General features: G+C 38.3%; 1 protein-coding gene and 1 pseudogene across 6 annotated transcripts; one reads left to right on the top strand and one right to left on the bottom strand.

The window, feature by feature from the left end:
• Positions 1-44,874: 44,874 nt before the first annotated feature.
• LOC118577749 (suppression of tumorigenicity 18 protein) lies at positions 44,875-202,626 on the top strand. 6 transcript variants are annotated; one of them, XM_036178387.1, is made up of 23 exons: positions 90,701-90,746; positions 94,587-94,688; positions 98,741-98,783; positions 116,517-116,571; positions 119,021-119,051; positions 141,213-141,403; positions 148,417-149,202; positions 153,185-153,319; positions 154,535-154,625; positions 155,850-155,954; positions 161,140-161,333; positions 163,375-163,586; positions 171,432-171,677; positions 176,800-176,915; positions 181,810-181,872; positions 182,686-182,754; positions 184,677-184,739; positions 184,847-184,927; positions 187,092-187,313; positions 190,424-190,512; positions 197,414-197,517; positions 199,664-199,807; positions 202,244-202,626. In XM_036178387.1, exons 4-23 carry the CDS (start codon positions 116,517-116,519, stop codon positions 202,382-202,384), a joined length of 3,138 nt encoding a protein of 1,045 aa, XP_036034280.1. In that variant the 5' UTR covers positions 90,701-90,746; positions 94,587-94,688; positions 98,741-98,783; the 3' UTR covers positions 202,385-202,626. The 6 variants fall into 6 exon arrangements, with proteins under 6 accessions (XP_036034284.1, XP_036034285.1, XP_036034282.1 ...); XM_036178388.1 differs by having other exon boundaries at positions 94,587-94,708; XM_036178391.1 differs by lacking the exons at positions 90,701-90,746; positions 94,587-94,688 and adding an exon at positions 44,875-44,933.
• LOC118577351 lies at positions 129,979-132,905 on the bottom strand (annotated as a pseudogene).
• Positions 202,627-264,403: the final 61,777 nt, after the last annotated feature.

The raw sequence follows: 264,403 nt of genomic DNA, 5'->3' as shown, positions 1-264,403 counted from the left end.
TTGATGACAATCCCCCATACATGACCATCTCCATGCTTATAGGAATTAACAAAGTATCCACCTGAGAAGATTGCCAAGTGGGTTTAAGTGCTTTTGAAGCAAGCCTAAGGACTTGATCCCCAACCACCTAACACCCATGCATCTGTAACTCCAGTGCTGGTAAGTAGAGACAGCTGGATCCTTGGGTCTTGATTGCCAGTCAATATTGCTGAAATGGCCAGCTCTACATTTAGTGAGAGTCCCTGTCTCAAAATAGAAGGTAGAGAGACAATTGAGGAAGACATCCTAAAGTCAACCTCTATCCTAAACACATATCCACATGGGTGAGTACACACATCTCCTTCAATAGTTATAGATTAAAATGTCCATTTTCATGCAACTTTTATGCAAGTCTGAAATCATTTCAACTGACAATCCCATCAACATAATAAAGAAATGTATCTAAAAATAACAGAGAAATTGAAGTGATGGCTCAGTGGGTAAAAGTATTTTGGCATAAATCTGAGAACCTGAGTTTGGATCCTCAGAACCCATGTCTTTTTCTTTTCTTTTTTTTTTTCCTCTCTATAGCAACTGGTGTACAGTACTTTTCTATTACTTGGTGAAATAATATAAAACCAATCCTTGGTCATCTATGTATCATGGTGAATATGAGAATATTTGAAAAATGCAATTTAATTCTTGGCTATGATGTGATCAGATTACAAAGTCGCCCTGAGTCTACACATGCATCAATATAGACAGGATATGTGTTATTATATGTATGTAATCCAAGCACTATTGTAAAGGGGAAAAGGAGAATCCCCAGAAACTTGAAGACCAGTCAACCTGGTCTATGAGGTGTAACATTAAGAAGCCCTGCCTCAAACAAAATAGAAATTGAAGACTGATACCTGAGACTGTTTCCTGACCTCCACATACACTCCAACCTGTGTAACATGCACTCTGCAATGCTTCAAATTAGATCAGAAAAGTAACTGATGTAATTTTCATTTCATCTATCTTATTTAGAGTGACTATAACTGTGACAAAACACTATGAGCAAAAGCAACTTAGGGAGGAAAAGGTCTATGTTGCTTACTGTTTCATATCACAGTTCATCTTCACAGGCAGTCAGTGCAGGAACTCCAATAGAGCAAGAACCTGGAGGTAAGAGCTGATGCAGAAGGTATAGAGGAGTGCTGCTTATTTGCTTGCTCTTCATGCTCACTCAGCCTGCTTTCTGATAGCACTCAGGACCACTAGCCCAGGGGTGGCACCACCTATAATTGACTGGGCCCTCCCTCATGAATCACTGATTAAGAAAATGCCCCATAGACTTGCCTGCAGTCCACTCTTATGGAGACATTTTCTCAATTGAGGTTAGGTCTTCTTAGACAACTAGCTCAGTAGTTCTCAACCCCTTTGATTTTGAATGACCCTTTCATAGGGGCCACTTAAGACAACCAGAAAACACAGATGTTTATATTATAATTCACAACAAGAGCAAAATTACAGTTTTGTGAAGTAACAATGAAAATAACTTTATGCCTAGGGGAATGAATGATCTTGTACATAGTGAAACTGCATTTATTTTCATGTATTGTTTGGTTATTTTCAGTACCTACATTTTTACTTATCTTCCATGTCCTCAATACTCCAGAAGTCAGGGTATCTTTACTTGGATACTTTCCTTAACTCCCTTCATTTCTAATGACTAGTGCTGAGATTAAAGGAAGGGAAGAAAGAGAAGAGGGGAAGGCAGGAAATAAGAATGTAAAGGAGATGGTTAGAGAAATAATTTATTACATTAGGAACCCAAAGATTTTATAAAAAAAAAAATGAGTGCTGAATTTTATCAAATATATGTTTCAGATACTGAGATTTCAGTCTGCCTTTACCACTAATTTAGTAACACAAACAGATATTAACACATGTATTAGTATAAAATCATTAGAAAAGGTAGTGTTGTGTAAATCATACCATTCTTACTTACATGGATAAATAGAATTTGATAATTTTTAGGAATTAGTGTTCATCTTATCTTTTTCATAATTTAGTATCAGGGCTATACTAATTTTGCAAAATAAATGAAAAAGATGTCTTTTCTAATTTATGCCTAAAAGAATTAAATGGAGTGGAAATTATTTTATGTGAGCATGTCTGCTAATGCAAGCATCAGCTCACATGGTCATTCTGATAGGAAGGAGGCCTATTTCCATGGCAACTTTAAACACTGCTTCCATTGTCGGTAGTCTGTTCATTCTACCTCTTTCCAGGAGAGGTTTAGTGAATTTTCCTAGAAAATCACCTGTCAATGATATTTCCAAATTTACTTTCAAAGAGAGTGATGATATTGAAGATCTCTTGTATTAATGATTATAATCCCCCTTAAAAGTATACATGAAGTGAATCTACTTTCCTTCCTCCTTGTCTCTTTGGTATTCCTCCTAGCAATTGCCACAGAGGTCTGTTTATTCCAGGAGTTTGCATGGTTTCTGTGAAGGTCCAGGGATTGATATATGGGTGTTGTGGATCATATGATTTCTATCAGAACTGTTGAGTCTGCTTTGCAGCATGGGAGCTGTCAGGCTTGGGCAAAAATGAGCAATTGTGGTTCTGGTAGAGCCTTAGTGCAAACAGTGACATTTCCATTTTATATATTTTGCATGTGCCATGAAGTATTATCTTATCTTTTCACTCTACTGTTTCAAACTATAAATGAATAAATAAAAATAACTTGAGTGTTAATCTAAAAATGGGTAAAAAACAAAACCAACAAAGAAAACACAGGATTTGGCCTGATGCTCCTACTCTATGCCACAAATATGGAGGAAAAAGCCAAACAAAGAGAACAAACTTAGCTTTATCACATTTGTACTGAGCTTTATGATCTCTAAAGTGTATGTTTTAAAACTTTAGTCATCCCTTTACCTACTTTTATTAATATTGGTGTTTTTCTGCTTCTTGAACTTAGTGTTTGGTTTCTCTGCTGCTATTTTTAATGTATACTTAATATACACCTGTCTGTACAGTAAGAAAACAAGCAGTCATGACCTCATTATGGGATTTAAGAAATAGACTACAAACAGAAAGAAAGGCTTCTCATGCATCAGCAAGTTAGGCAGAATAATTTACTCTATCAGTGGAAACTATGACAAACCAGAAAAACCAGACTGCTTTAAAAGGTACTGGAGAACTAGGTAAACAGAAGGGATCAACAGAAGGATGAAAACCTTTTAGAAATCAAGGACTCAAAGGATTCATCAAGATGTCAGAGTGCTCATGTCTGAATGAGGCAGCTGCATCACCTTCCTCCCAGCTCTGGTTTGCCTCTAAGGTTGAGGTCATCACAGAGGTAAAGCAGAAAGATTGAAAGTATCAGAGGTAGTGGACCTCTGCAGTAAAACAGTATTTGTTGGACATGACAGCATCATTGGAAACATGAACGCACAGCATTTGTGATTGCACAAGATCAAGCCAGCCTTTTAGATGGGGAAGGGGATGACAAAGTCCCGCCAGTACATAGCTGAGGAGCTATTGGCAATTGTTAGCTGCTGACAGAGAGAGGGAGAGACAGAGAGATACAGAGAGACAGAGAGACAGAGAGAGGGGGAGAGAGAGAGACTTCTCTTTAGGGATGCCCTCCCTGAACGGCTACCCATACTCAAGTATGTAGCCCTACACATACTGGCAGTAGTAAGTGGATTCAGCAGGTTTTTTGTTTTTGTTGCTTTTAAAGTGCAGAACATATTAAATTGGAAGGGGAAAGTAGTGGTAAGGATACCAGAAGAATTAGAGAGGACTGAAAGGGGAATGCATTTGATCAAAATTCTTTACATGCATATATGACATTATCAAACAATTAAATGTAGTTCTGAAACAAGTAAAAGTTTCAAAGCAGGTTTTGCTCTGTGAGGACTACATGACAACCCCTATGGTCCATTACTGTTGTTTTGATGTTTAAAGTGTCCCGGGGTGGAATGAGACAATGGAAGGTTTTTGAACAGAGGTTGGGCACCAGAGACTGATTCCACAGTTGAACAAAGTTAAAACAATTGAACTCGAAGAGGACTCTGTGTGGGAAAACAAACTTTTGTGAGTTCATATAACCAAGAATCACATTTCACATTTGTAATCTGAGTTCATAAGCTGTGCGGTTGAAAGATTGAAATTGAAAATTATAGTCGTTCAAAGTTGATAATAAGCAGGGCAGTGGTGGTGCACACCTATAATCCCAGCACTACAGAGGCAGAGCCAGGTGGATCTCTGTGACTTCGAGGCCAGCCTGGTCTACAGAGCAAGATCCAGGACAGGCACCAAAACTACACAGAGAAATCCTGTCTCAAAACAATCAATCAATCAATCAATCAAACAAACAAACAAAAAGTTGATAATAGTTTCAGGTGATTGGCAAAAAAGCAAATAAACACACCCACTTCCTCCAGCAATACTAGTTCAAGAAGGCCTGAAAAAATGTTGACAGCAACATTCGAGTTCATATTTTAAAGTCTTCAGAAGTTATGAGAAAAAATGCATGAGAAGCTTATGTAGATAGGCATTTATATATGGATAGACAGACATAGATACAGAGACTAGCAGCTTAGAAGGAGAAGTGTGCTGTGTGAAAATGAAGCGATATTCTAATACAGTGACTGAGGCTTATAGAATTGTTGAAAGATACTTAGGTTAAAATCCAAGAACCCAGTGATTCCAAAGACAAATAAAATGAAGAAATCTGTACAAAGTGCAATTAATTCTGACATCTGAAAATAATGTCCCATAAGAAAATAGGTATGAATTGTGGTAACAACTGAATTTCTCTCAACAACAATGGAAAACAGGAGGAGGAAAATAATACCCTTAATATTCTGAGACAAAAAAAAAATTAAAAAAAAGAAAAAAAACCCCAGCAGAATAGACTGTAAAGAGCCAGAGAGAATAAGACATTATTGATTATTTCAGATAGACACAGCATGTCTAATGGAAAATGAGGTGCAAAAAACAGATAAACACAGATAATAGTGAGAATGCAGACACACTGCCATGAAGCCCAGCCTCCTCATACTGGGATTTCAGATATATATCTCCATGCCTAACCACAATTACTGTTTATAATTTTTTATGCTGATTTTTTTTCTTTGCCTAGAACCTAGACACTTTTTTTCTAGTTAAATTTGTATTGCTAAAGTTAAGTTTTACTTTGATTATGTGCATGTGACTTTTCTTGTCATTGTGACTTAAGTAACTTAGCCTGGAGGAGTTTATTTAGGCTCAGGAAGGTATGGCAGCAGGGATAACTGCTGGTGGCAGAATGGTGAGGCTGCTTGCTCATATCATGGTAGATCAAGAAGCAGAATATGGAGAATGCTGACTCTCAGGTGGCTTACTACTTTTTCACCTTTTATTCAGCACAACTCTGTCAGCATTTGTTGTTGTTTGTTTTCTCAATGATGGACATTCTTACTGGAGTCAGATGGAACCTCCATGTAGTTTTCATTCATATTTCTCTGAGAGCTATGTAATTCATATTCAGTTCAGTTCAGTAGCCCATGCATTGAGTTTCCTCTTGTTCAGCTGTTTTATTTATTTGTACATTTTATATATTAACCCTCTATCAGATATCTCACTAGAACAGAATTTTCTCCCATTATATAAGTTTTGTGTCCACTTGAATAACTGCTTCCTTTGCTGTACAGAAGATTTGTAACTTTAGGATATCTATCTCACTTGTCAGTTGTGGGCTTTATTTCCCCAGTGACTAGGGTCCTATTCCAAAAGCCTGTGCTTGTATATGAAAGTGTTTTCCATATAAAGTTGATTTTTGTGCAGGGTGAGAACTAAGGATATTTTTTCTTTTGGTTTTTTGAGACAGGGTTTCTCTGTGTAATTAATAGCACTTTGTACAAATTTCTTCATTTTATTTGATGTATAGTTTTGGCATCTTTGTCAAAATTCGGGTGACTGAAGATGTGTTGATTTGTATCTGTATCTCCTGTGGATCAATGCATCTGTATTTGTGCCAGTGACATGCTGTGTTTTCTTTAATAAAATGCTCTGTATTATTTTTTCATTTATGATTGTTTCTGCTGAATTCATCTGTATTCTCAAATTAATTTTAATATTGTTTGTTCTATCTTTATGAAGAATGACATTGGGATTTGATAAGGATCATATTCAATCTGTAGAAGGATTTTGGTAAGATAGCCATTTTCATGATATTGGGTCTTCCAATTCAGGAGCATTGGGATATCTTTTTGTCTAGTGTATTCATTTTTTCTTTAGTGTTTTAAAATTTTCACTTATTGAAAATAGATTTTTAAATACTAAATTCTGATTATGGTTTCCCCTCCCCATACTCCTGCCAGTTCCTCCCATCTCCCCTCCCATCCTGTTCCATGCCCTTTCTATATCTCATTAGATTCAAACAGGAATTTAAGAAATAATAATAAAATAAAATAAATAAATAAACAAACCAAGACATGACATAATAACCAAACAAGAAAAAAGAGCCAAAGAAAAATCGTAAGAAATTCAAAAAGACACAGACACATACACATTTACACACACAGCACCCCTACAAAAGTCCAAGCAGGCTATATTATATACACAAAGGAACTGTAAGGCTAAAAAGAAAGCCCTGACTTAACATTATGAGATTAATTTTCTCCAAAATGATATTGCTTTGTGTTGGTTATCTACTGCTGGGCATGGGGCCTACCCTTAAGAATGGTTTGTTTTCCCAGGAAGACTCCCTTGGAGCAAACTAATTTTTCATTTGCAAATGGATTTAAATTGGAGATAGCTTCTGGTTTAGGAATGGAGGATATAGACCTATTTCTCCTTTCAGCTCTAGAACACCATCTGGTGTAGATTCATTTGGGCCCTGTACATGATGTCATAGTTTGTATGACTTCATATGTGTGCCAGCCCTGTTGTGTCTAGAAGGCCTTGATTCCTTTGTGTTCTTCATCCCCTCTGACTTTTATGTGCTTTCTGCCTCCTCTTCTAAAGAGTTCTCTCAGCCATGAGGGGAGAGATTTGATGGAGTCTTACAGTGTAGGGCTGAGTGTTTCAAAGACTCTCACTCTCTGCATATTGTCTGGCTATGTGTCTCTGTATTTGTTCCCATCTGTTGCAGAAGAAAACTTCTCTGATGTTGTCTGAACAAGGCTCTGATGTATGAATTTAGAAGAATTTTGCTAGGAGTTATTTTATTACTATATTCCTTTAGCACAGTGGTTTTCACTCTTTCTCATGCTGTGACCCTTTAACACAGTTGCTCATGTTGTGGTGACCCCAAACCATAAAATTATATCATTACTATTTTATTACTGTAATTTTCTACTGTTATGAATCATAATATAAATATTTGATATGCAACCACAAAGGGGTCATGACCCACAGGTTAGCATAGCAGTAGTATTTGGTTTTTCCTCTAGGGTCCATGGCATATCCAGTCTATGGTTCAGTGTTAGGTATGTGTTCTGTCTTATGGAGTGGTTCTTAACTCAAATCAGATATTGATTTGTTACTCCCTCAAATTTTGTGCGACTATTGCATTGGCATATATTGCAGGCAGGTCACTCTTGTAGATCAAACAGTTTGTAGACAAGTTAGTGTTTACCTTTCTCCTTTGGTAGCATGCAGAGTACCTTCCAATACCATGAATACTAGTTCATAGTAGTGAAGGCTCTATCTAGCATCAGCTTTACTTCATCATGTTTAGTGACTTATACAGGTATCTCCAGAAATAGGGTTTTTCCTTCACTTTGTAGAGGACTACCACGAGCCTCAGCAATAGCTTTGTTATTTGGGGTTTCGGTCAACAACTAGACTAGATGTACCCTTTCCTGATACTGGACTTCATTTGGTGACACAAGATGTCCAAGTCAGGTTTATTATTTGGTTTGGCAATTTCATTTAGAACATCTTCATATATGTATATATTTTAGGAAACTTCTACTGTATTAAGCTTCCATACAACCTAAAATAGCCCTTGTTTTAGGATTCCCTCCCATATTCTCTCTTTTGTGCTCTGTTCCCTCTCCTTACCTTTTTGATCTTCCCATTTAAATCCCTCTACCTCATCCATTCATAACTATCTATCCTATTTCCTCTTCCTGTGGAGATTCATCCCTTCCCCCTAGTCCCTTCTCTGAATCTAATCTCTGAGGTTCTTGAGATGGTAACTTGGTTATTATTGACTTAACAACTAATAGCCATATATAAGTGGATATATAGCATGTTTGTCTTTCTGGGTCTGGGTTACCTCACTAAGGATGATACTTTCTAGTTCAATAAATTTACCTGAGAATTTCATAATCTCATTTTTAATGGCTGAGTAATATTCCATTATGTAAATGTACCACATTTTCTTTATATGTTTATCTTTTGATGGACATCTAAATTGTTTACAATTTCTGGCTATTATGAATAGAAGAACAATAAACATGGTTGAGCAAGTGTCACTGTGGTAGGATGAAGAGTCCTTTGGGCATATGCCTAAGAGTGATACAGCAAGGTCTTGAGGTAGATTGATTCCCATCTTCCCATGGAACTGCCACACTGATTTCCATAGTGTCTATACAAGTTTCCACTTCCACCAGCAATGGCAAGTGTTCTCCTTACTCCATATCCTCATCATTATGAGCTGTTGTTATTGATTGTGTTATTGTGTGTTGTTATTGATTGTGACCATTTTGATCTTGACCATCTTGGCCATGGTATAAGATGAAATCTCAAACTAGTTTTGATATTTGTTTCCCTGAAGGCTAGGGATACTGAATATTTCTTTGTTTCTCAGCCATTTGAGTTTGCTTTTTAAGAATTCTCTTTTTAAATCTGTACTCCATTTTTAATTGGGTTATTTGCTTTCTTGATACCTATTTTTTTTAGTTATTTATGTTCCTTAGATATTAGCCCTCTATCAGATGTGTATATGGTAAAAATCTTTTCCATTCTGTAGTCTGCAACTTATTTGGCATTGTCCTTTGCTATGCATAAGCTTTTCAGTTTCATGAGGTCCCATTTATTGTTGATCTTAGTGCCTGTGCTAATGATGTCCTATTTAGCAAGTATTTTTCTGTGCCAATGAGTTCAAGGCTACTCCCTACTTCCCATTTATTAATTGTTGTTCTTAGATCCTCTGTTTCATTTGTTGGCTTCTGTTACACTCTCTGATTCTTAATGTTGGCTGTGTGTTGCCTAATAGGAAATGCTTCTAAGATCCTGCTAGCTTTGGCCTCTGGGGGTTCAAATAAGAATGTGGTTTTTTTGGTAGTTGGAGCTGACCCTTAGAGGTGGAGATGGGCTAAAAAGATTGAGGAGTTGAGAGGGACCATGGAGGAAAGCAGGACACTCCACCAGGATCTGTTTAGTCTCCAGGGAATGGGTCCAGAGAGGGAGTAGAGATCACAGTCAGAAGTCTGCTACAGAACTCAGAATGAGACTGGGGGATTGGATTTGGCGATGAGGAGGCAGAATGAAGATCTGAAGCTCACCTGCCTGCTTCCCTAGCTTATCTACTGCCAGAGCTGGTAAGGCTAATAGGTTCCTCAGGAATACCTGGGGCACTTGGGCCCTGAGACAAAGGGATGGAGTGGTGACAAAGGTTGTGGTGGAAGATCTGCATGACCCTTTGGATATGGGGGCAGAGAAGGAAGGGGATGCTGCAGCAGCTGTTCTGCTACAGATCTAGGGTGAGATTAGAGGACTGGATTTGATGGAGAGAAGGGAAAGCAAAGGTCTGAAGTTCACTTCCCTAGTCCTCTGGCCAGTATGACTGGGGAGTTCCTGTGGAAGTTGGAAACTGAGATAAAGGGCTGGTGTGGTGCAGGTGGCTGGAGGAGAAGAGCTACCTATTTTCAAGTTTTCCTTGTAGGAGTCTTTTAGTTCCTTAGTTAGGCATTTTTTTCCAGGATGATATTTTTGAGGCAACTGGAATTACAGTTTTTCCCATGATTTCTTCCTCAGCACATTTGTCATTGGTACACAGGGAGGCTATTGGATTTTCCTGTTGTATCTTAATTCTGTATCCTGCTTCTTTGCTGAAAGTGTTCAGTGTTTCTTGTGTAAAGAATCATATCACCTATAAGTAGACACTTTGGTTTCCTTCCTATTTGTATCTCTTTTATTTGCTACACTTATCTTATTGTTATGACTAAGATTTCTAGCATTAAACTGAATAAGGGTAAGAAAGTGGATCCCATTGTCTTCTTGATTTTACTAGAAGTACTTTTTGATATTTTTCCAATTTAGTAAAATCAACATGGTAGCCAATGCTACAAGTTTGTCATATATTTAGTATGCTGACATTTTTCCTTCTATTCCTATTTCTTCCAGGCTTTTATCATTAAGAAATGCTAAATTTTATTAAAGCCTTTTATGTAGCCATTAAAACAATCACGTGATTTCTGTTCACTGAGATGATACTTACATTTATCAATTTATGAAGTTGAAACATCCCTACATCTCTGGAGTAAAACAAACCTGGTCATGATGAATGATATTTTTATTTGTTCTTAAATTCCTTTTGCAAATATTTTGTTGAGAAATTTTACACCTGTGTTTATCAGAGTGACTGGGTGGATAGTTTTCTGTGTGTCTATCTTTTAATCTGATTTTTAAAATCCATCAATGTGATACCAGCTTCATATAAAAGAATTTGTTAATATTCCTTCATTTTCTATTTTATGGGGTAGTTTGAGAAAGCATTGCTATTAATTTGTTTCTAGAAATCTGGTAGAATTCAGCAGTTAATCTGTCTTGACTGGACTCTTATTACAATTCAGAGAAAATTTCATTGTTGTTTTGATTTATTTACGTGGAGGTATCTGAAAGAAGTGGGGGGTATGATTAAACATATTACATGATAACCTCTATAAATATTTAAAATAGATTTTCCAATTTAGTGGAATACAAGTTCAGAAAGTTTTAAAAGGCTAAGATCAGCACTTAGGAGGTAGAGGCAGGAGAATCTCTGTGGTCTATGTACTGAGTTTAAGGCCATCAAGACCTACAAATTGAGATCCTGTCTCAAAAATTGTTTTTGAAGTATTTCCTTCAGGCTGGTGAGAGGGTTCAGTGGGTAAAGGTGCTTGCCCATGAGCTTCATTAACTTCGTGACATGAGTTTGATTTCCAGGAACAAGTTGGAAAAAATGACTTCTACAAGTTGTCATCTGACTTCTGTGTGCCATTGTGATACACGAACACCTTCTCTTACTCACACACACACACACACACACACACACACTTATAGACAAATAAAATAAATGTTTAAAAAAATGTTCTAATAGTTGAATTTCATTGGTATTTGCCATGATGTTTTTCCCATTTTGTGAGAATTTTTAAAAACTTTCTTTTTATTATTTGTTATTATTTTTGTGCATGAATACAGTTCATTTTGATTATACCAATCCCCATTCCACCATTCTAGTTCCTTCTGGACATTTCCTATCACATCTTCCTCCTGAACTAATAATGTCTTTTTAAAAAAACCAACTAAGTTTATCTATTGCTTCCTACATGTTCATGGATACAGACTCATCCAGCAGAGCATGAGTAAACTACTATGGGCCACACCCCTGAAGAAAAATGACTTTCCCTTCTCTGGTGGCTATCAATTTCCAGTATTTCCTCAGATAGAGGTGATGGCTTTTGTTTCCATCCCCCATTTACCTGGGAGATTGACTGGCTTGATCTTGTAGATAAGCATAAATGTTATGAATGAAATGACCCTGTCATGTCTAAAAGACAAGGATTTGCAGCAGTTTTTCCCAGCTTCTGTCTCATGGCTGTAGTGACATGAAGATGAGGCTGCTAACTTACATGTCAGTGAATCAGGAAGCAGAGTAAGGAGAGCTGCAGGCAGCCAGCAGTTTTCCTTTTCTCATTTAATTCACTTGGAATGATTGGTAGTAATCCTCTATGGCAATACCCTCACAGAAACAGCCAGATGTATGTCTCTAGGTGATTCAAGTTCTAGTCAAGTTGACAATGAATACTAACCCTCACAGTCTAGACTTCATTGTCCTATACTTACTATTAGATAGTAATATTGAGGATCGAGTAAGATGGCTTAGTAGGTAAAGGCTCAGCCTGACAACCTGAGTTTGATTCTTAGACCCATATAGTGAAAGGAAGGAACCTACACTGACCTCTATGCATATGACTAACACATGTCTGCACATATGTACCTGCAATACATAAACACACATTTTGAAAAGAAATGAACATTTCAATTCACATTTCAAAACTGTAAATAAATGGAGAAAATCCACACCTTCTTGCATTTAGTTGCACTACTTGATTTAACTCTTGCAAATGTCTAGTGAAGTAATACTGTTGGATACATCCTGACTTAGATATGAAGAAAGCTTGCTAACAAGTTTTTCCAGAATTTTGTCTATACAGACACAGGAGTAGGAGAACTGGGATCCAAGCCTAAGACATTGTCTCCATACCTTGAACCTGCTCTCTGATCTCCACATATTACAAACCCCATCACAAATGTGCACGACTGACAATTGTAGAGTCAAGGGGATATTTTAATACACACAATTGCTTTTGCTTTGGTTTTTGAGACAAGGTCTCACTTTATAGCTTTGGCTGGGCTTGGCTTTACTATGCTAACCAGCTTGGCCTTGAATTTACAACAGAGATTGACCTGGCTCTGTTTTCAGAATGCTGGGATTAAAGGTGGGTTCAGTCATGCTCTACTGTATACAAAGTTTTAGTGAAATGTGTTATATATCCAGGATATCATATCTGTCACTCCAGACTCTCTGGTTCATGTATTATAAATAATATCATTATTAACTACTAGTAAAACCCAAATAATTCATATTAAAGAACATCTCTATTAGTCCTCTAACATTTCTTCAATTAATTGCTACTTTGCATTTCTTTAAATTTTGATGATTCCCTATTGATTTGTTCTTGCCAGTACTAATTCATTCTAACATTCTCCCTGTTTTATTTAATATTCATTTGTACACTTGACTTAAATCCCGTGCTGGATTTCAGACCCTTTCAAGATACTAGATATTCATCTCAATCTCATGCACTCTGAATTTACAGTTTACAGTGAATAATTATCTGATTTAATTATTTTTCCATTGCTTTATATTTATTGAACTCAACTCATCTAGTGTATGTTATCACAGTGTCTTCTATGTGCCAGACTTTATTCAAAACATTTAAGAATATAGTAAAGCAAGAATTTTTATTTACTTATTCTGCAGGTGGAGAAGCTATGTCATGAAGGGAAACACCACCAAGTCAGCATTTGCGTCTGAGCTAGCTAGCATGTTCTGGACTCCTTGTAATATGTTCCTCTGCTAGTTAGAGGATGAGGCACTGGGAGGTGTATATTTTTGAAGTTGTGGGAGAAGAATAACACTCCACTAGGTTTTAAAGGACTGGTAAAACATAAGAAAGCACAAAAGGACCTACTCTATAATATGGGGAAGGCAGAAACACATACTTTATGCAAGTCAACTGAATAACAGTGGAAGAGATGTGCTGAGAAATGCAGTTTTTGAAGAAATATACGATGCCAGTATGCCATTATTTTAAAACAACTTTGATTCCTGATCATTTATTGAACCTAATTTTAGAATTCTGCTTCCTCTAGCATTGTGTTATCCCAATCTCCCTCTCTCCCACTACAGCCAAACTGTTAAAACAAAGCTAAAGCCAAGAAGCAGAAGAATTTGTCTTGGAAGTTTGGTTTGCATTTCTCAGGTAGACATGGTGGTAAGTGGGAAACTTACACTCCATATTTTTCTAGCATAGCATCATCACAGATAATGTGCTGCCACCACTTACCAGTGTGCAGCTGCTCTCCTGTTCTGTGTGTCCTAAGCTCCTCAAACTCTGCCGAAGTCATATGGGAGGCAGAATGTACTGAGAGGCAGGCTGCCTTCACAGGAACAGGGAGCCAGACTGTGCCTCAGTTGAAGGGGCAGGCATCCTGTATGGTCCACGTCTGGCTTAGACAAACTGTTTTCTATGAGAAATGTTAGTACTCTGGAACTCATGTCCCTTAATTCAAATATAGGGGGTCCTGTTTTATTTGAACCCCCCAATTGTATCCTATATCTCCTTTGCTTTTCAGTGTTTGACCTTTCTATAGAGGAACCGTAGTTATTCCAGTTTTAAAGGGAAAAGTTAGAGATATGTCAGAGAGAGGGAAAATGAAATTTTGCATCAGGTGAAATTTCTACACAGATATTTCAGAAGGATTCATAATTCTGTGGCTGTATACAAATGATCCATTTTGTTAATCAGAATTTTGAGGGTCATTAAAATTTTCTTCTTCTCTGTGGAGTAGTTTATTACTTAGAGAGAAGGGGGATGCCAGTTTAAAACCAAGCAAGGGAAGAAAGCTGACAAAAACATAAATTAGAGGAAGGACTTAATTTAAAAAGTGTCAAAAAGGATAGATAGTCTTAGTTCAATAATAAAGCCCAGTTCAAGAGCCTTCTATCTTTAAATAAAGCATTCACGCACTCTATTACCTATATACAACCAATCTTTGATTTCCAATCTAAGTCTATTTTTGCTTCTTGTCATTAGCATACAAATGTGAAAAATGGGGGGAAAGTGTTACATGCGTGACGATTAGGACATGTCTTTGCTTTAATGTCAATGGTCTGTCAGGCTGTAGGTGAGGAAATGAATTGCTGCTTTGAAGACTTCTTTGTGGTAAATTTTTTCTGAAAAAGACTCCTATCCATCTCCTTTTATTTTCATCTTAAGTTCATCATGCAAACTTCAAGTATATGAGCATATATTTGTTTTAAATGAAATAAAACACAATAGCACATAGCACCTGGATAATGTGCATAAACAGTACAGTAGTTTGTATTCCTTTCCAGTAATACCATCCTTTCTCTCAGCCAGGGCTACTAAATGTGAGGTTCTGTGCAGTCCAGAATAACAGGCTCCAAATAAGAGACAGAGAAATATATTGAGGCACATCTAGTGTTAGTGCCTGACTGCATGCACAAGAAAACCTGAGGTTAAATAATTCTACTTGGAGTAAGCCTGTTGAAAAGTACCACCTGCCCTACATCCTGTATGAAATCAGTACCTTATTTTCTTTTGTATAGAAAGAGTGTAAATTCTCTGATGATATTGTTAGGAAGGTATTTATGCCAGTATCTGTTGAACAGCCCTGCTTCATTTTAGTCTTCTCCAGGGTCTTCTTTGAAGGCTCAGTACTCTGCCTTGCATCCTCAGGCCTGAGCTATGTGAAGACTGCAAGTTCATGGAGGCTTTGTCCCATGTGAAAGGCCTTTAGAAATAGAGGGAAGATCACAACATCTGTGGCTGCTGACGGATGGCTCCATTTACATCAAAGGCAGTTATTATGCATGAAAACCACTCAAGCGTCATTTGTTTCAGGGAGTTTAACCAGTCAACTTTTCAGTTCCTTTCTGGTTCAGGGTGAGAAGCAAATGAAGGATTTCAGGTTGCTTTCACTTTAGGCCAGTGATCTTCCCAACTTAATTATAGTAAATTTGTTTAAAGAATGTCCCATTTACAAACTATACCAAAATGTCCTTTCCTTGTGTTTCCGAGAGGCCACAGAGAAGGCTGGAGCTCAGAATGCATTGTATGTGAACCCAACTCAGCAAATAACCTGTACCAAAACCCATGAGGCAATAGAACTTGTAAGCTAGTGAACATAAGCAGTGAAGAGGTGGACATAATGTGAAGATGCACACTGAAGCCAAGGTGCTTGAAATGCCACATGAGGTTCAAATGCACCAGAGTCTGGAGCCAAAGGAAATAGTCCTTTTCCACTTAGAAATAGGTTTCAGATTTTATCCTAGCACAAGAAATGACTGATGTCATCTTGGAGTACCTGCCAGTGCTTGCTAGCTTTTGTGCGATGCATTATAGTTTAACAATGCTATACTATTTGTAAATAATATACTATTTAATCCATAGAATAACCATGGGAGGAAAACATTATCCTACTTATCAGTGAGGAAACCAAATTTTCACCAAAATCAATTAAATTTCCTAGAAAAATAATCCAAGAAAATACAACAAAAAGGGGGAAACAGGACTTATTTTGCACATGAAGTCTACAAGGGTCGTATTCTGGGTGAAGAAAGGGGTAGGCAAAGTGATGAGTGTTGTTATGCTGGATGCTGACTTGTGGACATAAGCTGGGCAAGGACACTCACTTCTTTTATAATTGAGGTGGGAACAGAAGAAAGCCATTTCACTTGAAGCAGCATGATAAGGACATCCTAATGCTAAGCATGGTTTTCTAAGTCACCCATCACAATGCCATATGCTGTGTGTTTGCCATATCAATATGGCTTCTTCCCTTCCCTTCCTGTGGTAGTCTGAAGGAGAATGACCCCCATAGGCTCATATATTTGAATGTTTGATTCCTAGTTGGTAAACTGTTTAAAAAAGGTTAGGAAGTGTGGTCTTGTTGAAGGAGGTGTGTTACTTGGGATGGGCTTGGAGGTTTCAAAAGCCCATGCCAGGCCCAGCCTCTCTCTGCCTTCTGACTGCAAATCAGTATGTAAGATCTCAGCTACAATTCCAGTGCCATACCTACCTGCCTGCTGCCATGCTCCCACAACATGATGATCCACAAAAGTAACCCTAGTGAAGTTATAAGCAACCTCCCCCCCCAATTAAATGCTTTCTTTTAAAGTTTCCTTGACCATGGTGTCTCTTCACAGCTACAGAACTATAGCTAAGATATTTCCCTTTACGTCTGTCATTGGGCCAGTTCTGGTCCATCCATGAAATTGGGGCTCCTGTACAACCCAGTAACCTTATCCACTCGGCAATTCCTTAATGCCTCTTAAAAAGTCCTGAAATAAAGAAATAAAACACTTCACAATGTTGTATAATGAGGCTTCTGCTTCTAAACACATTAGGGGAATCTGTTTAGATGTTTCAGCCTCTGTACACGTAGAATTTAAGTACTGAAGAAAAACACATAATTGCTACATTCTATTAAATTCCAATATTCTACAGTAAGGGTTGAAACTGTCAAAGGACAATATTTAATTTGATGAGTTCTATGTGTCTATTTGTTCATAGAAAAGAAACCAGAATAACTTCATTATACACAGATCTCATATCTGAGACTTTAATCCTTTATTTGAAAGGAGGAGATAGAATTGATTGACAGCCTAATTTCTAAACATTAATGTTTTGGTATTACAAAACCAAGGCTTTGTGTTTGTTTGTTTGTAGAATGCCTAATTGTAGATGAGTTCCATCATTTAAAAACACTCAGTTGTAAATCTGAATAATAATAAAAAAACCAATTAAACTCAATAGACACATGTTGGAGTTAAATGTCTTCTTTATATTCCCAGGGATCACTGAAGGGATTGCTGAGCCAAGACTTTTCCCTATAGAATGGAGCAGTACATTAGTAGCTTATTCACTTTATGTTAATAATTTTCTATAGCCAAAGGGTGTGAAGATTTTGTTTGATAGGCAAACACCTTAAGTTGTTTATGGTAGTGAGTACTTATACTTAAATGAAATAGTGTTTTCCAGTGCCACCAGATATTCTAGCAGATATTTGACACATACAAAATATATTTAATTAAACATTTCCAATGATAAACACACATGGCTACAATATGACCAGTTCTGTTTGTCTTAGCCCTGTCATATGATGAAGCACCATCTGACATCCAACCATCAGCACCTCTTACATCTTTGAAGTTCTAGTGTAGGTAAAGTGGCATTGTTAAAGCAAATAAATAAATAGTTCTTGAGCACTGTGCAGAAATAAAAGTTTTGTTTTGTTCCAGAGGCAATGCTTGGAGTACCAAATAGTATCACCAGGCTTACTTCTAGGTTCCACAGTTAAGGTTTTTTTCCAATAAAGAGTTAATAACATTTTTCAAAATTTTTATTATTTTTTATGTATGTTTTTATCCTTTGAATGAATACTTTAGAAAAATGGAAAACACACATCTTACAGACAGGACAGGTAGGCTGAAGGTTTTATGGCTGGGTTGGGGTCCTAGTCCCTGTGCTTGGAGCCTTACTTGGTTATAAGAGATAGCCAGTTCAGGTTCTGTATCCTTCATTATTCACACACAGTATTCACTAGGGTTACTTTTGTGGGTTCCAGGGAGTTTCCACTGCACTAGCTTTCCCCAAACACTTCCAGTCATCTCTCTAAGTGATCTTTCAATCCACATCTCCCCGCCCCCCACATTATCCCTCCTGTTCTCATCTATACCCACTCCCAGTCCACCCACAAAACCCTCTATTTCTCCTTCCCATGGAGATCAATGTGTCCTCCCTTGAGCTCAACTTATTTCTTAGCTTCTATGGTTCTATGGGTCTGTAGATTATAGCATGGTTATCCTTTAACGAAGAGCTATTGTCCACTTATAAGTGAGTACATACCATGTTTTTCGTTTTGGGTCTGAGTTGCTTTAGTCAGGATGGATTTTTTTTTTCTAATTCTATCCATTTACCTGCAAATTTCATTGTGCCACTTTTTTTTTTTTTTTTTTTTTTAGACAGGGTTTCTCTGTGCAGCTTTGCACCTTTCCTGGAACTCGCTTTGGAGACCAGATTGGCCTCGAACTCACAAAGATCTGCCTGCCTCTGCCTCCTGAGTGCTGGGATTAAAGGCATGTGCCAACACCCGGGGATTGTGCCACCTTTTTAACAGCTGAGTAATATTCCATTCTGTAAATTATCATATTTTTATTAATCCATTCTTCAACTAAGGGGTATCCAGATTGTTTCCAGCTTCTGGCTATTATAAATAAAGCTGCTATAAACATAGTTGAGCAAGTGTCCTTGTGGGAAGATGGAGCATCCTTTGGGTATATGCTCAGGAATGGTATATCTAGGTATTGAGGCAGATTAATTCCCAATTTTTTGAGAAACCACCATATTGATTCCAATATTAGCTGCACAAGTTTGCTTCCCACCAGCATTGGATGAATGTTCATTCCCTCTTGGTCCACATCTTCACCACTGTGAGCTGTCAATGTTTTTGATTTTAGCCATTCTGAAAGGTGTAAGATAGAATCTCAAAGCAGTTTTGATTTGCATTTCCATGCTGACTAAAGATATTGAACATTTCTCTAAGTGTTTCTTGGCTATTTGAGATTTCATTGTTGAGAATTCTCTACTTAGATCTGTACCCCATTTTAAAAATTGAATTGTTTCTTTTGTTGATGTATAGTTTCTTGAGTTCTTTTTATATTTTGGATATTACCCCTCTGGTAGATGTGGGGTTGGTGAAAATGTTTTCCCATTCTGTAGGCTGTCCTTTCATTGTATTGATGGTGTCCTTTGACTTATGGTAGCTTCTCTGTTTCATGAGGTCCCATTTATTGAAGGTTACTCTTAGTGCCTGTGCTATTACTATTCTGTTCAGGAAGCTGTCTCCCATGCCAATGTTTTCAAGGCTATTCCCTATTTTCTTTTCTATTAGGTTCTGTGTTTCTGGTTTTATGTTGCTGTCTTTGATCCACTTGGACTTGATTTTTGTGCAGGGTGATAAATATGGATCTATTTGTAGATGTTATGAACAAAATGAACCTCACAGATATTTACAGAATATTTCATCCAAACACAAAAGAATACACCTTCTTCTAAGTACCTCACAGAACATTCTCCAAAATTGACCACATACTCAGTCACAAAGCAGTCTCAACAGATGTAAGAAAATTGAAATAAACCCCTGAATCCTATCAGACCACCACAGATTAAAGCTGGATTTTAACAACAGAAACAACAGAAAGTCTGCAAACTCATGGAAACTTAATGACTCTCTACTGAACGACTATTGGGTCAAGGCAGAAATAAAGAAAGATATTAATTTCCTGGAATTCAATGAAAATGAATGCACAACATATCAAAACTTATGGGACACAATGAATGCAATGCTAAGAGTTCATAGAACTAAGTGCCTACTTAAAGAAATTTGAGAAATCTCATACTAACAACTTAGCTCTAGAACAAAAAGAAACAAACTCATCCAAGAAGAGTAGACAGAAGGAAATAGTCAAATTGAAGGCTGAAATCAATAAAATAGAAGCAAAGAGAACAATAGAATCAGTGAAACTAAGAGTTGGTTCTTTGAGAAAGTCTACAAGGTAGGCAAACCCTAATCTATACTAATTAAAAGACAGAGTTAGAATATCCAAATTAACAAAACAGAAACAAAAAAGAGGGGGGAATATAACAACAGACACTGGAGGAAATTCAAAGAATCATTATCATACTTTAAAAACCTATACTCTACAAAACTGAAAATCTAAAAGAAATGGATAATTTTCACAACAGATACCACTAAGCAAAATTAAATCAAGGTCAGATAAACAATTTAAATGGACTTCTAAGCCTTAAGGAAATAGAAGCAGTCATTAAAAGTCTCCCAATCTTATATTTTTGGTTGTGAACCTATCCTTTAACAGCTGAGTCATCTCTCCGGACCTTAGGAAAGACACAGGGATTGCCCAATGACAGAGAAATGGATGAGAGCTACATGAACAACCTGGACAACAGTGGGAATAATGAAGGGCAAGGTTCGAAGGAAAGAAAACTTAGGGGAGCAGGAGATCCCAGCTGGATCAAGAACAGAAAGGGAGAACAAGGAATAACAGACCATGATAAATGATGACCACATGAGAACAGGAATAGGCAGAGTTCTAGAGAGGTCCCCAGGTGGAGTTCCAGGAGTCCAATTGTCCAGAAAGAGGAGGGACTGTAAGAGTGTGAATTGTTGAGACCAAGCTTGGAAGAGCACAGGGACAAATAGCTAAATGAATGGAAGCACATGAATAATGAGCCAGGGGCTGTGAAGCCCCCAGCTAGAGCAGGCCCTCTGGATAAGTGAGACAATTGTGAATAGCTTGAACTGTTTGGGAGGCACCCAGGCAGTGGGACCTGGACCTGTCCTTAGTGCATGAGCTGGCTGTTTGGAACCTTGGGCTTATGCAGGGACACTTTGCTCATCCTGGAAGGAGGGGACTGGAGCTGCCTGTACTGAATCCACCAGGTTTAAATGAATCCCCAGGGGAGTCATGGCCCTGAAGATGGGAATGGAGGGGAGGGGCTGGGGGGAAGATGAGGGTGGAGGTGGGAGGGGGAGGACAGGGGAACCCATAGCTGATGTGTAAACACAAATATAATAAATAAAAAAAGGAAAAAATAAATATAATAGACCTTACAAAAACAACAACAACAAAAGTCTCCTAATCAAAAAAAGCTCAGGACCAGATGATTTTAGTACAGAATTCTACCAGACTTTCTATGAAGAACCAATGCCAATACTCCTCAAATTATTCCCCCCCCCAAAAAAAAATAGAACAGAAGGAGCAATTCCCAATTTGTTTTATGAGGTCACAGTCACCCTGATACCCAAACCACACAGAGATGCAACAGAGAAAGAGAATTATAGACCAATCTCCCTCATCAACATAGATTCAAAACTATTCAATAAAACATGCACAAGCCAAATTCAAGAACATCATCCATCATGATCAAGTAGGCTTCCTTCCAGAGATGCAGGAAAATGCACATACAAAATTCAGTCAATGTAATTTACCATAAACAAACTGAAAGAAAGAAAAACACATTTTCATCTCATTAGCTGCTGAAAAAGCCTTTGACAAAATCCAACATCTCTTAATAATAAAAGTTTTGGAGAGATTAGGGATAAAAGGGACATACATAAACACAATAAAGGCTATTTACAGCAAGCCAATAGCCAACATCAAATTAAATGGAGAGAAACTTAAAGCAATTCCACTAAAATCAGAACCAAGACAAGGCTGTCCACTCTCTCTATACATAGTCACTATAGTACTTGATGTAGCTAGAGCAATAAGACAACTAAAGGAGATCAAGGGGATACAAATTAGAAAGGAAATAGTCAAGGTATCTTTATTTGCAGATGGTATGATAGTATACATAAGCAAGCCCAAAAATTCTACCAGATAACTCCAACAGCTAATAAACACTTTCAGTGAAGTGACTGGATAAAAGATTAACTGAAAAAAAAATTTATAGTCCTTCTATATTCAAATGAAAAATAGGCTGAGAAAGAATTCAGGGAAACAACATCTTTCACAATATTCACAAATAATATAAAATATCTTGGGGTAACTCTAAAACCTTATATGACAAAAACTTCACGTCTTTGAAGAAATTGAAGATAACAGAAGATGGAAAGATCTCTCATGCTCATGGATCAGTAAGGCGAACATAGTAAAAATGACCATCATGCCAAAAGCAATCTACAGATTCAATGCAGTCTTTATCAAAACTCCAACACAGTTCTTTACAGACCTTGAGAGGACAAATGTTCAAGTTTATATGGAAAACCCAAAAACCTAGGATAGCTAAAAAAACAAAACAAAACAAAACAAAACAAAAACCCCAAAAACAACCTTTCAGAAACATTACCATCCCTGATTTTAAGCTGTACTGCAGAGCTACAGTAATAAAAACTTCATGGTATTGGCATAAAAATAGAAAGGGTGATCAATGGAATTGAATCAACAATTGAGGCATAAATCAAATCCACACACCTATGCAAAACTGATATTTGATAAAAAAAAAAAAAAGCCAGAAATACACAATGGAAAAAAGACAGCATCTTTAACAAATGATGCTATTTTAACTGGATATTAGCATGTAATCTTAAAAATCTTCAGAAAAGATTTATAGCTTAGCAAAAGTTTTAGAAACTCAAACCAAAACCAAAAGAGGATGAGATGAGTAACAGTAGTCCCTATTAAGAACAGTCTGTCTCTTTGTTTTATTCTATCCTTTCTCTGTCATATACTCAGGTGAATTGCCTGACATGGGACAGAAGTTTTGAAGGAAACCTTTAAAAAAGCATGCTTGGGTCTAGAGGAGGAGAATCCATACCAGAGATCCAGAACCAGCCTTTTTATTGAAGTGGAACAGCATAAAACAACAAATTAATGCTATTCATACCTGAGAGATACCAAAAAGACACATGAATCCCAGTAAAACTGAATCCAGTAAGCTGAGAGCAAAGATGGCTTAGAGAAAGGAAATTTCTGAGCCCTGGATATTGACAAAGGATGCTGCAGGAGGGAGCAAAGAGCTGTATCAGCTAGTGTGGTGTTTGTGGTAGGTGTGTGCACACTACAGCTGGCCTAGTCTTTTGCTTTCTCCCTCTCCTGCTAGATCTGGCTTCTATGTCCCACTTGGCAATAAATTATAGATCCATTAATAGTAACTTCAGTGTGGAGTGAGTCCAGACAAAAACAAATAGGACTTCAAGCAGAGAAAGAGGAAGCTTGAACATAGGGAATAGGTTATCTTGTTCCATTTCTCTGATCACTCCCAGTATTTGTAAAGATCCTGAATAATATTGGGCTCTAGAGTGCTGTTAGGTGACCATTTTCATTGATTATCTAAGAGTTATTGAGACCAGATTTTACAACAAAAGTGAATAAATTTAGGGCCCTTCAGATTAAGTGCCAGGTAAAGAGGATAAAGGTTTTCTAAAAGGCATCCCAAAGGGGAGTTAGAGGGTATGGAAGACACTGTTCCCATGGATGAGAGAGGGATTGGGGAGGAAAAATGTCACTGCAGCCTATAGTAGAGGGCATCCTCAGGACTGAGGGAGGACCAAAGGAAGACACAAGTTGTTCAGTGCATGTTACTACACTCAGTGGTGGGGAGGTGAAGAGGGAGGGGCTTAGCCTGGCTAAGCCTGAGGAGAAACTGGTACTAGGTCTTTCATGGAGGCCAGAAGGCAAGGATGAAAACAAAGCTCTAAGAGGGTCTGATCCACTGGAAAGGGTTGGTTGGAAACAGGGTCACAATAAAGAAAGAAAGAAAAAAAAAGAAAAGAAAGAAAGAAAGGAATGAATGAATGAATGAATGAATGAATGAATAAATAAATGAATGAATAAATAAATGAGGGCCTAGAGGAGCTATAGGAACATGGGCAATTCTGAAGAGAAGATGAGAAAAGAGGGCAGGAAGGGGCACAGTAGCCTGGTTAGGCCTAAAGAAACTGAGGGATTGAAGCACTAAGGCTGTGGGAACAGTGTCAGGCACAGAGGGCCAGCCATCATCTTAAACACTATGGCTGGGGGTGTACCTCTACCTCCAGGAGTACCAGAGGGGTGCTAAACACTCAACAGTAACCTTTCAGATTCAGGGAAACATTTATCTTGACCAAAGGGGAAGCTTACCTAATTACCACTGTTGGACAGGGTGCTGAGCTGGGAGGTGAGTCTGTTACAGGTAGATTGGAGATGATAGATAGAGTCCAAGTACTACTCAGACCCAAGGAGGGAAGCACAGGCAGCAGGAGAGCCTATATGAATCTTGGCACCAATGTAAGTATTCCAGGTCTGAGGGGGAGATATGCTGGCAAACAAGAAATACCACAAAGTTACACCGTGCAACAAACCGTACACAAAAGATTCATTGGGAAAGACACAAAAGGGAGGCTGCCTCTCCATGAGAGAAAAGCCACAGAGAACTGAACACGAGGCAAGGTTTATTATATAGGATTTCTTGTGGGGCAGAGATTTCCAGGGTATCCTGGGTTTGGTAGGGTTTTATGGCCTGATCTTGGGGAAAGCTTGGGGATTTGTGGGATTTTGTGGCCTGATATTGGTCTTTCTTTTTTCTCTTTGGGGTGGATTATGGTGATATTTTATTTGTACTGAAATGTGATTTTATTTATGTGTTAATAAATATAGTTGCCTGGGGGTCAGAGCTAATAGCAAGCCATAGCAGAAGCTGGGCAGTGGTGGTGGTACATGCCTTTAATCCAGATCACATGATAAGCAGATCTCTGTGTGTTCAAGGATATAGGCAGCATGGAGACACATGCCTTTAATCTCAATACCAACCTTAGAAGACCTGGATTTCTGTATAGACAAGCGGTGACGAGGTCATGTGGTTGTGTTTACAACCAATGAGAAGGTAGAACAGAAAGTCAATAAAAAGACAGATACACAGGAAGTAGCTCTCTTTCTGAGGGGAAGGACAACAGTGGCAGCGAAGGGTAAAGAAAGGTTTTTTAGTTATCAGCTCTTAACTACTGCTCTGACCTCTTGGGCTTTTAATTCTACATTTAGCTCTGTGTTTCTTATTTAATAAGACTGTTCATCTACATTTGGTGCCCAATATGGCAAGAATTCATTAAAACCCACTCGGTTAGGCTTGGCAGCTTGGTGGCCTGCAGACTCCCTGGCTACCCAGCCCGGGTCAGCTTGGTCTAGGCCCCAGGCCCGACCGGCCATAGCTAAAGCTGTTACCCGAAGCTGGTGCTATGAAGAATTCAGGCCTGCTAGAGCTACTAGTCAGCTGCACTCAACTGCAACTGCAGATAGAGCTGCTTTTAGCCAAAACGCCAACACACTTGGTCAGAGCTTAAGGAAGAGAGAGCCCAGGCTTGACTCATCTCAAGCGGGAACACATGGCTGGATTTAAGCTTTTAGCTAGAGCTTGTGGCCACATGCTTTCTCTCTCTCTCTCTCTCTCTCTCTCTCTGGATTCACACCTTGGATGCTAGGTAGCTGTTTTGAAATTCCCTTGGATTAAAACAGAAAATTTTTTTTGCATTAAAAAAATGGGTTTTATATGTACATTGGAACAAAATTGGTCTTTGTTTGATAAAATTTTAAACAGTCTGAAAATGGAACTATATGAGAAGATTAATGTTGATGGGATTATGCACATTATTACTTTCCTTATCCTTATTTTACTATTTAAAAAGATAGTCAATTTAAGTGCCAGGATAAAAGCTTTAGAAAAACCTGTTAAAATGAATCATAGAGAAATTCAGATTCAGACAGAAGAAATTAACAATGAAGTTGTTTCAGGATTGTATTATAAGGTTACAGAAAGAAAGCCTGTTTTCACACAGTCGCCCTTAATTTATCCAGTAACAGTACAGAAGCTACCTGGTCAAGTGAATGCACAAAATATTTGGACTCCAGTTTAAATGTTAGATTTAAGAAGGTTTAAGGAGGCAATAGTATCTTATGGCATGCATTCCATATATGTAAAACTCCTGGTCAACTTATAATAAGATTATACCACAAGACTGATGAGAGCAGTACATGCTGTTCTAGAACCCAGGGCATAGCTGCAGTGGCAAATGTGGTTCAAAGAGGAAGCTAAAAACATAGAAAAACAATAAAGGGCTAAAGGTATATAGATCTTCCAGGATCAGCTTGTTGGAGAAGACCAATATGCTGCACTACAAACACAATGTTTATATGATATCCAAACCCTAATTCTATGTCCAATGGCAGCCTTGAATGCATGGGACAGAGTTGAGGAACCAGGAAAGAAAACTGAGTCATTTACAAAGGTTATACAGTGCCCAAAAGAATCTTTCACAGATTTCTTACAAAGACTGACTTTAGCAGTAAAGAGAATGTTCCCAAATTCAGAAGCTAGTCAAATAATAATCAAGTCTTTGTCTTTTGAGAACACAAATGCAGCATGTAAGAGAATTATCAGGCCATTAAAGGCAAGATCTGCACCCTTGGAAGATTGGATTAGAGACACATTTAATGTTGAGTCAAATGGCAATGATGATATATGGATGGGAGAAGCAATTTCAAGAGGTTTGAGGAATGTCAGATGTTTTGGATGTGGAAAGCAAGGACATTTGAAAAGGGATTGTAAACAGGGCATTCCTAGAAACAATGTTTCTTTGAGGAACAATGGCAACAGAATGCCCCTTCCTTCTGGAGTATACAGAAGGTGTGATAAGGGAAAACACTGAACCAATGAATGTAGATCAACAAGGAACAGGAAAGGTAATATTTTGCCTTGGTTGGGAAACTCCCAGAGGGGCCTCAGGCAAGCCCACACAGCAAATCCAGTTCAGACCTTTCTTGCAGTCATAGAGGAAACACCTACTCAGAGCAATTAAATAACCAAGTCCCTGTTGGAATAAACCAGGCTACTCGGTATGATGAAACAGAGAGAAGAGAAAATTCAGGAGAAAACATAAAGAAAATTTTTTGCAAACTTCTATAAATGAACAAAGACCAAAATTAACAACAACAACAAAAAATAAATTGTGTTTTATTGTCTGGTCTGGTAGACATAGGTGCTGATGTGACCATAATTGCAACAGAATTTTGGCATCCAACTTGGCCTCTTCAGGAGGTAAACATTCAACTGTTAGGAATTGGAACATTATCTCAAGTGAAACAGAGTGCAAGATGGCTCGCATGTATAGGTCCAGATGGACAGAGAGGAAAATTTAAACCCTACATGGCTAACATAGCTGTGAACCTGTGTGGTAGAGACCTGTTGCAACAATGGAATACTCAGATTAACATCCCTCCAATCTCAGAAACAAATCATATACTAGAGCCTGTTTCTGAGAGAAATATTAGAAGATATTATTCTAATAAGTGGTCACCAGCCATCTGTATTATACAAGAAGAGGGCACAACAACTGATGATCTTCCAAAGACACCAACAGCTCTTATCTTTAAAATGGTTAGCAGACAAGCCTGTATGGGTTAATCAATGGCCTTTAACAACAGAGAAACTCCAGGCTTTAGAAGAGCTGGTAGAAGAACAGTTAAATGCTCAGCATATTGAAAAATCTACCAGCCCTTGGAATTCTCCTGAATTTGTTATTAAAAAGAAATCTGGTAAATGGAGAATGGTAACAGACCTTAGAGCAATTAACAAAGTAATTCAGCCAATGGGCTCTCTCCAGTCCAGAATTCCTTTGCCTACTTTGTTACCAAAATGATAGCCTCTTTAAAAGACTGTTTCTATTCAATAACCTTACAAGAAAAAGACAGAGAACAATTTGCCTTCACAATGCATACTTATAATAATTCTTAACCAATTAAGAGATTTCAATGGAGGGTCCTCCCACAGGGAATGTTAAATAGCCCAATCCTGTGCCAATATTTTGTGCAACAGCCATTGGATGTGATACATAAAAATTTCCTAAATCTATAATTTATCATTCATTATATGGATGATATTTTACTAGCTGACTCAAATGCAGATACTTTAGAAAGAATGTTTAGAAAGAAGTAAAGAAAATTTTGCCTTGCTGGGGATTACATATTGCTCCTTTCAGGATACAAAGAGGAGATCCTATTAATTATTTAGATTATAAAATAGAGCTATAAAAAAATAGATTCCAAAAAGTGCAAATTAGGAGAGATCTACTACAGACTCTTAATGATTTTCAAAGATTATTTGGAGATATTTCTCATCTACAAAATATTGTTGGGGTAAAAAATGATGAACTCGATAATTTGTTCAAAATCTTAGAAGGTGTCAAGGACTTACATAGTCCAAGAGTATTATCACCTGAAGCTGAGAAAGAATTGACATTGGTAGAAAAGAAAGTACATGAAGGACACATAGATAATATCGATCCAAAGCTGGATTGCACTTTGGTTATTTTACCCTCTAGGCATTCTCATACAAGAATATTAATGCAAAGGGAAGATATATTGTATTGGATATTTTTAACAAATAAACCAAATAAAAAATTAAAAATTTATGTGAAAAAAATTTCTGACTTGATTTGGTAAGGAAAATTGAGACTTCATCAACTAGCAGGAATAGACCCAGCAGAAATTTTCATACCTTTAACTAAGGAGGACATTGAAAAATTATGGACAGAAAGTGAACCTTGGCAAAGAGCTTGTAGTAGTTTTTTGGGGGAGAAATTAACAGCAAATATCCCAAAGCAATAGATTCAATCTTATAAAGAGAGTTGATTGGAATTGGCCTCAAATTGTACGGAGAAAAAACTCATATCTGGAGTTCATATATTTTATATGGATGTAAACAAACAAGGAAAGGCAGGTTACAAATCAGAGAATTTTAGTAAAGTGGTTCAAAGTCCTTATAATTCAGTTCAAAAAATCAGAATTGTATGCTATTCTGTTGGTATTAATGGATTTTTCTGAACCTCTCAAAATAGTTACTGAATCTCAGTATGCTGAAAGAGTGGTATTACATATTGAGACTGCAGAATTTATCCCTGATGCTTCAGAATTAACTTCACTATTTATTCAGTTACAAGATACAATCAGAAAAAGGAGTCCTCCTTTATATATAACTCACATCTGATCCCATACTGGTCTGCCAGTCCCATTAGCACAAGGTAATAATGAGATTGATAAATTATTGATAGGAAATGTGCTGGAGGCCTCAGAATTTCATAAAAAAAAATCAACAGTAAAAGTTTAAAAAAGGATTTTTCCATTACCTGGCATCAAGTCAAGGAAATAGTAATGAAATGTCCTACTTGTTCCTTTTACAATCAGACTATCACCAGTGTAGGATGTAACCCAAAGGGTACTCAGAGAAATGAAATCTAGCTAATGGTTGTGTTTCACTTTGCAGAATTTGGAAAATTGAAATATCTACACCATACCATTGATACTTATTCAGGATATCAATGGGCAACTGCTTTGAGTTCTGAAAAAGCTGATTCTGTAATCACTCATTTGTTAGAAATTATGCCCAACGTGGGTATTCCTGCACAAGTTAAAACTGAGAATGCTCCAGCATATTTCTCTGTTAAAATGAAACAATTTTTTACTTATTACATTATAAAGCATATTACAGGAATAACACGTAATCCTACAGGCCAATCAGTTATAGAAAGATCAAACTGAACTCTAAAAGATATGCTAAATAAACAGAAAGGAGTAACAAGAAAAAAAACAGAAATAGACTGCATAATGCTCTATTAACTTTGAATTTTCTCAATGCTAATGAGAAAGGAACAACAGTTGCAGAGATACATTAGATAATAGAAAAAAAAAACTACAGAATTAAATCAGCCTATATACTTTAAGGATGTGCTGACCTCAGAATGGAAACCAGGGTATCTGTTACATTGGGGACAAGGTTTTGCTTTTGTTCGTACAGGAGAAGATAAGCTATGGATACCATCAAAATTGATAAAGGTTCGATTTGAACAAGAGAGACCTCTTAATTAGAGGAGGTGATAGTTAATCAACCAGCATGGCCATCCAATTTAAACTAAATTATACCATTAACACATGCCTTTTCATTTAATCAGACAATAACTTGCCAAAAGGGAACCTCACCAAAATTAGGCTTGGGGAAAGGTTTTGTTTTTGTCTTTTAGGAGAATGAAGGCTAAGGAATCTGAAGAATGTTGGACAGATGAGACAACTGAAGAAAAAGGACAAATCATCTGTCCCAGGAAAAAGAGTAAAATGGCCTATTGGTATATCATCTATAAAATTTCATAAGTCTTCCTAAATGTTTGTTTATGCTCTTCTCTAAAGAAATTTAACATGATTGGTCTTCTTGTAGCCCCAGTTCAATTAAAATTTAAAGCTGACTTTGCAGTTGGAGAATGGCTTTCTCCTTCTTTAAATCAAGCATGTTGTTAAAAGGAAAATGCAAACTCTCTGTATCATGCCAGAAGAAAGAGCTATCTTCTGATACACATCAGGAGAAATACCAAATTAATTAAGGGACTATTCTATTCTATTACTAATCTCAATTCTTTGATTTTATTCTGATTCTTTAAACTTTTTTTTAAAGTATGAATTTTATATCAAAATTTACAAGATACACACATACACACACACACACACACACACATTTTAAACTTTGTTAAGATAATAATGGTCATATAGAATACTAACTAATTCTTAAAAAAAAGGCTTCAATTGGCTGCCTATACATGTTTTTGTATTGGGGTTCGAGTCTCTTATCAGTTTTCTGCAGGAAATCATGGACATCAACTGAAGTCTCCAGGAAAAAGATGGTGTCCCACAACAACAACAATTCCACACATGAACAACAATAATATAACTAAGCTGACAAACCTCATCTACAGATCAACAAACTGCTCAGGACTACAAACTGCTCAGAGCAATTTTGAGATAGCTAGATGAAATGATCCAGTTTCAAAGACCACTTGAATAAGGACTTGAGATAAACCCTCAATTTTGGCATTATGCACAGACTGGATAATGAAGGATATAGTTACCTTTCCTAGAATTTGCCAATTAACCCAAAATGTTTCTTTTCAGAATAAAGATACCTTTGCCCATACCCAGCAGGAACCAATTTTAAGAGTACAACACCCACATTTCCAAAGAGTTAGTGTGGGTCAGGTGGTTTTTTGGTCTTTTAATGGGTTTTGGGTCTGGGATAATTTTCATTGTTTAGGAAGGTTGGTTACATGTTGTTGTTAATGGTTAGGAAAAGGGATAGGAAAAGGAGATTAGATTTAAGTTCTTGTTTAAAAAAGAGAGAAAAAGACAATTACTAGTTTGAATACTTTACATTGGATTGGATTTTTTATATTGTATACAAATTATATATATTGATATTGATATTGATATTATTAGAAAATGCCATACATATATTTCTAATCTTATTCTAGAAACTGTACTTATACCATTCATTTAACAATGTAAAGCAATTTTCTGATCCTTGAATGTTATTATTACCAACTATTAGGATAAAAAGAAATGAAAGTTAGTAGTTAGACATTACAATAGAACTTGTAGTCATATTAGGTATGTTTTCAAGATTGAGCAGATATATTTTAGATAGACAGTTCATCTTCAAACCCTTCAGAATTCTACAGGATATGGCATTTAAAATGTTTTAATAACTTAGAAAATTTTTCTTTTTTGTTATGCCTATGAGACATGTTGGCTCCTGGCAGTACCAATCTACTTCAGAGAAAATATGAGCATTGAAGATACTTCATATCAAGTTAACTGCCATTGTGGCAAAAGTTAGTCACTGGACAATAAAATATCCTCGAATCGACTGCTGACAAACAGGACAAAATGGACAGACAGGACATGAAACAAAGGACTACTGATTCTTGCCAAAACAAGTGTGGTTGTGGCTTTAACAAAAGGCATCTTTTGAGGCCAGGACAATATGACACCATCCCTTAAGTGCAATCCAGAAAAGGTACAGTGCCTTTTTCTTTGAAGGCAGTTAAACAGGCAGTAGACCGATGGCTTCTGATATACAGTGGAACAACAGCTGAAACAGTCACTCTTGAAAGAGTAACTAAGCTGACAGAGTCTAGCCTCTCAATGGTAGACTGGCATTTAATAGAGGGATGTTCAGAAGAATGGGAAGCCACACACACACAGCAAGGAGGAATGGACAGCTGAATTAAAAAAGTATCAACAATTTCCAGAATTTAAAATCCTGAATCATGACATGACACTAGTGGAATTCAGGTGTTTTTGGTACATGGACTGCTCTCACCAAATGTGAGGTCAAGCTGTTGACCTTGTGTACATTCTAGTTTACAAATGAGTCTGTCAGATACACTAAGCCTATAGACTGAAGATAATGCTCCAATATTGCGGAGAAACCTTGGGTGACTGTCCAGGCAGCTGGCTGTTTCTGTCAACTCACATTTTTTTGGAAGTTGCTTGTGTGCACTTCCTGTTTTTATTTTTATTAGGTAATATTATTTCCTTCTTGTGTCTCTGAGGGAATTGAAGATTAGTTAGTTATAGTTGAAGATTAGATAGTTGTAGTTATAGTTTTGTTAGTATTATAAATCAGGAGAGAAAGTGAATCAGGTACATTTTGGACTTTCCAAAATAGGATAGATAATGGAATTATTTTCTCTGAATTTGTCAAATGCAAATGGATTAGACATTGTTTAGGTATTTATTGCTTGTATATATGGTATATAGTTATTGTACTTTTGTATATAGTTTTTCTTATATTAGTTACATATTTTTTTACTTTTTATTAAAATAGAAAAGGGGAAATATGGTGATATTTTATTTGTACTGAAATGTGATTTTATTTGTATGTTAATAAATAAAGTTTCCTGGGGGTCAGAACTAGTAGCAAGCCATAGCAGAAGCTGGGCAGTGGTGGTGGTACACACTTTTAATCCAGATCTCATGACAGGCAGATCTCTGTGTGTTCAAGGATACAGCCAGCATGGAGACACACATCTTTAGTCCTAATACCTACCATAGAAGACCTGGAGGTCTATATATAGGTCATTTGGTTGGGTTTACAATCAATGAGAAGGTAGAACAGAAAATCAATAAAAAGACAGATACACAGGAAGTTATTGGTGAAGTTATTAAGTACACTCCATGCACTTAAAAGGCCACTCCATAGAAAACTAAAGGCTATGGATTTGCTCCAGATTAAGATAAATCAGGTTTGACCAGCCAAGACCTCCTGAATGGTCTCCAATGACACCATGGCCCAGATGATCTAACATCCAAAACAGTTTCAAGGCAACTGGCTCAGATGATACACCCTCATGGACGGCTCCATAGTCCTAAAGTTTTCTTTGTGTCCCCATAAGATACAGCGCCCGTTCCAGCAGGAATTAGTAAGAGAAACTACACCCAAATTCCCAAATGTATCAAGCTGGTTTTGGAGATGCAATTGGCTCCAAATCCAGGCATATTGTAAAAAAAAAAAAAAAAAAAGGTTAAGAGGTTTTTGTGTGCCAAATCAGAAGAGCCCTCTGGTGTGGGACAGAGAAAACCCAATGTTTTTTTTATTTAAAATAGGTTGATTATAAATGCAATCTATTTCTAAAGAAGAAAAGGGGATATGATATAGATATGATAGGATAAATGGGTAAATTGCTGAACCTACTTATAAAGAGCAACAACTTGTTTGAAATGTTTTACATTGGTATAGATTTTAGTTTATTGATACAAACTTAAAGTTAATTTTGTTATACTGTGTGTATATTTCTACTCTTGTTTAAGGTATTATGTTTGTACAGCTCATTTAAAATTGTAATGGATAATTAAAAATAGATTAATAATTAGTCATCTATGATAATCATACTTGCAGACATGTTAGTTAAGTCTTCTAGGTATACATAAATATATTTCAGATAGATAGGTAATCTTCAAATACTTCAAAGACCTACAGAATATGGTATTTAAAATGTTTTAAAAATTTAGACTTTCTGGACAGTGAGACATGTCTGCTCCTGGCAGCACTGATTTACTTCAGAGAGGATGATGGACATTGAAGACACTCCATTATGGAGTTTATCTTCTTCTTGACAAACATAGCCATTTGTGCAAGAAACTCTTCTTGCCTGGACTGCTTGATTGACTGGACATGCAGGACCCATAGAAAGGTAACCACTGAGCTTTTCTTGGTGAAATGGTCCTTCAGGTTCTTGCTTCACATAGGAAACTGCCAGACATTCTACAGGACACTGAGAGAAGTGACTGAGAGACTCTAGCCCTGTGGACTGAAGACAGATGCCCCAACTTTACAAAGAAACATTAGGTGACTGTCCAGGCTACCAGCTGTCTCTGTCTACCCTGCAAAACTCCTGAAAATTGCTTGCATCCTTCTCCCATTTCTCAGTTAATAGTATATCTTTCTTTAACATAGTTGAAGCTAGATAGTTATAATTTTCTTTAGTTATGATAAAAGATAAGTTAGATATGAAACCTTAGACTCACAAATATAAGATAGATAGGATATCTCCTTCAATTTTTCCAAATAGACTAGTTATTATAAATAGACTAGATATTATAGCTGTAATTCTTGCTTGATAATTGTTTTGTTATCTGCAATTTTACTATGTGAAAGTTAAAACCTTCCTTTATGAAAAAAAGAAAAGGGGAAGTGCTGTGGGATGTTCTGTATGTTAAATGTGTTGCTCTGTCTGATTGGTTAGTAAATAAAACACTGACTGGCCAGTACCCAGGCAGGAAGTATAGGTGGGACAAGGAGAGAGGAGAATTCAGGGAAGTGGAAGGCAGAGAGACCTGCCAGCCACCACCATGACAAGTGAGATGTAAGGTACCAGTAAGCCATGAGCCACATGGCAACTTATAGATGAATAGAAATGGGTTAATTTAAGATAGAAGAAGTAGATAACAAGAAGCCTGCCATGGTCATACAGTTTATAAGTAATATAAGCATCTGAGTGATTATTTTATATGTGGGTTGTGGGACCACGGGGGTTTGGCAGGAGATGGAGAGAAAAACTCAAGCTACATGAAGTAGCTCTCTTTCTGAGGGAAAGGACAACAGTGGCAGCGAAGGGTAAGAAAGGTTTTTTTAGTATCAGCTCTTAACTACTGCTCTGACCTCTTGGGATTTTAACTCTGCATTTGGCTCTGTGTTTCTTATTTAATAAGACTGTTCATCTACAGTGAATCTTTGCTGCCTGGGTCTTGAGGGGCTGGAAACAGTTGTTAAGATCATTAGAATAGTTGGGAGGGGGGTTAGAAGCCTGAAGGGTCTTATAGTTTTATCAAGCCTAGATTAATAGTTTATCAGAACTCTATTGGTTAATATGTTGAAACTCTGAACTTTAAGTCATATACCTTAAATCTTAGACCCTCACAATTTACATAAACTTTCAACCCTTCTTTTTCATCCAGTCATTTACCATGAGACATAGGTGGATGATTACTAAGACTGGTCACCGGAAAGCAAGTTCTTTTAAATAAAGGAACAGTAAAAGTAAATTTTTAGTTAGTAATAGCAGCATGATGTTTGAGTTTGTTTTGTTCCAGTGGAACCTGTTTTGTGAGTTTATTGTGGAGAAGTCCTACAAAAGACCACTATCCACCTATGCAATCAGCAAGAGCATTTATTATCTCAAAAGTAAAGGTACCAGAATGCTGGGGCCACCCATCTAACACAAAGGCAAAATGGCAACCCTGAGAGAAGTTCACAGGCCCTTTTAAGCACAGCTAAGGGGAGTTTCAGGGACAGTTAGGTAATCTCAGACATGATTGGCTTACAAGTGTGGCAATCATATTAGTATGTGCTAATTGGCTGGTACTGGTTATGGTTACAGTTTTTCCATTTGGGGGCATGCCTGGACAAGTTCTAGGCTCTGTGCTTATTTGGTTATCACCTTGAGCTACTGTGGCTTGGGGGTGGGGCATTAAAAATTGATTGTTCTTTGTTTCAAGAAGTAGAAACTGAGGCCTAATTCTTAACTGAGTTATTTGGAGCCTGTAATGATATTTGCCTGGCCTTCTCACTTATCTTTTTCAGTGTGAAACCCCTCAACAAGGTAAACCCCTCTGTGAGTCCACCTTTCTCAGCAAGAGACCTAGCAGCTCCAGAAAAACAAAGCCTGGTTTGACATATTGAATCAATGGGCCTTGACTTTTTATCTCACCCCTTGAAATCAAGTTTAATCCAGGTCAAGCTCATTTTGGAATGTTTGGACAGCCCTTTGGAGTGTGGGGTATAGATCTAATTCTAAATGGTCTTATTAAATAAGAAACACAGAGCCAAATGCAGAGTTAAAAGCCCAAGAGGTATTCAATTGTCTCACTTATCCAGAGGGCCTGATCTAGCTGGGGGCTCCACAGCCGTTGGTTCATAATTCATGTGCTTTTTGATTGGCTATTTGTCCCTGTGCTTTTTGCAATCTTGGATTCAACAATTCACTCTCTTGCAGCCCCTCCTCTTTCTCAACAGTTGGACACCTGGAGCTCCACCTGGGGCCTGGCTGAGGATCTCTGCATCCACTTCCATCAGTTATTGATCTGTTTGGGAGGCACCCAGGCTGTGGAACCAGGACCTGTCCTTTATGCATGAGCTGGCTGTTTGGAACCTTGGGCTTACACAGGGACACATGCTCAGCCTGGAAGGAGGGGACAGGACCTGCCTGTACTGAATCCACCAGGTTTAAATGAATCCCCAGTGGTGTCTTGGTCCTGGAGGACATGGGAATGGCTGGGGGTAAGGTGGGGGTGAGGGCGGGAGTGGGGGAGGACAGGGGGACCCATGGCGGATTATAAAATTAAAACACATAATAATAATTTTAAAAAAGATTTTTAAAAAGCCCAAGAGGTCAGAGCACTAGCAAATAGCCTTTAGCTTACCAGCCACTTCCCCTGAGAAAAGAGAGAACTACTTCTTGTGTGTCTATATTTTTATTGCCTTTCTGTTCTGCCTTCTCATTGGCTGTAAACCCAATCACATGACTTCCTCATCACTGCCTGTCTATCCAGATCTCCAGGTCTATATGGTTGGTACTGAGATTAAAGGCATGTATCTCCATGCTGGCTGTGTCCTTGAACACACAGACTCTGCCCACCATATGATCAGATTAAGGGTGTGTGCTACCACTACCAGACTTCTGCTAAATGGCTAGCTATTAGCTCTGACCCCTAGGCAACTTTATTAACATACAAATAAAATTACATTTCAGCACAAATAAAATATCATCATAGTGGGGAACTGGAATTTCCTTTGGATCTAACAGTCTCCTTCATCCCTAACCTTTCTATTGAAATTTTTTTTCATGAATTGATTTTTGGATTTAGTTAAAGGCCCTCTATCAATTGTGATAATCATGTGATTTATGTCCTTGAGTTTATATATATATATATATATGCCATTTATTGCTTTGTGTGGTTAAACCATCCTTGCATCACTGAACCAAAAGAAACTCAATCATAATGAATGGGTTTTTTTTAATGTGTTCTTGAATTTGCTTTGCAAGTATTTTATTGAGAACTTTTAAATCTATGGTCATAGTGGAAACTTGTATATAGTTTTCTTTCATAGCTGAAACTTTATCTGGTTTTGGTGCCAGTATGATGCTGGTTTTGTTGAAAGAGGTTGGAAGTATTCTTTCTTTTCTGTTTTACAGAGTAATTTGAGAAACATTTGTTTAGTTTCTCCTTTAAACAACTGGTAGAATCCTGAGGTGAACCCATCTGACCATGGGACTTTTTTAATTGGAGTGTTTCAAATACTGCTTTAATCTCACAACTTATTTTAGCTCTGTTTAAAATTTTTATCTCATTTGGTTTAATTAAGGTATGGCATATGCATCTAGGAATTCATCGATTTATTTCAAGTACTCTAATTTGGTAGAATACACATTTCTAAGGTATGACCTATGATTTTCTGAGTTTAATTGTTACCTGTTGTAATGTTTCCTTTCATCTCCAATCTTGCTAATTTTGGTTTGCCTTCCATTTCTTTCAGTTAATTTGTAAATTTTGTTTACCTCAATAATTGTTTACCACTGCTATAACCTTGAGAAATGGTTGGGAGTCTTGTAGGTTTCAGTTATTGGCCTTGTGAGCTGTTTACTTCCTGAATTTCATGATACTTCTCTTCCCTTCAAGAGAGAATGTTTCAGTAAGCAGGAAATTACTAACAATAATATGATCATCCTGGTTTTATTTTATTTTATTTGGTTTTAGCATGCTACTTAGTTATTAAATTATTTCCATAGTGAATCAGCACCACTTACAGAGACATGTTCTTTTTTTTAGTTTTTTTCTTTTTATTATGTTTTTATTATATAAAGAAATTTTAAAATTTTAATATATTTTGATCATATTCTTCCCTTTCCCAAGTTCTTCCAAGTCCTCTACCCCTCCCAATCCACCCAAATTTGAATTCTTTCTCAGAAAAACAATACAGAACGCCCCCATGCAAGTAAACAAAATAAAACACTCAACATGAAAAAAACAAAACAAGATTCCATACTGACTTTTCCAGTGGCTTCGGTACCTTGCATCCCCACAGTGTATAGGGTTCTTTTGCCAAATGCTTACTAACATTTGCTGTCATTGATTGTCATCACTGCCATTCTGACTGGAGTGAGGGAGAATCACAAAGCCATGTTTGGTTTGCCTTTTCCTGATGGCTAAGGATGTTAAAAACTCAGTCAAATAGTTATTGGCTCATTGCATTTTTTCCTTTCTATTCATTGGCACATTTATTAATTGGGTGATTTGGTGGGAGTTCTTCATGGTATTTTTTTAATTTTTTATTTCTTATTGTTATTTTTAATAGAGTCTATATGTAAATATTAATCTCCCATTTGATACATATTTGGAAAAATTTAGAATAAACTAAGGATGCTTCTTTAGTTTGGTGATTATTTTCTTTGCTGTTTGTGCCAAAACTTGTCATTTCATGCCATCAAATTATTCAGTTTTGTAATTAGTTCCTGAGTCACTGAAGGCCTTTTCAAAAAGGCCTTGGCTATCTCTAGATCCTTAAAATTTAAAAAAAAAAAAGATTTGTTTAATTTTTTGCATGTAATTGTTTCACCTGCATGTACATATGCATAACACAGGAGTGCCAGGTGCCCACAGAGATCAGAAGAAGGTATGGAACCACCTGGAATGGAGTTTCAAATGGTTATAAGACACCTTGCAGGAGTGAATAACTGAACCCAGGTCCCCTGTAAGAACATCAAGTGATCTTAAACACCAAGAAAACTCTCTAGCACAGTATCTTGAAGTATTTTTTTTTTCTAGTAATTTCAGATGCCAGTCTTACTTTATGGCTTTTTTTAAAAATCACTTTGAATAGGTTTCTGTGGAAAGTAAGGGATATGTATCTTGTATTCTTTTATTTGTGGATATTCAGTTTTCCCAGGATCATTTGGTGAAGGGACTCCCTGCTCCTGGACCATGTGCATATTTAACAACTTTATCAAGTAATAGATGTGCTGGTTTATTTCTATGTACTCTATTCGATCCCACTGGCCCATGTCTAACTTAGTGTAGACATGGCTGGTTTTGTCATTGTGCTGTGGTGGTTTGAATGAGACATCCGTCACTAGTCTTGGCCATTTGAATACTTGGTTCACAGTTGATGGCTTTTCAGCAGGATCAGGAGGTGTGGCTTTTCTGGAGGAACTATGTCATTGTGGGTGGGCTTTAAGATTTCAATAGACTCACATCCTGTTTTGAGTTAGTTCTCCCTGTCTCCTGGCTGCAATTGGAAAAGTGAGCCCTTGGCGCTTCCTGCCACCATTCCTTTACCCTCCCATCATGAGTTTTAATGTTCTGGAACTAGAAACTCAATTGTTTCCTTTTATGAGTTGCTGTAGTCATAGTGTTTTAGCAGCAGGAAAGTAGCTAAGGCATGTGACTCTGTAGCATATATAACCTGAGGTCATGTCTTGTGATCCCAGCACTATACTTTCTGCTTAGGTTTCCTTTGATGATTGGGTTCTTTGTGATTTCATATGAACCTCAGTGATATATTTGTATATCTGTGGAGAATATTGGAATTTTGATTGGGATTTAATTGAATCTGTAGATCACTTTTGTGAATAGAGCTGTTTTTTTTTAAATATAAATTCAGCAAATCTGTGAATATCTAGGTCTTCCATCTTTTATTGTTCTTTTTAGTACTTAAGTGTTCTGAAGTTTTACTTCAGAGGCCATTTACATCCTTGCTTATGTTTTTCCTGAGTGTTTTATTTGTTTGTTTGTTTTGTTGTGTGCTTTTTAACAGAGTCTCAAAACAAACAAACAAAAAATTTAGGACAGATGACTTATTGACAAACTTTACCAAATCTAAAAAGAGAAAAAAAAAAAAAAAAAACATAAAACACAAAGAGAGCTGTCAACTCCTTCTATCCAGTCAGTATTATCTAGATACCAAACTCACTCTATCCAGCCAGCGTTTTTCTGATACTGAAAAGGGAGGAAACCCCCAACTCCATTTTCCCTAATGAACATAATTGTACAAATAAAATACTTTCAAGCTAAATTCAAGGACATGTTAAAAAGATCACATACTATGGCCTGATGTTTTCATCACAGAGTTTCAAGGATAGTTAATATAGATAAATCCATAAATGTGTTACTACATGCAAATAGACTTAAGAATAGATGTCTCATGATAATCTTAAATAAGGCCAAAAAGTCCTTTGACAAAGTTCAGCATTACTTCATGATAAAAGTCCCAAAAAAACTAGGTATAAAAGGAGACAACCTTTTATATTTATATTAATTATAATAAAGGCTACATGAGAAAAACTTACAGACATCAGACTGAATGTGGAAAAATAGAAGTTTCCTTCTCTCAAATCAGCTTATCTCAGTAGTTGGACAACATGGGACTCCCTCTCTCCAGAAGAACTTCGTGCCTTTACGTGCTCCTATCTGGAGAACGTCCCTGGGCCTGGAAGACTGACATTATCTGAAGGCTGTCTCTAAACCAGATGCCAGACTCTAAACCAGATGCCTGACTTATCTTTAGCTTGAACCCTGAAATAGATCCCTGCTGGAATGTTCCCTTGCTGTACATACTAAGAGCCTTACGATAGCACTGTGTCTCTTATTGCAAATTAGGATTTGTCCCCAGGCTCTCCAATCCTATTTATTCCTTATACTCTAGAATAAAATTGAGCTGACTCACCAAAGTCTGTCATTCAGACAGCTGTCTGTTTGTACCCACAGAGGTCTTGAACCCTGTTCCCTGCTTCTGTTCCCTTCACCTGTCACCCTCCACCCTCATGGACCAATGCAGCCAACAATCCTGGGGAAGAAGCAAAACCTCTGTTATTGGTTTCTAACCCAATTAACTTTAGCTATGATATTACATGACATTTGATTTCGTTGAATATATTTTCATTCTCATAGCATTCCATATGTTTAAAATAATACTGGCTTCTGCACAGGTGCAACTTGTGTGTTGTTCATATGAGCTACAGCTCACTGTCTTTCTAGAGTTACTGAAAAAAATTAGTTTAAATTTCATTATAGTAAATTTGTTTATTTTATTATAATTCTCTTTATTTTTTTTACATTGTTTGAGACTGCACTGTTAGATTCTTTTAGGTCTGAAATCATTATGTATTCCTTTATAAATGAAGAACTGTATGAGATAATAATAATTTAATAATTACGTGGTTAAGATGGATTTTTTTGCCTTCTACTTTCTATTCTTTAGTTCTACTTGTATATCATATGCATATGTAAGCATATGACTGCATATAGAATATATATAATATTAACATATGTGTCTGATAACATAGAAGGATGATAGGCAGATTAATGAAAAGACAATAAAGATTTTTGACTAGGAAGAATTAGGATAAGGGGTGAATATGACCAAAATGCATTCTATGAAATTCTCAATGAATTAAAAATATTTTTTAAAGTTATATAGTTAATGTTTCAAATATTCAAACTGAAAAATATTTGCTTTATAACTATAGAGATAAATCACTCAATATATATATTGGGTTTTATTATGTTTACATATGTATTTTGCCATCTAATGTTGTAATTTCTCTTTGCTTTTTGTTTTTTCATCTTTTTTCTTAACTCATTTTGAATTTATAATTGTGTGTGTGTGTGTGTGTGTGTGTGTGTGTGTGTGTGTGTGTGTGTATTGTATATGTACCTGTCCACATATGGATGCTTGGACCTGCGCACACACACAGGAGCCTGAGGAAGACATCTAGGTGTCATGCTCCATCACTCACTACCTTATTTGTCTGAGACAGGATATCTCTGAATGTTAAGCTAGGCCAGCAGCCAGTGAGCCCCAGTCCTAGTAAGACCTCCTATCTCTGCCCCACAATACTGGAGTCACAGGCATGCCTGCCTTTTCCTGGCTTTCCATGTGACTCCTGGGGGTTCATACTCAGGTCCTCCTGCTTGGGCAGCAAGAGCTCTTACTCCCTGAACCATATCCCATCCCCATGAACTGAAGTGAACTGAAGAACTCTTCTTTGGTCAGTACTTTTTCTTTATTTTCATTTTCATGGATACCCTAGAAATTTTCATTTGTATTCTGTTTATAAAATCAATCAGTATCTCGACTATTATTTCAAATAATACAGTGTTGGGCTGCTTTACACCATGATGACCTATTCCAATGCCCAGACTATTCTTTTTTTTTTATAAACAGCGAAGTTTCAAGACCAAGCTTCTAGAGACCTTGTGTCTGGTGAAGTTTTGCTCTTTGTTTCATAGATGGTGACCTCTTTTGTTGTTGTTGTCCTAGTATAAATACCTTTATGTGAAATGAAGTTATCAGTAGATTGATAGCTAAGTTGCATTAATGTTTTCCTTTAGAAAATTAAAGCATAATTACATCATTTATTCCTTCCTCCTTTCAACCCTTTCCATGTAGTGCTCATTGCCCTCTCTATACATTCCTAACCATATAAATATAACCTGCTCAGTCTCTATAAAGTTACTTGTATGTATATGGTATGTATATGATTTCAGGGCTGACCATATGGTGTTAGATAACCCAATTTGGACGGCTCTTCCCTTAGGAAGACTATTTCTCCCACTCTCTGCATTCCTTAGTTGCCTCTGAGGGGTTCAAGGTAAGTCTCTATTGCTGAAGACACCATGTACTTCGGACATAGGACCCAGAAGATCTAACTAAATTAAATCTGACCTGGAAACCTCCTAAGAACAGCTCTCATGGTACCAGAAAGTTCCATGGAAGCTTCCAAGTGGAAAAATCAACCAGTATCCCTATCCAGCTATAATACCTATGAACTACATCAATGACCAGCATGGCAAGAAAATCAACCTTAAGGGTGTAGTAGTGGTACATATACCTTGGCAATGCTAACAGCTTTCAAATTGGACTTAAGGTCTGCTTAACAAGAGGGAAACTATTCTGGTACCAGAAACCTAGTATACCCAGGGCTAGACAGGTCATGATCTTGGAGGGGAACCTACCCCTGCCATTTCACTAAGCCAGCACAATCCCTAATTGCATTCTAAATATTTATTCTGACCTCAACACGTAAGTGTAGTCTCATTACATGTTAAAGAAACATCTCCTTGTAACAGATGGAGACCACTACAGAAAGCCACTACTTATCAACATGCAGAGAACAAGTGACCATGTGGTATTCAGTAACAGCTAATACATCTACAACACCTAGGGCTCAGGGATCAGCCAACACGGGGCAAGGGGCATGTAAAGTTTGTAAGAGTCAGATAAACAGGAAGTTTACTGTGACATTGTGGCTCCTAGAAATTTCAGAGAAGCTACAACCATGCAGTCTCCTCAACATGGCTGTCTAAACATGACCTGAATAAGGATGACACCAATAAACACATTAACATGGACAGGGGACATCTCATGGGGCCTCAACAGCAGACAAAGAGCTGCAGGCAACAAGACTGTTTTAAAATGTTAGTAATTCTTCTCATTAGAAGCTTTTCTTGATTTTGTTGATCAGTATCTGTTTGGCTTGGGTTATCCTCTCTATTTGTTGTAGGTTTCGATGTCAGTCTTTCATTTTCAAAGATTGCTTTCTTTCTGAAGTATGTTCTTAATGGATGTTGTATTAGAGGACACATTTATATAAAGTCTTTCATTTTGTATTTGCTTCTTAATGGCTACTGTGCTGCTTAGTTTTTGTCAACTTGACAGAAACCTAGATATACCTGGGAGGAGGAAATCTCAATTGAAAAATTGCCTCTATCAGATTGGCCTGAAAGCATGTCTATGGGATGTTATCTTCATTGCTGATTGATGGTGGTACCACAGGGTAGCCCAGTGTGGACAGTTGCAACACTGTGCAGGTAGTACTGGACAGTAGAAAGATTGTAGCTGAACAAGCCACAGGGAAGCAAGCCAGCCAGTAGTGTTCTTCCATGGTTTCTGCCTCAAGGCTTGTGCTTGAATTCCTTAATTTCACTTAATAATGGACTTGTGACCCAAATAAGCCTTCTCCTCCAGTAGCATTTAATCACAGTGTTTATCATGGAATAGGAAAGCAACCAGGACATGTACCTTTTCTGCTATTGTTTAGATTAGAATTGTTCACTTTAGCTCTCTAAGTTTGTGGTTATTTTCTCTAGTTTATCTTCACTTTGGTGAACACTAATCACCAACTTTAGGTATACTACCTTTCCTTTCAAATAGTTGATGTTTTTCAAATATTTCTGTTTATTTGGTGTTATGCAAGTTCTCTATCATCCATGCAGGGGTAAATTTTACTTAACATATTCTGACAAGATTTTATTTTGATTCAGAAATATGAAAGGCTTTCCTTTTCAGCTCTTGAGCATTGCAAGTTATGAGTCACCTAACTTCTCCTTCCTTGTATATTTAATTCCCTGTCCTCCATCATATCTTTTTTTTTCTACAGCTTTCGCAATTTCTTCACAACTGTCCTCTGATTTTTGAGATGTACCTGATCTGTTGCTCAGTGCATGGAATGAGGTATTAATTTCATTTATTATATTTCTAATCCAAGATTTTATGCTTAATTCTTTCCCTGCTCTACTCTGATACTGCTTATTTCTTAGCCGTAAATTAGAAATGCACATTTTGCCTTAATTTTGCTAAGTATTCTATAGTCTACAACCATTATTTCTATGGCTAGCAATATTTTGGGAGCAGATAATATTTCTTCTTTTTATGGTTTCTCACCCACTTTAGAAATGTGTTTCCAGGGCTGGAGACATGGCTCAGAGGTTAAGAGCACTGGCTGCTCTACAAGAGGTCCTGAATTCAATTCCCAGCAACCACATGGTGGCTCACAACCATCTACAATAAGCTCTGGTGCCCTCTTCTGGCCTGCAGGCATACATGCAGACAGAACACTGAATAATAAACAAACAAACAAACAAACAAATAAATCTTTAAAACAAAGAAAAGCCGGATGGTGGTGGCACATGCCTTTAATCCCTGCACTTGGGAGGCAGAGCCAGGCATATCTCTGTGAGTTCAAGGCCAGCCTGGGTTACCAGGTGAGCTCTAGGAAAGGTGCAAAGCTACACAGAGAAACCCTGTCTCCAAAAACCAAAACCAAAACCAAAAAAACAAAAAAAAACAAAAACAAAAACAAAAAAAAAACCCAACAACAACAAAAAACAAAGAAAGAAAAAAAAAAAGGAACGTGTTTCCTCTCTTGCTTAATTATTGTCCTGTAAAGGATGCTGCATTCATATACATTGGAGTTTTACCCATGGCACTTTTAACTAAGCTTTTAACCATGTTTTAAGTATATATGTAGTATGGTGTGTGTGTGTGTGTGTGTGTGTGTGTGTGTGTGTGTGTGTGTGTGTGATGTTAATTCTAGTACCAAGCTCAGATGAATTCCTATTTCCTATGACATGTTGCTATCATTTGAAAATGGCCTTTTTACTTATGTAGCTAGGTCGATGCTTTTCCACATCTTCCCAAAGCCAGGTCCACAACATTCAGATTTCTTTTAGTTATTTTGGCTGCATTTGTTTTCTAGTTCTCTTTTTGTGGTGAACTTTCTGTTTCAGACTTTATACTTCTCAAAAGGAAGGAGGAATTGCTGCGTCTGGCTGCCCTTCCACATTTAGATGGCTTTGAGCTCATCTCCCTTCTTTTTGCAGAGATTGCTAAAGCAAGAGCTCCAGGGAAACAGACATTGGCAGATTTCTTCACAATTTCTTATTTTTTATTTAATCATTTTGTTATTGTTTTAAATTTTTTATACTTATATTTATTTTTCCATAGGAAGCAAAAGCCATTCATCTCATTTTAATCATAATTTAGGTTTTTTTTTTACCACTAATTCTGCATTTTGTAAACAACACAAGCTACTGAAAAGATTGTATATCCTAGGACTTATGAGGAAGACCATTTTCATTGCAGTCTTTAGACTCTGGTCCAGGATAAGCACTCCCAAATCTATAGCAGTTAGAGTCATTCACAGTTGCAATGTGTCTGCCAAGGAGCACTGTCCTCCAGAATATACTGCACATTAACAAAATCATTTATGTAATGTCATTAATACCCAAATGATGTGTGATATACACTACAACACCCCCCCACTACTCTCAATTCAATGTATTTTAAATGCTGACATGTTGCTGACAGTAGGTTTAGGCATCTAGAATTCTGTTTCTGTTCTTTCAGGTCCAGGTTGCTAGTATGAACTGTAATGACTATTTTCTACATTCACTGTGTTTTGAAAAGTATATCATTACCTCAAAAATCCGTTGTGATGAGGTACTGTGATGGAAAAATGATATTTAATTCATTTCTTATAAAATCTGAGAGTATCTTGAGATGAGACACCTTTCCTACATTGAGAATCTCAAACTTGTAGTGAGGAAAGAACTGTATTAAGCTGTTATTATGTTTTGTTTTTAATTTTAGAATAAGCAAAATCCCCTGGTTTCCCTGATTTGGGAGCCTTGACCCATGATGAAGTTGAGTTCGGATGTGGCTAAAAATCAGGTTTTAGTAAGTGGAAAAGAAATTGTCTCCATGTCTTTCACTGGTCTAGCCTTTAACATAGAAAGTGTAGCATGCTCTTCCTAGCACGCTCTTCCCAGCATCACTCAGGACCTTACTTTCTCTGCCCTGTCTGTTCTGCAGACAGGCTAATCCACAGGCATTTAAATCAGAACACATGAGACTCAGAGTAAGATGGAAGAACAATCAAGGAAGATTCCTGCTATTCTCAGACCTACAAACATACACACATATATGCACACACACATACACAAACACACACACACACACACACACACACACACAAACATACACACACACACACACACACACACATTCATGTGTACCTGCACATACTCCTTTGTCTACATACATACAAATCTACACACACATCTGCACACCACACATGCACAAACACATTCATTCATACACATACCTGAGTCTACATATATATGAACATACCCACACATCTGTGCTGTGAAACAATGTTTTTCTGCATTATCAATAAGTATTACTCTCCTTGGCTAATAAAAAGCTGATTGGCTGATAGCTGGACAGGAAGAGATTAAGCATGAGAGCCAGGCTAGGGGAATTCTGGGAAGAGGAAAGGCAGAGTCAGAGAATTGCCTACAAACACAGAAAAGCAAGATGGGCATGCCATACTGAGAAAAGGTACAGAGTCATGTGGCTAATCATAGATAAAAATTATGAGTTAATTTAAGTGTAAGAGTTAGTAACAAGCCTGGGCTATTGGCTGAGCATTTGTAATTAATATACGACTCTGAGTCAGTTACTGGGGACAAGGTGGTTGGGACAGAAAACATCTATTTATACATCTGCATGTAACACACACACACACACACACACACACACACACACACACACACACACACATGTCTTTTCCTTGGATTCTTGTCAAACACAATGTGTATCAGAACAGTATAAATGTATATGAGGTTTCTATGGTGTGTGCATATGTATGGGATGTTTTGTGTGGCATGTACAAGTGGCATGTGATATATGCCATTGTTTTGTATGTCTGTGTATATATGTGATGTATTATATGTGTGTCTCTGTGTGGTGTGTATGTGTGATATACATATGTGGTATGCATATGTGATATGAGGAATGTATGCTGCGTATATGTGTGTGCATCTATATACTAGAACATAATGCATGTTTATGGTATATATATTGTGCCTAAGTATGTGTAATACACTGAAAATAGTTTGCATTTTATCTTAGACCAAACTCAAAATGAGACCTTTAGAAGATTTAATTCTGATGTCTCTTACTGAAAGTTAGCATGTGTCAGTGTCTGTGTGGTGTGCAGGTATGTATATGTATATATAGAGATATATAAAATATGTGTCTGTGTGATGTGTGGTGGTATATATGTAGGTGTAATACAGGAAGTCTGGCATGTTTGCTTGGTAGTATATGTATGCATGCATTTGGTTTGAGACATATGATATGTATGATGTATATGATGTGTGTGTGTGTGTTATATGTATGAATGGTATATTTGGTATATATGTGGTAGGTATGGTACATATGTGCTGTGATGGTAGTGGGATGTGAATATGTATGAAATAATATGTGGTGTGATAGTACCTAGGTATGTTGTGTGTGAGTGGAATTGTGTGATATATGTGGGTTTGTGATTGGGTGCATGTGTACAATACCTTGGGGAAGTACTACTCACATCCCTTGCTCAACTGTGGGCTCTGACCTCCTGTATTGAGGGACTTTTTGCTCTCTCTCTCTCTCTCTCTCTCTCTCTCTCTCTCTCTCTCACACACACACACACACACACACACACACACACACATACATTCCCCTTTCAGAAATGGCTTAGGAATTGCTGTCCAGGGTGCTATGGAAAATTTTGGCCATTGAGAAAGTAGGGGGGGAAGGACTCATAAACTGTTCCCTGAGCATTCAGCAGTATCACGAATTGGTTTGTGATACCCTCTCCCTCAAAAATATTACATGATTTATTATAACATCTTCATCTTACAGATAAGGTGCTCAGCTTCTAGAAATTGTAGCATATTTTGTATAACTCCTCCAATTTCTTGATTAAAAGGATAATAACTTACCTTAGATAAACATCTACTTGAACTGTACTTGCATTCCAGTAATGAAGAAATGATGATTGTTTGAATCTTCAACTGTGATGGATTGAATTTGGCAAAGCTCAATAATATATACATCAAATGTGCTAAGGTAAAATTGCTTCTGAGTTGATAAACTGAAACAAATGAATTTAAACTTGAACTGAACTTTAACAAAAGCCATTCATCTCATTTTGGTCATAATTTACTTTTTAAAAGGACAGAATAGACATCATCATATTCTAGACAGTGGCAGGCAGTGCTGTTTCTGTTTACAAGGTCAACAAGCTTTTGTCTATGAAGCTTCTCTATTTCCATGTTGCAGCAAAGTTTGTTTCACTTGGAGAAACAAAAATATAAAACTTGAACTTAAATCTTATATAAATTAGTGTTTGTGGTTTTGACTCTACATTTCACTCAAAAACTAAACTTGAAAATACTGAGAAGCGATCAGTATAGAGGGACATCAGAATTAAATCTTCTAAAGGTCTCATTTTGAGTTTGGTCTAAGATAAAAATACAAACTATTTTCAGTGTATTTCACATACTTAGGCATGCAAAATTATTAAACCATAAGATTATCTCTTTTATTTTTTAGACTTTAAAGCATGACTGAAGATCTGGAATTTTGAATTAAAAAGTTTTAATTAAAAATAATTACATCATTTCCCCCTTCTAACCTCTTACCAACCTTTCCCATGCCCGCTCTCCCCACCTATCCCTGACTCCTTTTCAGATTGATGGTCTCTTTTCTTTGGTTATTATTGTTACATAGATATAAACACACACAAACATATAAATACAACCTACTGAGTCTGTTTAGTGATGCTTATGTATCTTTTCAGGGCTGACTATTTGGTATTTGATATTCAACGGAGGTTTATCTCAGGAGAAGACTATTGGTTCAGGTTTTATTTATGCAGCCATATTGTTGAGGTATCTTGATTATAGTCTTTTCTAGGAAACACAATCTCATAGCAAACATTCTAGACCTTCAGCTTTTACAGGCTTTCTGTCCGCTCTTCCACAATGTTTTCTAAGCCATAGAATTAGGAGTTATGTTTTAGATCCATGACCAGTTGGTCTCTGCATTTTGACCACTTGTAATTTTCTGTAATGGTTTCTGTTTGCTGTAAAGAGAATCTTCTTTGATGAGGGATGAGAAAAACTTTTATCTGTGGGTATAAGTATATATATATTTAGAATGCTGTTAAGAATTATGTGATCTCATAAAGAAGCAGGAGTAGGGATCTTCTAAGATCTATGACCTCACTTTTCCTAGGGTAGTTGGCTAGGTTTCCAGCACAAGGCATGATTTCCTTCCTATTGAGTGGACTTGGATTTCAATTAGTTGTTGGTTACTAAGATAAGTAGCACTATTGAACCTTTAGGGATATCTTACCATGCTGGTCATTGTTGTGTTTGAAGGACATCACAGCTAGGTGGGACTATTTATTGCCTCCCGCCCTCGACTGCTTGCTTAGTACCTTCTGGTACTATGGAAACTAGACCCCAGGAAAGAGGCTTTTAGGTCAGATCCAGCTAAAATCCTCCTAGTCCTGTGTCCAAAATGTGGTGTCTTTAACAAATATTGACTCACTTTTAGCCTCTGGGAGATAACTCATGGTAATAGCAATAACCTATATGGTTTTAGGAGTCTCTTTGACTCCCCTAATTAACAAATCAAAAGGAGGTTTCTGTGTCTGTTGTGGGTGTTGTTTTGTTATTTATGATCTATTTTTTTTTTGTTGTTGTTAGATGAGCACTATCAGCCAAAGTGACCAACTTTGTTAAGTGTGTGTGTGTGTGTGTGTGTGTGTGTCCCCTAGTTAGGGTTACTATTGCTGTGATGAAACACCATGCCCAAAACTTGGGAAGGAAAGTGTTTATTTGGTTTACACTTCCAAATAACAGTCCATCACTGAGGGAAATCAGGGCAGGAAATTTTACAACCTGCCCTGGACAGGACAGGAACCTGGAGGCAGGAGCTGGGCCCTCCCCATCAATCACTAATTAACCTAATGCCCTACAGGCCTGATCTTAGGAGGCATTTCCTCAGTTCAGATTACCTTCTCATAGCTTGTGTCAAGTTGGCATAAAACCAGTTGTCATAATGCGCATGTGCGAGTGTGTGTGTGTGTGTGTGTGTGTGTGTGTGTGTGTGTGTGTGTGTTAGGGTTCTCTAGAGAATGGAACTGTTGTTATTGGCCCCTCCTCCCTGCCTCATTGTCCTACAGATCCCTTCCTTTTTTCTCATTTCCACCTTCATATCCTGCTGTTTCTCTGTTAGATCTCCTTCATGGTCCCTATTTATTTTTCTAATTTCTGAAATTACTCCATATCATATACTCACATCTGAAGATTGAAACCTAGGAACTGCAGATGAGAGACAATGTGTAGTGCTTGCCTTTTGTGTCTGAGTCACCTCACTCAGTATAATATTTCCTAGTTTATCCATTCACCTGAAAAGGTCATGCTTCCTTTTTCTTTACAGATGATTCTGTTGTGTATATGTACAAGATTTTCATTATCCATTCATCTGTTGGTGATCATTAGGATAATTTCCATTCTCATCTATTGTGAATAGGGTGGCAACACACATGACCAAACAAGTATCTGTGGGGTAGGGTGTTAAGTCATTTGTGAGTATTCCAAGTACAGCGTGGGTCATATGGTAAATTCATTTTTCAGCTTCTTGTGGGTTCTTCATACTTGTTTCCAGAGCGGCTGCACCATTTTCTGTTCCTCCCGCAGTGAACAGTGCTCTTCCTCCCCAGCAGCTTTTGTTATCAGTCATTTGTTGGTCTTAGCCCTTTGACTGGGGTGAGATGAACTTGCAAAGTTGTTTTTAATTTTCATTTCCATAACTGTTAAGATGATGCACACTTTTTGAGATATTTCTTAGCCATTTTGATTTCTCTATTGAGAATTCTCTGTTCAGATCCACAACCCAAATCAGGTCATATGTTTTCTTGAATCTTTAGTTTTTCTTTCTTTATATATTCTGGGTATTAATTTTCTGCAGATATATAGTTGGCAAAAGTTATCTTCCACTCTGTGTTTCTTTGTCACTTGATTCTTTGCTTAGTTGTACAGAATCTTTTTAGTTTTGTGAAGTTCCACTTGTCTGTTCTTGGCCTTAATTCCTGGGCAAATAGAGTACTATTCACAAAGTTGCTTTCTATACCTATATCTTGCAACATACAGCCTATGTATTATTCTAGCAGTTTTATTGTCTCAGGTTTTAAATTGAGGTCAAAGGATCCATTTGGAGTTAATTTTTGTGCAAGGTGATAGATACAGGTGAGAGATAATTTTGTTCTTCTGTAGATGAACGTTAATGCTGTCTTTTTCCAGTATGAGCTTGTGACCTTTTTGTCAGATAGTTGCAGTTATGTGTGTTAAAGTTTGTGTCTTTCATTTTCTTTCACTGTTTTATGTGCCTGGTTTTATGCCAGTACCATACTATTTTTATTACTATAGCTTTATAATGTATCTTGAAATCTTGAATGGTAATCCCTCCATTATTATTATTTTTGCTCAGAATTACTTTGGTTGACTGGGGGTTTTCTGGCTCAATATTAATTTCAGGATGACATTTTCTATTTCTGTAAAGAGCATTGTGATATTTGACTGAAATTGCATTAAATCTGTAAATTGCTTTATGGACAATCATCATTTTCACAATATTAATTCTACCTGCCTAAGAACATATGAGATCTTTCAATTTTCTAGTGTCTTCTCTGTAATCTCATTCTTCAGAAATTTGATGTTTTAACTATAGAAGTCTTTTACCTCCTTAGGTTTATTCCAAGATATTTGAAAGCTGTTGTAAATGGGAGTTTGTTCATGATTACTTTCTCAGAATATTCATTGTATGTATATAGGAAGGATACTGGTTTTGTGAGCTGATTTTTATTCTACCACTTGGCTGAAATTGTAGATTATTTCTAAAGGTTTTCTGGTAGAATATTTGGTATATCTTGTGTATAACATCATATCACCTACAAATATGGAGAATGACTTATTTTCCTAGTTGTGTCCTTTGAATTTCCTTCTCTTGCTTATTGCTCCAGCTAGTGCTTCAAGAACCACATTGAAAAGGAGTGGACAACCTTGTCTTGTTTAGTACAATATATTTTGATCATATTCATCCCTCTTCCAATTCTCCCGAGATCCACCCATATTCCCTATCCACCCAATGTTATTTTTCTGTTATTGTTGTTTTATACCCACAAAGTCAATTTCTGCTCCTTGTAAGTCTAGGATATACATCTTCTATTGGAGATGGTCCTGCAAGTGGCTCTGCTCTTACAGAAATCTGACTTGCCCTCCCAACAGCTATCAGTTGCAAGAAGCCCTTCAGATGGGGATGAAACTTCATGCTCAACTCTCCTCTACATGACTACATGATGAAATTTGATCTTGCCTGAGCTCAAACAGGTCTTCCATATATTGTCACAACTGCTATGAATTCATATGTTCAGCTTCCCTGATGTATCCAGAATATACTTTTCTACGCTCTTTTCAACTCCTTACCACAATGACCCTTGAGCCTTGGGAGGAAGGAATGTGACATGGGCATCTCATTTAGGGTAATCATTCTGAATTCTTTCAAACTCTGTATTTGGCCTGTTGTAGAAATGTGTTAATCATCATCTACTGCAAAAAGAAGGAAGCTTCTATAATGAGGATTGAGGGATGCATTAGTTATCAGTCATTAGGAGTCAATTTAAAACTATATTTAGCAGAATAATAGTAGTAGTTTTCTCTCTTAAGGTTTATGACCTGTCTAGCCACAGGTTTGCTTGAGGCTAACCCTGGATTTCCTATTTGTTAGCCTATGTTTTTTAGTAGGGTTATTATTACTCCATTGTAGTGTAACTCCCACTTCCCTGACCTCAAGCTTCTATGGCAGTAGGTAGATAGCCATGACTTTTAAAAAACTGTATTTAGTATTATTTCCCTCCTTTCCTTCCCTCTTCTGCCTTGCCTTCTCATCTCTCATATCAAATCAACCTTTCCTGTTTTATTAGTCCCCATTAACCCTGTGTACCCCTGTGTTCAATCTTTCATAAGGACTCTCTTGAAAGTCTGCAGCACAGTTTCTTGCTAATTTCCTGACCTTTATGGGCATTCCAAATGAAACACACATACCTTAAACTTCAAAGCTGCATTCACAAATGTGAGAAAACCTGTGACATTTGTCTTTTTGAGTCTTCACTCAGAATTTTTTTTCTAGTTCCATCTATTTATCTGCATATTCCATATTTTTCAATGACTGAATAATATTTCATTGTGGACATATACAAAACTTCTGTTGTCCGTTTATCAGTTGAGATACATCTAGGCTATTTCCACTTCCTGGATAATGTGAAAAGAACAGCGATGAACATGAATGAATCTTTGTAGTATAATATGGAGTCCTTTGGGTATGTGCCCAAGAGTGATATAGCTAGATCATGAGATAGATCTATCTCTAGGTTCTTGAGGAACTCCCACACTGAGTTCTACTGTAGCTGCACCAGTTTGCACTCCTGCCAGAAGTGAATACAGCATGTGTCATCATTTTTTAAAATCTTACCTAGCTGGGGTAAGATGACTTCTCAAAGTTGTTTTAATATATATTTCCCAAATAACTAAGGATGTTGAACAGTTTTTTAAAATGTTTCTCCACCATTTGTAATTCATTGTTTGTGAACATTTGTTTAGTCCATTCCCCCCCCCCCTTTTTTTTTAAGACTGGGTTGTTTTCTTGATGTTTAGTTTTTGTTTGCTTGTTTGTTTATTTTTACTTTTTTGTGTATTCTAGATAACTTTGCCAGATGTATATTTGATAAAGAGTTCCCTCTTCTTTAAGCAACCTCTTCTCTTAAATGGCAGTTTCTTTCGAAATATAATAGATTTTAGTCCTTATTTATTAATTGTTGATCTTAATCCTTCGCTGTTGAGACCTTATTCAAAATGTCCTTTCCTATGCCAATGAGTTCAAATGTACTTTCTTTTGTATCAGCTCCAAGGTCTCAGATTATTGATCCATTTGGAGTCCAGTTTTGCAGAGTGAAATGTGTAGTTTCATCCTTCCATGTGTAGCTCTTCCATTTATCAATACTATTTGTGCTATCTTTTCTCCAATGTGCTATTGGTTTCTTTGTCAAAAACCAGGTGTTGATATGAGTGCTACCTACAGATTGGTCCTCAGTTCTATTCTATTAGTCAATGTATCTGCTTTTATATGAATTTTCAATATAAGTTAATTTTCAGAGAAATACCACATTGTCTCACTGTGGACATAGGAGCAAGTCAGTTTATGCATTCACAGCTAAGGATTGAAGAAAATTGGGAAAACATAATCTCCTTTTCACTTACTTGTTAATAATGATTTATCTTATTTTTGATAGAACAAAAATAATTTGTGATTGAAACGTTATATGACTCATCTTTCTGCTTCTGTTATAACTCATTAGTTAATTATTCATTAATGAATTTTACTTGAAAGCTGGTTTCTGGAAGCTGACTTTATAGGCAATATAAAATATTTTACGTATAAATAACTATCTTCCATGCATTCACATTTTTTGAACTTAACACACATGTACACCATTCCTAATTTACTGTCCACATTTTTTTAATAGTTGACATAGCCTTTATAGCCTTATGAAAGGAGGTCAAACTGTCAAGTTTAAAGCAAGAACTATTTTCATAAAAATCTTGAGAATAGGGAAAATATGCAGATGTTTCATGATTTTAAAGATAATCTCTTAAGGTAGAAGCATCAAAGGGTTATAGAACTGCACAACTCATAAGTAGCACTGCAGACTGAAATGTATGAGAAATATAATATTCACAATTAGGATTATAATGAATTGCCTTTTTAGTCCATGAACTGTATGCATGTGCAATCTCTGGGCTTAATTAGTGTGCTTGATCAGTATGTTTATTTTCTGATGTCCAAGCTGATTGCTCATAGTTCACACAGTGAAACTGAAAACAAAATCCATCTATGAAGTAGTACCTCGTCATCTAACTAGATTCCAAGTACAAACAGACCAACTTAGGTAAAATTAAGTTAGTTATGATAGAGCCTATATCATCTGAGTAGCCGGTGTCACAGGATAAACAGTGGTCTCTTGTCCTAAGAATAAATGGCTTTGGTGACAGAATCTTAATCATTTTAATGTCAAAAACACAAATGAACATGATTAGTTGAATGGTGATGCTTTATGCTTAAGAAATTATGAAATACTTTAATTAAGTCATTCTATTATGCTCTAGAAATACAATAGACTATTCTGTATGGCCTTTGGGGAATGTCGGGTAGAAAAGTGATTTTTCATTAAAATCTTCTGCATTACAAGTTTTCTGAACTTTATTTTTTCTTTTTCATCATTTTTATTATTTAATACAAATTTTAAATTTAAATATATTTTGATCATATTCTTCCCTTCCACCAAGACCTTCTACATCCTCTCCTCAACCCAACTTTAAGTTCTTTCTAAAAAAATAAACAAAAATCTAATACAACACCAAAACTTCCCCTAATCAAGAAAGCAAAATAAAACAAAACTCAAAGAAAGAACAAATAACAAACCACCAAACTGTAACCAAATAAAAGCACACACAAAAATCCTGTGCACTTTAATATAGGCTGGTCAACTTCTCCTGAACATGAGAGCTGCCCTGGAATGGTTGATATATCCATTGGAGAAAACTAGTTTTCCCTCTCCCACCAGTCATTAACCTTTACACTAGTAGCTAGTTGTTTTCATTCATTCATTCATTAAAAAATTATAACAAAATAAAATAAGATGAAACAAAAACTATCACATTGAAGTGGGATAAGACAACTAACAGAGGAAAACATTCCCAAGAGAAGGCACAAGAATCAGAGATGCACTTGTTCACACACTCAGGAATCCTACAAAATCACTAAAATGAAAGCTGTATTATAAGTGCAGAGGACCTGGTGAGGATGCTTGAAGACCCTGTGCATGCTGCCTCAGTCTATTAAAGTTTAAATGAGCTTTCTTCATGTTGATTTATAAAGAATTGTTCTTATGATATCCTCAATCCCTTCTGGCTCTTACACTCTTTCTACCTCCTCTTCTGTGGGATCCCTGAACTCTGATGGGAGGGATTTGATAGAAACATCCCATTTTTTAAGATTGGACTGTTCCAAAGTCTATCAGTCTCTATATAATGTTTGTTGTGGGTCTTCATATTTGCTCTCATCTACTACAGGATGAAGCTCCTCTGATGATAGCTGAATAAGCCACTGATCTATGAGTACATCATGATATAAGTAGTAGTCATTTTATTGCTACACTTTTTTTTAAAGACCCGTATTATTGAATTTTACCATAGTTCCCTAGGATATCTAGTCTCTGGTTCTTTGTCACCCCAAGCAGTGTTAGGTATGGGTTCCAACTCGTGGGGTAGGCCTTAACTCAAATTGGGCATTGGTTAGTTACTACCACAAACTTTGTGCCACCATTGCCTTAACATATCTTGCAGGGAAGACAACATTTCAGATCAAAGGGTTTGTGATTGGCTTGGTGTTTACATTTTTCTTTTGATATGTACAGAGTACTTTTCTGTCCCAAAGATCCTGGAATATAGGGGTGACAGCACTATATAGGGGCCAACTTAACATCTCTGTGTCCAATGAGCTATATAGATGTTGTTTTCAGCAATGGACCTTTCTCTCAGTTTGTGAGCCACCTATAGTCTTGGTAACAGCCTGGTTGGTTGGAGGTTCCTGTGGGGTCCCTTTTGCCAACTACTTATTTTAGGTCTTGTGGTGGGCCACAAGAATATATTATAGAGCTTCAGTTGTGTGTTAAAGCTATAGTTTGACCTGACAAAGGTCTGTCAAAAGGCAAACAATTTATTATGAATATTTGGTGTTATCCAGCTTTCTGCCTATGTTTTGAGTTTGGAGTTACAGAGTTTCTGGTTTTACATTTAAACTGTTTTAAAGTTGATTTGTGGGTGTGTTATAAAATAAAAGACCTGCAGATAATTCTTAGATTATAAAGTCTTGTGTTCAGTTCATTAAATGCTTCTCTGCCTTAATTTGCAAGTACTTCCGGAATTTACTTCATTTCTTCTCCATTTGATAGTTAAATTGATACAGTTAAGTTTAACATTTAAGAATGAATAAACCAGTTTGTATTAATGTCATATGCAGCACCATTAAGAAAGTATTTGTCTGTTTATTCATGTGCTCTATGAAGATTTGCTGCATGTATACTTACTAAGAACCACGATGTCAAAGACAGTTCCTGTTTTCAGTGAGATGATAACTTAAAGGAAAATATGTTTGGTGTAAAGACAGAAGAGAGAGGAGCTTAAATGTCATTTGGAGGTACTAATAGTGTCCTAGTAGGAAATGAGATTCCCAAAGGAAAATTTTTGTTATAAAATTCAGTGCTGCCACACATGGCTTTTCCAAGATCTGATTTCAGCAAAACTTTAGACATTATGGTTCAGTGAGCTTTGTGGGAGAGAATGTGAGGGAAGTGGTATTAAATGGTGGTGTGAAGAATGGGACAAGAGTCTCAGTGAGAAATGAGAAACACTGATGGGTTGCTGGTTGACTGTTGGAAAGATAAAATGAAAAGGGCCTCTCCTGCATTGATGTCACTACCTAAGTAGAAAGCACACCAAGAGATACAAATAATTTAAACAGTTCATATGCTTAGATGTTGTGTTGTTTTTGAGGCTCTTTTCTGATGTAAAAAAGCAATCACAGCATTATTGTGCTGTCTTCACATACTTGGCCCATTCAGTACTACAGTTTGATCAGCTTTTGTACAGTCACAGAATTGAGACAGCACTGCCTCAATTGTTGACCATGGTTATCTGCTCAAAGAGGAGTTTTTTATGCTTTAGATATCAAGTTCAGCTCAAACAACTATTCTCTCTTTTTCTTCTGTTGCTGTATGTATGAATTTTTTACTATGCACATACCACATACAAGGTATATAACTTAATGATGTGATATATGCATATATACACATATATATGTCACATAGTTAACTTCTTTTTGCTTTTATAGTGGTGTGTGTGTGTGTGTGTGTGTGTGTGTGTGTGTGTGTGTGTGTGTGTGCTTGCTTGCATGTGCAGATGTTTGCTGGTCATGGAAATATGTGGGGATCAGAAGATAACTTTTAGGAGTTGGTTCTTGCCTTCTACATTGTTGAAGTAGAGTTTCTTGGTATTTCTGCTGCTAAGCAGTACACTTCAGGCTAACTAGCTTCTGACCCTCCTGTCTCCACCTCTCTCATCATGGTAAGCATGCTGGGCTTTTTGTTGTTGTGATTTGTTTTCACATGGGTTCTGGAATCAAACTCAGGTAATCTGGCTTGTATGACAAGCACTTTCCATGCTGAGGCCATCTTCCCAGCCCCACATAGTTAACCACTTTTAAATTTTCAGTTTTTAGGATAAATATATTTTGAGATTGGACGTAGCATTGTGGCTTCAGGAAATATTTACCATAGATTTAGAATTTTCTTAGAGTGAAGATCTTAAGGGTTCCACAAAGTGAGAGACAGAGAGACAGAGACAGACAGAGAGAGAGACAGACAGAGACAGACAGAGAGACAGAGAGGGGGTATTTTATATAAGGATAGTCACCAGACCATCACTTATCATGGAAAACCATGGAAAATCCCCAACTGAGTAGTATTGATCATTCCATGGAACAAATGTGATGAATCTAAATTTATTGGTTTTCATTCACTGAAACAGCATTTAAAAAGAGTTTAACTGATTAAAAAACATTTGTGCTATGATGTTAAGTAAAGTTATTATTGTGTATATGTCCTAATTTATACAAAATTGTATATAAGCAATGAACTTATTATAACATAAAAATACAACACAAGAATTTTACCACATGTGATAGATTCTCAAAGAAAATGAAACAAATTGCTGATATTTCTTTACATTCTTGTTTTTCAAATTTCCTCTAGACATACATTACATGCACTGAGAAGGAAAACAGACATTTAAAAATAAAATCTGTTAAAATTCGTAGTGTGGGAAATCATCCTGAGTGAGGTAACTCAGACCCAAGAAAGACAAACATGGTATGTACTCACTTATAAGTGGGTATTAGCTGTAAAATAAAGAATAACCATGTTACGGTCCACAGACCCAGAGAGGGCTAGGTAACAAGGAGGGCCCAAGGGAGACACTCAGATCTCCCTTGGAAGTGGGAAATAGAAGATATTTTCTGGGTGGACTGGGGGCCGGTTGGAATGGGAACTTGAAAGATCATCAGGTAGGGATGGAGTGGGAGGGGGGAGAGTATTGAAAGAGCTGACTGCAAAGGGGGTCATTTCAGGGCCAGATAGAAATCTGGTACAAGGGAAACTCAGGAATCTACAAGGATGACCCCAGCTAAGACTTCAAGCAAAAGGGGATACATAGGCTGAACTGGCCACCACCTATGATCAGGAAAGATTTCCAGTGGAGGGATTGGGACACCAACCCAGTCACATAACCTTTGACCTACAGTCAGTCCAACTTATGGGATGTGCTAGGTAGGATAAGGGTGACACAGAGATTGTGGGAGTGGCCAGCCAATGACTGGTCCAACTTGAGACCCATGCCATGAAAGTGAGCACATCAAAGAGTCTCTACCAATGAGAGGTGAGTTTTTCTTTATTCTCTTTTTTTTTCATTTATATCTGAGGCACATAAGAGTCAATGGTGGTTTTCTCCTGCTCTAAAAAAATTTCCAGTTTATTGAAGGTTAATGCCCTATTAACCACTTTTTCCTATTCTTTTTGCTGATCTAATGTATTCCTGAATGATTCGGGCCCAAGACTTTGATGTTTTCCCTCAGTTATTCTTGATAACACCCTTGGCCATGTGTTCACCCTTCTCATGCTGACCTCCTCACTATCGAAACCTCCTCATCTCTAATAGTCCTCCTGTGTCATCCTGCTCAGGGATCATGTTCATTGTCATACCTGTGACCTTATTATTATAATGACTTCACTGCTTCAGTAATCTGCATACCATGCCTCTACTCCTTCAGGATTAATGTCCTCTCTTTCACAAGCATGAAACTTCATTGAAAGCATCCCAGCCCTCTTCCTCATGTTTACTCACTCTGTCACACTGGAGACTGCTGACATCAAGTCACCTGTATCCTTTTAATCTATTCATTGTCACAATAGCACATTGTGGTTGATTCCTTTACTGCCCAGTCTTGACTGCTGTGCATCATATTTTCTCCCCAGCATATACCATTTTATCCTCACTCTTCTGAAAACTGCTCTTCCATGGTCAATTTTGATGCCAGTCACCAGCTCAGTGGTGTTTTCTGTCTTCAAGTTGTGTACCCCTTGCAAGTACTTGATAAGAAGGTCCATCCATATGCTCCTATTTAGTTCTTTCTTCTTGGCTTCAATGGAATTATCCACTGTAAGAGTCTCCTCTTGTGCTTATTTCCAAATATAAGTCGTATCTGTGGTATGGGCCTTGGATTTCGGATCTTTCACAGCTGTATTTATCCTGTGCGGTCTTACCTGGTCCTGATATCTTTAAGCATGCCTACATTACTGTGACATTCACCTTTATGTTTTCTAAACTAGACCTTCCAAAAAGCCTTGAATTATCCCTATAGGCACTGAACATGGCTGAAGGGTAGCTGTTTCCCGACTCCACCAAGGCTTGTTCCTTTCAGTTTCCCTTTGCCATTAATGAACTCATCCCCTGCTGCACTTGCTCATGTCCCAGAAAAGAAGTCATTCTCATCTCACTTCCAACAAATTCCATGCACTCTGTTTCATGAATCTGCCCATGTTTCCTCATTTCCATGGCAACCCTCCTAGAATGAAAGCTACCTTATTGGCTCAATCATGTTTGATTTGACTTGTTTTCTCTCTGTCTCCACTCAGTTTGTTTTCCATACCGTAGCCTTTGAGTGATCTATAGGACAAGTCAGATTGCTTCTTTCTAGTTGGAATTGTCCAGTAATTTACCTTGTATCCACAGTAACTCTGATTAGAAATTCTTGCCAGTTTTTTGACCTTGTCTTTTATCCTTAGACTTGTTACTTTGTTCTGCCTAATCCCTTTCCAGTTTCTTTGAAGTATCTAAGGTTCCTGGCCATCGGCATCACAGAACTTCCTGTCCTCTAGTATTTGCCCTCAGAGCTTCAGCTAATTGTTGCATCTCATTTATTTCCAGTGCTGGTTTCCATGTCAATCCTACTCTACTCATCCCCAGCCCTTATGTGTCTTATCATACTGTTTTATCCCCTTCACAGACATTTCTTCTTCTTTGCTCTAGAGATTATGCCCCATGGTGGGAGCTGCCTTGTTGCATTCTCCACTGGAAGAAGAGAGGAGGATTGGGAAGGAAGGAGAAGTTACAGTGCTGTTTTTGAAGGCCTCTTGAGACAAGACTGCTCCTCTATGCTCCCTCTTACCTCTGAGCTTCTTCTGACTCTAGGTTTACTTAGAATATGGGATGTTCTGCTTTCTTGCACACTTTAAAAACCTTTACTTGAGTCTTACTGTTTCTTTTTTTGTTTGTTTAAAAGTTTTTTTTTTTCATTTTACATACCAACCAAGTTCCCCTCTTCCTGCTCCTTCCCACCTTCTCCCCACCCCATTCCCCATTCACTCCGGAGAGAGAGCATAAGGCCACCCATGGGGAGTCAACAAAGTCTGGCGTATCAAATTAAGGCAGGACCAAGTTTGCATCTAGGCTGAGCAAAGTATCTGTCTATATGGAATGGACTCTAAAAAGCCAGTTCATGTACTAGAGATAAATCCCCATCCCACCGCCAGGGGCTCCACACTGCCAAAGCCTCACAACTGTCAGCCACATTCAAAGGACCTAGATTGGTCCCATGCAGGTTCCACAGCTGTCAGTCTAGAATCCCTGAGCACCTCCTAGCTCAGGTCAGCTGTCTCTGTGAGTTTTCCCATCATGCTCTTGATCCCCTTGCTCATATAATCCCTCCTCCCTTTCTTCAACTGGACTCTGGGAGTTCTGCCCAGTGGTTAGCCATGGATCTCTGCATCTGTTTCCCTCAGTTACTGGATAAAGGTTCTATGATGACAGTTAGGGTAGTCATCAATCTGATTAGAGTGGAAAGCCAGTTCAGGCACTCTCCACAATTGCTTGGAGTGTTAGCTGGGATCATCCTTATGGATTCCTAGTAATTTCCCTAGCATCATGTTTTGCCCTAACCCCATAATGGCTCCCTCTACTAAGATATATCTTTCCTTACTCTTCCTCTCCCTCATGTTCTCATTACCCCCACCCCACCCATCTATCTCACTCCCCCCAACCCTCCCCAAGTTCTCAGCTCAGCAGTAAAAAATCAGGGACATCAAGAAATTTAAAGGCAAATGGATAGAACTAGCAAAAACCATCTTGAGTGTGGTAACCCAGACCCAGAAAGAAAAACACAGTATGTGCTCACTCATAAGTGAACATTAGACGTGAAGCAAAGGATAACCTGCTACAATCCACAGCCCCAGAGAAGCTAGGTAAAGAGGAGGACCCTAAGAGGGGATGCACAGATATTCCAGGAAGGGAAAATAAACATCTCCTTACTCTGTTTCTTATACTCAAAACAAAGTAGTGTTTATGACTCTTGCTTACAAGAACATATAATTCTATCTCAAACCAAAATGAAGAAGTAGGGCCTTGTGAGATAGACTAAAAATGCTTTTAGTTTCAGAAAAAGACAAAAACCTTCTTTTCCTACTCATTAAATTTCTCAGTGTTTGTAACCCTAAATTGTTAGTTGTGCTCTGGTTCCTTTTCCAATCATTAGTCAATAACAGATACATAAATAAACACTTCATACTGTGTGTGTGTGTGTGTGTGTGTGTGTGTGTGTGTGTGTGTAGCTTTATTTACATATTTAAAGTTTTTCTATAAGTATCTACCACAAAACTTACCAAATAAAAAATAATGAACATATTTGTCACCTTAAAATTTCTTCCTGTATCTTCATTGAATCTGTTTCAATCCGCACCCCACTTGGCACATAGGCAATTGCTGATTGTTTTCTTTCTTTTTAAATCTTTACTGAAAAAATTTTCAGACAATATATTCTAATCAGCTCCCTTACATCTTCCCATAACCTTCCCAGATCCCCATCCATGCAATTCCATGCTCTTTCTTTCTCCTTCTCTTTAGAAAACAAACAGGCAAACAAACAAAAACCTAAACAAATCATAATTTAAAAAATACAAAAAACACATAGATATATGCAAATAAAAACCTTAAAGAACACAAAATTGAAAGCCATAATATACAAACAAAAGTCCTGTAAGATGAAAAAGGATGGAAGGAAGGAAGGAAGGGAGGGAGGGAGGGAGGGAGGGAGGGAGTGAGAGGGAGGGAATAAAAGCACAAGCACAGTGTTACACAAAATGTTTACAAGACACCACTGAGTTCATTTTGTGTTGGCTATCTACTGCTGGGCATGGGCCCTGCCCTGAAATGTGGTTAACATACCCAGTGAGACTTCACTGGAGAAAACTAATGTTTCCTTTGCAAGCACATGTCAGTTGGGAAGAGATTTTTGGTTATGGATGGAAGCCTGTGTTCACTTCTCCCTTTCAGCACTGGGACCCTGTCTGGCTTGGACCTATGCAGTCCCTGTACATGCTGCCACAATCTCTGTGGGTTCGTATTTACATCAGACCTGTTGTGTCTGAAGATACTGTTTCCTTGGTATCATCCATCCTCTCTGGCTCCTTTCTACCATCTCTTCTGAATAGCTCCCTAATCCCTTAGGGAAGGGGTTTGATGACAGCTTCCCATTTAGGACTGCATGTTCCAAAGGTCTCTCACTCTCTGCATATTCTCCAGTTGTAGGTCTCTGTGTTAATTCCCCACACCTGTGATTTCAGATATTTGGGAGGCTGAGGTAGAAGAATTGCTTGAGAAAGGAGGGCTGGGCTGTAGTATACTATAGCTATTAGGTGTCCCTAGGAAATTCAGCATCAAAATGGTGACCTCCCAGAAGCAGGGACCAGGTTCGAAAACAAAGACCTTTTCCCTTTATCTTTTATTCTTCATTTCTACATTTTCCTCTTGTTTTTAATGTTCTTCACTCTTTCTTCTACCCTTCATTTTTTATATATTATTAGAAAGAGAATGTCAGCATCTTCACATTTGTATCTCTAATCCAATGAAGAACTTTAGGCTTGATTTCTCTGAGATCAAGTCCAAAATTCTAGGGATATGTATTAACTGGTCAGTACAACTCATTTTGACCTCTGACTGTGTGAAGTGCTATCACTTGAAATGATTTCCACAGTATACCCATCTATATGAAGGCATTTCTATGGTGTAAAAGCAATGCCCCTCCCCATGCCTGTCATTCTAGGCAGTTAAGATTTACCATGTTTGAATATCTCTCCCCAGTGGAGGTTTGTGCCATGGTCTCTGGAATTGCTCTAACTCTACTTGAAGTCTGAGGTGACAGCTAGAGGGACCCTTCCCTCTACTAAGCCTGTAATGTGCGTATTTTAGACTTTGACAAATCATGTTGATTGTGCTCTTCTTCGTCAAGTCCATTTCAGTAGTAAGGGTGTAAAGCAGGCTACATAGAAGGCCACAGCTTATTGTGGCTCTTGCAGAGAACATGAATTCCATTTCCAGCACACATGTAGCAGCTCACAACCATCTGAAACTCTAGTCCCAGAGGATCTAGCATGTTTCTGTGGGTATCAAACATGCATGTGGTCCACATACAAATATGCAGGCAAAACACTCATACATAAAAATAAAAATAAGAAAAAATATGAAAAGGGAAGAGAAAATTTGGCTCCATCCACCTTACCCTAGAGCCCACTGTTTAATACCTTGAGATTGTTGCTAGTCTTGTTTTGTCTCATATGTGCCTTACACTTCCCATTTGTTTGCTTCAATTACAGAATCTAAAATTAACGTGCAAAGCATGGTATAATTCACATAGTATTTACTTCTAAAGTTTGGTCATTTTTTTGACTCAGTATGCTATTTAAGAAACAAATTTCTTTAAATAAATATTCCTTTATCTAATCTAAGCCTCAGTTTCTTTATTTGTACTAGGAAGACTACAACATAAATTTCTTAGTGTTTTGTGATATGTGACTTATACACATATACACACGTACACATGCATGCACATGTGTGCACATACACAAAGCATTCTGATAGGCTTTTTGTAACAGTTCTATTCATATTACTAAATCTTAGAAACAACTATATTACCCTTTATTATGTGAATGGATAAGCAAACTGTGCTACCTCCCAACATTGAAACTATTCACTGATGAAAGGAAACAAGCTATCAGGACACAAGAATACATGGAAGAAGCAGGTGCATAATACCTGAAAAGGATGATCTGAAAATGATTCATACTTTGTTGTTCCAACTACATGACATTCTGGAAAGGCAAATCTCAGAGACTATGAAAAAATTCATGTTGTCAGGGGTTACAAGGTATTAGGGACGAATCGGTGGGACACAGGTGTTTTAGGGCCGTGAAACTACTGTTTGACACTAATGTGATGTATGCATATCTTTATGCATTTGCTAAGATTATAGAATATACAATACCATGGTGTGCACCACCAATGTAAACTGTGCAACTAGGTGATAGCAATGTGTGCATGAAGGCTTAGTATTGTGAAGTGGGTGCCATGCTGCTGGGGATGTCTCACTATGAATGAAATTATACATATCAGGGCAGGAGATACAGGGCAAATCTTTACACCTTCCTCCAAATATTATTGTGAATCTAAAACTGTTGCAAGAATAAAGTCTCATATGAAATCTCTAAAATAATTTTCCATTGGCAGCTCAGGAAGTGTCATCATCTCATCTGATCCTTTCACTTCCCAACTTCTAATTCTATTGTTCTGAGGACTGAATGCTTTGCTTAAGATTTCTTTCTCTCATTGGGAGGTGGTGACACACACCTTTAATCCTAGCATTCAGGAGGCAGAGCCAGGCGTATCTCTGAGTTCTAGGCCAGCCTGGTCTACAGAGTGAGTTCCAGGACAGGCTCCAAAGCTACACAGAGAAACCCTGTCTCAAAAAAAAAATTTCCTTCTCTCATGGTGAAGACACTGTGCAGACTGGGTACTTATAATCTCCATGTGGCTATCACTGTCCTTAATATCTTGTTTGTTTGTTTTTAATCAAGGGAATAGGACATTTTTTGCTCCAAAATACTTGGACATAAATCCAATTAGAAAACTGGCTAAAGGAGTATAATATTGCTGAGTGAACTCTGAGAAACTTCACTTATAAAATTATATATATATACTCTTACCCAAAATGACAAGATTTCATATGGGCAGAACAATATAATATTAAGTTTACTCTTTTGAGCTCAGTGATAGAATTGTTCCTTTTGACAGGCATTTGAGTGCATCCTTATTGAGTTTGTCTTAAAATCTTGTCTGGCAAGGAAAGTCACAGCTTGCCTCATTGTTGGGCAGCTGTAAGCCTCAACACGGTTAGCCATGGGCTTGTGACAGGAACAGTTGCTACTACAATGCATTTGTTGTAAGCCATTGTTTGGTGGGTATTAAGTACATTTTTAGCTAAGTTCTGTTCTATTTCAGTGGTTCAGTGGATTTATAAGAATGAAATTCCATCCTAAGTTTAGACATATTCATATTTGGCATGCTTTTTCTGCAAAATCTAAAGTGCTTTTAGCTACCTGAGATATCACCTAGAAGGCAGAGCACTGGAAGCCATAGTTCTCTCTGTATGTGGTGGAAGAACCTTTTCGGACTTTTCCCGCCACAGTTGTGCTATGCTTATCACTTATCAGACCCCTAGCCTGGGTATGTGTGGGATAGGAAACTAGTGCCTTCTTTAAATTGCTATTTGTGACAATCCAAGACAGACAACCAACATGCTAAACTGTGTGCATACCCAAGTTGAGCATTGCATTTCGGGAGACAGTCACAATCAAAACACCCTCAAGCATACCGCTTCTTATCCTTTCCTCATTTCCTGGGAGTTGTTCCAAAACAGCCTCTGGTCATGTTCTTTGTTCCACAAAGTGTAAGAAAAACATTGTTCAATCTCTGGAATCATGCTGCCCATTTTTCAGTCTTTGAATAATTTACTTAGATGTTTCATCTTTTTCTCACCTCTTTAAAAGTCAAGGGCAGCATTAAGCATGGAGAGACCTGTTTTGTATCATTTCTATCCCAGGATATCCAGTGTTGGCCAACAGCCTTACATGCTTTTCTCAGACTGTCTTGACACTGCCCTTTCTCATTCATCCTGTCTTCACTCTCTGTTGTTTCAAATACTAATAGTTTAGTCATGGGGACACTTACTGAAATGCATTAACCAAACTACTTGTACAAACTGCAGAGAACTCTCTATTTGAGACTCTGTGGCATGTCAAATTATGACTAGAAGACAACTTAAACTCAGATTGCCTAGGAATTGTATAGAAAATGTGGAAATTTTCCTAAATGATAACATTAATAGGCATGTCTTGCCTCTGTGAAGACAGGAGTAAGCTAGCTTAAAACAATGTGTGTGTGTGTGTGTGTGTGTGTGTGTGTGTGTGTGTGTGTGTGTGTTATAAAAGAAGATAGAATACAGAGAAATAAGGAAAATAAGGACCCGAATTGTTCAAATGACCTAACTCCTGCCAGAGCTAGGATGTGCAGAGAAACACATTACCTGCTGTCCCTTTCAGATCATCTCCCACACATGACCCAAAGCCTCCATTTCCCCCTGCACACAAAGTATAGAGAGTAAGCTGAATCCAGGTTTTATGCTTCTGGTATTGCCACATGTCATGTGGTAAATGAAGACAAGGCTGGTAGGGTGAGTCGCCAGGTATCACCAATGCATTGACCACATGCAACTTATTTGCTTGATGAAAGACAAAACCTTGCTTTATTTGGTATCAGTGGCATATTGAAAAGAGAAATAGATGAAAGAAATATAGATACAGACATAAATTCATATGTACAAATGAGTAATATGAACTGGTACTCAAGCTTCTTTGTAGTTAGAGTTTTCCTGCCTGGCCCAGAGTGAGGACAAATCTCTCTCACCCACTAGGCCCATAGACGCTCAGACCGAACCAAGTAAACACACAGGAACTTATATTGCTTACAAACTGTATGGCATGGCAGGCTTCTTGTTATCTACTTCTTCTACCTTAAATTAACCCATTTCTATTAATCTATACTTTGCCACATAGCTCGTGCTTACCATTACCTTACATCTTACTTGTCATGGTCAAGGCTGGCAGAATCTCTCTCCAGCCTTTTCCCTCCCAGAATTCTCTTCTCTCTTGTTCCACCTATACTTCCTGCCTGGCCACTGGCCAATCAGAATTTTATTTACACAGAGCAATATCCACAGCACTTCTCTGAAAATATTTTATTCTTTTCTGCAATATAAAGTATTCCTTATTATTTGGATGGTTCCTGAGGAATCATCTGAGAAAATAAAAATATTTAAAACATCTGCTCAATGTTATTAATTTGAAGCAAACTTTACACTGTTGGATGATAATACTTTGACAGTCTTGTAGAAGATGATTAGAGGCAACATTAGAATTCCTGTAACTGTTACAAATTCCCCTTAAAAATATGAAAAGACCAATGAAAATAATTCCCTTGAGAGTTTTCTGATGATCAGCTCATGGAGGTTTTTACTGATCCAGATGAGGGTGCATATAAGGATGACATTCACATATGTGTGGAAACATGAACATGAACTTGGAAGGCAGAGCCTGAACTTGAATACTAACTTGGCAAATTTATTAATAATCAAGGAAGACTTTAGTGCCTCCACTTACAAAATAATGTGTGAAAATCTCTTAAACCAGTGTCTGCTGTAAGAGTAGCTCTAAAATCAGTGCTGTTGACCATTGCTGTTGATAGATAATCCAGTCACCATCCTTCTCATCATTTTCATTGTAGGAAACATTTGATCTCATATGTGCCCACATGCAAATGTCTCATCGTTATTAATTTTTAAAATGTTATTTGATTTTATACTTTTTCTAATATATTATTTCATTTTCCTATATCATGGTGGTTATACATATAACTCCTTTTATACATAGATTTAAGAAATCTTTAGAATTCCTATATGGAAATTAAATAATGAAAATGTGAGCATGGTGAGCAGTATCATTTTATCTTGAGTGTATTTGGCTTAATATTAGGCTGTAGGTGACATTCAGGTATGCTGTCTACACTTGATTTAAATAGGCTATATGTTCCTCAAGGATGCTCTGACCCACCATGCCTTCCAAAGCTGGAGAGAACGAATTCCCTGAGTCAGACCATTCCAGTTTCATCTCAGCAGGCTTTAGAGGGACTGAAAGTCTGGCCAACACCATGAAAGAAACCACCCCAGGCATTTTTGAAATTTAAAAGCAGGAGAAGGATTTCAGTTTTTGTCTCCTTAGGGGTTACTCCAATGCTTTGCTGATTGTCAGTTAGCTTTTGAGTTAAAAATGCTTTTAAAATGATCTTTAGAAATCCACAGATGAGGTAACATCATCCTTGTTGGTGAAAGACTGAACTACATCCTCCCTAAAATCAGGAGCACAGTGGTGTCTGTTCTTGCCTTTTCTATTCTGGCAGTCTTCTGCAGGGCAGTTCAACAAGAAAAAAAATGAAATTCATCTGGTTATAAAGGCAATAGTAAAAATCTATTTGTAGGGAAATTACCTTTTGTATAGATTTATACGTAGATATTCCCCCTCAAAAGATTTCACCAAAATGGTATTTGCACTAAAAATTTTAGTAAGGATAGCAATTCACAAAGTCAGAGTACAGAATTCAGTTATAGCTTTATATAGGAACAAGGTAAAAAACAAGATATGAATAGGAAACACTAAATCTATTTTCAATAAGTTCCAAAAGAATAAAATACATATGAATAAACTTAGCAAGGTAGGTATAAAACTTACTTTAAGTACTAAAAAACACTGCTGAAAAGATTATGGATTCCTTGAATAGACTAAATGGCATGCTGTGTAACATCGTGGAGAGCTGCTGGTTCTGTGTGTTCCTTGCCCAAACCCAGATGATTTTCAAATGTGGATGGAACTTTGAGAGACCTCAACAACTAAAACCATCTTGGAAAAGAGTAACAACTTTGGATATGGATAACTCATGCTTCTCAATTTCTAAGCATACTACAAAGCTAATGTGATTATTGATGTGGTGCTGGACTGAAAATAGACACAGATTTATGAGGTAAAATTGAGAGTCCAGGCCAGGTGGTGGTGGTACATGCCTTTAATCTCAGCACTCGGAGGCAGAGGCAGGTGGATCTCTGTGAGTTCGAGGCCAGCCTGGGCTACAGAGTGAGTTCCAGGAAAGGTGCAAAGCTACACAGATAAACCCTGTCTCAAGAAACAAAACAAAAAATTGAGAGTCCAGAAATAAACCCCAATGTTTAGGATCAATTGATTTTTCAGTAAAGGTAAAAATTCCTTAAAAAAATATTCTGTTTCCTATACATGCTACTGGGTTAAGTAGATTCACATATATAGAGGCAGTTGAATCCCTACCTCTGCCATGTACAAAGTTATGACTCAAAATGAAAAAGGAACTAAATGTAAAAGCAAAAAAAATATAGAGAACTTTTGAAAAGAAAAGATAGAAGTAATCTTTAGCGACCCAAATTTAACAATAGTTTTTAGATGTCACATCAAAAAGCAAGTAAACAAAGCAACACCAACAGATTGAACTGTATCCAAACTAGAAACCTGATTTTAAAGGAAAACATCAAGGAGGTGAAAAGAATCTCATACAGTAGGAGAAAAGTTTGGTGAATTTTCTATCCAATAAGAAACTTATATCTAAAGTACGTATGTAAAGACTTTGTACAATCCAATAACAAAAAGAAAACACCACATTTTTAAAATCAGAAAGGTATCTGACTAGACAGTTCCTAAAACCCAATCTATGGAAGGCTCAGAAGAGCATGAAAGCATGCTCAGAGCCATCAATCTTACAGGATGCCATTCAAAACCATGTGAGACAGCACTTCACATGCACTGAGAGATCCTCATTAAACAAGCCAGTTAACAAAGTGTTGGCAAGGTACTGGGAGGTATTGGGATGTTGGAACTTTCATACTCTGTTGGTGAATATGAATCATAAATTATGGCACTTCCAAACAATTTCTTAGTTCCTCAGACAACCGTGGGAATTATTGGATCATCCAGCCGTTCCACTCCTAGGTACACATGTAAGAGAAATGCAGACAAACGTTTATCAACTGGAAGGTGTAAAAATAAATGTGATGTACCCAAATAACAAAATATTAATTATTAAAATTAAATAAACAACTAATACATGGCACAAGTGGATAGAGTTTAAGCATAACCTTCATAAGTAATATTGATCAGTAATAAAGAACAAAGTAGTGATTGTATGATCCTATTAATTCAAAAATTTCTAAAATAGGAAAATTTGTGGAGACAAAAAGTAGATGAGTATTGTGTGTTCCTGAAGGAGAAAATTTAGGGGTGAAGTATGAGTACTGTTACAGCACATCTCTTGAGGGTGATGAAAATATCTTACATTGTAATAGTAAAGGCTGGAATTGTGATAATTAAACTGCCTTCTGTAAATGAATAAATAGTATGTTTATTATATCACCTATCTTAACAAATAAATTTATTTTTTAATATTCCTGATAGGACATGACTTTGTTCCAGTCATACAATGTCTTCTAATGTTACCTAATTTGGTCAGGTCACAGTGCTTTCACTAGAAACTCTCCTTGCTGTGCTATGTTTGGGGCACCACTACATTTGTCATATGCTGCTCATGGAGTAGCTGGGCGCTCAGGATGAGAATTCCTCAGAGTAAAGCTGATATTCTCTGTACACTCCTAGTGTGGGACGTTTTACAGTAGAAATTTGCTACTCCTAACATGTTTTTACCTTGGAGTGTTGCCTTTAAGTAGTACAATGAAATTATGCACTAGGGAGCTGAATATATTAAGCACCATATGTATTGCAAAATATAGATGAATTGATATTAAGCAACATTTTAGAAAAGAAATTGAATGTCAGATCACCCACCCACACTCACATGGGAAATGTAACTACTTTAAAAGTTAGATCATCAATTATTTCTGTGTGTGATATAGAGAATGACTTGCTTTTGTGACCAGCTCTTTTTTCTTCCTTCCTTCCTTCCTTCCTTCCTTCCTTCCTTCCTTCCTTCCTTCCTTCCCTCCTTCCCTCCTTCCCTCCCTCCCTCCCTCCCTCCCTCCCTCCCTCCCTCCCTCCCTTCTTTCTTTCTTTCTTTCTTTCTTTCTTTCTTTCTTTCTTTCTTTCTTTTTTTTTTTCTTTTTTTTTCCCTGAAACAGACTCAGGATCCCAGCATTGCAGCTGAGCACAACAGGTGTTCTTAGGAGAGTAGCTTCCCAGGGAAGCAGGGCTCACGACAGTGTCTGAGGTTTGCTGAATTAGAAGATATGAAGTTTCAGCTCTATTTTATTTTTCAGCTAGGGCAGTACATGGTTTTTAATTACTATCTGTTTTTAAATTAGTGGCAAAGTCTAGTTTTCCTGTGTTAGAGGGTATGCATTTCCATAGTGCTTTTTTAAAAAAGCAACAAAAGAGGTCAACTCTAACTTCAAAACTTTTGATATATGGTTCAGCCCTAGAAGAAAAAAACAAACAAACATCTTTTTATTAGTCAATATGAAATGTTGTAACAAATATTTTTAAAAGTTTCCAGGATAATATTCATAGGTTTTTTTCATCTTTTTTTTCCCTGTGTGTTCTAGAAATGCCCCCAGTAGGTCTGTCAGTTAAGTCGTCATTCTTTTAAAACACAAATGGGCTTGTTGCAGATGCTGAAGAACTGATTACTTTTTCTGTGGTTTACATTTTTAGTTCTGTTAGAAGTGGAAGTTTATGGAATAGTCACTTGGAGTCTGAGATAAAAGTAGCCCTGTGGGGGAATGGAGAGTCCTAGTGAGAAAGGCACAACCTGCTGAGTGAGAGATCTGTCTGTTCCTGTCCAGTGCTGACAGCCAGTCATGGAGACAGGCCCTGTGCCGAACCAAGAGACTGTTCTGTGTGCCACTCACAGGAGGCTAAGCTCCACCCCGAAGTGTGGCTGCCTTTGTCATTTTAATTGGTCTGTGTTTGTGAAGTGGGGCCTCTATTTACTTATAGCTTGGGGCTTGTGTTTACCAAGCCTGGTGGAGGCCAAGTGACAGGGCTCCTGCAAGCTCTCCCGCTGTATCTTGAGGCACTTTTCTTTTCAGTATCAGTGCTGTCTAATTCGTGAGCTTCTGTGAAGCAAGCGCAGGAGGGTACAAGGCCTACAGGGAGGAATTACACCTAATTACTCAAATAATTGCTAGGCTGTTGCCTTCTTAGTCACTGAAAATAATTTCCAGGTCCCTGGCTTTTATAGATAGTCTTCTAGAGGCAGGAGGACACAGCCCCCTTTTTAACTCAGCCCATTCACTCACAAAATCAGAACACTCGAGCCTGCAAAATTAATAAGCACCACTTCCATTACATATATTTTAGGTTGTTGTTGCCGTGGCGATAAAGTCAGGGACATTGAATCTCCTCTGTTGAGCCATTGTTATCATCCCTGGCCATCTGCTGCAGAGGAGTGATATTCCATCTCATTTGCATGATGACTGATATATGGGCGGTTTGGAAGGACATATGCCACAGCAATCATGTGATGAAAATTAAAGTGAAAGTTTTGGGCCCAGAGCCGAAAAAAATCTGTGTGCGCATGAGGCTGTTGATGTGCAAATGTGGATCATATTGAGAAGGTCTGAATAGGGAGGTGTGACGTAAAGAGGGCTACACGCAGGTGCTTATCTCCAAGCAGTCAAAGGCACTGGATGTCATATCATGGAAACTACCTTTCAAGGCAACAGCTTTAGTGTTTCCTATCAGCACATCAGGGAGGAGAGACATAGTTTTGGAAACATACAAAAAAGTAAGTTTAAAACTTTTTACCACATTCTCTTCACCCTGATATTTAAGAGCTCAGACAGTGAGCAAGTTTTCAGGTCTTGAGTTGTTAATAGTGACTTTTGTTTCTGAGTGTGTGTGTGTGTGTGTGTGTGTGTGTGTGTGTGTGTGTGTGTGTGTTTTGCAGGGGTTGGGGGTATTTCTAAAGGTGAAGTGCCCATGGTGGTTTTTACTGCTGTTTGCTTTGGTTTCTGTTATGATGTACATTTGGCATGATTTTAAAATCGTTCACCACCACCACCCACCTCCACTTTCTCACTCTCCTACATAAATGGGACATTGAGAAGGAGTTCAGAATGAAATGTCACAGTGCAATTATGTTTAAACTGCATCAGTTACTGCCTTTGTTCATATACTTTCCCAAAATATGAGAATTTGTGACAGAAAATACTTGATATGAGACAGCACACTTTTTTTCTCTGCAAGAAAAGTAAAGTGGAACTAATTTATGTGGTCACAGAAATTATCAGTGAGATCTCATATCTTACAAGTCTTTCTTTAGAATTGAAGTCTTTGCAATGCTGAATTTCTAATGCAATTTTGCCACTATCTTTAAAAAAAGTTTTGTAGATTCTTTCTGAAGAGCCAGAATCCTGGTTTAGCTACATATAAGAGAAAAAGTTTGTGGGCAGTCTCTAAGATATTTAAATTAATGAGCTGGGCATATATAATATTGCATATGAGTATTTAGAGAACTGAATAAGACTAGTCTTAAAAACTACACACTTCATTGTTGATAGATGTGAATGTCAGGAGAATATGCAGAAGTTTAAAAGTAATAATTTAAAAGCAGAAGAAGAAGAGATATAGTACTCACCTTGAACAAAATTTTACAGAAGGATGGTTTACAGGGAGAACTTTGTCATACCTTGATGAACAGTGCTTTACCTCATATTTCTTTTGTCAACAAAACACCTGTTAAGAGTGCTTGATTTGATGTACATTTGAATAATCAAAGTTTCCTGAGTCATTTCCTTCAGTTTCAGAGAACATAGTAGCTAATAGACAAAGTATATAATGCAATGGCTCTAGTCTTGTTTTATTTTTAGGAATTATGTAAAAAAAAAAACAAACCAACAAAAACCCTGTGTCACATCACCTTACAGACTAACTGGCACTACAAAATCCAATAAATTAAAAAAGAGTTGATGAAGAAATATTGGATATGGTTCTGTATACTGTCCTTATGATAAGGAAGTAATTTTCAAAAAACGTAAGTCTTGAATCAAAAGTAGAATTGAAATTAGACTTTCTCTAACTTAAAATTTATTTATTTTTGCTAATATCACCAGCAAAATATCCTAGTTTTATGCTGTAACCTAAGATTACCCATGCTCTCTTTTCTCCTCATTCTAAATATTCAGTTACTCAATGGTGATTATTATGTGCCTTCTTGGCTTACTATAATATTAGATTAATATAGACTTCTTATGCCAAATTAGCGGAAATCACTGTTGCACACAAGAGTAATTCACTCTTCTCTTAGTCATATTCGTGTTACATCAGGAGCATCATCTTAAGTTCCAAGGCTTTAATATTTTAAACTTGGATACACCGTGTCTTGGAGCATGTGGGGTTTGTATCTGACACCTGTAAAATATGTTGGAACCTTCTAATTAGGCTGTGTTTAAATGAGGCTTTTTTAGTAATTGTCATTCTTCTATCACATAACCAGAAGGATTTAAAGTTTTGTGTGGTTCCTCTTCTGTGAAACAATTGCAGGTGATGAGAAAAGACAACGGTGTGCTTGGAGCTGTCCAAGGTAGCCGGCTTCTGAAAAGTTAACCATTATAAAAATGCATTGCTTTGTATCTATGTAATTGGTTTGCTCTCCATTTTAGAAAGTTAGGATTATATTGCTATTAGAATAATAAACATAGTGAACTATAGTAAATATTTTCAGATAACGTAGAAATCTTAGTTATAACTACATTTAAGAACTCAGAAACAGTTCAAACATTCATGAAGCTAACGAGTGTTCCAGTTTGCAGCTTTAAATTATTTAAGTAGAAATGAACAAAACTCACAATTATCAGATGTAGAACTCCATGTCATCAACACAGAGGCACCATAGGAAAAGTCTCTGGGGCATACAACAGTGTGGACAAACATATTGAAAAATGCAACTTGCTGGAATTTATTGCTCTTGAAATTAATTCTTATCCTTATGTGACCTTTCATGTCTGCTATAGAAATCCAAAAGATCATAATTGTTTGATATGAAATGCAAAAGAATAGTTAAGTTGAAAGTTTAACATCATGAAATTCAAAATCCCAAGTGGTATATAAACATTAAAAGAAACTTTGGACTGCTAATCCTAGGAAATGAGTTTTATGGATTGAATTCAACAAGGCTTCAGAAATGACTCCATCTGCTGCCTAGCAGCTGCTGAAAGGATAAATTTAATTCATTAATTCATTTGGAAAAAAGGATCCAAGTAGTAAAGACTTCTGTGCTCATAATGCACATAGGTGGAAACACACTGAGAAGTGGTCCTGGTGTCATCCTAGATAATGAGCTACATTGTCTTCCATTTTTGGTAAAAGTCTTCAGGACTGAGTCAATGCAATGTTGATAATTGCTAATCATTTTGAAGTAATTCAATGCTTAAAAACACTCAGGGAAGTTTAAAGTCTCAGTTTTAATGCAAGGAACTGTGGAAACCTAAAAAAAAAGAAGCTTTCTCATACTGCATATGTGTCTATGGGAGGTAGGTTATGTGTCTATACCTACCACATGTACATGTGCATTTATATTTACACATAAATGTGCCAGTGAAGCGAATAATTCCCTTCAGGGACATTTATATTAGATAGACATCCCATTTTATCTTAGAAATATAAAAATATGTAGTATTTAACATTAACATAAGTAGATCATATCTTAGATTCAAAATTTATATCTACTCAAGGATTGGAAAGTCAAATAACACCAGTTTTCTTCACCCACATTCTTCTCCTAATATTGCTTGTCTAGTCTCTCTTTCCAGTCATACTCAGCAACCTGATTAAAAAGATTAGAAAGTTGTACCAGAAGTCCTTTACTGTCTCCTCTGTGACATTAATCATTTTGGCATTAATGTTAAACCTCTGTAAGACATGGGTATACATTTTAACTGAATGGGTTATACAGAATACTTTGGTATCTTTCTGTAAGTAAAATAAGGTTTTGATGCCAAGTTTCTCAAATCATATTCAACCATCATGATCAGGTATTAGAAAGGTTATATTGTTTATGATTCAACTGCAATCACTTTGATGGGTTTTCTTAACTGCTAGCATTTTAATGGGAGCCAGGTTTCCTTAGAATCATACAGCTCACCTTTTCTGGCTAGGTAAATACTTCCTGGTTGCCAGTTAATTGATCTGTGATAGAGATAAGAGTATCTCCAAGACAAGGCTGTTTTAGGAACCAGTGTATATTTTAGCCATTTTTTTCTACTTGATGATTTCAGGAATGGTATTTAGCCTTCCAACATGGCCCACAGCTCACTGTGGTGTGTGCTGGGTTTACTATAAAGGTTCTATGTGTACCCTGTGGGCTGGGTTAAGAATCGGGGTTTATGCATTTACTTGTACTGTTGCATTGTTTAGACAGCTTTGGTTTAGTTTTGATCTTTTTTTTCCTTTTGCCTTTGAGGCTCTTCCACAGTGTCAGCTGCTGACTGATAGTAGGGAAACTGCCTCGTGGTGTGAATGAAAGGGACCTAGCGGTTGGTAAACAGAGATAAGGAATAAATAGAGCACAGGCAAAAGGAGATAGTTCTGTGGGGGCCCAGATTGCTGCCAGTCTGTTCAGGGGAGATGCAGAGCCTGTCCTTTTCCCAGATTAAATTAGTGTGTGAAATCTCCAGTGACCTCCTCCCCTTCTCCCCACACTCTTCAGCCAAGCTGAACAGCCTCTGCTGTAAAGTATTCATTTTACCCAGGGACACACGGACAATAGAGCTCTCCCTGATACTCATGGACAGCTGTCGTCATTCAGAGGGCTCTCAGCATTTCATTTTTCATAGGAGTTAAAAGGGTTTTTACCTTGGAAGTGAAAGGGGCAGGAACACAACTTTGCCAGTTCTGAGGCTGCTTGGGCAAGGGTCTGATTGAGGCAGGAGTGAGCTGTGAACAAAAAAAGGATCTGACCAGGGAACTGATTCTTTTTGTTGTGCTTAATATGATTAAGCAAGGACAGAAATTAAATTTCAACTCTGTGTTCCTTATTAGGAGAAAATACCTTTGATTCTGAAAGTTTTTTGAAATTAAGGTCATCAGTGCACAGTAGACAATTTGTATCCACCTGATCTACTTTCATTTTGCCTAAATATGCATGCATTTTATTGCCTGTGAATAAGCATGGGTAAATATTAAGTCTGTGAGATACCTCAGTAGTCCCATACTTTTTATTTTTTTAGTGATTTACTGCAAATATATTCAGCATTTGACTGATTAAATAGACCTTCGGCAACCTTGAGGGTCACTGTGTAGAGTATGTACATAGAAAATGCATCAGCCCATTGTACCCTGGCAGCTAATGAGATTGGTCGTTAAGTAAATGACACAAAGCCTACAAAAAAAGCTTACAGCTCACTAGAGTATCACAGAGTGTCCCCGCACACCACACAACGACACAAACACTGGACTAACCTAGCCCACCCTGCTTTATTCTACATCACTGCCTCCCTGATGTCAGCGTGAGAAGCAGAACAAAGGCTAGGAGGCAGCGGTAAGTCAGTCTGGCAATGAAGCCCTAGGGAGAAAGTGGAACAATCTCAACCTAACTGTGGGGCCGAAAGTCCATTTCTGGACAAGTGGGTCCAGATGAAGGGATTTTGCTATTACTTCTAGAAATATTGCCTCAGTGACCAATGTTCTGTTTCTGTTGTTATTGTTGTATTGTTTTGCTGTTTCACAAAAGTTTGTGAATCTCAGAAGTCCAGTGCATCCCAAATGGCAAGCGAACATAAATTTGAGAGGTGGGTATTTGTTGGAGATAAGGGGGCATTGACAAATAACTACTGTTCAGGTGTGTGTCTAGATTTGAAAACTTTCAAATGCATGAGGCAACTTTAATTTTAGTTTGTCCTACTGCTTGTAAAACATAAAGGGAACCCAGGGCATGAATGTAACTGGTGAACTTCATTCTTGATGTGATAAAATTGTTCCAGCATTTAATGTATATTTAATATCAGCAATGGGATAGTCAGTGCCTTAAAAAAATTAGTCGATCAATCAAACACTGCAAAACAAGAAAATAAGATCTCCTCTTTTGCTCAGACACTTCCATTTTCTCAAATCTTGAAATAAAAATCACTGTAGTACGTGCTTTTGAATGGGATCAGTAGTCATTTGCTTGCTGTAGTTGGAGGGGAAAAATTAAAGCTATCTGACACTGAAGCCGCACTGGCTTACTCTTTCCTGGGGGCGGGGGGGGGGAATATACTTGCAGTATTGAAGTATAACATTGCACGATCCATTTAGAGAAATATGGCAGCAGGGAGTTGCCAGAAAGTCTGATTTGCCTTGCTGAAATATCTGTCTGGCTTAGATGTGAATTTTCTGAGGATGTTTAGTTCAAGAAAGGATGATTTTGTTGCAAGACATTCAGGTAAATTAAATATTTTCTTCTAACAACTGTCAGCTGAATGAGTTGCCAATGGCATAATGAACTCTTGATCTTATAGAAAACATTTTAAAAGTATTGTTAACATAGCATTGTATTTGTAAATAGATGTATTCATAATATCAGTGTCAGGATTCAATTTTTAAAGGCATTGCATTTAATATTAAACTGACATCTCATAGTCATCTGCTCATGAATTAAAACGACATCATGTAGAAATCAGTTTACTAATTTACAGTCCTTGCACTGAAAATTTGTTATTTGTATAGGGGTGTAGAAATGTTTTCATAATAATTGTCTATTAATAATCATGAGAGATTCACAACAGGTTAATGATAAGGTCTAAGTGATCAGAGGTTATATGCTTCCTTTTATTTTTGTCTTGAAGAACTTTTCCTGTTACAAATGTGTTCTCAGCTTTCCTTTTATTTATATGGTGTAAGACTATTAGATATCTGTGCATAGTATGTTTTATATTCTTCAATTCTGTGTTTTCCAAAGCAACCAGAATTTGAAGGAAGTAAATTTCATGACAAAGATCAATGTTGTCTTATTGATTTCAAATGAGATATGTTCAGGAAAGATATGCTTTGATTTAGTTAGCTTGAGAAAATTCTAAATGTCACCCCTTCAACATGTCTTTCATGGGGTTGGAATCATGGAAAACAGAAAGCCATCTGAAAATGGCCACACTTGCTTCCTAGCAATTTTAGTTTAGGGCAGAGTTATGCAAATAGTTTACTCTCACAGTCTTGTAAGTTCTCCACGTTATCTTTCTATGCTGAACATTTTTCACCCAAATCACTTGTGTTATAATTTCCTTTTCCATAGTTACGAGTGCTTGTCCTGTTAATACAAGAGTGAATGTTTCAGAAAGCATGCAGTCCTTTGGTTGGCATAGCTGTTTCACTCCCATCGTCACTGGTGCAGCAGAGCATGGCAAACTTGACTGAAGTCTGTAAGTTGCTTCTCTGCAGATGAAACAAAATAGTTTTTTTGTTTGTTTGTTTGGTTTTTTTTTTTACAGAAATGTAAATTTCATTGTTCAAAGCAAATAAGGACTGTGCTATAATCAGGATCAGAGGGCATAACTCACTGCTTTTGTCTTATGTGAATTTACTTCCACCAGTATTTTAAAGATTTTCCAAGTTGTAGTTAAGGAAGTAGTATTAGTGTTGGATAACTCCTTTCTTTAAAGAAATTTAAAAATTTAAAGAGTTTGTGTTGAGAGAAAGAAACTTTGTTTTAATGAACTTTTACTAGTTAACAAATGTGTCTTAAAACTGTTTGGTCAAAAGATTTTAGTATATGCTGTGAGTAATGTAGAGCTCTTTGCTACCCCCAGGAATATACTAAGAGCAACAGCCAGCATTTCCTGGAGAAAGGGCAGCTGTTGCGCAGAGAATCATGTGTTTGAAACCTGGTTCTTCCACTCAGTATGTTACTCTGGCTAGTTTAACTTTTTTAGCCTCAGTTTCCTGGTCTGTTTAATGGGGACCAGGATAGTAGTAGAACAAAAGTGTTATATAAAAACTAAACAAGATAAGGTATAAAATGTCCCTGGTACTTCACGCTTGCAGTTTTGAACTTCTGCTTGAGGTTCACACAGCAAGTGGATGCCACACTAGGCCACATCACAGTTCCTGCTCTCTCCCACAGTGTAGAACCTTGTCCTCTCTTCACTTTAAGAGGCCCCAGTTCTGTGAGATTCTTTGAAGGACTGTGTCAACTCCATGTTGTGTGCCTCTGTGCGCATACCAATCTAAGGTAATGTACTTAGACTGTAAGTGTATGATAAGCATAGGCAGCTAAATTGACTTTTTATATGGTTGTTTAGTAACTTTCAGAAAAGCATATTAGAATTCTGTTGTATTTAAACATAAACTTCCTGTAAGAAATATTTATTAATATTTAAATTTAAAGTGAAACGTCTATAATTTAAGTAATTAGAGCAAAGTTCCTTAACTGTTGAGATTATAATTTAATCTTATTCATAAGATTTTTATTAATGATTTTAATTTCTGTGCCACTAGGATTTATCTATATTTTAGCTTACATTATTTCTTTTCACTTAACCCTTGAATTAAGTATAAATCTTCTTTCTTCAAAGCTATAATTATTGAAAAGTACTTTACTTTATCTATATAATGATACCTGAGCTTCATTTATTGCTGAGTGTTTTATAATATTAGATAAAATTCCATACTGGTGACCTCTAAGAGATACCTAGATGGCATTACAATTTGAATATTATTTTGTCAAATGTTGCAACAAATCTATGAACCTTTCAGAAAAAAAGTGAAGTTTCCATTTTGGGGAGAATGTTGTTGATAAGGAAAAATTTTCCAATTCCATATAACCTGTGCCTATGGGAGAATTTTCTGATTCCATATATCCTATGCCTATACAAGATTATTGTTGACTCACAAAAAAATGCTAGTGCATTGTGTCTTTAAATTATTATTTATATTTTATATATATCTAAATTTTATAATAGAATAGGTTTGAAATTGTGATAATTTATTTGATTTATACTGTATAAATACAAAGTTGCTAGAGATATCTGCCCATGTTTGCTAAAACCTCTTTAATATAGTTCTATTTCGCTGATGATAAATATGTTAATTGGTACTAGTCTATTGAGGAACTGCACTTGGCTATTTCATGAAAAACAGTCATTGATAATACAATTTCATAAAAACAAAGTATGAATTTTTGTGGTGTATTTTCCAGATGTCTTACAACTCTAAAGTTGCATAGTTTAATTTTCTAGGTTCTGAGGTTTTCTTCATGCAGAAAACATGCTAAATGCCTGTTTGGAAAACCTACCTCCTCTTTTTTTTTTTTTAAATGTGTCACATACATGTTCAGTATCTATGTGAGTAAATTCATGCTTGACCTGAACCAAACTTAGCTACCATTGTTTACATTATTATGCAGAACCAGACTAAACTGAAATGGTTAATTGTTTAAAAGTAATAAACATCATTTCTTTCCTAGAATATAAATAAAAAAGAATATGAAAACAGAGAGAGCAATTTTGCTATTGAAAGGCTGATTTGTAAATGATCATCAATTAGAAAGACATTTTGTTTGCTTGTTGTTTCTGTGATAGAATTGCTATGTATTTCAATGGAAGTATTTACTTCTTTTACCTTTTTCTCCTTCAAATATCAAACAGTTGTGGAGAATTAGTCCTAAGACTATTGTGTGGGGTAAAAAAGATGAGGATGAAATATGCTCTGAAGAAAATGAAATCAGGAAAAGATTGAGGCTGACATTGTGACTGCTCCAGAAAGAGGACACTAATTTGAGCATACAACCTGCAACACACAGAGCCCTTGGTGCTTTCGTGTGGGTGAGAGATACCAGTGTCTCCCAAAAGGGTTAAGGAAATGCATTCTGTTGCATCTGCTTACTAAATCCCTTCCTTTAGCAGAAATTCAAATTTTGTAAAGATTATTCGTTTTATTGATGCATATAATTATAATCACAAGCCATCTGCTGATTTGGCAGGCATGGTTAAAATTCTCTAACTCTCATAACCTTTCAAGTACAGTGCCCTTGGGACTCTATTTCACTTTTATATTTTGGAAAACATGTAGGGACAAATAAGGGCGGTCATCTGCAGAATGTCAGACCTGGGGAAATGAAAGAATGGGGACTGAGTTGCATTGGTGGTTATTTTCAATAGTAGGGGAAGAAGTTATTTTCCCTTTTTTTTCTGACTTCATGAAAGATTATCCTAGTTTCTATGATGAAATTTGGAAATTTTTTCCTAGGGATTAAAGCTCCGTCATTACTCTTCCAAAAGACAGGTTTCAAGCCTAACCAAAAAGAACATGCCCCAAAGACTTCCAGACATTTCTTAAGTTGGTCTTAACAGATAAATTCAATATATTTCACCCAGTGTATCTAAATTATGGGGTATTCATTTTTATTTTTCTGAAAATATTCAGTTAAATAACCTTACAGCCTAAGATTTTGGGTTGTAAAATAACTTACACATTTTGACATCAGTCTTTGGTTAAAAGACCACATTTCTAAGCATTTTGACTATGTTGTTTTGGTGTGAAATCATGCACTGGTCATATTTAACATGGTAGGAGTCTTATGTGATCCTTTTCTTCAACTATAAACACTTGAAGCTTGGTGGGCTTCCATGCCTGAGTCACTTACTTCTGTGGGAGTATTTCTTCCATAATCTGTTGTTATAATCTTTAATACTCCAATGGTCTAGCTTTGCACACAGACAAATCTCAGCAGAGTGCAAGTCAGCATAAGGGAACTTGAAGAAGCCATAGCAGTCCAGGACTTGGCTTTATCAGATAACAGAAGCAAGCACATACACAGCCAATGTGTTTGTCAGTTTCTCTTTCTTGCCACACACCATGAAATCATCCAGAAAATTATTTTTTAGAATTTTGAAAATAAGGAAGAGAATTTCTAATACTAGTATTGCACAGGTAGTTTCTTCATGGCAATAGTGAAGTATATGGCTTAACTATACATTAACAATAATAACCTTCCACAGCCACCAGATACTTGGTTTGAGCCAACTTCTGTGCTGAGTTCTTTAATGGGCAGCTTCATTTATTACTCAGAATAACCATGCCTGTCTTTACAGAGGAAGCAATGGAGACTGAATCATGAGGTGCTTCTCATGTCACTAGAGGAAAGAAAACTTGAGCCCATGCTCTTAATAGTTCCCCATGTATACTGGTCTCTGAGATAGTGTCAGCAGTGAGTTGTCAAATAATGCTGGGTCCTAGGTATATCTGGGTTCTATTATACTTAAATATAACTAACACATGGAATAAATCAGATGAGGTGACCTGACAAGCTGCTTTATTTTCCTTGTTGTCAATATCTGTTACTTTAAGGGTGGCCTCTGTAGTCCTTTTGGTCCCCCAAATTCTGTAACTGTAAACAATTTATAATTAAAACATGAATTTGAAAAATAATTTAAAGACAACATAAGCACTCATGAAACTTCGCAAATGGATATTTACCATGCCAATTAACCCTGACAGAAAAATGCCTGTTTATGAACCATGTGAACTTTATGTCTAACCTAAATATTAGAATAAGAGTTTAATGCTTGGTCTCACACTGAAAACTCTCAGCTCTGTGAGATAAACACAAATGCTCAGAAGCATCTGATAACTGAATTCCAACTCTGTGTATTTTGTTACTTATATCACACTGACATAAAGCTAACTAACAAGCAAAGTGTTTTATGTCTGTAAATTCTCACAACTACCACACCAGATCAACAGTCAATAGCACAAAATCAGTTCTCCTCCCCTACCTGGAGGTGAGAAAACTGCACTGGTGAGAGGCCATGCACAGCCATGACTCCATGCATGGCTGCAAGAGCAGAACCCAGCTGAGGCCAAGGCACTGTGACACTGTGAAGAGATGTATCACATGCTATGCTTTCAAGTTTTTTCTATGAGATTTCATTAAGTTTGACTTGAAAGAAAATTTCACTCTTCTAGACAAATGTTTGAAACCCTAGACTACAGTTTACAGCATACGTGGACACATCACAGTCTTTGCTTTTGTACTAATCTTAATTAGCTTGTGACTTAATCATATAGTTTTCTTAAACTATTACAGAATTAACCTAGGGTACTTTTTAATCTTTTAAAAATGATATGCTGAAAGTATAGCAACAAATAAAAAGACAACAAGGTTTGACAAAAATCCCTTAGAAGATAAACTATCTTTAAAGCTGTTTGTTCTTCTTATTGCCTACCAAAGAAACTCAGAACATTACTAAGAATTGCTTAAATGTTTCTTCAGAGAAGAAATAACTTATGAAAGAATTGTATCAATTATGGTATTGTAAATCTTAGATAGATGCTGATCAAGTGCCCCGAGTTTTAATATATTATTTCAACTGGATATGATTTTAAGTAATTTGTTTGTAGTATTTACTAAATGCCGAGGAAGATAAATAACAATGTAAACATCAAAAACAAATAGTAAAAGATTGCTTGAGTTTTAAATAATTGGTTGACTAAGAAATGTTTGTGTGCCTAGGTTTCTAAAGTGTAGAGAATGAACACAAGCCTAGGCCCATGACTCTGAGCACACATGAGTCAGCATAGGGCAAAGTGATACAAACAGATTGGTATTGATATGACAGTGGGTTTATTGAAAAAACTTATAGCCAGGTATAGTTCCACTCAGACTCTTAGCCTTAAAGTATAGGGCCCAGGAACAGCCTGTTCTACCCATCCTTTAAAAGATGACGCTACAGCGTATAGAACAGAGTGGCTCTTAGCAGAGACCATGCTGTTGCTCAGAGGTGGCATCACAGAAGCTCTTGTAGAGAAAGCTCTTAAACAATGTTGGATCTATACATTCAATAGACTGGCTGAGAACCTGTTATGTTCCACTAACTTTGTTAAGCAGTGAGGCTAGTACCTGAGGATTCACAGTGCTCACAGCCAGGCAGGAAGAATGAGTGGAGAGCAGAATACTTGTATTGTGTAGAAGGCAAGCTCAGGATTTGAGAACTAGAAGAGATTAATAAGTTAGTACTACAGGAATATGTAAATGTACACCATGCATCTATCATCTGGACAATGGGGATTTGATCTTAGGAACCACACACAAAGTAGAAATGACAGCCATCTGTCTTGGACAACCATGTGAATGATAAATCAAGACAGCATATTCAGAAGGAAGAGTTGTTCAGAGGGAACGATGTTGGGTTCTTCAGGGAGTATTACATTTCTGACAACTGGTACTGACGGTGAGTGGATGAAGGTCAAGATTAAGATCCAGGATGGAAAATGGACATTTGAATGTGGTTCTTAAGTAGAATATTGACAATAAGAAAAGAGCCCAAATTGGAACTGGAGGATCAACTACAAATGAGAAAATGGAGAAAAGAGGACTTAACAAGGGACGAATCTAGAGAAGGCTGCAGAAAAACTCGCTGTTAGAAGGTGAGATATAGACATGTTTTCATTAGCTGGACAATAATGTTAACTGCTCAAAAAATGACTGATAACCCACCGTTAGTCCTGTCAGAAAGAAAGTCACTGGTGACAACAATCAGAGCAGTGTCAATGGAATTGGGTTGGAAGCCAGATGTCTGTATGTGGGAAAAGTTAGGTAAGAAGAAGAAAGTTTCTGGGTGTTTCAGTAGGTTTGACTCTGAGGAGCAGAGACAGCAGTATAGGAGAGAGGAGTATATGTGGAGAGGCAGCAGAATGATAAGAATTGGAAAGTGGAGGAAGCAGAACACAAATGCAAGAGACTATCTTGAGAACCCACTCTTAGAGAAGAAGGCACAGATTCAGGGAGATATGTAGTAAGGATGAGCTGCATCAGGCAGTGTGGACCAATGCAAAACTGCACAGCTTTGTTGACCCAATGTGAAATGCAAATCTTCAACTGTGAGGCCCTTTAGCATGTCAGCTTTTATTACTTACATCATTTATATAGTGAGATTAAAAATTAAGGCTTCTACCTACCAAGAGAGACCTAGAGACCCAGAAGAGCTTGGGAGTGTCCTCTGGAAAGTAAGCTATTATAAAAGATGCAGGCAGTTAGTGGGTTAAAGCAATGTCCACTTTGCTTACTGTTCTTTAAGCTGCGGCCATCTGTAGGAAGGAGTAGAAGAAGATGAGACTGGTTTTTCTCCAGAGCATGTGTCTGTGGAGGGAAGTGGCCAGAGAGGAACTAGAATCTAGCAGGCAGCAGATACCTTGTAGCTCTTCAGTGTATTCAACCTAGTACTTTTGTTTTGTACTGGAGACAAAACAAAAGTTTTGCTAGTTTTCTCTTCATAGTTAACATCAGCTCCAGTCCATCTCCTCATGTCCTGCTTACTTCTCGTCTAGAAGCTGGCTCTCCTGACTCCTAGTCTGTTCAGAGCTGCTTAATGTCTTCCCATCATGCATAAAATACAATGCAAACTTCTTAAATGGTCTATATGGCTTTACCAGCTGATAAACAGACCAGATCTAGTTTACATACTACACATTTTACTCATTTACAGTGAGTTTGGTAGTGTTCAGTCTGTACTAAGTTCTGCCTCCATCGCCAATGATCATTTTAGAATATTTTTATTTTCCTCCAAACCTTCCTCCTTTTCATTTAGCATCCTCTCCAACCTTGTCTTCTAGTTCTAGACAGCCAGCATTCTACTTTGTATATCTGTAGAGATGTGCCTTCTAAACATTTCATGTAATTGAAATCACACAATTTGTGGGTTTTGTGCCCGATTTCTTTCATTTAACAATATTTTCAAGGCTTGTCCCTATTTTAGTATATATCAGTATTTCACTTGCTTGTATTTTCCATTTTTGTTCATTGTTTGATAGAATTTTGGGTTATATCTACATGGGTTGTGTCTACATGTTGGTAATTGTGAATTATGCCATGAAGACACTTATATAATTTGTGCGGCTATGTTTTTTATTCTCATGCATGTAGCTTGTAGTTATATTGCCAGATTAGAGTGACAGTGTTGGACTATTTGAGGTGATTCTAGGTGTTTTCTGGTGTGCTTGGGCCATTCTATGTTCTTACCAGCAATGTACACTCTTCTTCACGGCCTTGCCAGGGTTTGTGACCTTTTCTTTTAATTTTTTTCAACCCGTATGGGTGTAAAATGACATCTCATTTTGGTCTCAAGTGTGTTTCTCTGTGGCTAATGATGCTGAGTGTCACTTTCTGTGCTTGTTATGTCACTTGCATATTGTATTTGGGAAAATGTCTGTACAAATCTTTTCTCCATTTAACAAAAATTTTAATTATAACTACTATTATATCTTAATTGCATATCATGCAATTAAGGCATACATCCACTTAATAATTTACTTTCTTCTATCCTTTCTTGTCCCCCTTTGGCCAGGTCTAATTGGGCTGCTTTTTGTTATTGGGTTATAATCATTTACAATATATTATAGATACGTGGACTGTAGATGTTTATACACTGACACATAGATCTCTCTCTCTTTGTGTAGGGGGCACAGAAAGTGTGAAGTGTGTGTGAGTATGTGTACATATGCCTGTGAGTCCAGAAGAGAAGTTGGGTGTCATTCTTCAAGTGCCATCCACCTTATTATTTTGAAACAGGATCTCTAGCTGACCTGGTGTTCAGTAAGCAGGCTGCCACAGATATCCTGCCTGCTCCAACATCCCCAGCATTGAGATAACAAGCACACTGTCATACCCTGTTGTTTGTTTGTTTGTTTTTAAACATGGGTTCTAGGCTTTGATTTCAGGATCTCATGCTTGAACAGCAAACGTTTCACTGACTGAGCCATCTCCCCAGCCCTGATGCATATGGCTTTTACTGTCTCAAATCAACAAAGCTTAATTTGATCCCTTGATGTAAATGGCTCCTACACTCTACCTGACATTATTTTTCTATAGCACTTATTACCTACTTTAATCTGTACTGTGTGTGTATTTACTCTGGTTTTGGATCTGCTCCTCAGTGGGAACATAGTTTCAGTACTGTCCTTTTCTGCATCTCTATCACCCTCCCATGATACTACAGACTTCCACAGTGGAGAACCTGGACCTTGGAGCAAGATGCCAGTCCCCAGGAGTTCTGAGATACTGATGAACTAGAAAATTTGTAGGTTTTCTCTGCTACAATTCCATTTTAATGGTGAAATAGTGGATAATTTCTGATTGATATAGCTGTGTGTGCAGCATTTATATCAGTCTCTAGAACAGAATAGGAACAACCAGTAAATATCTTTGAATGAGTATTAATGAATTTCCTATGTTCATATCCACTTTTCTACTTTGTTTAATTAGTCTACATCACTTTATTAAGTAAGCAGTTTCATTATGACATTACTGCACATGCATAATAGTGTACGTTTATCACATTTATCCCCTTTTATTTTCAATATCCCTCCTCCTTTCTTTTCTCTCTCTTCCATATCCTTTTTTCTGTCTCTTGTTCGCTTGAAGAACATCTCCAAAGATTTAATGCCCCTCATCAACACTGTGGCAACCTGGAGCTGCTGTGGACTCCACTTAGTAACTATCCTGGAGTTCTGAACTGAACTGGTCTCCATGGTCCTGGTGTCTGGTGAGTGTTTGCAGTGCACTGTGGCTTTTTGTGCTGTATGGCTCATGCAGTACTCACTATTCTAGAGAAAGTTTCTGTTATTGTCCACAGGAAATGTGAAAGGTAGGGAGATTAAATATATCTCCGAGACCATAGAATACACGTGCTAGGTTTAGATACTACATTAGGCTATTGTTACAGCCAAAGAACATCCTCATTCTAACTTTGTTGCCTCAGGCCAGGGTTCACAGTTTCCAGTCATCATGATGCTCACTTACGAAGTCTTTTCCAGCATACTGGTTTTGTGACTCCTACTACATTCCACTGTACTGTTTACTACTGGTAAATTTTCTTACATTAATGCAAACAATATTAGGTCCAGCCTATATTGTTTGCTCCCAGGGTCCGCAGAAAAGTCTACCAACCAGGTGAGGATTCTAATCTGAGGGATATTCATTGAATCTAAGCACACTGAGTTCTTTAGTCCATTCACTTTATTCTTCTATGGTGATTTTATCTGTACAGTTTCTTTTCTGCTCTCTTACTTAGCTCCTCTCAGTCCTCCTGCTCTCAGTCCTCCTGCTCTCAGTCCTCCTGCTCTCAGTCCTCCTGCTCTCAGTCCTCCTGCTCTCAGTCCTCCTGCTCTCAGTCCTCCTCCTGTTCTCAGTTCTCCTGCTCTCGGCCCTCCTGCTCCTGGTCCTCCTGCTCTCAGTCCTCCTCCTGTTCTCAGTTCTCCTGCTCTCGGCCCTCCTGCTCCTGGTCCTCCTGCTCTCAGTCCTCCTGCTCTCAGTCCTCCTGCTCTCAATCCTCCTGCTCTCAGTCCTCCTGCTTTCAGTCCTCCTGCTCTCGGTCCTCCTGCTCTCAGTCCTGCTCTCAATCCTCCTGCTCTCGGTCCTCCTGCTCTTGGTCCTCCTGCTCTCAGTCCTCCTCTTGTTCTCAGTCTTCCTGCTCTCGGTCCTCCTGCTCTCAGTCCTGCTCTCAATCCTCCTGCTCTCGGTCCTCCTGCTCTCGGTCCTCCTGCTCTCAGTCCTCCTGCTCTCGGTCCTCCTGCTCTCGGTCCTCCTGCTCTCGGTCCTCCTGCTCTCAGTCCTCCTGCTCTCAGTCCTCCTGCTCTCGGTCCTCCTGCTCTCAGTCCTCCTGCTCTCGGTCCTCCTGCTCTCAGTCCTCCTGCTCTCGGTCCTCCTGCTCTCAGTCCTCCTGCTCTCGGTCCTCCTGCTCTCGGTCCTCCTGCTCTTCTCTCATCACTCTACCTAGTTCCTTCCATCCTCATCTTTGTTCTTCTCCATCAATCCTCTTCTCCCAGTGCTCTCAGAGAACCAGTATATATACCCACACAGTAATTCTTTAGTAAAGCAATGCAAGGCTTGATGTTTTCAGGGTTTCAGAGAGAGGTGATAAGGACCCACTCATAAAGCAATTAATTGTCAGCTTCCAATTACAACCCAAAAGGGGAGTGACTAAAGAGGAGTTTTCTGGTAGGGTCAACTAAAGGCTAAAATCAATTAGGGAATTAATGTGCTCAAACTATAATCTAGAAATGGCTAGGTAAAATGTTAGGGGTCAGTAAGGCACAAGAAAGTAAACTGTCTTTGATGCCGCTTTTCCCACTCGGCCCAGCTGCAGCTGCTTTCTGATAGGGAAGGGGACATATGCTGGGTGGCTAAGCAACCTATGTTAGAGCCTGTAGTATTTGGTTAGTAAAAGCACTTTCACTCAGAGTAATTGCTGAGGAGAAAATCTAGGAATAGCACCTGGCTGAGGAGGAATAAAAACTTAATTTGCACAAGAAAGAAGATTGGCACCTATTGCCTGCCTGGCCTTGTAGGCAATCTCCTTGAGTCAGTGGGAAGTAACTGCCTTAACTCAGTATCTAGCAAATGGCTACAATATCATTCCAGGAATGTGAGTAGTAAATCTTTTAAGTTTAAGGTCTTGTGTAAATAACCCAGGGTGAAGGTAAGGGGTTGAGAATTTAATTGTTAGTGGTTCTTTTCTCTATCTCTGGGTGAGATGAGCTAATGTTTATTTCTCTGCATTTGTCCTTGGAAAAAGGTATCTTTGCTGAAATACTTTTGTCTGGAGAATGGCCCTGGCCAGATATATGTTAATGAAAAATAAACACAGCTGGGGACAGTTGTCCAATTACCCCAAATGTATAGGGAAAGTTGTGCCCAAGATTGAGATGCAGTTGTGAGATTACATGTACACATAACATGGAAATGCATGGTAAATGGGGAGAATCATAGCTGTTATTGCACAAGAAGTATACAACAAGAGACAGCCAGTTCATTCAAAAGGCAGTAATTCCATAACACCTTGCATCATGGTTTCCTCAAACAGAACCCTTAGTTCTGATAGGTCGACCTTCTGAACTCTAGTTGTCACTGCTGTATATTCTCATGAACTTTCCCTACCAGCGGCTTTCAATATTACATCCCTTCCAATCTATGGTCTCATTCAACCACTAAAGTTCACCTCCCTCAGTGACCCTATTCTAGGATTAGGATTTGGTAAAAGACATGTAGTTGATAGACTCCAACTGCCTCTTAGCCAGAGAAATCCAGCATGAAGAATGGTAATGCCAGGGGAGGTTTTATATAGGAATTCTTACAGTATAGTAAGTTCATTCACCATAAACTATAAACAGTGTCAATTCCTGAGGAGTTTAGTCCAGTGCCTGAGATAACTGGTTTGCATGAGACTAGAAACCACCATTATCTCACTTGGAATCAGTGTGCTGAAGTAAGTCCATTTGTATGTTTGTGTAAAAAAAAAAATGTCTTTCTCTATTGTCCTTTTGTTTTACCTTCTTGTTTTTCTAGAAGTGCCCAATTTAGTTCTCTGAGGCATTCAAAAATGCAGTCACTCTTCCAGTTTAATATGACTGGCTTAACTGTGACAATCCTTAAATGTGACTTTTTTCCCCTATGTATCCAAGCTAGTAGTTTTGTGAAGTGAAAAATACAGTGGTGTTATGCATACGTTTATCTTTTTGTTTTCATCCCTCTGCGTGTGTGTGTGTGTGTGTGTGTGTGTGTGTGTGTGTGTGTGAGTGTGAGAGAGAGAGAGAGAGAGAGAGAGAGAGAGAGAGAGAGAGAGAGAGAGAGATGCATGTGTGTACATGATGTATGGTGTGGAACACTCACTCATGCCTGCACATTTTCAACCCTGAGGTTGAGATTGGATGTCTTCTCCTGTCACTCTCTACTTTATTTTTTGAGACATTGTAACTTACTGAACCTGGAGCTCATTGTTTTGTCTAGCTGACCAGTACTAGTGAGTGAGTGAGCCTCCAAGATATGCCAGTCTCTGCCTCTAAAGTATAGGATGTCGGGCACATTTGACTGTGCTGAGCTCTCACGTAAACTGAGGATCAAAACTCAGGTCCTCATACTTGCATGGCAAGCATTTTACCTGTCAAGTCATCTTAACAGACCCTGCTTCTGTTTGTTTGTAAAGTAGATATCAGTTTATTAATAAATTGTTCATAATATTCTTTCCCAACACTCAAGAGTCTAAGACAGAAAAATTGTTATGAGTTTGAGGCCAGGGTAGATTACATAGTGAATTCTAGGCTGGGTTAAACAGTGAGATATCTCAAAACAAATAAACAAAAACTAAAAAGATCCTCTTTCCTTTCAGGTATAACATCAATAGAACAAGATAATTAACTTGAACTGTGCATTTATTCATCACATTATGGAGTCTTAATGTATACTTTTATGCTCACCACTTTTGCACATGCTGTGGGAGCTTACATGTTTTTTCTATAAATATTTAATGCATTAATTTAATACATTATTTTCCTAACATACATACCACAGAGAAAGTGGTCTTAATATGAGTCTTCTTATTAATTAGCAGGCTGGTCCTCATTCAAATGACATCAGTCTGGCTGGACATCTGCTTGTGGAAGAGAGGTGGAGTCACTCATTCTTGCTCACAGGAGTCTGAGAAGAGCAGGTGGGGCTGGGAGAGGGCAGGTGAGGCTTCTCACAGGGACACAGAGCTGTGAGTGGAATAGGGAAAGGAAAGAGTTAGGGAGAAGAAAGAAAGGCTTTCTACCTAACTCAAGAAAGGTGCTTTGTTTATGAGCATTCTTGTCAACTTAGAAAACACATCATATATATTAGATATTTAAGAGCAGGGATTCCATAGATTGGAGGCATTTTATTTCTGCAAGCTTACATGTGATAGAAAACCAAGAAAAAGTAAACACACAGAATCAGATAGCTGAATAGTGTTTATGTTAGAGATGAAATAGAAGGGGAGATGTCCAAAGCTTCAATATTTCTTAGAGTAGATGGATAACTGATAAATATTTGGGGTTGTGTAGGTATGTAAATTAAATTGATTTGATAAGATAATTCCACTTTATACAAATAAATGTATATAATTCTAATTTGTCAATATCAATAAAATAAATATTTTTAAAAAAGAAATGAAGAAGGTAAGATTCCTTTGGTATCTACCAGCACTAACTACGCTGATTCAGCAAAGGTCTGTTGGTTAGTGATGAAATTGGATAAAAAATACAACGAGCATGAATTGAGCTGGACTGACCTTTGAGCCATCACATGAAACAGCAAACCTGCATGTTCAAATGATCACATTTTTATAGTCAGATTCACTATAATTCTTAAAAGCCATATAAAGTGGGGCATCAGTTCGTATTCCTTTGTACTTTCAGTCCATGCTGATATTATCTGCATTAAAAATTTGTAGCATTATGAAAGCACATTGCATAAATTATATTTTAAGGACAGGGTTTCCATAGTTTTAATGAACTTTATTCCTGCACCTCCTTTAAAAAAAAATGACATGACTAAAATATGTTCATTTGGGTTTTCTCTCAAACTTTGTAACTTGGTGTTTGTACTTTTGGGGCCTAGTTTTTATCAAACCAGTCAGATTGTTCTCCTAAGTCTTCAATAAGTGAATTCAACACCTGCATCTCAAAGATCTTTATTTGTCACTTTGACTTGAATGACAGGATTATCTTCCCTATGAGAATGGCAGAACATGTATACCTTCCATTTGCAGAAGACTTGAGTTTGCCTGGCTTCTCTTCTCCAGGAGAATAGGTGTTGACAGAAGGTTTCAGTGTATCAGTTAATGGCTTGCCTAAATAATGCGATTCTATACTCAGACCATTTCTTACACAGATATTAAGTGAATTTATTATTTGTGATATTATTGTACTCTTCTACTTAGATGAGACTGGCATTGTCCATCCTTTCTGTAGGACAGCAGAGACAAATAACTCAGAAGGAACATTGATTCCTGTAAAATCTTTCTCATGTGTTTACTGAACCCACATGCATGGAGCCCTATTCTCTGAACTTTATTGGAGTTCTGGTATATAAATTCATGTCCAGGACAATCTTCCCTGTCCTATAGAGATCAACACTAAAGCACCTGGCTTCTGCTTAGTGACAGCCTGCTGTTTTGAGAACCACTCTCCATGTTCTTACTAAAACACACCAGGAAGATGTTTCACTCTCATTTCTTTTATTAATCCTCTCTTTCTAACAGTGTTGCAAAATGCCCTGGTCAGGGATCTGACACTGAGCTATATATATGAAGGGCAATTCGAAAAACAGGTTTTTCCATGCTCCAAGAGGTCTGTAGTACAATGTGTCCTTCAAAATAGTGGTAATAAATATAGAACACTTGTCATGAGAGTGTGTATCAGACATACACTATTCCATTTAGAGGAATTTACTAGGCTGCTAACACTGAATGTCTTGAGGAATTTGTATCATTACTTGACATTTTAATTTGTCTTTATTTTATAATTTGTAATTAATCTATTCCCATATTTTATTTACTTTTTGAAAATTTAAATATTGTACAAAGTCTTCGATTTGTCATATGTGAGCTTACATTTGATAATCACACCTGTAATGAAGCACATAGTTGCTATTTATTTCTTGATATGAATAGCTTCATCTGAAGGGAAGAACAAGTTCAATAGTCTATAAATTATTTTTCAGGATGTGCATCTGTTCTGTTCGGACAGAACATTCAGTTTGTATCTATTCCTTTATATTATGAGGTATTAATGCTAGAGCAAACAAATGTATCTGAAATAAGGAGGACATGCTTGTCTGTCCCATATGGGCATTTGTTAGCCTTTGGATTTGGGGACTCTTTAGTGTGTTTAGTAATGAATAGTTAAGGCTATTGGTTTACAAAGTGCAGTCTCCAATGATCAACATTATCAACACATGTTCTCAGATCAGATCCCCCTCTTTAACTATGGAACCAGTCTTCTGAGCTACATCAAGCCTCTGCATAACTCTGATTCAGGCTATTACTTAAGGACCACTGCCCCGTTACTTTGCTATCAGTATAGCCTATGGACCAACAGGAGCACATTGTGCTGTGTGAGCATGTCGCAATATACCCTGCCGTGTCTACTTGAGATCCTGCCTATTAGCAAGATGCCTAGGTGGTCCCCATATGTATGAAAGCCCAAGAGTCATTGATCTAGAATTTAGGATTTAGAGTCCGGAACTTTCCAGAAGCAGAGGATCTTTCATTCAGAGGCATTTGGGATATGTTCAAGTAGAGCTCCCTGCTACTTTATTGTTTGTCTAGCCCTTCAGCTTTCTCCAGATTGAAAGGGCAGAAGAGATTTATAAACTTCTTTACTAACCTGTTCAAAGTTTATAAGGGCACACTGTTTCTACACTATGTGATGGAAAGAGAGCTGTAATTTGGTTAAAAGAGCTGTGGCATAGGTAGTAAGTCAGCTATAGCTTGTAGGTATATGTATACATACACACATATATGTATGTGCATAACGTGCATATGTGTTCCGTGTAGCAATGATGTAGAATACAACAATGATCTTGATATAAAGACACTATTTTCAAGTCTTTTAATTTTTGAATTTACTTTGCAGTTATAAAGCTGTATCAGGCATCTTTTTCTCTTAATCTCTTCTTCTACTGTTGAATTTGATTTTCAGTAACATAACTACTTTAAGGGAACCTTTTATAAGTGAAGGAAACTGCAAAAATCAGAGGTTATTTGTCTTTGATTACAGTGGGTTTTGACATGCTGTGGCACTAAAGAACAACTGAAACCAAGCCTTTGAGGGTGCAGTGAAGTTCACCCCTTCCAAGGCTTTTACCATTATGTATTTATCAGTGATAAACCATGTTTCTAGCCAAAAAAGTCATTGATCAAATAAAACCTTATTTGTCAAAAATTATTTTAGCATGGAAACATATGAGCAGGAAAGGATTTTAAAAAATCCTTTTGAAATCTTTACAACACCCCCATATGTAAATAGGTCTGTCACTCCCGTGTTTGTCCACAGCTCCAGCTCCAGATGAACTAGGGTAGTGTGTGGTGGCAGGAACAGCTGACTCATTAGTAGAGAGCAGTGAAAGGTAATTAACCCTGGGAAAAGTACAGCTGCCATGCGGGCTGTTCCTTTCTGTAGGATCTGATTAGAAATTAGTGTTAAACCACTGATTCTTTTTTTAAAAGACTATCTTTGATAATTCATTTTCTCTCTCAGGTGTGTCCCTAGAAAAGGTTCTCAAAAGTACTTATGTGTAAAGGTCTCAAATCCAAACAATGTTTTCTCTTAATAGTAGACACCTGTTTTCCTTGTTGTAGGATAGTCTTTAAAATAATATCTCTGGCTATTAAATGTTGTACTACTCAGACTCATATTCTTGTGCACAATTTGCATATTACTCTAAGTCAGTGGTTCTCAACCTTCCTAATGCTGCTACACTTTAATACAGCTCCTCATGCTGTGGTGACCCCCAACCATAAAATTCTTTGCTGCTTCATAACTGTAATTCTGCTACTGTTATTAATTGTAAGGTAAATATTTCTGGAGATAGAGGTTTTCAGAGTCATGACCCACAGGTTTAGAACCACTGTTCTAAAATATTGTTTTATGCAGTTAATAAACTGTAGATAATTGATATTTAATTAACTTTTCTCTTTTCTTTTTTCCATGTTTTCTCTGATGATGCTTCTATCTGTAGCAATGGCAACTCTCTGGTTCAAATTCAATAGCTGCTAGGGAAGGTAAGTGATGCCTATTTAAAATTAAAATTCCCTCAAAAATACCTCTCCAATGTTAATGTCTTCAAATATAAACAAGGTAAGAAACTTGATTTTAGAGAACCAATAAAGATGTTGGTATTTCTTAATATTGGTACCGAAATTTGTGACATCATATGTATGATAATGAGGGGCACTAGTACTGAAATATTAAGAATTCCTGTAGGTAACTAGAGATTGTGATGCACAGGATGATTGCCTCCCTCCCAAAGGTGTGTCTGAAATTGGTGAATGTGTTACTGTATAACAAAGGGTATATGAGTCAGTTAAGAACTGTGAGACGGGAAGACTATCACAGACTATGAAGGAATGGACAACTACCAATGTTTCTTACAAAAAGGACAGTACAATGAGTCAGGGAGCTAAAGTTGGACAATGACTCAACAAAACCACCCTTTCCAGCTCTGAAGAGGAAGGGGACATCGTCAAGAAAGGTGTCAGTGCCTCGAGGCAGGAATGATTTGCAGTGTCATTCAGAGGCTCCATGTTGTCAAGAATGAGGAACTGGACTTACCAAGCCAGCTGAGTGACAAATTAGGTTATCCCTCACAGTGCAGCCTGACTTTGCTTCACACTGATGAGACCATAAGAAGACCCCATGCCTCCACAACTATAGAGTAATAATAGATTTGTATTTTAAAGCTAATAAGTTTGTAAATATTTGTCAATGAAATGAAAGAGAAATAATAGAATAAACCAACCAATAGGTAGGATATATTTTACAGCCAGTAATATAAATCCTAGAAGGACTATTCTGTTTCTGAATGAAAAAAATTCTTGAGAGGCCAAAATTGATAGTCTAAGATTATTTATTTGGGGATGTAAATGATATTTATTGATACTCAGTGATTATATCTTCCATTTTGTAACACTACTCCCTTATAAAAGTGGTACATATCATATTTCTATAAATGCAGTGGTTGTATTACTAAAAAAACAAGTGAATGCATGTTTATATGACCCCTTCAGTGAACCTGAGTGAACATGAGGTTGGATAAGAACAATGGAGTATCAGAGAGGGCAGAATCCCAGGTCTCTGCAGCAGAAGTTCAGTCTATACATGAAAGCAGAGGCTGACATTTGAAAAGTTTTTCACCTGTATAACACAGAGGCTGGTAGTGATCTTACTTGACTGTCCTGTCTTGATGTGTAAATTGGTGGTAATATGGAATTCCCATAGGATGTCATGATGATGAAGGGACATTAAGCGGTACAGTGCCTATGAAACTCATGTTTCCTGATAAGACTCCAGTAAAGATCAGAGACATTTGCTTAGTAAATTCTATCTCCCTTCACTGTTGATAAAATTGCTAGACATTCTTTGTACCTCCTCCTAGAAATGGTTGGTTCCATTTTCCTCTGCAATATCAAACTCATCAGTTTTGAGTATGTGAGCATATGTTACTTGAAGTAAAATGTAGGTGGCTAATGGTCAGGACCTTCTGGTAAATTTTGAATGAGAAAAAGAAGACTCTAAGAATGAGGTTCTCATAGATCTTTAATAGGTCAGCACCCTTCCTAGACCAGTCATTTCCCAAAATCTGGCTAACTGTATTTCATTTCAGATTTGGCATTTATTTCTCAAGAAGAGCCAATTTAAGGTTAGGTAATTTTTCATGTAAATGAAGTAAAAGTCTACATTGAGTAAAAATCAGGCATAGATCTGTCATATTTCACACATTGTCTTCTTTGCACTAGGGAAACATTTGAACACATAGGAATAAAGAAATGCTGGGTAGGGTGGCTCAGAACTCTGATCCCCATACTTGTGAATTGAGGTCATCTGGGATATCTCAACAAAAAAGTAAACCTTGTCAATTTTCTTTAGCCGGCAGAACAACCAAACTGACTAAACCTACAACATCCCAGATGCTGAGTTCCAGGATTTGTCTAAATCAATTAATAAGCTATAATCTCAAGAATCTATGATTATTTTGGGCTTATTTCAGTTCAGCAGCAGTGTATTGAGCACATACCATAACCGTAAAATGGTTTCTAGGGGGCACATGGAGATCCATGGTCCTACCTGAGCCTAGGTAAAAGCAGAAAGACATGAGGAAATAGAGTGCAAGGCAGAATCTAATTATCAAAATGAGCAGGCCATCAAAATTCTCTTGGGATTCTGGAGAATGCTGTCTACCATGAGTGGGAGTAGATTTTGCAATTCTTATCCTGAAGGGGGAGGTTTCTTGGAAAGTTACATATCAAATCAACAAATTAAAGGCATTTAACTACAGATAGTTAATTTAACCATCTGCTGTCTTTGACCCTTTCACAACTGTATGAAAACATAGCTGTACTACAATGACCACGCCAGTTTGACCACTGGCTTCCTTTCAATTGGTCTTTAAGCATGTTTTCCTATTTTATTCAGGGTTCTCTGAACATCTCATGAATCACAATCATCTAGAAGTTGTCTAGGCCCCACTCATGTCCACTAGTTCCTCAGTCCCCTTCTGTCTTAGGATGCTCCACATTATATTGGAATCAATCCTTGACTTGCCTCTTTGTACTGTTAAGGAAAAAAGTCCTGCCTTAAATATTTTTATACCCATTATTTCCCATGGGGCAATATGTATATTACTGTCTGGTAAGTTTATATTGAACCATTAATAGTATATTTTAGAAGAAAGATAACTATGTGAAAATAATCTATATTAAAGATTTTTGTTTATAATGATAAAGTCTAAGGATTGTTGTCCCAAAATCCATTAGCTCATTGGCCTCAACAACTAAGAGTCATGCCATTTTCTTTTTAAACTTCAGTAGATTCTCCCATTCCATTTTCATCATTAGATAATGAACACAAATGACTATAGTTTTAAATCACAATTCATATTTGAAGAACATTGTGAAGATGCTAATGAAAATCAAAAATTGATCATTGAGAAAAATATCAGACTTGTTGAAAATATTGTAAAGAACCTTTTGAAAGTAGTAAGGAAAGTGCATATCCAAGGATATCAAAAATATTATGTGACCATCTATATAATAAAATAGTCTAAAGAGAGAAAATTTCCTTTGCATAATAAAAAGCCTTTTTTAAAATCAACAAGTGTTCTTTGAATACCATTAAAAGTGTTTTTGCATTATAAGGATGTTTAGTATAGATTTACTCAAAATAACACATTTAGTTGTAACACAATCTTTGAAGTTAAGTGGTTAATGTAGTAAAACATGGTTTCTATAGTTACCACAGGAGACCAGAGAATAACTTTTATTTCTTTGGAAGTCAGAAAGGGGCTTTAAAGAAAAGATTATGCAAACAGACCCAGGCAGGTTCATCATTCATGGCTTCACATCTGATTGGGTTTTTAAATGGGGAAACTTTTTATATTGTAAGTAATTAGAGTGTTCCCACTAAAATCTAAGGCAGCACATTAAGAAATATCAACCTTCCTGTTCTCTGGGCATTTCAAACACAATTCTGTGTCAGAGGAAAGACTGGTTTAGTAGATAACTCTATCAGATACATTTTACTTTATTGATAAGCCATGTTGTAAACAAGTTGGTTAAAAGCTACCTGCTGAGAACAGTAACTCATTGCACATGGCAGATCAGGGGCCACGTGCAACTTTATTATTTACTATCAGATGTATTTTGTTGGAGTGCCTATGGAAAGGAACTTGAAATCCATATTCATGAAGATGTATTCAGTGCTGGCCTCGTTGCTTTATCTGTTCAAGCTAGATGTGTTCTTTCTGAGTGTTGATGGAGGTCTCTGTCACACTGTCCTCTGCTGTACCTAACCCAAGGAGTTTTGTACAGTTGCTACTCAAGACATAGAATGACATGGTTTCTGGACTCAACCTTCAGCTCACCAGTTTTTAAAGCAGTATGATTAACAGGACTTTTGCAAAGTTTCTATGTAGTTACAAGGACAGTTTCAATCTTCTGTCATTTTTTTGCATTAGCTATGATTATGTTTTTACCACAAAAATGCATTTGTTTTAAAGGTAACAATACAGACTAGGAGAATAGCTTATGTTTCATCTATATTTATCAGCATTCACTGTACATTTGTGTCTTCATTACCAGGAAATATTAAGGGACATTGTGCCATCTATTCCTGTTTACAGTTTATTATGCAGAGATAGGAAACACTTAGCATGTAAAATGAATGTAGAAATTATTCCTGGATAGAAACACGGACATTTCCCACTCGTTGGCTCTTTCTCCTCCATCACCGGATCAGAGTGTAATTGTCAGTAATCAGGCCTGCTTGCTGCTGATAAAACCACTCTGAATGCTAGCAGCCTTCTTTGTGTGATGACTCAATTATTCCAGAAGTGCCTCATCAAATCTGCCCCATCAGCTGGGCTAATAAATAAGGAGAAGAAACTGGCCCCCCAAAGCAAATTATAAATCCATTTGCATTAACCATTTCGCTGGTCCATGATCTAGGCAGAAATAAGCATGGCAGATTGTGTTAAGCTTATTTGAATATGTTTATAATGTTTACAGCATGCAACTTTTTTCCCCCACAAGGTGTTGGAATTATCAGTCATGAATGGCATCTAAATGCAGTTATGTTAATTACCACATGACTTTAAATATCTTTGAGGGCTATTTTGTTGGTTAAATCAGGTAAAATAGAGAAATAGAAGTCTTATATAAGGTACTGGAATTGCTTCAGACTTTAAGGAGAAAACACCATGATTTTCTTAAGGGATTGGAAGGACAAATATCAATACTAGGATGCATACTTGTGTAAATGTAATTGTCCTCTCTGTGTGACAGTGCAAGCCATAGTTATTTGAGTCCACTATATGACTTCAACCTCTGAGCAAAAATGACCTGTTCTCTAAGCAAAATGACCTAAGTTGCTGTAGAATCCTTGCACTTAAGATTTCTTGAAATATTCTGTAAGACAAAGATTCAAAAGCTGGACAAATCACTAAAAAGTCAACTAAATCGCTCAATCGTAATTAGTATATTGGTTGATAAATCTTACTTCATTCTTTTAAAATAACCAACTGAATTGAAGTTTGGTTTATATTAGCTGTAGTGATAAGTCAGGAAAGCATAAAGTATTCAAAATGGATGATGAAAGGCAATTTAATAAATAATATAAAATAATTCATCTTATTGAATGTCCAATAATTTAAAATTGGAAACATCCTGCGGAAACCTAAATGATCCTACTGTCTCACTTTGCAGTAAGACCTATTCATCTCTGTGGAGTATACGAAGCTTATAGAACCTCCTTGTCCTATTCCCCCTATGATCAGATACCTGACTATGGTCTGGTTGTGAAAAAAAGCTTGTGGACAATAAGAAGCATATTTATTTACCTAAAAGACTTAAATGAAACTCATACTTGCATTCATTTGTTCCAGAAAACAAAGTGCATTCTCTACTATCAACCTGGAGAACTCAGCAGAAGAAATTTATTTTAAACAACATAAATATTATGTGGCAACAGACTCACAAAAATTTGATGCATCATTTCCTAAATAGAGAATTGTGTGCTCTAATGGACAAAAGGCTTACTGACTAGAACTCAAAAAAAAAAAAAAAAAAAAGGAATGTCAAGAGAAATTATGAGAAGTAAAAATCACATATGGAAACTGAAGAATTCCATTGTGTTTGCAGTTAGCCATCATCAAACTTATATATACACATGTATTGATATGGATATAAATATGGTAGTATGGGATACTAAACATCTAAGTATTTATATGCATATGATATAATAGTATATTATACAAAATGGCTGTAACTTAAATCATTATACTGACTAATATGAAATAAATCTTGAAGTTGAGAACTGCAAAGAACTTGTGTTATAATTCCAAAGTATAGACAAGTCAAAGATAATCCTTTTTCTTTATTCTAGATTGTGAATAATCTGTGACGCTGTTAAGAGTTAGAACAGTGGATAAGACTGTAAAACTGTTAGAAGTTGTTGAAGCAGGACCTCACGAAGTAGTGATACATAAGAAAATATGTTGGGCCGGGCAGTGGTGGCACACGCCTTTAATCCCAGCACTCAGGAGGCAGAGGCAGGTGGATCTCTGTGAGTTCGAGGCCAGCCTGGTCTACAAAGTGAGTTCCAGGAAAGGTGCAAAGCTATGCAGAGAAACCCTGTCTCGGAAGAAAAAAAAAAAAAAAAAGAAAGAAAGAAAATATGTTAGTATTGTTATGTGGAATTGTTAAGGAAATAAATCTAAGTGGTCTTTGGAGACTATTTGAACTTTCCAGGCTTCTGAGAGGACTGTTGGTCTTGCCTTTTCTGACTAGACAGAGAAGACTGGTTTCCCTAGTAGGCAAACCCTACAAGAACATTGGCAATGATGGTGAGCTCATGGTAGTTACATGGCATTAGTGGTGGTGGTGAGGTCATGTTAGAACACATTGATGGTGGTGATGAGGTCATGTTACAAAACATTGATGGTGGTGGTCATGTCATGTTAGTTACACCATATTGGCAAATGGTGGTGAGTTCATGATAGACAAGAAGTTGTGCATGCTACACACATTGCATGACAAATTCATTTGCTCCTTTCCCAAAATTTTTACTTTACATTTAATTTGGGAGATTTAATAAATATTACTTCCCTTGGGACTATATGTAAACCTACAGTTCTCAGTTTAGGGGTCACAGTTGACATATTCATCAATTCATTTTGTCCATTCATCCATAAAAAGAAAATATAATCTCAAATGTTGCAGGTCTTTTTTCTTTGAAATAATATAACAGAGTCATCATACTGCATCATAGACTTGAACAGAACTGACTTTTTCAGAAGCAGGTACTCATCCATGAAGTGATTAAGGACTGACACCCTCTAACTATTTTCAGAAAGGGAAGTCAGCAAATGGAGTACTTGATGATGACTTCATGGAGTTAGGACATCTGAGCAACTGAGTCATTAATTAGAAAGATGCTGTGCAGCCTTTTGGCCTGTCATACCTTGGTCACCACATAGTTCCTCCTTTTAAGGTCGCTGTTTCAGGAAAGTAGGGGCTTCCATGAAAGTGCATGCATGCTTCCAGGTGGAGGTAGGACTGTTGGGAGTTCTTGGAACTGTCTTAACAATGTGAATTCTCCATGGGCTATTATGCATTTAAGTTAGGAAAAAATGTTTTGTTTTTTTTTTAAAAGAATATACAAAATAGCCAAAGAATGGCAAATAATAATTATTAAAACTCAAAGTTGACATTTAATAAAAGTGGGGTTTTAAAGGTATCTCCTTGTCATAGTGCATATGTAGGAAGAGAGGAACCCAGGTTGCAGTGGGAGATTCCTGCTTGATTGATGGGCTTCCAAAGAAGAGCTGGCTGGAACTGTAAGTGACAGACTCAGAGTGAGCATCCTGAGAGGCTCTGCTTCCCATTTGTATTTCCCTGTGCTTCCACATCCTGGGCCTTTGCATGTCAAATCATATTCCTAAACTTATCTTTTCTCAGCACCCTCCGCACACTTCTCAAGCAGATCTCAGCTGTGCTGCCTCCGTTCTAGTCTCCAGGGAGGGAAGCCACAGCAGATGGGGTTAGGGCAGAGGGCTGACGCATCTGACAGCGAACGGCTAGGTTGCTGAGTAGAAGCTGTGAGCATCAGGAAGCGCCTTCTCCCAGGAGACCCAACTAACCACTGAAGAAAGTTGAAAATGAGCCCTTTGAGGAATGCTATTAAAAGTAGTAAAAAATTGCAATTGTGCAGATGACGTGCTGCTGTGTGCTTATTCGGATGCTAATGAGTTTGACATTAGGGAACTCAGAGGCTTTACAGCTACTCCCTTATGTGATTCAGTTCTTTATTGGCAATCTTTGAGAAAATAAATGGAAAATGTATTGCTAATAAATACATAACACGTTAGGGCATTAGACAGAAAGCCATTACTTTCAGGATTTAGAAAGAGCTTTGTTCACCAGTGTGACTGCTTCCAGGATCTTTTGTTTTAGGTTGGTGTGTGGCAAACAAAGGGGAGTAGGCAGGTGGAAAGCTCCAGAACTCTTTCTGAACAAGAGTGCAGCAGAATGAGCCAAAAACATTTCTTATTTTTTAAGTTGTAATCAAATACAAAGTAAGAATTCCCAAGCTGTGGTACTGCTTTTCCATTCTTCTAGCCACAATTGCTGACTTGAGTTGAAAAAGCATCTGATTCATGTCTGGTCAAAGCCTGCAGGGAACAGGCATCTGTGACTCAGAGGTCACTGCTTCAATACACTGCACAAGGTAAAAGACCAACAACAGAAGTCTCCTGCTATGAAGGTTGGTAGCTTGTCTCCTAAAACATCAAACTGCCAGCTGTGAACTTGTAACCATGGGCATAAGCACACAGTGTTAGTACAGCAGGGCCTGCTCTGATGCTGAGTGCATCACACTGGCTTTTGGTGTTTCCTTTTTCCTCATACTCTGGAACCAAATAGAGGGGATACAGCCTTGTGCATGGTGACTTGACAATAATGTAAACCAAAACCACGTTGTTTGCTTGGAAAGCAAGTTCCCACTGGCCGTGGGATTAATATAATCTTCTGCTGGCCTCTTTCAGAACAGCTCCAAATAACAATGGGTTCATTCTGTCTTTTACAACGTCATTGCTAGAGCTCATTGCAAATTGTGCTCAAACTTTTTCTTTTTGATGGCTAAAATTAATAATAATAATAATCATAGTAATAGGACTGTGGATATAGCTCAGTGGTAAAGTGCTTGTCTACCATGCATAAGGCCCTTGCTTCAATCCTTAATGCCACAAAAAGAATCAGAAAATCATTAATAATAATACAATTTTAGTATAACAATTTCATTGTTTGTAATGTGACCAACCAAATTATAGGCAAAAGGTGCCAATATGTCCTCTGTTGTTCACCTAAAGTTCACTTAAATAAGCATTTTTCTTGTCCAGTCTGATGATACGCTTTCTTTTACTTTTTCTCTCACTAGGATGAATTTCAAGATTTTCCACTAAATGAACAGAAATATTGGTATACAGGTTATCTGAAGAAAGAGTGGTGTGGTCTCATTTTTATTATTAAAAAATAGAATATATTGGAAGAAAAAAATTCAGTCAAAGAATTTTTTTGTTTTTGTTTTGTTTTGTTTTTTGTTTTTTGAGACAGGGTTTCTTTGTGTAGCTTTGGTGCCTGTCCTGGATCTAGCTCTGTAGACCAGGCTGGCCTCGAACTCACAGAGACTTGCCTTGCTCTGCCTCCCGAGTGCTGGGATTAAAGGCGTGTGCCACCATTGCCTGGCTCAATCAAAGAATTTTTATAAAGGTTCTCCTGTCACTAGCGGTCACCTATATGGATTTGTCTTAAAATTCATTGCTGCCTCTGAGTTTAGAATTGTGACTGTTTTCAGTATAACAGTCAACTCACTATTTTAAACTACTGAGCAACTGACATCCTCTAGGGCTTCAAACCTTTTCATATCTAGTTATTTGTGTCTGCCCATACAGAAAGATTTATGGTTAAAATAAATTCAAGAATCTAATGTGAGTTCATTTGTGTTAAAAATTAGTTAGCTTAAAGATACTTTAAAAACACATTATTAAAAGTATTCCAGATAACTTCCAGGGCTAGTTCATACAAACACTGAAAAGTGAAAATTTGATTGTCTTTCGGAAAAGTCTATTTGAAATAATGTATGTCCTCCAAAGGAATTGTTTTTTAAAATTTGCATATTTTGTAGGCAATGAATCTCAAAATATGAGCAAGGAAACATGTGAAAAACCTTTTATGTGTTGCTTGCCTTAAGTTATGTTTAAATGGTGCATATTTTTAAAATACACAAAACACCCAAAACAAAACTGGTAATGCCCTTACCCCTTCTCCCCATGTCACAAAGCTGTGACTCTGAGGCCATGGTATAGCAACTAATAGAAATCTTTGGCATACATCTGTTACCTATAGGAATAATAGAACTATTTGCTGCAGACATTTGGCAAAAGGATGCAAGCATATGGCTTTGGTTTACATTCAGCATTGCCAGTTGTATAAAGTTTCTGGAATGACTCTACAACAGTAGCTACAACTTAAAACCAGAAAGACAATGTAAATTAAGTCTCCACTATAACATTTTCCAAGCTTGTTTCAAGTCTAAGCTAGTTCATCTTGCTTCTGCATTTCTCGGGGACCCTGGAGAATTCCCTTTTGAAATTATTTCACCTGTGAGTAACATGTACAAGTATGATCCTTGGATAGAGCTGTAACCCAGATAATCTGATAACATGCTGAAGCTGTTTCCTCTTTCAGGTTTTTTGTTTGTAGGGGGATTAAAAGTGGCTAAGGTAGACAAGGGGAGTCATAAATCTGAACTAGACATGCCATGTAATCCCTCAGCCTTTTATACAGAACCAAAGACCATACAGAAATAGGCATGTAGATATGGAGAACTAAAATCAAGAATAGGGTGCCTTAAATAAGTGAGAATTAGAAAAACACTTGTAAATACGTCAACATGGGAGGCTATAAGAAAACACTGTTTACACTTTTAAAGAGGTTGACACCAAACATGCTTCTGTTCTTCCTTAGTAATCAATAAATATATAAAAAGTTAGACAAATAGGAAAGTAAGAATGGAGGAAACAGACAAATATTCTAGCCCAGCATTTCTCATCAAAAGTCAACATTCTCCTCTACTCAGTATCACAGCTCATTTTTTCATAACTTTCCTTATATAAAGTAGATATCTAGGCTGCCACTTTGAACTGACCCACAGCTATGTTTAGAACAGGCCAGCATCATTAAAGGAAAGGACACTTAATATTGGGCACTTTGTCCTTAAGCTAGGCAAATTTCATTCTGATAGACTGGCATCATCTAGTCATTTCCTTTTTTTTTTTTTTTTTTTTTGACTTTCAGGTCTGTTCCAGTTTCTTAGATTTCTCTTCATTATTTTCCTAAATTTCACTTCTGATAATGAACTATCCTTTAGGGATTCACAGGATTTCAAGGTAAAGAAGCCAGGACTTTTCAGCACAGCTACTGAATAGCATCTCCATTTTTCCATGGGTTTCTCAGGGTTGAAAGGGTATCTCATGGGCTGGGGATATAGGTCACAAGAAAGGCACTTGCCTAGCAAACTCAAGGCCCTGAGTTTAATCCCTACTATCACTATAAACAAATAAATCAGAGAGGACATCTCATAAGAATAATGTAATATATTACATAATGTAATATAATAAAGTATTGCCATTTCAAACATGCCAGAGAAGAAGCACAGTGAGCCCTGCTTAAAAAGATAAAAGAAATTAAAACACAGCTTGATTGATAATTTTTTTTTGCATGAGTATGAAGACCTGAGTTCAATTCCTAATATCCACATAAAAAGCCAGACATAGTGGTGTGCACTTGTAAATCTAGTACTGGACAGATGAAGATAAGACAGTTTCTGGAACTCATTAGTCTGCCAGTCTGCCTGAATCTGGGAGCCCCAGATCACTGTGCATGCCTTCACATGCACTTATTTGCATGCATACCCACATGCCCAGGTACATTCATCCATATGCAATAACTTCTCCCCCACAAACAAAGCACAGAAATAAAAACAAAAACTCTAGAAGAAGGGAAATGATTCAACATTGGGTATATTGGAAGAATTTCTCAAATTGAAAGTCCCTATTTGAGGTAGATATAAATACAATGTTAACCATGTACATGTATTCAAAACCTACCTTAAAACTAAGTTATTACCATGACTTTCCCATGTGCTGTGAACCTGCCCTTCCCCTAAGAACTAGACTCTATGAATCTGTCCTACTGTTACTGTATAGGTCTTTGTTGAAGAAAAAACAAAGTGCAAGTGTGATTTAATTTGTAGGTTTTGTATGTTGTTCCTTAAACTCTACTTTCTCAGAAGACTCTCTGGGACTTCCTTTCAAACAATCCCCAAGTAGGTTTCAGATCTCTGCACTGAAGTGTTGAGGTAGCAATCGGGTTTTTTGTCCTTGATATAATAAACTCCAGTCATAAAAGATGGTCCAGTACAATAGCTAGAAAATCATTCCTACATCTCTGTATAGGTGTAGCTGGAGTTTTCCTGGTCCTGCCTGGCCCACGGTCAGGACAAATCTCTCTCACCCACCAGTCTCGCAGCTGCTCAGACCCAACCAAGTAAACACACAGAGACTTATATTACTTATAAACTGTATGGCCATGGCAGGCTTCTTACTAACTGTTCTTGTATCTTAAATCAACCCATTTCTATTAATCTATAAGTTGCCATGTGGCTCGTGGCTTACTGGTATCTTAACATCTTCTCATGGTGGCGCCTGGCAGCGTTTCTCTGACTCAGCCTTCCACTTCCCAGAATTTTCCTCTCTCCTTACCCTGCCTATACTTCCTGTCTGGCTACTGGCCAATCAGTGTTTTATTTATTAACCAATCAGAGCAACACATTTAACATACAGAACATTCTACAGCACCCCCCCTTTTTTTTAAAGAAAAGGAAGGTTTTAACTTTAATATAGTACAATTTCATATAACAAAACAATTATCAAGCAAGAATTACAATTACAATATCTAGTCTATTTATAAAAACTAGTCTATTTGTATTTGCCAGAATTAAAGAAGATATCCTATCTATCTTATATTTGTGAGTCTAAGGTTTCATATCTAACTTATCTTTTATCATAACTAAAGAAAATTATAACTATCTAGTCAACTATCAAAGACCTCAGAAGGATATAATATTACCTGAGATGGACTCAAGCAACTTTGGAGAGTCTTGTGAGAGTAGACAGAGATAGCTGGCAGCCTGGAAATTTATCCAAAGTTTTTCTATAAAGTTGGGGCATCTGTCTTCAGCCCACAGGGCTAGAGTCTCTCAGTCACTTTTCTCTGTGTCCTGTAGAATGTCTATGTGAAGCAGGAACCTGAAGGACCATTTTGCCAAGCAAAGTTCAGTGGTCACTTTCCCATGGGTCCTGCATGTCCAGTTGATCAAGCAGTCCAGGCAAGAACAGTTTCTTGCCCAAATGGCTGTTTTTGCCAAGAAGAAGATAAACTCCATATATAGTGTCTTTGATGCCCATCCTCCTCTCTGAAGTAAATTGGTGCTGCCAGGAGCAGATAAGTCACATTGTCCAGAAAATCTAAATTTTTTAAACATTCTAAATGCCATATTCTGTAGGTCTTTGAAGTGTTTGAAGATTACCCACCTAACTCCTAACTGAATTATATCTATGTATACCTAGAAAACTTAACTAACATGGTTATAAGTTTGACTATCTTAGAAGACTAATAGACTAATTATTAATCTATATTTCTTAATTATCCATTGCAATCTAAATGAGTTACATAAACATAATACCTCAAACGAGAATATATATATATAACAATATTAAGTTTAAACTTGTATCAATAAACTAAAATCCATAGCAATGTAAAACATTTTAAACAAGTTGCTCTTTAAAAGTAGGTTCAATAATCTACCCTTTCATCCTATTATATCTATACCATATCCCCTTTTCTTCTTTAGAAAGAGATTGCTGTCATAATCAACCTGATTTAAATAAAAATATTGGTTTTTCTCTGTCCCACATCAGAGGGCTCTTTTGATATGGGACAAAAAAAAAATCTCTCAACCTTTTTTTTTAGCAATATGTTTGGGTTTAGAGAAGGAGTGAGCCAATTCCATCTCCAAAGCCAGCTTGGTATATTTGGGAATTTGGGTGTAGCTTCTCTTACTACTTCCTGCTGGGGGGGGGCACTGTATTTTATGGGGGCATAAAGAAAATTTTAGGATTATAGAGTAGTCCATGAGGGTGTATCATCTGAGCCAGTTGCCTTGGACCTTTCTGGATGTTGGATCATCTGGGGTATGGTGTCATCAGAGACCTTTCAGGGGGTTTTGGCTGGTTAAACCTAATGTATCTTAATCTGGAACAAATCCATAGCCTCTTGCGTTCTGTGGAAACAAAAGCAGAGACTCCTTTCCAAAGCAACATATCCTTAGATCCAAATTTTGAAGTCAAGGTACCATTAAAATATACATATTGGCTTAACTCAACAGCTTTTACAGTCCAATGTCTTTCTGCAGTTAAGAATCCCAAAGACAACACAATGCAGATTCTCTGTGTGATATCAATTTTTACATGGCTTTATTTTTATATTAATTTTACTGTCTCTTTAAAGAGTTTATTTTTTTAAACTATATATTTCTTTATATAATTGTATATATCACTTTTTTTTCCTCTTTCAAGCCTACATATATTTTGCACACATTGTAAACTATTCCATCTGAATCTGTCTTATTGTGAACTTTAAAGTGTAGCACTGGCACTGTAGCTGCTGGGTCTGCCTACCTCAGCTTCCTAATATGGTGGTGGTACATTTACCACCAGTGCTGGAAGCCATCAACTCTTAGAAACAGTGGGTCTATGCTTCTATCAAAGCAGTGTGTAGTCCAGAAACCTCTGTTTTTTTAACTAGCAAAAACTATATCCAACACACAGCATAGTGCACAGCTTGGAGACACCTCTGTGTAACATAGTGTAGGTCAAGCCTCCACACACACCACAAACCTGCCATAGAGTAGCTCAAACCCACAGGCTGCTGCTAACTTGAAAGAGCTAGCTAGGAAGCTGTTTTTAGCTCCATTTTAGAATCTTTTTTTTTTTTCCCTCAGGTTTTAGGTGGAAACTCTTGCCAACCTGTTGGGCACCATTTGTGGTGAAATTATTAAGGCCACACCACATAGTTAAAAGGGAGGTTTATTTTGTGGGGTAACTTACAAGTGAAGGGATAGGCTACGGGATCTGGGAAAGGTATAGCGCAGTCTGGCAGTGCTCTCTAGAGAACTCTGTTCGATCTACCTCCAGCGTCCAGGGTCCAGGAACCAAGAGAGTTGGCACATCTGGATCTCAGCTCTTCCGGGTCCTCTCTCAGCCCCACCCCTTGTAGGCATGACAGTTACCGAAGCCTCAATGGGCGTTGGAACTTCCAGATCAAAGCTGGAATGGCTACCCCCTACATATAGGTCTGTAAAGAAGTTAAGTTGCTAAATACATCTTTCAACAGTCAACTAAGTAGATTTCATTCTGTGGTTACTTTTCCTTTTCATTGTGTATCAGTTATTTCTACTCCTGATTCTTACATATCCTTTATGAAATGACTTTCTTCATTTTATAAATGTTTTTTTCCATGTTAGTATGAGGTTTGAATTTAGAAAAACTCCCCATGTTCCTTTGCAGTTTATTAAGGCCCCTGGGAGTAATCCAAATGAAGAACATTTAGAAGGTCCTGACCATAGGTATAAGTTCTAGAAAGCAAATGCCTACTGTGTGTGTGTGTGTGTGTGTGTGTGTGTGTGTGTGTGTGTGTATTTTCACAATGCTTTCTGCTACTGAGCTGTGCCATGGTCTAATAAGATCTAGTTTTGAATTAGAATGGAAGAAGAGAGAAAGACATCTCACAAATGTTGAAACTCCCCACAAAAATAAATGCTTATGTATTTTAAGTTTCTGATATTATTACTACCCACATGGCAGACACTGAACTTACCACTGCTCTTGAGGGTGAAAGAGAGAAGTACAATGAGACAAACAGCCTGTAAATTATAGCCTTGTTCCATTGCATGCCTATGATAGGCCCACAAGTTCAACTTCAAAGCTTACTAGCACTTATATAGGATGCATGTTATACCCCCACACACACAAAAAAAAAAAAAAAAGAAAAAGAAAAAGAAAAAGAAAAAAAAAGAAAGAGAGAGAGATAGCTCAACAAAATACAGTTATGAGATAAGATTTTTAAGACTGGTCAAGGAGTGTTTATGTATTCTCCCCAGTGGCAGTGGTAAAGAGGTAGTTATGTGAAGTGACTACAAGACCCAGACCCATGGCTAGTTCCTCAAAACTCCTATAAAGAAGATTGAATTATAGTTTGTTTCTGCAATTTTTGTGTATGCCTTCTGGAATTCTTGACAGTATGTGTTCCAGTTTGGGTAAAGGAACTCATGGAGTTCAATCATCCCTTGTGTTGGGGGCATTTTTTAGAGTAGTCAGGGAAGGTTAATAGCACCTGTGTTGCCAAATAATAGACTTGCATTATGTGAATGCTTACCCATGGGAATAGCTTCCTCAGAAATATGTGATGTGTTTCATCATTTTAACCCTCACATGCTACTGATCTCTCTTAATCTAGTTATTTGTGTAGCACACAGAGCTACGTTTGCATGAGCTGAGCCACTTTATATGCAGCAGAGATCCTCCAGGGAGGAGGCGGATTTCACAATGCAGTACGTGCCGTCCTGAGTAAACCAAGCCCTTTTAATCCTAGGCATCTGTCATAAACTCATATGGTTTCAAAAGAAAGAAAATCAACAGGAAAAAAATCACCTCTGTTTTATTGTTGTTTTCTCTTATTGTATACTTTTAAAATATTTATAACAATGAACCATTTTATTTAGACTAAAGCGGCTGCTGTTCAGCCAAAGCTGTGAACACTTTTTGTTTGCTAATTTAAAAAGCAGTTCAATGATTGGTTTATTATTATGAAGCAATGACAATAGAGTTCTGGTGGGTTTAATAGTTTTAGCTTACAAGAGCTGTTGTTAATTTCATCTGTAGTATTGCAGGTGAAAAAATGCACAATGGATAAATAGTCTATATTGGTTTAACTGAACATAATATATAGTGTGTTCTGGAGTTGTTTGTCTCAATAGACTATAGTAATCAAAAGTAATGAACCTATTATGTGCAGGACCTTGGAGAGCGTCGAATGGCAGTAAAAGTGTGGCACATAAAAGGTTTATTAAAGGAAATTAAAGTCCATCATTGCCACACCTGCTCCCCTATTATAAGTCCATGGCAGGTCAGTGCCTTCAATCACAACCTAGCCTCTGAGAGTGGAGCCTATCTCCCATTACCATGGCAGTCACATTGCCGCTGCTCATGTCAGGAATTAAAGATGGGAGCTACAGAGCATTCCTGCTGCCTGTCTCTTCTTTTCCACAAGCAAAATACCTTATTTATATTGAAGAATTCTAAAAATTTGCAGAAGTTAATTAAACTAAGAGGTTATTAGTGGATTCTAGCAAAATGAATAGATGTCATGGGGTCAGAGTATATCAAAAGAGAAGGCTTTGAAAGCCTTTGTGTCCCTTTGATCATTTATTTGATTACATTTTAAATATTCAGTAATGATGGGAATTTGATACTTCCATGCACCTCACTTGGATTTTACATTTCTTCTACATTTGAGTGATCTCATAGCTATAGTTTTTCCAGAATTTGGAAAGTAAATGTAGTTCACTGTTGATAGTTATAATTCCCAATGGTATTTTGGAAGGGCACTACAAGAGTTTGCCTTGGGTTACATTTTTACATAGGCAGTTGTTTTTCTTAACTTAGAAAAGCTATAATGAGAAAGTATCTAGAAGACTAAAAATATTTGAAATCAGTATATCAGTCTGAAACTTTTGTCTTTATGTTTGGTGTTCTCACTTCACAAGCATGGCTGATGAGACAACCCTTTTTCAGTCTTTGGAATTCTATAAGCATGCAAATCATTAGCAAACACTTGTGGCCAAAGCCATCTGCCCTCTTCTGTTATTATCTCTGGTTTCCAACATCTGTAAATCTCTAAAATCAGTGGTACTTGAGGAAAGTCAGCCAGATCCCAGAGGGGAACCAAGAACATGGAAGGCTATACTCTGCTCTTCATAATGACCTTCAGAATTTCTAATTATATGTTTTCACAGTCTGGTCAATATCAAAGTAATGATCTCAGTATTATGTGTTCATATTACAGATGGATGCAGCGGTTGAAAATAAAACATTGCATATTCTCTCAAAAGGAACTGAAGGTGAGTTAGTGAGCAGACTCCCTGACACTATGCCTACCACACCATGAAAAATGTGAGTGCCTATGCTTGTACCTTGTGTGTAGTAAGAGTAAGTGAGGAATGCTTCACAGAAACCTTTGGGTAGCAAGAATGATTATCTCTAGTGACTGGAACAAAAACTGGATAATTAGTTTATTGCCAAAACTGATTTTTATTTTTATGCTGTTTGGCTTAGTAGTCTCAATCTCTACTTAGTTCAAGTGAAATGGTAACATTTGTTTTTTGACTGTTCCTGCTGGGATTTCTAGGCAGCTCCAGAAAGTAATGTTTGGAAGATTCAACTTGTTGGCTACCCCTCCTTTTATGTAACCAACAGATGGTAATGTAATATTGAAATATAAACAGGCCCTTGATGATCTAAACAGCTGGAAAACAGGATTGACTGACAATTACACCCCTCAAGGAAAATAACTTTTATTATAATTAGCTATATTTTTGTGACCCTGAATTCTAAGTAGAAAACTATTTTCACCATGGTCTGAAAACCTTCTGGAGAGCTGTCCTTCAACTCTCTTCTAGTGTTCACGCTGGTAGGGGAGAGCTGAGCAACTGCAACTCTACCTTCCTAGAAAGGTTTGGGATTTATAGTTGAGAGGGACTAATCAAATGCATTGTATTTGTTAGCTATGTGTTTACATATGCAGTCAACATAGTTAATTCATATTTAACTGAAATCCAGAGTATCAACATTTTTCATTCAGTCAAGGATAAAATTTTTAGTTGAAATGTGTGCAGTTGTTATCATTGACCAGTGCATCCCAAATGTCAAGTAATTCCGTGTATAATACGGACCTTTATCACTGAAACAGAACTTTTACCCTGTATTATTATTTAGTTTTAGATTAAATGACTTTTGAAGTAATCCTATCCTCTATCTTTAAATTTAACATAATAAGTTTCTAGGGCTTTCAATTTTTGTGCAGCAAACTTCTCAATGGGATATATGCTTAAGAAAAATGGTCTATTTCATTAATTAGAATAAACTCAAGCTTGCTCTAAATAGCACAATTCTACAGATTAAACTTTGTATCTCTTATTTTCATGTTTCAAAGCATACCAAAGATGTGGGTCTTTCAATTTGCAATTATTTTTGGTCTTTATTTTTATTTTATTTCATTTTAATTTTTGGCAATTGCCACACAGCCTTAAATAGGGCCAACATGTTCTTTTAGAAGTGAACTACTGTTTCTTGTGAAGCATGACTAATTTTGAAAACCACCTGTTGTCTCCCTCCATATGCTGCTTATCCTCGTGTAGGCAGGTATTTACCAACATGAATTCTTTTAGTTCCCAGCATTTCAGGCAGAAAATCAAAGTTCTTTGAATAAGTCCCTTATTTTGAAAGGCTGTTGATACTAACAATGCTAAAGCTTGTTCCTGTCTCCTGTATGTAGGAACTGTTTGGGATCAACTTCAGGCACTGACTAGTGAAGCTTATAGTTATCTCTGAAAACTTGCTTACTGTCATTAAATACGAATACACAGGACTGTGTAGCACATAGGTAGATGCTTGCATGGAATCCACAACCCACTGTATCTATCCCCAGAACCACAAAAATAATTAAACAAAAGCAATAATCTTGGAATTATTTTGAAGAGTTTCTCATTAAAAATAAAGTCAAGTATTTTCCAAATACTTCAAATTCAGGTCATTGAAAAGTCTAATCATCAGGCCCTCTGGATAAGTGAGACAAATGAATAGCTTGATCTGTTTGGGAGGCACCCAGGCTGTAGGACCAGGACCTGTCCTTAGTGCATGAGCTGGCTGTTTGGAACCTTGGGCTTACATAGGGACACATGCTCAGCCTGGAAGGAGGGGACAGGACCTGCCTGTACTGAATCCACCAGGTTTAAATGAATCCCCAGGGGGGTCTTGGTCCTGGAGGACATGGGAATGGAGGGGAGAGGCTGGGGGGAAGGTGGGAGTAGGGGTGGGAACGGGAGTGGGGAGGACAGGGGAACCCATGGCTGATGTGTAAAATTAAAACACATAATTTAAAAAGAAGAAGAAGAAGAAGAAGAAGAAGAAGAAGAAGAAGAAGAAGAAGAAGAAGAAGAAGAAGAAGAAGAAGAAGAAGAAGAAGAAGAAGAAGAAGAAGAAGCCAAGGCCACCCAGTGTACCAAGCCTAGACTCAGTCTGTTTTGGAGCTGTGTTGACTGCCCTCTTATTTCCAAAACAACCAGAGTGAAAGAAAACTCATTTCAATCAGTAAGAACCCAGGTGGTGTCTGTCCTGGTTCGTCACTAGTGTTATCTCTAGGTAGGTGGGGGGGGGGGGGAGTTTCAATCATACGGTTTTAAAAATAAACTCAATTGAGACTTTCCTTTCTTTTCCTACATTCCTTCCTTCTTTCCTTTCTTTCTTTTCTTCCTTCTTTCTTTCTTTCTTTCACTTTTTTTTTGTGAACAGTACCAATGGATTCTCTGATCCAAGAGCTCAGGTAAGATATCACCTTCATGACTCTTTCAAATATTGCTTGCTTTAGAATGGATTGTCTTTCTCCAGCTTCCTTGCTTTAAAATTAGGACTAGTCAAAGAGTAACTTCACTTTGGCTCTTTTTAACTCCCGGGGAAGCAGTGAAGGGCAGCAGCTGTGCTGATAATGGGTCTGAAAATATTTGATCTAATATTCTCATTTTAAAAAACCTTCTTGTATAATGTCAGTAATTACATGCTTCTCTTCACTGGCCACCTCTTTTCCATATGCCTGTATACCATGTGGGACTGGATTTTGCACTGATGGTCCATGAACATGATGAATGAATTGCCTAGATTCTAAGTTATCCAGTTTTTGTTTTAAATAATTATATAGTTCCATTACCTAGCTACTTCCAAGTTTTAACCTACACAGTAGAAAATAATGTGACAATTTTAAAGCAGGTCCTTCTATTTCTGTTTTAGGCATTGTACCTTAGACAGTGTTTTGGAAATGCTACCTTACTGAGTGATGCAGAAATTCATTGGGGTTTCAGTCACAGAATTATTGTCAAAGTATAAACTTTAAAAGTAAAGTACAAAGAGAAAAGAAAGGACTTTCAGTGTGGGGGAGGGCACAGCCTGAAGATACTTGCTTTAAGGAACACAATTGCCCTTGCAGACCCAGTAAGCCACCACTCCAATTGACTTGACTGAACTCAGAAACCTGTTTGTATTCTCAGGGCAATGCTTGACAAAGAAGGAATGTGACAGTGTCTGACTTACTTGCACTGCAGAGGGACATACTAACAGTTACACAGCTTATTCCAGGCACTGTGCTTGGTGATTTCCTAAAACCTAGGCTCAGTTACTTCCTCTTTATGTGATTGAATTTGTCCCAGCATCAACTCATTTACTTATTTAGATTTCTGATGTACTTCCTTATGAAAAATTGCTAGCAGAAAATCTATAGGTTTGCCTGGGTTAATGATGTCATCATTAACAATTTAAAGTTTTAAACTAGAGCAATAAAAGCAGGATATATGCATATACACTTGGGCCAGATTACAGTATGGAACTGATCACATGTAAAGCATGAAATTACTTGGCTCATTTAAAATTTTGTGTTTTAAACCTTCTCTCATTTAAAATTCCTGTGTTAGGAGGCTGACATTTAAATGATCAAGTGGGGAGAAATTATGCAATGTTTGTGGTACCATCTTCTGTGACCATATGGATGCCTTACCTATGGCAGTAACCACAATATTTTTAGGGAATCAAGACAGTCACAGAAAAGAAAGGGACATTTTAAGCAATAGATCTTAAAAGGACTTTAAAATGAGAGAAATTTGAAGCAATAATATGCATGCAATGATCTAGATGCAGTATCTACCTCAGATGAAGATGCAGGTGGAATTAAAGAAAGAAGCAAAACATGGGAAATGTTTTATGTTACTTTGTGGAAAATTACTTTTTAAGTATGTGATTAGCGATAATGACTAAAGTAAAAATAGTATTTGTTGAGGTCTTATATACCAAATTCTGCTAATTTTATCATCCAAATACTTTATTTAATCTTCACAGTAGCCTTATAAGATAGAAAACATTATGGCTGCACTTTTCAGAAAAATAATGAAAACCAACAGCTTCTGGAAATATCCTATGGGTGTACAGCTAGTAAATCATCCAAACTCCTGGTTCACGGGTCTGTTTCTCTTCTGGGCTGTACTTTCTCTCACCCACAACCAATCCAGCATAGGGTAGAAATTACAGAGGTACTGTCCCATGGCCTGGGACCTCAAGAGGCTTGATCTCAGAGTGCCACAGTAAAGCTTGGACAAATTCTAATTCTGGACAAAGAATTCCTTGTCTTCTAATTCTATAAAAATTACTCGTATCAAATATTCCATTTTACCTAATCTGTTAATAGAGTAATTCAGAAAGAGAATAACTATGGCTAGGGAAATTCACACATTTTCAAGCCTTTTTAATGAGACCAGTTGTACAAAGTACTTCCTTAAATTTTGCAGTAGTTTGTGCTCATTAGGATGACCATGCTTAAGCTTTCTTGATCCTAAACTGTTTCTTACAGTTTAACTTGACCCTATCTGCCATTCTACATATATCTTATGGAGGAAGGTAAAGTAATGTTTATATGAAAATGTATTGCTAGTGCCCTTTTAGTTTTTTGTGTCAAGTTCCCCACACTCACTCCTAACTGAATCCACAGTTCTTTTGCAATTGAGCATCATAGCCATGTGACTGAATTCTAAGTGTCACTGAGAAATGTGGAATACCTTCTCTAGCTTAGAAGTTATGATGGTGGAGAATGCTGGTAACTTTGTATAGTTCTCTTTAAAATGAACTGGCATGTTACTGCTTTCAGAGTGACTACTTACAAAAAATACTAATACAAATGAAGCTAATTTCAATATAGTATATATTGTTCATGGTACTAAAAAAATTGATACTGACATTCTCATCTTCTTATTATTCTGTATGTCAGCTACTATCATCACCATTAGAAAAGCAATTTATAACCACAGGTCTACCTTTAATCATCACCCTTATTAGCATTTCCAGTTTTCCTCCAACACATTCACAGTCAGATGGTATAGAGAAAGTTGTGCTGTCTTCCTCAGTCACAACCACTGCATTATCTCTGCTCTCTTCTAACTACCATTTCCCTTAATCTGGACCTCACTAATATCTCTAGAGACCAGGACTGTTGCAGAATGCCACTACCACAGGCTGTAGTCAGCTGGACCTCAGAGCATGGTTAAATTTCCTGCTCCTAACCAGAGGAAGAATGTGTTTCAATATTTAGCCTCTTAGTCCTTCTTCTGCATCCATGCAGTGTTGGTACAGTGGAGTTGTAATGGACAGTATGGTTAACCTTTGGGGTCAGGTCACAGCATCTCCAGAAGGGATGTGAGCACAGTGCTCTCAGTCAGTGAAAGGTGTCACCTCCTACATCTCCAAGCCATTTCACAGAAGATATGAAATGTAGACTTCCAGATTTTTATTTTCAGGATTCCCCCAATTTTTTATTTCAATCACATTCCCATACTTCCTTCTAAGAAAAGTCTATTCCCCAAGTTGTTTCCTCTTTTACTATTATAAACACTCTTTGCAGGGAAATGGGTGAAAATGGATTGAGGTAATGATATTTGTACTTTTTGTTTATTTTTGAGATTGTAATTTAATGGTAAGCAGTGCTGCAATAAACATTGAGTGCAAGTATGTCTGTGAAATAAAAACAGAATACTCTTTGCATCTCACTTCTGTTCCAGGTTATGGCTAACAGAATTCTCCCCTTTGTCTTTTACTGCATGGGATTTGTGCTTATTCTTACAGCCTAGGACTCATAAAATCTCATCTTTGTAGTGCCCCTTGACCTCCTAGACAGACTAATATTTTCTTCTTCTATTCCAAAGCTTTTCTACTTCTCTCTTTTAAAGCACCACCTACTTTGACTTGTAGCTCTTTATTATGTATTTTTTCATTTGTCTACTCACTCAAAACGAAGCAGGTTCTAGGCCTTCAAATGTGCAGGTGGATTGGAAAGACAAAAGAGAGGGAACAAGTTGAATGAAAGTCTTATCGACCTTGTATAATTCTGTCTTTCATATAACAACTACTTCTTTAAACTGGGAATTTCTTCATTCTTCTTTGTTTCCTCATGTTATTTTACAAATAAAATATTCTTACATCATTAACCTCTATTTGTCTTTAAAATAAATCATGATAGGGGTTTATTGAAAAAAAATTCTATTTAGCCTTTTACTTTTTAAAACTGTCTTCAAAGTGTCAACATGAATGGGAGAAATCACACAAGACCCAGCTCATAGATGAAAAGCTACAGTCAGTTAATAGTTGCTGAGCAGGAGAATCATTCTTCTCTGAGGATAAACTCCCTAATAGGCTATCCAGTTCCAAGTGGTCATATCCCTTCCCCCTCTCTCTGTGTATGTGTGTGTGTGTGTATGTGACACTAAATAAACTCAGCTTGCTGTACCTTTCTCTCTTTCTTACACAAATATACACATATATGTATAAAATAATTTAAGAAGAGGTCATGGATTTGAGAGGGTGTGGGGGCATGGAAGGATTTGGAAAGGGGAAAAGGAGGTAGAATTGTTTTAACTATAGTATTCATGTATGAGATTCTAAAAAAAATTAAATTTGAAAAAGTACCTGGCACACTTCTTCTTCCCAATTCTTAGAGCCTTTCCACTGTCCTGTACTTTTATTTATTTTCAAAGAAAAATTTATTAAATTGTGATAAGGACAGTTACCATCTTAACCTAGTCATGCCATGCCCCCTTTAAAGTCATGACTGCTTAGACAGCAAGGTTTCACTAGCCTTTCAATTACAAGCCAGGAAGTGTATATCTGTCTCTAATTTATTTTTATACTATCAGTAACAGATTCCATCTGTGTAGTGATATATTGAAGGGTCGAATATAAAAGTGAGGTGCTTTCGTTTTTGTCAATACCTACTGTGGTCTTATTTGGTCATTTCCAGTCAAGAAGAAAAAACAAAATGGACAGAAATAAGAACCACCAGTTCTGAGTAAAGGGGTCTGAGGACAGGTGCCTCATGCATAAGCCAATATTCTTCCCAAACCTGTGAGCACATGGAAGTCAAAGGTTCAGGCAGGCAGATGCTATGAAGCATAGGGACAGAACCCCACTTGAGCATTAGCTTCTGTTACTGTTCTCACAATAAATCTGAAGAGCAAACAAACTCTTACCTGCCAAAGACTCCCTGACAGATGCTTCTTTAAGGTGGGATTTGAAAGACACCTCCAGAACTCATGCACCATCAAATGCAGCCTGAGCCTCTGAACCTTCCTGATGTAGGAAACCACAGAGCCAACTGTTCTTCCAGGTTGATCTGTAAGAACAACTAACTGAGCCTTGCAGATTCCTCCTAGTGTCTATGATAAATAGCTACAGAGCTCCCTCTACCCTCACCAAGGACCCTGAGCCCTTCTTGCATGAGGATGCCACAAAATAGCCAGGAGTCCTTATGCAGGTGGGTCACTGAGCTTAAAGTAAGAGCTAGAAGGCCACTTTTCTATGGCCCCTCTCAAAAACACATGTTCTCACAACATGGCAGGTACCTTGATTTTCTTCTACCACTTATGGCTAGCTTTTCTTTGGCTTTCTAATCTCATGACACTGGGCTCCTCAAGGTACATCTTTGTTTCTCTATAACTGTGATTCTCTGGTGATCTCATTTGGGCTTTAAGTACGTTAGCATGAAAATAAATCTACATTTTCAGCTCTCCCTAATTCCTTGAACTTCAGATGCAGAACAGCTTCTGAGTAGATGAGTAGACCAAGGATGCAATCATTGTAATCTCATGATCACAATTTTGTCATTCAAGAATCCTTATAAATTAATTTACAGACTAGCTTTCAGAAGTCTACCCAGTGAGTGTGTAAGTCAGAGGATAAAATGAGACTCTAGAGTCCCCCGAACCCAGCCCCCCAGCCTCATAGTGCTACCTGTGTCTCAGGAACTGTGAACATGCCTCTGTACAACCTGCTCACTTGATTCTGAGCACCATGAAGTGGGTTCTGCTACCCACACTAGACAAATAAGTGCGGCACTAGCTGCGGTATTCTTTTGGGTCTCTTAGTCCCATGCTTTGCTTCTCTAACAGAATACAGCAAACTTGAGTACATTATAAATGCATTTTTTGGTGCATAAGGAAAATCAAAATCTAGGGGTTACAAAGGTACAGTAAGAGCCCTGTACTCCATCATCCTTAGGCAGAAGGCATCACATGCCAAGAAGGATGAAAAGAGCACAAATTTATCTTTATAACTCTCCTATTCCTGGGATGTTGTCCTTACTAGACCTGTGGTGACAGAGTCCCTAGGTCCCAATTACTGTACAGATATTGGATAAATTATTAAGGCCATTCCATGTAGTTAAAAGGGAGGTTTATTTTGTGGGTTAACTTACAAATGAAGGGATAGGTTGCAGGGTCTGGGAAAGGTATGGCGCAGTCTGGCGGTGTTCTCTGGTTCAGAACTCTGCTCAGTCTACCTCCAGCATCCAGGGTCGTGGAACCAAGAGAAGCCTCTCCTCTCAATCTTGGGTCTTCAGTGTCCTCCCTCAGCCCCGCCTTGTGGGCGTGACCATTACCAAAGCCTCAGTGGGGGTTGGAACTTCCAGGACAAGGCTGGGATGGCTACCCACTACATCTCCCCCTTTTGTCTAAATAAGAAGGTTCTAACCTAATACAAGACTATATACAAAGAAATGGTTATCAAATATTGTCCAGGAGTAATGAGGGATAATGACCTAGATAAGTTGGAATTACAATAAATGCAAACAATATCAAGCAAAAGACACATACTAAAATCCAGGGAAGTCTAGAGCGTGGGTAGGTGGCATGTTACAAAGATCATTCCAAAAGGTGTCCTATCCTAAAGAACCTGTGTCTAATACTTAATATATTCTATCTAAGATATTATATATGTATATATACTAAGTTGTAACTATAACTGGTAGTCTTGAACCTCATCAAAGACCTGAGAAGGAATATAATAATACCTGAGAAATGGGAGGACGCAAGCAACTTTTGGGAGTCTTGCAAGAGAATATAGAGGCAGCTGGCAGCCTGGACAGTCACCTAATGTTTGTCAGCATCATTGGTGGATTCAAATTGGCTACAGGCCTAGAGTATCTGACAGACCATTTTCAGAAGCAGGAATTCTGAAAGAACATCTTACCCTGTCTTGGCAAAGTACAGTGGTCAATTTCCTTGTGTCCCGCTTGTCTAGAAAGGACAGCATTCATACTGTCAGCAATTGAGGCAAGGGCAGTTCTTTGCCCAGTAGGCCATTTTGTGCCAAGAAGACAAACTTCCAAATGGAAATGTCTTAGAAGCCCAACATTCTCTCGGGATCAAATTGGTGCTGCCAGGAGCAATTCTGTCTCACATCAACAGAATTCTAAGTTATTTAAATGCCATATTCTCTAAGTCTATGAAGTGTTTGAAGATTACCTGTCTATCCGACCTATGTATTTATAAATCTGGATAACCTACCTAAATAATTATAGAGATGACAAGCATAGGTGACAATAAATCTATAAGTCTTATCTACCTAAACAACCTAAGGACTAAGGCTTCATGTAAACAAGGCAAACAGTCTGTAAGCAAATGTACAGTAAAAGGACAATGACTTTAAAATTGTGACAATACACAAAATATCTTTAACAGAGGTAGCAATGTATAGTGCAATATGCAACATGATAATAATCCTAAATATATATCAGTATACATAATATCTTAAACAGAAGGAGAACATACATACAGTATGACAGATATAAATTTACATTTGTCTCAATATACACATATTTCAAATAAGAGTAAAAATATGTGTACATTATAACAAACATAGTTCTGTATTTGTATCAATATACAAATGATCTTAAATAGGAATATAAAAAGTTTATATTTGTATCAACATATAAGAATTCATAACAGTGCAAATTACAGTGCAAATTATCGAAGGCTGCTATTTTACTAAATTTGTTTACTAACGTATATGATAGTCTACCATAATATCTTATATCTATCCATTCCATTTCTTCTTTTCCCTTTTTTTGAGACATATTTTCTATCCTTAAGGAGAGTACTGAGTTTAACAGTTTCTTCCACCCCCAACCCTAGAACCATCATCCATTACCCTGAGAAAGTTTTCTGTACTTTGCAAGGATAGTTCCCTTTTTATATGAATCTTGGAGTAGACTTGAAACCATAGCAGGGAAGGATGGTTGTATAATGATCTGAATAAAAATAAACTGGAAAAAGATCATATTATGGAATATTAAGCAAGAATGGTTCCTACTACTGCCACTGCAGAATAGAAATAGCAAGGTACACCCTGAGTATTAAGGGCAGGAAAGCAGATGAAGAATCAACATAACCTGTATTGAGGTCCCAGAAAAGGAAGGAGGTAATGAGGACAGACTGTTCCATAGCTCATGTGTGGGGTGTGAAGGCAAATCTAGACACCCAAAGGTGCTACAATAGCAACAAACAACATGTGCACACACCATGTGCTGACATCATTTTTGTTGGAGTCCTTCTAAATCAGAGACAGTCTTAATTATTATTTTTTTAGCTCATTTGTTACTTACTTACTTATTTTGGTTTTACTAGATAGTCTTACTCTGTAGCCCAGGATGGCTTGGAATTTGCTATATAGTCCAGACTATTAGTCTCAAACTTGAGGCAACTCTCCTGCCAAGCCTCAAAATGCAACAATTATAGGAACAATTTATAAAACTGGGTTTAGAGACAACCTCTAGAAGCAAGTTGTTGCTAGTTCAGTAGGATACTTGGCTGCTAAAGTATTTCACAGCTTAGTGTGTATGCATAAGACTCACAATTCTATCTGCATAATTATAACAGTATATCAGATGATGTGACCTCTACTGACTGAACACTCACCTATTTCAACACTCTTTCCTCCTTTGAAATTCCACTCAGGTGTGATGGAGAATTCTGCAAAATTACTTAAGATGTGCATTGGAGAAGATGAACATAAATGGGACCACTACACTTGAGAAACATCCCTTTAAAAAGACCTTATGCATGTCTCTAGGTTCCAAGTTTTTTGTTTGTTTGTTTGTTTGTTTTAATACAGGAATAATGACAAAAACAAAAGACAAATTTGTGGACCAAATCTTTACATTCAGATAAATGCCAACAAGTAAATTGGTATTTTTGCTGCAGGTGTGAAGCAGCCACATGGTCTTGAAAAAGTACATTGTCTGAGTTTCTAAATTACATTAGTGGAAGAAGTTTTGCCTTTAGGGATGCATTTTTTTTCTGGTTTATTTTCTCTCCCTGGGTTGCTGTGACATTGTTTCTGTGAGCTTTTGACTTACCGTGTCACATACATGTGTGTGCCCACTGGCTAAGTCATCCTTTCTTTTCCTTCCACCCCACATTACATCCCTTGCTCCTTTGCATTCTCATTCCTTCTCCACATTCCTGGCCTCAGTGTCCACTCTAGGTGAGCAGAAGGAGATCTGACTTTTCTCTGACCACTGCTGATTATAATGCTTCTTTCTATAGTAACTCCATTGAGTTTGAATGTTTCTGGAGGTACCTCTTCTTCACAAAGCAGAAGTTATCAACTGGTGAGCTGTTTAGAACATGTTGACTTTTTCTTTGTGAAGTGGGCTCATCTTAATAGTAAGGGAGTACTTGCCTCCCAGACACACAGGAATCTGTAATGTGATTTTTAATTATGTTACTATTTAAAAATACTATTTTATTAATTCTTTCAGAATTTCATACAATGTAGTTTGATCTCATTCACCCTCAACTCCTACTGATCTGTCCAACTTTGTGTTCTGTTCTATTTAATTTTGTTTTGTTTTACCCCATTAGATTCCATTGGTGCTTCCCAAATACTCTTGAACATAGGGCCTGCCATGGTCATTCTACCCAGGGAGGTCACACCTTAAAGAAAACTGATTCTCCTTATCTTAGAAGCAATCAAATGCCAACATCTCTACAATTAAGAGTGAAACATATCTATTTACCTCCTCACCTTCATACTGGGATTTTTGTCTGGCTTGGGTGTGTACAAGATTTATGTATTCTGTCATAATCGTTGTGAGTTCATATGTGTGTCTGCTTTGTTGCATCTGTAAAACATGGTTTCTTTGTTGCAATCCATCATCTCTGGCTCTTACATTCTTTTAACCCTGTCTTCCATCCCTGAGCCTTGAAATAAGGGTTTGCTTAGAGGTCCCATTTGGGGCTGAGCACTCCATAGTTTCTTATTCTCTGTAGATTCAACACTTGTGAGTATCTATGTTATATACTGTCTACTTCAGGAAGAAGTTTCTCTGATGAGGGTTGAAAGGTGCATTAATCTATGAGTCATCATGAGTGGTTTTAGTACTGTGTCTATTTAGCAGAATAATAGTAATAAATTCTTCCCTAGAGTCCATGACCTATCTAGTCACAGGCTCTTGACCCTTTCATGGTGTGAGATATGGAGCAGGACTTAAATCCAATCAGAATATACTTGGTTTCTCCCATAACATTTGTGCCACTATTGCACCAGTGGGCACATCTTATAGGGCAATTGTTGTTGTAGCTCATAGGGTTCCCAGCTGTGTAAGATTTGTGATTGCTTTTCTCCTCTTGTAGGATGCAGAGCACCTTTCAGCATCATGAAAGCTAATTAGTTATGTGTGAAACTTCCAGGTCAATACCAACTCATTTTTTTTTCTGTTTTATGGACTTAAGTATATGGTGTCTTCAGCAAGAAGATCTTATTGTGAAGTTCTGGAGGGTAAGCAACCAAGAGCAATGGTTTGAGGGAGCTATGACTTGGGTGTTTTAAGAAAAATCTCTATTGTGATTGTTACACAAATAATTCAATGTTTCTAAAACACACAGAGGCTTATATTACAATCTGCATGGCCTATGGCTCAGGCTTCTTGCTAGCTGGGTCTTTCATCTTAAATTAACCATTTCTATTAATCTATATGTTGCCACATGGCTGTGGCATTACTGATCTGCTGGCATCTTGTTGCTCGCTCCTTGGGTGGTGGGCTGGTGTCTCTCCTCACTTCACCCTTCTTCACCTCTATCTTCAATTTGAATGGACCACCTAACCTTATTTTGCCTCACCATTGGCCAAACAGCTTTATTTATCAACCAATGAGAGCAACATATATTCACAGCATACAGAAAGACATCCCACAGCAGAAAATTAGGTATTATCTCTGGCCCTATGGAAAGAAAAAAATTGATCCCATCAAATAACCTTGCCAATAGTCTTAGTGTTCCATAATAGCAAATTAGCCATTGATAAATAGCTACAAGTTATTATATGCTGAATTTATGGCATAGGTAATTGGATAAGCTGGAATTACAGTTTTATTTGTTGGATACATGCTAATCTAACATCATCTGTAAATTTGAGCATGCACACAAACTTTCTAAGAGAAATTCCAGAAAATCAGCTCAGGAATTCTAAGGAGTGTCCTGGCACAATGAACCACAGCTCTGCATTCATCAAGGCAGAAGGGTGAATTTGTCATTCTGAGAGACTCATCAATACTTTTAGGAATTATTAGGACAGTTTCAAATGCATTTAGATCCTCAGCCTGGCTCCTTTAGAAGGTCAAGGTCATGAGGATGTATCCTGAAGGGGGTTTGTGGTTCTAGTCATCCTCTTCTTGCACTCAACTTTAAAGTAAGAGTTTTGATGTGTTTTGCTGTTGTAGTGTAGGCAACAGAACCAGTCACTCACAGACTGAGTCATAGTGAACTTTTCTTTTTTTTCTAAGCTGATTATAGCAGATATTTTGTTACATTAATGTGAAACTGGCAAGCTATCTGAAAGTCTGACCCTTACATTCTGGATTTTTCTTTTATTCATCACTGTCCCAATGTAGAAAATTTTACAGGAAAATTACAACACTGTGTCTCTTTTCTCTTTAATAAAAACTCTAGGAAGAGGTTTTTTTTTATTTCATTCAATGCTATATCTTTATTGGTATCATTATATATATATATATATATATATATATATATATATATATATATATATATATTCATTGAACATCCCCTTATGACTACAAACTGAGCTATAATACTGCCCATAAGCTTTAGCATTGCTGAAAATTGTTCAGTTGTGTTTTTCTAAGAAGCATACAAAGCCTCAGAAACAACTGTACTAATGACTGTTTATTGTTCTAAATATAGACTAAATTTGTTTTCTAATTGTAGTTTGGAATGCAAATGGGTTAAAACATAGTTTCTCACTTTGGATAATTTACACTGGGTAATCAGACTAATGTACACACAGATAGCACGTGGAAATATTTGCAAAACAAACCTCCCTGTAATCATGCTAAGCTCCATTCTTAGTCCATGATACTTCCTTTCTTAGGTCAAAAAAGTGTTCTCCACTAGTAGCTTAAAATAATTATGTCATCCTTTAAGAAAATGTTGAAGGTTATAATTGCAGACTCAGTAAGTTTTGTCAGTTGGCTATATTTCTGGCCTACAAAGACTGACATTTGGAAAGCTTCCTGAGGTCTTCCATGATTGGCTGTCTCCATTCACTGGATTAAGCCCTGTTTGTTTATCAAATCACACTACCAAAGCTTGGCAGCCCACAATCTCCTGTAATTCCACCTTCAAGGGACCAAACTCACTTCCACTAGAAGAGCAAGAAGCACTCTAACCACTGAGCAATCTCCAGACCCCAAGTCACGTATCCAGCAATTGCCTATGGTTTAAATTGCTAATCTGTCTTTTTCTTATTGAGAAGAATTCTTTATGTAGTCTACTTCATGCTTTGTAAGATGTATGTGTCAAATATCTTTTCCTGTTCTGTGGTTTTCTTCTTCATTCTTTTCTTTTGAAAATTCTCTTGAAGAATGTGATGCATGTGTAGAAGGATGGGCACATTCAGAGAGCACAGTTCAGTGGACATTTCCCACCTGAGCATGTCATGTAACCTGATTGAGACCCGCACATGGATGGGATGGTCTGCATCCTAATTGGTACCTTCTGATACTAGACCTTTTACATTTAAATGTGATGCAACTTATTAGTCTTATCCTTTAAATTTGCATTTTAACTGGTTAACAAACCTTTATTTCCCTTAAGTTCATGAAAATGTTGCATCACTAACTTATGAAACAAGCGGTAGCTTGTTTTAGTTTCTAGCCAGATTTCCTTAAATTAACCCATTTATCTTTTGCCTCTGGGCTTTTCCTGTTCCCTAACTTCTGTAAATCTTACTCTTTCTCTGTGGCTTGCTATGAGGCTAGGTGGCTGGTCCCTGGAGTCCTCCTCCTTCTCTGGCTCCTAGATCTAGCTCTCCTCCCAGAGTTTCCCTCTATATATTCTCTCTGCCTACTAGCCCCACCTATCCTTCCTTGCTATTGGCCAGTTCTTCATTAGACCATCAGGTGTTTTACACAGGCACAATAACATAGCTTCATAGAGTTGAACAAATGCAACATAAACAAAAGTAACACCCCTTAAAATAATATTCTACTACAGCTGAAGACTCCTGGGATCTATCCTTTGATTCTGAATTGCTCCATAGCTGGCCTATGGGGATGCTGCCATTGGATCTTCTCTGTAGCCATCTGAACACCTGCTGCCACTGGAACTTCAGGATGTTCCTGACCACCTCAACATAGTGGTCATCTTGAAGTGGCTTCCTCTGACTCCCAGGCTGCAGAAACTTCTTAATTGTAGGAATGTTGTTGATTCTTGACTTAAATGCCTGCAGCAAAGGGAAGTCAGACAGTACGGAAGCACTAAGTTTTTCCACCATCAAAATGGCTTCTAACAGCTGTATGTCTGCCCAACTGAGCTGGTTGCCAACAAGAAAATCTTCCTTGTGGTCTTTTAAAATCATTTCAAAGACAGGGAAGTAACGAGTTTTAACTCTCTTCACAATTAAAACACAGTTTTCCTCTTTTTCCTCGGGGAGTTCAAACGATGATTATTATCATCAGGTCCAGGGTACCATCAGTATACATGTCAATCCTGACTCTCTCCTTTCAGATCCTTCCCATACAAGTTGTACTTGGCAGCAAGGTAGCTGAGGATGGTTCTAGACTATGTCAGCAGCATTCCGTCAATTTCATCCAAAGGTACTTGGTCAAAAGCAGGTGTCCATCCTTTTTCAACTACTCATATTGTTCTCTTGTCTCAAGAAATTCTTCTTCAAACTCTACTCCTGCCACAGCCAGCAGCTAACAGATCGATACCATCTTGCCTCTGCCACCAAAGTAGTAGAGCTTGGGTTTGGCATCTTTGACACCGGGCTCAGTTTCCTGATTGGGTCTCCACATTGCATTCTTTACAGTATAAGTTTTATACCCATAACTTCCTGAATTCTTTTTCTATAGTAATCCACCATTGCCCACAACACTGTGGATAACATCAACCTTGTTTGAGCTGCATTTTTCTCAGTTGAGAGCTTCCCTACTTTTCCTTAGAGAATTGCCTGTCTTTGCAATACATATACTGCAGATCACTATCACCATTAAGTAAAGCATGGGCCACCACAGCACATGTACTGCAGTTTCTCAGTAGTCTGTCTAATAACCAAGATGGTGGCTGAATGTCTTATAATGGGTGGTATAGAGTATGTGGCTACTGTGGGCCAAGAATATAGCAGGATAGTACCAAATCCCACCCAGATGTACACACAGTTTTAAACTTAAGAATTACTTATTTCCAAAATTTTTATTTATTATTTTTGGATGTGATTAACAGTGGATAAGAAACTGAAAAATAAAGCCTGAAATAATGAGGAGCAAGTACACACTGTAAAGGACAGGCCCTTGGGGGTTTGCTTGCTTGTTTCAAATAGATACCCACTCTACTGAAGAAATAACTGGTTCCCTAGTGACACATATTGTCCCCATAAGGTAGCCATTGGAGTAGGCCTGTTTCTGGCCCCTAAGTCTGCATTTGTGCTTGCATTGATAAGGCCACAGCTTAAATAACAAGTTGTATGACAAGACTTCACAGCTGTGACCATCAGCCCTTCAATTTTATTTTTGCTCTGTTGCAAAATGATCTTTGCTGTTCTTGGTTCTTTTTATTTCTATAGAAACAGAATTTTCCATGTCTTTTAAAAACTCTCTTGGGGCTTTGATGAGGATTACATTGATTTAATAAATAAATTTAAAGCAAGATGGGATCTTTTTATGCTATCTTTTCCTCAGGGACACTTTAGAGTCCCTCCTTCACTTAGATGTAATATAATCTCAAAAGGTAGTGATTTTATAGAGCTTTTGCACCTTGTCTGTTCAATCTGTCATTAGGTGTTTTTTCACATTGCTATGCTAAATGCATTTATTTATTATTGGTTTATAGATTTTCCATTACCTTTCAAATAGCAGCCTCACTGTATTTACTGCCTTATCACCAAATTTTATTTATAGTATTTTGGATTTTCTTCAGATACAATCCCAAAGCTGGAGAGATGTGCAAAGTGCTTGCTGTCAAGTGTAAGTACTTGACTCTGAATCCCAATGTCTGTATAAAACCAGGCACGAGAACATCTATGATCTCAGTGCTCCTATGTGGAAATGAGAGATGCAGATATGAGAATCCTGGGAAACTCATGGGCCTGTTAGCAAGCAAGAGACCCTACCTTTCAACAAGTTAGAAGACAAGAGCCAATATTGCTGATCCACACACACTTGTGTTGTATATGCATCCACACATGCTCAAGAATATAAGTATGCATATATATACAAATCTCACACACACACACACACACACACACACACACACACACACACACACACACACACCAGTTTTAGAACCCTATTTCTGTGAAAAAAGTTTTCCTTTTTAATCACCATGTCTTTGTTTTTATATCATTCTTCTTAGTCTTAATACAGATACCTATGTCTTGGCCCTAGTTGGTGGATCTGTGAAATTCATAGGAAGTCTTGCCCTGAATTCTCCATGAAAAGGCTGGAGCATGTAAATGATTTCCATGGATGTAGGTGTTTCTATTTCACTCATTTGTGAGGGCTCAAAATGAATGCATTTCTGGATCTGTAGTTTTGAGTTAATATCTTCTAGCTTACAGTAAGAGTAGTTTACTATTGAAATAGTCTTACAAAACACATAGTGGCAGCTTCTGTGAATTCAGATTTTCTAATGTGTTGTATTTTTTTTTTTCTGAAGCCTGAAGTTTTCACAAATCTAACTTAGGTGATTTTCTTGTGAATGCTCTCTGTGTGGCTTGTCTGAAAGAGTTGGAAACTCAGGTGTATGTCACACAAATAATAGCATTTCAAATTGGAATTCCAATATCTAAGTGTAGTCTTCCCAGGATTGTAACCTAAAAAGTTCTCAAAGGTAAATACAGAGCCTATGAAGTTAGTTTAATAAAATCCAAACCCAAAATATGATGTTTAAAGTGTTTGGTGATTGATTAGCCCCCTGGGGTCCTGGGTGTCTAGAGCAACAATTTGATTGAACAGAACAATAAATGCAGTGCTGACTGTATTTTTTTCTGTTTCTTTCTCATCTGCTAGAAAAATATAGATAATAGAGCTCATTTATTTTCCTTACATTTCAGAGCTCTGCAGATGGGAAAACATAGCCCAGTGGAAATGATTTCTGGCAACCTTGAGAAGATATGTTAGCATTTTGTGGCATTTCTCTCCATGACATGTAAAGCATGGCTTTCCTTCATTACAGTGTCACAGTGAAGTGTCACAATAAAGCCAAAATAGTGTTCCCTCGGGGAAAACTAGAAAGGGACCATTTTCAATGCACACACAAAGGGTAATATTTATTATAAAGCCTTTCATTTTAGCTCCAAATGCTGCCTGGGCTGTGAGTACTTTGCAATAGAGAAATGCACAGAATGTGAGGTTTAAAGCAAATGTTATGTGTAAACCTAATTTTTGTAAATGTAAATAAAAAGTGAAAAATAGAATGCTGTCATGGACATGTGTGCATTCGTAGTCTGCAGAGTGCTGGAAAGTGGCAGCATTGGCTGGTACTAGTGGAACACAAGGAGCACTGAACTGTGAGCCACACAGCTCTGTCTTGACCTGGCTTGTCAGCACCGATACTGTTTTCTTAGACCTTAACATATAATATAGAAATTATCCTCCCATTTTCCACATGAGAAATTTAATGTTCCAAGAGATCCAACAGTTTATTACTCAATCTGTTTCAATACCATTAATAGAAGATAAATCTAAACCTGTACTTTTTAATTAATTAAATTTATTCTTCAGTAGTTTCATACTTGTCTATATATATCTGGTAATTCTTACTCTACCATCTTGTCTTATCTCTCACTTCCATCCCTGTCATTCCAACTCTCCCTATAAGTCCCTTTTCCACATCCATGTCTTTTTGTTTTGGAACCCAGTGAGTTTAACCAGCACTGTCTGCTGTGGGTGTGGAACTATCACTGAGGTCTGCTAGGCTCACCTATAGGAACACAACTGAAAACAATGATCTCCCCTCCCTAATATCTCTAAATAGCCAGTAATGCCTCAAGGAGGGATATGGCCCCATAAGCCAATTCTCTATCCTTGACTGACTATTGACAGGTCAGTCTTATACAGGCCCAGTGCAGGCAAACCCCACTGTTGTGAGAACAGGTTCCAATGGCTGTCATGCAATGAAGGTAGTATTTCATAGTCCCCTTATGATCCAGCTCATGCATTCTTTCTATTCATATCCAGTATAGTATTCCCTGAGCCTTATGGGGAGTGATGGTGGTGGTATAAATGTCTTGTTTAGAACTGTGTGATCACTTATTCTCAGCACTCTGAACAGCCACGAGTCTTTGTATTTGCCACTGTTTGAAGAGATGCTTCTCTGATCAAAACTGAGAATAGTATTTGGTATTTGTCAATGGGCATAAGCATTATTGAGAAAGCATAAATTCATACTTTTGATATTAAAAACATTTATATTGCTCTTCATCCTACACTTGTAAAAGTATTATTTGATCCAAATATTGAGCTTTATTTTCATCACCATTGATAGTCATCTCTTAAGTACCAAGCTACTTCTCCAATTTAGGTCATAATCAGATTTTACCTTTTTAAATATTTATGTTAACCTAATTAAGTTTATATGTGTATTGTTGGGTGTGAGTGTGTACATGTGTGAAATCAGAGGCCAGTGCACTGCAGAAGCAAGCCTCTGATCTCTTGTAGCTGGAGCTATATGCGGCTGTAAACAGTCTGATGTGGGCACTAGGGGCTGAATTTGGGACCTGAGCAGCACCTGCTCATAGCTGAAGAACTGTCTCCCCAATCCTTACCATGTTGTTTTTGAAAAATTCTGCAGCTAAATATCATCTCTAGATAAAACAGTTGCCATGTAAGTGCACCTGAAAAATCACTAACCAAAGCCCTCTATCAATTATTTTCTCTTCAGTCAGAGAATTCTGTCCCTATACATAATCACTTCATACAGAATTTGTCCAAATCTACTGATCTGGTTTGGAAATACAGAGGATAAAATAAGCTGTGAGCCCCTGCACATGGGATTCAACTGTCAGTCCCACCAGCAAGTAGTTTTGCTTGCTTGCTTGTTTGTAGAATGCTACTTTCTGTGTAAATGAATAATGGTATATGATGCTATTTAAAAAGATAAAGTTTGAAGGACTAGTAGCCCATCATTGAAGAAAGAAATGATACTTTCCCTGCTGATTTGCCCTTCCTAACTAGAACATGATGAATGGCTGATGGTGCCATCACATCTCTTTCCTCTACCACCTTTATCTTCTTAAATGTTATGATTACAGTGCTGTTTCACATAGGATTCACCTTTTTAAATACATTTGTAAATATGTGATACATATTGTTGATCTGAAAAAGTTGTGTTTTTTTTTTATTTTGTTCAATTAAACTTTTGTATCTGTTTATTGGTAATTCTCTACTTCCACCCTTTCAACACCTAGCAACCACTATTCTTTATTATAATGTTTTATTTATTCTTTAAAGTCTCCATCTTACATAATTTATTTTGATTATGCACATCCATCACTACCTCTCTCCAACTCCTCCTACAGCCCCCATTCCATCTTCCAACTTAAGTCCTTACTTTGTTGTTGTTGTTATTAATGACCCCAAGTCCAGTTAGTGGTTCCCAAGTATATATGAATGGGGCCATCCACTGGGACATTGGCTAATCTATTAACAACCATGTCCCCAAAGGAGAGTGACTGTCCCTCCCTCAACAACCATTAGCTTCCAATGGCTGCTTCCACAAGGGTGAGGCCTTTGTGATACTTCCTCCCATTTAAATTGGAATTTTGACTGACTTCATATTATGCAGTTCTTGTCCAAGTAACCACAGCTGCTGTAAGTTGGTATATGCAATAGCTGTGTCCTGTCTAGAAGTCAATATTTCACAGATTTCTTCCTCATCCACTAGTTTTTACATTCTTTCCATTCCTTCTTCAGTGATACTCCTTGGACTTTGGATAGGAGAGTATAATATGGATGATTCATCTACAGCTGAGCTCTCACAGTTACTTATACTTGATTCTTTGATGGATTTTGAGTTCCTTAATTAATTGTTACCCACTGGGAAAAAATAAGCTTCCCTGATCAAAGTTGAGTTCAACAAGTCTATGGGTATAAACAAATATTCAGAACACATTTTGACAGCATAACTACTTAACATAATAACAATAGTTTCCACACTAGGGCCTATGATCTCCCGTCATGGAATTGTGACCAGATTTATAGTACCATGCATGCAATCTCTTCTGTGGACCAGACTTCATATCAAATCAGAAAGTGGTTAGTTGTTCCTATAATATTCATACCACTATTGCAACAGTGGGCATGTCTTGCTGGACAGGGACTAGGACAAACCACTGATGCCTTTTCTCTCCAGCAGCCTATAAAGAAACTTTTGGCACTATAAAATATAGCTAGTGGAGGAATAATTCCCTGACAACCACTGTTTATTTGATTCTAAAGTTTACCTCTCTTGTGTTTCTCATCTGTAAGAGAATCATGAACATTTTTCTCTCTGGATCTATGATTTATTTTACATAGTGTAATACATGTCTTCAAGTTGATAAATATGACAATATTTCCTTCTTGTTTAAAGTTGAATTGTACATATTGTATGTATAAAACATTTTCTTTGTCCATTCATCTGCCATGGATATTAAGGTGTTTTTACAAATTGGTCACTATAAATATTGCCACATATAACATTGAAATCAATATGACAATTCCTCAAAATAGAGCTACTATTGCTTCACCAATCTAATTTCTGAATATTTCTACAAAGGAATTAAATTAGGAATCTTCCTGATTAAATCTTCATTTTAATATGTTTTGTTAGCTTCTTCTCTAATACTAATTTAAATCACTCAAATTCTTAAAATTCATTTTCTGTCTCTTCTTTTAATGTCTGAACTGCAGAAGAGTCTCTCCTACTTTCTACAAATTGAGTTAATTTGATTTTGAAATGTGTTGGGGGTTTTTAGTCTTTCTTGGGAGGTCCACAACCCAACTCCCAAATAAATCACACACAGATTACTATTACTTATGAATACCCAGCCTTCTCTTGGCTTAGTTTTTTGCTAGCTTTTCTTAACTTTAATTATCCCATCTACCTTTTGCCTTTGGGCTTTTTCCATTCTCTTACTTCTGACTTGCTGTGGAGCTAGGTGGCTGGCCCCTGGAGTACTCCTCTTTCCTCTCTCATTTCTAGATCTCCCCTTCCAGTTTGTTCCTATATCTACTCTCTGCCTGCCAGCCCCACCTATCCTTTCTCCTGTCTCGCTATTGGCCCTTAAGCTATTCATTAGACCATCTGGTGTTTTACAGAGGTACAGTAACATGCCTTCACAGAGTTAAACAAATGCAATATGAATAAAAGTAACACATCTTAAAATAATATTCCTCAACAGAAATGTTGAGAATTTCTTGAACTCTCTTCACATACCTATCATCTCTTACCTCATCTCCATGTCTTTGACCTGTCCTTCAAAAGTGAGCTGATTATTAGGATGGTGGTTGTAAAGGCAGTTCTGTCTGCTGTCTGTTCTTTTTATATCAGCAAGGTGTGCAGTCTTGTGCTTTCCCAGACCAGTAGTTTCAGCCCACATAGTTCTCCACCTTCTATAGGCCCTCTTATCAAGATGTCGGGGGCCCTTATTACCATCTGGTCATGTTTCCTTTCCTTTCCCGCATTTCCTGTACTTGTTCACTTTAAACCTGGGTTCAAATCTGTGAAAACTCATTAGTTTATTTAGGAAAACTCACTCAGTTCTTCCTTTCTTAATTTTTAGTTCTCTCATTTCCACTTTCTATGAGATTGTAACTATTACCCCTCTCCCTTTCCAAGTTTTTTTTTCTTTTTTCTGTTCCCTCCCTTGGAAGTTTCTGCATCTACTTTTTTATATTTAAGAATGTGTATCTGACTTCACAGAATTGTTTTCCTGAACATGTCACTGTCACCATCTCTGTATAGTATTCCTGTTAGAGCGGAAAGGGGGCTTCTGACCAGTTGTTAGTATTACCAAGATTTTTTTTAAAATATTTATTTATTCATTATGTATACAGTGCTCTGTCTGTATGTGTCCCTGCAGGCCAGAAGAGGGCACCAGATCTCATTACAGGTGGCTGTGAGCCACCATGTGGTTGCTGGGAATTGAACTCTGGACCTCTGGAAGAGCACTCGGTGCTCTTAACCACTGAGCCATCTCTCCAGCCCAAGATTTTTTTTTTTTTCGGAGCTGAGTTAGTAAACTATTTTGCTGCTTCCAGGATTCTTTCTCTTGGATTTTTTCATGTGAAGCTCATTCATTCATCTTCAAATAGCATTTAACAATATCTGTCATAGATTCACTATTGTTGAAATCCTCTGATCATCACAGATCTTGCCAGGAGAGTGATTCTCTTAACTTCACACAGTAATCTGCATTCTGTGTGAGGTGCATACAGGAAACCTGTGTTGAAAGGGTCTCCCTTGGGATCATTTCCAAACAGAACAATGTGAGAACAGGAATAAGGATAAACTGTTGGCCATTTTTGTAAAAATAAATCTTATTTATTCTCCTTTTATTTGTTTGCATGTGTGCCAAATGAGTGAGAATCCAAAGGCACATTTCTGTGTAACAACTCTTCACATTTTTGTCACTGGAGATGGATTGATTGAATAGACATAGCTTGTTTTCTTGCTCAATTGCTCTTTCAGTCAAATCAGGGCCCATGACCTAGGGTATCTCAAATTTGAGGCATGAATGTGACACAGACAAGTAATTTCAGGGTTGTGTTACTATTGGAGTACCCATGGTTTTTATCATACTACACATTCTCTGTACCTGGTGGTGTATTTTTCACATTAGCTGTTTCTTGGGGCTTGCAACCTGGTTCAAGTCTTATTTCACTTCCCGGGTATGTAAAGAAGTGAAACACAGATTAGCATATGCTTACTCAGTATTAACAGTGAATTTTTAAATACTCCTGATGGACAGTGAAGTACAGTTCTCAGCAAGACTGTTAGCATTAATGATGGACCCTAATTCCTGGTCCCAGGTGCTTTAAGTTAGACGTGGTGAAAGTCAAATGTTAAGCAGCAGCAAGTATATTTTACTGTGTTCTAAATCTGCCCTGCTCTACTCACTCCAGGGCTGCATATGATTGCTCTGTAGCAAAGAAGAGGAGAGCTGAAGAGCAGGCACTGGGAGTGCCCGTTAACAAGAGGAAATCTCTATTAATGAAACCCCGACACTACAGCCCAGACATGGACTGCAAAGGAAACCCAGACAGCAGGAATGAGGATGATGGCCTCTTAGAAATGAATGATCACTCCAATGCAGGTAGCAAAAAGGCATGGCCCAAACTTTATATATTCCTGTCACCAAAAGTCATTCTTAGTCTGTGGAGAATATATAGTTACTGTGGCTGTTAAAGTAGATTTAGCTTTGGAAACAAAAAAAACCCAAACACTTGCCTCACTCAATATTCACTTATTAAGGCACTATTTATTTTCATCAGATTCAATTTAGCATCTATAGACACAGATTGACTGTGGCCTGGACTCACTTCAAGTAATGGTTGAGGTATGCCTGTAGCAGAAGTTTTTGTGTGTCCAGCCTGGCCCACGGTCAGAACAATTCTCTCTCACCTACAGGTCCTGCAGCCACTTGGACCCAAATTAACACACATAGGCCAATATTATTTTTAAACTATGGCCATGGCAAGCTCCTTGTTATTTAGTTCTTATATCTTAAGTTATAACCCATTTCTATAGATCTATACTTTGCCACATGGCTTGTGTCTTACCAGTACTTTTACATCTTGCTTTTCATGGAGGCAGCTGGCAGCATCTTCTCTGCCTCTTATTTCTCTTCCTGTCTATCTGTTTGGATTTTCTGCCTGTCTCTAAGCTGCCTTGACATAGGCCAAATGGCTTTATTTATTAACCAGTCAGAACAACATATATTCACAGCATACAGAATAACATTCCCATCATATGCCTCTTTGTATAGAAAGTAGAAGACACTAAGCCTTAAAGCTAAAGAGTCTGTCTGAGTAGATAGCTAATTTCTAAAAGAATCCTTCAAATTACAGGACATATTTAAGATTTAAGATAACTTTCCAATTATAAAGGTCAATGTAATGTTCATTAATGATATGTATATACATACATATTTGTTGTTTATATATACAGCTAAAACATTAACACATATTTTATGAATATGTATAGCATTATTTAGCTGCAAAATATAATAGTAATAGCATGACTCAATGTAGGTGTTCTGTGATATTAATATTTTTGCATATTTAAAAAAATACCTAGAGCAATAGATTATAGAAGTGACCGAAGGTTATCACCCTTGAGGCTTCTTCAGTGGGAGAACAATAGAAAAGATACCTCTGTGCACATATTTCTAAAATAAGCCTTTTAAGCTTATCTTTATAACACAGTAATTCAATCCTTTGCTCACTCTTCAGACATTCTTTACAGGATGAGTGAAATGTAGCTACTACGTTAAGGACCTAGAGTTTATGTCTTCCCAGTCCTCAGCTGCTGGCAAGCACTGCGCATGCAGGAGTTGAAGTGTCATTGATTGGTTTGTGCATGAGACTAAGGTGTCAGACATGCAAAAATCTCAAAAGCTATGAAAAGTTTAAGATATAAGGCTTGACTAATAAAAACTAGAATTAAACATGCACATATCCTGTTGAATATATACCCTTTCCTGATTGTGACATTTAGGGAATCAACATATAATAATAAGTAAATGATTTATTTGAAAACTTAAACAAATATAAGGTAGTAATATTTGTAGATTATATTTTTATAAGTAGAATTCTATAAATACCTCTGAATATTATTTTTAAAGGTATAAAAATATATTGACTGAAGACAAGTTTCAAGGCCGAGAATCTTTATTATCTTGGCTAAATATTGAAGATTCTGTGTTTTTTTTCCTATTTGTACATGGATAATGATGTTTTTAGGATTTCTCAAAGTTAGTATATGATTTTGAGTATCAGGGCTCATATTGAAATTGTAATCATCTTTAACTTTTTCTATATCCTTGGTCTGGCCACTTTTCTGTATTGATTCATAGACATGACAGATGGAACCTGATCTTAGCACAAGTTCTTAGACCATTGTGGATTTGATGTCTATCCATGCAGCTTGTCCATGAGCCAAAGGCTTTAGAAGGTCTGCAGACCTCCCACCTTCTGCTCTAACAAGTTGATCATCATAAATGCTTATTATCAATTAAGTGAATATTGTTCAAATATATGCAGTAAAATATTCAGTCATAAGCATTTATAGACATCTATTTGCAGGCTTACAAAGGCTAATGGTTGCAGTTAATATTAGAGCTACTACTGATAGTGATGCTGAAATTACCATGGTGATGATTAATTTTCCACTCTTTATGTATTTCAGCCACTTTAAATGATACCATTTCGTCCATTTTACAATGTCACTTAGTGTGTAGAAACCTAGTCTTGGTTTTAAAGATGAAATTACTAAAGACCAAAGAGAGTTAATTCTGAAAGTAGCACAGATTGCAGTCTAGGGAGAAAGTACCTACCTAGCAGATCATCTAAAAACCAAGCAAAGTAACTCTATTCCAGATAGTTAGCTGTGCTTTACAGGTTCAGTTCTCCTTGCCCATATTCCCTTCAGAATGCATACTGGACAGAGTTCTCACAATGTCTACCTGAAGTTGCAACTTCTAAAAATGACAGGTCACAAATGTTTCTAGCCTAGGTCAACAGAGAGAAGATTTTAACTTACCTTTAGCTTCTGCAGAATTTTAAGCACAGCCACAGAAGTAGAGGGGGTGAAGGCTAGCACTTAGTCCAACAGAAGTTACCTAATTTCAGTGCTCTTCTATTCCAGGCACCTCTTTGCCTTTGCCTTAACAGGAGTTTGTCTAGTTATAGCTTCAGCTATACTGCTCAGATAATGAGAGTATAAAGGACTCATGAAGGCTAAGGTCATGCTCTTGAATCCTGTGTTTCATTCCTTTTTATGGCCCAAACCACTCCACATTCTAACCTGACTCAAAAAAACTACATGTGGGCACTAAGGTAGGTAGTTAAAAATCCTTTCCTTCCTGGGGAGGTAAACACCAGGAAGCAAGACAAGGTCAGACCCCTGGAACAGACAGAAAATGAAAGTCATCATGAGTTCAAACTATACCAGTTGTAGAGTTCCCAGCAGCATGGCCTATATGCTTAGTACCTGGGAATGCCTGCCTGAAACACAGAAGTTTCTAGGAGATGAAATTATACTTTTAATATGTCACATTCAATAAAAAAATAAAGAACAAACCACTCCAGGCTCAGAATTTTAGAAAATAAATTAATTTTTCTATGATTTTTTTCCTGCCAAAATTTCACATTCAAAAGTTCTAATAAATGAGTTTACCTGTAAAAGTGTCCTCACTGGTTACAAAAGCAGAACTGAACCCAATGGCTATAAACCCAGTTAGTTACACTAAGGAGTTCATTCCAAAATCAGTGACTTTTTCAGTGGAGTTCAGAGAAATGATAGATAGAAAGATAGATAGATAGATAGATAGATAGATAGATAGATAGATAGATGTGAAAATTCACTAACTATATATAGGATTACCAACCACTCATCATGGAAACCTGGTTTATAGTCAGGAAATAAAGAAATAAATGAGCTTTTATATGCCAGACCAAACCCCTTTTCTTTAAAAAAATCTACACAAAAGGAAGTTTCCCAGCCCAAGTCCGTACCCACCAAACATGCTTGGCAGTTCACACAGGCCAGAGAAAGGCCTAGGCCATTTCTAAAACTGCCAGCCTGTTCCCTGCTGGGAGTTGACTCTAGAGTTCCCAATTTGCCATCTTTGTGATACTAGCAAAGTTAAGGTCTGGGTTGTATGAGAGTTTTGTGTTTTTGTATTTGCATATTTTGACCAATAACTTAAGAATCATTGTTCTTTTCAGCCTAAGTTAACTGGAAGTAGATTCAAGTGTCTTATTATAAATTTATTATGGAAAAGATTTCAATTTGGAAAAGTGTTTGGCTATTAATATTCTTAGTGTCTTCTCCTAAGAATGACCATGTAGCATGAACCATCTTAGCTAGTAAGGCTTTCTAGGCTGTGGGATACTTGCGGTATGTAACAGAAACAAGGATACAAGACATGTGGCCCTTGGTCTAGACTTAGCCCTCTACTTAATAGCTGTGTGGTCTTAAGCAAGCCCTGGGAGACCTCTGTGAGATGGACTGGAAAGCACTTTGTAGTATTGTGGAACAAAGAATGGGGCACTGCACTAGGCACATCACATTCATTGTCCTAGGAAGGACTGCAGGTTCATCTAGTCATTGGCCTGTCCTCATTCTGAAGATGAAAACCCAGTCTCCAGAAAGCAAGAGCTGACTAGAGTCATATAAGCAGATGGTGCCTAGCCAGTGGCAAATGTAGTCTCTAGACCTCACATATTTGTATATTGTGCCCCAGCTGCTAGCTCTGAGGGGCAGATGCCAGTCTGTGCTGCAGTCCTCAAAGACCTATGTGGTCACCTTGCTGAGCTTTCCTCTCTGTAGCCTCCAATGTTCCTTAGGAATGACTTCTACTGATGAAAGTACGCCAATCAACAGTTGTTCATGTTGAGGCGCCCCCTAATCCCCTGATGTTAGTCTTTGAAAATAGCAGCTGAGGAGAGGAAGGAAGTCATCATTTACTGATTGCCTGTTGCGTGCTCCTGTGATCTCTGTAGTAATGCACAGGCTGGGCTGCTGTTCCCACAGTGCAAATGGAAACCCCAGGCTCTGGTGGGCTGAGTAGCCTGTCCAGCAAGCATAGACACTAACAACAGAGCTCAAACTCCACGCCTCTGCAACAGACCTTACTACTCTTCAGAAAAATAATACTGCAGAGTAGAGAAAAGAGAGAGCCAGTGGCAGGGCTGGGAGAAACAGCACCTTGTCTTAGGTCTGTCATGTCAAATGCTAACTTAGGGTTTTTCACATGCCCACAGTGAAATCTGGGAAGGCTTTTCAGAACAAAGAATGTAGATTTGTGACTTAGACTATCCCTAGAAACCAGTATGGGTACCCCTGGCTTGGGGCTTCCCACTTTCTGAAGAACAATTAATAAATACTTTCTTTTAGCATATAACACACAGTTGAACCAAACAATGATGTAAACTGGAAATGACCCAAAATGTAAGTAGTTGGCAGTCACTCAACGAAGTGCATTGTCCACACATGTGCGAGTTTGTTACTCCGCCTCTCTGGTGATCTGCACTTAATAGGAATATTTTAAACTATGTAGCTAAGCAACAGAGGTAATTGTTGCTTTCTAGAGCTTTTGTTAGCACTCTAACACAGCCCAAATATGCATAATTAGGTATAATGTCTATAAATCATTATTGTACGCACGTGGGTAGTTAAGTGGAGTGAGAGAACAGTTCAATGAATTGAGCATATTCACTGAAAATGCTTTTTATTTGTTTTCTGTAGTTCATAATACTTTAAAATTATCATAACCCTTTACACTTTCTCTTAATAGCCAACTGTGATATTGAGAAAAACTTCATTTGCATTTTAGACTATGTTTAATATATTATTTAAAGCTGGAGTTGCTCTGATTGCAGATTCAGGAGAGGATAGGCCTATCCTATCAACATTATGTGCTTGTTTATCCAGCCTCTTTTCTAGGAACTGAAATGTTAAATTTTTCAGTTTGTGTTGAATAGATCCCAACAAAAGACTGCACCCTATAATCAGCATTATTTACAGGGGCTAGTGTTGTGACTGAATTCTTCTCTGCATCCAAAAATGCTTTTAGTTACTATGGCAATATTTACTTGATCCTGGCAGTCCAGTGTTGATTTAAGGAGATAATTGCCAGAAAGGAAGATGATGGAGATGTATTTTTGAGTGTCCTTGTTAGAGACAATGTTTATTAAAAAATTGAATGAGACAAAAAAAAAAAAAAAAAAAAAAACCTACACATTGTCTTCCAAACAGACATCCTCTCCTACAGCTTCATGCTGATGGCTATACTTTCCTCCAAAGATGTTTATTAACACAGAATGCACTTCACTTGGTGTCTAACAGTATTTAAGGGGGCTTATCATTTGATGTTTCCCATCCCCCACCTGTCTTTGAAATGTAGAAATGGTTGGGTTTTTTTGTTTGTTTGTTTGATTTTGTTGTTGTTGTTCTGGTGGATGTTGGCAGACTCATGACAGGCTGTTTGATAAATTTCACAGCTTGGTGTGTACTGAGAATCTATATGGATAGTTTGCATTGGGCAGCTTTGGTGAACTGACCATACATACATTATGCATACATACATACATTCATATATACATGCAACAAGACAAGTAAAGGGGTGGTACTGACAGCTTCTTTGGAATGGCCTGGACATTTGGAGGTCTGCTCTTAGTCACAGGACCCAAATTGCTCATATTTGACACCCTCAAACCAAGTGTCCCTCATCTCCTTTATTTTATAACACAAATACATGCATATGTCAGACAAGAAAGTATATTACTATTTAAAATATTTAAGCCTGATATTTTCCAATTTGTGTTTCCCTGAATACAGAATTGTAATGTGACACCAAAAAGTGAGCAGAAAGATTTGAAAGCTTCAGAGTACCTCTGTCACAATTTGTGTAGAGGTCTTTGTATCTTAGTTAACGTTGCATAAAAGCTGAGAATATTTATGAAAACTACAGCAAATAGAATTCAAATAATCCCTAAAAATACTTGCCATGATCCAGAGAAATTTGATGAACATTTTTCTGCAGTGTGTAGCTTGTACATTCAAGTTCCTCCTAACTGCTAAAATGCAGGAATATAAGAGGGTGTAAGAGCAGGAACCTCATGTGTGGTGCTGTGTTGCCAAAGTATCAACTTCAGTCATGACAGTACCCTAAAAGGACTTAGCTCTTCACATGCAAAAGATACAGAAACACTAAACTTATTTTTATTTCATTTGTATTTTTTCATCAATCTTTGTAAAATTAATAGACATTACACATTATGCATATTTTGTAGTCATACCAGTATCCATGTACATATACATGCAGATTCATACATATACATGTGTATATAAACTCACATGTATATGAATAGTTATACTAGCTCCTTAAAATATTTTTGCCTTACTGTTTGGTTAATTGGTTACTTTTTAGAGGTAGGAATCTCACTGGTGGTCCAGACTAGCCTTGACTTGCTAGCCTCTTACCTCTGATTCCTAAGTATTGGGATCATAGGCTCCTGCCACTATACCAAGGCCCTTTAATTTTTGTTTTGTTTTTTTCCCCAACATCTGTTTGTTTTTTTTTTTGTTTTTTTTTTTTTGTAGAGGGAATCATGGTAAAGCCCATGGATGAGACCCTTCATTCACCTGCACAAGAAAACTCATTCCGGAAGGAAGACCAATACATGTGCTATCCAGAGCTCATGGTTAAATCTCTAATGCACTTAGGCAAATTTGAAGAAAGTGTGACTATGCAAACCATAAGTGAGAACTTAAATGACAGTGGCATCCAGTCTTTAAAAGCAGAGAGTGAAGAGGCAGATGAATGCTTTATGATTCATTCAGAGGATGGAAGAGACAAAGTCTATAGCTCCCAGCCACCTTTCTGCGCTTCTGGTGATCGTGAAAGTGACTCTGACAGTGCAGAGAATAGGTGGGGCAGTGGCTCCAATTCATCAGAAGACACTGACCCTCACAGAGCCCACAGGCACAAGCTGACTTACAATCACAAGGACCTGTTGGAGGTTTCTGAGATAAAAGCTGAAGTTGACAAATTTACCCCTTGTGAGAACAAATGTGGTTCTGATATTGATGCTACAGAGCCACAGAAATCCCACATGGAACCCTTGGCTGTCAAAGCACAGCCTTCGTTCCCAGAGGCTGAAGATGGTGAGAGCCTGGTCCCAGTTACAGAGGAGCCTGGAGAAATGGAGAAAGTGAAGGGGAACCTGAGTTTGCTGGAGCAAGCTATTGCTCTACAGGCTGAACGTGGTTCTGTCTTCCATCATACCTACAAGGAGCTGGACCACTTTCTCCTGGACCATCTGGTGAAGGAACAGAGACAAACCAAGGTTACTGATGCCAGTGGAAGACAAATCTTTAACAATAAACGTGAGTTCATTTTTGTATTCATTGTAGGAGGAAAGTTGATTTAGAGTTTGAAATGTTAAGTGTGTCTATTCCTTCTAAATTAGCCATTTGACAACTTAACATAATTTAAAAATCAGTTTGTAATCATAAAGCATGCCATTTCTTACTTTGTAGCTACCCTTTTCGTTACTGTTAGCTTAGAGTCTGTGGGCGCTATAGTGTCTTAACACCTGAAACCTTTACCCCTTCTGATTTTCTCATTGAATTATCTCTTCAGAATCCCACCGTATCTACCTTTTAACAGTGCTTGATTGGACATTTCCAGAAGACTTTAACTTATTTTATTAGAGAAATCAAGCCTATAATTTAATTTTTCTTTCTACCCTTTGTTGTGGGATTATGAGGCTGTTTTCGAGCTTCAAAATGACAGACATCAAGTCACTCATAAACCAGGCAGGATGTTCTGAGGCTTCTTATGAGTAAACTATATATATATATATATTTATATTTATATTTGTCAGAGCTGAGGACTGAACCAGGGCCTTGCATTTGCTAGGCAAGCGCTCTACCACTGAGCTAAATCCACAACCCCGTGTTAATATATTTGTAAGATGGTGCTTTCCCAGCTTGCCTATGGAAGCCCACAGACAGCTGGATTGGACTTAAATTGTCAGAAGAAATGTGCTTGGAGAAGACCTTAGATTGCTTTTCCAATGACAGGTGAATGACACATCTTCCCTGGTGGAGGACTATGCCTGTTCTCACACTCTCACACTCGTAGCCTGTAATGTTTGTGAATGGCTATTCCCAGTAGTCCGCAGGTGCCCAGAGAAACATTTAACATGGGTTATGTCCAGGGTCCAGTCAGATTCAGACCTCCAGTATAGTAATGACACAAGCCAGGCATTGCTTTAGTGGGACAGTAAGTTTATGGAACTCGCCACATTTGCAGATGGGGAACAGTGTAAGCACTACACTACCTATTCTGTGGTACCTGTCAAGTAAGAGGAGCAAGAGGAACAATGGGGCAAGTCTGCTTGGTATAACGGAGGATTGTCCCAAGCAAACCAGGACACAGCAGCACTGGAGGATGAAGTCTGCTCATTGTGTAGTGCTATACAAAGAAAATGAAAGAAGAGGCAGGCTGAGCAGCTGCCCTGAGCCTGTGCTCTGGTTTCTTATCATGCAAACAGGTTCTGCCCTCCAGAGCATTTCATCTGCAGCTTTGTTTTGGGAGGCCCAGGAGAGAGGTGCAGACAAAGGTGCACGGTGGACTGTCAGTGGGCCTCACCTGGGCAGGTGCCAGCCCTGTTATCTCCAACACCCTTTCTGGCTTCACTCAGACACACTGTGCTGAAGAGGGGAAGTGCTCAACGCCAGCCCTGTCAGTGCTTAGAAATGTGGTGTCATGTGGACGAGATCCAAGAGAGGAAGCACATCAAAACAGACACCATAGTTTTTCTCTTCTCTGTGAGTGGCACTTTGCAATGGTGTCAAACCCCTCAGCTAATTTCTATCAAAAATTGAAGACTTTGACCAATGGCATACAGGTCTTATGTGCCCAAATAGACTTGAAATTTGGCATTATATTACTGTTAAGTAAAACTTGTATGCACGAAGTCATACAAATCACAATCTTAATATACTCTTTTTCTCTTACAGAGTACAGAAAGGAGCATCTCCCCACATCAGTCATTTTAGTTAAATCTTGTCTTTACTTAACAAAGCTGTTTCCTGGACATCCCTGCCCTTGGTTCTTTGTACTTAAGCACTCAACTTTCAGCATCCTGACTTGTCCTGGACTGTCAGTGCTGGCTACAACTTTGAGGATCCTCAGCCCTTCCTTCTTACTGAAACCATGCCCTCATATAATTAGATCACACACAGCCTACTGTGCCCCATCTGCCTAGGACTGCTTATAATCTAACAACTGGGGTGATTTGGTATCATAGGGGCATGTCTGCTCATGTAATGTAGTACCATGGAGATGTCTGACACAGTCCATGTCAGTGGCCTGTTCTGGTTTGTTTCCTTAGAGCAGGCATGTAGCAGGAATCTTAAATGGTCTTATTAATGAAATCAAATCTGAGCCAGGTATTGGGGTGAATGCAGGAAGATCAGAGAGACAGAACAGCCACAGCTTCCTCACCTCAACAGTTCCTCAGCTGATCCTGTTTCCTCAGACTGGAGGCCTCTGAGTCCTCATTCAGAATAGATCTCAGCTGAACTGTGTTGCTCAAAGCCTGAAAGCTTAACCAGCCAAAGGCCTCTGGTTTCTGGCCCTCACGCCTTATGTACCTTTCTGCTTTCTACCATCACTCCCTGGGATTAAAGGCTCACTTTCTGGGATTAAAGGCATGGTGATTCACCATGCTTGGCTGTATCCTTGAACAGATGGATTTCTGCCTCTGGAATGCTAGGATTAAAGGCATGTGCTACCACTGCCTATCCTCTATGTTTAATATTGTGGCTGTTCTGTCTCTGACCGCAGATAAGTTTATTAGGGGGCACAATATTTTGGGGAACACAATACCAACATACAGGAGGGTGTGGCCTTCCCATTCCCACACAGTAGGCCCTTTCCTCTTACTCTAAGCCAGCAGCTTTATGAGCAGGGTCTTGTAGATTACTGATCGTCACCATAGGGCCTCGAGACTGCTCAGTATTCTTATTGGTCCACACTGAAAGTTGCATACCCCTTCTGAAGGCTGTTTTGCTTCTTTCTCTGAGGACTCACATACTTCTAGTTTTCTGACCAACACACACACACACATGAACACATGAACACAAAATTTTTCCTGATCAGTATCCTGAGCACAAGTTTGGGCAGTCTGGACCATAAGATTGCATTTCTGTGTCAAGTTTAATTAGCGTCTTGGCCATAAATGTATGGATGTGTATGCACGTGTTTGTGTTATATGAGTGTGCATGTGTGTATGTACATGTATGCACATGGATGTGAATGTGTATGTGTATGCATGTGCATGCATACATATGTGAGCATGTGTACCTATGCAAGTGTGTTTATATGTCTGAGAGTGTCAGTGCCAACCTCATCCTCATTGCTATTCTGCACTCATTTATATTATTTATTTATAAGCCTCTCTTGCCCTCAACACCCTGAATACCAGTACTCCTAAGATTATTTTCATCCCTCCCATCCTGGGTTCCTATCCTGTGGCATCCGTCCCACCCTCACAGGTCCTTAATCCTCTGGTGGCTGGGAAGCCCCATTTTCTGTATTTACCTTTCCTCAGATGCCCCACTGGGACATTTCCCTCCAAAGGCTTCTCCATCACCTCAGCTCTGAATCTCTGCAGCAATGACCACAGCTTCCCTCTGTGGTCACCTCACATACTGCTGAGATGTCCTCAGGGATGCAGAATCTTGGGGAGTTTTTTGTTTGCTTTTTTTTTTTTTCTTCACTTGGTTGTGTAGGACACAGCCTATTGACTCACATCAACTGCTCTGCAGGAAGCAAGCTCAACTTTTATGTGAGTAGCTGGTTCACCCCCAAATTCATCTGCTGCCAGGGATCCACAAGGACAAAGCCAGAGAGGCTTTCTGCCTATATGGTAGGCTCTTTGTCTTATAATTTTAAATCTGCCTTTTTCTAAACTCTCTCAATAGAGGATGGCTTGAGGTTAAATAAATTTTCCTTTCTCGCTTTTTTTTCTTTTCTCCTTTTCAGGAGCATGTTCACCTTCTGGCACATGGTGACTTTTCATAGTAAAGAGTTAACTATAATATGTGATATGACAACTTAAAATCATCTCTGTTGTTAACAGTCCCTTGCCCTGTGTCAGCCTTTGCTTAGGAATCCAAGAAAATTGAATATGTGTTTTGCTTCCATGGGTCTTAGTTGAGGGTTTTATTCAAAGGCAACATAAGAAGAATGTTTGTGATGGCAAAACTGAATAGTGTGAGTGACACCCGCAAGGCCACTCTATTGAATGATGAGGAAGAAACACCATGTGAGTGTCTCAATTCAATTTCTCTATAGATTCACCAAGGCCTGAAAGGAGGGAGGCCAAGTGCCCCATCCCTGGCTGTGATGGCACAGGGCATGTAACTGGGCTCTATCCCCACCACCGCAGCCTTTCCGGGTGCCCCCACAAAGTGCGAGTTCCTCTGGAAAGTAAGTATTCCTTATCCTGGGGACATACCTATGCCATCATACACACAGCACAGCCTCACATGGTTGTCCTATGTTCCTTCTGGTTAGAATTAGGAATGAAAACATTATCTATCTCCATGTTTCTTTAAGCAATTTCCATGTAACTATCTGAGGTGTTTGTGTGTATTTGTTTGTTTCTGATTTTGAGATAAGGTCTAGTTTATGTAGCCCTGGCCTGCCTCTTCCTCTACTGTGCCCAGTTTAGCTATTGTTTTTAAAATGTAGTGTATTAGAAAAATTAAGGAATAGTAATTTCAGATGCAGTGACCTCCTGACCTGCCCTCAACATGAGATCACATGCTCCTTGGAATTCTCTCAGGATGCCTTGTCACATCTGAGCCCCCCAGGGCAACAGCAGCCTTTCCTCTCTCATACCTACCATAGTTCTTCAATGCCCTAGGCTGTAGAAGGAAAGGGAAGGACTAGCTGAGAACACTGGGCTGTTACATGACTTCTCATCTGGTTATTGGGACAGTTCTTGGTCTACCCCATGGGTGAAAGTGGGGATACTTTAAGATTCCCAACAGTCATGACTTGGCAAGTCACTAGTTTTCCAGCCCACGCTAGCTGTGGCATTAGCAGTTTCTCAGTCCAGCCTTCTGAGGCTTCACTCAGTCTTCCTCTTCCCAGTAGTCATCTGGCAGGGGAGGGTAGATGGACACATGCAAAATAACACCACTTAGGAAATAAAAAGGGCTACATACACAGACCTCCAGGTTACAGGGAAAGGATTGAAAGAGTTTTGTGGAAAAATAAACTCTCTGCCACCGTAGAGAAATGTACTTAGAAGGAAAAGTGGCAATGATGAGCTTCTCAGGGTAGAGAGGCAGCAGGCTCTGTCCCAGCATGTGTGTGGCCCCAGAAGCACACAGAACAGTTCCTCAATTCACTGTGAGTAGAGCCATTTGGGGGAGGGGGATCTAGGTCAATACTGTTTGGCACTCAGAGCAGTTTAGACATGAGCTATCTTTTCGGGCTTCCTTTCTGAAGGAATGAGGAGCTTTGGTTCAGTACAAATACATCCCAGGAAGAACCATGGTGGACTACCTATCTGAAGTCATTTGAATGTAAAATAGAAAAGTAAATTTGATGGTGTCTTATGTATGTGTGTGTGTGTATGTTATGTTGTATGTATAGTAAATTGTTCCTACCTTTAACATGGTATTTTGTGCTTAGTTCTTGCCATGCATGAGAATGTGCTCAAGTGTCCCACCCCAGGGTGCACAGGAAGGGGACATGTGAACAGCAATCGCAACACTCACAGAAGGTAATTATGATGACTTGCCAATCATTTACATTGTGAACTGCAAAAAAAGTTTCCACAAATGAAATAATAGGTCATGTGTTGAGAGAATTGTTATGTCACTATTAAATGTTGCCTCTTGAAATAGCTAACAAGTAGTCTCAATCTCAGGAAAAATTATATTAGTGGTCAACTAAAATAATGAAGCCGTTGTATCTAGAGATGCTCAGGCTCCATGTCCATACAGCCACACACAGCATATTCTTTTCTTCCCTAGATCTCAGCAGCATACGTGGATAGTGGAGGGTGGCATCAGTGTTCCTTATGAGTTGTCACAAATTCCACTCAATAGACATTTAGAAGGGTCTCACTGTACAGTACAGGGCTTTGAATGAAGACCATGCAAGGAGTATATGGCATTTTTATTAAAATGTAAGCTAAAATAAAGCACATTGTGTGTGATTTTACATACAAATACATGGTATGTACATATGGATATTTTAAGTGAAATTTTATTTTATTTTTACTATGTATTTTTAATGTGTATGTGTGTTTTTCCTGCATGTGTATCTCTGCACCACATCTGTGCAATGTCCACAGAGGCTAGAAGATGGTGTAGGCTTTCCTAGAACTGGAGTTATAGTTATAGTTATAAACTGCCATGTAGGTGCTGGGAATCAAACCCAGGTCCTCTGGAAAAGCAGCCAGTGTTTTTAACCACAGAGTCATCTTTCCAGTCCTGGTTTGTTTGTTTTTTTAATTTTTATGTGCACATTTTATATTACATGTGTGGTGTGTGGGTATGAGCTATTGTTTGGCTTATAAGAATATTGCCAAAAGATTTCATATCTGTGCTTTCAATTTAACTAAGATATAAAATTTAGTCTAAAATTTTGCTAAAGTTTGTAAGATAATCATAGGTTTATCATACTAATTTCTGTTGTCAGACAATTGTGTGGTGTGTGAATGAACATATTCGATTTAAAATACTGAGTTTCAGAATCATTACATAAAACTTTGATTTTCTTTAAATATATTCACTACTTGTCATCTCTGAGATGGAGCTAGGGATCAAATGTAGACACTGCAGTTTGCAAATACTTCAGGATCTTTTGTATGATGATGATGCTAAGTGAAGTATTAATATGACTTAACATTTGCTGTGTGCCTAGGGTGCTGTGTGCCTGTGCCAAGGCAGACCACACTGTCACACTCTCTCACATCCTCCAACTCTTCTTTTTTGAACAGTCTTTCTGGTTGTCCAATTGCTGCAGCTGAAAAGTTGGCACTGACACAGGACAAAAGTCAATTTGATTCTTCCCAAGCTGGGCACTGTCCTGAGCAGGCTCACAGGTATGAACTCTGTTCATTGGATCCAGCAGAAACTCTGTCCCACATGTGCCATTGCTCTGAGGGCTGCATGTCATGTTCAGTCACCAGTATATTGAGAGACTAGGCAATGCAGCATCATTCAAATGATCTAGTTAAACTTTCAGAAGTTTGACTTAAAGTCCCTATCTTTACAAGGCTAGCATAATATTGGTGAACCTAAAGGAATGACATATATAATCACATATATTAATCCAATTCTCTGTCACTAATATAACACAAAGTAGGCTCCCATTTGTGACTGATTTCTTTTCTGCCTGGAGGAAACTCCATCAGGAACATTCAAAGTATGTGATTGTTATGTGCTGTCTTTAGGTCCACATAGGCACAGGGCTTCCATGATAGGTAGCTAGTAACAAAGTATCTCCCATGGTCCCTTGAGTGCCCAGGTTCCTCATAATATCTAGTAGTTTAGAAGATATTTTACATAAAATGAGTGTTGATACTTAAGGTAATACAAGTTTACTTTGTAACAATTATGCATGTAGTAACAGTTACTTGAGAGAAAAGAAAGGTATCAAATGTTGTTAATGAGCCACTATAAATGCAAAAACAACTAGTAGGCTTTTTAGTATTTCTAGGGTGTTCTACTTTGCTTTCTGTTCTTGTGATAAAATGCTCTTACCAAAAGCAAAGTGAGGGAGAAATGAATTTATTTGGTTTACACTTCCAGGGCACAATCCATCACTGAGCGGAGTAAGAGCAAGAATTCAAGCTGGAGGCATGGGTTAACCTAGAGAAATAACACAGTGGTAAAGACTACTGGATGATCTTGCAAAGGACTGGGGTTTAGTTTCCATCACCCATATGGCAGTGTACAACCATCCATGACTCCAGTTCCCAGAGGTCTAGAACACTCTTCATGTAGGAAAAAATTTATCCACAGAAAATAAAAATTTAAATGAAAAAAAATGAATTCAAGCAGGTACTGAAGAAGAAACAAAGGGCCAGCACTACTTACAGGCTTGTTCTCTAAGCTAGCTTTGCTATACATCCCAGGCCAACCTGTCTAGGAATGGATGCTGCCTGCAGAGGGCAAGGCCCTTACACCAACCATCAATCAAGGCAGTGACTCACACATGGCCCCAGTCTAGTCTGATCTGGACAATCCCTCAGTTAAGGGTCGCACTTCCAAGTTGACTCTAGGTTGTATCATGTTGACAATTAAAAAAATAGGGGGAAACACACAGGATGTGGCTTCTCTTGATATTTTTTTCCTAAAGATTCAATTGAAAGAATCAAAACCTACATCCAAGTCACATGAGTGAAAAACATCAAATGAAGATCACAAATTACTAAATATGTAGCAATAAGAAATCTTAACATGGGATTCTTCATTAGTATTGGAATGTTTTCTTGTTTCTCCCTAAGTAGGCTTATGAAAAGCTGCAATGAATTTCTTGTATATTCATTGCTTTATAAACTAATGTCATTTTAGATTAGAATATTTATACAATTTTAGGGTGACAAACCAACTTACAGTTACATCCACTATTCCTTCAAGCATTTCTTTATTCAAAAACAAATTTTCATAGAATATATTTTGATCATATTGTTTCCCCTTCTCCAGCTTCTCCCAGGTTCTCACCACCTCCTTACCCATCCAACTTCATGTGTGCTCACTCACTCTTTCCCTACTCTAAAAAATAAAAAACCCAAAAAGTTAAAATTGAAATAAACAAACAAAAAACAAGTAAGACAAAAATAACAAAACAAAACAAAATATGTGTATGTGCATGCACACAGTTATATACTATGGAGTCTGTTTTGTATTCACCAATTACTCCTGAGCATGGGTATGCCTTGGACTATATTGATATACCCAGTGACACTACAGTGGAGAAAATTAATTTTCCCTTTCCCAGCAAGAATCAATTCCAAATAGATTCTACATGGGGGGAGGGGGGGTTGGACTTTGTGTCCACTTCTCTTTCTCTATGCTGCAATTTTGTCTAGTTTGAACTTGTTCAGATCCCTATGCATGCTATCACACTCTCTGTGAATTCATATGTGCATAAGTCCTGTTGTGTCTGGAAGACACTGTTTTCATAGAGTCACTTCTGGCTCTTACAGTCTTTTTACCTATCTTATGTAGATCCCTGAACCTTGAGGGGAACGGTTTGATGAAGACATCCCATTTAGTACTGAGTGCTCAAAAATTTCTCACTCTCTGAAAATAGACCAGGTGTGGGTCTCTGTATTAATTCCAATCTACTTCAAAAAGAAATTTCTCTGATGAGAGTTGAGCAATACTCTGATGTATGGGTATAACAGTATATCATTAGGGGTCATTTTAGAGCTACATTCCTTTAGCATAACAGTTTTATTAGATTTTACCATAGATACATGACAAATCTATTCTCAGGTTCCTGACCACATTAGCAGAATCAGAAATGGGCTCCAACTCATGGAGTGGGCCTTAAAACCAAAATGTAGTTGGTTACTCCCATAACATTGTGCCACTATTTACTAGTATCTTTCATGCAGGTCACTGATGTCAGTTCCAAGATTATAGCTGGGTGATACTGTTACTTTTGTTCTCTGGTAGTGTGCAGAATACCTTGCATCATAAATGCTAGCCAGTAGTAGTGAAGCTTCAAGTTAGGTACCAGCTTTTTCAATGGCAGGGGACTTTTCAACAAAAGTCCTTACAATCAGGTTGTAAAGAGTAACCAATAAACTTAGAAATCACCTGTTATGCCTAGGGGTGAGGGTGGTCTATAGGAACCCTTTGGCCCATTGGGTCAATAAAATGTGACCCATTCCTAGCACTGAGAATTTTACCTGGTGGCATGAGATATTTAATTGGGGCATTGTTTCCCACACTATATGGTAACTTCATTAAATTTCTCTTATTTCTTATATTCATCTATATTTTAGAAAGCTCCTATAGTAGTAGGTTTCCTTATGACTTTTCAAATGGCCTTTAAGTGTTAATTGTTCCTCCTTATACTTCCTCCTTTACCCTGACCTCTCAGCATCCTGTTCAGAAAGTCTTTTCCTCTGCCAGTGAGTACCTACTCCCCGCTTTCTCTTCTATCAGATACATAGCAGGTTTTAATAATGAAGTGTTTTCTACTCTTGTCTATTGTTATTATTAGTTTTGCTGGGTGTAGTAGCCTGGCTGTCATCTGTGCTCTCTCAGAGCTTGTCCATGCCTGTCTAGCTTTCAGAGTCTCCTCTGAGAAGTGAGATGATATTCTAATAGCTCTGCCTTTATATGTTACTTGATCTTTTCCCCTTGCAGCTTGTAATATCCTTTTACCATTTTGTACATTTAGTGTTTTGATTACTATGTGTTGTGGGGGAGTTTCTTTTCTGATCCTATCTCTTTGATATTTGTTGTGATTCTTGTAATTTTATAGTCATCTCTTTTATATTGGGGATATTTTCTTGTATGATTTTGTTAAAACTATTTTCTGTGCCTTTACTTGGGTTTCTTCTGCTTCCTCTATACCCATCATTCATTGGCTTGGTCTTTTTGTGGTTTCCCAGATTTCCTGAATGTTCGTTCTGGTTTTTTCCTTGTTTATAAATTTTAATGGTTTTTTTTTTTTTTTTTGACTGAGATACCCACTTTTGCTACCTTCTCAACAAGATGTGAAAATCTCTTTTTCATGCTTTTAATCTGTTGGTAAGGTTTAGCTGTAAGGGTGGTGTTTTGTTATTCTAAGTGTTTCATTTCCAATGTTATTTTAGTTTAAGTTTCCTTTAGTGATTCTCCTTGATTTTGTTGTTGTTAAATTCTACTTTAATGTCCTAAATTATTTTCATTCAACTTTTTGTTAAGAGTTTTTCAGTCTTCATCAAGGCATTTATTCATATCATTAATGTCCTTAAACATATGTATAATTGCTATTTTGAAGCCCTTGTCTACTTCCTTAGCTAAGTTGCATTGGTGTGAGCCTATTGCAATATGGTTTCTGGCTTCTTTTTCTTCTTTTTTTTTTGGAGCTGAGGATCGAACTAGCATTCTACCACTGAGCTAAATCCCCAACCCCGGTTTCTGGCTTCTAAAAGAGGAATATTTTATGGTTGTTCTTGTTTGTGATTCTGTGCTGGGATCTAAGGATCTGGAGTTAGGATTTCTTGGTGCAGATATCTGGTTTCATGCTTTTTTTGGTGAGTGTTCCTGTCCTTGGTTTCTGTTGCTTAGTCTGCATCCTAATCAAGTGTGGTGGCTCTGAAATCCCTGGTAGAGAGCTGTTCTGTGGGTATCAGGAGTCACAAAACAAGTTAGGAAAAGTCAAGAGTGATATTGGGAAGAACTAGGAGGACCCTGGGCCCATACCAAGAGGCTTAGTCCTTAGGGATGGAGGTAGACTATTGGGTTCGATGTTGGCTGTACCAGTAATAAGAGTAAGTCTAGGGAGACTGGTTTGGAGGACAGGGAAGAAGATGTAGGTTACTCATCTGAATCTCAGGTTAGTGTGGTAGCTAGGAGTTATCAGAGTCAAAGAGGAGTTTAGACTGCCCTGAAGGAAAAGCTGAAAGAACTGGGAGACCCTGGGTCTGCATATGAATCCTTCAAATATTTTTAATGTACAATCTGAAAAGTTTTACCCAGTCCACAAGTTATCACAAACATTTTCAACATTTTATTTTGTTGTAAAGTAAAGTGAAAAATATTTTTTATTCTGAAAATTCTGAAAGGTATGTTTATTTGTGATCTTTAATACTCAGACCATAGCTAAGCAGAATTCTACTTTGCTTGGCCAGAGCTTGCTGCACAGGTATCATGTTCTTGTTTAGTTCAGACACAAAAAAATCTACAGGAATATTTAACTCAGACTTAGAGTAGAACTCTATGAGTATAGTAATATAGTAATTTAGGTACATCTTGAAATAATGACAGTTTAATACATAATACACATAATGACAATACATTTAATATCTCTGCAAAGGACTGAATACCCCTTTTTTACTGGTAGCAGTCTGGACACAGAGCATGGAGCAGCAACATAACCAGACTCAACCCAAAGCATCCCCTCTCACGGCATCTCTGAGCATCCACTGTACTGTGAGCACATCCTCTCTAAATGCTGGGTAGTGTCTCTCTTAACTGTCAGGCAGTGGCAATTCCATCCACTCTAAATCCTGACAACAATTTCTTTCTATTTTCTTCAAACTACTTCTTCCCTCTTACCAGGACAAATTTGGTGAAGCAAACTGAATTTAACTTCCGCTCACAAGCCATCACCTCTCCAAGAGCTACTGCATCAAAAGAACAAGAGAAGCTGGGGAAAGTACCATTCGATTATGCCAGTTTCGATGCACAAGTTTTTGGTAAACGTCCTCTCCTACAAACAGGGCAAGGACAAAAATCACCACCATTTCCTGAATGTAAGCTTCAGATTTGAATCCTAACACACATTACCCTAAAATGCATCTTGTGTATAGGGGGGTTATAACTTAAAATATAAAATCTCTAGAGATGACAGGAAACAATAGTGAAATAAGTAAGTAACCATCAGTACTAATTTTATATCAAAGTTACACTGAATATTTTATTAGTTATTTCACAGATAGTACCATTATTGAATCTAAGTATAACAGTGCTGAAGAGATAATTAAGATTGTGATTAATATATTGAAAGCTATGACAGCTGTTTTACTATATTATTTTAATTCATGTTGTAGTTGTGGCAATCTAATAAGATGAAATATGTAATACTATTTAAAATATTGAAATCATCAAAAGCCATCAGACTGAAGGTAGGGAAAGCTGAAAAACCCCAGAAAACCATTTAAGGAATCAGAAATTTACTAGGATAAAAACGTATGACTGTCAAAACACTGACTAATAAATTTAAGGATTAATTAATATACAAACCTTGAAAATAGGTTAAACAGTATTTTCATTAATTCTCATACATCTGTGCAGAAGGTTGAACTGAACAGCTGTGCAATGTATAAGACTTGGTGGTCTTGTATATACATTTCTCTTAAGTATGCTAATGAAAAGATGGAGAAACAGGTGTTAGAAACAGAAATGATGGGCAATATGTAAGAAACGTACCCACCTGGAGTCCTTTGTGAGCCATACAGTTACTATAGCCTTAAAAATCTGTGAATTTCTCAGCTCTTCCATCTGAATGGAGTAGGCATCTTGTCAGTCCAGTGTTTGCTTCATTATGTCACATTGACCCACATTTTCAGGATCCTAGAAGGCTACCTAAAACCTACCTGGAAATGGAGATCCCATGGATAGAGCAATGCTTACATGTACAAAGTCTGTGTTTTCACCCCTCTACCTTCTTCCAGATAGATCAGAAAACTTGAAAGGAGTTTATCCATCATTGATAAAGTACATAATAAAGAAAATCTACCTATTCTTAATCAAAGTTGTCCCAGCAAACCTGAGTAGCCACTGGCAGCTTGTTAGATTCAGAAAAAAAACTATCTACACAATAATGTTTTTTATCTAGCAGTCCAATTTGCATAAATATTTTTATTAGATGTATACAATGTATACATGTTCATATATACTTAAATCACATGAAGGTGGATGAAAAGTACATTACAGACTCATATTGTTTTGGATTTTAGTTATAAAAGAAATAAATAGAATTAGTAACATTTCATATTCTTGTAGTTTAATAATATTCAGTAATATTTTTCATTAAAATATAAGCAAATCTTTAAAATAAGCAATATTTAATCCAAAACTAATATCAAAGTGCTTTTATATCTTTATATCTTAGATGTTTCTCCCATAACCTTGAGGGGTGCTCACAAACAGCCCACAGTAAAGAGATATATGCATAATTATGTCCTTCAGAGAATCCATGATACCCAAAACAAAACACAGAAAGTCAGCCTTGATAACTAAATGGCCTATCTCTTCACCTTGAGAATAGACTCTCTCTGTCCTCTGCTCAGGTCACTGAGGACTCTGTCCCAGTTAAGTATAGAACAAACATTCATTCCAAGTAATAAAAATACACCCTGTCTAAGCAGAAGCCTCAGTGAGAGCAGCCCCTGAAAGGTGCCTGGCCCCACCCTTGAGTCATGGTCTTCCTCTTGTTCAGCTTGTATACATGCCTGTCCTGGGCTGTTTACTGTGTATGATGGGCTTGGCTCATTTTTTTAGTCTACAATTTTGCATACATATTGCCAATACAACTGTCCTGTAACATTGATGTTGGAGTTTCTGTCACCTATAAAGAAAATACAAAAACTCTTAAGAGCATGGGCATCTTTGAAGAATCATATCATCTGCTCTGTGCACCTTGGTGAAACCTGCCTGGGTAACCATTTAATGTATCAAGAGATAATGGTTCTGCTTTAATTTATTTTAATGAAAGATGTTTTGTCTTAAAAAGAAATCTTTGATGACTGAAGCTGAGTACATGCAATTGCTAATCAAATCTCTCTTCAACAGCAAAGCATTTTTCAAATCCAGTGAAATTTCCTAATGGGCTGCCTAGTGCTGGCGCCCACACACAGAGCACAATCCATGCCAGCTCTTATGGCCACGGTCAGTGCAGTGAAGACACCCACATAGCAGCAGCTGCTGCCATCCTGAACCTTTCCACCCGCTGCAGGGAAGCCACAGACATCCTCTCCAACAAACCACAGAGCCTGCGTGCCAAGGTAAGCTAGGCCAAGAGCATGGAAGGTGGGCCAGCAAGTGAGACTCGAGAATCAACTGCCTTTCGTGTTCCTCACTGCATCCACTCACTTCCCCTACTCCCTACCCAAGCAGGGATGAGTTCTCAAAGGATTCAAGGAAGGAAGGTGGGCTTATTTTGGAGGTACAGTCATCTGAGGATCAGTGACTTATGAGGTGGTTGAGGAAAATCACATCACTGTGTCTGTTTTGAGGTATTTGATGAACAAGGAAAAAGAGTTATTGTTAAAATGCATCTCTTCTGTGGAAGCTGTTTCACCATCTGCAGATCAGAGCCATTTAGAAACAGTGGCTGGTGGAGCATTTTCAAAACTGACCATGGAGTTATGGTGTACATGTCACCACTGCATAGCATGAGGACATCAAGTTTGTAGTGTTTTCATGAGACCCACAGTACAGTGACTCATCAGACTAAGGAGACTAGAGGCTTTAATGTTCAGTCCAGAATCAAATTCTAGGACCTTTGTGAGTACAGTGCATTTCCTAAGAGATTAATCATATTTTCCATAGCTTTCCTTTCTAACTGTGGGAAATATTTATTTATGTACTTATGGTGACTTAATGAATGCACAAATATCCTGCATGCAGTTAGCCACAGGGGAGGCAGTAAGGGCAGAGTGTTTCTCCTGTTTATACAGATAGCCTCACTCAAAGAACTTTTCACTTACCTAGATGATTAGAAGCCTGCCAATATAGAGCACCCAGACATTTCTTGTCACAGATTTCACCCTTGCTTAAAATGGAAGATTTCCTGAGTGAGTCTCAGACCCTGAAGTCTGTGCAATGCAAGCTAAGATATTTCCCTTTAAGAGCAGCCCCATCTTTGTGTGGTCAGCTGCTTGCCTATGCTGTGCCAGGTCTTCAGGAAAGCAGGTAGCATAGTGCCACCAAGCATTTGACAGAAGAATCAGAATTAGCTTCTGGAAGAAGCCAAGCCAAGTAAACCCCAGGAAGAGATGGTTGCCAAAACCCACTCAAAAACAGTCTTTAAACAAATGAGGTTCTTAGACAAAGAAAAAATATATCCTCTAAAAATATGGAGAAAATACCAAACTCTGAATTCATAATGCCAGTCACAAATTACTGACACAGGAGATGAATTTGAGGGATTTTAGAACACAACTTTATTTTTAAATTGACATTTTAAGGTCTGATTTATTTTTCCTTTTTAAGGCATAATAATAGAGATATTTGGTTCCAGAATTACTTCAATATTTTCCTCCCTAGTGCTATGTGCCTGACTTAATCTGTCTCATAGCAAATAAGGTCTGCCGTCCCAGTTACTCAATGTGAAGCAGTTGAGTGGCACTGCTAAGACAAATGCTGCACATGTGCACATCTCCCTGGTCCCCAGAATGCTCTTTCACCTCAGATCTTCAGGGTCCACTTAATTGCTGATGTCAAGCAAGTAACACAGAGATGACTAACAGTTGAGTGGTGTTTTCTATTCAGTCTGCTCTCTTTTCAAAACACATTTCTGATCAGAAAAACACCTGCTTAACCACCATATTTCAAAAAGCCATATGATCCTTTTCTAATGTCCGTTTGTCCACTCCTTGTGTCAGCAAGGCTCTATGCAGCAGACCTGGTTTTCCTAAGATAATGTCCTCTCCAATACAGCTCCTTGCATTCTCCACTGATGCCTGGATGTGGACAGTGGAAATAGAAATGGCTTAGGTCAACTTCTGAAAGGAGGTACTTATGCCTGCCAGAGATATTAAAACATTTTCCTCTGAGAAGTACCTACCTCACACAATGGTTGTTAACAAAGGATAGTTATGGCTCTCTTCAGCATCAGTGTGAACAGCACTCACATTCCTACACAATTGTACCAATTTGTAGAACTCTGTCTTCGTTGGTGTTATGAATATAGAACTGTTTCTCACAAATTTGCTGAAACAACTCTTTTAGAAGCAAAACAAATCAAAACAAAAACTGGTTAATTAATTCTGTAGACCTGCATCTAAGCAAACCATGCTGGATGTGTGGCTTTGCTATTGCCAGCAAACATGGGATTAGATGCCATCTTCCCCTGAGCATTGCATGTGGGCCTCATTCTTCCTCCAGGAGATTTGAGTTTTTCTCTCTATCACAGGTTGTTAATGTCTTTATTTCTGAAAGTTCACTCCCATAAGATCTCCTATGCTTCATATTTAGAATCAAATGCAGAAAACAGATTTTCTTATTCTATAGTTATGTCAGTATGTAAGTCATGTTGGCAAGTGTAGTCTAAGCACTGGCATTGTCTTTACCAATGGTTAAAACCAGTTGTTCTCAACTTAGGGGTCATGACCTCTTTGGAGATAGAATATCCTTTTCACAGGGGTTACCTAATACCATCAGAAAACACAAAAAATTACATTCGGATTCATAACAGTAACAAAATTGATGTTATGAAGTAGCAACAAAAATAATTTTATGGTTGGGGATCACTATAACACGAGGATCTCCATTAAAGGGCTGCAGCATTAGAGACCTTGAGAACCACTACTTCAGACTGAGCTTCAGATGCTGGATTCAATGAGCTTACCAATAAGCCGAAGGAAAGGAATGCTCCACCCTGGACATCTGAGGTAGAGGTGGGCCTGTGGTGGCTGGGGCATGCACAGGTGGCTTCACAGTGCCTTCCATCTGAACTGAAGATGGCTGGTTACTTCTTTTCCTCTTGTTCCCATCCAGAAACATTTGCTTTTTGGTTGTTTACAGCACTGATCAGAGAATTAATTGAAGAGCACACTGCATGCAACCTATAGGCCAAAGCCTACAAACCTTAAAAGTGCTGAAATACTCTCTCAGGCAAAAAGGAGTTTTCTACAAGTACACAAGTGACTCTACACTAAGTAGGGTTCTGAATTAGTGATCTGCAAAACACTTGGAGTGTTTTCAGAGGGGCAAGGAAATTCTGAGTCTCTATCATATTTTAAATATAAAAATATGATGATGTTAAGGTTTCTATTGCTGTAAAGAGACATCATGACCACAGCAACTCTTATAAAGAAAACATTTAAAAGTGCTGGCTTACTGTTTAGTGGTGTAGTCTGTTGTCATCAAGGTCAAAAGCATGGCAGTATGCAGGGTGACATGGTGCTGGAGAGGTAGCTGAGAGTTCTACATCTAGATCCTCAGGCAGCAGGAAGAGTAAGACAGTGGGCCTGGTTTGAGCTTCTGAAAACTCAAAGCCCACGCCCCAGTGACACATATCCTCCAACAAGGCCACATCTACTCCAACAAGGCCACCTCCTAATAGTGCCACTTACTGTGAATCTACAGGGATCATTTTCATTCAGACCACCACAGATGATATACATAATTTACCCTGCTATCCACACTGTTGCCCATTTAACCAACCTGTGTTGGTTACACATCTATACATCAGGTACACATCATATCTATGCAATGTTAGGCCATGTCTAACATGACTGACTGGTCACTTTCCAAACCCAGAGCCACTACATTTTAGATATTAAGAGAAACTATTTGTTTTTAAATACCATCTTAGCTCTGATTAACATATTCATACCACCAGATCTCTTTCATATTGTTTAAGAAAGGAGAGAATAATTTGTACATTTAGTTCTTAGTGAACATCATAAGGATTAAAAGGTAATTTTGTCGGAAATACTAGTTTTCGTTTTATTCCAGTACTTTTGTTGGTTCTAAGATATAGAAAATGTCCTCCATCTTTATTTGACATAAATATGAGTTTGGAAACATAAATTGGTCACAATGTCCATACCTTAAGGTGCCTTTTCCCAACCACTGTGACTCTAGGTAGGAGTAGAGTCATGAGTGTAGATGGATAGAGAGTGAGCATCCTAGGTTTGCTGGGCACTTTCTGTCAATGCCCCTGAGAGCTGCACCAGCCTGCCTGTTTTAATACATAGAGGTAGAACATGCCTCAAGTCTATCTTTATCCTCATCACTGCTACTTGCCAAGCATTCTGTTATTTGTTTTGGTGTTTTCCCCACCTGTTTAGAAAAAATGACATATGCACAGTTCCTTAAAAGAAAACAAAAATTGACACTTACTTGAAGTGTTTAAAGTTCAAAGTCTGTTTTTGCTTGAACAAGGCCTAGAAACAGCATGCTATTAGTGCTGCCTGCTCACAGGAATACCCCAGTGGCCCTGGGTAGTTAGAACCCAAAGCAGATTTTAACATCTGAACACATTGTACCACACATTGTGAATGAAGGATGATGAGGGTCTTAAGGCAGAGACCATAAAAAACTGACTGTTAAAGTGAATTGTAACTAGATATGTAACAACTAGCTTCTTGCTGGGCATAGTGATTCAGCTTGTAACCAGAGAGGCTGAGATAGGGTACCATGAGCTTGAGGCCATCCTGTGCTATGTAGCAAGATCCTGCCTCAAGACAATTAAAGAAATGAAATATTAATTTTGTAACCCTGCAAATAGCTGAGGGCTATGTCTTTATAAGGATTGTGATTTGTAGAATATCTACTATGTGTTACATACTGTTCATAGCTCTCTGACCATGTGAATCCCTTTAAATCCTCCTAAAGACTAAAATAGATAATAACTTTCCATTTTTCAGTGGAAGAAATAGTGGAACAGAAATAATGATTTTCTGTGAGTAACATGACTATAATTGCTGGAAATGAAATTTGAATTCACACATAGCCTTAGTTATATTTTCTGAAGTGCTTTATGGCTCATACACTGTTAAACCAAGAGCTTGGTAGACCATGATTTCAAATTCAAAATGTCTGTTGAACAAGGCCTAGAAATTTGGGGAAGTATCTCTAAATTTCATTTTAATTTCACACATTGGATTAGTCATTTCTTCTCTGCACTGGATAATTCTGTGTTATAAATATATTTCATATGTTTATCATCTTTACAGTGGTATCAATTAGTAACTGTTGAGTAAGAATAGAGTGCGTGCTATCTTCAGTTGTTTAAGACTTTCTAACCTGATCTTTGGTTCTCATAATTACTATTTTAGTTAACAGAGGTGCCCCAGTTACACTAATCTTGTCCCTGCTGTTAGACATCTATGGCATTACTTATCTTCTAGGAGAAATGATTACAACACTAGGTCTGTAAACCTTCAGTTTCACCATCATTGCTAATAAACTTGGTACCTTTCATTAGAAGTCATTACCGATAACATATGCCCTTGAAAGCCAGAACAATCTGTTTTGAGATTCTCTTTTCTCTATACTGTGCATGTCCTCAGTAATGCAATGAACACATCCACAGCAGTAAGGTGGGTATCTCAAAGGCGGCATCAATAGATGGCCTATGTTGTACCTCCTAAGCTGGAAGGTATATAGCCAGCCCCAGGAAATTTAAAGTATAAATACTTCAAATAGAGACCCCAAATAGCTCTTTAGAAATCTAAGTGTTAGAAGGTGTAAGAGAGAAGGGCCAACTCAGCTGCAACTCTGGCCTTGCCTCTCCACCAGCCTTTCTCACCACTCAGATTTCTGTGCTGACAATTAGAGTTCAAAGCATAGGAAAATGGTGCCTGGTGGTATTACTCTGACTAAAAACCCATGCTGTGAGTGTGTGATCCCCACCATGGGTAGAAAGGGCCTTTCCTGCTACAGTGTAATTGTCAGATGCATCTGTGCACTTACTTAAAGCCCATCTGGACTCCTATCCCCAGCACACAATATCCATTTTCCCCAAGTCAGGTGCCCCAAGCAGCAAGCTGAGACACCTTTTTCAAAGTTTAAGAGTGAGATTTTTCTAATCAACTCTAATTTACAACACAAATAATTGTAATGGCTTTTAGAATCTCTAATTTTTAAACAATATTTGAAATACTTTTATAAAAACTAATATACATGTATACATATACATATATATGAGACTATTCTTGGAATAGTTGGTATTTTTCAAAACTAAATCTGCACTATTTATGGGTTTTGCACTATAAAACTCTGCAGCCCAGTCACATGGCTTTTTTTTCCTAAGCCATCTGTCACAGAGGTCTGGAATTTTATGTGAATGTTGGTTGTACAGCTTTAACCCAAGGTTTTTTTTTTTATTTTTTTATGAAAAAATGTCAGTAACTACAATATTTAGCATTTTACTTTACATTGGCCATTAAGCTTGATTACTATTGCTCTGTTTCATTGCTATAGTTACATATCAACTACAAAGCAAAAATTTGCTTTGATGCCCGACTGGCAGAATGTATTGTGAGCTCATGTAAGAAGGGGGGCTGGTGGCACTGATATGGTTAATATCTTGGATTTTTTTGTAACTGAGGTTTATTAATGCTGATATAAAAATGTATTTGATATTATACAGATGGCATAAGATGCTGTGGTTACTATGTTATTATCCTGGATAAGCTGTAATGTCAAATTCAGGGCTTAAAACTATCACAGGAGATTAAACTATTTACTAAAAAGGGACAGAAAGATATGGCCAAAGCATCTTAGCCTGTCATATTAGAAGTGTATTTACCTCCCATAAATGCTGATGGGCTGAGTGACTGGATAGCACTTTGTGAGTAAAACAAACAGAAAGAAGAGGGACTTTGATTTCTCAATCAAGCACAAGTAGCGATCCCAGCCTGTGTGACTGCTGAGAAAAGGGGTACAAAAAGAGCATTAAAACGTATGCTCTGGGCAGTATCCGGAGACTGCAGGAGTAAGGATCTTGCTCACATAATCAAAAAGATGTCTCCTTTGCCAACTAAAAAGGAAAAGTCAAGAACTTGCCAAGAAGTTAACTATAAATTGATGGGTGATGTAGAAATAATAGCAAGCTTATTTGATTCATTTGGAGAGTTGATAGGCATGTTTTTTCAGCTTTAGGGAGCTCTGATAATGTTAACAAAAGCCACCTACAGTGCAAATCTTGAAGAGGAGTGGCTACTACCCAAATAGAAAGGCTACTCCTCAGAAACATTAGCAGTTTGGCCAAGGGATCCCAAAGGGAGTGGGCCTGGAAAGCCTCATCACTATTAAGTCTCACAGGAAGCACTAGAAAACGAATGCCTTCATCCCAAATCGTCATTCTACATTGCTGTTTATCACTAAAGGAAGTTAGGTTAGGGACTTGAACAGGGCAGGATCCTGGAGGCAAGGGGCTTGGAGAGGAGCTGCTTACTGGCTTGCTTTCACTGGCTTGCCCCGAATGCTTTCTTATCCCAGGATAAACAACCCAGCAACTGCACCTCTCAACATGGGCTGGGCCCTCCCCCATGGGTCACTAATTGAGAAAATGTCTTCCAACTGAATCTCCTGAGGCTCCTTCTCTGATTACTCTAGCCTTGTTAAGTTGACACAAAATCAGCAAGCAAACTTCTCTAGTTGAGATTGTCTAAGGTGCATGTTGCTTTCCTAATCCTGCAACATTCTGGAAAATTCTCTTCTAGCTGATTTGGTTTGCATATTTCTAATGTTAGATTAATATTATGATTCAGGTAGTTGGGAAGTTATGTATCACTTTTGCTGAATACAAATAATAATGATAAAATGTTAATGTTAAAATGGTGAGTTTGGAATGATAATTCCAGTGGGTAGAAGACTTTTGAAGCTAAACTTTAAAAATATGCAAGTATATAAAATTGTTTTACTCAATTCATCCCATTTACATTAAGCTTACTTTGTTTAAACCCAGAAATATAAAACATATCAATGGACTGTTCTTTAATGTCTGCCTAAGAATTGAATGTTACCCAATGCAAATCAGAAAGCTGGATTTAAAAGCAGATATACTTCCATAAAAGCTTACATTTTAAATTATCCTTTAAAAGCCCCACATGGCTAGCCTCTAACTGCACACTGCTGAAATGTTTTCTGTTTCTGTTTCTGTTCTCTATCAGGGAGCTGAGATAGAAGTGGATGAAAATGGCACATTGGATTTAAGCATGAAAAAAACACGAATCCTGGACAAGTCTATACCCCCAACTTCCCCTCACACTACAATTACAACCCAGTCTTCTTCCCCATTCAAAGCAAGCAGCCTTCTTGTCAATGCTGCATTCTATCAGGCTCTTTGTGACCAAGAAGGCTGGGATATGCCCATCAACTATAGCAAAACCCATGGAAAGACAGAGGAGGAGAGAGAGGTATTGTGTTAATGTCTTGTTTTACATTTTCTGTTTTATTTTTATGTATTTGAATGATCTGCCTGAATTTATTTATGCATGCCTGGTGCCTATGAAGATCAGAAGAAGGGATCATATCCCATGGAACAGGAGTTATAGATGATTGTGAGCCACCATGTGGGTGCTGTGAACTGAACTTAGGTCCTCTTCAAGAGCAACAAGAGCCATCTTCTCAACCCTTATGCCTTGCTTTAAATGCTTTTAAATTTCAGAAGAAATTTATTAAGGAACTCAATTTTTCAGGTCATTTGCCTAAATTAGCATCATTATAGTGAGTTTATTCTCAAAATGACGGCAGTTGTCCTCACAGCAGCCTGTAAGGGGCAATACGTTACTCAACACTAAAAGCCAACTCAGTAACACACTTTAAATTGGTGTCAAAGTGAAATGCAGCCAGGGACAATAAGAGTCTTAAAATCATGTCAAAGCCACGTCTTTGGTGTCTTGGAGGTCCCAAGACATGGGACATGTCCGTGGAGAGTTTTGTGAGTAAATGAAAGATCAGGTCTCTGGACATCTACGTGGAATCAGTCCCAGAGTCCAGGAAACATACTTGTGTGCTTGACTATCTTGAAAGGGGCCAAAGTTTGTGACAGAATAGGAAGAATCAGGCCCTCTTCATTTCTGGAGAGTGAGCCATTGATGCGGCCTGAGCAGATGCTTAGGTCCCACATAAGTACAAAGGTAGCCCTGGTGATGAATGTGATATTAATCAGAAATGTCATTGAGAGGCTTTGTAGGTGGTATGTTTAAAAGACTGACATATTGATTTGCTTCAGAAATATGTATGATCTTGTTTGGCTTTTTGTGTTTCACAGATGGGGGGAGCAATTTAATTTTTGTTTACTATCTTGGGAGTGAGTCAACATTTGCAGTGGTGACCACAGGTTCTCCATTACTTTCTTGCTTTCCCTTCCTTCCCTCCTTCTACATAGTTCCTCTGGCATCTCTATGGATAAGCAGTGAGAGAGGTCTGGGAGACACACTAGGGGAAATACTTCATCTCTACCATGGTGCTCACCTGGCCTCAGGCCTGCTCATAGTGGCATAGGGCACACACCTGTAATTCTGTAATTCTAGCACCCACGAAACTAAGGCAGGAGGATTTTGAGTTCAAAGTCAGTGTAGTCTACACCATGAGACCCTTTCTTAATAAGTAAATGAAAGTAACACTAGCAGGTACCCATGGTGGTGATAAGACATCCATTTGGAAGAAACCCTGAGCCTAGGACTCCTTGTATCAACATCATCCATGTCAATCCACATCACCACTTAGACAATGAATGGGCTTGTGTAGCAGCAGCATTCAATTAGATTGACACTTCTGTAACTTATAGGAGATTTTCAGATCTTTACATAAACTTCATCAGTTAAATATCCCTAACTCAAAAAATCTGATATGTTCCAAATACTTTTAGTGTTATAGGCGGTTTATTGGTCTGCAGTAATGAATACAAACTTCTCCTACTGCCAGCCTGTGTACACACAAAAGAACCAAAGTTACACCACACTCCACCTACTAGTGGAGCTGAGGAGGCAACAGGCAGGGTTCTGGGAGATGATGTGGGCTAAATAGAAGTCATTCTGTTTCAAGAAAAATAGTGCTTTATAGAGTAGCTATAACTGCATCTCATTCTTATATGGAATAAGAATGCCAGCATGTTCTGAGAGCTCAACACTATGTCATGACAGGCTTTTAAACATTCTATTCTTGACCACATAACTGTGTTGACTGAACCTTGGTCAGTTTGTATACCAGAAACCTTCCTAGAATCTTGGTGCCCAGTGTCAGCCAGGAGGATGTGAACCTATGCAGAAATGCAGCAATGAGCCCTTGTATGATGTCCTTTCATACAGGGTATCCAGGGTAGTTTGGCTACCATTACATTTTTATACCATCTGCCACTTCTCCCACTGCCTTCTTGTCTATCCTTCTTAGAGCCTAGTGTGTCAGAAAATGCATCTCCTAGCAACATTTTATCTTTACTTCTAATCTTTTTTTCAGAAAAACAAATAAAAAGAAGGAAACATTTGGGTTCATCTTGGTAGTTGTATAGATTCAAATGTTTTCCCCTACATATATTTGTAACAATGTTTCAATTCTCTGGGGGGAGAGAGAGAGAGAGAGAGAGAGAGAGAGAGAGAGAGAGAGAGAGAGAGAGAGAGATGGATGTGGTGGAGGGTGGAGGGAGATGAAGAAGAAGGTGTCCTTTGTTTCCAGAATGGCTTACTTAGGTCTGTCAGGGCAGTCTTACTCTACAATTTTCAACTGAAGTATTCTGAAATGGAACTTAGAAGCTATGTTGAAATTCAGTGCCACTGGTAGAGTCCAGGAGGACTGGGAGGATGCTAACTGTGGATTCACAGTGCTTACCCTGAGTGAGCTAAACACTTCTTCCATAGGTGTTCATAGTTGGTGGGGACACACATAAAAGTGATGCTCAAGCATTAAAATTCCTGGTACAAACTCTTACCTTTGTTCTTTGTTCCTTCATTGGTACCAATGTAGTCCATGAGCTAAGAGTATTTTTCACATAATATTCTGAATCTTGAAGCAAACAAGTATGAGACTTGGTAGATACAATTTTTGAAAAGTAACTTGGATTAAATTAATAACTTGTATTCAGAATCCTTGTTCAGAAGATAGCAGAGGAGCACCACATGCAGAAAAAAAAAAAAAACCACAATAACTCCTTTTATACCATGTATTATGATCCCAACATTCCTGTGAAACAAGTTTAGTAACATTTCCAGAGAAGAGAATTGATACATAAGAAGGTGTAAGTGTTGGTCCTTGTGTTACAGAAATTAAGTGATTAGCTTAGAATTACCAAAGACAAAGAAAAAGTAAAGTGGGAGTAATATATAAAAAGAGAAAGAAAAAGTTACAACAGAGGTTTCTGGGAATATTAAGAAAACGTTCAAAGGGGAAAATAAGGAGGAGGAGGAGGAAATGGAAGCAGAATAGGGAAGAAATAGTTTGGACAAGGTGTGTGGAAGCTATCATTGCCTTGGATGGTCCAAGGATGAGGACCAAAGTTTAATGCTCTGGCAAATCTTCAGAATGTGACTAAGAAACAAGATCCCTGTGTTGTGCTTGCTTGGGGACACTGAGTACACCCTAGCAGTTCCTCATGAGTGTTTGAAGACCTACAAGCATTTCTTCCCATTTGCTCCCTACCTCATAGCACTCATACCACCAGAAATTGAGTGATTATTTTTAATTCACTGTTATCTAGTTCATATGAACCTCAGTTGCTTAATTTTGGTGGTAATTTTCAGAAAATATTGTCTATCTCTCTCAGCAAAATAGCCTGTCCAGATGCCCCCTAAAAAATATCCTGAACCTGGAAATATATCAAAATATCTCAAAAGGAAAGTTCTGAGAAATAACTAGGACTGTCAGCTACATTCCACTGTCAGTTATTGAAAAATTTCAGGGTTTAAGATTTTAAAAGTGCCAGATGCTATTATCTGTTATTCATGTTACCATTATATTCTGATCTTTACTGAAATCAATATAACCTTCCATCTGTACATTGAAAAATCTGGTTGCACATGCATACTCTCTAAATATACATATACATACTTTCCTTGTATATCTTGTATAGAACAAAATTCCTCTTTTTCAAAACTATCCCTTTTAAAGTGTTGAATAACAGTCTCAAAAATATTATTGAATTCTATACTGGGTGCTATTTAAAAATTCATCCAGTATAATGTGTTTCTATAACAGAACTAATCCTGAAAATTCTTTTAGCTATGGCCCCATATGTATATATTCTCTGCAGGTTTGTAAAGTAGAATGCTAAGGCAAAGCAAAAGCAAAAAATACAACCAATTTATAAACAATTGAAAGCACAAGAGTCTATAGTTTAAAAAGTTATAAAATATTTCAGAGGTCCTCACCAATAAAACCATCTTGTAGAAACCCTTTACAACATGTATCCAGGCCAAACTGTTTTATATGCATTTTAGCGATACAGTAGTTTGAACTTTAATATTGATAATTTTCTTTAAAAATCCTGCATCCCATAACACACAGATTTAACCCTCAACCAGAAACATTCCCATGCTTGGCTGCAAATGGACATGCCTTCAGGGAGAGACTTTTGTTCCCAACTCTAGAATAAAGAAAACAATAAAATGATTATTTTACTTCATGCCACTTTGCGAAAGGTACAGATCTAAGTAGGAAAGCAGGCTCTTCCACACTGAGACAGTGTTGAATTTAGCTTTCACATCAACTTTCAAAAGCCATTTCTAAACTGGAATGGAAGTGCTAGTAAGCAACATCCACATCTAAGTGAGCACAGAACAGGCAGGTGGAAAGCTCCTTCATCAGGAGTCCTTCTGTTTTATCCATTCTCATAATAAAACTTTAAAAACAAACTTCACCCACCTACCTTGCCACAGATTACTAGGGGGTGGGGGATGCAATGAAAAAGACCCCTGCAGCTTGGACACATGCACATTTACCTTTCAGTGCATATTAATATCAGCTATTTTTAATCAGTAAAATAACATAGAATACATACCAACACACACACAAAAAATAAAGTATGGTATTGTACCAGGCTGGAGTCTATTAATTTGTTATAAAATAACATCACATTGAGGTAGTTCTACCAATGCTCTTTTTATGGTACAATGCTCCTTTTGTTCTGCGGCTGCTGCTGTGGCAGCTGGATAGGCAAACAATGATCCATGCATTCATTAGGACATGTTTATTTAGTGAAATGGCTTGAAATATTCTAATATATTAACAACTGTATAGTTCAAGAAATTGTCTCCATATCCACAAAAAATGTGAACTTTTAAAAGGTGTTACTTCCTCAGTTATAATCCCCAGCTCTTTGGATAAAGGTCTCTAACAAACAGAACATGTCCTTTTATTCATTATCTTTTAATTTTTCTTTTGTGGGACACAAGGTATGACTTCAAACTCAGTTGACACCAATAATCTCAAATCCAGTTGTCTTTTCATGGTTCCCTAATGTCTTTTCCCTTTCTCTTCCCTCTCTTCCCACCACCACCTTTTTTTTTTTTTTTTTTTTTTTTTTGGCTGTTATTTGCTTTCCAGAAAGACCCTGTGAACTCCCTTGAAAATTTAGAGGAAAAAAAGTTTGCTGGAGAGGCCTCTATTCCAAGCCCCAAATCCAAGATCCATTCAAGAGATCTCAAGAAAGAGCTAATCACGTAAGTAGTGCTCAGCTACCTGCTCTAAAAGAGTCTGCAATTAGGAGACATAAATTTACAATTGTGAGTGATAACACCCTGAATTTACTACTATAGGAGAGTGAAAAGTTATAACTACTTTAGGACATCTCAACTAGTCAGCATTTACCTAATACTCTGCATTGCACTAAGGAAACTTCCAAAGTATGTATCAAGAGGTGGAAACCTCTGTTTTTTACAAACAAAATAGAGAGGTTTGGTCACAGGTTCTTAGCTAGATATATCTTAACCCACAGTTTCTAAATCCTGACTTCAAGGAGTCAGCTAACCTTGTAACTACTCTGAAAATTATGACATGGGAAGAAATGATTTCCAGTCCTCTTGGGGGTTTTTAACTCAGAAGAATTGAATAAGCAATTACCCTGATTTATCCATTAATATAAATTATATATGTCAAACAATCACTTTTTATCTGTGTTACTCAGGTTTCTGTCACTGCTACCATGTACCAGATGTCATCAATTTATAAGAAGAAAAAGGGTTATTGTAGCTTATGAATTTGGAAGTTTTAATCCATGGCCACTTTGCTCTATTGCCTTTGGGTCTGTGGTGAAGCAGGACTTTATGGCAGAAGCATATAGTGGAGAAAACTGCTTACATCATTGTGTTTTAGAACAATAAGAAGGATCCTAATATCCCCTTTGGGGCACAACTACAGTGACTTCCTACTGTCCATACTCCTTGAGGTTTATCATCTCTAAACACTAACACACCATGGTTATGGGGCCTCCAACACTTGACATAGCCTTTGGGAGACACTTAAGATGTATGTCATAGCAGCCCCATAAATGACAATTACTATGTGTCCATAAAAACAAAACAGAATGCAAACAAACCTGGAGGCAAGAAGTGTTACTTAGCAATGTGAGGGAGGAAAAGAGGGATGGAGAGAGGGTAGGGAGAGAGGGAGACAGAGATGGAGAGAGTGAGGGACAAATGGAGGGAGCGAGGGAGGAAGAGAGGAGGAGATAGAGAGAGGGAGGGAGGGAGGGAGGAAGAGTTGGAGAGAGAGAGGGAGGAAGGGATGGAGAGAGGGGCAGAGAGAGAGAGAGGAAGAGGAGAGAGGGAGGGATGGAGGGAGGGAGGAAAGGATGGAGAGAGGGGCGGAGAGAGGGAGGGATGGAGGGAGGGAGGAAGGGATGGAGAGAGGGAGGGAGAGAAGAGAGGGAGAGAGAGGAGAGAGGGAGGGATGGAGGGAGGGAGGAATGGAGGAAGGGAGGAAAGGATGGAGAGAGGGAGGGAGAGGAGAGAGTGAGGGACAGAGGGAGGGAGGAATGGAGGGAGGGTGGGAGGGACAGAGAGAGGGAGGGAGGGAGGGAGTGGGAGAGGGAGGAAGCAAGCAAATAACATTTTGAAAATAACTTGCCATCAGGAAAATGTAGAGTGATGCACAGATATGTAGACAGCTGCCAGTTAGAGTTTCCAGAAAAGAATAACCTTTCTACTTGGGCACCATCTCCTACATAAATACATTCTTTCTGTTAAAAACTCTCCTGGAGAAGCTTGTTCTTAGAGGACTCCTTGGGAAGGTGTTTAGTAGTACACCACTCCTTTATCCTCCCGAATCTTTTCCATTCTTACATCTGTGCCCAAACCAGGGTTCTTGTGAAGCTCCCCACAGTCCTCTCACCTCCAGTGTGGAGGTGTATCTTTGACCCTTGTTCCTGCCCAACAGACAGCAGATACTTTGACCATGCTCTCCTCCATGATCTATCACTCACCAGCCACACTTGACTCCTGGGACCCCTCACCTGAGGACTTTCTTTACCTCACAATAATTGCTTCCTAGATTCAGCACAGTTCTCTGGTGGCTGAAATGCCTGCAGTTTAGTCTTTAGACTTCTATTCTCCTCTTCCTACATGTATGCCATCCCTGGCTCTAACCTCTGAGGCATACCCACTAGCTCACAAGGACAGAGCATTTCCTCCTCCTAGACCCAGAACATAGGCACTGGGCAACCTCATCTCTTGTTTCCCATGCTCATCAGGGGCACACTTGTCTCAAGGCCTTGCAATTGCTGTTACCTTGGCCCATGGTCTCTAAAAAGAGCTCATATTCTTGTTTCTTAGTCCTTTCCTCCAGTGTCACTTGCCAGAGAGGCCCTCCACCTACTGCAGTTCCTCGTCTCTAGGGCTAACAGTCCTACCCTGGGTTCAAGATCCTTCCAGAATTTATCACTAGCTTGCCAGCATGTACAATTATTTCTTCCCTGCTCTACATTGTCTGCCTTGAGAATGAGGCCCAGAAGGCATCTCTACTCTTCTTTCCTCATTTTGTTCTCTGCCTTGGCCACATCATTAGTTCATAGCATGTATTGCATACTACTTAGATACTTAAGCTACATGCACAATAACCTGAGATAGAGTGCACATTTCATATGCTGGCCAGTGGTAAGTATGGGCCTTGTACAAAGTAGACATCAGTAGATCAATCCGACTAGAGGACCAGTTTGCTGTCTGATATTCAAGTAGCTTTTTAAAAAGCTTGGATATTGGCATTCTTTACAGATTTCATAATCATTTATGAACAGTGAGTTGCAGAGTTCAGGCTTCACCTGGGTCTTAGTGACCTGCACAACATAGTGAAGGGTACCAGACACACCAGAATTCACATTTCTCAGAACTTTTTCTTTCCAGAAGGCCACTTATGAGAGGCTGGCACTTACTCCCCTTGGATCTGCTATTTGAGCCTCTTCATCAGTTTTTTTTTTTTTAAACTTCTTTTCCATTTGATTTTTTTCAATGCCTTCCAAAATGGCAAAATTCTGTCTTTTGAAGGTAGGATTTTAGAAACTGCCAAAAGTTTTTATAAACTAAATGCTGTGTGAATGATAATTGACCAGCCTGGAACAGAAAAAAAAATGAAGTGATATTATTTTGTAATGTGCAGCACTCCTAGAATATGAAGGTAAATGCACACAAGAAGGCTCCCAAGGTCTTGACTGTGTTTTTTAGTCCATTCTGAATTCCTTGAAAATTAAGAAACCTCCCAAGTACCCCAGGGAGATGAGGACTGAACCCAGGGCTGTTTCTTTTTTAAGAGATAATCATAGAGTAACAACTTACCCAAAACTTCCAGAAAGAATTTGTTAAATTTTATCAACTGTCTTCTGACTTGAATAGATTTGAAAATCAATTACCAAGAGAATTATCTAGTTTCTTTTCTTTAATTTTCTTATTTTTATCAGAAAACCCTCCTCCAAGAATATATCACCCAACTGGTATTATGTAATATTGAAGAGTATTTTTTATTATAGATTTGAATTTACACCAGCCACCAAAGGCCTACCAGGAAGTCAATTAAGAATATCATTCTCCTATCAGGAATAATATTGCCACTAATTCTTTATTCTTTTGACCTTTTTATAGCACAAAGCTTTAAATTTTTATGGAATCAAAGTCATATGTTAATACTATATTTCACAGGTAATTTATGGATAATTAGTTTGAAATTAGTATAACTTCTTTGCCTCTTGGGAAGTGTTATTGAGCATAGTTGAAAATAGAAGAGAAATAAAATAAACACAGTGTATTTGGAATATTACTTGGGGGTGAAAATTCCCAAACACTTGAAAGCCCTTCATTCTCCCATTAAATTGTGTTTAGAGATATTTCTGTATTTAGTGGATAAATGTTTACCAAAAAGATATCTCAGCCTGTATGTAGTCATCATTACTTTTTAAAAAACTTTTTTGTCCATATATTTTATTGTCTATACTTTCTGATATCCCATCCAGAAACAGGGACAGAAGAAGAGTTAAATGACCCCAATTTAGATCAGTCCCTGAAAATCAAACATCCTTTTGAGATTCCCTAGTGTTCATAGTTTCTTTACATTGCCTAAAACATTTAATAAATGCTTAAAAGAGAAACTACTTAGAGGGGAATAGTATCATAATGTTACTAATCCCCAAAAAGCCTCATTCTGTATTTAATATACATGGATATAAAGGACTTTGCTTTGGGCAGGATGTCAGGGAAAACCCAAAGCTTTCCCTCAGATCCTTAATACAACCACAGATACCACTTCAGGATGGGGTCCATCTGTGTACTCCAAATGGGCAATTTCAACAGCATCTAAGAAATTGAGCAATTGAAGAACTAAAGAATCTCTAATTAGAAAGATACCTCTTAAGGATAACAAAGTTGTTGTGATGTTTTTAAAATATAAATAAAAAGTCTAAAGCAGAAGTTTCTGAAAAGTGTGAAAAGATACAGATCACAGACATCCTGAAATCTGTCCTTAGGCTAGCTATGAATTAAGGTGTGTGTTTTGCTACAGCTTTAAGTGAAACTGCTCAAGAGTTCTAGTAACTAAATGTCTAGTCTATTTCTCTGTCATCAATAACTTTTCCACATAAAATATCAATTTACATTTCAGTCAAAGGTTTTCTTCTTTGTAGTTTCTAAACTGTCAGAGTTACTAGGTGGTTTTTCTCTTGAAAGCCTGAAGAAATCCCTTTCTATAATGTATCACATCACTGGTGCCAAGATTTCTGTTCTCATATTTCTGTGTTATGGAGACATAAATTTATCTTTTCCAAGAACATAACAGCATGGATTGTTGACTGATAAACCACCAGGACAGCATGTTAGCATCACTTCTCACATTGTTTGAGAGGGAAATTTGGACAGAATATTGAAACGAGAAAAAACAAAGTGTCTAGACATGACATGCTTACTTTTCTTCTACCTATGAATTCTCTTTTTAACCTCTAAGTTCTTAATGCTATAGCTTCTTCATCTCCTAAACAGTGCAGTATTGAAAGGAGAAAATGCTTTTCAATTTCTCTGGAAGAACAATAATCTATGAAATGCACTTGACACTCATGATATGTTTTTTCTGCTGACACAGCTGCCCCACACCAGGATGTGATGGAAGTGGCCATGTCACAGGCAACTATGCATCTCACCGCAGGTACCAAATATTCTTGCATATGTTCAGGTTGTCATCATCTTGGTCTGTTTCAGTTCACCTATTAGGATAGCAACTGGCTGTCTACATTAGGAAATGGACAGTAGGTTAGTTGAATTTTTCAGAGATTTAGGTATGGCACATAGAAATCATGATCCTTGTTCAAGAGTGTTCTGGGCCTGGTTACAAACAAACTCAGGGTTCATGTCAGGCTCTTACCCCACCTATCATTAAGCAAAGAAAGACTCTCACTAGTGGGAGAGGCATCTCTGGTCCTGAATAAAGAAAGAAAGAAAAAAAGAAAGAAAGAAAGAAAGAAAGAAAGAAAGAAAGAAAGAAAGAAAGGAAGGAAGGAGGGAGGGAGGGAGGGAGGGAGGGAGGGAGGGAGGGAGGGAGGAAGGAAGGAAGGAAGGAAGGAAGGAAGGAAGGAAGGAAGGAAGGAAGGTGGTATGGCTGAGCGGGTCGAGCGGCTCTCTCATTTGTTTTCCTGCTGATGGCATTTCCTTTCCCTTAGCCAGGGGCTTAAAGCTGAAGCCATCATCACTGGTGCTGCAGTGAGTGTGGACTGTTAGTCATTGCTAACCACTGGGTTCTTATTTCATTAAAGTCCTTCATTTGACAAATAGCAAATCTGAGTTTTCAACAAATAATTGAAATCCCCTTGAGCCCATGTTCATCAATAGTAAAACCAGACCCAACCCCTGTTGCTTCTTTTCAACACTTAGTCACTCAGAACTTAATGTATATCACAAACTCAGGACATCTGTGAGTCAATTCGTCCTAGTCAACGTTGTACTTCTCTTCTTCCCTCTGTAGTGTGTCTGGATGTCCTCTAGCAGACAAGACTCTTAAGTCCCTCATGGCTGCCAACTCTCAGGAACTTAAGTAAGTGCTGTGAGGCATGGCCTCTGTGCCCTTCTTCACCCCAGTGGAGCCTTCATTATTCAGTGTCCATGTTGCCTTGCCGAGAGAACATAAAATTGTACCTGACTGATTTATAGCAAAACACACTTGTCAAAATTTGAAAGGGCTGAAGCCCAGCCATTACACTTTGCCAGGACTGCCTTGTTGGCGGCTGGAGGAAAGGGGAATGGTGCTTGCCTTTTATACTGATTTGTAACAAATAACATAAAAACATAATCTTTTTGCTCCTAATTTCAGGATTTATTTACTAAACCAGACTAGGAAAGATGTAGTAAAACATTTTCAGCATCAGTTTTAAAAAATCACAAGAATCTTAAATCTCCCAACTAAAGTGCTTCTCACTTTTGCTAAACATTGTTCTGGCTCATTTCCACTTTGTTTACAAGATCTCTAGGTTACATATATACTAATATTTAGTTATTGATTTTATTTTCTCTACTCTCATTTTATTTAAATTTATCAAATTTATATTACATAAATATATTTATATTAAATATCCAATAATTTCACATTAGAATATATCTTATAGACCATAATGAGAAACATAAAACCTGAAGTTTTTATATCAAAAATAGTGAAAAGTTGGAAATATGGAAATATGTTCTTCATTTTCAAAATGTTAAAGTATAATTTATTGTATCAAGGTAAAGTGTTGAATAATGATAGCCACTTTTATAGATTGAAATATAAGGCTGTTTTGGGATTAGTAATTAATAGATTGAAATGTAAGGCACACCATAATATCATAGTCTAAGTGTTTCCATTGCCACATCTCAATTATGGCTATCACTTAATGTACATTCTCTAAATTTTATGTTTAAAAACATCAGAAAGATACTGGAAGCATGTAGATCAATATGTCCTATTGCAATGTCCAGTAATTAAATGTTTCATATAGCCACATAATTAATAATTTGTCTGTTTAATCTATACAAGAAAAAGATATATTTCACTAACTTATTGTTTAGATACTCAAGGAAAAAATTCTAAAAAGGTATTTCTTGACCAAATAGATAACATATAGCAAGCTATTTATATCATATATAATAAGAAAATACATAAACTATTAAAGCACTGTTTTACAAAAAAAAATGTTAGTAAATTGTGAGATGATAAGTGATTACGAGTTAATACTGCTCTTGCAGGAGACCCAGTTTCACTTCCCAGTACCCATGTCAGGCAGCTCACCACCAACGGAACTCCAGTTCCAGGGGGTCTAGGTATCCTCTTCTGGTGTCTGCAGCAGCACTGCACTTACCTGCACAAACCCACACAAAGACACACATGGAAACATAATTAAAAATAATTTTAAAGTTAATAGAAAAGGGCAAAAAAGCTTGTGTCTAACAGCAGAGAATATGTTTCTGTGTTTAGTTGACTACATTGTCAATGTCTGTTTCTCTAACTAATTGAATGTTTGCTAATTATTTTGTTTGAGAAACTGTGTTACTCCTTACTTTGTGGATCAGGAATGGCATTCCATGATATAAAAGCATCCTATGAATACTCATTGAGGTAGAATTTAAGAATTTAAGAAAACATCTGCTATGGTGGCACATGCCTTTAATCCCAGCACTCAGGAAGTAGAGACAGGCAAATGCCTGTGAGCTGTAGGCCAGCCTGATCTACATAGAGTTCCAGACTAGTCAGGGCTACATAGTGATACCCTATCTCAAAAACTTAATGTATAATAAATAATAATATATTGTCAACCAAATATCACTCAACAGTTTCACATGTTGAATTTTTGTTTTCAACATAGGTTCTTAACTAAAAGACAATTGCTTAAACCAAAAGAGTCCAGCTCATCCTCTTTAACTTACATGTGTCATGATGCCCATCTCTCCCCTAACATGGCAGCCCACTGTGTTCCTGTGTTTTAGGTGTCCAACCCCAGGTTGTGATGGTTCTGGGCATGTAACTGGAAACTATGCTTCCCACAGAAGGTAAGACCAATCCCATTTCTCAAATGGAAACTTGTGTGTTGTCAATGATACCTAGTCATAATTGCATAATCACAGTGCCTTGTACTGTTCTTGATTATTCATTTTAGCTTGTCTGGTTGCCCTCGTGCAAGGAAAGGTGGCATCAAAATGACCCCTACCAAGGAAGAAAAAGAAGACTCTGAACTTAAGTAAGTATAACTGATGAAGAACTTGTCTGGGCTATATCTTGTTGGCTAACTGAGAGGAGCCTCAGCATGCCACTGAGTACCTACCAAATCCTGGAGGAGATGAGCCAATTAAGAGCCATGACTCCTGGCTAAAGAGTCATGTTGTCCAGAAGTTCAAGAATGTTTTCTCCTTCATAACTGCATTTTTCCATTTCTTTGAGAGATTTATCCCTTTCCCATATGTTTTAAAAGAAACCAACCTTGTGGAAGTTGTGTTTTTATGGGATTTCTCTGTGTGTGTGCGTGTGTGCACGCGCGTGCGTGTGTGTGTGTGTGTGTGTGTGTGTGTGTGTGTGTGAATGTGTGTGTCTCTTGTGTCTATATGTGTTTCTTGATCTTTCCTTTGGCTCTTTTATTTGTTTTATCTAATTCTGGTTTATTTTGATTTTTATGTATTTTTATTTTATTATTATTTTTAGATGCCTGTTTGTATCCTAATGAGAGAAAGAAAGAAAGGTTGTAGATTTGTGAGGGGTAGAACAGTGGGAAGAATGTGAGATGAATTGGGGGAGGAGAAACCAAATTCAATCAAAATATATTGTATTTAAAATCTATTTTCAATTCAAAAAAAGAAAAAGAAAAAACAGTGGGTATGAGCTTGACTCCATCTCTCGCTGCCTAGGTGGCAAGTCAGCTAAGCTCTTATACAAACCTCACTTTTCCCTGCCTGCAAAATGGAATAATACTCTCTACCCATAGAATTTGCAGTGAACATTAAAAGAGGTGATACATGGCATTTTCTCAGCTCAAAGCCTGCCAGCTGTTACTGCTAACACAATGCTATTTTGCTGCTTGTTGTGTTATCTTATGGTATCTACTGCTGTGATGAAATGCCAAGACCAAAAGCAAGTTGAGCTGGAAAGGGTTTATTTGGCTTACACTTCCACATCACTGTTCCTCATGGAAGGAAGTCAGGACAGGAAGTCAAAAGGGCAGGAACCTGGAGGCAGGAGCTGATGCGGAGATCATGGAGGAGGGCTGCTTACTGGCTTGCTCCATCTACTCCTACACCACCAGCCCAGGTGTGATCTCACCTACAATGAGCAGAGCTCTCCCATATCAATCACTAATTAAGAAAATGCCCAGATAGTGGGATATGAAGATGTTGCAGTTGGTAACATGCTTGTCATGCAAGCAGGAATGCCTGAGTTCAAATTCCCAGAACCCACATAAGATCCAGGCATGAAGACACAACTCTAATCCTAGCTCCCAGGAAGTAGATAGAAGAGGGTCCCAGGAGCTTGGTAGTAGCCTGTCTAGACACATTGTTAAGTTAGGTAAGAGACCTTGTGTTAAAAAAACAATAAGGTGGAGATATCCAATGATGACATGGCCCTGATACACCTGTACACAATTTTACACGTAGAAACATACATGAACACACATGCACATGCATAAACCATGTATTAACATGGTTACATGTTACATTACATGTTAACATTACATAAGCTATTGATAAGAGACTCATTCTGCTGCAATACAGCTGGCAGGAAGTATGATACCCTTTTTTATGATCTATAACTTTAAAAGACATAGTGATTTCATTTGATATTCTTTAATAATTAGCAAAATTAATGATCATTTTAATTATTTGTTGCTGTTATTTTAAACTCTGTGACCTATCTGCTATTGTTCAGTGTTAAAAATTGAAGTCACAAAACATTTTCAAAATTACTATATGTGAAGGACATTTATGCATAAATGTTTATTTTATTACTTATCTTTTATTTATGACTTCTCTTGAAAAAAATACTTTAGTTGTTACAAAGTCTTATCTTTCTCTTTAAAGTTTTTCATCTCTTTGGGGTCCAATGTTGTGAATACATGTAAAGTATTTTATGTATATCATCAAATTACTTCCTGAAACATATTAGATTATACTAATTAAACAATAAAAAAAGAAAGAAAATGTCCTACAGGCTTGCCTGCAGCCTGATCTTATGGAGGCATTTTCTCAGGTGAGATTCTCTCCTCTCTAATGACTCTAGCCTGTGTCAAGTTGACATAAAATTAGTCAGCATATGGTAGTATCTTTTGAAATTCTCTGCTGTTAGTTGCTGCTGTATAGTATGGAGCTGCTAGTTCCTTTTTTCAAGCTGATAATGGCTCCACTGTGCTTCTCTAGATGTCCTGTAATAGGATGTGACGGCCAAGGTCACATATCAGGTAAATACACATCCCATCGCACAGCTTCTGGCTGTCCTCTGGCTGCCAAGAGACAAAAGGAGAATCCCCTCAATGAGGCTCCTCTCTCCTGGAAACTGAATAAGCAAGAACTCCCCCACTGCCCCTTGCCAGGATGCAATGGACTGGGTCATGTAAATAACGTTTTCGTCACCCACAGAAGGTAATGCTTGTTTTGTGTCTCATTGTTGTAATTGTGATGTAAGTCACTTAGGAGAAGGTGGAAACCATCAAAAGACATTATTTTTCAACACTTTAGATATATAACACAGAGACTTGCTAAGTAGATGTTTGATTAGTCTGAAGAACAAAAAGTGTGTTTGCTGTTTCTGAAAATCTACTGCACAGAAATCAAGTACTCTAGAAACTCCACTTGTTTTTTGTGCATTAAAATATTGCTGGTTTTACTATTTTTAAGTGTCTTAGTCTTTTAGTACTCCAATTCCAAGTGGTGCTATCCACTCTACTATGTCATGTAGTTGTATCTTCCACTGACTTATCTCTACCATCCCTACCTTTCTTGCAGTCACCAAATTTCAGGCCAGTGTAGCATTGTTTTGCTTCTGGGAATATGTGATTTGTCCACAGCAACCTGAAAGCAAGCAGCATGTGTTGGTGTTGGTGGGGCTCAGGTACCTGGAGCTTTGCAGTGATATCCTTCATCACTGAGTCCCTGGCTCTCATGGGAACCCTCTGTTGTACAAGGATGATCTTAGTCCAGCTGTTTGGCTCACTTTGCTCCTTAAGGAAAACATCTAGAAAGTTCTCAATGTATTTCTGCAGTCAATGAGTGTTCCACTCCCTTTTCATCTTACAGCCTTCTTCTTGTGAAGTTTTAGGGAAACTTTGATTCTTTTATGTTCAATGTATAATTTGAGCAAAGTTGGGACATTTTGACACTTTTCAATTCTAAAGGTATAGACATGATCCCTATAATAACTGACTGCTTTCAAGGTGCCAGTAAAACTGACATATGGAGAAACTTGTATTTTCTATGTGGAGGTCAGAGAAAAACCTTGACATTGATATGAGGTAATTATCTTTCCAGAGATTGTTTGTTTTAAAGTTGTCAATGAAACCGGCTTATGAAGAAAGTGTTTTCTAAATGGTGTGCTTTGGATGACTGTCAGTGCAAACTCATATTCACCATGGCATATCCTGTTTTAATTTGTTGGATCATTATTTCCTACTTAGGAACAGCAATCACAAACCCAATGTGCACTAAGCTGAGTCACCTGCTATTTTGTTTAACGAAAGGCACATGAGTCTATAGCCACACTACCCTAAATATACCCAATGTAGTATGAGAATAAATTGAGACATGCTTATCTCTGATTTAATGTGCCATAACCGAATTGCAGATGTGCTGGAAATCATACAAGACTCATGTTTTAGATTCTTTTTGTTTTGTTTTTCTACTTTGGAGCCACACCAGTTCCCAGGCCTGCCAAGCTCCACCTTCAGATCCATAAAGGACTTCTATCACTGGAGCTGAGGGCAGGGTCACACATGCATGTGTGCATGTGTGTGGAGGCCTGAGGAAAGACATCTGAGATTGACTTGTCACACACACACACACACACACACACACACACACACACACACACACACACACATACACACATACACAAAAAGGCCAGAGGACAACTTTGGGTGTCTTTCCTTGGAATTGTCCATCTTTTGTTTTAGAGAGGATCTGGAACTTCAACAAGTAGTTTAAGCTAATGGGTTAGTGAGTTCCAAAGATCCATTCCCCTGCCTCCACCTTCCAAAGCCTTGATTTCATAACAATATACAACTGGTTCTAAGCTGTATAGTGATGACTACACTTCTTTAGCATTTTTTAACACTGTGTCTACCTAGAAATTTACTGTAAATTGAAAAATAGATGTTCTAAGGGATAAGATGTGCAGTTTCAAATGAAACACTAATGTTAAAAACAGACCCCTTTAACATTCCACTTTACCAGTTAAGTATTCATCCCCTTCACAACCATTTTCTAAGAACATAGCATGTGACAGTAAGAGAGGACAAACTCATGAACACTCTTGAGTCTCTATGAATCTTATATAGGCAATGATGGTCAAAATGAGGCTCCAAAATAGTTTTAAGCTCAAGTTGTGCCTCTCATTTTCTTTTCCGGCATAAATAACTTACCACTTATCAAAGATGAACAAACCACATAGTTTTTTCATAATGTGACCTATTCTACATTACCATTAAAGGTCTATATTAGTTTCTGTATTTATAGAATCTTAATGTAGAATAAGTTGCTTATTCTTAAAGCAAGCAATCCTTGACATTTATTAAGGACTTCAGAAAACTTTTCTTCCACTTGGCAGAGCATCACGAACTTCAGGTTAAAAGAGTTGTTTTAGAGATGAATTGAAACCACATTTATGTGGGGGAAAATACTTTAAGTGGTTGATTATTCTCATTTTTATTTTAATCTAAAGCTGGTTTTTACAAAGAACAAAACCATGAAAGAATTAATGGCTGCTTAGAACAAGAAAATTACCTGATCATAAATGATAGAAATCAGGTTTTGTTCAATGTTATCATTATCACACTGGTGCTATTTAAATAAAGCAAGTGACATTAAAGGAAGGAAGCCTGCTGAAGAGAACAGCAATTCAATGGGCAGGGTCATGAGCGCCAGCTCAAATAACAGATCTCCTTGCCCTGGCTGCACCTGCAGCATCTGCTTTTATTCTCATTTCATTGTAGAATTTTTTAATGAAAATAATGCTTTAACAGTTACAGAAAAAATAGAAACTGAATTTTCTGTTGTGAGTGGGGGCTTGTTGTTGACTATTGTGAAGTCACTGTGTGAAGATCAGACTGTACTTTGTATGAAAACAGGAAGAACTAGACTCTGCCTTATTCTTCATGAACTCTAGCTGAGTGGTAACAGTCCTTGTTCATGACCTATGTGGACAGTTTTGTATCTACTGAAATTGAAGTATGTACCACTGAATGCATATTCATGAATGAGGAAGACTAGTATTCTGCCAAGTGAATGGAACTGGTTGTGTCAGCAGTGACCACCTGTATTTTGATTTAAGAAAAAAAAAAATGCAAACACTTCCCATTACTTTAGGACCTTTGTATTTTATTTAATATAAATTTATTAGTTACTTTCTATGATGAAAGTATGGATTATGATATTATTAAAGATCAGGCAAAAATATCATTAGTAAGTAACAAAGAAAGTTTCAATTTTATGAGAAATGACATGGATTTCACACATGGGTATAAATTCTCTTCTCGTAGCTTGTCTGGATGCCCTCTCAATGCACAGGCTATCAAAAAGGTCAAGGTCTCTGAGGAACTAATGACCATTAAGCTCAAAGCAACTGGGGGTAAGTAACCATCTCGGCCAAAATCTATCCAATAGATCCCACTGCTCTCTGAAAATGAAATCTTCACTATAGCAAGGCATACTTTCAGTGTGTGAGAACAAATGACTTTCCTCAGATTTGAGCTGTAACTGTGACATCGCAGAGACAATTTCTTTATGTTTCCTCTATTATTTAATAAGGCTTTCCTGCAAAGAAAGGTATTAAAGGCACAGAGGTAAGTTAAGAGACACAATAATTGTGTTCTTCAGTGTTTTCAATGTTAGCTTTTCTCCTAATAACATGTGTATATGCATATACATGTGTGTGTGCATATCTGTAGGCTTATGTGCACACATGTGTGCATGTATATGTTTCCAGTATATGTTCTTCATCAATTTCAATATCCACAATTTCTAGCATTTGTATTTGAATGTTTAAATGTTTTCTGTTTAAAAACAGATGTTTTATGGTGACTCTTGCTGCCCTAGTATCTTTCTCTGTTTTTCGTTTGTTTGTTTTTCTTTGTGTGTGTGTGTGTGTGTGTGTGTGTGTGTGTGTGTGTGTGTGTGTGTGTGTGTTTTGAGACAGGGTTTCTCTGTGTAGCTGTGCACCTTTCCTGGATCTCACTCTGTAGACCAGGCTGGCCTCGAACTCACAAAGATCCACCTGCCTCTGCCTCCCGAGTGCTAGGATTAAAGGTGTGCTCCACCACTGCCTGGCTTAGTATCTTTATCTGTTTCTACATCTAATCCTCATTGTCAATCCCTTGTCAACATTAAGACATACTAATTCTTAGTTTATAGGAGGCTCCGATTGTTATTTTGGTACTTGAATATTTTTCTAATGTTTGTTTCATCATTGTTTCAGGCTATCTCAGGCTGACTCTCTTCCCTTCAAAGCATTAGATATGTGTTGGCAAAGCAACACTGTTCTTTAGAAACTGTATTTGATGTTGTCTTTGGTACATGATCAGAGCTGAGTTAGAACCATTTTCTTTTCCTCTTTGGTGCAAGAGATGGAACCCCAGGCCTCTGCATGTTGAGTATGCACTATAATGCCATGTTCAAGATGGGTACTTTAAATTGTTCTCAAATTTCCTTTCTGAAAATTGTTTTGTTTATTTAATGTGGGAGATATCTGATATCATGGAGCCTAATAAACTTCTACTCTATATAAGTTACCAATATCAAGTATCTTTATAACAATGGAAGATGTGATAAGGTACTTACTGAAGGTGAATGCTCATCCATATTCTCCTCACCCAGTAATTTCATTCCCAAGTACATGGCCAAGACAGGAAGGTGCACACACAAGATACATTCACAACATGTACAGCCAGACTTCACAAAAGTTCACTGCTAAAGCAAACCAGACACCTTCCTTATTCCCAATCATGATGTAGATGACCCTTCTAAAAAGTATTTTTAATTGTGTGTGTGTGTGTGTGCACATGCACACATGCGAATGTAGGTGCCTGTGGGGTTCAAAAGAGGGCATCAGATCCCCAGGAGCTGGAGTTACAGGTTGTTGTGAGCTGCCTAATGTGGTGCTTGGAACTGAAGTCAAGTCCTAGGCATGACCAATAAGCATTCTAACCCACTGAGAAATCTGTTCATGCTTTGGATAATTTATAACAATATCATATGAAGCAAAAACTATAAGACCTGAAATTTTATAAATGCTATAAAACAGGTGGCTATTTTGTAGGCACTTATTCCTTTTAGAAGTGGGCCATACCTAGCCAAGGGGTGTATGTGTTGTAACAGACTAATATCACACTGGATTCTGTCATTTAATAAAAAGAGAGCATAACCAAGATGTTCCTAGATAACTCTAAGTATTAAGCACAGTTGACACAGCTCCACATCAACAGCAGGAAGGGGACAGAGGCTCACCCTAATGGAACAATGATGTTTCCATGGAAGAGGCCCATGACACCTAGAAAACTCTGTTGAATTTCTAAGCATCATAGTCTGCTGGCTGATGATATACTGGGAGAGCAGTCTTCTCTTGGGCAGATATACATAGGAGTTAAAGAAGAAAGGATTCTCATTGATACTGTCAGCACTTGACAGTTTTCTGATTTGAGCAAGTGAAAAGTCCCCTTGCCACATTTCTCTGACACAATGTTTTTCCTTTCTGTCTTTCTACAACCTTACTTTAGGTGTTTTTATTTTTGCTTTTGTTTGTTTTTGATTTTGGTTTTTCAAGACAGGGTTTCTATGTAACAGCCATGGCTGTCCTGAAACTAGCCCTGTAGACCAAGTTGGTCTTGAACTAACAGAGTTCATTTGCCTCTGCCTTCCTAGTGCTGGGCTTACAGGCATATGCTACCACTGCCTGGTGGTGTTTTTTCTAATAATGGCTAAGACAGACAAAAAGTATGAAGAGTTATGAAATATTTGCACAAGCAGGGTGTTGTAAAGACCCTCACTAGAGAATGTTAGCACTTGGACTTCAAAACTAGGAAGACAGGCAAGGGAGACATGAGCAGTAAGATGAGCATTTCATTGAGGGAAACAGAAAGCACACAGATTCAGGTAGGAGAGAAGTAGGTGTTCCTAGCACTGTAAGAAGGTAAACTAGGGGAGTGAGTCATGGGGACCTCATTAAGGACTTGGAATAGGATTCAGGGAAGGATTTTAAGGTGGAAAGTTGTGTTTGCCTCCCCACCTCTGTCTCTTCATCAGCCTTCCAGCCTGCCTGCCTGCCTTCCTCTCTCCCTCCTAGCTCCCTTCTTCCCAACTTCCTCCCTCCCTCCCTCCTTCCTTCCTTCATTCCTTCCTTCCTTCTTTCCTTGATTTCCCCATCTCTTCCTTCCTGACAAATAAAATAAATGCAGGGCCCTGTACATGCAAACAAGTGCTGTACTCCTGAGCTGCATCTTCAGGGATCTGGCTGAAACTTAAAAACACATCTGTGTTTTTGTGGAGACAGAACAGACGGTGAGACAGAGCAGAAGACAGAAGATAGCTGAGTCCTAGAGTCCTGGTTAGGTCTCAGCCCCTGACCCATGACCATGGAATAAGAAATAAGGGAAAGAGAAGGGCTCAAATTATGATGTGCAGGCAGAATTTGATAGACTTGTAATGGATTCGAATAGGAGATATGAGAAGAAAGATGCTATGGTGATTATTTTTCTGTGACAAATGATACAGTTACAATGGGCAGTCTTCACAATGGGGAAAAGCAGTAGGATGCAGAAATGTTCAATTTTGACTATGTTTTGGGATGCTTTTGAGAAGTCTCCTTAAGTGAGAGACATTGGTAGTGGGATTCAGTTAAGGTTATGTTTCCCTGATACTCACTGTTAATGAAGATGACTGATATAGTTTGAATCCTGAATGATGCCAAAGACCCATGAGTTAAAGCATGTACTCTAGGGTAATCTCTAGGGGGATTGTGTAAATGTTAAGATGTTAGGTCCTGTGGGAGGGCTTTGGGTAATTGTAGGATATGCCTTTAAGGGTTTATGAAACACTGGCCTCCTCTTTCCTGACTTCATGGTTATAAGGTAAGTGGTTTTGCTCTGGCACATTTCATTACCATGATGCCCTGTATCATCACAAGCTCACAACAGTGACCATTGTTGGGTCCTCCAAAGCTATGTACCCACACAAACCTCAAGTCTTTTAACTTCATGATTTCAGACATAATCACAGTAGAAAGCTGACTAAAAGAGCATAGCTATTTAAACAAGGGTATGTGATCTGGATGATTCCCAATAACAAATGATTCCTTGGCTTACTGGATAGTATGGCCATGGGAAGAAAACTCAAGAACAGTTTACAAGGGTGAGAAACATGGCTCAGCAGATATAAGTGCTTGTTGCTCAAGCCTGTCAATGTAAGTTAGATATCACAGCACCCAAGAATAATACCAGTATTCCTATGGGAAGATGAGAGGCTGAGACAACCAACTTGCAGTATGCAGTACAGTAGCATTAACAAGAATGGGAGAACTGACTCACAAAATTGTCCACAAATTTGAACAAGAGTAGGGAAGGAGTATATGAAGAGTTTCAAGGATGGAAATGGAAGGTGATTTAAACATGAGTTTTCTGCTCCCAGAATATCATCTATAGCTTTATTCAGGGCCTCTATTATCTAGAATGTCACTTATTCATGCCCAGTTTTAGACAGAATATATTCAATGGAAATTTCCAGAAATGGCCCCTAAGTTTTTAAAAAACTTGCATTTATATTAGGTTGTTGTAATTCTTCTATTTTATTTTTATTTGTTGCTAATCTCTTACTGTGCCCAATTTTATAAATTAAACTGTAGCAAGGTATGTCCATATAGAGATGGCATTATGCATGGTTTGTCTTGGACATTGGAGGTGGTACAATGTCACCTCTACTCACAGATGACTAATGTGATTTGGAAGCATAATAAGATGTATACCTGTGGCGCTCCTTTAAGGACATCATTGGTATAATGTTAGAATAGCCGGGTGTTGCTATGGATCAAGGAAAGCATATGAATGCCCTATTATATGTTTATTCAGTGAGCTTTGTGCTCTCTACTCTTTGTATATGTTTGAACTAAGGTGACATAAACACACATGAAAGTGTCTCAATTTCACTGACAATGTATTGAGAGGAACTGAAAGAGCAGGGTACTTCTAAGAAATAGCCAGAGTTCTGGGAAAAGCCCAGCTGTTTAGTATGTGGGTGTTGGCAATGGTGGAGGATGCTGGTCTGTCCTTGACATCTAGGGGCTTAAGCTTTCTTTGGATGGCAAGTTTCCCAAAATCTTAGCAGTGGGCAGCGAGGTAATGAGAGAAGCACCTAAGGGACGCTATAGATAACCCAGATAAAGGTGTTCCTGAGTAGGAACTGACAGACAGCTCTCTTGAGGTTCTAAAGGATGCAAAGACTAAGAACATGTTTCCAGCATCTGTTGGGCCTCTGGTGAGGGCCTTCCTCTGCTGAATAAATAAACAATGCCAGGTATCACGGAGTGAGACAGAACACATGTACTAGTTCCAGTCTCTTTTCATAGAGTTACTGGTACCACCATAGGGCCCCTACTCATGCCATCTAATCCCAATCACTCTGTAAGGATTCTGCTTCCAGCCATTAAATATGACATTGGAAGTTAAGTTTTGGGCACATGAACTTTAGGGAACATCCCTGAGCGTAAAAACAGGCTATAGACTATTTTCTACTCACTCAGAAACTGCAGTAGCTTAGTACTGGTAAAATTATAATTAAAATCGCTCTTATGAACTTGCTCCTGAACCAATGTGCAGTAGGTTGTACTCATTCCTCTGTTGTTGGCATTATCATAGACTCACTTCTCCAGATTGTTAAGATGAACTTCGATCCAGACTGTGGCAGTCTTCACCACTTTTCTCAGTGATGGAGAAACAATGATGGAAACTAACATGTGTTCACTGGACACCTTTTCATAATCTACATGTTATTGCATTCATTCTCATACATGCATATTTTTACAGAAATTGAAACCTAAAGTTCAGTAAGTGTCCAAATGCAATAATAACAGTCAAGGCCATGTTCTTCCTCCTGAACCACATGTGATCCTTACCAAGTCCACACAGAGAAATCTATTCTTCATTCCTGGTCTTGAACTCATCTGCTGGTAGCCCAGGTCTTCTTCTATGTGTGGCTCTTAAGGGTCATCGCAAGAAGCAGATATTTAATTGCTGGGCAGCCCTTGTGACCTCACTATTCTTAAAGCAGCTGTACAATAGTTTGCATGGGTTTGAACACTGTTAGTTCATTTAATTTCTGTCAAATTATTTTAATTTTAGGAGTCTTGCAATTTCTTACTTGAAAAGACTACAATGGTTCATGTAAGCAATTGTTGCCACTCTACGGGTTTGGTCCTGGGTTTTGGCACCAAAACATGAGTTCTGTAACTCTGGGGGAAAGATATCCTGACTACTTGGGGAGTCAGGTGACACCCTGAGCTGCTAGGACATCTCTGACAGCTGTAGCTGCAATGAGACAGCTCAGCCCTGGAGGGTGAAGTATCCCAGATACTTCGAGCTGCTAGGACAGCTCTGGTGACAGGAGCTGCAATGAGACGGCTCAGCTCTGGAAGGGAAGGTATTCTGACTGCTCAGGAGGGTCAGACCTGGGGCTCCTAGGATAGCTCAGCAAGAAAGAATATCCTGACTGTTCAGGAAAGTCAAGCATGGAACTACTTCAGCAGGGAAGGGTATCCTAAATGCCTCTAGTTCTAAGGCCAGGGCACATTTCTTTCACTAGCTCTGATTCTAGGGACCAAGAGTACTGGTTTCAGAGTCAGGGCATGTTTTCTTGGTTCTGGGTTTAGGGATAAAGTGTTCATTTCTCTGGCTCAGGTCCAAGAACCAGGCTGTGTTTCTTTCCCTGGTTCTGGGCTCCAAAGCCAGGATGCTACTTTCTTGCTCTATGATTGGTTGGTTTCACAGGTCAGCTGGCCAGAAACAGAGATAGCTCTGATCTGAGCCAAACTGTGTTTCTTTCACAAGTCTTTCTTAGATTTTTTAAATCTAATTCTAAGGTCAGGGCACGTTTCTTTCACTGGCTCTGAGTCTAGGGACCAAGAATATTTCTTTGGTACTGGTTTCAGAGTGAGAGCATATTTCTTTGGTGCTGGGTCTGGGGATAAAGTGTTCCTTTCTCTGGCTCAGGTCCCAGACCCAGCCTGTGTTTCCCTGGTTCTGGGCTCCAGGGCCAGGGTGGGTTTCTTCATCCAGATCCTTTTCCCTACAGTTCATGCATGTAGTGACTATAAATGAGGGCTTACCAGGTCATCTGGAACACAGTGGAACCACCTGAAAGCTGCTGCTTCTGTATTTCATTTTCTTAGAGAGCATTCACTTCCAAAACTATTCTCATATTTGAACATGAAATAACTCATGACTGGGCCATATCTCCTGTTTCCAATGTGAACTGTTGACTCTTTACAGGTATTGATGGTGATGAAGAAATTAGGCATTTGGATGAAGAAATAAAGGAACTGAATGAATCCAACCTTAAAATTGAAGCAGATATGATGAAACTTCAGACCCAGGTTAAAAAATATTAATTAGTTATTTCTAAAATAATCATAATCTCTAGTGAATATAAAACATTGAGCTTCCTGATCTTGCATCTGAAGCTATGCTGATACCCTAGAGAAATTTGTTACTCATTAGTGGCTCGACTGTCTATTGACTCAGCATGAATGGGAAGAGTTACTCTTGCCTTCACCTAGCTGACATAGAAGAACCACTTTGTGGGCAAATAAAGTAGATGACCATACAGACTCCTGTAGAGCACATGGTACTTTGTAGTGAATCTTGTCACAAAGGGTCCTTCATTTTATTAAAAATGCACATATAACATCACACTCTTCAAATGTAATTATTCTAGAATATTGCTGTATGTTCTAAAAGTAGATCTTCTTATACAGATATTTTAAAAAAACAAAACAAAAACTGAAAAAACTCAGCCAGGTAGTGATGGCACATGCATTTAATCCCCGCACTCAGGAGGCACTCAGTGAGTTTGAGGCTAGCTTGGGCTACAGAGCGAGTTCCAGCAAAGGTGCGAAAGTACACAGAGAAACCCTGTCTCAAAAAAACCAAAAGAAAAAGAAGAAGAAGAAGAAGAAGAAGAAGAAGAAGAAGAAGAAGAAGAAGAGGAGGAGGAGGAGGAGGAGGAGGAGGAGGAGGAGGAGGAGGAGGAGGAGGAAGAGGAGGAGGAAGAGGAGGAAGAGGAAGAAGAGGAAGAGGAAGAAGAGGAAGAAGAGGAAGAAGAGGAAGAAGAAGAAGAAGAAGAAGAAGAAGAAGAAGAAGAAGAAGAAGAAGAAGAAGAAGAAGAAGAAGGAAAGAAAAAGAAAAAGAAAAGAAAAATTCCAAGCAGTGTCTAATCCTAGACCACTGTGAATTAAAAATTCAGTCCAGGATTTTTAAGATGCTAATGCAAATTTTGTTATTAAGGATGTACTTTGGTGATAGATTGATTGTCTATCCATGTAAAAGACTCTAGATTCAATCCTGAGCATCTCAAAAAGCAAAAATAACTGCATTGCAACAAGTTAGAAGTAGAGAAACAAGATAAAGGAGAGGGGAGAGGGCCCTTTATGCTGCCTTTCCCATTTCTTTTCTTTCCCCACTCCTAAAATACAAGCTTTATCCCATCTCTCAGGAGTCCTCATCTAGGAAATCTAATCCATATGAAATAGTTGCTTCATCCCACCTTCTGAATGCCCCAGAAGTCCATAGAAAGAGCTTTATGCTTCCATTCAGAAAGCATGAGACTCCTCTTGAAATCAAATGAGCTTAATCTAAGTAGGGAAGACAGACAATAAATTTTGTGTGTGTGTGTGTGTGTGTGTGTGTGTGTGTGTGTGTGTGTAATCTGCTGTTATAAGAAGTGGGGATTGATATTAAACAGGATGGCCAAGCTCCAAGAAGAAGGAAATGTTTCAGCAATAATTTGAGAAATGAAGGAATTAGCCAACAGTGGTGGGGAATATATCTGGGGGTAGTCTAACTGGGTAGGACAAGTTATAGAAGGGTATTAGAGATGACACTGGGCTGTCCACACAGTACAACCTAGTCAATGTTGATTATCTTGGCATTTACTTTGATGGATTGAGGGGGCCTTAAAGGGTTTGAGACTTGAGAGTAATTCAGTCATCTTGACATACATTCAAAATTGACCTTCAGGAGACTCATTTTATTAGTGTACTGAAGAGGACCAAGAAGATATTATACAGAACAAAGCTGACACAAGGTCACCCATGAGAAATAATACCAGCATACCAATGGATGGGTCCAGGTGACTACAACACTAGTGGACAGTGGCCTTATCTTGTGTATTTTAATAGAAGTGCTCAGTGAGTTTAAAGTATGAGAGGAAGAACCCTGAGTCTGGAAAACATTCAGGTTGTCATCAACTACAAAGAAGAGGCATGCGGCTGGAACAGGATTGGGGAAAATAGCAGATTTACTCTAAGGCCTTTGAGATATCTACCATCTAGCCATGTAGAGAAACTAGACCTGCAAGTCATGGAAAAGACTGTGTTGAAAGTACAAATCTAAAGGTTTGAATCCAACACTTAGAGCAGTAGGCAGGGGTACAGTTTGGCACTTATACCCAGCCACAGGTTTTCCCTTAAGGCCTTGCATAGGCCTCAAGCTCTGCTTCTCATGTCATTACCTCTGTTTTAGATAACATCTATGGAGAGCAACTTGAAGAGCATAGAGGAGGAGAACAAGCTTATAGAACAGAGCAATGAGAGTCTGCTGAAGGAACTGGCAGGGCTCAGCCAGGCTCTCATCTCCAGCCTTGCTGACATCCAGCTTCCACAGATGGTAAGACCCAGAGCAAGGCTCTGCTGTCCCTCCATCCACCTCAATGTCATTACCCTGTGGCTGAGCTGTCAGCAGTCACCTACCCTGGATGCATTCTCATGATCAATTATCTCCCCATCTGAGAACATGGTAGAAACACTCAGATTAATGAAGGCCAGTGACACCAAAAGGCTAGGGTCCTTTAAAGATGAAGGTTTGCTTGAAGATATTTTATAAAGTTATATGAAAGTTGAAGGACAGCGCTCACTCACTGAAAATATGTTTCCAAACAGATGATTCTATGCAGTCTTCAGCATCATCCCCCAACTCATAAATTATAAAATAAATAGTTCCATTCCCAAAAAACTTTTAATGCTCAACTTCTACCCTTGGAGCATGGATATGATAGAGGCATCATTATTTCTAAAACCTAAGCATGCAACTATTTAGAATTCACAAAGTTTATTCTACATTTTTATAAATATAAATCAATTTTTAGAGATAGAGCTGCATTGTTGAGGGGGATATTGCTGAATGCTGTTAATTTCCTCAGAGGCTATGTTCTTAAACCAAAACTGCTAGTTTACATATAAAAGGACTTAAAGCAACAGCAATGTAATAAAAATATAACTGGGTTTTGCTCAAAATATTAAGTTGCTCAATTTATTCAACTTCCCAATTGAAGTCTTTGTCTCACCCAATTCCAAATGTTTCTTAACCCCTTTCCCCCCCAAAAAAATCAAGATTTTAACTTTGGCTAATATCAAGGAGAATATTATCATCTTCCTTTTGCCTGTCTTTCTAGCTCATTCTTCAAATGTGTATTTCTTAGTATTTTCTTTATTGTTGGTGCCACAAAAGTTACTGACAAGATAACTTGTACCTAGCTACCATCCAAGGACCACCTGAGGTGCTGTAGCAGTGACTGCAGGCCTGATCACATGAAAGCTCCTTAGTGCACTAAACACTTAAGATTCCCCAACCATAGCTGAGAAAGTCATGGCTCAGTGTCCATCACTGGGTCAAGACTCACAGTTGGCATGAGTCAGGAATGTGTGGGACAATGAACTTCCTGATGTGGCTTTTAACCTACCAGAGTCTCTGTCCCGTTACATGATTCTGTAAGAAATACACACACAGCAGAGGTAGAAACTAAATGGGAACAATCATAACTAGACAACACACACATTTCAGATCAGAACTCTGCTGGGCACATCAAATTGTCTTCAGATCTTGAAAGCTTACCTTCTAAACAGTAGCAATTATAGTCATTCTCTGTCCACTTGAGATGTTTACTCATTTTTAAGTCTGTCCTTACAAGCACCTTGTAATGTAATATAGCACTTACCATGGGTTTTCAAAAAGGTGGGAACATGCCTGGAGAGTGTTCCCTTTTGTCATGTATGTCCTGCCTCTTATGCATGCAGTTACACACAGGTAGTAAATACCCACTTTAAAACATATTATGGGACTGGAGAGAAAGCTCAGCAGTTAAGAGCACTGGTTGATCTTCTAGAAGACCCAGGTTCAATTCCCAGCTCCAGCCTAGTGGCTCAGAACTGGCTGTCACTCCAGTTCCAAGGTATGCAACACCCTCTTCTGGCCTCCACAGGCATAAAGCACAAATGTAGTGCACAAATATACATGCAAAGCATCCATATACACAGTGTGTGTGTGTGTGTGTGTGTGTGTGTGTGTGTGTGTGTGTGTGTGTGTGTTTCCTAGCATGAACCCCTTTAATCCTAGCACTTGGGAGGCAGAGGCAGGTAGATTTCTGGGTGTTTTAGGTCAACTTGGTCTACATGGAGAGTTCCATGCCAGCCAAAATAACAAAATGAGATCTTGTCTCAAAAACAAAACAAAACAAATAAATAAAAAATAAATAAAGAGAACCATTATATTGGGCAAAGATGCCAAAATATCACCCATGGTAAAGATGAGTCAGTCTGGACCTTCTAACACTAATATTCTCCCTAAAAAATAGAGAGGGAGAAACAGTATCATACTATAAAATCTCTATTACAACTGTTAGTGAACTTAAAGCTAAAATCCCTGCCATTCCAACCCAGAACTGTTAAAGAACCACTTGGCATAAGCAAACCTTCATCCCCTGCACATACCTTCCACAGACACTGTTTTTATACTGAGCAAGTGCAATTGAGGCCAAGACTCCTCCCAGAGAAGGCATGTTGTTTGGAGACAGCAGCTAGATGCATTCATTATATGGCTCCAAACTGATCCTCAATACCATTCAATCAAGTTTCATTAATGCCATCAATGAAGAGTGAACCCTACAAAGATAAACCCTACAAACACTAACATTTGGATGTCTTATCCCAAACTGCCACAGCCATATAAACCCTTCTCTTCCTATTTATATAAGTTGATAACATATTCACTCTCTCCTGATCTTCCTTGAACTTCTGTGATTGGTTCCATGTGCTTTGTCTCTATCAGGGGCCTATCAATGAGCAGAATTTTGAAGCATATGTAAATACTCTCACAGACATGTACAGCAATCTGGAACGGGACTATTCCCCAGAATGCAAAGCTCTACTGGAAAGCATCAAGCAAGCAGTGAAGGGCATCCACGTGTAGGAGGGCAGCATGCAGGAAGCAGAGGTCACCACAGCAGTGAATTCCGACTGATCCACAGAGGCCTCGCAACCCTGGAGCCTGGAGGCTGCCCCCTGCATTTATAATTGCAACATTGCACTAATTTTTCCCCAACTAACATAAAAAGGAAAAAAAAAAAACTATGATAAACTCTTTGGATTAAAAGCAATGCAGTCAATTATTAGATCTCATTTATTTTCATACCTTTTTCTTTTATTTCTTCATTGCACTCTTTATTTTGTAAAGTATATGTAAAATAAATGTGACATTTTATATTTTATTTATTACTAATCAAAGAGTTTTTTATCTTTTAACTGCATTTTGAAGTCTACCATATTTTTACAGGTGTGTTTATTAATTTATCTTCTAATAAGATTTAAATAGAAATGCTGTTCTCAAATCACATATCTTTCTGTGTTTAAATGAAAAAAACAAAACAAAGTGTGAAGGAAATCCCCATGTCAGGACTGCACTATGGTCAAGTCTGGTTTCTACTGTGTGTTTCTTTTCCCTCTTTACTGGTTTTGTAAATGGTTTTTGGTAATGTGAGCTGCAAAGGAATGTGAAGATAAATGGCACCCACTAGTGGGAAACCCACATTCATAAAAGCATAGGATGCTGGCAAACAGAGTGCTCAGAACTTGATAGCAATAATTAAATAAAATAGTCAGCAGAGTATTCCACGTGGCTGCATGGATTTAATTAATATGAATTATTTATTTGAGCCATTTAAAGCATAGATTTTCAGTGAATCAGATTTGTCTTTTTGTTTTTCAAGTCACATTGGCTAGTTGGCAACCCTTCCCCAAGATGAGAAATAAGCTTTGATGTGACCAGCCAGGCTTTTTCTGCTATATGTTAGTACAATATCACAAGTGACAATATTGGTATAGAATTGTCCTTAGGAAATACAGACACATCCAAATGGAAATTTTGTAGATACCATATCCCCTGAAATAGCATTTATCTTACTGGGTTGACTGAAAGAGTAGAAAACATAATAAGACATGAAAAAGTATCATTCCAGTCTGAATATTGGCAACATTGGTCTGCACTTCCCTAGGAAATAAGACAAATTTAAATTTGATATAACTCTTGAACTACACACACACACACACACACACACACACACACACACAGGCACAGTCCATACACATATGCACTCACAAACACTCTTGCACACATGAAATTGAGTCTACAATCTCAACTGGATCAGAGTTTAGTAATTGCTATAGTAAAAGCAATGTCTATTTCAGGGACTGTAAAGTAGTTTAAGCATTGTTTCAAAAGTTTTTTAATACTTATTTTTGTTAAGGAAAAGGTATAGACAACCAGCTAAACTGCCTTTTTGGTGTGCACACACATTTCATGTGCAGATGTGCCTCTGTGTAAATGTACACATGAACTTTAGTGTGGGCTTAATTTTCTGTGCTATAATAAAAGTGTTTATTTTTTATTAGCCTCATGGATATTTAGATTTAGTGTGATGGTATTCACAGGCTTGAATTCACTGTTACTACTGTTACTGCTCAGATACATGAAAAGTGGTCCAGTCACTCCACTCTCATGGAACTGTGGTTATTGTTATGCATCAAGTGGAGCTTATCTTTGGCTTGGGGTTCATTTGAACTCTTGAATTTTAGTTTAGTGAAAATGAGATGTCTGTTCTTAGGTAGGAAAGGTCTTTATTTTAAACTCAATTTAAAAGAAGCAGCTACCATGAGTGGTGTCTACTAAAAATGGGACACAAAGTTTCCTATTAAAATATGTCTTTGAATATTTGCTACACAGTACTTCAAAGAAACACACAAATGGGCTCACTTATTACACAGAATTTTACTTTGCTAAATATTTTAACAAGTTTGTTATATATTTTATTTAAAGAGATCTCTTACAAATCTATGTATTTATTACTATAATTTACATGGCTCCAGTTAATTTATTTGTGTTCACATAGTTTTATGAAGTGTGTCTGTATTTATTTGCCTCCTTGGTATTTGTGTTTTGTAACATGAACTAAATTGTTTTCATTTCAACTATATTAATGATTGATACTGTAAATTGGGTCTTTTGTAAACAAAACAAACAATGATGTATACATTTTTATTTGAAGTAGCTTGTTTGTGTACTGTTTCTCCAAACGATATTTCTTACATCAACTGTGTTCAAAATAGTGTTCAGTGCTGTACATTTGGTGTATGGTAGGAAATAAAAATTGATAAGGAATTTTGCTGTGATATTTATTTATGAAGACAGATGTTACTGTCCTTAAGACAGTCTATGGAGCAGCACCTGAGGAATCCTAGCCTGATAACAAACTGCTGGAAGTCCTGAAAATAGCTTGCATAATGCAAGCTAGGTTGAAAAAACTGTCGATAATTCTAGACTATCTATTATGCTTTTGTGTTCTTATCTAAGTCATCAGTATTCTCTATTTTCGAGGTTTTGGCCAAACTTTCACATCTCTTAAATCTGGTTGTCCCTAAAGGTAATGTAAAATTCATATAATGAAGTTAAATTAACTGAAGGGAAGTCTGGATCCCAGAGGAAGCTGGGATAAACTTGGATTCGCTTTCATAGAACACACAGAGATGGTCATGTTGTTGGTTAAGCCGTTCTTGTGGCTGGCTGCCGCCTGTGGCAGCCATGTGGAGAAGAGTGCTGGAGGAGAGTCAGGAGACATGGTTACCTTTCTAGAGCTTTATTGAGAGAGGGGGGAGGGAAAGAGAGAGAAAGAGAGAGAGAGAGAGAGAGAGAGAGAGAGAGAGAGAGAGAGAGACCACATGGAGGGGGAGAGAGCAGAAAAGGGAAAAGGGAACATACAGAGGGCTCGCCTGCTTTTTAGGCTAGGACACCATCGCAGGCTGATGACGTAATTAAGGACAGAATCCTTACACATGTGATCTAGGAAAGCAGCCTATATGATGCAAAGCTGCTCAGTAAGAATCTTACCAAGTGGGGACTGCCTATCAGAGAGTAGTAGCTGCAGTTCATGACACCAATTTGTCACAGAATTGTACCAATCCTACTGAAACTCAGGAAGGAATAATGTGCAAGATCCATTCTTTCTTATCATGGATTTCTGATCCAGGCACATTGAAGACAGTTCACTTCCTGAGGTCTTCAGTTCAGTTTAGTGGGGACAGTGAGACAAATGATAGGTTTTATGACGCATAAATGTATTGTTATATCCAGATCAGGGGGACCCTGGAAAGACCACCACAGAGACTGAATCCCATATGTAAAAGCAAAGAGTTTATTCAAGTTTGAGTTTGGTCTCTTTGTCCAATGCAGCTATAAGAGCAAAGAGCTCTGAACCTGGGTGGGGTAGGTTTTTTTTTTTTGAGTGAGGGGATTTCCAGGGTTTAGGACCCTGATTGACTGACATTTGTCTAGGGGTTTCTTGGTAAAATGAGGAAATAGGTTTGTGCTAGGCTCAAGGACATCTGGCAATCTTACCTAAACTTATCTAACGATTGGAATGTTTGGGATGTTTAGGTAATTATATGCTGGCCCAACCCTGGGTGGATCCCTGGGTGCTCATGGCTTTTCCTAGATTCAGGTGTTGCCTGCCAGTAGGCCTATCACAGAAGCTATATCTGGGCCCCTGAGCCTGTCATGGCAGCTGTGAGGTTAAGCTGTTTTAGGCCCTCCACAGTCCTAACTCCTGTGGAAACAGTGAGAGTTAACTAGCCATTTCCAATTTCCTGGAAAATGTGAGTTTCAAATTAGTTGAGACAGTTTGGTAAAGACAGGGCAGGCAGGGGAACCACAAGTACAGATCTTAGAGGGGAAACATCCACCAGCATCAGAGAAGGTGCAAGAAACCAGATGAAAGAGACAAAAAGTCCAGGAAAGTGGGACAGGAATTCCCAGTCCCAATCCAGGCCTTGTGATTCTAATTTCCAGTAGCAGCTTTTGCTATGCAACAAAGGCTGAATTTCAAGGCTGGGTGTGATTCAGCAGTAGAGTTTCTTCATCCCAGACCTGGAGCCTCATTTTCCATCCCTATATCCTCCCCTGGAGACTTAACAAGCAGAGGGTAATGGATTCAGGTTTCTATTGGATATAATTTGTTTAGCAATACAAATATGTCGCATCAAAGCAATGCAACTGTACTTAATATATTACAGTTGTAATAAGATGTAAAATCAATAAGGACATTTTCTATAGTCATTTTCTATCTATCACCATTCCATAGAAAAATCCTGAGGTTGTTAAAACTATGACTGACATGCTGCTACTGGATCCAAAGTCCTGTATGAAAAGAAAGGGATGGATGAATTCAGAAATTAACTTGCTCTAGCACATAAGGATTTCACTACTAATGTTTTCTTATTTGTCTTTCCACACATTACACACACTTCATTGTGGTCTTCAAGTAGTGCCTTCTGTTTCCTTTAGTTCACCAGAGGATGACATACAGTAAGCAGATTGATCTTGCTAATAACTGTCCACACTGTTATTCACAGTCTATGATGCTTTGTACACTTAGAAAATACTCAGTTGGATATCACTATATCCAATGAAAATGATGAGATGGCTGGTTCTCAGATAAATTAGTAGCTTACTCCAGGCTATGAAACTGGGCAAAGTGCATCCCAGATTCAGCCTCCCATTTACTTGAAAAGCTAATCAAGCCTCTTCCCAGTGTTTCAAGCAAATCCACTAAATGCATAATTTTTAACATAGACACTGGCCTGCACTTCCAGAAATAAGGATATAAACACACTTCTGACAATCCTTGACCAACAGGATCTTTTTAGGCTTCTGCCAGGTATTGTTTCATCTGCAGGATATAAATGAGGGTGCAATGACACCATGAACTAGACCACTCCATGAGTAGAAAGACAGTTTATTTGGGGATTCAAACTGCCAGGCTGGGGCAGTGCAGTTGTGCAACAGGCAGCAGGGTAAACTTCAGCAACTTTATGGGGAGGAGAAGGAGGAGTACATGAGCTAGGACAGCCTATGATTTAGAGTATCAGGGAAGACCCTAGAGTGTAGCGTGGGAAACCTGGGTTGTACCCATTTCAAGAGACACCCAGAGACCACCAAGGAGCCAGTTTCTGATGCACACATATAAGGGGCCTTTTATTTTCAGGTTCCTACCTGGCCTCCACCAGGCAGATGGAGGCAAATGTGGTGGTGGCCGCAGGCCTAGGGGTTGAGAGCTTTTATAGGGGAAAACTGCAAGCCAGGAATTACATGCTTTGGCAACTTGGGATTGGGTAGAAGGGATATGGGGCAAGGTGATTTTTTGAAACTATTGGTGTAGACTTTGGCACAAATCACATTTGAAACCATTGGGTTAGACTTTTTGGAGGGGAACCACAACTTGCTAGGCAGGATTATCTAGATATCTTCAAGGGCCATAAACCACAGACAGAATGTCTGCATGAGTTTACTGCCCTGTATCTGTTGTCATTACACATTCCTGAGGTCCTTCCTAGAACTGAGTGCAGCAGGTGGTCTAAGATGGTGGCTCTACCCTAAGATGGAGTCTGTATTCTCTTCCCACCTGAACTGGGCTAGAATGTTAGGTATTTGACTCTTGCCTGCGCATAAGGGAAGTAATTGCTTTCTTGACAAACAGGACTCAGTTTCACAGATTTTTGAGGAAGGCTGAGTTTAGGCTTCTGCTTACCTGATAGCAATCCTTCTGTTTAGTCCGAGTTCTGCCTGAACTGAGCTCAAGCTTTCATTTACATCGTTTACTTTTCACCACTATGACCCTTATGCAGAGGTAACTTCTCTGAGGATATATGTTGTTCTGTTGGAGCCTCTGGCTGGTCCCTGCCACTGTCTTCCTCTTCTCTCTCCCCAACCCAGTCTGTTCAGAGTCTTTAAACAAAGGAAAGTGCTGCAAAAGCCAGTTCTGTATTCTTGGTGGCTATTACAAATTTCTCCCCTGCCAGTGCCAGCTGCTCAAGTCCCCATCTAAGCTCTCAGCTTTTGATACTTGCACACAAACCCAGCTTTTGGTGACATGTCATCATCCCTTGCCTACAATCTATAAAACCTCTCTGCCTTAATCTGGGCACAACTTCTCTGGCCTTGATCTCTGAGATCAGTGAACCCACCTGGGAGTTGCTTAGCTCTGAATATAACTGTTGTTATATTTTTCCAGTTCAGTTTGATCTTGCTTACTTTATCATCAGAGAAACTTATTGTTAAGAATGATAAGTGGTGCTGGTTACTGGCTCTGGTTACCTCACAGAAAGGTCATGAGCCACAACAAAACCCACTATCAGAGCTTTATTAGTGTGAGGGGGACAAAATAACCAGGCTTGGGGGAGATGCATGTACAGAGAACAGAGAGAGAGAAAGCAAGAGAAGCAGTGGAGGGAAGAGAGAACAGAGGAGAGAGGAGAAGGGGTTTGTGTCCAGCTTTTTAAGGGTTTCTGTGAACATGTGCAGGTGGGCTTACAGAGCTGCACCACGCATGTGCTGATTGCATGACCACATCACACACACATAATCACCAGTGCACACAGATGATGTAAGATGCAAGACCCCTTGCTTAGCTCCTGAACTATGCATGTGTGGACATGCAGCTGGAGTGGGGGCAGAATCCCAACACTTATAGTAGGAGGAGTGTGTTGAAACCTGTTTTATATACTTTTGTTTTCAGAGGAGTTGGCCGATCACAGTGAGTAAGCTGTAGCAAAGCAAAGCAGACCTTACCAAGGTGGCCAGGAGAGAAAGGGGAAATATAGGAAGGGATACATATAGGATATACAGGAAGAGATACAGCTACATGGGTAAACCCTAGTGACATACTTATTTCAAGTAGGCCCTGCCTCCTAATTTTTACCACTTCTCAGTAATGACATCATAGTTACAATCCATGGGGGAATTAATCCATTTGTTAGGGCAGAGTCCTCATGATCTTCCTGTCTCTAGAAATGCCCTTATAAACATACAAATCTACATGCTCATTAGCCCAATTGAAGGGACAATCAAAATGGACCATCATACCTACCAACTGGTATGAAGTGTGCTCCTGAATGGAATTATTACCATGTTTTAAGAAACTGGGATTAGGGAGAATAAAGAGCCTGCTGACACCCAAGGATAGTACCAACATCAGTATTCAGCTCAGCTCTGAACTGAATATGATGACCCTGTAGGTCATCATTCCTGCCACCAGCTGACCCTCTCTTTTCCTAACCTACCTTGGTTCGTGAAGTAAGACATGATCATTTACTCAGCACTTTTGGGAAATCTCTTGGAAGAGGCTTTGCTGTCATGTTAGAGCACACTATTCTGAACATTTTTCTTATAAAAATGTATCATAAAACTATACTGTCTTCAACAGGACTGATACACATATGAACTCATAGAGAATGTGATAGCATGCATAAGACATGTACAGCTTCAAACTAGACAAAAATCCCAGCACAGAAATGAGAAAGCAGACAAAATGTTCTATCCCTAACCAAGAAACTGTTTGCAATTGCTGCTTGGAGAGAAAAGGAAAATCAGGTTTCTGCACTAGAGAGATACTAGGCCCAGGGCAGGCCCATGCCCTGGAGCAGTGGCCAACACAAAATGGACTGTTGTTATTTCATTGCATTTTGCTTTGGTATTTTTTGTCTTATTAGGTTTTTGTTTGATTTTCATGTTTTGTTTATTTTTGGAAATAAAGAAAAAACCTGAAGTTATGTGGGTAGTAGGTAGGGGGATCTGGAAGGAGATAGAGGAGGGGAAGATATGATCAAAATACATTGTGTGAAAAAAGATTAAGGTTAAAAAATTGCATCTGTATTTGTAAACATTTGCAAACTTTTCACCCAAAATTGCTCTCTTCATAACTGATTCTGGGACTAAAAGCTTTAAAATATGAGTTATGAAAAAATCATAACAATGTAAATAACTTATTTTTGTTTGTGGAGTTTTTTATGTCATGAGAAATTTGGGGTGTATGTGATGGCTTTGAATTAACCCTTAACGAATTTAAGGACACTTCCCATTGACATCTACCAGCTATGAAATATTCTGCACTGTGCAGTCACTTTCCACTGATGTTCACTAGGTATGAAATATTCTGCACTGTGCAGTCACTTTTTACTGATGTTCACTGGGTATGATGTATTCTGACTGCAAACAGGAAGGAGTCCCCTGTTCTTACTGAATATCTGTGGCTTTAGAAGAATTTTCATTTCAGTATGTATTGTCATGAATAAAGTAGTCATTTTTCTCTCCTGAAAAACTGCCTTCTTCAGTTTTACATGAAAACTTTGGAGTTATGAGCTAGATATTCTAAAATGTATGTGGTGCTTTAGGGATATACCCTTAATAATGCTTTTAGAGGACCAGTGTCATGAAAGAACTGAGGACCAGAGAACCAACATTGCCTAGCCATTTGCCTATGTCCACAGCTTGCTGTCCTTATGGACAAGCAGTGGCCACAAGATAACTCGCATTAGCATGGGTTCCCTACTCCAGGAAATTTTTGCCCAGGAAGCAAGACTGAAAGTACCTGTAGGTATGATAACATTTATTATGCATTAGGTATATTGAGAATATGAGCAATGCTTTGTACACGTCTCACAACAATTCCATTAATTCTGTATGAACTACAATAGGTACACCATACTTTAAGGGGTTGTCAGTGCTCTAGACCAGGCCCCCCTGGGTCTGCGGTCCTCTTCTCACCTCTCCACTCCCCCAGACAACCCTCAACCCCCTCCTCAGAACGCCCTCATGGTCCCACAGTAGCTGGAGAGTACTATGTTTTAACTGTTTTAATTCACAGCACGGGTTGAAATTAAAAAAAAATTCATATACATTGGGTTGAATACAATGTCATTTTAAAGTAAATTTTTCATTTTTTATTGGTTTCTAGCATTCAGTGTGACATAGAAAAACTCACGAGACTCTCCATTCTGTCAGGAGGGTTCTGGTACATTCCTTCTTCAAGAAATTGTTCAAAAAGGCAAATGAAGAAAATAGGGAAAGAAAGAAAGAAACAGAGATTAGGAGAAAGGAAAGAAGGAAGGGAAAGGGGGAATGAAGAAAGGAAAAAATGAAGAAATGAAGGAAGGAGCGAGGGGTGGAAGAAGGGAGGAAAAGAAGAACAAGGGAAAGAGAACATAGAAAATGTCTTTTTTTTTTTTTAACTTTGCCACAGCATGGAAATTATATGCTTCCATGTTTGCTTTCTTTCTTTTTTATGGAGAAAAATTCAAATCAGAAAATATCTGATAGTAATGATAATTGTTTCTTTTCAGAGACAAAAACTAAGTGATAATTACATTGTGACATCCACAAATCCAGTGAACACCTAGCCTGAGCATCACTAGTTTGCTAGTTTCTCTCTCTCTCTCTCTCTCTCTCTCTCTCTCTCTCTCTCTCACACACACACACACACACACACACACACACACACATTTCTTTCCTCATTTCTCTTATAATTACCCACCTAGATAACCAAATTTGACTTAAAGGATCACTATAACACTTAGAATTGTTTTTATATGTAACTATATGAAATATTGAACTCAAAGCTACTAAAAATGAGAAAAAAAATAAGCGTAGTAGTTCACACCTGTATTCCAAGTCCTCCAGAGACAGAGGCAGGAGGATCATGAGTTTTAGGCTAGCCTGAACTATATAGTAAGATCCTGACTTGTATAAAGAGGGCAGGGGTTAGGGAGAGTAGTGATGGAGTCCAAAAGATTATGCAGTAGGTTACAGCTGATAGTTAGAAGGTCAACCCACCAGAAATATACATAACCGATAGAGGGCAAACTCATATGCAGAGCGATGAGGATCACTGCCTTTTGAGTAGATGGCTACTTCTTACTGTAAATTTCTTATATGATGCTATGACCTTCCCCACTGTAACAACTTTGGGATTTGTCCCACAACCTTAGCAATGTACTTCCCCATTTGTGGGGCACAATTATTCCTGTGTACTAATAGGAGGATGACGTCTACCTACACTGTATAAATCTGGTGAGAAAAATAAGTCACATAGTCAAATCTTGTTCCACAGTCTGATAAAAAATAAATTAGAAGTCTCTTCTCCATAATTATCTTTATGGTGAGACAATTTGGCCAGACAAGGTGTTTTTGCAAAAGATCACAAATGGGACTTTCACAGACAGGCTCAAGAACAGAATTGTAGCATTTGTTGAATCAAAGCCCTGTAGCATGAATCTTAAAATGTCTTATTAATAAAATCAAACCTGAGACCAGTTATTGGGGTAAATGCTGGAATATCAGAGAAGTAGAACAAGCCACAGCTACCTCACCTTGCCAGTCCCTCAGCTGATCCTGTTTCCTCAAAATGGAAGCTTCTGTGTCCTCATCCAGTATAGTGATATTTTATTTGTATTGAAATGTGATTTTATTTGTATGTCAATAAAGTTGCCTTGAGGTCAGAGCAAGCCAGAGCAGAAGCTGAGCAGTAGTGGGGCACGCCTTTAATCCCAGCACTTGGGAGGCAGAGCTAGGCGGATCTCTGTGTGTTCAAGGACACAGCCAGCATGGCAGACACACGCCTTTAATCTCAATACCAACCATAGAAGACCTGGAGGTCTGTACAAACAGGCAGTGACGAGGAGGTCATGTGGCTGGGTTTACAACCAATGAGAGAGGAGAACAAAAAAGGTTTTAAATAGACAGGACGCAGAGAAGTAGGTCTCTTGTGGAGAGGAAGAACCTCAGAAGCAGTGAAGGGTAAGGTTTTCCACTCTTGCTCTGACCTCGTGGTTTTTAACTCTGCAATCAGTTCTGTGTTTCTTATTTAACAAGCCGGATACATCTACATTTGGCACCCAACGTGGCAAGAATTCATTAAAAAACCGTTTGCCTTGGCAGTGGGTCCGGCTTCCTGCCCGGGCGGGCCCGGCTCCTTAGCTCAGGCTTAGCCCCGGCCTAACCCAGGCCTAGCTCAGCTTAGGACTCAGGCCCAACCTACCTTAGCTACAAGCGGTTACAGCCGCAGCTGGAGTTACTTGCTTAAAAACCTGGTGCTACAAACAACTCAGGCCTGTGGGAGCTACTGCTAATTGCAGGAGCTACACGCAACTGCAGATAGGCTGCTTTTGGCTGAAACGCCAGCGCACGTGGTCGGTTGGAGCTTAAGGAAGCCAGAGCCCAGGCTCGACTCGGCTCAGACCGGAACATTGAAGCGGTTGGATTCAAGCTTTTAGCCAGAACTCTCTCTCTCTCTCTCTCTCTCTCTCTCTCTCTCTCTCTCTCTCTCTCTGGATTCCCACCTTGGATACTAGGTAGCTGTTTGAAAATTCCCTCGGATTTCTACTGTTCTACACAGAATTGGTAAGTCATTTATATCAGATATTTTAAAGGAAACTATTTAAAAGAGATTTTTTCCACATTAAAAAAAATGGGTTTTATGTGTACATTGAAAGAAAATTGGGATTTGTTTGAAATTTTAGGCAATGGTAATGGAACAACTATATGAAAAGATTAATGTTGATCGAATTATGTACATTGTTATTCTTCTTATCCATATTTTACACTTTAAAAAGACAGTCAATTTAAGTGCCAGGATAAATATTTTAAAAAAAACCTGTTAAACCTGTTAAAATGAATTATAGAAAAATTCAGATTCAGACAGAAGAAATTAACAGTAAAGTTGTTTCAGGATTGGATTATAAGGTTACAGAAAGAAAGCCTGTTTTCACACAATCACCCTTAATTTATCCGGTAACCATACAACAGCAGCCTGGTCAAATGACTACACAAAATATTTGGACTCCAGTTGAAATGTTAGACTTACAAAGGTTTAAGGAAGCAATAGTATCATATGGCATGCATTCTCCATATGTAAAACAAATGTTAAACTCCTGGTCAACTTATAATAGAATTATACCACAGGACTGGCGGGAGCTGGCACAGGCGGTTCTGGAACTCGGACAGCAGCTCCAGTGGCAAATGTGGTTCAAAGAGGAAGCTAAAAACATAACAAAACAATGTGGGGATAGAGGTATACAAATCTTCCAGGATCAGCTTGTTGGAGAAGGCCAATATGCTACAGTACAAACACAATGTTTATATGATATGCAAACTCTAATTCTATGTTGAATGGCAGCCTTGAATGCATGGGACAGAGTTGAGGAACCAGGGAAGAAAACTGAGTCATTTACAAAGGTAATACAGGGCCCAAAAGAATCTTTCACAGATTTCTTACAAAGACTGACTTCAGCAGTAAAGAGAATGGTCCCAAATTCAGAAGCTAGCCAGATAATAATTGAATCTTTGGCTTTTGAGAACGCAAATGAAGCATCAAAGAGAATAATCAGGCTGTTAAAGGCAATATCTGCACCCTTGGAAGATTAGATTAGAGACACGGTTAATGTTGAGGCTCATGATCATGATAATATGTGGGTAGGAGAAGCAATTTCAAGAGGTTTGAGGAATGTTAGATGTTTTGGATATGGAAAGCAAGAACATTTGAAAAGGGACTGTAAACAGGGCACTTCTAGAAAGAATGTTTCTTCAAGGAAGAATGGCAACAGAATGCCCCTTCCTTCAGGAGTATGTAGAAGGTGTGGTAAGGGAAGACATTGGACCAATGAATCAATAAGGGACAGACAAGGTAATACTTTGCCTCAGTCTTTGGGAAACTCCCAGAGGGGCCTCAGGCAGGCCCCTACAGTGAATCCAGTTCAGACCTTTCCTGCAATCGTAGAGGAGACCCCTACTCAGAGCAGTTAAATGACCAAATGCCTATTGGAATAAACCAGGCTACTCAGAGCAATGTAACAACTGAGACAGAGAGAACAGAAAATTCAGGAGAGACCATAAAGAAAAACTTTTGGCAAACTTCTATAAATGAACAAAGACCAAAATTAACAATAAAAATAAATGATGTTCTGTTGTCTGGTCTGGTAGACACAGGTGCTGATGTTACCATAATTGCACCAGAATTTTGGCATCCATCTTGGCCTCTTCAGGAGGTAAATGTCCAACTGTTAGGAATTGGAACATTATCTCAAGTTAAACAGAGTGCAAGATGGCTCGAATGTATAGGCCCAGAAGGACAGAGAGGCAGATTAAAACCATATGTGGCTAACATAGCCATGAACCTGTGGGGTCGAGACCTGTTACAACAATGGAATACTCAGATTAACATCCCTCCAACCTCAGAAATAAATAATAAACTAGCACATGTTTCTGAGAGAAATATTAGAAGGTATTATTCTAATGAGTGGTCACCAGCCATCCATATTATACAAGAACAGGGCGGAAAAACTGATGATCTTCCAAAGACACCAACAGCTCTACCTTTAAAATGGTTAACAGACAAGCCTGTATGGGTTCATCAATGGCCTTTAACAACAGAGAAACTCCAGGCTTTAGAAGAGCTGGTAGAAGAACAGTTAAATGCTCAGCATATTGAAGAATCTACTAGCCCATGGAATTCTCCTGTATTTGTTATTATAAAGAAATCTGGTAAATGGAGAATGGTAACAGACCTTAGAGCAATTAATAAAGTAATTCAGCCAATGGGCTCTCTACAATCTGGAATTCCTTTGCCTACTCTGTTACCTAAAGGATGGCCTCTCATAGTTATTGATTTAAAAGACTGTTTCTTTTCAATACCCCTACAAGAAAAAGACAGAGAAAGATTTGCTTTCACAGTGCCTACTTACAATAATTCTCAACCAGTTAGAAGATTTCAATGGAGAGTCCTCCCACAGGGAATGTTAAATAGTCCAACCCTGTGCCAATATTTTGTACAACAGCCCTTGGAAGTGATACATAAAAAATTTCCTAAATCTATAATTTATCATTATATGGATGATATTTTACTAGCTGATTCAAGTGCAGATACTTTAAAAAGAATGTTTGAAGAAGTAAAGAAAATATTGCCTTGCTGGGGATTACAAATTGCTCCTGAAAAGATACAAAGAGGAGATTCTATTAATTATTTAGGATATAAAATAGAGCTACAAAAAATTAGACCTCAAAAGGTACAAATTAGGAGAGATCGCCTACAGACTCTTAATGACTTTCAAAGATTATTTGGGGACATTTCTCATCTATGGACTATTGTTGGGGTAAAAAATGATGAACTGAATAATTTGTTCAAAACCTTAGAAGGTGACAAGGACTTAAATAGTCCAAGAGAATTATCACCTGAAGCTGAGAAAGAATTGGCCTTGGTAGAAAAAAAAGTACATGAAGGACATGTAGATCGTATTGATCCAAAGCTGGATTGCATTTTGGTTATTTTACCTTCTAGGCATTCTCCTACAGGAATATTAATGCAGAGAGAAGATATTATATTGGAATGGATATTTTTATCAAATAAACCAAATAAAAAATTAAAAACTTATGTGGAAAAAATCTCTGACTTAATTTTAAAAGGAAAATTGAAACTTCGTCAATTAGCAGGAATTGTTGTACCTTTAACTAAAGAGGACATTGAAAAATTATGGACAGAAAGTGAAGCTTGGCAAAGAGCTTGAAGTAATTTTTTGGGAGAAATTAACAGCAAATATCCTAAAAGCAATAGAATTGATTTTATAAAGAGAACTGATTGGATCTTGCCTGGAATTGTACGTGAAAAACCCATATCTGGAGTTTGGACATTTTATACAGATGCCAACAAACAAGGAAAGGCAGGTTACAAATCAGAAAATTTAAGTAAAGTGGTTCAAAGTCCTTATAATTCAGTTCAAAAATCGGAATTGTATGCTATTCTGTTGGTATTAATGGATTTTTCAGAACCTCTCAATATAGTTACTGACTCTCAGTATGCTGAAAGAGTGGTATTACATATTGCGACTGCAGAATTTATCCCTGATGCTTCAGAATTAACTTCACTATTTATTCAATTACAAGATACAATCAGGGAAAGGAGTCATCCTTTATATACAACTCATATCCGATCCCATACTGGTCTGCCAGGCCCTCTAGCACAAGGTAATGATGAGATTGATAAATTATTGATAGGAAATGTGCTGGAGGCCTCAGAATTTCATAAGAAACATCATGTCAATAGTAAAGGTTTAAAAATGGATTTTTCCATAACCTGGCAACGAGCCAAGGAAATTGTAAAGAAATGTCCTACTTGTTCCTTCTACAATCAGACACCATTACCAGCAGGATGTAACCCAAAGGGTACTCAGAGGAATGAAATCTGGCAGATGGATGTGTTTCACTTTGCAGAATTTGGAAAATTCAAATATGTACACCGTACTATCGATACTTATTCAGGATTTCAATGGGCAACTGCTTTGAGTTCTGAAAAAGCTGATTCTGTAATCACTCATTTGCTAGAAGTTATGGCCATCATGGGTATACCTGCACAAATTAAAACTGACAATGCTCCAGCATATGCCTCTATTAAAATGAAACAGTTTTTTGCTTATTATAATATAAAGCATATTACAGGTATACCACATAATCCTACAAGCCAAGCAGTTATAGAAAGATCCAACAGAACTCTAAAGGACATGATAAATAAACAGAAAGGGGTAACAAAAACCCCCAGAAATAGACTGCACAATGCTCTATTAACTTTGAATTTTCTCAATGCTAATGAGAAAGGAACAACAGCTACAGAGAGACATTGGTTAATAGAAAAAAACAACAGAATTAAATCAGCCTATATACTTCAAGGATGTGCTGACCTCAGAATGGAAACCTGGGTATGTGTTACGTTGGGGATGAGGTTTTGCTTTTGTTTCTGCAGGAGAAGATAAGCTGTGGGTACCATCAAAACTGATAAAGGTTCGATTTGAACAAGAGAGACCTCTTAATTAGAAGAGGTGATAGTTCATCAACCAACATGACCATCCAGTTTAAACTCACTTATACCATTAATACATGCCTTTACATTTAATCAGATGTAACTTGCCAAAAGGGGACCTCCCCAAAATTAGTCTTGGGGAAGGGTTTTTGTTTTTGTCTTTTAGGAGAATGAAGGCTAAGGTATCTGAAGAACACTGGACAAATGAGACAACTGAAGAAAAAGGACAAATCATCTGTCCCCAAAAAAAGAGTAAAATGGCCTATTGTTATATCATCTACAAAATTTCATAAATCTTCCTAAATGTTTGTTTCTGCTCTTCTCTAAAAAATTAATACTCTTAGTCTTCTTGTAGTCCCAGTTCAATTAAAGCTTCAAGCTGATTTTGGAGTTGGAGAATGGCTCTCTCCTCCTTTAAACTCAAGCATGTTGTTAAAAAGAAAATGAAAACTCCCTGTATCATACCAGAAGAAAGAGCCATCTTCTGACATGGGACAGAAGAAAAACCAAATTAATTAAGGGACTATTCTATTACTAATCTCAATTCTTTGATTCTATTCTGATTCTTTAAACTTTTCTTAAAGTATGAATTTTATATCAAAATTTAGAAGATATATATATATTTTAAACTTTGTTAAGATAATAATGGTCATATAGAGTACTAATAAATTCTAGAAAAAAGGCTTTGATTAGTTGCCTATACATGTCTTTGTGTTTGAGTTTCTTTTCAGTTTTCTGCAGGAAATCACGGCCAGGCCTAACTTCAACTGAAATCTCTAGGAAGAAGATGGGACCCCACAACGACAATTCCACGTGGAAAATAATATCACTAAGCTGACAAACATCATCTACAGATCAGCTTTGGACTACAAAGTGCTTAGAGCAATTCTGAGATGGCTAGCTGAGATGATCCAGTTTCAAAGACTACTTGAATAAAGACTTGAGATAAATCCTGAAGTTTGGCATTATGGATAACAAAGAATATAGTTATCTTTCCTAGAATTTGTCAATTAACCCAAAATTTTTCTTTTCAGAATAAAGATAACTTCGCCCATACCCAGCAGAAAGCAATTTTAAGAATTTGACGCCCACATTCCCAAAGGGGTGGTGTGGGGTGGGTGGTTTTTTGGTCTTTTTATGGGTATTGGGTCTGGGATAGTTTTCATTGTTTAGGAGGGTTGGTTACAAGTTGTTGTTAAGGGTTAGGAAAAGGGCTAGGCAAAAGTTGCTTGTTATAAAAAAAAAGACAATTACTAGTTTTAAATACTTTACATTCAATTGGATTGTTTTATATTGTATACAAATTATTATTATTGAGATTGAGATTGTTAGAATATACCATACACGTATTTCTAATCTTGTTCAAGATATTGTATTTATACCATTCATTTAACAATGTAATGCAATTTGCTAATCCTTGAATGTTAGTATTACCAACTATTAGGATATATAGAAATGAAAATTAGTGGTTAGACATTACAATTGAACTTGTAGTCATATTAGGTGTGTTTTCAAGATCAAACAGATAGATTTTAGATAGACAGGTCATCTTCAAACCCTTCAGAGATCTACAGAATATGGCATTTAAAATGTTTTAATAACTTAAGAATTTTTCTTTTTTGATATGACTATGAGACATGACGGCTCCTGGCAGTACCAATCTACTTCAGAGAAAATATGGGCATTGAAGAAACTGCATATGGAGCTTTCATTGTGGCAAAAGTTAGCCACTGTACAACAAAGTATCCTCGAATCAACTGCTGACAAACAGGACAGACAGGACATAAATCCAAGGACTACCAATTCTTGCCAAAACAAGTGTGGTTGTGGCTTTAACAAAAGGCATCTTCTGAAGCCAGGACAATATGGCACCATCCCTGAAGTGAGTGACCTTTGCAATCTGTAAAAGGTACCGTGCCCTTTTCTTCGAAGGCAGCTGAACAGGGAGTGGGCCAATGGCTTCTGATGTGCAATGGAACAGCAGATGAAACAGTTATTCTTGAAGAATAACTAAGCTCACCCCTCTCAATAGTAGACTGGCATTTAATAGAGGGATGTGGAGAAGAACAGGATGTCAAGATGAAGCCACATACACACAGCCAAGAAAAATGGACAGCTGAATTGAAGAAAAACATCAATAATTTCCAGAATTTAAAATCCTGAATCATGACATGACACTAATGGAATTCAGGTGCTTCTGGTACATGGACTGCTCTCACCAAATGTGAGGTCAAACTGTTGACCTTGTATACATCCTAGTTCACCAAAGAGTCTGTCAGATACGCTAAGCCTGTAGGCTGAAGATGATGCCCCAACACTGCGGAGAAACCTCAGGTGACTGTCCAGGCAGCTGGCTGTTTCTGTCAACTCACATTTTTTTTTGGAAGCTGCTTGCATGCACTTCTTGTTTTTATTTTCTTTAGGTAGTATTATTTCCTTCTTGGGTCTCTGAGGGAGTTGAAGATCAGTTAGTTATAGTTATAATTATCTTTGTTAAGGATTTCAGAAAAACTCACTAAGAGCTGTAAGTGTATAAATTTGAAAGACGTTATAAGACAGTTCTGTTAGCTATATAAGTTAGGATAAAAAGTGAATCAGGTACATTCTGGACTTACCAAAATAGGATAGATAATGTAATTATTTTCTCTGAATTTGTCAAATACAAATGGACTAGACATTGTTTAGGTATTTATTGTTTGTATATATGGTATATATAGTTATTGTACTTTTGTATATAGTTTTTCTTATATTAGTTATAACTTTTTCCTTTTTTTCTTTTTATTAAAATAGAAAAGGGGAAATATAGTGATATTTTATTTGTATTGAAATGTGATTTTATTTGTATGTCAATAAAGTTGCCTTGAGGTCAGAGCAAGCCAGAGCAGAAGCTGAGCAGTAGTGGGGCACGCCTTTAATCCCAGCACTTGGGAGGCAGAGCTAGGCGGATCTCTGTGTGTTCAAGGACACAGCCAGCATGGCAGACACATGCCTTTAATCTCAATACCAACCATAGAAGACCTGGAGGTCTGTACAAACAGGCAGTGACGAGGAGGTCATGTGGCTGGGTTTACAACCAATGAGAGAGGAGAACAAAAAGGTTTTAAATAGACAGGATGCAGAGAAGTAGGTCTCTTGTGGAGAGGAAGAACCTCAGAAGCAGTGAAGGGTAAGGTTTTCCACTCTTGCTCTGACCTCGTGGTTTTTAACTCTGCAATCGGTTCTGTGTTTCTTATTTAACAAGCTGGATACATCTACAATCCAGAATGAATCTCAGCTGAACTGCTGCTGAAGCCTAAGAGCTTAACCACCAAATGCTTCTAGTTTCTGGTCTTCACACCTTATATATCTTTCTCTTTCTGTCATCATTCCCTAGGATTAAAGGCTTGCTTTCTGGGATTAAAGGTGTGAGTCACCATGCTTGGCTGTATCCTTCAACAGATGGATTTCTACCTCTGGAATGCTAGGATTAAAGGTGTATCCTACCACTGCCTAACCTCTATGTTTAATATTGTGGCTGTTCTGTCTCTGACCCCAGATGAGATTATTAGGGACACAATATTTTGGGGAACACAATACCACCATATTTCCCATTTTTTGTCTAAAATGTAAAAAAGCTTATAACTAATACAAGAAAAACTATCCAATAAGTATGTACAATATATAGTCAAGAATTACATTAACAATGTCTAGTCCATTAACATTTGACAAATTGAGATAAAAAATCCATTATATATATTAACAATGTCCAGTCCAGTAACATTTGATAAACTCAAGCAAAAAAAAAATTCCACTACTTATCCTATTTAAAATAAGTAATTCCTTTTGAAAAATATTTTTTCCTTTCATAATAAATTCAATAATCTACCTTTTGTCATTTTTATATCTTCCCCTTTTTCTTTTTACAGTAGATTCAGTGATCTACCCATTTATCCTATTATTCTTTATCTTTTTCTCAGAGTAGATTCATATCTACCTCATATCCATATTCTTTTTTCTTTTTTTGTAAATAAAAACTCTGAATCTAATCTCCTTGTTCAGCTTCTTTTCCTGACCATTAACAATTAACAACTTGTAACCAACCATCATAAACAATAACAATTATACATAAACTGTTGAACGATCAAAACACACCCACCCCACCTCTTGGGAATATGAGCGTCATTTTCTTAAAATTACTTCCTGCTTTCTGGAGCTGAAGACATTTTTAGGGAATCCTGAAAAGAAATTTTTTGGGTTAATTGTCAAGTCCTGTATCATTTGTCCAGTCTCTGGATAATGGGAAAGTTCAGGGCTTGTTACAAGTCCTTGTTTGATTAGTCCGTCAGAGTGGATCATCTCAGCTACCCATCTTGAAATTGTCCTGAGCAGTTTGCAATACAAAGCTGATCTTTCCATGGTGTTAATCAGCTTAATGCCTTTACCATAGTCCATGTGGCATCATCATTGTGGAGTCTCATCATCCTTTTGAAGATTTTGAAGTCTCTGTTAGGTGTGGTCATGGTTCCCTTTAGAATTATTTTTTTGGGGGGAGGGTTCCTTCTCTGTGGGTTGGAGCAGTCATAGTCTGATAAATGTCTGTCTCTCAGAACCATGAATGTTCTTCCCTAGAAAAGAAAATCTTCACAGCAATTACTCCCCACCATTTGTCTTGACAAATATTTCCAAACTGACCTTTGCTGATGCTTTCTTGTAACAACAAGATGGTCCAGGTAATTCTTCTCTGAACAAGCAGTAGTAAACCCTTTGTCCCAGGTAGCAGCATCACTGCAGTCACCAACATGATGAGAAGCAGCTTGCAATTCAGAGCAGTAGTCACTGCCTCCATGGTCCCACTGCCACTATTTGTAGCTAGTCCCCAGCTGGCCTTAGCTTCTCCTTAGCAAGCCTCCCAGGCTGGCCTCAAACTTGGGATCCTCCTGCCTCTGCCTCCTTCAGTAAATCCAACCAATGTGCTCCACCACAACTAACCAAGTATAGCTTGGGCCTGAGCTGGGGCCTGCAAGGCCACAGGCAAGTGGCTTTTTCATGAATTAGTACCATAAACGTTGAGCACCAGATGTAGCAGGAATCTTAACAGGTCTTATTAATAAAATCAAACCCAGAAACCAGGTATTGGGATGAACACTGAAAGATCAGAGAAGCAGGACAAGCCACAGCTACCTCACCTGGCCAACTTCTCAGCTGATCCTGTTTCCTCAGACTGGAAGATTCTGTGTCCTCATCCCAATGTCTCTCAACTGAACCGCATGCTGAAGCCTAAGAGCTTAACCACCAAATGCTTCTAGTTTCTGGTTTTCATGCCTTATATATCTTTCTCTTCCTGCTGTCACTCCCTGGGATTAAAGTCATGAGTCACCAAGCTTGGCTGTATCCTTGAACAGATGGATTTCTGCCTCTGGAATGCTAGGATTAAAGGTGTGTGCTACCACTGCCTAACCTCTAAGTTCAATTCTGTGGATGTTCTGTCTCTGACCCCAAATAAGTTTATTAGGGGGCACAATATTTTGGGGAACACAATACCACCAAAAAGCCCCTTTGAGATAATACGAACAGAGTGCCCTGAAAGCACCCTGCCTGAAGATAATGGGAAGCACAATTCAGCTATCCCTGCTTTGACCTCAGAAAGCCATTAACACTCTCACTTCGGTTTATTGATGCAAGATTTTAGCTTAGGAGACTAACTATTTATGTTTTAGCCTTGGAATCTCTGTGATTAACAGACAGAGGCTGTGAACTGATTGACCAGCATCAGAGAAAGCTAATTTTCTCACACAGTCACAATGGGAATGAATGCCACAGATGACCAGAGTGGCTGGGAGGTGTTATGGTTATAGGTCCTCTCTTTGTCTAACTATTTAGGGCAAAAGATGTATTTTTTTTAGATCTAAAAGGTTGCTTGTTGCCAGTTCACATTTGGCATATGTGCTTATGTGACTCAAACGCCGCACTCTTCCCCATAGTTTACATGGGTTGTCATGGTTATGATGATGCTGCCTCCTTGGCAAAGCTGCTTTCCTGGCATGAGGGGAGAAACAGCTTTTGCTGTGTTTTGCCTTTATTTATTTATTTTTTTTTGCATTTTATGGATCACAAACTTTTAGCTTATATATTTAGTCACACTTAAGAATGTAGAATAGTAGACGAACTCCCTTTTCCCTTATAGGGTCTTTATTGGTTTAGTTTCTCCCCCTTGGCACTTGTTCCCTTTAAGAGTTAGTCTGTCATCAAGACAGTGGGTGATAAGTGAGATTTTCCCCAATCTTCAAAGCAAAAGAAAGTTTTTATTTTTAATTTTTTTTGAGCAAGTCCCTTTCCCCAATTTTTGGACTTTTACCTTTAAAACCTTAAATGTTATTATTGCCAGCCACAGGCATGATGGGCAATGGGTGGAGAAACATCCCAAACCTCCTGTGAGCTAAATCTCTGAGTGTATCTCTGTGCTCCACAGAGAAGGCTGGAGAAGCAGCAAAGGTGACACATCAGCTACTGCAGCATTAGAGCAAAGGTGGTGTCTCTTTGGACTTTAAAATTGTTCCTATGCAGCTTATTTTATTTCCATTTAATCAAATAAATAGAGGGGTCTTACTGCGAAAAAAAAAGTTAGTCAGGACTGCTGGACACAGGCCACTCCGGGAGGACCTGACCAACTTGGCCCCAGTTTCCTGCCAATCGGCAGGTCCTGCAGGAAGGCTCCCCTTTACCAAGACTGCAGGAAGACACTGCAGTCTCCACACCCTGCGTGAGGACCAGGAATTAAAGGAGATAAAAGCAGGTAGTGAATAAAGCATTCGGCTGGTTAAGCGTTCAGGCTTTGGAGCAACACAGTTCAGCTGAGAACCATTGGGATGAGGACTCAGAAGCTTCCAGCCTGAGGAAACAGGATCACCTGAGGAACTAGCAAGGTGAGATAGCTGTGGCTTGTTCTGTGTCTCTGATCTTCCAGCATTCACCCCAATAACTGGCCTCAGGTTTGTTCCTATTAATACGATATTTTAAAATTCCTACTATACCCCAGCCACTTCCTGAGAATGAGAGACCAGCCCCGAGCTTCCATCCTGCCCTGGAACTCCCATCTGGACCAGAGACCAGAGGAACTCCCATCTGGACAAGAGGAGCTCCCATCTGGACAAAATAAGGAGACCCCAGGGACTTCCCCAGACTCAGAGTCCAGCCCCCCAGCTTCTATCCAGACAGCACTCTCATCTGGCTCCCTAAATCTGTCAACTCTCTCTGGACCAAGTACACAGATAAGACCAAGAACGAACACAGAGGAGATGGGCAGACGTCAAGGCAGAAGTACATACAACAAAATAAAGAGCAATACAGCATCACCAGAACCTAGCCCTTCTCCAACAGCTAGACCTGAACATCACGGAATGGAAGAAGAAGAAGAAGAAGAAAACAACCTTATAAGTAACATCAAGAAGAGGCTAGAGCCTTATATACAAGATATCAAAAATAAAGTAGAGGAACAGACAAACAAAAAATGGGGAGAATGCTATAAAAAACTAGAGGAAAGGACAAGTAAAGTAGAAGAAAACAATAAATCCTTGAATGAAAATCATGAGAAAGGAAGGGAGACAATCCAAGAACTGAAGAGGGAAATAGAAAAATGAAGAAGACACTAGCAGAAGAAATGCTGGAAATAGAAAATCTGAGTAAACAAACAGGAACTTCAGAGGCAAGTATAACCAACAGAATGCAAGAGATGGAAGAGAGGATCTCTGGTGTTGAAGATACGTTAGAAGAAATAGATTCATCAGTCAAAGAAAACACTAAAACCAACAAAGTCATGACCCAAAATGTCTAAGAAATTTGGGACACCATGAAAAGACCAAACCTACAAATAATAGGGATAGAGGAAGGAGAAGAATACCAACTCAAAAGCACAGAAAATATATTTAACAAGATCATACAAGGAAACTTTCCCACCTTGAAGAAGGAAATGCCAATGAAGATACAAGAAGCCTATAGAACACCAAACAGACTAGACCCCCAAAAAAGTCCCCTTGCCACATAATAAACAACTAAACATACAGAATAAAGAAAGAATGTAAAGGGCAGCAAAAGAAAAAGGCCAAGTGACTTATAAAGGCAAACCCATCAGAATAACAGCTGGTTTCTCAATGGAGACTTTGAAAGCCAGAAGGACCTGGACAGATATAATGCAGACATTAAGAGACCATGGATGCTAGCCTAGACTAATATACCCAGCAAAACTTTCAATCATCATAGATGGAGTGAACAAGACCTTCCAAGACAAAACCAGATTTAAACAATACTTATCCACAAATCCAGCCCTACAGAAAGCACTAGAAGGAAAATTCCAACCTAAGGAAGGCAGACACCCATGAAAACACAGGCAATAGATAACACCAGAGCAGTAAATCCTAAAGAAGAGAAGTACACACACACTACCACCAAAAAATAAAAATAACAACAGGAATGAACAATCACTGGTCATTAATATCCCTTAATACCAGAGGACTTAATTCACCTATAAAAAGACACAGACTAACAGGATGAATACAAAAACAGGAACCATATTTCTGCTGCATACAAGAAACACACCTCAAATTCAAAGACAGACACCTCCTAAGAATAAAAGGCTGGGAAAAGACTTTCCAATCAAATGGTCTTAAGAAGCAAGCTGGTGTAGCCATCCTAATATGCAGCAAAATAGACTTCAAACTAAAATCAATCAAAAGAGATGATGAAGGACATTACATACTCATTGTAGGAAAGATCCACTAAGAAGAAGTCTCAATTCTGAACATTTATGCCCCAAACACAAGGGCACCCACATATGTAAAAGAAACATTACTAAAGCTTAAATCACATATAAAACCCCAAACATTAATGGTGGGAGACTTCAACACCCCACTTTCACCTCTGGACAGACCGGCCAAATTGAAACTTAACAGAGACATAATGGACTTAACTGATGTTTTGGCTCAAATGGACTTAATCTATATCTATAGAACACTCCAACCAAACAAAAAAGAATATACCTTCTTCGCAGCACCCCGTGGAACCTACTCTAAAATCGACCACATACTTGGCCACAAAGCAAATCTCAACAGATACAAAACAATTGGAATAACCTCCTGTGTTCTATCAGACCACCATGGTTTAAAGTTAGATTTTAACAACAGCAACAACAACAAAAACTACAGAAATCCTATAATCTCATGGAAACTGAATAATGCTCAACTGAATCACCAATGGGTTAGGAAAGAAATAAAGAAAGAAATTAAATACTTCCTAGAGATCAATGAAAATGAATACACCACATAACCAAACTTATGGGACATTATGGAAGCAGTGCTAAGAGGGAAATTCATAGCACTAAATGCCCACATAAAGAAGTTGGAGAAATCTCACAACTAGTGATTTGACAGCACACTTGAAAGCCCTTGAACAGGAAGAAACAAAGTCTCCCAGGATGAACAGACACAAGGAAATTATCAAATTGAGAGCTGAAATAAATAAAATAGAACTAAAGAGAAAAATACAAAGGATTAATGAAACAAAGAATTGGTTCTTTGAGAAGATCAACAAGATAGACGAGCCCTTATCCAAACTAACCAAAAGACAGAGAGAGAGCATCCAAATTAACAAAAGCAGAAATGAAAAGGGGGACATAACAACAGACAATGAGGAAATCCAGAGAATCATCAGGTCATACTTCAAAAACCTCTACTCCACAAAACTGGAAAATCTAAAAGAAATGGGTAATTTTCTGGATAGGTACCACATACCTAAGTTAAATCAAGACCAAATAAACAATTTAAATAGTCCAATAACCCCTAAGGAAATAGAATCAGTCATTAAAAGTCTCCCAACCAAAAAAAAAAAAAAAAAAAAAAAAAAAAAAAGCCCAGGACCAGATGGTTTCACTGCAGAATTCTACCAGATCTTCAAAAAAGACTTAATACCAATACTCTTTAAATTGTTCCACACAATAGAAGCAGAATATATATTACCAAACTCCTTCTATTAGGCTACAATTACCCTGATTCCTAAACCAAACAAAGGTGCAATAAAGAAAGAGAACTACAGACTGATCTCCCTCATGAACATTGATGCAAAAATACTCAATAAAATACTGGCAAACAGACTCCAAGAGCACATCAAAACATTTATCCACCATGATCAAGTAGGCTTCATCCCAGCGATTCATGGGTGGTTCAACATACAGAAGTCCGTCAATGTAATACACCATAAAAAACAAACTCAAAGAAAAAGAAAAACACATGATCATCTCACTCGATGCAGCAAAGGCATTTGACAAAATCCAACACCCCTTCATGATAAAGGTCTTGGAGTGATCAGGGATACAGGGAACATTCCTAAACATAATAAAGGCAATCTACAGCAAGCCAACAGCCAACATCAAATTAAATGAAGAGAAACTTAGAGCAATACCACTAAAATCAGGAACAAGGCAAGGCTGTTCCCTCTCCCCATACTTATTCAATATAGTACTTGAAGTTCTAGCCAGAGCTATAAGACAACATAAGGAGATTAAGGGGATACAAATTGGAAAGGAAGAAGTCAAGCTTTTCCTATTTGCAGATGACATGATAGTATACCTGAGTGACCCCCAAAATTCAACCAAGGAACTGATACAGCTAATAAAAACCTTCAGCAACATAGCAGGATACAAGATCAACTAAAAAAAAAAATCAGTAGCCCTCCTATATACAATAGACAAACAGGCTGAGAAGGAAATCAGAGATACATCACCCTTTACAATAGCCACAAATAGTATAACGTACCTTGGGGTTACTCTAAGTAAGAATGTGAATTACCTATATGATAAGAACTTTAAGTCTCTGAAAAAAGAAATTGAAGAAGATGTCAGAAAAAGGAAAGATCTCCCAGGCTCATGGATAGGCAGGATTAACATAGTAAAAATGGCGATCTTACCAAAAGCAATCTACAGATTCAACACAATCTGCATCAAATTACCAACACAATTCCTCACAGATCTGGAAAGAATAATACTCAACTTCATATGGAAAAACAAAAAACCCAGGATAGCCAAAAGAATCCTGTACAATAAAACAACCTCTGGAGGCATCACAATCCCCAACCTCAAGCTCTACTATAGAGCTACTGTAATAAAAACAGCCTGGTACTGGCATAAAAACTGACATGTGTACCAATGGAATCAAATTGAAGATCCTGACATTATCCGCACACCTATGAACATATAATTTTTGACAAAGAAGCCAAAAATGTACAATGGAAAAAAGAAAGCATCTTCAACAAATGGTGCTGGCATAACTGGATGTCAATGTGTAGAAGGCTGCAAATAGATCCATATCTGTCACCGTGCACAAAACTCAAGTCCAAGTGGATCAAAGACCTCAACATAAATTCAGTTACTCTAAACCTGATAGAAGAGAAAGTAGGAAGTACTCTTGAACACATTGGCAATGGAGATCACTTTTTAAATATAACACCAGTAGCACAGACACTGGGAGAAACAATCAATCAATGGGACCTGTTGAAACTGAGAAGCTTTTGTAGAACAAAGGACACAGTCAACAAGACAAAAATGACAGCCTACAGAATGGGAAAATGTCTTCACCAACCCCACTTGTGACAGAGGGCTGATATCCAGAATATATAAAGAACTCCAGAAATTAGACATCAAAATGCCCAACAATCCAATTAAGAAATGGGCTATAGAACTAAACAAAGAATTTTCAACAGAGGAAGTTCAAATGGCTGAAAGACATTTAAGGAATTGCTCAACATCCCTAATTATCTGGGAAATGCAAATCAAAACGACTCTGAGATACCACCTTACACCTGGCAGAGTGGCTAAGATCAAAAGCACAGAAGACAGCTTATGCTGGAGAGGATGTGGAACAAGGGGTACTCTCCTCCACTGCTGGTGGGAATGCAAGCTTGTACAGCCACTTTGGAAATCAATATGGTGCTTCCTTAGAAAATTGGGAATCCATCTCCCCCAAGACCCAGCTGTAGCACTCTTGGGTATATACCCAAGGAATGCTCAATCATACCACAAGGGCATTTGCTCATCTGTGTTCATATCATCATTGTTTGTAATAGCCAGAACCTGGAAACAACCTAGATGCCCTTCAACTGAAGAATGGATAAAGAAAATATGGTACATATACACAATGGAGTACTACTCAGCAGAGAAAAACAATGACATCATGAAGTTTGCAGGCAAATGGATGGATCTAGAAAAAAATCATCCTGAGTGAGGTAACCCAGACTCAGAAAGACAAACATGGTATGTACTCACTCATAGGGAGATATTAGATGTAAAACAAAGATGACTAGACACAACTCCAGGGAGGCTATGTAGAAAACAGGATCCTAGGAAAGACCCAGGGATCACCCAATGACAGAGACATGGATGAGATCTACATGGATAACCTGGATGACAGTGGGCAAGGTTTGAGGAAAAGCAAGCTTAGGGGAGCAGGAGATCCCAGCTGGATCAAGAACAGAAAGGGAGAACGAGGAATAAAAGACCTTGATAAATGAAGACCACATGAGGACAGGAATAGGCAGAGTGCTGGAGAGGTCCCAAGAAGTCCACAACGATACATCCTCTGTAGACTTCTGGCAATGGTCGAGAGAAAGCCTGATCTGACCTAGTCTGGTGATCAGATGGCCAAACACCCTAATGGTCATGCTGGAACTCTCATCCAGTAACTGATGGAAGTGGATGCAGAGATCCTCAGCCAGGCCCCAGGTGGAGCTCTAGGTGTCCAATTGTCGAGAAAGATGAGGGACTGTAAGTGTGTGTATTGTTGAGCCCAAGATTGGAAAAAGCACAGGGACAAATAGCCAAATGAATAGAAACACATGTACTATGAACCAAAAGCTGTGGAGCCCCCAGCTGGATCAGGCCCTCTGGATAAGTGAGACAATTGAATAGCTTGAACTGTTTGGGAGGCACCCAGGCTGTGGACCGGGACCCGTCCTTAGTGCATGAGCTGGCTGTTTGGAACCTTAGGCTTACACAGGGACACATGCTCAGCTTGGAAGGAGGGGACTGGACCTGCCTGTACTGAATCCACCAGGTTTAAATGAATCCCCTGGGGAGTCTTTGCTCTGGAGGAGATTGCAATGGAGGGAAGGGGATGGGGGGAAGGTAGGGGTGGTGGCGGGAGTGGGGAGGACAGGGGAACCCATGGCTGATGTGTAAAATTAAAACACAAATATAATAATAACAACAACAATAATAATAATAATAATAATAATAATAATAATAAAGAAATATCTTATGTTCCTTTTGCTACACTGTGGCTTCTGACCTGAACCCTGGGGGTGGGCTTGCAGAGCTGGAGTCTATGGCCACCAATAGAGAAGAACCTTTTTCCTTTCTGCAAATGCAGTCTTTTTCTCTTGATAAGAAAATGGAGATTTTAGTGCTGTCGTTAAGTAAACGCACAGTCATAACAACATCAGTGTCATCTAGAAGAGGAAAAATGTCACTTGTCATTTCAGTTCACTGATTTCAGAAAGGCCTTTCATGGCAGGACTAAGATTATAATCAGTAGTTGTGATTGTCTGTCCCAGGCTCAGAGGTGAGCATGACAGGAAGTTTTAGTGGGTATTCCATTAACTTGATGCCCTATGTTGGAAGCTGACTGCTCTCATGTCACACACATTGATATCTTTTTTTAAGTTCTAGAAATGAACACAAGTCATATTCAGCTTTTATCTTCTTGGCAAAATTTCCTACAATAGTAAAATCCTGTGGGAAGACACTGAACAACAATAGCTATGGCAGGGCAGCAGCTGGAGCCATCTTGAGAGAGAATGTGTTGTTAGAAATTGAAGCAGACTGAGGGCCTAAGAACAGAGAACATCCATGAGTCACAGGTCAGAGAGCCTCAAATTGTCCTGTTTGGGCCTCAAGGTGACAGAAGGTCAAGAGAGGCAGTGGTGGAAAGCAAACAAGACAGAGTCACTGACAAGCCAGAAGTTACAGATGTCTGGAAGCTAACTCAGGCTGAGAAGTGCATAAACTGAGATTCTCGCTAAACCAAAATAACTCTTCAGTTGGATAGAACTGACTGATACCTATGACAGCAAATGGATCAAAATCTGGAGGTACCTAACATTCATTGCTTTGAAGGATTCTGTGCACCCATTTCCAAGGTGTTTTTCAGCCTTACTGATACAGCTAACTGGTGGGTTCTTTTGCTCATGGATTAAAAAAAAACAAACGAACGAACAAAAAAATAATTATAGGATGAGTTCAGGACAAAGCAGAGCAAAGTTTTCTGGCAAGTCCTGTTCACAGACTGAGGCTTCTAGAGTGAGAGAGACCTTGATTTTGAGCAGTATGGGTTTTTATTTGGGTTCACGTGTCCTTCCTGGTGACTTTTTTTTTTTTCTTCTCTTGGTCCTATAACATGTGTATCCCATCTGGTTTGGAATGGGTCTCTGCCTCTGTCCAGAAGTACAGAAACAACTTCAATAGGACCATTTACCTCTGTGCTTGGCCTTGAAGCAATAGCCATCAGAGTCTATGAGTTTGGGGTCTAGGCACGAAGACAGTGCAGCTTGACTGGGGTTATAATTGGGGCCTCTAAACCTCCCCTTTCCTGTGGTATAATGCAGGAAAGAAACTTACTGCAGATGAAGGGCAATGGCCTGCTTTCCCGGAAAATGGAAACTTAACTGAAGACAACAACAACAACAACAACAACAACAACAACAACAACAACAACAAATTGGAGTCATGTTCTGCTCTTGTTGTGGGGCCCACAGTTTCACTCCACTCCTTGGCCAGGCTGCTATTGTATATTGCAAGGGAGCAGTGTTGGGTTTGTGTCCCCTTCTTAGGCTACCCTTGCCCAGGCAAGTGAGTCCTGACCTACAGAGTCCCCAGAGCTGAGTTGTTTCTGACTTACCTCCTGGTGTGGCCTCCTATCCTCCTGTCACTCTTTCCTCCTGTCCTGTGTCCTTGAGGACATTTTAAGGAGGCCAGGCGATGCTCGGAGCCCCAGAGAGAGGGCCATGCCTCTGTGATGGCTTAAGTCTTATGTCAGGGACACTAACGATAGAATTGCTGTTCTCTGAAGTTTACCCACAAAAGCCTATAGACCACAGGGTTTCCACACAAAACTTGTGTCAAACTATGATTCATAAAGCAAACAACATGTGAAATAAAAAAATAAAAATAAAACAGCCTCAATGAAGTATCTGGCATCTTAGAGATGGAGATCACAGACAACTATATGAATACAGTTTTTACTCTTTAGCTGAAAGATTTTGACACCACTCAGAGCCTGGAAAATATTACAGCCTCAGCAATGTTAGCTAATGTTACATAGATTTAGGAAAACAAATTGGCCAAGACTCAGGTTTTCAAAACTGCTATGCAGTTTTTCGTGCTTCTTTCTCCACTGCAGTTCCATTTGGACCTCGCACTGAACAGTGAGACAATCAGCTTTGTAGTGGCTTTTCAGCCTGATGCTCTGAATGAGTTATGCACATTCCACTGGTGCTCCCAATTTCAAAACTCATTTCCTGTCATAGTAGGTATCATTTTCTGAGCATCCTTTCATAATTTTGAGGCCATTTCTGTATTCATTCCTCTACCTGACTTAGTCAGAACATGCAGTGTGAGGAACCTTATGTCAACATAGGTCTGTAGAGAGAGCTCATTAGAGAAGAGAGGGGGGTTCACATGTATATCATAAACTCTAACAATGGCTTGGTTTTGACACTTTCCAAAAGTCGTTTTCATTTTACCTCATTTGGTGCAATAGTTCTTTTTCAGTCAAGCTACATGATGTCCTACCTGACAATTAGTCTAGTTTGGTCTCTGGTTTAATTTGTTAGAGCCCTGATTGACTAATACCTTCTCTTCTGTTTAGAGGACTGTCACACACTGCCTTTACAGTGTCCTTAAATTACCTCTCCAGTGTTTGAAAGTTTTTCTCAAAATAAAGTTTGCCTTTATTAGCTTAAAGAAATCAAACAAAAGCAGGACATTCTATCATACTGCAGCAGATACCTCCCAAAAGAGTAGGCATGACCACTCCACATGCAACTCTTTCCACACATTAAGTCCCCTTCAATCCTCTTGCCTCAGGACAAAGTCTATGCTGCTCAGAGGTGACACTGGAAACAGGGCCCTCTCCAGGCTGCTCGGCTTCATATGCTGACTGCCTAATCCACTGTGTAAGTCAGGCTATTGGGTCTGACTGCCATAGACAGGGCTACCAGACCTGAGGTTTCATTTCCTCATTGCCTGTCAGCTGTAGGTTAGGTTTCTTCTGCACCCTCTACAGGAATGGATGGCATGTTCTTCTTGAGAGTTCATTTGTGCATGTGCATTTCTGTCTGTCTGTCCCACTCTCTTCTTAGTAGGACAGGGCCTTAGTAAATATGACCCACCAACACCTCAGTTTACCTTTCTAAGGACTCTGTTTCTAAAATAGTCACTCTGAGGTATGAGAATCTGTAGCTTCAACATGGAAGATGGGAGAAGCAAAAATAATCCTTTAATAATCACTGAGTGAGCTGAAGCCATGTTACTATGGTAAGTTACAAGGTCCATTAGAAAATTTAATGTTTTTTTATATATTTTATTATTCTTTCTTCTGAATGTGGATGCCTAGACTTCTCAGAGTCATTTATTAGATGCTCTTTACCCAGATACAAATAGCCACATGCATATGAAAGTCCTTAAAATGTTTAAATCACCAGAGGAATCACAGATTAAAATCACAATGAACTTGACCTCAAACCTGTTAGAATGGCTGTCATCACAAAAGACTATATGATAGGCATTATGGAGGGGGAAGATGAGGTTTTGTAAGTTGTGGGTGAGAGTGCAAATTAGTGCAGCCACATTTAAAAAGGGATGAGAGTTCTTCAAATACCCAAAAGTAGAACTGCTGAGACCCAACATTCGACTGTGAGTCACAGATTCAGGCTGTGGCAGTCACTTTCCTCATCACTGTGGCTGAAGTACCTGACGGGAACAAGGAAGGGAAAGTTATTTTGGTTCAAATCTTTGGAAGATTAGATTCACCTTGGCAGAGGATGCAGTTTTTTCCTTAATGGTGGGAGTGTATGGCAGTTTGCTACTTGTGTCCAACCAAAAAACAGAGAGCTCAGACTGGAAGTAGGACCAGACTATTATGCAAATTTCCCCAGTGACTTACTTCTTCCATTAGATCTTATCTCTAGGGACTGAGTGCTCAAGCATAGGAGCCCATTGGGGATATTATAGGCCACAACAGTATCCATAAGAAGGAAATGGAGCCAGTGGGAATGGAAGACATCAAAAAAACAGTTTCTTCCAGACACAACAGGACTGACATATATGTGAACTCACGGAGACTGGCGGCATGTACATGTTCATGCAAGAGGAGCCCCAGTACCAAGCATGGAAGCAGACAGGAACCCCCATCTCTGACCTAGAAGCTATCTACAAGTGTCAACTGCTTGCAAAGGAAATAGTTTTCTCCAATGAAGTCTCATGGGGTATACAAACCATACTTAAGGGCAGGCCCCATGTCCAGTTGTAGATAAACAACACAAAACCAACTCAATGGTATTCTTGAAGATTGTTTGTTTCATAATGCTTTGTAGGGGCATTTTTAAAAATCTTGCTAGTCTTTTGTTTATGTATTATAATTTCTGATTTTTTGCTTTCATGGTTTTTTTGGGGGGTGTCTGTGTTTTTTGTTTTTATTTTTTTCTGTATTTGTTTTGTTTTATGCTGATCCACTTTATTTCCCTGTTTGTTTGAGAGAGAGAGGAAGAGAGAAGGTGTGGAGTAGAATAGGTGAAGAGGTAAGGAGAGGAAGAATATATTGTATGACAAATATGCTTTTATTGCTTTTTCTTTCTTTCTTTCTTTCTTTCTTTCTTTTATTGGTGAAATTATTTGGCTATCCACTACATTCTTTCTTTCTTTCCTTCCTTCTTTAATTTAAAATAGATTCTTTTCTCCTTGTAGCATGAATCTTAAAGGTACTTGTTAATAAAATCATGCCTGAGGCCAGTTATTGGGGTGAATGCTGGAAGTTCAGAGAAGCAGAACAAACCACAGCAACCTCACCTTGCCAAGTCCTCAGATGATTTTGTTTCCTCAGTGTGGATGCCTCTGAGTCCTCATCCAGAATGGATCTTAGCTGAACTGCTGCTCAAAAGCCTAAAAGCTTAACCAGCCAAAAACTTCTAGTTTCTGGTCCTCATGCTTTATATACCTTTCTGTTTTCTGCCATCTCTCCCTGGGATTAAAGGTGTGAGTCACTATGCTTGGCTCTATTCTTGAACAAATGGATTTCTGCCTCTGGAATTCTAGAATTAAAGGCATGTGCTACCACTGTCTATCCTCATGTTTAATATTGTGGCTGTTCTGTCTCTTACCCCAGATAAATTTATTTAGGGTGCACAATATTTTGGGCAACACAATATCACCACATCTCCTGATTATTGTTTCCCCTCCCTCTACTCCTCCCAGTTCTTCCTTACCTCCCCATCCCTCCAGATCCACTCCCTTTGCATCTCTCATTACAAAAGAAGAGATTTCTAAGAGATAATAATCAAGCATGACAAATAAAATATAATAAGATAAAGCAAAAACATTCATATCAAAGTTGAATGAGACACCCAACAAGAGGAAAAGAATCCAAAAGCAGGCACAAGAGTCAGAGTCCTTTTCATTCTCACAGTCAAGAGTCCCATAGAAATACTCAGCGAAAAGCTATAATATATACACAGAGGGCCAGGTGCAGATCTATGTAGGCCCTATCCTTGCTACTTCCATCTCTGTGAGTTCATGTGCACCTTGCCTAGTTGATCAAGAGGGTCATGTTCTCCTGGTGTCCTCCATCTCCTGTGACTCTTACAATTTTTCTGCTTCCTCTTCCAATGGATTCCATGAGCTCTGAGGTGAGGGATTTAATGGATACCTCCAATTTATATTCTTCACATAATGTCTGCCCATGAGTCTCTGTATTTGTTCTCATCTGCTACTGTAGGAAACCTCTCTGATGATGACTTGATAAGGCTATGAGTACATCAGAATGTTATTAGGAACCATTTTGTTGTCTTTTTTAAAGACCATTTATGTGATTTTACACTAGTTTTCTAAGTTATCTGGTCTCTGGTTCTCATTTACCCAAGCAGTGTTAAACAACCCAGGCTGAAGCTAAGATAAAATGTTGCTCTCCACCAACTGACAGTGGGGCCCCATTGCCAAGGACAACATTCATACAACTAACTGAACATGGAGAAGTTGAGCCAATGCTCACATGGAACCTTCACCCCTCTATTCTAGTCTCTTTGTTGTGGGAAAGTACTCTGAAGGTTACTGAAGCAGAAACATGGATACCAACTAATCCACAAAAACTTTGACCCCCTACAGTCTGACTTAGCTGTAAGACATGCTAGGGCAATAGTGGCACAGAATGTGTGGGAGTAGTAAACAAATGGCTGATTTAACTTAAGGCTCACTCCATGAGAAACAAAATTTTTAATAAAAATATTTTTAAAAAGTAAGGAACTAGAATGTGAATGCTGAACAGATGCCTCATACCCATGTACACTGTACCATTGACCACACTATAGAAAATGTTGTTAGGTATTCAATGGTAGATTAAAGAGAATGTCCTAAGTAAACAGCAGACTATCACCCACCTTTAAAATGAAGAAAGTTCTGTCATTTACATAACATGAATGTGACTGAAGGATAATATGCTAAACACTGAATAAATGAGACAGCCAGGAAAGCAAGGTATATACTGCAGAGTCTTACATGCTGGGGAGGAAAGAGTGTGGTTTATTTTAACTGTAAAAATCATAGTTCCCAGAGGTTGGGCAAGGTATTGGCATGGAGGTGAGCAGACTTAATCAAATGATGTACATTTTCACCTGAACTGGGAGACTCAATTTTAGCCCAGTTTGTGGGATGGCCAGCAAACACCAGTGTTCCCAACAGAAGAGGTATAAACCAGGCTGTCCTTGAACTCATGGAGATCCACTTGCTTCTGCCTCCCAAATGCTGAGATTAAAGGCATGAGCCACCACTGCTTAGTGAGTTTAACATTCTTATCAAACACATAAAAAAATATTGTTTAGGTGATAGACATGTTGATTCATTTGACTGAATCTTCTACTATCAAAACAGGACATTTCACCCCATAAAGACACACATTAAAATTGTATTTGTTTGTGTGTATGTATACATGCACACACACACACACACACACACACACACACACACACACACACACACACAAATGTACATGCATGCATCATGGCATGTTTGTGGGGAACAGAGGATAACTTGCATGAGCTTACTCTCTCTTTAATCTTGTGGATCCCAAGAACCAAACTCAGTTTGTCAGGCTTGACTTCAAGCACTTTTATCTGATGAGCAATTTTGATAGCTGTCTTGGTTAGGGTTCCTATTGCTGTGAATAGATACCATGATCACAGAAACTCTTAAAAAGGAAAACATTTAATTAAGGTGGCAGCTTACAATTCAGGGGTTTGGTCCATTATCATCATGGCAGAGAGCATGGTGGAGTGCAAACAGATGAGGTGCTGGGTACACCTTGATCAGGAGACAATAGGAAATGGATTAAGACACTGGGCAGTGTCTTGAGCATAGAAAACCTCAAAGCCCACCCCCCACAATGACACACTTTCTCCAATAAACCACACTTACCCCCAAAAGGCCATATTTTCTAATAGTGCTACTCCCTATAAGCTTATGAGGGCCAATTAAATTCAAACTACCACAATAACTCTGTGCAATTATTTTTAATTAAAAACTATTTTATATTAAAATAATATCTAAAATTGGCAAATGAGATTAAGAATGAAATTAACAAATTTCTCCATGTGATGGTAACCTGTATTGTCAACTTGACTGCATCTGGAATTAAATAAAACACAAGCTACTGAGCACATCTGTGAGGAATTTTCTCAATCAGAATATTTGAAGCAGGAAAACCTAAGTTCAGGCTATTCATTCTGGTGGTAGCCCAGATAAAAAGACACAGATGAAGGAAGCTTTGTTCTGTGCCTGCTTGCCCTTACTTTTGCTGGAAAGCACTCCTATTCTACTGCTGGGGGCATTCCTTGGCCTGTATTAGAAACATCTACTTGAGATTCCAACATTGATTAAAGACCAATAACTCTAGGAATCTCATTGTCGCCAGAGACAGATTACGACTACAGAGACATCTACTTTTATTCTGAACAACTACTGCATCCTTGGCCTTTCTATCTAGAGGCAGCCCTTGGTGGACTACCTGGATCATATTTATATATACCTGGGATATATACCTAAAGTATTCATTCATTCATTCATTCTATCAGTTATATTCCTATAGAAAACCATGATTAATATACTCTATAACCAAGGAAACAATCACCAGAGTGAAGACAGACACTAAAGAATAGGTACAGTTCTTGCAACTAAAAACCAAACAAGGCATAAAAACCCAGGTTATATAATAACTGTGAAAATTAAATCTAAAAATTAAACATCTAATCAATAAATGTGTTTGTGAATTTAATAGATAGTTTCCCAAAAAGAAATACAGATGACAAATAAATAATTTTAAAGAATGTTCAACACCCTTTGCCATCAGGGAAATGCAAGTTAACTACTTTGAGTTTCTATCTAACTGCACTCAGAATGACAGTCATCAGGAAAACAAATGACAGCAAATTGTGGTTAGAAGGAGTAGAAAGAGAGACCTCATTCATTGCTGACAGTAGTACAAACTTGTGCATCCACTATGGAAGTTAGTCTGTAAGTTTCAAAAAGCTGAAAATAGATTTACTACATGGTCCAATAGCACATGTGGATATACCTGAATAACTCTAAGTAAACACACTACAGAGATATTTGTACATTCATGTTTATAGCTGAACTGTTTACAAGAAAGATAAAGTCTAGATAAAAAGAATAAGAATAATTGACTAAAGAAACAAAAACTAAGAATACATAACATGTAGTGCAAATATACACAGAATTTTATACAACCATACAAAAATGAAATCCTGACATGTGTTGAGTGAAAGGCAAACACTGTGTTTTCTCTCATACATGAAACTAAATATAAAATATATGTTGCTAGAGTTTTTTCTGGTCCTGCATGGCCCATGGTCAGGACAAATCTTTCCTACCCGCCTGTCCTGCAGCTGCTCAGACCCAACCAAGTAAACACACAGAGACTTATATTACTTATAAACTGTATGGCCATGGCAGGCTTCTTGCTAACTGTTCTTATATCTTAAATTAACTCATCTCTATTAATCTATAACTTTCCACATGGTTCATGGCTTACTAGTACTTTATATCCTGCTCCTCATGGTGGAGGCTGGCAGCATCTCCTGACTCAGCTTTTCACTTCCCAAAATTCTCCTCTCTGCTTATCTTGCTTATCCTATACTTCCTGCCTGGCTACTGGCCAATCAGCATTTTATTTACCAGTCAATCATAGCAACACATTTTCACAGCATATAGAACATACCACAGCACTTCCCCTTTTCTTTTTTCAAAAAGGAAGGTTTTAACTTTCACATAGTAAAATTACATATAACAAAACAATTATCAAGCAAGAATTACAGTTACAATATCTAGTCTATTTATAATATCTAGTCTATTTGTATTTAGCAAAATTAAAGAAGATATCCTATCTATCTTATATTTGTAGGTCTAAGGTTTCATATATAACTTATATTTTTATCATAACTAAGGAAATTATAACTATCTAGTCTTCAACTACATCAAAGACCTCAGAAGGATATAATATTACCTGAGAAATGGGAGGTGGATGCAAACAACTTTTGGGAGTCTTGTGAGAGTAGACAGAGACAGCTGACAGCCTGGGCAGTCATCCAAAATTCCTCTGTAAAGTTGGGGCATCTGTCTTCAGCTCACAGGCATAGGGTCTCTCAGTCACTTCTCTCTGTGTCCTGTAGAATGTCCTACAGTTTCCTCTGTGAAGCAGGAACCTGAAGGACCATTTTGCCAAGCAAAGTTCAGTAGTAACCTTCCTGCATGGGTCCTGTATGTCCAGTCGATATTTTTTTTTAAGCAGTCCAGGCAAGAACAGTTTTTTGCCCAAATAGCTACTTTTGCCAAGAAGATAGATTCAATGTACAGTGTCTTTGATGCCCACCCTCCTCTCTGAAGTAAATTGGTGCTGCCAGGAGCAGACATGTCTCACTGTCCAGAAAGTCTAAATTTTTAAAACATTTAAAATGCCATATCCTGTAGGTCTTTAAAGTGTTTGAAGATTACCTGTCTACATATACCTAGAAAACTTAACATTACTATGTTTGACTATCATAGAAGACTAATTATTAATCTGCATTTTTTAATTATCCATTACAATCTAAATGAGTTAAATAAACATAATACCTCAAATAGGAGAAGTATATATGAAGTATAACAAAATTAAGTTTAAACTTGTATCAATAAATTAAAATCCATAGCAATATAAAACATTTCTAAACAAGTTGTTACTCTTTAAAAGTAGGTTCAGTAATCTACCCTTTCATCCTATCTATATTTTCCCCTTTTTATCTTTAGAAAGTGATCACATTTATTTATTTATTTGTTTGTTTGTTTTTTCAGGACAGGCTTTCTCTGTGTAGCTTTGTGCCTTTTCTGGATCTCTCTCAGTAGATCAGGCTGGCCTTGAACTCACAAAGATCTGCCTGCCTCTACCTCCCAAGTGCTGTGATTAAAGGTGTGAGCCACCACCCCTCAGAGCGATCACATTTATAATCAACCTGCTTTCAATAAAAATATATTGGTTTTTGTCTGTCCCACAAAAGAGGGCTCTTTTGATATGGGACACAGACTCTCTCAACCTTCTTTTTTTTTTTTTTTAATTTCATCTACAAATATAAAATTGCACTCGTATATATATGGTTTTTTTTTTTCTTTTGTTTGTTTTTTTTTTTTCTGGAACTGAGGACCAAACCCAGGGCCTTGCACTTGCTAGGCAAGTGCTCTACCACTGAGCTAAATCCCCAAGCCCTGTGTGTATATTTTTATATGTGCATTTTTAAGTCACAAAATTAGAAGGGAGATCATGAGAAGAGGGTAAGATCTTAACTGAGGTGGGAAATAGAATAACAGAACGCATATAAGAAAATAGAAGGCAGAACTAACTGGAGAAAAGCCACCATCCCAATGGTGGGAGGAGGACAGTGAAGGAGAGGAACAGATTAGAACAAGGTATAATGATATGTATGCATGAAGAGGCCACCATGTCTGCTAACCTAAAATTTAAAAAAGAAGAAAATGGCCTATATACAAAATCACTCACTATTATTTATAATAGTATAAGAACTAGAAATAGCCTAATGCTGCAGTGTTGTTAAAATGATTATTTAAAACTGTCCAGAGAAATACAATGCAGCCATAAAATAGGCAGGGGCACCTTTTTACAAATGTACTTTCAACAATCCATGTGACAAAATATTCTAAAAAGCAAGATGTAAAGCAGTAAGTACAAGCAAAAATATCCAGCATAGGTCAGACATAAACACAGGATCACAAACCCACTGGCCCACATCAGCAAGCTCTTCTCTTCCTAGAGCTGAGGGATAGATAATTGGTTTCAGCCCAGTATGGGCATTCAGAAAGGACTAACATACCTGATTCTCTGTTGCCTTCCTCTCAACAGATGTGAAATTTCTATAAACCATCAGTTCATTTATAAAAAGCACCACTAGGATCTTAAATACAAGGAGCTGGCACCAGAGCCAGCCCTCAGAAGGAGAAAAAGGCACACATAAGTCTCTTTGAAGGCTTCATTACCTGGGTGGAACACACAGGGATGGAGGTAATGTAACAGGACCATGCAGTAAATCTGAAATGCACAGGGCAGCAAAAAGGATAGTTCAGGCTGTTGCAGTGGGAGAATGTTCATTTACAAGTACTCACAGAAAAGCAATAGGCTAGGCTAGCAAGGTGAGATACTTGTCCTGAGCCTTGTGGATGTGGGAGATGGGAGGAGAGACAACATGCATCTTCTCTCAGATGAGAGGTAACTCCTTTTGTTGTGGGAGTTATTATAGAGCAAAAAGATCTGCAAGGAAATTTTACCAGGAGCAAGAGGACCAAGTGAAGATAAATGGTTGTCTGAGATTAGGGGAGGAGGCAGGAGATATGGGACAACAAGGGACAGAAGGAAATTCAGAAAGCAATGAATTCACTTTGTTCTTTCAATGGAGATGATGGGCTCACATATTACATGAATGTGAAAGGATATCAGATTAGACATTTCAAATATGTAGTTTGTTATATCATGACTATGCCTCAAAAAAATGTTGAAAAGGTATGCTAAATTTGCCTGACTGCTTTCATCTTCCTTTTTAGGATACATGAAGATTTTTTGAAGTGCCATATTGTATTAACCATCTTGTACATTATATTACTGTTGAAAAGATAGTGTAGTACACTGTGCCTATGTCTTTACCACTTCTCAAGTACAGCAGTCAAAAGGATGGGGAAGAGTTTGTTGTTTCTTTAGAGATATCAGTGGGAAAAATGACCTGTAATCTTTATTCTGGAAACAAACAAACAAAAACTTAGGACAATTTCAAGAGATAAAATCATTTTAGAGGTGGCTCAGTATCCAAGATTGCTTACTGCTTTTTCAGAAAACCAGAGCTAGTTTCCCAGAATCCACATGGGATATCTCACAACAGCCTGTAACTCCAGCTCTACACACACACACACACACACACACACACACACACACACACACACACAAAAGAATTTTTTAAGATATCATTCTACATGTCATAAAATTTCACTATTGTTAAGAATTCTTAAAATTCAGTAACTTGACTGACAATTCTTTTCTAAAGTTAGTGATCCTGATTGTGTTATGACAGACCAACATTTTTGCTTTGCTTAACTTCACTGAATGAAGTAGAAGTACTCCTTAAACTTAATGGTTAAGTATTAAATTTTGTCAAGTATGTTAAAAGTTTGGTCATTCATTATTGTTTTATTTACTTAGTCATAAAAGGCTTTAAAAATCATCATCATCTAACATTTCTTTTAGTTGAATCTTCTCTTGATCAAAGAAAGGGAAGGAAGATGGAGAGATGACTTAGTGATTCAGAGCATGTGCTGCTGTTTCAGAAGACCAGAGTTATATTCCTGACACATCAGAAGGGTCACAATTGCCTGTCATTCCAGTTCCATGGTATCTAGGATCCAAGGCCCTCTTCTGATCTCTGAAGGTGCTTGAACACACATGGCATACATTCACACAGACTCACACATACACATACTTACATACATACAAATAATAAATCTCTTTTTTAAAAGGAGAAATAAAGAACTCTGTATAAATGATGCATATTGCTGGGAATATCCTGTGTTTTATGTGCCAGCTAATATGCTCAGCTAAACATGTGCTTTTAAATTGCTCCAGTAGCAGTATTCATTTCTCCTTTGAATAAGAGGAGAGGGTGAAAACTAACACACAATGTTAGTCCACATATCAGCTGGACATGTAAGATATAATGTGAGGAAGACTGTCTAAGAATGATCACCAGAATGTCATACTGATGGAAGTCAAGAGATGTACAAGGGAATCTTACTCATTGTGAACATTATTCTCATTCTATGAACCATCTGGGAAAATGCACTCAGTCTATCCTACAATGAGAAGTGGACATCATCAGAGACCATTGTCTGACCAACAGAACTAAAAGTCAGCAAAAACTCCCTGACACCACCAAGTGGGAACATTTGTAGTACAAGTTATGCCAGAAACTACTTAGCTCTCTTCTTTGTGGTGTGCTGGCCAATTTCAGTCAAGTTCATACAGACTGGACCTTCCTAAGAAAGGGGACCCTCAATTGAGAAATTGCCTCCATCTGATTGGCCTGTGAGCATGTTTATTCAACATTATCTTGATTAATGATTGATGTGGGAGGGTCCAGTCCATTAGAGTGGCATCCTTGGACAGGTGATCTTGGGATATAAAAGAAAGCAGGTTGATCGAGCCTTGGAAGCATGGTATCTGCTTCAGTTACTGCTTCTAGGTTCCTACCTTGAGTTTCTGCCCTGACTTCCCTCTATGATGGACTGCAACCTATAAGTGAAATAAACCTTTCCTCCCCAAGTTGATTTTAGTCAGTGTTTTATCACAGCAACAGAATGCAAACTAGGATATTGGGAAGTTTTATGACCTTTCAAATTCATTTTTCCTGAAAGCTCCTGGAAGAAAAATAATTTCTCATTACATAATGTGGTGATATTTTGTATATGCTCTAACAAATAAAGCTTGTCTGGAGATCAGAGGGCAGAGCCAGCCATAGAGTTAGCCACAGAAGCCAGGCAGTGTTGGCACACACCTTTAGTCCTAATACTCAGGAGACAGAGGCAGATGGATCTATTGTGAGTTCAAGGTCACCCTGGACTACACAAGATTAATACAGTCTAAATGAGAAACATAGACCAGCAGTGATGGCACACACCTTTGATCCTAGCCCTAGGAAGGTTGAGACAGGAAGTGATATGGCTAGGTAGAGAAAGGAACATAAGGTGGGAGGAGAAAGGAGTTTGGTGCCCTTTTGGCTGAGGACTCAGTGGCATTCAGTCTAAGGATTTGTGGAGACAGGATCTTTCCCTTTCAGCTTAGGAGATGACAAGGTGACAAGTAGCTGTAACTTGTTTTCTCTGTTACCCCAATATCTGGCTCCAGGTTTTTATTATAAGGCCAATTAGTATATTTGTGCTACAACATAAATTGATAAACCTGCTATAAGTAGTGGGAAGTAAATTAATAAATGATAAAATAATGACTATAACCATCTGGTTTCTGGTAGGATTTGAGGCCTGTCCAGTCATAGGAAACTCTTGCCTGGTACTGTAAACCTGGTCAAGAGGTCTTGACTGCATGCTTTCACTCCAGAAGTAACCGACTGCTCTTCTTTTGCTGAGGGAGCATACTGTCTAATTGCCCTCTAAATACTCACAATTATATCCAGATCAGTGCTGCTTTAGGCCTTTATTAGAAAAGCTTATTTCAGGGGGAAACTCTTTTCTTTTTCAAATTTTAATTTTTATTGATACTTTGTGGATTTCACACAATCTTTATCCCACTTATCTCCCTGTCCCTTCCCATCTGTCTTCTACCCTTGTAACATCCTGCCCCTGGGAAGAAACAAGACAAAATTAAAAAGAAAAGAAAAGAGAAAAAAGATGGAAATAAAAGAAAAATCTTATTGTGGAAACTAGTGTGACACAGTGAGCCACACAGTCCTTTAGTCCATATATCATTACTTGCAAGTGTTTGTTGCATTTAGTTGTTTGTCTGGTTTGAGGTCTTTGGTATTTGCTACATTATCAATATTGGGCCCTCACTAGGGCTTCTCTTGGATATCCTGTTGTTGTCCTGTGTCATGGAGATCCTGTAACTTTGAGTCTGCAGATCTAGCCCCTTCACATGCTCCAGCAGATCATGGATGGGGTGAATGATGGTTGGGCCAACTCATAGCCCTGGTTCTGGGTCCAGGTTGTGCTGTGTTGGTCAGCCATTAAGCTCTCCCTCATCCTCAACACCAGGGTGTGCTCTGTAGTACTGCCTAGGCTAGCTCTCCCTACATGGTAAACAGCAAGGGGCAGAGCCAATTCCCCTGCTCTCATGTACTCAGGGTGGGCTCAATCATACCTACACCACTAGGGCCAGCTCTACTGTGCTGTTTAGGTGACATGTAGGGGCCACTCTGCAGCTGGCAAGAGTCAGGGCCAGCTATCTCACTTTAGGGAAGGCTCTCCCATCTGCCATAGGCCTCAAGGGTCCCCTTGCCCATGCCAGCATAAGGTAAGTGAGGGGTGAGGCCTGATCTCTCACACTCACGTTCTAGTGGAGGCTCTCCCACACCTCCATCAACAGATTCAGCTCTACTGTGCTGCCCAGGTGAGGTGCAGGGCCCACCCTCCCTAGTGCTGCCTCTGGTTAGGGGCAGGGTCAGCTCTCTCATCAGCTTCAGGTGGCAAGGCACATATGGGAGGGCATTTTTCCCTCTTCCTCACCACCTCATGACAGACAAGTGGTGCAGGGCCAGTTCTCCCACTCTCACAACCTCAGGAAGGCTCATCCTTGGCCTACCAGCAGGGTTGGCACTAGTATGGTGCCCAGGTAAGGTGCAGGGACTACTCTCCTGATTGCTGTATGCACCAAGGGGCAAGGGACAATGGGGGCATCTCTCCCCTGCCGATGCCACAAGACAGATGAGAAATGGGGCTAACTCTCCCACACTTATGCCCTTGAGTTGGCTCACCCACACTATCACCAGCAGGGTCAGCTATGTTGCCCAGGTGAGGTGCAGGACCTACTCTTCCAAATGCTGCAGCCAGTGAGATACTAGGCCAGCTCACCAGTTTTCATGGCCTCAGGGCCAGTGAGGGTTGGGGGAGGGAGACATCTCCCTGGCAAGGTGAGGAAGCTGTGGCTTGTTCTGCTTCTCTGATCTTCCAGCACTCACCCCAAAACCCAGCTTCAGGTTTGATTTTATAAATAAGAACTTTTAAGATTCCTGCAACATCTGGCACCCAACGTTTGTGGTACGAATTCATGAAAAAGTCACTTGCCTGTGGGCTTGTGGGCCCCTGCTCAGACCTGAGCTACACTCGGCCAGTTGTGGTGGTGCATGCCAGTGGGATTTGCTGAAAGAGGCAGAGGCAGGAGGATCCTGAGTTTGAGGCCAGCCTGGGAGGCTTTCTAAGGAGAAACTGGGGCCAGGGCCTAGCCATAAACGGTGGCGGTGGAACCATGGAGGCAGAGGCTGCTGCTCCAAATTGCTGGCTCCTTCTCATGTTGGTGACTATGATGATGCTGCTACCTGGGATGAAGGGTTTACTGTTTGTTCAGAGAAGAAATACCAGGACCATCGTGTTATAAGAAAGCATCAGCAAAGGTCAGTTTGGAAAAGTTTGGCAAGACAAATGGTGGGGAGAAATTGCTGTGATTTTCTCTTCTAGGGAATAACATTCATGGTTCCGAGAGACTGACATTTACCACATTGTGATTGTTTCAAACCACAGAGGAGGCACCAAAAAACTAACAAACAAACAAAAAAACCTCTAAAGGGAACCATGACCACATCTAACAGCAAATTTAGAATCTTCAAAAGGATGACAGGATCCCACAAAGATGATTCCACATGGACTATGGTAAAGTCATTAAGCTGATTAATGCCATGGAAAAGAAAGACCAACTTTGGACTATAAACTATTCAGGACAATTTCAAGATGGCTAGCTGAGATGATTCAGATTCATAGACTGCTCAAACAAAGAGTTGAAACAAGCCCTGTACTTTCCTATTAATCAGAGACTGGACAAATGATACAGCTCTCTTAGGACTTGACAATTTACCCAAAAGATTTTCTTTTCAGGATCCCCTAAAGACGTCTTTGCCCTAGAAGCAGGAAGTACTGTTTAAGAAAATGAGGCCCACATTCCCAAGATGTGGGATGGAGGTTTGGGTTGTATAATAAGTTATGGATATAGTAATTGTTTACAATGGTTGGTTACAAGTTGTTAATTGTTAATGGGCAGGAAAAAAAGGTGAACAAGGAAATTAGATTCAGAGATTTGTTTGAAAAAAAAGAAAAAGAAAAAAGATATGAGGTAGATTACTGAATCTACTCTGAGGAAAAAAAAGACAAAGAAATAATAGGATAAATGTGTAGATCACTGAATTTACTCTAAAAAGAAAAAGGGAAAGATATAAGAATGACAAAAGGTAGATTATTGAATCTATTATGAAAGGAAAAAAGAGAGAATATGGATATGATAATTAAAAAGGTCAATTATTGAATCTACTTTTAAGAAAGAACTACTTGTTTTAAATAGGATAAGTAATAAAATTTTTTGTCTGAGTTTATCAAATGTTGCTGGACTGGACATTGTTAATATATATAATGGAGTTTTTATCTGAATCTGTCAAATGTTAATGGACTAGACATCATTAATTAATTCTTGACTGTATATATTATATATACTTATTGGATAGTTTTTCTTGTATTAGTTATAAGCTTTTTTAAATTTTATACAAAAAAGGAGAAATATGGTGGTATTGTGTTCCCCAAAATATTGTACACGCTAATAAACTTATCTGGGGTCAGAGAACAGAACAGCCACAATATTAAACCTAGAGGATAGGCAGTGGTAGCACATGCCTTTAATCCTAGCATTCCAGAGGCAGAGATCTACCTGGATCCCTCTGTGTGTTCAAAGATACAACCAAGCATGGTGACTCACTTTAATCCCAGAAAGTGAGCCTTTAATCCCAGGGAGTGATGGCAGAAAGCAGAAAGGTATATAAGGCATGAAGACCAGAAACTAGAAGCTTTTGGCTGGTTAAATTTTTAGGCTTTCAGCTGAGACACATTTGGATAAGGACACAAAAGCTTCCAGTCTGAGGAAACAGGATCAGCTGAGAAAATGGCAAGGTGAGGTAGCTGTGGCTTGTTATGCTTCTCTGATCTTCCAGCATTCACCCCAAAACTCGGCTTCAGGTTTGATTTTATTAATAAGAACTCTTAAGGTTCCTGCTACATCTCTCCCTTGTTTATGCCCCCATATGGCAGATAAGTGGCCAGATCTCTCACACTCACATTTTCAGGTCCAGCTCACTTGCATCTTTGTCAACAGGGTCCAATCCATTGTACTGCCCAGGCAAGTGCAGGGCCTGTCCCTAGTGCTGCAGTTGGTGAGGAGCTATGTCAGCTCTGCTGCCTGCCACAAGTGGAGAGTGGTGAGGGGGAGGGGAATCTTTCCTTTGTCTACACCACCACATGGCAGACTAGGGAGCCAGGACAAGCCCTCCTACTCTCATGCCCTTGAGGTCAGCCTACCCATGTCCAGCCAACAGAGTTGGCTCCGTCATGCTGCTCAGGTGGGGTGCATGACCTGCTCACTTTCTCCAGTGCTGAAGTTGGTGAGGGGCAGAACCAGTTCTCCCTAGTGTTGAAGCCAGTGAGAGATGAATCCAATACTGTTCAGCCTTAGCCTCTTGGCCTTCAGTGATAACAGGTGCCAAGGACATCAATATAGATGGTGGCTGCAGCAGGGCCACAGGTGCAGACATGGCCATTAGCTCAGGCCTGGACAGCACTATGACCCTGGGTGGTGAACAGGCCACCCACTTCAGCCTGCTCCTCACTGCCTTCACCTCTTCAGATCTGCCTCTCTCTATCGGACATGGACCATTCTCTCTCTCTCTCTCTCTCTCTCTCTCTCTCCCTCTCTCTCTCCCATATCCCACCATATATTTGCTCACCTTAATAGAGTCCATCAGGTGCCAGTTGGGCCCATGTTTTCTCTTCCAGACCCAGGGCAGAGGGCCCCAGACTAGCATGTGAATCTTTGTCTCCCACTCAGTCTTACTGACACTGTGTTGGTTCCTGTTTTCTCTTCTGGGCTGCAGTATGCAGCTTCAAACAAAAGTCATTTATCCAGATATCTGGACTGGCTGAGGTGATTCAGCTGAGAGAACATAATGGTGTTTGACACCTCAGCACCAGAGGGGAAGGCCCATAGGTGAATACTTCCCACCCTGTACTTGTCCTCCAGAGCCTGCCAGGTCTCCAGGGGGAAGCTCTTAATGCAAAGACTCACAAAGTGTAAAAAATAAGTAATGATGGTGGAGTTCTTGCCATAAATGAGACATTTATATCACCACCTCCAATTCTCAGGGAATATTGTGGAAGAGAAAGCAGAAAAAAAATGTAAGAGCTGAAGTATGGGGAGATGTGTTGAAAAAAAAGGATATCTTCTGGGCATGACATGCCAGTTGCACTGTTGAACTCACTGGTCACTGAACAAGACTGGGTCAATCAACTTTCCATCACAGATCAGGGAGGAGCTCATGAGCCTACCTGTCCCTGAGGGACTATTACCAGTTATGATTGACTGGGGAGAGGGTGCTATTTTTTTCACTAATATAGACACTGGTAAGTTGTACCACACTGATACAGCAACCTCTCAGTGGACCACACCCAAAAGACATGAAAATAGAAAAGAGATTTGCTGGGATGAGACTTTCAGTGGAGAGGGAGGAAGGGTGGGAGCCACTGATGGGCGTAAAATGACTAAAATTTATTATATGTATTATGAAACAGTCAAAGAATCAAACAAATTAAATCATAAAACTGTATTTGAAAAATGAGTGAACACAATAGTATGGAATTATAGCTAAATAAAGCTAGAACTCAAGTGAAAATAAATATGTTGATAAGGCCACTTTTTCTTACTATGTTTTATGAAGCAAAATATTAAGGAATGCTATATATAAACAGAATTGGTTTGGGTTGGGCTTCACACATCCCAGTCAGCATTTTCCTGTAGAGTTACACCCCCAGTACTGTGAAAAGTTCTTTTAAAAGACCAGAGATCACTAGTAACCCAGAGTTGTACTTACTCCATAATCTTTGGTGAAGTTTCAACTCTTGTAACTTTAGTCTAGTGCTCAGTTTTCAAGCCCCCAGCACATGATTTTCTGTATTCATTCCATTGAGTAATTGCTTTGAGGGGCTTTCCCCTCAAGTGTACTTACAGGTCCTCCAATTCTGTCCTTCTGCTCTTTATTTCTCACACCACCCCATCTTTCATTTTTATAGTTAAGGATTGCTGTATTATTATGAATTAAGTACAAAATTTTACCAGTTAGTTTGCACTGCACTGCACATAACATATGTGGCTACAACTAGAATAAACAAGGGCACACAATGTCACATACCATAGATGTCTCGATGAGGGATAATCTTAATCATTATCTCCCTGGCTCAATGAGTTCATTTGGGAGTCAAGATCCTCATATTGCTGTGCTCTTCTTTCTTAAGTATAATCAAGAGTTTAGGAAGGATGTAAGGTAGAAGATGAAGGTGCTCAATTTCTTCCTATGGTACTTCTTTAGCCTCAAGGATGCTTCCATAGAGTATCAGCTACAGTTCTCTTCTTATACTTCCTAGGAAGTCAGAGATCAGCTGGGCCCCTGTGCTGTCTTTTTCCTCCTCTCTAGGATGGATTTCTGCTGCATAGCTGTCTGCATAGTCCTCCTCATAGTTCCAGTGTCCTAGTTTCTTGTTTTGGGGTTTCAATGCATTAACATAGACTCCAAAATTCAGCATACAAGACTGTGAGTATCACATCAGTCAATGTTGATCTCTTCTGGGTCTTACATCCAAGATCTTTCCTGCATCTCCTGGCCTCCATTTCTAAGCTGGATAACAGTTTATTTCCTAGCCAGCCACTACAAAGTCAATCACCCAGGAACATTCATTGGAACCTAAGGTTTCATTCAAATCTAGAACTCAACAGGTTATACCTACCACAGAATCTGCAGATGTTCAATTCAATGGTAAACAGAGGCAAGGAGAAATATCTGGCCATGATGTATTCATAGCCTCATTTCCTCAAGAACTGATTACTATTCTACATGAGCTGATATGAGTTTGGATCCTCTTACTTTACCACAAAGAATCATATCTCATCAACTACTCCTGGCAGAATCAACAAAGCTTGATGGAATTCATAACTTGGCCTGAAGGGCTTCACAGAGCTAATTTGCTCAGGTCCTGTGAGCCAAAGGAAAAAGCCTAGGAAGACTCATAGCACATAAGGAAGATTAAATGCTGGGTTTAAAGGGGTAGAAGTTGGATTATCAAATGAAAGTAAGAAAAAGTACCAAGAGATGAGGTCAGAGAAGGAGATTATAAGAATGAACTAAGAGAATGACTTGGTTCCTAAGTGTTGCAGCCAGGCTCCTAGGACATTCCCAGGGTTGGTAATTTTCTTAAAACAGGACGAGATAGCACTGACCTCATAATGCAGATGTCAGCACTTGTATTGAGTACATGTCTGGGAAAATAGTGGATCTTGCCTCATGGGCTTTTGTCAGACTGATTGTAATAATGTGTAAATGAATTGTGGAGGGATGACATGTTCTATATACTGAATTAATCGAAACTCTCATACCTCCTGCCTCTGTACATGTGGAAACAGATGTTCTGCATTATCAGTAATCTGAACTCTGCCAGCCACCCAGCCTCCTCCATCAGTCTCTTTTCACCTTTGTCAATGTCTTGGCTTTGAGTCAGAATTTTAGAAGAAACACAGGTTGTGTTATTCCTAAATTAATGGATTGCCTAATTAAAATCATACTTTAGAACACTGGCTGTTAATATTTTATTGTTATTACTATCATATCATTAGGAAGTAGAGTTGAGAAACAAACTCTTTATCTAGAACTTTTTTTAGGTGATGTTTAATTTCTTTTTAAAATTTTTTTTTATTATTATATTTGTGTTTTAATTTTACACATCAGCCATGGGTTCCCCTGTCCTCCCCCCTCCCTCCCCACCTCCACCTTCCCCCCAGCTGCCCCCCTCCATTCCCATCTCCTCCAGTACCAAGACTCCCCTGGAGATTAATTAAACCTGGTGGATTCAGTACAGGCAAGTCCAGTCCCCTCCTTCCAGGCTGAGCAAAGTGTCCCTGTGTAAGCCCAAGGTTCCAAACAGCCAGCTCATGCACTAAGGACAGGTCCTGGTCGCACAGCCTGGATGCCTCCCAAACAGTTCAAGCTATTCAATTGTCTCACTTATCCAAGGGCCTGATTGAGCTGGGGGCTCCACAGCCTTTGGTTCATAATTCATGTGCTTCCATTCGTTTGGCTATTTATCCCTGTACTTTTTCCAGTCTTGGTCTCAACAATCTTGGTCTCTTACAGTCCCTACTCTTTCTTGACAATTGGACTCCTGCAGCTCCACCTGGGGCCTGGCCAAGGAGTTCTGCATCCACTTCCATCAGTTATTGGATGAGAGTTCCAACACGACTGTTAGGGTGTTTGGCCATCTGATCACTAGACTAGGTCAGATCAGGCTTTCTCTCGAGCATTGCCAGCAGTCTACAAAGGATATATCATTGTGGATTTAAGGGGACCTCTACAGCACTCTGCCTATTCCACATCTGACAGAGGGCTGATATCCAGAATATATAAAGAACTCAAGAAATTAGACATCAAAATGCCCAACAGTCCAATTAAGAAATGGGCTATAGAACTAAACAGAGAATTCTCAACAGAGGAAGCTCAAATGGCTGAAAGACATTTAAGGAACTGCTCAACATCCCTAACCATCTGGGAAACGCAAATCAAAACAACTCTGAGATACCACCTTACACCTGTCAGAGTGGCTAAGATCAAAAACACAGAAGACAGCTTATGCTGGAGAAGATGTGGAGCAAGGGGAACTCTCCTCCACTGCTGGTGGGAATGCAAGCTTGTACAGCCACTTTGGAAATCAATATGGTGCTTCCTTAGAAAATTGGGAATCCATCTCCCCCAAGACCCAGCTGTAGCACTCTTGGGCATATACCCAAGGAATGCTCAATCATACCACAAGGGCATTTGCTCAGCTATATTCATATCAGCATTGTTTGTAATAGCCAGAACCTGGAAACAACCTAGATGCCCTTCAACTGAAGAATGGATAAAGAAAATATGGTACATATACACAATGGAGTACTACTCAGCAGAGAAAAACAATGACATCATGAGGTTTGCAGGCAAATGGATGGATCTAGAAAAAAATCATCCTGAGTGAGGTAACCCAGACCCAGAAGGACAAATATGGTATGTACTCACTCATAGGGGGATATTAGATGTAAAACAAAGATGACTAGACTGCTACACAACTCCAAGGAGGCTACTTAGAAAATGGGACCCTAGGAAAGACACAGGGATCACCCAGTGACAGAGAAATGGATGAGATCTACATGAACAACCTGGGCGACAGTGGGAGTAATGAAGGACAAGGTTTGAGGGAAAGCAAGCTTAGGGGAGCAGGAGATCCCAGCTGGATCAAGAACAGAAAGGGAGAACAAGGAATAACAGACCATGATAAATGAAAAACACATGAGAACAGGAATATCTAGAACTTCTAATGTGAAATATGTTAAGAAAATTTTCTTAGGTCCAAAGAGGCATGCAGACCAGCAGAGGTTTGTTAATGTACCACTAGTTTACTATATATATAGATTTTTATGAGCATTTCTGCCAGTGCAGTCTCCCCTCAAGGAGTTCATTAAGCTAGTTTTCACACTTTAATTTCATGTTTTTGGGAAATTAAAGTGAATGAAAAAAATGATAGTAAATCATTAGTAAATTAATTATGACTAACATAGTTACTACACACATGGTAAAATAGAAAATAACAAGTAAATTCAGAACAATTCAATTTAATTCTTTAGTAAACCATGTTTACATTATTTCAAATCCTTTTTATTTCAGGGTTTATCGTGTAACTAAAATTATTTGATAATTTCTTCTATTATTAATACTTTCATAATTCAAGATGGTTCAGAAAACTGTACTCTAAAATGAAAGGGAGCAAGAGAGCAAAAGAGAGATTGGCAAAAAGATAGATGATGTATGTATGTGTGAATGGATGGATGGGTGGTTGGATGGATGAAGACCATTGAATTGAGCTCATTAAATATATTATAGTCTTGGGTCACAATTGACTTTGATTAAGCTATTAACGTTTTTGGATCAACTTTCTACAAAAACAAAATCAGAGTTTAGATTTTATGATCTCTAATAATATCTCTAAGGAGATATTTTTTTAAAAATTCCTTTAATGAAATAATATCAGCCCCTGAAGTCATCTCATAGTCATGCTACTGCCCCCTGTATGTCTCCTTAGGAAGCTCCTTCTCTGCACCAGCCTATGAAAGAAGCAACTGTTCTTTAACAGAATGTATGTGGCCAAGCTATAGTTTATAAAGGAGATGTCTGAGCAAATCAAAGTAAAGATTGTTTAAAGAACATTGGAAAGCAAAAGAAATTTTATGCCCGTTAAGTGAATTATTCTGGAACTCATAAGCTATGAAATTACTCATGTAATCTAATTATTGTGAGTCATCTAATAAGTCCACAGTAATACAAATTTTATTCAGGACTTGGCCACATGAAGGCTTGTTTATGTGTGAACAGATCATATCACCGTCTTCATTCTAGACTGCTCAGCCACTTTTCTAAGATGCCCCTTGGGAAGTCATTCTGGGATGACAAGCTATATTAAAATATCAAATTCACAATATCAAAATATTATATTGTATATTAAAATTTCTTAAAAGTAAGCCCTTCTAACTTTTGAGGGATGGTCTGGAAATTATTTTTTCTTATACTGTGAATAAGCAACTTAGTTCTGTGACATACTTAATGGGGAGAAAAATATGGATGTTTGAATTTGACTACCATCAAATGTATTTGTGTTTAGACAGAAGCCTTTGGTGTTTGTCAAAACTAGTGACATATCACTTCTCTGATTCTTTAGAAACAAACAAATAGATGAACATTTTGGTGACAAAAGACCAAAGCCAGCCAGGATTTCCTGTTACCCATTTATCTTCTGCTTAAAAAAGGAAAACAAAAAAACAAAACAAAACAAAAAAAAAAACAAAACAAAACTAGTAAACACTCAGGTAACAATCAGATAGTACATACCTCCATTTCTTCTTTCTGCTGGAGTGGCTTATCCACCTGCTAGAGAGGTCCTCCAAAATTCCAGACCAGTCATGAGCCCCTTCTGAAGGGCAGGTAGAGGATTTAATGCATGCTGTTTAACAGGTGGGTGTTCTCATCTCAGCTCCCCTGGGAGCAAGAATGAATCATTGTACAAGTAAACAGGCTGCTTTTGAAGAGGGTTCAATAGCTTAGTCCCTTCTTTGATCTAGAAAGACCATAAGAATTAAAAACTTGCACCTTTGCAATATGAATGCCAAATGTTTCAGAGGACAGTTTTACCAGATACTGATGGGTTCCATCATCACAGCCTGCCAATACCACAGGACCATACCTGTAATGGGTCCCTACACTTGGCAATACACTTGGTGCCAGAACTTCTTTTGGTCGACAGGTGTGATGAAAGGGACCCTGGGACAGAAGAGAAATTATTTTTACTCTTAGCCAGGGCCTTTGTGTTTCCTTCCTGCAGTTCTATAAACAACCCTTATCCTTGTATCTTGATATTGCTTTGTCACTTGGGTTGGCAGCAAGAGGTACTCCCCTCCTGGAGGAGACTGGCTTTACACCAGTACAAGTCCCTACTCTGACCCCAGGGCTAAATTCCCTGTCTCTGTATGCTTTCCACTGCTCACTACTAAAATGACAGGAGAGTATTGAGTTCTTAGCAAGGACATGCTCTCAGCACTGTGCCAGAAGGGGCAGCCACTCAGTGCTTTCCCAGCACTCCTGCCTGTGCTCCATGAAGACAGGAACAGCCATGCTTATCTTACACACATTGGATACAGGCCCATCACAACAGGACTTTAAAGATGCTTAAGCAATAGCTAATAAGTAAAATGTAGCAAAAGGTCAATGAACCTAAACAGATTTCAGCGTGTAATCCATGAAGTAGATGGGAAGTTGGTGTCAAAGGCTATGAATGTGCTGAAAGCAGGAAAACTAGTTTACATTCCTCTTTTAGCTTCCTATTGCAATTCTGTCCTGCTCAGTTTCATCCAAGCCTTCTCACACCAGAATTTACCTGTCATCTATCCTCATCATCTTCTATTAGGACGTCCAGTGTCAGATGACCATGCCTGAAAGTCGCTTCACTTGCCCTTACTCATCCTTGGTTGGCTAAGGCTTTGGTGTTTCTCACTTTATATTGAACAGGAAATTCAAAGTAAACCTGAAGTGCCATCACTTGGAAAGCTGAGGCATCAAGATAGGTGACACCCCATCTCAAAGAAAGAGAAAGGAAAATAATAAGGGAGTGGGGGAGGAGGTCCGAGAAGGCGGGGAGAAACAGAATTGCTTTCTATCTAGCAATTAATTCAGAGTTGCTCAGTGTGGGTGATTCATATTCTATTTTCTACTCACCTGATTAAAAACTAAAAAATGAATAGATTGTGCCTTAAAATGCCAGTGAACCATAATCCTGACTTTTTAAGTTAAAAATGCAGTATTTATTCATAAAACTGGTAAAAGCAAGAGAAAGAGATAAATTTTAAGATTTTAAGAAATAAGATTTGTATTGTTCCCAGAAGCATAAACTGGCACATTTAAGGAAGAGAATTGGTGATACATATCAAGTCTCAAAAATGTTACTACCTTTGACCTATCTACTTTATCTCTGAAAATAAAAACTAATAAAGATATGTACAAAGATGTTCACTGTAGTATTATTTATAGAGAAATTATAGAAATTTCTTCATGGAAAGTTCATGCATTCATGGCTCAATTATACAATGAATTGAAATACTATCACCAAAATATGGCGTGAAATTTTACTAAACAATATAGCTTTACATATGCAAGAAAAATACAAGCTATAAAATGATGTAAAATTATAGCACATATTGCTAGTGATTATGTCTACTCTGTGAAATTACGGTTCAAATACTTTTTTTTTTTTTTTTTTTTGCTGGTCATGGTGATGCACACCTTTAATCCTAGCACTTGGGAGGCAGAGGCAGATGGATCTCTGTGAATTCTAGCCTAGCCTGGTCTGTGTAGCCAGTTCTAAATCACTAAGGATCCATAATGAGATCCTGTCTCAAAACCTTTTTCTTTTTTATATGAACTTTTAAATTTTACTCTCATAGATTTATTATGTATTTTGAAATTATTTTTGTTGCACTGATAGAAATCTGGTCCAGTGGCCTTGTGCATACCAAGTAAGCAACCTACATTGAGATATATTACCATCTACAATATACAGATTTTCAACCTTTATGTTGATTCTACTTGTAATATATCAATATTGTTAATATATCTGTCCTAGTTCAAAATAATAGTAAGACAAATTATTGCAATAGTGGATAAACTTATTCTGAAACAAAATAACAGAGACACTGGTAATTAAAATCTAGGTAGTTTATACTGTATCATTCTATCTTCTCTTCTTAACTAGCTATGGTAGTTAGAATAAGTATAGTCCCCATAGATTTATATATTTGGATGCTTTGTCATCAAGAAGTGGAACTGTTTGAAAGGATTAGAAAGTGTGGCCTCATTGGAGGAATTGTATCCTTGGGTGTAGGCTTTGAGGTTTCAACAGTCTACACTAGGCCCAGGCAAGCTCTCTTAGTATCTCTTTCTCAGTCTCTCCCCCACCCTTCTGTCTATCTACAGATCAGGATGTAGCTCTCAGCTACTGCTCCAGCCCCTACCTGCATGCTGCCATGATACCTGCCATGATAATATGGATGAAACTTCTGAAAGTTAAGTAAGCCCCCAACTAAATGTGTTCTTGTTTAAGAGTTGCCTTGGTCATAGTGTCTCTTCAATAGAACAGTGTCTAAGACCCCAATCATACAGATAATTTTTCTGGTTACTGACTTTAGCTTCAGTAATTTCTCATAAAGTTTGGGGTAATATGAAATAATTAAAACTGAGAGATTATGGTGAGTGAAGTATCCAATACCCTGTATCCTCCCTAATTCTAAACAGTTAACCAAACCTGTTGATTGGGCAAGCAATGTTGGTGAAAAGCCCTTCTTAACCTCTTTTTGTCACATGAATATTGGTTGAGGGGGTTTCTGCTCTGCCTACACTGCACTAAATTAAGAAGTGGGGAGCACACATCAAAGTATCTCTAGTTCCAATACTTTCCACTCTTAGGAGCATGGCTACATGCCCTCTTCTGGCTGTTGTATTTCCATGTCCCACATCCTGCCTGGTCTAGCAACTGTGGCAGTGCACAGCACTGGTTAAAGGAATGAGTCAGTGAACACTAAGCACCTTGTTGCTGATGCTCTGCCACCGTTAAACATTTCCTGAATCTGCAGTTAAGTCTGGATGTCTCTTTTGCACTCCGTGTTATGGGGGATTTCAGGAAACTTCCTTGCACATTGCTCTGCTCGGCCTTGGTGTCCTCTTCCAGCCTGATGTGGGGAACTACTGAGACATGATATAGCTTTACAGTCAGGAGTAGGTTCCAGCTGCCCTAGAATCCTGAGTACGCAGTACCCCCAGTCTCTACCAGTCTTAGCCTGCCCTCAGCTGTAAGAACTGAAACCAGTACTGGATTAGCTTTGTAGCAGACAAAGCAAGTTACTTTATAGTGTTTTAATTTAATTCCACGTATTGCTTTGTTCCAGCAGGCATCAAATAGGAGAACTAATCTGCAAGTCTTCCCTCAGTAATTCTCCAAGCTGCCATTTGGTGCCTGGATAATGATTAGCATCAATCTAATAACAGGGACATTCTGTTTTCCTGGCAGTGACTGTGATGGCTTTAGTCTACTCGGTATCTTTTTTTAAAGTTTCATCCCCTTATGTTATCAAGCTGCTAAATTTTAGATTAAAAAAATCTTTTTGCAATTAAGGGTAGTAACTTGATTGTATAGTACTTGCGATTGTAGGGATGGAGAACTTACTAATTATATAAGATGGAAAGACCCTGGAACACTCTGTTTCTACCTTTATTCAAGTAGGTTTTTTTTTTAATTTAGTGATTAGGAGGTTTGGAGAGATGTCTTGGCAATTAAGAGCACTGGCTGCTCATGAAGAAGACCCAGGATCAGTTTCCAGAACCAACATGAGGGCTCACAACTGTCCATAACTCCAGTTCCATTGGATCTGACTCCCTCTTCTAACCTCTGCAGGCCTCAGGCATGCATGTGGTATATATATATATGAAGAACACTCATACAAACAAGATAAAATGAATCTAAAAGTTAATTAATTTAATTTTACATAAAAGCCACAGATTCCCCTGTCCACCCTCTTCCCATCCCTCCCCCCACCCTCCCCCCAATCCTCCCTCCATTCCCACCTCCTCCAAGGCAAGGACTCCCCTGGGGATTCTGCTCAGCCTGGTAGATTCAGTTGAGGCAGGTCCAGTCCCCTCCTCCCTTCACCAAGGCTGAGGAAAGTGTCCCAGCATAGGCCCTGCATTCCAAAAAGCCAGCTCATGCACCAAGGACAGGTCCTAGTCCCACTGCCTGGGAGCCTTCTAGATAGTTTAAGCTAATCAACTGTTTCACTTATCTAGAGGGCCTGATCCAGTTCCATGGGGGCTCCTCAGCTATTGGTTCACAGTTCATGTGTTTCCACTAGTTTGGCCAATTGTCCCTGTGCTTTCTCCAATCATGGTCTCAGTATCTCTTGCTCATATAATCCCTCCTCTCTCTCACTGATTGGACTCCTGGAGCTCCACCTGGGGCTTGGCCGTGGATCTCTGCATCTTCTTCCATCAGTCATGGGATGAGATTTCTATCAGGACAGTTACAGTGTTTGGCCATCCGATCACCAGAGTAGGTCAGTTCGGGCTTTCTCTCGACCATTGCCAGTAGTCTATTGTGGAGGTATCTTTGTGGATTTTTGGGGACCTCTCTATCACTTTGCTTTTTCCAATTCCCATGGGATCTTCATTTATCATGGTATCTATTCCCTTGTTCTGCCTCTCTGTTCTGGATCCAGCTGGGATCTCCCGCTCCCCTAAACTCTCTTTCCCCCAACCCTTGCCCTTCATTACCTGCCCCGTTTGTCCAGTTTGCTCATGTACATCTCATCCATTTCTCTGTCATTGAGCAATACCTGTGTCTTTCGTAGGGTCCTGTTTTCTAGGTAGCCTCCCTGGAGTTGTGTAGCAGTCTAGTCATCCTTTGTTTTACATCTAGTATCCACCTATGAGTGAGTACATACCATGTTTGTGTTTTTGAGTCTGGGTTACCTCACTCAGGATGATTTTTTCTAGATCCATCCATTTGCCTGCAACCTCATGATGTCATTGTTTTTCTCTGCTGAGTAGTACTCCATTGTGTATATGTACAACATTTTATTTATCCATTTTTCAGTTGAAGGGCATCTAGGTTGTTTCAAGGTTTGGGCTATTACAAATAATGCTGTTATGAACATAGCTGAGCAAATGCCCTTGTGGTATGATTGAGCATTCCTTGGGTATATGCCCAAGAGTGGAATAACTGGGTCTTGGGGGAGATTGATTCCCAATTTTCTAAGAAAGCGCCAAATTGATTTCCAAAGTGGCTGTACAAGTTTGCATTCCCACCAAAAGTGTAGGAGTGTTTCCCTTGCTCCACATCCTCCATCATAAACTGTCTTCAGTGTTTTTGATCTTATCCATTCTGACTGTTATAAGGTGGTATCTCACACTCGTTTTGATTTGCATTTCCCTGATGGTTAGGGATGTTGAGGAATTCCTTAAATGTCTTTCAGCCATTTGAGCTTCCTTTGTTGAGAATTTTCTGTTTAGTTCTATAGCCCATTTCTTAATTGGACTGTTGGGCATTTTGATGTCTAATTCTTGAGTTCTTTATATATTCTGGATATCAGTCTGCTGTCAGATGTGGGGCTGGTGAAGACCTTTTCCCATTCTATAGGCTGTCACTCTCTTATTGACCATCTCTTTTGCCCTACAAAAGATTCTCAGTTTCAAGAGGTCCCATTTATTAATTGTTTCCCTCAGTGTCTGTGCTACTGGTGTTATATTTAGAAAGTGATCTCCAGTGCCAATGCATTCAAAACTACTTCCTACTCTCTCTTCTATCACGTTCAGAGTATCTAGATTTATGTTGAGGTCTTTGATCCACTTGGACTTAAGTTTTGTGCACAGTGACAGATATGGATCTATTTGCAGCCTTCTATATGTTGACATCCAGTTATGGCAGCACCATTTGTTGAACATGCTTTCTTTTTTCCATTGTACAGATTTTGCTTCTTTGTTGAAAATTATATGTTCATAGATGTGCGGATTAATGTCAGGGACTTCAACTCGATTCCATTGGTCCACATGTCAGTTTTTATGACAGTACCAAGCTGTTTTTATTACTGTAGCTCTATAGTAGAGCTTAGTAGAGCTTGAAGTCAGGGATTGTGAATGCTCCACAGGTTGTTTTATTGTACAGGATTCTTTTGGCTATCCTGGTTTTTTTTTGTTTTGTTTTGTTTTTCCATTTGAAGTTAAGTATTATTCTTTCCATGTCTGTGAAGAATTGTGTTGGGATTTTGATGGGAATTTGTAGCTGGAGACTTTCTCTCCAGCCCCCAAGCTCTGTTAGTCCAACAGCCCACTTATAAAATAAACACACAGACACTTATATTATTTAAACTGATTGGCCATTAGCTCATGCCTACCATTGGCTAGCTCTTACACTTATATTTAGCCCATTTCTATTAATCTATACTTTGCCACGTGGCTCATGGCTTACTGGTACCTTACATCTTCCATGTCCTGGTGGCCACTGTCAGTGTCCCCTCCTGCCTTCCTCTTCTCCCAATTCTCCTCTATCTTAGTCCTGCCTATACTTCCTGCCTGCCTACTGACCAATCAGTGTTTTATTTACCAATTAACCATCCACAGCACTTCCCCTTTTACTTCTTTTCAAAAAGGAAGGTTTTAACTTTAACATAGTAAAACTACATATAACAAAACAATTATCAAGCAAGAATTACGGATACAATATTAAAGAAGATACCCTATCTTATATTTGTGAGTCTAAGGATTTTATATCTAACTTATCTTTTATCATAACTAAGGAAAATTGTAACCATCTACCTTCAACTACATCAAAGACCTCAGATGGATATAATATTACCTGAGAAATGGGAGAAGAACACACAACTTTCAGGAGTCTTGCAATAATAGACAGAGATAGCTACCAGCCTGGACAGTCATCTAAAGTTCTTCTGTAAAGTTGGGGCATCTGTCTTCAGCCCACAGGGCTAGAGTCTCTCAGTCACTTCTCTCCGTGTCCTGTAGAATGTCTGGCAGTTTCCTCTGTGAAGCAGGAAACTGAAGGACCATTTTGCCAAGCAAAGTTCAGTAGTAACCTTTCTATGGGTCCTGTATGTCCACTCAAGCAGTCCAGGCAAGAACAGTTTCTTGTCCAAATGGCTATTTTTGCCAAAGTGAAGATAAACTCTATACAGAGTGTCTTTGATGCCCATCCTCCTCTCTGAAGTAAATTGGTGCTGCCAGGAGCAGACATATCTAACTGTCCAGAAAGTCTAAATTTTAAAAAATATTTTAAATGACATATTCTGTTAGTCTTTGAAGTATTTGAAGATTACCTATCTTTCGGAAATATATCTTTGTATACCTAGAAGACTTAACTAACATGGCTATGAGTATGATTATCATAGATGACTAATTATTGATCTATTTTTTAATTATCCATTACAATTTTAAATGAGTTGTACAAACATAATACCTTAAACAAGAGTAGAAATATACACACAGTATAACAAAATTAACTGTAA

This window comes from Onychomys torridus, chromosome 2 (genome assembly GCF_903995425.1).
Source record: "Onychomys torridus chromosome 2, mOncTor1.1, whole genome shotgun sequence".
Lineage (NCBI taxonomy): Eukaryota > Metazoa > Chordata > Mammalia > Rodentia > Cricetidae > Onychomys > Onychomys torridus.
Note: the sequence above shows the minus strand (reverse complement) of the source record. Positions and strands in the feature narration are given on the sequence as shown.

What these genes read in the sequence shown, in the direction of transcription:
- LOC118577749 (XM_036178391.1), top strand. Translation starts at nt 116,517, where the DNA reads ATGGATGCAGCGGTTGAAAATAAAACATTGCATATTCTCTCAAAAGGA. An exon ending in TCTCTGATCCAAGAGCTCAG is followed by an intron (nt 119,052 to 141,212) that starts GTAAGATATCAC and finishes TACTCACTCCAG; the next exon opens with GGCTGCATATGATTGCTCTG. An exon ending in TGTCCTGAGCAGGCTCACAG is followed by an intron (nt 155,955 to 161,139) that starts GTATGAACTCTG and finishes CCCTCTTACCAG; the next exon opens with GACAAATTTGGTGAAGCAAA.